Here is a 281,571-nt window from a genome sequence, read left to right on the forward strand (position 1 = left end):
CTTACCTACCAGGTGAGGGCGGGTCTGTCTCACCTGGGGATTTGTCATCAGCCTGATGCTGCTTTCAAGTGCTGCTGGGAAACTTCACTTTCCGACTTCCTCAAGGCTAATGAAAACAGCCAGATCCCCCTGCCGACCGAGGATTACACATTTATTTAAAATAACTTACATTTGAGCAATGTTTGATTGAACATTTCCCTTTTATGCGATATATAATCTACATTACTTGTACTTTACAATATTTTAGTTGTAAGTAGTGACATTGCTGTACTAGAAAAAAAACACAATCTTTTATAAAGTACATTTGGCACACACACTTCCAAAAAATGGGTTTCATTGCATCCATTTCTGAAATAAAGCTTTGTGAGTGTTTAACCATGTGCTGAAACGTTCATGCTTTAGTTATAAACTATTAAAAGTACCACATAAACCTCTTACACTCAAAATGTTACTTAAAAGTATATAAGTGTAAATAATTAAAATGAGAAAATATCTTGAAAAAAACCCAAATAACTATTAATTAATTGGGAAAAGTTAATTGGCTGTAGTTTTACAAAGTTGCAGTTCGATTAGGAAAGAAAATATCTATGGTTTGAAATATACCGCCACATTTTCATGTCATTATAAAAGGTGTCCAGTAAGCAACATACTCATTCAGTGTGCAGCAGTGGGAAAAGCTTTATTTACTTAACATGTTTTATTGCACATAATGTGACCCATCGTCAACACAGCAGTAGCAATTCAGTACAGATAACAGAGCTGTAAAAGCATTAACGGATAAACTGTGTTTACATGTCTGCCGTCGATGCCTCAGCGGAACACAGTCTCCTGCAGAGTGCAGAGTTTTGGTTTAATCTGCCTTCACAAAAACAACTATGAAACAAGAACAAAGTGCTGATTTGAACATTCAGTTTATCGTCAAAGAAAACATGTTTTTCAGTCTTTTATACTCCAAACTCTTATTATAACACAAACAAACTATAGTTAATTAATCAAGCATTTGCTACATTTGCAAGCTTTTCCCATCTAATTTAAAGGCACATGTTAACATATCTTGGCAACTAATATATAGATGCAGATTCCTGTATGTGATATAAATGACCCTAAATCGCCCTACGTTAAGAAGTGTTCCAATAACTATTTCACCTTTATATATTGCATAATCACCTTCATTAAAGCAAAGAGTAGGCAAAACATTCCCGGCAATCTTTGGTTAATGCTTTAGTGTTCTAGTAGTTTTCTTAAATGCAGAGCTATATATGTGATATATATATATTGAGTATTATTCCTTCCATGAGAGGATGTAGAGTTTTCCTTGTCTGTCACCACAAACCAGTTCAGTGGGTTTCTCAGGGTTAATCTCCAAGTGCAGGACAGGACCTCCACACACAAACATACCCACCTGAAGGGAGAGAGAGAGAGAGAGAGAGAGAGATTAGAGAGGCAGCAGAAAGTGAATACTTATTCGAATACGGTTTAAAATAATTGGATTATATGAATGGTACATTTCTTTTAATCCTCTGACGTACCTGTGTCTTGGTCTTTCGGTCCCACAGCTTCACTGTCCTGTCATAGGAAGCTGAGATGATGCTGTGGTCGGTGAGTTTCAACACACTGATCCTGTCACTGTGGGCCTGGGGATCAACATTTAAAACAAAACAAAGTGAAGCCACAGCCGATTATTTCTGATGTTTGCTTTATCTCCCTGCCTGGTTGGGTTTTGCCGGAATACACAGCTGGTGGTTATTGGAAATCATGCTTTTTTGTATCTGTAGTTAACTAAGATTTAGATTTATGGCAGTTTTGGGGCCCTGTGTCTTCCCCTTTCAATGCTGCATCCATAAAATAAAAGGCATGCTCTGGCTTGGGTTTTTGAATGAATGTTTGATTAAACAACAATCTGTATTTGCCATTTTGGGCTCAAGGACATTGTGATTGGCATTTGCTTTTACCACACTGAGTCAATGATGATCAATAGTCAAACTATGTTGCAGCCATAGTTGAAAGTAGCTGCAATAGCTGAAAATGATATGTAAACATTGACATACTCCAACTATAATTTCCTTATTCAAGCAAATGCTGCATTTCTTGTTATGCCTTACAGGTTTCCGTTTGCTCCATGAGGAATTCTCTGAAATCTGGTTGAACCACATGTTGCCTTTTATGTCCCCACACACGACCAAATCTGAAAAAATATAGAGCACATCACATAAACCAACATATTTAAAATCTGGCCAGTACAAATATAAAATAGAAAGATGCTTGATGTTAAAGTAGGAGTGAATATATCAGCTGCAGTGCTAACAGTATTTAAAGTTGATGCAAGTACCTTTGTCCAAAGTTCCAGCTGTGATCAGGCACCCATTCTTCTCCTCTTCTTCGGTGTATAGATTAATTGTCCCGAAAGATGGGTAAAAAGTATAGTGGGGGCCCATGGTGAACTGAGGAGGGAGAAGACATCAATCAATATTTTCTATAAATCAGAGATTGGCACGAATACATCAAAAAGTGTATTTTTAGTGAATCAGAAACGTGGTCATTAAATGTATCAAAATAGAATAAAAAATACAGGCACGAGAAAATGTACTTCAAAATACATGTAATTTAAATCTTTAAACTTTTAGAATGTTTGACTGTCCGTAACAATACCCCATAAAGAAAGCAAAAATAAAAGTTAAAAAATTGCCATTTGTTGTATGAATATGGGTCTGACCTCACCCCCTCTACAGTGAAGGCCACATTGATGCTTCAGACATTTAAAATGACAAGAAGATTGGGCTAAACAGATTCAATTTCTAGGATCTGCGTCTTTACAAGCGACCAATTCAACTCATAAAACAGAAACAGTATCATTCAAGCAGTGTGGAAAAAAAGCAACCCACATCCCCTTCCCCTAAATGCTTACAACAACCTAAAAAAGCCTAGTGTAAACCCTGACTCTGCAGTCCAGGGAACACAAAGAGTGACGGTGAACACATTACTGGAGCCGACATGTCATGTGATGCAGCTGCAGTTAGCCACAAAGTGTGATCAGGCTTATTGTTGTGGGATTTTTCTACGGCTAAAACCTGGCGGTGAAACGTGTGTTATTTGAGAATCAAATTAAATATCATATCCTGTATTTTAAGTATTTAATCATTTCTGGTTTTAACCGAATTTCCCAATTTGGTATCAATAAAGTATAAACTAATCCAATTTAATTTAATTTAATCTAAATATTCTTCAATTGAACTACAAGCTTTTCTTTTGTTTTTTTTTAAAGGATTGCAGGGTGATGTCTTTAAATTGACCATCACTGGTTTTTAACAAATACATCTAAGGGCCACAACAAAACATTCTTATTATAATAAGTTTAATTTAAAGACAGCAGGACAAACTCACAAAGAAGCCGAGTTTGACTCCTCCGTCTTCCTCGCCCATCAGCCACGTGCTTTTCTCGTCGTTGCGGGTCATACCCAAAATCCGGACAGAGTTTTCCCAACTGTGAAAAGGGGGAAACACATGAAGAGCTTTAGCTCTGTTTTAATTATTGAGGGATTGAGAAATAAAAAAACTAAATCCCACAAAACCATATCTGAGTAAATGAGCTGAACTGTGTGTATATACATATACTGTATGTGGAAGCTGCAAAACAAATCACAATAATATGTATAAAAAGCATTGTGAAGCTATGGGTCATATACATTTCTGTTAATTTAAGAGGCATCAAATAAAAAGCTCTTTATGTTTCTCATACTGCCTGTGCTGCAGCACCTCTTTTCACCCTCTGTCTGAAACCAGAGCCCAGTCTGCTCTAATTGGTTAGCTGGCCGGCTCTGTTGTAATTGGTCAACCGCTTAGATATGTCCCGCCCCTTACTCTATCACATATGATGTGATGGAGCGCTAGCGAATAAAAGTGCCTGTGTTACATCGTGATGTCATTGTGTTACTGAAGTAAACAAAGGAGTCCAATGTGCAGTCTATAGTGTTACCATGAGATTGAGTGTCTCCACATTTCACTGTCAATCGCGGTGACATCAAATATTAATCCAGACTCGGACACACCAATCAGTACTGTGCAGTAGAGGAGCCGGACCACCCGGTCTTTCACTGTGTGAGTGGATACCTTCACCAGGCTGCAGCAAGAGAAACACAGGGTAGGACAGGTTAGTGTGGAGAACCAAACTCCTAACACCTTTCCTGAGTTATGGTTCAGTCTCTATGGTATTCATTAATTCATTTATATTTTAGCTTCACTGTGCCGAGAGCTGTGTCTGCTTTATTGTTTGTTTTTATTTCGATTTCAGGTTCATAATCACACTTTCATTTACGTTGTTTTTCCACTTCTATTCAGGTGTATCTACACAGTCCATTCAAAAAAAAGATCACATGAAAAAAAAGAATAAAAATGAATTGAAATTATAAACAAACGCAATTAAATAAATAAATAAGCCAACATATTTAATAAAATAAAACGTTTTGTGATTTTAAAACACATGTGGAAGAAATCCTCCAAATTGCATGAAGCCAAACAAAATTAGGTTCAGTGAGTGATTTAAAAGTTCTTCATAGTACGACGAGTACTGTATTTTCACCTTGCAGTGCTGTACTGTTGGTTCCACACCAGCTTCCACACATCTACAGCCGGCTTTATGTAGCTGACAGCAAACTGTCCGTCAGGCATGAAGCAGATCGCTTTGATGGGGCAGTCTGAAGCCTGATGCATGCAAATAGACACACAGTGTGATTAACACAGGCACAAAAATAAACATGAGGTCAGCTTACATCCGTTGTTCTTGTGTATGTGTTCACCTGCTTGTGGCCGACCACAGTGTTGTGCTGCCATACCTCCAGCAAACCGGATTCATAACCAGCAAAAATTAAATCCCCTTTCTGAGAGAAGCTCACAGCGGAGACTGGACCTCGCTGACAGGGAGGACTCTCTGGAGACACAGTTTGGGAGGCATAAGTTATAAATATAACCGTGAAAATGAGCAGTATATGCCTCTTTAACTTGGAAAATTAAGACAGAATAAAAAGACACGCTGATCTGATTAAGTATTACCTGTTGTCCACGTCCAGCATCTTAATGAGCAGTCTTCGGAAACAGTGAGGAAGTCTGGGTGACCTTCTTTGGGAACAACTCCACATATTGCACCGCTGTGACCCTGGAATGTGCTGATGTGCTCCACCTGTAATAAAGAGACAACATGTCAGGGAGGACACACAAACAACACACAGTATTCACTCCTTCACTATGCTTTAGAACCAGAAGAAAAGATCTAAATATTCGATTCAATTTGGAAACACCCTTTAAACAGTTGCAATTTTAATTTGACTGACCTGTAGTGGTTTCCAGAGCTGCACTGTGCCGTCATCAGACGCAGTCAAAACAGTCATTTCTTCTGGGTTGACCTCTTTGTTCTCATCTTAAAAACAAAGCAGGTTACGACTAATGTTGTTGTAGATTAAAATATAAAGAGGGAGAGGTAAATTAATCTATGCATGCACTCATTTTCCAGCAGCCTCACCTGTTTTTGGTAGGAGAGAGCAGTGGTGAATTCGTTGCTTGTGTGCAGCAAAGTGGCAGATCTCTGTACCTGTTGCCCAGTTCCACACATGTAGCGCTCCCTCTGAACAGCCAGCAATCACATACTGGCCCTGCACACAAGAATCCAACAATCCGCCTCAGGGTTAAACCTCGAGGTTTTTAAAAGAGGAGAAGGACACATCCTGTATTTTCTGTGAAATGTATAACTGACTCACCAGACAGCAGAGAGATGTGAGAGGATTCTTCCAGGAGATTTCTCTGAGACAAAGGCCCGCCTCCAGATCCCATAAACAAAGCCTCCCGTCGTTTGAAGTGCTCAACTGAAAAGATATACTGCACTTTATGGAAACTGATTTACAGACCAAGAACTACTAAAAAGACACGACAGACATCGAGCCTTCTATCAGAAAGGGGCTGAGAATATATTGAAGGTCCTCTATTAATTAAGTTTAAGATTTAGATCTGTTTTAAATTTAGATGATCAAGTCGATCACTAACTTCTGTTGGCAATGAATGCAGTTTCCTTGAATGGAAATGCTCTTCTAAAAACATCCTATTATTTAGCATGTATTGCTTCAATATACTTCATCTCTGTACACGACTCGCAAGTAAAAGCTGTGTATTTGGGGGCAGATGTGTAACTCAGGTTGATTAAATGGAGACTCACCACGCAGACTGGAGACCAAACACAGCCGGTGATCCAGTCTTTGTGAGAGTGAGGGAGCGACTTAGAGAGGACAGCAGGAGAGGAGCTCACGTCCCACACCATCAGAGCCTGAAATAAACGGCAGAGTTATAGTGTCACACTGGCACATGTTTATATTCTGTCAAATGGATTTATATATTTAAGGACAAAATCCTACATTTGATCAAATATGTCCGGACTCGTTTTTGAAAGGCTAAAGGCCAACAGATACAGATTGAAGGATAAAACATTTAGTGCATTTATAGAAAAGATTAAATCGCTTTTTTCACCAAATATGAATACAACAAATACAATAAATAATAATAATCCTAATGTTAGAAATACTATAATAACATCAGATATGGAAGAAATAAAAAGACAAACCAATGAACGCATTTTGAACTATTGGTGCAGGCCTAGTTAAAACTCTTCAGCACAAACACGGTATTTTACCTGATCTTTTCCACCGGAGAGTAGCTGTCCACCATCAGGGCTGAACGCCAGACAAGTGACGCCTCCAGTGTGGCCCCTCAGCGCCTCATGAGGCTCATAGTCAGACGAGTCGAGGGCCAGATCGCTCAACTTCCACAGAGCAATGGGGAAGTTATCTGATGCAAAGGGAAATCCAGAGCGGTAAATACTAAAACAGTTATTTTGCATTTTATTATTCACCCAAAATTGGGATTTTTTTACACATTAGTTAAAGATATAATAAAAAAGTAGACATACATTACAAATAAATACAGTAAATATCAACAGTGGAAAAGATATATCAACAGAGAGGTAATGTGTTGACATACCTGAGGATGTAGCCAGGTGAGTGGAGTTCTGTGTGAGTGCCGTGATGCCGCCCATTACACCAAACATTCCCACCATTTCCAGGCCGTCAAGCAGCCCCACCTCTGAGAGCTTTCTCTTCCAGACCCTCACACGTTTGTCACTTCCTCCCGACAACAGCAGCTCGGGTTGGGTCTGCTCAGCGTTCAGAACGACCCACAGCAGGCAAAGCACCGACACATCGAGAGTCCCCGAGTCCCAGATCTTCTCTCCTACGATTACCATAAAAGAAGGAATGGTTTGTTTGTTCACCAGTTCAGCAAGTAAGTCATTTATATCGATAATTACTGTTAGTAATAATTCAGTATTTATTTTCCTTCCTTGCACATTTACACACCTGACTCGAGACTGAACAGTTTGATGCCGTCTCCGTGGTAACCCACAGCAGCAAAGTTTCCGTCAACAGCGACACACAGAGCAGCCGGCTGTGAGGCAGCAGACTTCTTTTTCTTCAGAGGAGGCTCCTGCTCACACTGAAACACAATTATGAGAAGAAAATGTGTTTTTTTAAAAAAGTCTGTTCGATCACACAGACGATGGCATGAAGTGGTACCCAAGACAAATAGGGGAGCTTACTTCATCCCTCTTTAATGCAGCGACCGAACGCCCGAGTCCTCCTGACCAGAGCTGCAGCTGATTTACGGAAGGACAAGAAGACACAGAGGCTATTTATTTTAAAGAGTGACAGTATGCTCCATATCCTATAAAAAGGGACTGCAATATGTCTGTTTTCATATTCAGAAAAATAGCATTTACGTTTACTCCCCTGATGTCCTAGATATTTTCATGAATTCTAATTTAGGGTTAGGGTTACTATTGTATTGACAACAAAGCTGATGTGTCTTGATCTGCGCCATGTCTCAAGCCTTTCTTCTGAATGAATTGTAAGCAAAAGAATCTTCATTGTATCGTCACTTGTTTTTGTTTAAATAGAAGTAATTTATTGTTCCGGTCTTCAGGATGGCCGCCTCACCATGTGATCAGCGCCGGCGCTCAGCAGCAAGCTCCCTTCATCCAGGAAGGTGAGGGCCTCCGCGGCCCCGATGTGAGCCTGGAAACATCCCACACAGGTGGAAGTGGGCACTGACCACACCCTGACCTCTCCAGAGATGGAGCCGGAGCAGAGCATGGAGGAGGAGGGGGAGAAGGAGAGACTGCGCACGGAGCTCTGGTGACCGGACAGAGACTAAGGGAATACAAGAAGAGACATTATCAAAATCAAAACATCTTTTTCTTTTCATATTCAACCATGTCTGCAGCCCCAACAGAATGCCTGGAGTAGTGAGCATGAAGCTGACTTTAGCTCTCTATACAGATATCTTGATAACTCACTGTTTGAGTTTCATTCTGGAGCCAGTTCCACACAATCACGTTCCCATTCCAGCAACCAGCAGCCAGCAGGTGACCCTCGGGTTCAAAGGTCACACAGTTGAGAGGGCTGGGGCTGTGCAGGACTGCTATCTCGTTACCTTTCGTGGCGGACCACACCTGAAACGAAGATAAACATTACTTATCATTTATTTAAGGATAGATAAACATCCTTTAATTAAAATGTCAAACTTAAGAATAGGTGAAGTCTTCATTTGATGGATTAGAATATTAAAAAAAGAACAGCTCTAAAGAATCACAGTGAATAAATAAAACAAGGCAATGCAGAATTAATGAAGACACAAAACAATAAAGAAGTTGCTGATTGAATGGGATTTATTTTCAGGCTAACTTTGAGCATGAAGTCCAGAGACACGGTTGCGAGGTGCTTCCTGTCTGCAGTGAGATCACTAGCTGTTATCACATTAGTGTGTCCCTCGATGAGAGCCGTCCTGCAAGAAGAAGAAACATGAGTCTGTACAGTAAGTTTCATCAGCCTGTGCTCAGAGGCCACCTGAAGATAAACCTTGGCTTTGTTGTATTTTGTAAATGTTACTTTCTAACCCTCTTCTCACCTGCAGCCGTTCCCGATGTCCCAAATCTCTATTCGTCCATCAAAGGAGGTCGTAGCAAGACGTCCGTCAAATAAAAAGACGCAGCTGGAGATGCCGTCACAGCTGCTCACCAGCGATTTCACTTCCTGTTTCATCCCAGGAAAGGGTTCACATTAGAGGTTTCCATTACATGTTAGAATGAGAAACAAGTATAAGTTTCACTCTGGCTACAGTATGTCAGGATAACAGGGAAGAAGAGGTCATGTTTAGGAGACCTCTGATACTAACCTGCTGCCTTTACACACAGTACCTATACTTTAAATGTAGTCAGTTTTTCTGTACCTGTCCGGTCTGAGTGTTGATGAAATGCAGCATTCCCTTTCCAGTGCCAACCACCATCAGCTCTGCATCCGGACTCACAACCACACAGGTTGGTTCAGAGGAGAAGGTCGACACCAGCTCACTGCGATGAAACACACAGGACCATCAAGATATTATGGAATCAAATACTCAACATACATACAACAAGGGAACACTTCTAAAGCACTTTTTCTAACCAGAAAACCTGCTTACCTGGTCTCCTGATGAATCTTACGATCATTGTTCAGCCACTCAACAACCCGGGCTCCTCCTTTTCCCATCAGGCCTTGTGCCCATGTGTGAGCCGAGCTGTATGAAGGCTCGTTTAGGGCCTGCTGAACGAACAGAGCCGGCCAGGAGGAGAACAGGCAGCCGTGACGCCGCAGGAAACTCCGGCAGTCTTCCAGACGACCCTCATAGTGCACTGAGAGCACGAAGAAAAACTTGTTAGAACAAGTCATAAATAATACTTGGCAGGATTTAAGAGTAATGTATTTTAAGCACTTACATGAGGGTGAAGACTTTTGCTTGTTATCTGCAGGAAAGGAAATATTTCACCTATTAAGCATTTTTTGCTAAGTTACCTTTTATAAAAGGCGAGGTTTGCAGAGTAAACGGGCCCATGCAACTATTCCAGATACATTGCACACAAGTGAAGGATGGAGGGGTGACGCTAAAGGAAGCTTGGATATCAAAAGGTTTATTATGCAGTATCGTAAAGCATGCTTACCATACAGGCTGTAGGTCTCCAGGAGGTGGTGCATGAGGCCTTGGCGCACGTTAGCATACAGGAAGTAGTAACTGGAGAGCAGGGAATGAAGCGCCTCCAGCTGGTCACTTTGAATCTGAACAAAGCCAAACAAAAGCCAGTTAAAATCTGCAGTAAATATGAGTAACTGTGGACCTCAGGAGGATTTTTGACCTATGACTGATGAACGTTCTTAGTGAATACATATACACTGCTTGTATTTTGTTAATTTACGTTATGTGTAGTTAACACTTACCAGGCTGGCAGGCAGGTGCAGGACAGAGTTGGCCTCACAGTGCAGGAAGGTATCTGAGCCCTGAGAGTCGGCTAGTGCCCACAGACGAGCTGAAAAGAGATACAAGACTGAATAAATACACAGCCTTTAATAATTATACTGTATTAAAACTGACTGTGTGCACCTTACCTGCCAGGACGAGGTGAGCTTTGGTTTTGTATAAGTCTATTGGGATGAAAAAGTCCTCAAAGGCCTTCCTCACCTCCGGATTGGTCAGAGCCAGCAGGTCGTCAGTGTCGTGGCAGTGAGATGGACCAATCAGACTGCCGATACAGATTCAAACAGGTTGAACATCCCTTCCTCCTTGAGGATTGTTTTCTAAAGTTTTACCCACACCTCAGTGCTTCTCATGAGGATGGGTTATATGCAGTGCTTTCATTTCTCTGTATGTGCAGTGCTGTGAACACGTGTGACGTCAGAACGCTGAATCAATTTGAAACCTTCAAATCCATAATCTGTTATATCCTAAAATAAAAAAATTACAGCTAGTCAACTAGTAGAGATTTCTGTTACAGATGATCATTTTTCATTCATACCTTTGTAAACTCTGCACTATACAGGTGAAATGTGCCATGGGAACACGTCCTTTGGGCTTCCTAGACAGATGCAGTACTTCCTGCCATGTGACCTTTCCGTCTCGTGACGATAAGTCGTTGCATGTGTTCAGGACAGAGTACAAGTCTCTCTCCCTCAGGCCTGTTGATGAAGAGGAGACAATGCTGAGGCAACACATTACAAAAAAGGGAAAAAATAATATCATTTTCTCTACATATTCATTTACCCAATGAAGTTTAACAATAATGTAAATGATGTGACGACTCATGTTACCTGTGGGGCTGACAGTCAGAGCAGCCAGGGCCCAGCGGAGGCCCCGTATGCCTCTGTGCTGCGAGCAGAGTCGGTCCAGGCTGTAATGAACCAGCAGGCTCAGAGACTGAGGCAAGTGCTGCAGGCCCTCCTTTAACTAAGCACACAGAGATGAAATACTGTATGTTTAAGCAAGTGAGTGAGATGCAGGGTAACATTTCAAGGGTAAAACAACATCTGCTTGTAGGAAAGACATAATCAGTGGATTAAAATATATACAGTATTCTGCTGAAATATGTCAACAACTAATAGAAAGATAACGGTACATTTAACTACAGATGTTTAATGATCGCAGAACATCAGCTCTGACTTGATGTGTGATATGAAACCTTATCAAAGGAGGCAAAGTTCCTCAGGTCTTCACAGGCCAGGTGCAGGTAGAGAGGACTCGCTGCTCCCTTCTTCATGATCAGCGTCTGGAGCTGGATGAGCAGACGTAGAATAGTTGTTAAATTAGATTATAGAGTGTAGGTCCAACTCCTGAGTGTCAATGGCAGCAGCTGCACATAATAAGAACCTGGTTGTTGAAAGCAGAGTCGCTGAGTTTCTTCCCGAAGGAGTCCAGTCCCTTCCGGACTATCTCCTTGCGGTCGGGCATGGTGAGCTGCCCCAGGGAAAACAGCACTGTGCCTCTTTTCTTGGCCAGGGTTTGTAACAGCGCTGCTTTGGTTGTGATGCTCACCACCAAACACACACTCTGACAAGAACAAAGAGGAGAGTTTTACTGAAGCAGAAAAACACCCAAAAGACAAAAAAACAAAGCAACAAGTGTTTAGTTGAGCATTTAAAAATATGGTGGAGGTATTTTTCGAGCTTCACATTTAGTATCGTCAGTTGTGGATATTAAATCACAACAAAAGAAGGCTGGATGGGAAGCCTAACTAATGCTGGAGCTGATAGCGTAGATTCAGTAGAGTGTTTTCCCTGAGGTTTCTCTCCATGTAACTGACCTGTGGCAGCTGCTGTGGGATCCACTCAGAGCTGAGCTGACCGCTGCCATCTTGGACCAGATCCACCCCATCAACGAGCAGGACCAGAGGCTTCTTCTTCTTCATGTCACTCAAATTCGATGCAAATTCAGACAGCAAATCTCTGTGATGAAAACATAATTGTAGCTCTCAGTGCCGGACATTGAGACGTACCTGTACACTTTTAGGAACACTTGAAGATGTATCTACCTGTAAGGTTGGGGAAGCGGCGATTCCTCTTCAGTATCTTTCAGCTTCCTCAACCCCTGAACGAGGCAGCGCAGCAGGTTATCCACGAAGCGTGCTGATTGGCTGGCAGCCGTAGAGTAGGAGATGACATCACAGGCGAGGTTTTTCCTAGACTTGACTCCAGTCCTGAGGCTGTCTGCAAGAGCGGCCTGTGTAGGGACAAATGAATATGGACAATATACACCCTGCAGATAATCTAGAAAAGAGCCGGAAAAATGATCAAATATGCTAATAATTGCAGACATCAAGCATTTTTGTGTTTCTCCTACATTTAGATATAATATAATATAATTATTTTAGGAAGTTTACCATGAAGACAGTTTTTCCCTCTCCAGGTCCTGCTTCCACCACCAACAGCCCTCCTTTGGTCTGGGCCTGCTCCACCATCTCCACCGCCCCCAACAGCAGCTTCTCCCTGCCGAAGAACTGCCTCTGCAGCGCCCCCTGGTGCACCTCCTGCTCCATCACATCCGACGAAGCCTCAGCCTCGTCATCCTCCTGACACATGGAGGATAATGTGGTATTTAAAAGTGGTGGAAGAACCAAGCATGATATGAGTATTATGCATTGTTTTAACCTAGCTAAGTTTGGTTAGAGTTTGGAAAATGAATGTATTAAATGGTCAGAGTGACTAACTTCCACAAACTGCTTGACAACAGCCATCCACAGATCTTCCAGCACAGCCTTTCCAAAGTCCTCCAGGTTTTTCAGGTATGGTTTCCCATCCACAACGCCTCCCCACTTACATGTGTAACTATGACAGAAAAACAGAATAGTGAAAGGCATTTCAAATGATGTTGTGGTTTCATTTCAGAATGCTCTATGCCAACTTTTTACAGTTCTTATAAAAACCTTTTCTAAAGCAAAAGTCCTCCATGAGTTGTAAATGTTAAGTATATTGAATTAATGTGTTAATACCACGGCTTCAGAGCAGAAGGGGATATAACAGAAATGACTCACTTTTCAGTGACCTTGACTTCATTTTGCCGGATCCTTTTCTTCAGAGAGGTCATTTTAGACTCAGCCTCCTTAGATTCAGCGACAAAGTCAGACCTCCAAGCCACTGGAACTGATCTGAGAAACGAGAGAGTAACATTAAAACACAAATACTTAAATGTGTAGCTTTGAACAAATTGAATATATTCACAGATATATATATTAAATTAATTGGAAGGGGTTTGTAAGTAGTTTAAATGACTGCATCTTAAGTGGCAATAGACAACTTGTTTGCTTTAAATGATCAAGATTGAAGTAAGAGGTTACTGTACAATGTAACTGTTATCAAATATAATGACATTATTAGCGTTTAAAACCAGCCATATTTCAGTCGGCAATTCTGTCTGCCACCAAGAACAATGTCCCAAATAAAAAAGCTTGATTTACGGGACGAATCCATGAAAAATTGTTGATATTCCTGTGCAGTGTTGCTAACACTCATCCAATGAAAGTAGCAAGAATTAGCTCCAAAATATCAAACATAAAATTGTACTGTTGTTGGGTAATTGCAGATTCATCTCTAAGGCCATCAAGTGCTTAGACAGATTGTGGTGTGTGAATGTGAGCGTGGTTTACTTGGTGATGTTTGGATCTCTGAAGTAGCACATCATTCTCTGCTGAGCTGTGTCGGGGTAAAGAGCCTCGAACTGACGGATCTCCATCTCCGTGATGGACAGATCTGCCGGGGCTGACGCCAGCTGCACATGGAGGAACAAATTATGATTTTTGTTTTTATTTTAATAGATACATTCAATTTAATTTGTCATCTCAAAACAAAAAACATTCTGTTTTCCTTAAATGTATAAAAGAAGAGTAATACCCATACCCAATATCACATATACAATAAAATAATTGTTTCCAGTAGTTGCGTAATAAAATGATTAACAACACATCTATTATTTATTTCTTATATTTCAGGATATTTATTGGACAAATTCATTTCTCTTTGTTTAACATAAATGACTTATAATTATCTAAACTTATTGTATTTTATTTATACATGTGAAGAATTGCATTTAAGGCTGTTTTAGCCATAAACTCAAAGCAGTATCAGGAATCTTCTTGGAAAAAATGCACCTTCCAATCAAACTGTAAAGCGCAAACTCAGCATATTGCACAGAATTAAGTATCAGTAATTCATTTAAACAAACATACTGAGCACAGTCTGTAGTACTAGCTCTACATATTAATAATTATTTATCTTCATGTCATATCACAAGTCTTACCCAGCGGTGCTGCGGCAGGTCTGGGAGGACAGGTTTGGGAGGCACCAGGCCGTACCTCTCCCCCAGGATTGCTACCATCATGTGGCTGCGACAGACCTCAGACAGGCACAGCTGGACGGCCCGCTCCGACTCCTCCTCGGTCACCCCCCAACGCAGCTCCACCTCCTGCAGGTAGAGGCAGTGTGATGCCGCACGACGCCGGAGCTCCGGGAACACGCCGCGTACCAAAATGTCGCGCTCGGCGTGCATGTCTCTGAAGGTGGAGGAGATGAACACACGCACACCTCGCCACCTGTGAAGACACGAGTCATAGGAAATGAGAAAATGACCTAAATAGTTCGGTCAAGCAGGAAAAACTGGGAAATGTCCATGTAGCTTAATTTAATTAGATTTTTATAGGCGCAGATTTATGCTGCTCAAGGGTTAAATGAAAATGGCGGGAAAAACAAACGTTACTGCTCAGATTTGTTCTTTACCAAAAACAAAAAAATCGGGTTTTATGAACATTCTTTTACCGAGGAGGCCTCAACACATTTAAAGACAGTTTATAGGAAACCCCTTTATTTTTCTGGTGTGGCAAACATAAAACGGGACATTGTTGCTACTCCAAGTAAAAAGACAAAAGAGTAAGGAGTTGGTGTAAAACTAGTAAGGAAAAAAGCGGAAACGCAATGTAGACTGGCCTTTTAATGTTTAAAGCCTTTAAACATTTTAACGTAATATTAGATTTTTTTTTTGCCACAAATAAAGAAACTACCTTGACTTGGGGCTGACGGGTATTTGGACGACGTTGTCTGCGGATGGAAGGCCTTTAGCTCCGTCTGGTGGTGGGACATTGTACAGTTTGTCTAAATGCTCCACATGGTCCAGAAGCCTGGATGATCCTCGTTCTGCCACAAACCTGGTCACATTGTCAAAGGAACAGTTAAACATTTCGTCTTATTTATGTTTTTGGGGAGAGTTTGATTAGAAATTAAATAGCACTTTCAGGTTCGTAGGATAAATATAAAGCTACAGCCAACAGCCAGTTAGCTTAGCTTAGCATGAAGACTGCTAATGGAGGGAGCCAGCTAGCGTTGCTCTGTACGAAAGAGTCAAAATCAACCTTCCACAACTTAGAAAGCTCAAAAATGTATACGTTATCTTGTTTGATTAATCTGTACAGAAATTGTGACTAGTTTTTGGCAAGCACCAGCAACATTTTAACATGTTTTGAACAGATTAAACAAACACAATTACATTTGAAATAGTGAGCTTTTAAAAGAGTGCCTTCAAAATGAGCCAGTGCTAAATTGAGGCAACAGACTGCTTCTTTTCTCACAATATCATACCTTTATCAACATACCATAGTCAGAACACCAAGAGTTAGCTTTTTCACGTTCATACAGTAAATAATTATCTACATTTTTATTCTGAATAAAAAAGGGCAACAAGACATTTTACCTCAGTATTTGTTCACTGAAGCCTGAAAGCCTCACATAGTTCCTTTCAGGGCTGAGATTTAAATCTCTGCAAGTGGAAAATACAAGCAAATACAAAAAGAAACAAATATTAAAGATGACCCCTGTACGCTGAAAGAGTGTCAATGAAAAATGGAATTGGTACACTAATTGCTGTGAATGCCACTATAGCTTCATAATACGGTATGTGAGATACATGAAAACTAGCAGCTACAGGGGAAATTGGAGTATTACCGGTCGGACAATAAGATTTCCACGATGAGAGCTTTGTTGTTTATTTCGTTCTTGTAGCTTTTGATGGCCCACCTCAATTCACTACCCAACCAGTAGTCACCAAGTATTATGATGTTGTCCACCTGAGAAAGAAAAAGCATGTGAGATCCGGGATCACTAGAAAGCAATGTGTTTTGGGTCCAAACCAGGGTTCTCTCACACTCAATCAAAAGTGCCTTAACACAGGTAATAGCTTAGCAAATATCATTAAGCTGCAGAGCCACAGTGCAAGCACATTCAGACTTGCAGCTCTGTACACTTTTAAAAGCACAAGTATGCATCTACTATCAAGACAGTACTGTGTATTAGCGACACCACAAAAACCTCTACAACTTTAACTATGTACATAAAAAGTGTTAATGAATTATATACAGTACATATCCACGAACCGTATTGTTTATGGGAATCGTTTTGCTGAGGGAAAGTGTCTCTTCATGTCTCATCCCTGAAAATGCCTGTTAAAGAGAAGTAATCATTAATAAAAGCACATTACAATGAATAAAAACTTTCTCCACAACACAGCTCATCTTTACTTTACAGGGATATGTTTCAGTTGTATCCAACCTTGTAGCATGTACAGTTATTTCCTTTGTTGAACTAATTCACATCACACCTACTGTAAGAATGATGCAATAGAGTACAAGTCCCCACCTTTATTTGTTTAATCACACTCCTGACATTATCCAGAAGAACATCAGACTTCAGCTCGACTTCCTGGAAGCCAGAATAACTAAACAGGCAGAGCTGACCGTCCTCAGCACTGCTGCGAATCATCAGAGAGAGCAAAGTTGCCGTCTCCATATGCTGAGGCAAAAGAGGGAAGAGATTGATAATAAGTACAGTGTACTATGACAAAATACTCAGAATAATAACATAAAACGTGCAGTATTTTTGTGGAAAAGTGGGAAGTTGTGTAGATATTCTACATTTCCTGTAGAAATGTGCAAAATATTTGGAGGGTTGGGCAGAACTGGCAAAACTTAAATGAAATAATGAAACAACAAGATACTCTTTGCATTGTGTGCATTAATGCATATGTGTTACTGCTAATCAGAAGAAAACTCACAGAAGGAGTCAGTTTGTCATCCGTTTTCTTGTCCCTCTTTCTCTTTCTCCTCCTGCTCCCTTCTTCTTCTTCTTCTTCTTCTTCCTCCTCCTCCTCCTCCTCCTCCTCCTCCTCTTCTTTTTCTTCGTTTGCCTCGGGGTCAGGAGGGAGGCAGAAGTCCTGTTTCTCAAGCCCTTCTGTATTGTTCATTATGTCAGTGGACAGGACGATGAGGGTCCGTCCGGGGAGCGGAGGCACGTTGTAACGACAGGAGATCTGGACCGCCGTCTCCAGAGCTTTGCGGTACCGGTCCAACAGAGCCGTAGTTAACAGACTCTGACTGGACGCACAGACACAGAAAAAGCGTTGCTATAAAACTGGATATACTTTTGTTTTTAATGCACGCAGACTTCAATATGTCTTTGATATCTTTTTGAACTGATGTAAGAAACAAATGTTCAATCTTAGCAAAAAACTGTGCAGTTATCTGTACCTTTTTTCTGCTTGAATTTATAGATATATAAATGACTGCTCAAGCTAACCACCCAAATGTATTTCTGTTCATTTCAAACCACTTCTTCTTCTCTCACTTGTCTGTGCTACTGAAATATTTTTCCCAGTGTTGGGATCAACAAGTATCAGCCACAGAAAATATTTTAAGATTAGGAAATCATCGTAGGGACAGTTAAAGCACATTTCCATACTTGGCCTTTATGAACTGCTCCTTCTTCATTTTGTATAGTCGATATATAAACGGCACTCCAAGCGTCACCCTAATCCGGCTCTTCGGAGTCGTGTCCCATTCCTGACTCTTGAAGCGTTTGCTCTTGGGAATCTTTTTCAGGATGCCCATCAGGATCTCTTTAACGGGGGGGATTGCTTTCTCTGATGCTTTGGGTAGAGGACAGAGAGGCAAAGAGCAATAAGTGGAAGTACTGAATGTGTTGCAGCATGTCAGAGCAAAGCTTCATTAAAGTTGTGGTTTTCCTGTAGTGTGTTGAATGGAATGTGGAACCATGTCTTAAAATGTTGCCATAAAAAAGCAGTTGTACAGAAATTTCTTTCAGTAAAGACTTGAGTGCATGTATCTCACTCAAAGAATTCAGCTCCATGATGACTTTGTACGCAGCGAGGAATCTGGTGGGAAACTGACGGCTCTGAATGACTGCTTTCTGTAAACACAAAGGTGAAACATAATAACACAAATATAATTACATGGTTTTCTTTGACCTTTTACTAGCTGTATCGGATCAGTGTGTTGGGTCTCACCTTATTGGTCAGTCTGCTGAGGATCTTCTTGTGATGAGCCTCATTGATGCCAGCCGTGATCATGTTCCTCAGGTTCCTCAGCATGGCCATGAAGGGAAGAGACTTATTGTCTGCACAGTAGAGACATTATTCATCAGATGAAAGACATGTTGGATTATAAATATATCTGTGCTGTATGCATAGATGTGTCTTTTGAATGCACAGGTACAGCTTTGAAGTCTCACCAAGTATTCACACCCAGTTTTATTCAAAGGCTTTATAGTCACATGCAAAATAGATACAGTGTAGTTTTGGCAAAGCAAATGTCACACACTACTACTTCAATGCAACATAGAATATAATTAAGTGTGTGTGTGTGTGTGTGTGTGTGTGTGTGTGTGTGTGTGTGTGTGTGTGTGTGTGTGTGTGTGTGTGTGTGTGTGTGTGTGTGTACACTCAGCAGACCTATGAGTTTCTCCCAGGTGGCGGCCTTGTTTCCCTCCCGGCTGAGCAGGCGTTCCCATGTCTCCGGTTCTTTGAGCTTCATTCTCTTCCCGGCTTTCTCCCGGTCCCACGTGCCCTTTATTCCACTGCGGTTAAACATCTTGGCGTCTGCAGGATACCTGACACAAACACAACCAAGGCAAATTTTAAAGCAGGGGACAAGCTACTCACCTTCAAGACGAAATCTTACCCGTTCCCCATTTTCCCCCTCCTTGTTTAAAGAATAAATTGATAAAAAATGCAGAGTTTTTAGGAGGTTCAAGTGGGACTGTGGTCAAGTGATAACAATACTTGCCCGGGTAACTGGGATTTATTCAGTAACGCTATATTTGTATTTCTCTACAAGATATTTTTACTTAAGTATTTTTTAATGTTGCTATTTAATGCTATTTAAATGCAAGCTTCCTGTAACACTCTATTTAAACCCCTCTACAGCGCATTTATATATATATATATATATATATATATATATAGGATATCAAATAATAAATGCGCTATATATATATATATATATATATATATATATATATATATATATAGCGCATTTATATATATATATATATATATATATATATATATATATATATATAGGATATCAAATACCTTTATAGAGGTAATATAAAAAATAATGTACACTTAAAGTGTCTGATAATAAGTATTTTACAAAAGGTTTAAACAAATCAGTGATACTGAGGTGCTGTAGAGTCACTTTGTGAGTCACCAGTGTGTGTCTGACTGAGTTTGTGTGTCTTACTTTTTCCCCAGAATAGCCATAACATATTCAGCCGGTTGCTTAATGTGAAGCTTCCTGATCATCTTCTTGATACTGAACTCACTCTGCTTTTTATCCACCACCACTTTGCTGTCCTTTACACCCAACTGTAGACACACAAACAAGGATCAAATAGAGTTGCACATGTGGTACGATTTCTTCAACAACACTTAGAAGATGGGTGAGGACGTTTAGAATAAATCACTTTATAAAAACTTTAAAACTAAACCCATATTTGCATACAAAGCAGAAAAGGATGTGAACTGAAATGACTTTCATCAAGACAACTCCAACTTTTAAAATGATGTAAAGAAGTGCTTCACATAGGAAAAGATTATTGAATGCCTAAAGAAAAAACGTTTTTACAACCATGACTCTGTGAATGCACGATCAATTAACGAAGAAAAGTCTTGATCAATTAAATCAAAACATCTGTTTGCAAACTTAGCACCACTTGTGCTGTATGATCCAAGTCTCTTCCATTGAGTGATATGCTCATTACTTCCAAATGTTTGCTAAAATCATACTTTTTAATACATATTCCCACAGACAAGTAGTATGCTATCCGAGCGTGTTATGCTGACTTGTTTAAAATAGTACGCTTAAGAGAAAATCCATGTGTTTAAGAAGTAATGAGAATACGACTAATACGTTTTGAATATATGTTTTGCTGTTGTTAAACGCAACTTTCATTTACTTCCATTCATCACAACTTTTTTTCCATTCTTGTAGTCTTGTTGTGTCTTTGTTCATAGGTTATGTTTAAGAAAAATTAGCAATTGGTTTCCAAATGGTCATTTTGTGGGAGTGAAGTGTTCCTTGAAGAAGGCACTTAAGTAACTCAAAAGTGTAAAAACATCAAACACACTAGTGGCAGAACAGAAAAGTACTGATCATTGACTTACAATCTTCTCCAGCACGTTTGCATCGGCTCTGAGCAAGTTCCCCCACTTTTTCATCTGCTGAGCAGTCGGTTTCTGGAAATCAAAGATACATAGAACAAACCATGGAGTGAGGAAGAGAGGATAGTTAAGGCACTGTGTTTTAATTAAGAGAAATGAGTGCATTGCACTATAATAGAAAACCACATGACGTTTCAATCTTTTTTTAGAATGAGAATCTGTTATTTATTCTCAGGGGGGAAATCAGATATGAATCAGCTGCTCCATTTGAGACAAATTAAATGAAAATAACTTACATTAACATAGAAAGTTAAAATAAAACAGCTATAAATAACAACAATAAATATGTATAAGGTGTGCTTTGGTTAAGAGTGTGAAGGTGTGCTACTTGAACTACAAGAAACAGTAATACTGAGAAACCGTTTTCTGTCCATAAGTGGAGTTGAGTTTGGTTAAGCCTTAGTTTTCATATTGAACTGAAAGAAAAGAGACCACAATGAAGGCTTCTGTACCTTGGCTTTGGGCTTCTTGCTGTTGCGGTTATGTTTACAGCGGTGTTTGCGCGTGTTGTATTTGGCCAGCTGATACTCGTTGAACTGCTTGAACTTGTCAGCCATTGCTTTCTTCAGGCACATCGGCAGGGAGCGGCTGAAGCACTGGAGACGGACAAACATGAGGATGAGATTTCCCAGAACTCACACATCCAGATTCCAACAAACAGAAGACGCTCACTAACACTTACTGTGCTGTAGATCCTGACTACTTCCAGCCAATCAGAGGGCAGCTGTACGGCAGCACAGAAGTATCTGCGGACATGAGGTTTGGTGGAGGGCTGGTTGGCAGCCAGAGCCAATAAGAAGTTCGCTGTGATGCGGATGTTCAACTCCTGACGGGTGTAGACTGCCACCTGAATGATAAATGCAAGAACAAGCACATTGGACGTGACTAACAGACATGATATCCCTTTTCCTTTACTGTGATAGTGTGTGCTGTCTGTCTGGGAATTAATTCCACTGTTCTTATGGAAAAAATGAAGATATTACAAATATCAATACAACAAAATCATCCAATCGTGGAAAATGTTAAGTAAAAGAACTCATAATCTGACCCTCATCAGAATCATTTTTTGCCAAGTAGGTTTACACATACAAAGAATCTGCATTGGTGTAAATGGTGCGAGCATAAACACAATGATGGAAATTAAGTTGTACAAAGAAAAGGAACAAGTATTTTTAAAGCCATTTTAAAAACTATTATACCAACATTTTAAAAATAATATTATAGTTTATTTTTGTATCATAAAAACAAAAATCACAACTATTGATAACTACTTTAAGGGCTCTGTAGTAATCGAGGTTAATGTTTGCTGTTTACTTTATTAACACATGTTGGAAATTACGTTTTTTTTAGTCGTGTTGCATTTCGTTCTGTCACATTGGTTGCTCCAAATTGTAATACCCAATAAAAAACAAAGCATGCATTTCTAAACATGGCTTGAGTATTCTCGGTCAATTGTCTTGATTGGTTGACCATGATAACATGTTGATTACCAAATAAACAAATAAAGATGCATTGAGATTCACACCTCTGAACAGACCCACACAGACAGACATGCATACACACTTTCAGAAGAAACTGTGGGTCACGGTCAGAAATGTCCTTTGCCAGGTTTATGATCCTGGTCCAGACGCTTTCCTCTGAGTCCCAGTCCTTCTGACCTGGAGCCGTGTTCTTATTCACCAGGGAGCAACACACCAGGTTCAGCAGGAGATACTGAGGAACAGAAAGAAAGACGATGAAGTTTCTGTCCGTTAATGCTTGCAGCAAAAGGACAATTATTTCTATGACTTCTCCTACCTTTTTATCTTTCAGCTCCTCTTCAATATTTTCATTTTCTCTATCAATCTCAGCAAATTCGTCCTGTTTGATGACCAAAGTTTGTTTGAGTTCCTGGCTTTCCAACTCTATTCCCAAGACAGGTATATCCATGGCTGTCCCATCCTCCTCTTCCTCTTCCTCTTCAGACGAAACATCATCTTCCTCAGAATACTACAGATGTAGAAGAAAAATGTCATTAAAACAAGAATCCCGCTCAATGGGATGCATCCACAATGTTGTCAAAGGTACATTTATTTTATGCTAAAACTAATTAAATCAGAGAAATAAAATAAATGAAGAACATCTCATTTACCACACTCGATTCTTCCAAAAAGGACTGCGTCACATCCAATGTTTCCTCTGTGGCTTCATCACCTCCATCGTCTTTCCTCTGTTCTCCACCCAGAGGAGGAGGGAGGAATGAAGGAGCAGAGCCTTTAGGCAAAGCACTGCTTGCCAGGCATTTTGAGAGCAGAGAGTCATTACGGACAGTTGTAGAGGAGGTGAGGGGAAAAGACAGACCGGGTGAATATCTAGTAAGGAACTTATTCTCAGTGCTGAGGAGAGAAGAGGTGGAGAGAAGGGAGGATGAGGTGGAGGACAGGAAGGAGGGCTGGAGGTTGGACGGTTTGGGCATCAGTGAGGAGGTCAATAGCTTATTCTCCAGATTTGGAGGAGCATAGTTGGAGGACAAACTCCTGCCACATGTTGCCTGCTGCCACTGATCTCCTTGGGCCCCATTTGCCTGATGCAAAGTCAGGGCCTTCATACCTGCAGAGAAATCAATCAGAGGGTCAAAGGCTGTTACAAACATTCCCAATCCTACACGGCATTAAGTCCTGAAAGAAGCAACTCAGCAGCATTCATACCACTGTTTGAACAAGCTTTGTACTACTGTAGTTAAGGGTGTGTACTAGTTCCACTGAATGCATTGATAAAAAAAAGGGGACAAAGTCTGAAAACAATCAGCAAAAGGCCCAAGATTTTCACAGAGTTTCATAAGACACCATGACCACCATAATGCATATATACATTTAAAATAAATAACAAATAAGTTTCAAGATGATCAAGAGCTGAGTTAGTTAAGTACTGTAGTGCATCTATTCATAAAAAGTATAAACACAACTGCGTAGAAACCAGGCATGTAACTATCAGAAAGAAAACCATAGGCTATCATCACTGCAATATCCAGACAGACAATGCGTTTAACTGCAATACATAACCTTATTAGTCAACATTGTTCGTAGAGGCCTACTTTTAGCGTAAACACCCAGACTTAAAGCAGAAAACTCACCGGTAAAAACGGGATGTCAACTCCACAGACAAACGTGTCGTCTTGTGTATAGTGTTATCGTTTACTGTAGTGTTACAGTTACTTTCTAAAGCCTATAAAGCTTCAGTTCCTGGTTTACTGTAAATGATCTCAACCGAGCAGCTGCCTGTGCGACATATTCTGAGAGCGCTGATTGGTCGAAATGATTGTATACTTTTCTTTACCGTAATAACGCCTCTATCGCTGCCTACTTATCAAATCATTGAATAAAAACACGCATGAAGACGGGTTTGCTCTGGAAGAAAACACACATACTACACATAAAACCACATTTGAAAAAAACACCATTGTAATAGTGTTTAATTTTTAAATACAAAATAATGTTTGGGGGACATGATGACGCTACCGTAACTTTGTGTGTAGTGCGCAAGGAGGAAGCGAAAACACTCTATTTCCGCTGCAGCAGCGAGAACGGGGCACGTCAAAAAAGAAAGAAAAATGTGGAGAAGACAAACTGAGGCGAGGGAAGGAACATACAACTACATCTAGTATCTTTGATGATTCATTTACCAGGCAGTTGTTATTATTATTTAAAATCCCAAGACGAATATCTGTCAGTTTAAGGGTCGTTTCGAGGTTAACTTGCCCCCCCTTCTTGTTCGGTGGTGGTTCGCTTTGAGGAAGCAGCTCGGCTAGCCGCAGCTGAATTAGCTCGCTAAGGAGAGATGGGGACGAGAGCAAGTCGCCTCCAGGAAGACCCGGTTCCCCCTGCTTTCGGGAAAGATGGCACGAAGCGGGATTCCTACCGACGACCCCGCTGCACCAGGCCCACCAGTCTCATGGTCGACTTCTCCGGGAGCTTCGAGGAAACCGAGGCCAACCGTAGTCGATCGGAGGAGGGCAGCGACTCGGACCAGCATGGGGCCAGCGCCGACGGTAGCCCCGCCGACCTCCACAGCAGCATCCCCTCCAGTGTGAGCCCGGTGGAGGACAACAACAGCGAGGGGAAACCCGAGGAAGACGGGGATATAAGCCCGGAGCCCGCCGTGGTCGCTGAACATCAGTCCGGAGAGGAGACAGGCCGCACGCCCCACCGCACTTTTTCCGAGCGGCTGCCCGGGAATAGGCACTCTTCCGGCCGCAGTGTGGGAGCAAGATCCGCCCGGGTCAGAGGCACACACCAGCGGCCGGTGTCAGAGGCGTGGATCGGCCTGTACCGTGTTAACAACCGCCATGGCAGTAAGTTCATTGACACTTTTTCTTCTTTGTTCCTTTTCTTCGTACAACTTAATTTATCTCATTGTGTTTATGTATCAGAATCAGAAAAGGCTTTACTAGCAAGTTTAAACATACGAGGAATTTTCTATGGTATTTAAGTGGTGCATACAAAGACACAGAAAGAAGAATACGTAGCAACAAAAAAAAAGAGATGGTACTATCATAAAATCAGTTTTAAATAAAAAATAAGTAAAAATAGTTACAAAAAATATAGTTAGTACAGTAAAATATGATACTATATCCAAAGTGGAGATCTGTGCACTTGAGATTGGACATTGGTGTCAAAACATAATATGTTTGTGTAAACCTAATTGCCAAAATCCGGTCAGATGATGAGACTTCTTTTTATATATTTAACATTTTCATTTGCAACTCGATATTATCAGCATGTTACATTTGTGTTGTATTGATTAATTCCCAGACACACAGCACACACTATGACAGTACAGGGTTATAATCCTCCACACAATTTTTCAGGTCACTAGTATTTTCAGTTTCTATATTGTGTCGCACAAGTAACACCTGCCTTCCTAATTGGCTGGTCTCCATCAGAAGTGATGCACCATGTTTTAAGATAGCTATCCTACGTAGATTACATGGAATTTATAAATCGTGTTGTATTACTCAGTACATCGACATAGAAAATGCAGGGTATAACTGTTGATGCTTCCTTTAATCAGCTGCTATTAAATTGAAGACATGAGTGGGTGGAAGTGAGAAAACTATAGTAATATGGATATGATGGTTAAGTAGGAGGTGGGAGTATTCATTGTCAACTTTAAGCAGCCATAACAGTAATATAAAGTCATAAAATTCCTTTAAGGCCAAGAAAATATCTTTAAAACAATACTAGACAAACTCAAAGACAATGAAACAATGAGTTATCCATCTAAACATCTCCCAGTGCAGCTTTCACTCACCTAAGTCTGACATTCAAATGGATTATATGGGGCATTTACATTCCTGAACAGATAATCTCTTTTCTCATGCTTGCATACTGACGACAATCATCAGAGACCCTATTGTAAGAAACAGAGCTGTGGCCTAAAACTAGAAGTGGTGAAATACATGCTCTTTCAAATCCTGCAGCGTGCAAGATAAAAACATTGAGTAACTGACCAACTTGTTGTTGAAGTGCATTAAGATTGGGAACTTGGGTAAGGGAAGTGAAAAAGCACCCTTTGTCTGCGTGGGGTGTAAGAAAATATTAAATATTGCGACATTAAATAATGTTTGTGATGCTGTGTTGATTCTCTGAAACAAAGGGTTGATTTCTAATAAACAGTTCAACGATTCATTCATTCAATACATTTATTTTCATTTTTAAAGACATGGGCCCTCTCAGTGAGTGTGTCCTCTCAAAGTAGTACTGTGATGTTTGATGATACAGCAACTGATAAATTCAAATGCAGATCCCGCTGTTGTGATGCGTATCTTTTTTTAAACTGTATTTATGCATGTATTATAAAAACATGCATAAATGTTGTTTTATAAGAGGCCGTTTTCCTAAAATCTATATTATAAATGACATATTATGGGTTTTCTTACAGGTTTTCTGAATCATAACCCCTGTATCATAAGATACATATCATACTGACAAATGTTTGCCAATACACAGCCCTGGCCTGCATTAGAAGGTCGATTACACAGAGATGGTAGGGTGTTTCGGTGCCAAAATACAAAAGTATGGTGGGTTTCCCAGGACAGCCCTCTAGCAAGAGTAGGGAAATGGGTCGCTACTTCACATGCTGGCAGCGGCACGTAGATAGAGGAGGGGAATTTAGGGCAGCAAGGCACACTGTCTGTCCCGTTCACTCAGCCTGAGTCACTGTTTTGTTCCAGGCATGCAGTCGAATAAAGTTTCCAAACTATTGCGGGTCAGTTATACTCGAAGTCTCATCCTTCACACACTGTCTCCAGGATAAGGATGAGTGATTGTGGTTCTTTGGTTTGCCAAGAGGGAAATCTAGATGTCCAAACATAGCACCAGTGCGCGCCATGATGTGCACATCATCTATCATTTAAGTCTCGCTGCTGTGACACAGCGTGTTAATCTCAGCTGTGTTGTGTCTCTGCTCTGCGCAGATATCCGCTGTCCTTTCTGCTCCAAGCCCTTCCCTGGGGGTCGGATCGAGGATCACCTGTTGAGCTGCCTCACGTCTCCTCCCCTACCATACAATAGTAAGTATCATATATCAGAAAAATGGCACAATGCCTGTGATTTTTAAGGCTCTGGAAACACTTACAGTTGCTGTGTGTGTGTGTGTGTGTGTGTGTGTGTACAGCGGATGTGCTCAGTAAAGACAGCGGCGAGTGCTCCATATGTTTGGAGGATCTGGTTCAGGGAGAGACCATCGCCAGGCTGGCCTGCCTCTGCGTCTACCATAAGAGGTAACAACGTTCAGTTAATATATTTGCATTATAATAAAATGCAGAGAGACGGGTTAAAAAAATGCAAATTACACAAGTGAGATTAAAAGCAGCCGTTGATCTGTAAAACTGTGGTAACTGCGGGTAAGGATTTCTGAAAATAAGGAAGCCTAAAGTTTTTCTGTACTAATGCATGTATCACTTCACATTTCTGAGAGCCTGTTCTCCTTCTCCAGGATAAGATGTTTAACTTCTGAGTTATTTTCATAAACTTTATTTTTTATTTTGGGATAAAATGGACGAGCACTGCACAAGACCTTTTTTACTTTGTCACTTAAAAAGACCAGCAGTGTGTTTCTTTCTTCTTATTTTACAAGTAAATGATATCAATGGTGCTTTCAATAACTGCATCATCATCATCATAAGTTGACTTTGATTACATTTTAATCAGACCTTTTTACACACATACTGCAGAGTACTTTGTAAGCGCTTTGAAACTTCTACTAGAAGTGTTTGTGCATGTTGCAGCCCATATCCTAATCATTTGAAAGCACACTGTTATGTTCCACATACAGTTTTTCCCAACTTTGTAAGGGCATATGGGTTCCAATAATTTAGCTCAGTATGAGACGGAACTTGCTGAGACTTGACATTTTCCAAGATGAGTTCATTCATCACCGTGAAGATTCTGTCTGCTCTTTTTTTCCCATCCTTGTGGGTTCAACCGTTTGAAATGCTTTTTTCTATTTCAAATGAACACTCTTATAACTTAACTGACTACATTAAAAGCACACATGATGTTTAACTGTGACAGATAACCAGCAGAGAGACATTTTTTTAAAGGGCCCTATTACGCTTTTGTGGGTTTTCCCTTTCCTCTCGTGTGTCACATAGTTTTGGGTGCATGTAAATGGTCTGCAAAGGCTAAAATCCTTGTGTTTCCTCCAGAGGGAACATTCTTCTCAGATGAAGCGTGAAACTACTGTACGTTTTTCTTTTTTATAAAAGCCTTCAAGCTTTGAGCTCTGTGCCAGTCGTTAGGTGTGGCTGTTTGGTCCACCCAGTAGAGAGTAGGGATTTGGAAAAAGCCTGGAAGTTTAGAAACTTAAAGATGATGGTGATAAAAATGAGCATAGAGTTCATGTTCACAAACTGTAAGGAAACATATTTTTTAACCACCCAATTCATATATTAGTGTGGGGCTGCAAGGACCCCTTGTGTGAATCTTTTTCTCACACATTTGATGAATCATCTGGTGTTAAAGAATCTGGAAAAAGTGCTCAGAATAAAGAGCGTCACAATTTCCTGATAATTTGACTCATCGTCTGAAACCCAAACACACCTCTGTAAATGTTAGAAAAGATAAGAAGTAGCTGGAAATCAACACCATTGTCTAGCTGCAACTCAAACATAGAATCGTTGTCATCTCTATATTTGTAATGGGGAAAACTTTAAGGAGTCAGAGAGCCAATAACCTTTTTCACAGCCCGCTGAAGTGATACTTTTACTCTGGTTCCCACACTGTCAGTAAGTGGATTAAGCCTTTTGGGATACACCACAATCAAAAACCCGGCAGAGAGGTTCAGCAACAATTACGTCAGCTAATCAAAAATGTTGTGTCTCTGTGTCCCTGGCTCTTTCTTCCCCCTCACTCCCTGTAGCTGCATTGATTCCTGGTCCAAGGTGAAACCCTGCTGCCCTGAACACCCCTTCGATTGACTCCCGGGTCACATGTTTTCTGCACAGTGACCAACCCGACTCAGGTATATACGTGTCAGATTTACTTAATAACCAGGATATCTAATTAGCCAATATTGGGGTATATACAATATCTGCATTTTTTTAGATGGCTTGCTCAAAGAAATCTTACATTTTTATTTCATGTAACAAAATAAGTCAAAGTTCTAAAAGTGAAATGTCTGAACACGAATTGTAACCCTGAAAAAAAGGGTCTAAAATACAAAGTGGTCATCATCATTGTTTTGCTATAAGACACATATTGATTGTATCAGAATTTTGTGGAATTGTTTTGTGATGATAATATTGTTTCATATACAGTAGATCATGATCATCCAGACTTTACTTTGATACAGGCATTACGGCGCACATCACTTTGTCTAATCTTCACTCTTTCTTTCTCCGCCCTTACAGGAGACTACACTGAATCCCCAACAAATCCCAATCAAAATGTGTAATCGGACAAATTAATAAGCCCACTGTCCTTCTCCCATGCAAACTCAAATTTGATTGGAGAACAGACCATCCCAAGAAGAAGCTCCAGTTAGTGAAACCCCGGCGCCCTCTCCGTCTGGATCGGTCCATTTTGAACTTGGTCTGGGCCATTTCGATGTTGCGCCGTCTAATCTCCGGTCGAGGTCCTTGTTGGAATACAAATGGAGGAGTTTCCCGTTCTATTTTTAAAGACTTCAACGGAGCTTATATATAAATATATTAAAAGAACTCAGATAAACATTATCATCCCAGAACGATGGAAATTGCCCCCCGGCGCGATCTCGAACTTTGGGGAGGAACACAAAAGATTTGACAGTGGATTCTCTCCCGTGTATTTTTCTCTCCCTCCAAACGGGATTGGTCATTTTTATCGAGTATTTTGCAAAAAGAGTATTGTTCCATGTCATACATCGGATGAATGTTTTTCTTTCCTCGGGCTAACCCCAAATGAACCAACCTCCCACCGAAAGCGTGAACCGTTACCGAGTAAACGTTGCTTTATTTTGAACCAGCTGGAGGTCGAGGGCTTGAGTTTTGGTGAACGGGTGCTGCCGTTAATAGGTGTATTCTTTTTTACTATTACCTTTTAAACATTTCAGGGGAAGTCTGGGGGCAAGTTGTTTTTCTAAGTAGGTCAGTTTTTTCGTATGTGGTTGGTCAGCGCCGAGTTGAACGTGCTGCTACTTGCTGAGTGTTATGGAAAAGGTTGTAGTTATTTCATAGGGTCATAGTAGCGCTGGTGTTGGCACCAATTTGAGCACTTTTGTCCTTAAAGGCTGATAATTTTTTTCACATAAGGTGTGTGTGTGTGTGTGTGTGTGTGTGTGTGTGTGTGTGTGTGTGTGTGTGTGTGTGTGTGTGTGTGTGTGTGTGTGTGTGTGTGTGTGTGTGTGTGTGTGTGTGTGTGTGTGTGTGTGTGTGTGTGTGTGTGTGTGTGTGTGTGTGTGTGTGTGTGTGTGTGTGTACTGTAAATTACCTAAAAGTATGCTTGGTCAAGCGGGTTACCCTTTTTATTTTTGAATGCTAATTTTGTATTACAATCAAGCTGGCCAACATCCCGTTACACGGTGGCACCGGTACGCAACGTGTCTCGTGTGGTCCCATTGTACTTTGACTGCGGTTTGTGTTTTTTTTTCCTCCCGCTCTTCTTCCTCCTCATTCGCAACCACTCTCTGTCTGGATTTTTGGATCAGACCCCAAGCGACGGTTCGCCATCTGGTTACTTTCATGCCAGGAATAAAGAGGACGGATGGATTGAGGGATGTATTTTTGGGCCATGTTTACACCATGTGGCATCTGCCTCTCTCCCCAACACTGGAGGCTATGGACAGCTGATGGTAAATTATTACATAACTACCCCCCCCCCCCAACCCCCTATCTTTTTAAAGGATTTTAAGATATTATATCATCACATAATTATTGCTACAAGTGTTAAATGGCTTACCTTTGCATTTTGTGTGTGTGCTGATTGCCTTTGCCTGGTGAAGGGTTTATTTGTGCAAGCAGGTATTTGTGGTGTTTCTGAGGGCTGAAATAAAGCCCCCACAGTAAAGGCTGCTCAACAGATGCTGTGTAACAATGGGACGAAAACACACAACATGAATCGATTGCTTTGCTTGCCTGAACCACGAGTTTTAAATCGCTGCTCAAAAGTGGTATGGATCAGTTTAGAGGTCAGCCCAGTGCACAGGTTTCCTACTGGCTAGTTTGTTCACCCCAGCCTCTCTTTTTTTTCAAATTTTATTTTCCAGTGTTCTGCAGTCTGAGGTGCTACAACTCGTCCGGCCACTAGAGGGCAGCCCTCCTCACTTTTTGTAATGGAGAACAGAAGGAAAATCATGCCAAAAGTCTGTCTGTATTTGGGGGCATTGTGTGAGAGAGTGTTGAAGACGAGGTGCGTTGATCCTTAGACGTTACTTTTGTTGTGGTGACAAGTTATGATGTTGTATACTTTGGCTGGGAGGGGTGCGTGTGTGTTTGTGTTTGCAGGAGTTTGGTGGTGGTGTTTGGGTTGTTGACAAAGATAAAAAGACAATCTGAAAACCCCACTCATTTACTTTCTTACCCCCTCTAAGCTGTGTGGTTCAATACCTCAATCTTTACCAATGCTAACTAAATGTTGTGTGTGTTTTTAAAATAGCTCCAACAAAGGACGGTCTTTTGTATAAATGTCCCTGAATCGTTTGGTTTTAAATCACAGGGCAATAATCCCCTGTGCTTTGAGGTTGATGTATTAGCCACAGCGGCAACTGCACCCCCAAGATATGGACAATCTGCCTTTTACTCTGATATAACGAAACAAATTGAATTCTATTTATTAAATTGTAAATATGTAATGCAATTCAAGAAAATGGCTTGGTCTTTGTCTGTTCAATATACTGTTTCTAAGCTCCAATCTTTTGTATGTCTCAGAAATTGTTTTTATATGTATTTTTTACAATAAATATGTGTGAGAGATGTTTTGTGAATGTCGGTTTTGTGTTTTTTAAGTGTTTTCAACGTCTTGTTTGTGGTTGTTCGTCCCTTTCTGTTCAGACATGAGACGGGACACACTGTCCTGGAATAATTGTATTATAATAGGAATTTAATGATATTACTGAATGATGGAACTAACACCAACAACTACTATTTTATTTATTTGTTGACTAACTTGGAGCACTTAAAATTAAATGTGAGATCTTTGTTATCTGAAAGAAGCTGTAAACAATTTTGAACATTTTAGCGTTAATCCTATAAGAGCTGCAACTTATATTTTGTACTAGCTTGTGAGTTTACTCCAGGTGGAACTTAAGTCTGATTTAAGGGTTGATTGTATTTCACATCATTAATACTAATCTGCCTAGCAACTAAAGGTATTAAATAAAAGTAATGGAGTAAAAGTACACCATTTACCTCTGAATTGTAATGGAGTAAAAGTATAAAGTAGCATAAAATGGAAGTACTCAAGTAAAGTACAAGTATCTCAAAATTGTACTTAAGTACAGTACTTGAGTAAGTGTACTTCGTTACTTTACACCACTGAAATTTGGGCGTTATAACTTTAAAAACATATATAGCCTGCTTATTTATTTTTTTGATTTGGTTTCCTTTTAAGAATTAAAGAAAAAGGGAGCAAAAATTTCAGGCCAAAAATTTCAGGCCAAAACCAAAAATAAAGAATACATTGATTTTATACCGAGCTGCCAAAAAGTGACAGGCTCTTTTACATCGTCTGACCTATTTTCAATCAGAAGCAGACTTAGCAATTTCTGTTTCAATCAATCCAGGAAGTGTAACTCTATACACCACACGCACACAACAAAAATGCTGAATTGCTTCTGTGTGTCAGCTCCACCTCTCACAGCAGTCAGGTGTCAGACACACTAACCCAACACAACAGGTAAGCACAACTCAGTTCTCTGTTGTTCTTTTTGTTCTCTGTAAACCCAAATAAATGATCTGGCTGTTTACTCTGCTTCATTTGTGTTTGTTTGTAGTGTTTACTGGGATATTAAACAAACATTATTTGGTAATTGATAATCCTTTAAATAATCCCAGCCACTTTATTCATGCCGACTATAATCTACTCATGCAGATACTGTTTAATTGGTTTGAATTGCTTTAATGTGTTTTAAATATCTGATAGGAGTTTGAGGGTAAGACGACTCAAATCACCTGCCACAAAAGCAAATAAATGACTTTATTGCCGGCTACCGTGGGTACATTAGATAGGATTAAAACTACAAAAATGGATAATTGAAACTCAGTGTATCTGTATTAGTTTTAATGAATGCATCAGATTTACCATTCATTGAACCCTACAGCTTTGAATATGTATAACATACCGAAAATACTAATATACTGTATACTTACAGTATTAAACTAACTGACTGACTGACTGACTGACTGATGCTCGTAAACGGTTACGTCATGACGCAATGCCGCAGCTCAACTTGAGCTCCACTCGGCCTCTGAGCGGTGGAAACATAAGGGGTACTACAGGCTCGAACCAGAAAAGCGCCAGAAAAGCAAAAGATTGGATCTTGAACCGGATCCGGTTTGGTGGAAAAGGGGCATAAGAGGTGGCAGGAAGCTTTTCAATATCTAAAAAATGGTGTTATGTGGTAGAGAAATGTTAGCCTTTACAGATCATTTGCATGAAAAAACAACCTATATAACACTCTACAGAAAACGGAAAACCCCAAAAGCCTCTTTCACGGTTAATAACACGCCGTCAGGGGTCAGACTGATCATCTGAGCAGTTTCCATTGATTTGTTTGGGGACGATAAACTTCCTTTATGAAAGTCTGAGGTCCTTGGTTCTGTGATGTATTTTCTTCTTCTGATACCGTGTTTTTTGTTGTTGTCATGATCTCATTACTGTAACTTTGATCCACTCCTCCGAGACATGCTGGGTTTTTCCCCCTATTTCCTGTTCAGCAGCCATCACCAGGTGAACCTTGAACGAAAATGGGTTTCACCAAGACAAACAAGCCTTGGATAAAACTCCTTTTTATACTTTGCATTCTGGGAGATCATTTGTTGTTTCTTTTTGTTGTTCCTGATTTATCATCTGTTTTTGGCCTTGCTAATATTGAACTACCTGCTCTCTCTGATCTACCTTGAGGCCCTGCTCAAGCTGCTCCCTGTCTCTTTATATCCATTTTAATCACATGAACTTCAAACAGATCTTCATGCATGTTTGATTGTCTCTTTGAAATAAATCCAACCTGATTTCTTAACTGTCTTTTTGAAAGATAAATGAAGCAGGTCAAGGTCTTGTCATACTTTTTAAAAAATGCCATTCTGATCACAATTTCACACAGCTGGCCTTGCTGCCTACATCCTTGTTTGTGTCTGATTTCTATCTTATCCAGGAAGTGAAACCCTACAAGACAGCCGGGTCAAACCGATCACAACTCAAGGTTTTCTTTTTGGATGTGCTCCTCTCACAGCAAGGTGTGGTGTCAGAACAACTGTAATATTCCACAAAAGGCAAGGAAAGACTTAAATGTAGTAATGATTAAACACATTGGCAATATTGTAACCTCACTTTACACGTAATTTGGCTGCGAGAAAACTGATGAAATGTCCAAATGAATCCTCAGTTTACTGTACGTTTGTGCTCACGCTCACAGATTCAGTTTGAGCCGTTGAGGTTTTGTTGACATTCATAATAAGGATAGCATTTGTAAAAAAATTCAGCTCTGGGATATTGTTTTTTTATAGCCAAAACACATTTCTACTAAACAAAGTCATATCTAAGGCACAATAATGCGCCAAATATTGTGCCATTAGGCCTAAAATAATGTGAACAACTGTTGTCTCTCTGCCATCCAACCGGAGAAATCAGCTATTTAAAGAATCTCCAACCACAGGTGTACTCAGTTATAAGTATCTCAACAATTCCCAATAATGTATTTCCCAAACTATTCTGTAACTAAGATGCATCTGTTAGATATTTTCATCATAATTAAGCTCAAAATGGCTCAAAACCACTGAAATGACGTAAAGACATATTAGTGTGTATCAGTCTCTCCTTGAAGCATCTAAACTGTGCAACAGAAAAGCTTTTTCAGAAGCTACTCGAGGTGTTTAATAAAGATGATGCCTGCAGGTTTTGGTCACCCTGAGCTTGTCGTACATGGTGGGAACCATCGCCTCCTTCCACCACTCGTCGGATGTCTTCGTCTCTATAGGAGCAACGCTGGCCATCACTGTGGTTATCATTGCCTTCCCTGCAGAGGTGAGACAACCCAAGAGCTGCCTCTCGAAATGCTCCCTGTATACAGACATCATGTTCTGTGTTTGTCATAAACAAAGTGCTGTGCGGGCATTTTAAACCACCGTATCATTTTTAAAGACATAGCTTTCAAATGTCGTAAAGCAAAATCACATTGGATGTGGAACGATTCTTGTGCTGAACAAATAGTATCCGAGGAAGGAGGATGTGAATCTGAAGCTGAGACGATTAATCAATCAAGCCAGTAAAGACAGAAATGTAATCAGCTACTCTTGTATTTTATTGATCTGATTCCAGCTAGTTTTTATCTTATTACATCATGTAATATTACGTTTTCTTGGGCCCAGGGAGACAGGGACATGTGTAGACTAAAATAATGTGTGAAAGTGGGGAAATAATGGGAAATGATTGCTTTCTTTAATGTAACGCACTTGTGCTGATAAGATTATTTAATTTACTAATTTGTTCCTGTGTTCTTTGCAGATTAATGACTTCACTATCTGGCACCGTGTTCAGGTGATTCTGACCGTGGACTTGATCATGTTTGGGTTCTTGCACCTTCTGCTACTACCACATCAAGAACATCGCCTTCTTCCTCCACCTGCTGGGGGGTGATTGAAACTATCCCCTACAGACACACTTACCTATTATTTTATATAAACAAATACAAAAGTAAGTTGTACTGTGTTTTTTGTTTTTGCAGTGGATGTTGTATATATATTTATTCCAATAGATCAATTCTAATAAACCAATGCAAAACAGCTCACATTGATATTAGCATGTACACGATATAGAGTGACTTGGACAAAATGTTGAGCATTGTTTTTAGTATTTCTTGAATCAATTCTATCTTTTACCCTCAACAAAAGTTAGTTATATTAAACAAGTATTTGACAGGCTGCAATATCATTTTATGAGTCCAAAATAATGAAGATGCAATACCATGTTAGAAGAGAAAATCCACGGTCCAAAGATTAGAGACTGAAACAAAAGATTATAAAATATTTTTCACTAAATCCTAAATTGTACAAGCTAAAAACTATATATTGTGACTGAATAAAAAATTTTAAAAACCCAAAAACATTATTTACATTAAATAATGTTAATAATAATATTAATAATAATAATAATAATAATAATAATTAATAATAATAATAATAATAATAATAATAATAATAATAATAATAATAATAATAATTAATAATAATAATAATAATAATAATAATAATAATAATGTTAATAATAATAATAATAATAATATAATAATAATAATAATAATAATAATAATAATAATAATAATAATAATAATAATAATAATAATAATTACATTAATTAGGAGCTTTTGGGGAAAAAAACTTAAATAATACGTTGGGATTTAAAAAGGACAAAATGAGATATTAAACATCTACTAATTTTTGCTACGACTCCACCTGGTGATCACGTTAATGTGATACCATTTAAAGCTGCAGAATACCTACTGAGTGGACCTGTTGGTAACATTTATTTTTTCTGGTAATCTGTTATTTTAAACATGTCATATCTTAAGAATACAAAGTAAAAGCCTTGCTCTTAATGTTATGAAGATTTGGCAAAACCATACCTGATTAGTGCCTGAATAAGTGCCAACTAGTTTCCCTTTCATTTGGAATTTATGAAAATCTGAGGCGTAAGGCAGGGGTGTCCGAACTACGGCCCGGGGGCCAAATGCGGCCCATTGTACATTTTGAATCAGCCCTCAGCTCATTTAAAAAGTATAATGGACTACGGCCCACACATGAAACTTGTGCTTTCCTTATATCGTACTTATTAAATACATATATTACACTGTAGTATTCATGAGTAATAAGCCAACTTTTCAAATAAATTCAGTCGATTAAATTGGAAAACCTTTTTCTAACAAATCTTGGTCGATAAAAAAAAGCACTTATTTGTGAAACACATGAAATGTCCCCTTCATACTTCCCCTTATTATCAGCAGTCTGAGGCGTGTGTTTTACGGAATGAGCAGCCAACACTTCCAGTAACAACATAAATGAAACTGAATAAATTGACAACCTCGGGCAAAGTAGGCAATTAAGCAAAGGTGGAGTTTCCTATTTCCTCACTGCGGGTCGTGACCGACAGCTAACACATTGAATTCTTTACATCCCGCTGTCAGGAAGTGAAACCCTACAAGACAGCAGGGTCAAACCGATCACAACTCAAGGTTTTCTTTTTGGATGTGCTCCTCTCACAGCAAGGTGTGGTGTCAGAACAACTGTAATATCCACAAAGGTAAGTTTATTAAGAGTCTTTATTATTAATCTTTACTTGTTGTGTGTGAGACATAAAGGCAAATAAATATCCTGGTGTTCACTGTGTCTCATTGTAGAATTTAGTGGTACTTTCAACAAGATAACAAATAGCGTTTGGTTCATTTAATCCTTTAAGTATGCTATTATTCACTCAGATTACAAATATATGTAGCCATGCTATTTTCTACTCATGAAGATGAAGCATAATATTTCCCTTTCGTCCACTAATAGGATGGGTTTTGAGTAAAAGAGTTGCCTTAAAAGGTGAGACAGAGAAGCAGGTGATGTTTTATCATAAATGCTGCATAAACAGTAGACCAAACTAGGGTTAACAGAAGTCGACATTTGAAAACAATAGAAAAGTTGAATTATACAGGAACTTCCTACTGTGACTGCCCTGAGTTCCCTTTATTTTAACTGAACTTCTGTGTTTGACCCACAGTTTCCTCCAGAATGTCAGGTACAGCAGACCTCCTCACATCCAGAGACACACTGGTCTCTCCTGGTTATGATGCATCCTCAGCACCACCACCACCACCACCACCGTCCTACCAAGGAGAGCCACCTCCTCCCTACTCTGCAGCCCCGGCAATGCACCCTGCAGCCAAAGCAGACACAACCTGCATAAATCAGCCGACCACTGGGTACGTGACTTTCGGGACATCAGCCCTGAAGCTCTGTCGGACACAACTCCTCTGATATCCTCGTCTTCCTTCGATGACAAGACCGTGAGGAGAGCGTTTGTTAGAAAGGTTTGTGCGACTCAACGCTTTGCTACTGACTTCAAAAATGTATCCTAACAACCTATAGTGAACAAACCAGTCTCACAGTGTTGCAGTGATTGATGTGAAATGACTCTTGTCATGTGTTTGTTTCGATTTGTGAACAGTACTGGGGTGTTGCTTATCCTTCACCAGATGTTTCCCAACCTTGTGTTGAGACCCTCTATATGGGTTGGAAAACGTATCTACAGTATATGATGAAAAAGCACATTTCTTGGGGTACATTCAAAGATAGTTTTCCTGCTTTAGGTGACAGATTATTGCGAAAGGAGGAGATGCAAAATCAGTCTAGGGGCGTCAAGTGGGGGCAAATAACTCTCTCGTTGGGTAGAGCACAAAATGAATATCATTCAATGGAATAGTATCTTGAAAACGACCTTGATACACAATTACATTGTCTAAATGAATAATAATTACAAATGAGGCACATTAACTAATCTTTCTTGTAGAAATCGGACCAAACTAAATAGAATATCAGAGTTCTTTGGTGATATGATTACTCCGTATTTATTTAGTTTGTAAACATGGTCGGTGTGTAGCCGGAAATATATTAATGTAAAGTTTTTCTTTAACTCCACTTGTAAAAAGAATGTACTTTTTGCACTAAAATTCTTAATTGAATGAGAAAGTACTTGTTATTTATTTAATTTAGACCATTTATATACACTGATATTTAGTGATGAAGCTCCTCTTTCCCTGTGCAGGTGTTCAGCATCCTGACTCTGCAGCTGCTGTTCACCTTCAGCGTGGTGTGTGTGTTCACCTTCTCCAGCGTGGTCAAAGAGGCGGTGCAGAACAGCCTGGGGGCCTACCTCAGCTCCATCATCATCTTCCTCGTGGTCTCCTTCGCCCTCAGCTGCAGCAGAGGCTTCAGTCGGCGTCACCCCTGGAACATCTTGGGCCTGGTGGGTGACAAATACAGGAGGATAAACCCCCAAATATCTACTGTTATACATTTCACACAATATAGAGTGTCACCAATATCTTACATCTGAAACAAAGAACAGAGCAATAAAAAAGAGCAATATTTAGCCATGCAAGGGTAAATGTCCAAAAGGTACAGGTAAAATATATCCCAGTACAGTACAGACATTATCGAAGCAGTCTAACTTTTGTAGTTCCTGCTTGGTTTTCTGCAACATTTAGACCTAGATTTACAGTTAAAGTGGAACTTAGAAACTGGTAGATTTTGTATTTGGTCTAAAATGTTGAAGTTTTGTTGGTTTTTTAAATAAGGAGAGACTCCTACTGTATTGGGATTTTCCTGCACCTTACTTGAACCAATATGTTTTTATGTAATTGTCCCTTTATGTCTTAATTACATTGTATTTTACTTTCCAAAACACACTCTGTAGTTATTGACGATCAAACCTTTGAATCTCAAATTTTGATTTAAAAAAATGTTATGCGAGTGCATGGCAGAAATAAATGTGTCTGCAGACTATTGAAAAAGCTTTCTCAAAAGAAACCTGAGATGTTTAATGAGGCGTATCTTGTGCCTGCAGGCTGTGGTCACTCTGAGCTTGTCTTACATGGTGGGAACCATCGCCTCCTTCCATGACACCTCGGCAGTCGTCATCACTATGGGAGCCACGCTGGCCATCACTGTGGCTGTCATTGCTTTCTCTGCACAGGTCAGAAACCATGCAGTGCATCATGTGACGTGTCTACTAAAGGCAAAGAGACATGCAAACTGTTAAGCTGCTTTACAAATCAGTTTTGAATTCATACTGTAGCTCTCTATTGAAATAGAGAATTTGACTTTTACTGGTATCAGAGGAGGAAAATGTGAATGTAGGGATGAAAAGATTTGTCGATCAATTAAAAGAAAGAAGATCAAAGGTAAGAAGTAGATAACGTCATGATGATGGAGATTCAAGCGCTTTACTAAGAAACAGTTATTCATTTTAAAAGAAAATATGTCCTCAAGCGCTTTCAATGTACCGACCAAAAACTCTTAAGGATGCAAAGTATTGTAGTAATGTGTTCCTGTGTTTATTACAGACTCGTTATGATTTCACGATGTGCTACGGTGTTCTGCTGATTCTGGCCGTGGACCTGATCATGTTTGGGTTCTTCTCCACCTTCTACTACTCCTACCTCGCTGACGTCGCCTATGGGTGTTTTGGTGCTCTGCTGTATTCACTGGTAATGGAGAAAATACCAATGTGCATATTTATACAGTCATTTACCTCTTATCACCCTCTGTCTGAAACCAGAGCCTAGTCTGCTCTGAATGGCTAGCTGGCCGGCTCTGTTGTGATTGGTCGACAGGAATTTAGCCATCATTATTTTGATTGTTACTCTGTGCTTTTTCTTCTGTGACATTTCCTCCATGACTAAAGTGTATTAGAACACATGTCATAAATGATCTGGTGGTGCTCTCTCACCCTGTCCTAACTCTTCCTCCTCCTCCCTCTCCCTTCAGTTCCTGATGGTGGACTGTCAGCTGATGATGGGGACGATGAGCTACCGTCTGGATCCAGAGGAATACATCTATGCTGCTCTCAACATCTACCTGGACATAATGCTCATCTTCCTCTACCTGCTGGGGAGGAGGTGAAGCTAATGTACATACACAATATACATTCACAGACAGACAGACAGACAGACAGACAGACAGACACTCCAAACTGTAATCACATGAATGTACTTTATTATTTTGATTACTGTAAATACTGTAAATGCTGCTTTAATGAAAGAAAGAGTATTATTGTTTGACAAACAATTCTTTTGTACAATTCTAACAGTATTTGGGTTTTTTTGCAGTTCATGTTCACACACAGAAATGACTTGAATTAAAGGCATTCACTAGAATTTAGGTAATTATTCGGTAGAAATGCTCACGTCCAATTTGCCATAAAGAAACTTTCAAATCTTTACGTTGTGTTTTTAAAGTCAGGCGATGACACTCCAATAGATCCATAAGGCCGTTTGTGTTTCATGAGCAGCACGGCACAGATTGCAAAACATACAGCTGTTTATAGATCAGGACGTACGGGATATAAAGAAGGGTAGTGCAAAAAGTCGAGCATATTTTTTCTTATCGCATGAACTTACTCTCTCCCTTTAGACTTATCAAAGTTAACTGGACTAGCCGAGTAATATTCAGCACATTTTCTTGAAAAAGACCGAAGATGCAATGTTGATTTCAGAGAGAAACCTCACTTTTGTTGGCATTTTTACATATTGTGTCCGTTGTTTAAGCATTGCCTGTTCAAACTTGAGGATGTTAATGTAAGGATGCAACAAATTCATCTGACAATCATGTTAGCGTTCATCAAAACGTTCTTTAAACTGTCAAACTGTGAAAAATGCCAACTCGAAACATTCAAAGTCCAGGATGAAACATCAAGTAAAACCAATAGAACAGATATAAGATATGAGGAAGAACAGCAGCCATCACTTTCAGCAATGACTGTACAAACAATCATTTTCTGATATAGTTGCTCCTTCACAAAGTAAACACTTCCCCCAGAAACTGCAAAGTGTTACGGTTTTTACAACCTGTACCAAAGAACCAGAATAACTGAGCATGAAGAGTGCTTGGACATTTGGGGAGAGAGAGAAGCTCCATGTTTCTCCGCTCTGTTTAGCCCGGCCTCACCACAGGGAAGGGTAGTCGAACTTGACCCGCAGCAGGTACCTCATGCGAGTCTGGGCGGGGTTGTAAACGATGTACTCGTTGTACAGGAGCTGGTAATGGACGTCTTGACACGCCCCCGTCTTCACCCCAGGACCCATAGGCACCGTCATACCATCCCTGAGAAAAAGAGAGAGGGGCACAAATGAAAAGATGCACTTATTTAGGGAGCTCTCTGGTGGTTTTAAAGGATAACTGCAAATTGCCTTCTTCCCTTTGTGGTGCTTATTGTTTCAGAGTTGCCAGGTTCAGTTCATGTCAGAGGGCAACAACAATACCGTATTATTATTATTATTAATGAATGCAATGCTTCCTTTTCCAACTGACACATCATCAGGTTGAGGAAAGTTGTGAAAAATAAATCCCTTTTTGTCGCCTAATATAATAACGATTAAATGATATATAATAATTATATATAATAATACTTATGAACATTGGAGGATTTGGTAACAGAAGATTTTGGCATGGGAATGACAGATAACAGCCAATTAATTTCCAGATGACGCTCTTTTTTTTAGGCAATAGGCTTCAACTAGGGCTGTAAAGCTAATACTCATTTCCATTATGAATTTATCTGACAGTTATCAATGGTTTGGTCTATAATACATTAGAAAAAAGGTGAAAAATGCCTGAACAGCTGAAGGCGATGACTTCAGATGTCCAAAAATATTCAGTTTACAATCAGGTTCAGAAGACTCTCACATTTGAGAATACGGAACAATTAAATGTTTGTCGTTTTTGCTTAAAAAAAAGTGTCCATTATTATGTTTCTTAATGTTAAAACTCAGAAGGTCAGGTCTTCCATAATGTACGCAGATATAATGCACCTTATATTGTTTCTTATCTAGTTGTTGTTTACTTACTGTAGCTAAAACATTAAAGGCATAATTCTCTGTTGAGGATTTGAAGGATGGCACTAGAGGAAATGAGTGTTATGCTCTCATGCTTAGGGAACGACTCGTATTTAGAAAAAGTATAGAAGCAGCAGAGCGGGAGAGCAGGCAGAACCACCGGGGGGTAAAGCGAGGTCGGTCCATTAGTCTGAGTCGCTCACTAGAGAGCAGACAGAGTTCACTGTTTCTACTCCAAAGTGCTTCTTTCTGGAGCAAACCCATCCGACCTTTTCTTTGGAGTGCTTAAAAATAACCCTGAACAAATAGGTCTATAAAAATAAAGTAAAAAGCTTGGGTAGTTTGTCAAGCACTCTGAGGATACTCAAGTCCCGGAGCTTTATGTATTACTCTGAATGATGCCTCGTTGTATAAAAAATACATAAATAAATAACAAAAGTCAAATGAATAGGAAAGCATTCCTTCTGTCATTTACAAACGTAGGAATAGTTCTAATTTGTTCAAGAAAATAGAAATAATTAAATGAAATACAAATCAAATTATTTCCACTACACAGAATATGAGGCCTGTTTATAATCTCAAAGAAGCGTTTAAACAAAGAAGCCTTGCAAGCTAACAGAGATCTTTAAAGGGCTACTTCTTGTTTTGTGCGTTATAATATTATAATGTTTTCCAATTGTTCTTAATTTCATTGTTCTCTGCCCTGCATTTTTTCTTGGCTAATGCAATTAACAAACTTCCCCTGTCAGATATTTTAAACATTTTGTTGTATAACAGCGTTGGGCCTGTGTGAAATGTAAGGAGACTTACAGAGTGACAGAGTTCTTGGGGGCAGGTCCGGTCTGTCCGAGGCCCTTGGTGCTGTGTTTCCCGGCCGGAAGATTTTGGGCGTTGCAGTCGGCCATCACCAGCTCGTTACAGTCTCCCAGGGCGACCTGCGCACACACAGACACACAGACACAGACACAGACACACACACACACACAGACACAGACACAGACACACATTTTGTGGGAGTTAAATTCAGTTTACAGACACCTTTTCCCTCCATTGACTCTGTTGTTCTGCTCCGAGTATGTGAAAATATGATGTGCAAAACAGGAAACCAACTCACCTCACTCAGTAACAGCAGTCCTGTCTGGTTGTTCTGATTGGCAAAGCAGTAGTTGGCACTCTTTGATGACATGTCAGCAAAGTAGATACCTTTTCCAAACTAGAGGCAAGACAATCAGGACAATTATGAGCACTGGAATAAAAATACAGTGCTGTAAACATAGAATAAAGTGATACACAGACGCCTAAATGCAGACGCAATGCATGACTTCTGACTTGTGAAAATGCACTTTTTAGAAGATTAAAGGAAGAGGATTTGAGAATAAACTGAAATGCAGTATATGCATGAATCTGTGCATCCATCCTACCATGTAACCAGTGACGGGAGCTTCAGGGGGGGCCACACGGAGCCCCTGACTGAGGATGCCGCACCAGTTAGAGAGACGGGACCCGTGCCACAACAGAGTCCTGGTGAGACAGAAGTTAAATGATATCATCTATAGCAACGTAGATTAGAAAGCAGCATTGTATCTAAGTCAACACGAATCAGTAATGTTATTCTAAAGCCTAAAGGAGTATGGACAGTTCATTCAGCCCGCTGAGGATCACCTGTTGTGCATCTGTGACAGGAAGTTGTCCGTCTCCCCGGCTCGGTCCACTGTGAAGATGTCCAGGATGGTCATGGTGTAGTCTTTATGGGTGTTGGCGTGAGTGGACTGTAGATACTTAGAAATCACCTTCACACAGAGGAGAGGAAAAGTTACAAGGAAACATTAACAACCCTGGATACACAAACAGTCTTCAGGTTATTGAAGCTTCAGTTTCACCCAGTTTTGTACAGTTGTAGTTCCCTTCTTTGGATATTGAGTCTTTAGCAAATTTGATTAAATTCAAAGGCCTAAAGGTCGGTATCACATGCCCATTTAAGACAATCACTAACATGTATATCACATAACAAAACCCCTCAATATGATTTGGGTATTTCATCACTGGCCTCTTTCAAAAAACTGCTTTTATTATTATTTAATCAACAAGAAAAATGGACTTTCTGCTCAATATTAGACGCCAAGATAGTAGATAACCATCTCTGTATTGGCTCATCTACAATTTACCACTTCCTCTTTTAAAATCTGCGCAGCCTTCTACTTTCAAAGTATAATATACTGTATATACTTTTTAAATTCCATGTCATTATTTCTCTTTATTATGTAACGTTACATTTTTATATAATTGTTGTATTCTTGATCTTCCTCTGATAACGTATTTCCTTACACTGTTTATGTTTGTACCTCTATATACCGAAGCAAGTTCCTTAAAATGCGTTTTGGTGTGAATGTCCTTTACGGGTTTTATTCAGTCACACTGATCAACAGATGTAGTCCAGGTTCATGAACCTTTCTGTCGTTGTTCATTATAAGTTGTGATTAGTACAACCGCTGACCTCGAACTCTTTGCTGCTGGAGTGCAGAGGCTGCAGCTGGCACTGGAGGGAGGAGTACTGTCGGTCCACCGGATGTTCATCACTGTCTCCACTGGACTGAACCATCTTCACTGCAATCTGAATGTCACTCAGAGCCTGGAGAAATAAATAAACAGGACCACCAGGTATTACAGTAGAGACATTTTTCACTGAGGGCCACATGCAGAAAAAGATATGAAGGGCTGGGCCACTCAGTACAGGTGAGGTATAATGCCCCATGCAGGTAGATAATGCTTGACACTTGAATATGATTAAAGAAAACAAAGCCTACCTCACAGCTCTCCATAGGGTTTCAATTATATTGTTATATAAAGTGTTGTCAGCTCATCCCTTAAATCAGAAGCCTCAGGCTGCTTATAATAGGGGGAAATATGAAGGGCCTATTTCAAGCTTGTTATGCAAGTTATTGGGCGTTTTAGAAAATCGTTCAACTTTAATTGACTGAATTTATTGTAAAATTAAGCTTATTAACACATGAATAATATATACGTACATATATATTTAAGAAGTACAATATAAGACAAGCATAAGTTTTATGTGTGGGCCAAATTGTAATTGTTTTTACAGAAGACATAGGCAGAATAAAATAATGGAGAAGCCGTTTACCTCCAACAGGGAGATCTTTTCTTTCAGCTCCTCTTCTGTATCAATGATTGGAGGAGTTTTCAACCTAGAAGATGACATCCTATTTAGTTACAAAGCTCAATGTTTGCCTGTCATCATTCAGACATCAGAGTGCACGGCTCTAACCGCACAGCCACCATATCCCCTACCCAAAGTCATGAGGGATGCGGGTGTAGAACTGGTTGCAAGCCTCCAGCAGATCGTGACGGCTGCGCTTCTTCTTCAAACACTCCTCGATTTTCTTCAGCGCCATGTAGCCTGCACGGATCTGCTCCGAGGTCAGCTTGCCTGCAGTGAGAAAGCAAAAATACTGAATTTAAAATAAGAAGCACCACAACAAAAGGTTTGAAAAAACTGGGCATTTGTTTTGCTCCTCAGAAAGAAGAGGAGAGGAGAAGTGCTGTGAATTATTTTACACTTAAGGTAGATCACTCGCAGTCAGGGTTTGCATCTTGGAAATTGTAACCCTTAAGATATATTCCATCATTAATTACAAAAAAGAAATTGGTCAATGATGGCAAACATGCTGTTGATGGGACCTCTGCACTTTCTGTCACCAGCTAAATCCTGAATCTACTCAAACAGTGACTTTGAAGACTAGTTTTACGGCATCAATAAATTAGCAACTTGAATACTTTAAATACTATATATGTATTTGGTCTTCGTAAAATGTAAGTAAGTTAAATTGTGGGAACGCTACTAGTAAAACACTTTAGATTGTAATTGACCTATTTTTTAATATTTATTGTTGTTATAATTTTGTTAAAAAGGTGCAGAATTTAGTTTAAGTTCTTATGTTTATATAAATATTTACATTTTATTTTAATTTATCCGATTGTTATTTATTCTAAATCTATTCTAACATGTACAATTAACAGTTTTTCTGGGATATATTTCCGTTGATTCTGTCGGACTGACCCAGAGGAGCTTTCCTGGTGTCAAACTTCATCTCCAGCACACACTCCTCCATGGCTTTGATGTCACAGATCAGCTCCATGAGCGACTGGATCTTCACATCCAGCTTGGAGATCCTCTTCTTGGGTGCAGCATCCACGACAGTTGTGTTCTCCACCTGGAACAGTGAATTACATTAGTATACATGATAATAAATGATATTTATGAGAAACACAACTTGTTGGTTCTTTGCCTTTTCATTCGTGCTGTAATCCATGTAGACCATGTCATATTTCCCAGCGACTTTCTCAAAAGTCGCTCGGCCTTCCCACTCATTCTTGGTCTTGTCTAAAAACCTGTGGCGAAACAAACACAGTTTCAGAATTGAACTAACTCACTTCAATTGGAGGAATCAGAAAATACTCTTTTAGTTTGACAATCTTACTTTTTCTTGAAGATATCTTTGGCTTTCAGCAGGTCTGAACCGCAGGCTGTCAGACTGTTTTGACCCACTTTCCCACTAAAAAACAATAGAGAAACCACCTTCATGTTATCATTCAGTTAGTTTCAATCTATAGGCTTGTGTTGATTTCCTAAATGAATGCAATCTGTCATATATTACATATGTAAGGGTACATAAACTCACCTCTGCCCCATCTGGCCCACACACTGTAAGCCTTGGAGCTGTCGTCCTGCAACAGCTGGATCAGGTAGTATTTGTTGTTGTTGAACTGGAGATTTGTCTGCAAAACAAGAAGGAAAGGTATTTGCTGCAAGCCTGAAAATCTACTTACAGACATTCCTTACTTTGTAGGTGAAAATAGTACGAAATGTATAAAAGGGAAGAAGCATAGTAAAATATATTGTTCTCTGAAATCCGACCTGAAACCTGGGGAAACCATTTTTTTGAGTCAGTTAGTACTACTCAAAAAACAAAAACAAATCAAAGGGTGTTTAAATATTTTACCTGATTAAGCATCACGTCGTAAACATCATTTCCTTCACTGTACACATAAGCCTGAAAAACAAAGTGAACCGTTACTTATTGCATTTTGTAGACAGGGAAATAAAAAACGTATTACACAAAAATGGTTTGTACAAAAACGCATTTGACATACATTTTTCCTGAAAGTAAATATCAATAACTGCAGTCATACTTTGTGTATCAATTGCTATAGCTGTAAACTGCCCAGGCATTCAAAAGAAAAGTAAGACACGGTCATGTATAGTAAACCACAAACTGTGTCATGCTCACAGGGGGAACTGTCACCGAAGCAGTGTGAATGTTTCTGTGGACAGAGATGCTGTACCTTTCCCAGTTTGGCTTTGCATTCAATGTCCACTGGAGCTTTTCCCTTCATGACCACCGTCCTCACCACCTCTAATTCCATATCCAAAGACCAGAGACAAAGCATTAATGGTGTCCACTGATATTTCAACTGAAGTTCAGGTAAACCCTTTTAACCCTAGAGCCTTATTTTAAATATGCTGCTCTGATGTCTTCACAGGACTCACATTTCTACTTCAAAACAATTGCCGTATTAATACGTATGAATATGTGTACACTTTCACTGAGATATATCTGGTTAACAACCTCTGAACTAGTCATCCTACCAAATATTAATAGCTTTAAGGATAATTTATAGTCATTGTAATTCGATGGTAGATCCTTTATGCTACATAAGAAACAAATACAAGTTGATTCATCCATTTTCTGAATTTGAAACAGTGTAAATGGCTTTTAAGGACACATTTATTTCTTTATTGTGCTTTCAGTTGGATTGTGTTCTTGAATTTTCTCTAAGTGTCAGTATTTTGGGCTATACACATTATTTCAAAGACATTTTATAAAAGAAGCTGAATTTGAACTTTCAAAATTCTTTAAAAAAACACGAAAAATAAATTCAAACTCTTTCAGGAATTCAGGAAAAAAAAGTGTCACGTTACCTTCACTTTTGATTTCTTCTTTGGGCATCTTTTGAGTTTTTGCCTGACTCTTGCCTCCTCTCTTCTTTTTAGCTACAGGCTGCTGCTCTGTCTCCTCCTCTTCCTCCTCTTTAACTTGAACTAAAGTCTCATTTTGAGCAGTCGAGTCACCGGCGTCCTTCATACTTCCTAAGAAGAGAACATAAGAAACCTTTTTAAAAACCTTTGGAAACTTATTTTTCTACAAAATGTATTTGCAATAACACACACACAATATGTAATACCACTTTCTACTGCATAAAATCTGTGTGTTTAACAAGTTATTGTGAAAGTATAAAACTATAAGACACTTAGGATCCACATTCATGGAATACTGTATGTCCAAGCAAAGAGCATGACAGACAACAATTTAAAATAAAATAACGTATTTGCAGGAAAACAAACACACACATTTAATTTTAATAGACTGTCTTTGTACATACAAATGTGGAACTGATTACGATAACAGATGTTGAATGACATTTATTTTCATTGACATAGATTCAGCACAAACCCGTGTTTAACCCACTGTAGTAAAACTTCAGCAATGGATATGAATACAAAAAGGCTAAATCAACTCAACAGAGTAGAGCTATACTATTTTGCAAAGTCCCATGAAATAACACAGGGTTTATATGACTTGTTATGTATTCAAAAACCTTACATCCTTAAGACTGGGAGATCTTGGTGAGTTTGTATTGCATGCCCCATGAGAGAGATGCCTTTACTGAAAAGCAGCAACATCACCCCCAAACTATATTATACAGTTAAATCAATACTAAATATGTATAGCAGGCAGTTGTAACTGTTTCCTTCCTTTATAAACTACCATATGAGATGTTCTAAAACAGGTTCATCCCTGTGCATCAATACCTTTATGTGTGTGTTGTGATGGTTGACAGTGGTGGACATTAACAGGTTTTACAAACAAGCTCCACTTGTAACATGTATGGTAGCCACCCTGGGTAGTTAGTTGTTTTCTAGATACTTTGCAACAACAGTAAAGCCTGCATAAACCATACATATATATCATGTATTCCCCTGCCCTCCTTTGCCCAGATTTGTCTGCAACTGACGTTGGTAGAGCAGCTAACGTTAGCTTCAAAAGGCTAAATAGCACCAACCTGTTTTTGACTGGACTTCCTCAGTTTCTTTTGCAACCTGACTTGTATTACTTCTCGAACTTCTTGTACGCCTCATGGTGGAGTATGAACAATAACCAGTAGTGAAGTGGGTACAGTAAGAAAGGGACACAACAGAGATGGCGGTAAACTTTTTCGACCACTGTTCCCTGGCTGGTGCCACTAAAGATCGTTTGTTAAGAAGATGAATCACTCCGGTAGACCAGTAAACCCCTTCGTTAGCATGACGCATGCGCAGTATACCTTCATCACGGTGTTGATAATCCGAATACGGTTATTTTATTCGTCCCATAGAGAAACAATGGCCATTGTGACAGCAAAAAATAGGCATCCAGGTGGATATCAAAAAGTAACAAACATGATCATATTGAACTTTCGGGAAGTTAGCCAGACAAATCTAGTGCGGAGTGAGCACTCCTGTTTTTGCCTATGGTACACGGAACAGAAATTCAACACCAAAGGTTCCGCGTACAGCATTGATCGGAATTATTTTGTTGACGGAAAAGCTCATACGTCCCTCCATGCTTATTAAAGTAGGAATGGAAGATAACATATAAGCCATTCAAACACAAGAAGTCAACGTTCAGGTCCAAAAGACATGGCTTCAAGGAGATATGGCGCGTGTGTCCTTTATCAGAGGGTGGCTGTCCTGAAGATGATGTGCAGGGTGAGTGTCATTGAACGCACCATCTTTACCATGGAGGTCAGGCAGAGAAGATTTTACAATCAGGAATGAGATTAACACATCTATAATTTGGCTTTGTTCACAGCTTTATTTATACACGAGTAAAGTTTAGATTAATATAAATGAATGTATCATATTCTTTCAATCACCACCGGTTAGAATAGATCTTTTGCTAGATTTTGAATCAGAAGTGTACTTGATTGTATTTTTTTAAATATCTGTTTTAAATATTTATCTGCAGTCTGAAAATCAGTCTGAATTAAGTGACTATTAAATACAAAACAATACAATAATGTAAAGCTGTTTATGAATTATATATGGCAACAGGATATACGTTGTGCATTTTCTGTAAGTCTGTTAAAAGTTCCGTCTAGATAAGATGAATTGTTCTCTGAAAATGAAAGTTCTTACAAGAGAATGTGTACAAACAATACATTTTCGGAGTGCAGCTTTTAAATAAAAAAACACAATATTGGTTCTATAACTCTCATTTAAGTTTTGTCTCTATTTTTTTTTTAATTATCTGTGACAATAATTAGGTTTGTTTCTCACAACGCACAATAGGTGGTAAATAAACACTTATCTTTATTTCTCGTTCTCAGGGAATGAGTGCTGCTGCAGACCTGCAGTCCCAGGTAGATTTCCTCAAAGGAGAACCCCACAGGAAGCACCCAGGTGTGACCAACCTGAAAACTCTGCAGTTACCTGAAGAACTTCAGACGGCTGCACGGTCAATAATTCAAAGTAGGTTAAGTTAGGAAAAAAATTCAATTTGCATTTAATGTTTCTAGAGATCACTGAGTGACTATTCAGTCTGTCCACATGTAGGAGCTGCGGTGCCTCGGCTGACTGACCGAGCTCATAGCCTCACAAACTTCCTGTGGAGCAGAAAAAGTGCTGTGGAAGAGTCATCTCTCAGGAAGAAAGCTGTGAAACTGGAGAAGGAACTTTGGGAGAAGGCGATGGATAAGAGAGGAGGTAGGTGTCATACCATATAACAGAATAGTAATGGAGTCAACATAACTGAAAAGTGATGATGTTATGAAGCAGCTGGAGAAGTAAATGTGCTTCTAAATTACAGATATAGATGAACAGCTACTGGAAGACCGCATCAGGAAAAAAGTGTTCTCAGAGCTCAAAAGAACCACATATCACTGGAAGACCACAAAGTAAATATTTGCTTTTATCTACACAAAAAAGGAAAACAATATATACATATTTTGGAGAAGGTGATTCCTCCTGTTTGATTTGAGATGCGGACAAGTTTCTGCACAGTTCCCTCTCTGTGTTCCAGGTATGATGAAGAGTTAGGTGTGGTTTACATGGCGTCTCGATTGGCTGGGGGCTATGCAGCAGTAAAGAGAGCTTTAAATGAGGTAATGAATGTGGTGGAAACTTCTGAAGCAATGGAGACGAAACTCAGAGAGACACTGGAGAGCAGGAACTTGACGGCAAAACACTGTTGGGTTTACTTCGGAGTTACGGCCGGAGAATTGACAAGACATTTACTGTAGACACAAGTTGCCACAGCGGTTGCCAAACCAATTCTGAAGATCTCGAAAACAGGAAGAGGTTTCAACTAGTTCCAAATGGATAATCAACATTCTTCAAACGCCAGACTAAACAAGCTCAGACAATACGTCTGACTTAAACTGTCATCTACGTCACAAATAAGGTGTTTACCGGAGCATCTGGGGCCAGATAAACTGGCGCCCAGCTGTCCCTAAATAATTAAGCCAATCTTAGGTCAGCTTGAGCTTGTACCCACTGTGGGAACAACAAGGCTTCGGAAGCCCAGGCTGCCCCTCCTTAATGAAGATAACAGCACCTGCAAGACTGTAGAGCCAGGTCAGAGGAGGACAGAGAGAAGAGATGCAAATGAGCTAAAGATTTACAAGCTTATACAAAATATTCCCTAACAATGAACAATTGGAGAAGATCATAGGCTTACTGATGTGTTCATATCAGGGCTGACGGGGTTCAACCCAATCACACTTTTTAGAATATTAGTGGTAAAGAACGGAAAAATACAAAAGACATATCAGTGAGCTATGTTTTACTGGATGTGTTCAGAGTCAGAGTTTTACTTTTTCTGTCCTCAATGTCTGTCTTCTTCATCATTTCAGATAAAGAAGAAGAATCCCTCTTTTGCCCCTCAGTCTCTCCTGGATTTTGGTTCGGGACTTGGAACAGTTGTCTGGTTAGTGCAAAAACATTGGCGCAACTTCAAAATAGTTTTCCAGTAAATTACAAAGATAGTCAGTCATATAAAATCTCTTTCTGCCTCTCCCTTTTTCCCTACAGGGCGTCACACTCATACTGGGGCGACTCCTTAAAGGAGATGGTGTGTGTGGACAGCTCTGGGCCAATGAACATCCTGGCAGAGCGACTTCTCAAAGGTGCAAACACAAACAGTTATATCAGCTTAGATTTGTACCTCTTTAGTTTGGACTTTGGCCCAAAACTTGATGAGAAAATCTAAGCATGTGTTTTTCGTGTTGAGCAGGTGATGAAGAAAGAGATGAACCTCACATCAAACAAGTTTATTTCAGACAGTTCCTCCCCGTCTCTCCTAAGGTAAAACCCTTTAGTTTTTCTCAACAGAAAAACACAGTCTGCGTTTAGTTGAGTTTATTTTGAAATATCTTAATTTCCAGTCCCAAACAAATCTGATTGAGATGTGTTGCATTAAAGTCGAATGTGAAAACACATGTATGTTTTATTTGGGAATTTGACGCAATAGGGCCTGGATAGTCCTTTAAAAGTCTCTAAATTTGATGTTGATAAGAATTGGTGGAACTGTGCAAAGACATTGCATCGTTAGAATTTCTTCTGTTACATTAGCTTTGTGCTTATTCTTCTATATATGAGTCGGCATCATTTATATTACTGTGCATCCTTAAGGATAAGGAGCCCCTGACAGTCCCTTGTTTCTCCTCTCAGGTGCAGTTTGACCTGGTGGTAGCAGCCTTCACCCTGTCGGAGCTTCTGAATGTGAAGGAGCGAGAGGACACAGTGTTAACCCTGTGGAGAAAGACCAGCTCGTACCTGGTTTGTTAAAATAAAAACTTAACTTCACCTTTAGATGAAGTGAACTGTTGCACATTTAGTGAATATCATTTCCATTTTAAACTATTTTTGGGTGAATTGCAACTTTCAAACTATTCTGGTACCTAGAAACATTATTTTACTTCCTAACGTTTTATTGTGCTTTTTTCTTTTAAATGTGTAGGTGCTGGTGGAAAATGGGACTAAAGAGGGCCATCAGATGCTTATGGAGGCCAGAGACACTTTATTGAAGGTAGTGAAATACAGTTCACATTATGGCACTTCAAAATCTCCAAGGGGAATTTTGTCAGGCGCTCTTCTGTTAATGATTGGACACAATTAAGGAAAGCAGACTGAAAAACGTGAACTTCTTTTCTCCAGAAACAAGACAAGATTGTCCATGACATCAGACCAGCAGCAGTGTTTGCTCCGGTAGGATAACATCTCAGAGGATAAAAACATTGTTTCCTTCTCACAACCATCTCACAGCATCCAGCAACAACTCTCTTATTGTTTTGCGTCTCTAGTGTCCTCATGAGCTGACCTGTCCTAAACTGTCCTCTGGGTTCACCACGCCCTGCAACTTCCATCAGATGTACCAACCTCTGCCTCTGCCCGGGGTGAGATTAAACTCTTGACATCAGGAATGGATATGGAACGCATATATAGATTCCACTTAGGTTTTCATTAAATCATTTTTCAGCGCAATGAGCGTCAGACGGAGAAGTTCAGCTACCTGATTCTGGCTCGGACAGAACCGGGGGAGGCGGAGTCTGAAGGCCTGGATTGGGCCCGGCTGATCTCACCAGTGCAGCGCAGGACGAGGCACGTACACTGTCGAATGTGCTGCCCCGACGGAAAACTACAACACCTGGTGATTACCGCAAGAAAACACAGCAGGTAAAAGTCCCACTTATCGGCAGGAGCAGCAAAAGAATCTTTGACAGGGAGCCAAAGATTGGGTTGAATTTGTCAGAAAAGGTTTGGATTAAAACTCCCTGTATGAGAAGTTTTAACGGTAGCAGCATTCAGCGGGTGTTTCCCTACCTACGAAACACTTGTGAAGTGTTTATTATTGGGGGTATCATCACATTTAAGTTACATAAATAAACAACAAATGACTTTCTTATGCTTGTCACCTAGTGCCGGGTATCGATTCAAGTGAATTTGATGGGCCAATACCTTTAAGTTACTGATACAAATATAGCTCTGTTTTAAGCCAAACTCAAAATAAACAAACAGCTTTACAAAAAAAATTCTGAAATAAAAGAATTATCTAGCATTTTGTCAGGAACTTCGTCTGATCAACGTTTTAGGAAAGAAGACTACAAATCAACCCAATATTAAATGTTGACGACATATTTCTGACTTTCTGTATGTCTCAAATTAACTTCTCTCCAGAGACTTGTACCGCTGTGCCCGGAGCAGCGACTGGGGAGATCAACTGCCAATGATTCCTGGAAACGACAAGGACGCAGAGAGTGATTCAGAGGAATGATTCAGCTACAAGACACTCAAACTTTATACTTTTTAAACAATGGCAACACTCCAACATTGCTGACGAAAGACTCACCAGCTTTTAGTTGAAAGCACATCTGCGTTTCCTCACTGGATTGTAAATGATGGGCTCCTTTGACGTCCTCTGATGACTTTAATAAAGAAATCACAACATGCTTTACTCTGCTTTATTGTGCAACACCTTTAACCAATCTCAGTCCATGTCTTGTAACAAGTATGCTGCAATTTGAACAGTAATGCGGTGTTTCAAAAAAGCACAAAATGTAGAATGATAGCTTTCCCTTCTGCATGTTTCAGGACTTTAGAATAAAACTCACAGATAATATGGATAATTATCAGCTTACTGAAATAATTCTGAAGATCAAACACACCACTGAATGGGAAACAATGCAGATAGAAATGGAGTATTTTAAAGAAGACACTTTCATTTTGTCTGCACATCTGTATTTGTGTACAGAGTAACTGATCTCTTATTAATGCTTAGGATGTACAAACTCAGAAAATCTGATTTACTAACTGGTCTTATTTGATAAGAATCCTCGATTTGAGCTGACAGATGTGTTTTAATCTTGTAATCCAGTAATGAACACACATTTAGATATGCTTAGTCAACACATGTTCCTTCCACATCCGTTAACTCCTAACAATCTCTTTCAGGGCTGAGGTCAGATCAGGGTACTTGTACTGAAAGCCGGCCTCTTGAGTCCTCTTTGGTATGACTTTCTGGCCCTCCATGAGGACTATGGCCCTCTCAGAGCCCATTAGGGTGTTCATGACGAAGCCGGGCACAGGAAAAATGGTGGGCCTCCTCAGCACTCGACCCAGTTCTTTAGTGAACTCCAGGTTGGTGTTCAGAGCGGGCGCCACACCGTTGAGCACTTGTTGTGAAGGCGAGGGGGTGTCGGCAGGGGGCTCCAAGGCGTGGGCTATGAGTCCAGCCAGGTCCGAGACGTGGATCCAGGGGAACGGCTGCCTGCCAGACCCCAGAGTGCCCCCCAGGCCGAGCCAGAAGGGGAGCAGCATCTGCTTCATGGCACCACCATCACGGCCTAAAACTGCCCCTGGAGGAGGGAGGGATGGATGGATGTTTGAAATGACACTAGGCAATATTTATGTACATTGAATCATTCAATATCATTTAATTGGTGTAGCCCAGCAGAGTAATCTCAGGGGGATTTACAGTGAGTAGTATGATACTCTCTGTCCTACGACCCTCGCAGAGCACAAAGAAATCCTGCAATCAACAGTGGAGAATCCTTGGGAAAGCAACAGAGGACAGAGCCTTCTCCCAGGGGGGACAGACGTGTACTAAATGTCTTTTAAATAGATCAAAAGAAAGATGGATCCAGGTGGGTGGCGGCAAAAAATATAAACTATTTTCACCAGCCTCGATCTGGAAACAGAGCTGAGGAGTGACACCATGAATCAAAAAACACTCTGCAGGTACACAAACATCATTATCAATAAATATCTGATTTCGAAGAACTGAAAGAGCGACAGTCACAGCAATATGAACTCACTCCTATCCTGGGTTTCTACGTTATTATTACTGATTTGTTAACCTGAAATATGAGCCTGTTTTCTGATGATTCATGTTTATTTAGAATTCAATTTACTAGGTTTTCTACTTCATGTCAAATATGCTCCATTTACGTACCAGCCCTGATGACGACTTGTTTGGTGGTGTTTGTCACATTCTCCGGAAGAAGAGCCGAGGCCTCCCACTCTTTCACCAGCTTGGAGAGGATATCAAATGGTGTCCATGCACTCTCCTCTGTGTACTCAGCGGTCAGACTGGGCTTGTAACAAGCTGTGGGTCAGAAAGCGACACTAGAAATATAGAACAAAACACGTCACTGACAATACATGTTACTATAAAGCTCGCTATTAGGGTAGAAACTTACCTACTCCTGATACCACGACCCAGGAGTGGGGAGGACTGGAGGAAGCAGCAATAGCTTGAGCCAGAGATTTTGTAGTGTCAATACGACTGGAGAATAAATCCTTTTTATAGCTTTCATTCCACCTGAGACGACAGATAAAACTGATCAGGTGGAGATCCAGTACTAACAGCAACAATCATTCTGTTCAAAAATTGCATGATCAAAAAGGATTCTCGGCCAACAGAATGCAGACACCAAAGCTATATGTGATTTTTATATTTTGTATAGTCTGCTGCTATAACAGCCTCCACTCTTCTGGTCAATCTTTCCTTCAGATGTACAAACCTGGTTAAAGGGATTTACCACAACAATCTTTCAAAGTCTGCTCTGACGCTCGGTGATTATCCCTCACTTGTAGTGCATCCTAAATGTATTCCATACGGCTACAGTCACTGCTTTGTACAGGACAGTTCGGAATACCTTACACACTTAACGTATATACATATATATATATAAAATATCCTGCCTTATATTTGTTTTTGGTTATATTTTGTGTACATCTTTTGCCCGACTCTTTTTTTTTAATGCTATTTATTTCTATTGTAATGTACAATGCCTTGTCGTATGTTGCTGCAACGTAAACATTTCCCAAATTGGGATCAACAAAGTACTTCTATCTATCATCCATCCATCCATCCATCCATCATGTATCTAACAGGGATGTCCACAAGCATTTGACTATTTAGTAGCTGAAGTGAAAGAGTGTAGTTGTATTAGTTGTGGTTGCAGTCCGTTATTTTTTTTGCTCACCATCGTAGCGGGTTCATTAGATTCTCTCCAGCCAAGTTGACGGCACCCTCACATGGTGGGAGGCCATGAGACTCCAGCTCACCCTGCAGAAAACAGAGGATAATCAGTATATAAATGACTGTGGATGTAAAGACAAGTACAGTGATCTTGATTAAAGCGAAACAAATGAAATGTAATATATTTAAAAGACATTACACTACAATTTTCTCAAGATGAGAAATGAAATAGGTCCCTACTGTTTGACAACAATTCTGAATTAACTATCATACCCATGTTATCTTCCCCGGACCAGGTTGGCGAGATATCACTGTGACCTCATGACCTTTGTTTTTGAGAAGGCGAGTAAGTTCACGTCCAACGAAGCCAGATCCTCCTCCTTCATGGCAGAAAATATAAAGCAATGCTCATAAAAACAGAGGAACTAAAGATGCACACATTATCAGTTACCATTAATGTGAGTAGATATGGTTTAGTTTACATGTGCACAACTTTTAATCACATATTATATTGATTGTGCTGCTTTGTTATGCTTTCAGAACTAGTATACAATCTAATGTTGAGAGGATTTTAAGTTGTATTACATCCCGACTTGGTAATGTTTCTTACATTTTAGATCTTAGAATAAACTTCTAAGATTGTGTCAATCGCAAGCAACCCTAAAAAACTCTTGACTCGGCTATACACAGAAAAGAGGAATAAATCCAGCAGAATATCTTTCATTATACATTTCAAATGAACTGTTTTCATCTGTAATATGAGTGACCTTGTCTATGTGTGTGTTGTACTCACTGCTATTTAGATTTTGTTGTTGATGTATGTTGTATTAGATAGGCAGAGATACATTTTCACTATCAAGGAAAATCAAATATATTTGCTCTATTTATACGCAATGTTTAAGAAACAATACATTTAGGTCACACTATAGCACAGAAGTCATATAATAGCAGGAATTGTGCCAGTGCGCATGCGTACAAGACATGCTTACAAAACAGTACTTTAGCAGTTAGCTTTAGATAACAATTAAAAACACAGTGACAGTTTTCTAGGTGTAATCAAATAGTTGACACGCTATAATAGCTGTAGTTTTCTGTACGCACATCATGCACAGGTACTACTTTTACTCAAAGTATACCTGCAAAGTGAACATTAGCTAACAGCTAGCTGGTAACGTTATGTCAAATTGACCTTTCCGAGGCGACTTTAAAAAAGAAATATTCAGTAAATAACGTACATACCAATTAACACTCTCATCGTCGTTAATTATTGGATCAATTGTATGAATGATAGCTCAACGACGCTGCAGGTTACAGTTTCCTTCAGAATCTGTACCAGTCAGTGGGTTGTTTTACGCTTTTTTGGAACAACAGGGCCTCCGTAGGCAGGCGTGTGCGTCATTCTGTAGTTTAATTGTAGTTTGTAGTTCTTTTTGTCTGTTTATTGGATTCAAGAAAATACTAATATTTCCATTTCCAATATAAGCAAAATAAAAAAACAACACACAATCGATATGAAAGGTTAGAGGAGGAACAAACAAACTGATAAAAAGGTCCCTAATATAGTGTATTATTTTATAACAGTGTCTCGATGCACAACAATGCATCTTGAACACCTGGATTGTTATTTTAAAGTAGAGAATGTAAGCTACAACAATATATGGCAGGCATCATGTGATATATATCATCACTAATAGGCAACAACGAATAACACATAGTCATATTAAATATCTAAGACATAAATACAACAGCTAATGGTATCTTCTAAGGCATTACAAATGTCATTTATTTAGATGTTTTCTTTTTCACACACTTCTCAGTTCTGTGCTAGTATTCTCTTTAAAAATATACAAATGGGGTTCATGGTTTTGTATTCATAATAAGCACTATAAAGGCATTAAACCGAATCTGCTGTTTTTGATTTATGTTAACATGTGTTTTTATAATATTGGCTTCTATGAGGACTACTGCACCAGAACCGGAAGCTGCCTGTTTCCAAACACGTGGTTTTGTTAAGCACATAAATTGAGCCTTGGCTTCGTTATCAACTTCCCTTCCTTGTTGCGGTGAAGCAGGCAGGACGTGTTGGGGCTGGGAGACAAAAACAACACGCTTCTCTAAAGGTACGTCTTCACATTTAGTCTGAGATTAGTTTGTTTATGTCGCTGTAGATGTGTTCATGTACCTGGCTGTTGCGGTTATTTCCGCACTGATAGTAAGTTAGCACTGTGGCTTCAGAGGAGGCGACCCGACCGCATGGTCTGTGCCAATGTGCCGAGGTGTGGCTGTTACTCGAGAATAGCTCAAAATGTAGAATAGTCTTTGGATTCATATCTTAACTAACTGCATTACTAAGTATAACATGATATTTGGTATATTGTTTTTTTTGTTATTAGCCATTTTTGTGGGCCATAGAGCGTTTGATAAATATGCACAGTATTTAAAGTTAGACTTAGATTAATATTTATTATTTTGTAATTGGCACTTCCTTTTTTTTAAATATCAATTTTAGAGATATTGTGCACTCACTGGCCATTTTACAGTTGCTAATGTAAGTCCTTCAATGCATCTTATTTTCCTGGATCTTATATTTAGGTTACACTTTTTAAAGACGTTTAAATTGGAGTGGGGTTTTTTATTGGAAGGTGTCTCTAATGGACTAAAATAACGGTAGCTTTTCTGTATAAGGCCATGCTTCTAAACAGCACCACCCACAAACTACATCCTCCAGATGATGAGTTCAAACTGAAAGTTACTGCTGTAGGTGCAACATGACTTATAATAGGTTGTAGATAACTTGTAATATTACCAAAGCAAACTTAAACCTTAGCTATGCTTCCCAGTCAAACCCTTAATGATGATTTGCATGTGAGTCCGTGTTTCAGCTGATACTCATGATTATTATTTCACTGCACTGATGGGTTTTGACATACAGAAACTAGCGAGGAGGTTTTATTGTATGCAAGCTGAGACTAATCTGTGATTTCCTCCCTTTTTTTCTTTAAGGATCTAAGAGCCTGCACCAGAGGAATCTTGATAAGGTCAGTATCTATCTTGTGGGATAATGGATAAATTTACCCTTTAGCACCTATGATTGCACACAGTCATTTTACTTAATCCATAAGTAATGCTTTTTGATACGGAGGCACCAATCAGACATTTTTCTGACTTGGACAAATGCTTTCATTTAAGGGTTCACAATAGTTTAATAAAATTGATTGTGATTTTAAAAAGGTAATTTTTGTGCCACACACATGTGGATGAGATTGCACTTTTCTGTATCAAAGCTTTGGTTCTGCATCATACTGTCAAACCTTAATGATGATTTGCATGTGAGTCCGTGTTTCAGCTGAAACTCATGATTATTATTTCACTGCGCTGATGGGTTTGACTATGCAGGAACTAGTGAGGATGTTTTATGTTGTGAGAGTTGAGACTTATCTCTTGTGGTTTTGTTTTTAGGATTGAAGAGCCTGGAAGGGATGCATCTTGATAAGGTTAGTATAGAAGAAGCTGACCGTGATTGTACTGTTAGTTTATCACAACCTGTAGTAAAAGTAATCTACAGTGCTGCAGAGTTGACCTTTTTCCGACTGTACTTTAATTTTGTGATTTTCATATCTGACCTTAATAAAAATTGGGATACTTGGGTTTGTCTTAAAGGGTCATTTGAAAATATGTCAAGTCTTTTATAATCTCAGCCTGTAAGGACGACATCCACACTTCCACTGTTATGTATGAACTGTGAAATGTACTGGTAAATAAAGTGAAATGTCTATAAAACTCTGTATTGTGTAATTTATTTTCCTATAATAGAGTTCATTTGACCGTATTGGCAACAGGATTTAAAAAAACAGTCTACCAACCTATCAATGAAAACAGTTGAGGGAAATATTGTAAAAAAAAAAACCCAATATTTTCATGTGAAAGTCTTTCAGTATCACCCAAGTGGATTGGAGTGTGGATAGAAATGTCTGTATGTTAAAAGTTTTATTTTATAACAAAAATTGATATGTTAAATTTGCAGTGCAATAAAAAAGTTCATTTCTTTAAAAAAATACTTGATATTCAATATACATTACATGACAAAATGGCACATTACACAAGTGAACCGAACATTACAATTCAGTAATGAGCAGAACAAGTTGACGACTGTAAAAAAAAAATATATATAAGTGCAAAGCTTTTTACATGGCAGTGTGAATCTGGAAGTGGCAGAGTCTATTTTCAGAGGTGTCTAGGAGAAAGTGATCTTCCCCGCTCAAAGTATGGTGACAGTTTCTGTAATTTTCCACTAAGTCAGGCCCCAGATTTTCTTCCTACAAATGCATTTAATGTGTTTCTAAACGAGACCATAAGTATTGATTTACAGGAAAAGTGCCTTTTGCCTTGAAAATGGCTGAAAAAGCAAGACTTTTAATCCTCTCTTGTAGAACATAAGCAGTAAATAAACATACGTGGTTTTATAAAGCTCTTTAAAGTTGTGCCCAGATACTGTTGACTAACAATTTCTCGTAAATGCAATTCATGGCCTTAAAGTTAGAGAAGCTTGCTGGTATACAGGCAGGGTAAACCGGGGTTCGGAAATTGAAAAGCAGCGAAATCCTCGCCAACAAAATGTGAAAAAAATATTTACACTTCTGATATACAGGTCAGATACAAACAGTCTTGTCCTGGCAACACTGACTTCAACATTTATCTACAAAAGAATAGTTGACGGCTCTCAGCGAGTGCTTTAGTGTCGCTAAAGTTGCTTAAACCAATATCTGCATAATCCACTTGTATTTACATAGTTTTACTTTTGAGGCAGCATTTATGCTCAAAAGCCATTCATCGATTATTTCCCGTTTTGTAAAGTTGACATCGAGTCCAAATTACTGAGTCCCACATTGTCTTTAATCTTTTTTGTTCCTGTTTGGTCCAGCGACGTGCCCTCAAAGAGCCGAGCCATGAAAGCCAAGCCGTTCTTCTTGATGTACGACTTCCCTGCGAAGGTGTAGAGGACGGGGTTGGCACAGCTGCTGATGAAGGCCAGAGCCGAAGTCACTGCACGACTGGACTGAGTGATGTAATCCAATCTGCGAATAAACAAAGCCTTTTAGACTGCTACTTATGTGAACTTGAGGTTTGGAAGCATCCTTGAGAGCTTTACAAAAACATCTCATATGAAGTGCTATAAGTATATCAATGAATGGATACTGAACAGGCCCATCGAGGGGTCAGTAGGTCCCCTGGGCTTCATCTGCAAAATGTCACTGAAGGAGACAAAGCAACCACTGACAGACGCAGAATGAATACAAAGAGATGCAGAACAACCTGCGAAGAAACACAGCTATGAAACAGAAAGGTACAACATGTCGATAAGAGACATGTAATTAAAATAGCTGCAAAACTACAAAGACACAAAAAAGTTCAGAATGAAAACTCTGGTAAATCAAAAGAGACTGGTAGAAATAAGTACAACTCTTTTGTAACTCACGTTTGTCTTATTTTTGTATCAGGCTTGTACCACTCAGCTACCACCTTGAATAGAACAGAACATGGTCAGTATCTATTGAAAAATAACATTGATCTAAAATCAGAAATGATATTCACACACCTGCAGCATGTTGATGACGTGGTACGGCAGCCAGAAGATGCCAAACATCACCACGATGGCCAGGATGAGCTTCTCGCTGCGGACCGTTCTGCGGAACTTGGTCTGCCGGAGGCGCCTCAGGATGAGGACGTAGCTCGTTATGATGACTGCGTAGGGCAGAATAAATCCCGACACCGTCTCAAAGGCATACTGAAACCTCACCTGCACACAGGAGGATACCAAACGGATGTTCTAATTGTATGTGTTTCTATAGATGGGAGTGTCAAAACAAGACAGGGCAAGATGGGCTCAAGAGAAGCATGCTGTTTATTTATTTCCTCTTTATAGTTCATGTGGTATCTTTTGGAAGTTTTTGTTCATGAAGAAAAATAAGTCAATCGATGTTTTGAGTAATTTCATTAATTGTTCTTATCCTACTGCTTCAACTCGGAGGCAAACAAGTTAATAGTGAGTCTTCTTTTTACGTACACATAAAACCACATTCATGCTTATAATTTAAATTGTCTCTACATTCACCAAATCTAAAATGCTCTTACATGTACTTTTTATTTGATAAAACAGTTCATATAATCATCTATGAAAATATAACACTGTGAACAGCGTCATTCTGCATACCAAATTATCTTTCCTTCAATACCCTGCATTATGGGGGCCATATTTGGGTTTTTGGAGGGTTTCCCTTTTCCTGTAGTGTGTTTGTTTTGTGCATGTAAATGGTCTGCAAAGGTTAACATCCCTCTATTCCATCCAGAGGGAGTTTCTCCATTGGACTCGCTTCTTTTACTTCTGATACATCGTGACATCATTATGTAACACTTGCGCTTCTATTGGCTAGAGCTCCAACACGTTGTACGTGATAGGCTAAGGGGCGGGACATCTGTAAGTGGGCGACCAATCCGGATGATCGAGCCCTTTATGCTCATAATACTAAGAATTTAAATGGATGGCTTTTACTTGATGTTGATTATTTTAGGACTCTCTTAAGTAGAGGATCTGAGTACTTCTGGTTATACTCACATGTGTTGACATTGTGTGATTGGGAGCACACACCAGTCTTGTTCTGCTCCTCTCATCATGGTCCACTCTTACGTCTCGAAACACCAGCGAGGGGATAGAAATGAGCATCACCAACATCCACGTGCCTACGATCACCCTCCTCACGACCTTCTTGCTCACCATGGTGAAGAGGCCCCTCGGCATCACCACGGCCACCATCCTGTGCACGCTCATCAACGTGATGAGGAAGATGGAGGCGTACATGTTGGCGTTGCACAGGTAGAACAGGCCTTTGCACATGGCATCGCCAAACACCCACGTCTGCTTGGTCAGGTAGATGATGAAGAAAATGGTGAGGGCCATGAGGAAGCCGTCTGCACACGCCAGGTTGAGGATGAGGAGGGTGGTGACTGAGCGGTGTTTGATGCGAGCCAGGATGCTCCAGACGATGAAGACGTTTCCGGGGACGCCCAGGAGGAAGACCAGGCTGAGGATGAGGGCCCCCAGGGACGTGGAGATGTCATTGCTCACCACGCTGTCATCCTCCGGGTTGTTGTCTGTGGCATTTTGAGGGAACTTCAAGTGGGATAGGCTGACGTTGGACATGATGGAAGAAGTTTTGGACCTGAGGATAAGATGGTAAAGTGTAAACATGTCTGGCATTTAAGTAAAGGGAAGTTTAAAGTACTGCACAGGGTTAAGTGTTTGGATTAATGATTGAATTTAATGGTTGTTCCAATTTCTGCAGCTTCTATAGGACGTTCTGATCCTTTACATCCCACTCTTTTTACGAGATGAATGTATATTGAACATGGTTCCTAAAACATGTGACTGTGATAACTTAATCCAAACTTCTATATTAGTCACATTTCCAGTATCTTTATCTAAACAATTCGGATTAAGTCTCTCATAATGACGATTTCACACTTTTACAAACACATTTTTTGTACGTGTTTTCGTGTTTGGAATAGAATTCATTCTGATGACAGCCTTTCATCACAGATTTGTATTATGTGTAATTAGGCACTTACCACTTTCAACACTGATCACGTCTAATGAGAAGAAATCTGCACACAACATCATATTAAACTTGATCAATATATTTTTTTATGATATTTTATCTCCTGCTGCTTCTAAAAGGTTTGAGACAAAATCCTGATATCAGACGTCTTTTATAAACCTGATTTTTTTTTAGCAACCTGTAACCATTTTAACACTTTACTTGTCCCTGATATTTTTACACGTATGGTCTGCCATTGCATGAGTCTTGTTACATTTCCAGGAATATCTGTGAAAAAAAAAGTCCCCTTGAAGGAAATTGTTAAAAGCACTTCCATTTACAAAATACCGTGCTGGTAATTTGTTTCTCTCACCTGTCATTTGATTCAGATGACAGGTGAGTGGAGGACGGATCGTTTGATTTCTAATCGCATCAAAGTTGAAGATAACCTTCAGGTCTGTAAACCCAGATACACAGCAGAATTGTTTGTTTACCAATGGAACATCACCCGTTTCCACAACTACAGGATGGTTGCCACCCTGACTCAGCCTCTAAAATATTCACATCAAAGCCTGTAGCCAACAGTGCAGCGCCGCATGCTAAAACATGCCGAACATCAGCAGCATTGTGGCAAGGAAGAGCAGTATTTCGAAACATGTCTGATTCACTTTTCTTTCTTCCTCACTGTCCTATCACATCGAAACAGACAGTAGACAGACAGTTGAGCCTAATGTAGAATACACAGTTAAAGTTGATGTATTGCTTACTGCGATTGTAGACTGATATGCTGAATAGAATAATTGAACATAAGTGATGTACATAGATTAAAGCCTGACAAGACATCAGGCTTTAATTTCCTAGCTCTGGTCCAACTATAGCAAACTGTTTATTTTCCCCTGATGGCTGTAAAAACCCAAGTGAAAAGTAAACAAAAGCTTACATCGCTTTAGATTAGATTTAGATGTATTGTCCCCGGGGAGAATTCATTTTCAGAGCAGTATACAAGCAACAAACCATGACACACATGACAACTCCACTCAGCGAGGCCTTGTACTGCTATCACTTATACAAAAAAGTGCATTTCGAGCAGCTTGTTGATGCTCAAAATTACAGCTTTTTTATTTCATTTCAATAAACTAGGCGACACAAGCGTTCCAACATACAGCTGTCTGTCTGTTCAGGTGCAAACACAACAATCTGCAAACACATTTTACACATAAATGTGCTGTTGTAATAGAAATAGTACACTGCGGAGAAAACAGTAACGTTGCTTCTTTTAAAATCACAAACTAAGAAAAGGACCCGTAAAAGAATAATAAAATCCAACACATGAGAAAAACACAAGGTGCTTTTGCTGCACAACGACAGTTCCAAGCACTCATTTGGGGAAGAAACAGCCAAATAAAATCTGAAAAATCACCACTCTTAAAGTGAATTGCTCTTCCAGAAACTCTGATCGCCAATGAAGAAGGATTATTCAGTCCAAAGTAAAAAATACATTTCAAAAAAGAGCCATGAGTTTGTAATAAATCTATTCCTTGTAAATAATCAAGTCAAGAAAAAGTAAATAATTACTTAAAGATGGAAAAAAGAATAGGAAAGAGGCAGATGTTAGTACAATCTCAAGGAAAATGTCAATAAAAAAGTCCTAAATTAACTTTTCCAGTGAACACACGAGGGTGACTGACCTTCCCAGGACTGGATGTCTCTCTGTGATGAGTGTCAGATGAAATTATCCCACCGCTGCTCTCCTCTCTGTCCGGCAGCGTTTCCCTTCTGTGATGCTCTCTGTTAGCTCTGTCCATAATAAAGTAAATCACATCCTGCCCCACAGGCTGCAACTTGCTGTGGTTAGAGAGCGAAAGGCAGAGGGAGGTGTGTCCTTTCTTAAGAAACGTCAGGGCTTGATATTCATCTCCATATATGATAATGATCCGGTGTTTTCAAAAAATATATAAACAAGGATGCTTTCTTCCGGAAAGCAGGTCCGAGTTTCATATATCAAAAAGCATATTTGTGTTCCTCTCATTGTGAGTCAGGTAGACGGTTTGAATTGTGATCTACCTCACATATGTTATTATAAGAGCAGAAGTTCCTCTGGGGGAAGTTCCTCTATTTTATGATAAGAGCAGAAGTTTCTCTGGGTTTTCATCTGTGACATTTGGAGTAAACTAGCTAAATTGCCTCTTTTTTTCCCTCACAAATGTAGTCCTCTTGTTGGCTTTATGTATGCACCGTTAACACCAAAGAAATGTCCTTGTATGCGTAAACGTACTTTGAATTAAACGGATGCTGTTATATAGATCCATGAGGAAAGGAAGTTCTAGATGACTCAAACTCTTGCATAAACTCCCTGTGCTCTGGATGTTAATGCAAGCGCAAACACGCATACAGATAGTCACACACACACACACACACACACACACACACACACACACACACACACACACACACACACACACACACACACACACACACACACACTCACCGGTTCATACAAGTTTCTGAGGAATGCTGGTTTTCGGGAGGGGTAAAATGTGACGAAATAAAAAGAAGCTCAAATATGAAACCTATCTCCTCTCAGCTAAAGTTTGATTAATATGCATGTGCTGCTTCACCTTCACTTAAATTAGAGAAGCTGAGGCCAGAGTCTCCTGTGTGTCCTTGATGCTGAACAAACAACAAAAAAGTGGCCACTTTTAAATCAGACCTCGTTTAATTTATGTAAAGTCTTGTAGGGGAAACTTTACGCACAACTGCATTTACGTGACACACTGCAAAGGTATATGTCTAGTATTGATACCCGCTACACTTAAGATACCTTTATTGATCCCTGTATGGAAATTCAGAGTAGGAGTGAAACACAGGACAGTGTAAGAGTTCACACGAGGATAATAAGAATAAAAAAGGGTTGACATGTAATCAACAGCAATGGCATTATATCAAACACCTGATTTATAGATATGAGGGAAAGGATTGTAAAATGGATGTTTATATATGTCTATAAGTGTAAGTGCAAGGGTTATGTACAGTGAAGGTGACATACTAAAATACTTTGTGAAATGGGACCTAATTCATTTATTTTATCATGGTAGAAGAACATGTATACAAAAAACATATTAAGGCTGATGTGGAAAATTCAGCCAACTGTTTTTTTATGACTCACTAAATACAAATGGATTTCCACATTGTTGAAGGGCACTGTAATTTACTGTAAGTCTCTTACGAGGTAAAGAAGGGTGGGGTTTACTTTCCTAGAACTCAAGGTGATGTAGTCTCTTAACCCATCATATATACTTATACACAACTATACAAACTTAATATCATGAGCCCTGTAACTTTTACAGGAAAGATGAAACTAAAGTGATAATAAATTGAAGTCCATGCCTTGAGACTCTTTAACCGATTAATTTTCCTTGAAATATCCGGACAAAAATGCCCGTCCATAAGGATGTACAATCTAAATGAATGTCTTTATGTCTGACAGCTGTCACCCATCTGTCTTTATGGTTCTAAATAACCACAAAGACACCTATGTGTTTTAAAGAGTCATTAAAAACGTTGAGCAGTATTTTCCATATCCACCCTTAGTTATTTATACCTTTTGTTTGATTACTCTGATAAGACCTTGTATGTAAAGACTATCATTTAACCATGTTATCCAGTTTGGAAGGAGAACAAACTGACCTATATTTGTATTATTCATTTGTAAATACTGGTGCATGTGAAGTATAAGAGAAACGTGCATCAAGCTTTAGTCAATAGATTGTAAAGAAGCCAATAAAATAAAGTTGTATAGGTCATTGTGTAACAGTAGATGTTTAAAAACCCTGTCTACTATAATATTGGTTCATAAACAACTTATTTTTTACAAATATGTCATGTAAAAATCTAGGTTTCCTATTGTTTAACCATCATTTACTCAAATAATGTATGTTTTGTCCAAGCTTACATTGATTGTCAACAGAAACAATTTACATATCCATCTAATGACTTATTCATTACTTAGCAATCAGTGCCATAAGTTAGATTACTCTGTGCAGTGATTGAATATGGTTTTCAAATTGTAGGTAAAACGAAAGTGGATTTAAAGTCCTGCGTCTGAAAATACAGTTTAAGATATATTTTACTGGTTTTCAAAAGCACAACATGTTCACTAGTTAAAGCCACGGATTCAATAAATCATCTCTCTTTTGCACCAGAGTGTCAGCGTTCAGGTTGCAACACTTTTTAATTCTTTAATAACAATAATTGGTGCCCTCAGGGGGTGAATTCAGAGCTCAGGGTTGTACTTTAAGGGTAAAACTGTTCTGTCGTTCACCACCTGATGGCAACACACACCCAGAAATCCCTTCTTCGCTTTTCTCTTCTCCTACCATAAACTTGACACTCAGCAGTTCCTCCTGTGTGTTTCACTCATCCATGTCATTGCAGCTCTCCTTTAAACAATTTATTAGCCATTCAGCTTTACAGTTTTCACAACCCCCCAAAAACTTTCCATTTCTAGAGAGGCGTTGTGTCTGCATTCATAAAGTACCTGTTTGGCTTTATTATCAGTTACCTCAGTGTTCATTTGGTCTCACAGCTCAGAACCTCATAAAACTGTTTTTACCTTTTTGGCAAACATACTTTTGGTTGTTCCAGACGTCGATGTAAAACCTATTGTTATGGAGTATTAAAGGAGCCCTATAATGCTTATTTTCAGGTTCATATTTGTGCTTTGTGTCTCTCCTGGGACATGTCTCCATGCTTTAATGTTCAGAAAGCTCTTTATTTTTCTCATACTGCCTGTGCTGCAGCTCCTCTTTTCACCCTTTGTCTGAAACCAGAGCCCAGTCTGCTCTGATTGGTTAGCTGGCCCGCTCTATTGCGATTGGTCAAGCACTTACAGATGTCCTGTCCCTTTGCTTATCATGTACAATGCGTTGGAGCACTAGCCAATTAAGCTCAAGTGTTACATAGTGATGTCATTATCTTCCGGAAGCAAACAAAGGAGTCCAATGGAGGCGTTTCTTGGGGGTGAAACTCCCTCTGGAGTGAACTTTGGGAATTTAATCTTTGCCGATCTTGAACTTTTGCATGAGAAATGCATATTTTTTCTCAGCCTTTTTGCCTTCCATCCACACTAAAAAAACATTATTCACAGAAAAAAGAGTTTAGAAATCTGACAACACCAGCCTTTCCAAAACAATGACGTGTGCCTTCTTAGACTCAACTGAGGACTGGGTAACAGTAGAGTTAGCTTCCCTCCAGCAGGAATATAACCCAAAAACTTTGAACCTGGCTCAACTTTTGCCACAACACAAAGCTATGTTATCCCGGGTTACCCAAGCAAGTAAATGCAAACACAAATGACTGGAAAATGACTTTGAAACATGAAAGCTGCAGTTCTGTTTACTTTGCGATCATTGACATGGAGAAATGATTGTTGCTATAACTTTCCCAAAGTGTTATATCCTGTGTTGAGATTCAAAGATTCAGTTACTCATATTTTCACACGCAGAAATGAGACCCTAGAGGCTGTGCTAAAAGGCTCATTTACAATGACAACATTCAGAGAGGGCAGACCTGCCAAATGTGTTTCTATAACTGGAAGCAGTTTGTGTATCTGCCCTGTGATTTGGATCCACTTCAAAATGTTTTGGGTTCTTACTCGGCCGATGCAAAACCCTACGGCAAAGTTTCATGAAAATTGGGACAGTTTTTCTTTTGTTTGACGAACAAAAGCAATTTCAAAGATAACATTGAAACGATACAAATCTAAAAGTATTAGAAAGTTAATTAAAAGTAATCATGTACCGTACCCTCCTTTCTGGATTGTATTTCGTCATTTTGTTTTTGGTCCGAAGTTGGCATCGCTGCTGCATGGTGTCGCAACAAAAGCTCTGAAACTCCAAGGTGGCGTTGAAATGGTACTGAACATTGCTTGGTTGGAGAAAATCGTCACTAGCGCTATATGGGACATCCTGAACAAAAGCACTCTTTTTTAAACAGCCAAGCTAGCCAGCTACCCCATTTGGTTTTTGGATTAGAGCTGGCCCCCCATGTACTGGGTCTCAGTCCCTTCAATGGTGGACACAGGTAAGAATCCAGCCTGTGCTCCCTTTACGCATGCCACCTTCTCTATATTCTCCATCCATCTATCTAAGGCTAACCTGGCCAAACTTTCTTACTGACTGGGCCCAGATATTTCCTAAACTGGCCGCCTCCTAAATTAAGTGGTATACTACGCCTTAAAATGAACTGGATTCAGCGAGTAGTGCGTTCAGGGCGCATCGCTATTGGATTATTAGTGGAGAACCCTTCTTGCGGTAAAGGGTTACTATTGTATCTATAGAAAACAAGGTAATGCAAAAAGCCTGGTCCTTTAAGGGAGTTGATTCAAGACGAGGCATAAAGCAAAGGATGCAATGAGGTAACAAAGCATACATGGGGGTATACTTCCGTTGCAGGCTGTGAGATAGTCTAGACGGGTACGATAATAAGTAGCAACCTTACTAATAGCCGCCACAGGGCCCCAAACAAACAGAAGACACCGTCAACCCTCTTTGGATTCATTTTTACCACCTATGTTAAGGGAATGTACTTCTTTATTTTGTGCTGTAGCTCCAGGGGGGTACAGTACTGGTTCAATCCCTAGCAGTTGACATGTCATAGTGTCCTCGGGCTAAACACTTGACCCAATAACCCTAAACCTATCCCTGTGTCTGCAGTATGAAGTTAATTGCATCGGAATAAATCCCTAACCCTAATGGGATTTGGTGGGAGTATTTGTACATCAGATTCTGCCTTTACCCCTGAAAAGTATTTCCGCTGCCCTGCTGGTGGCACTTTTTCCTTCCTTTCCTCTCTGACCAGGCAGCAACATCTTGAGATCCAAGGCCTGCCCACACAACCCCAAGAGGATGACAGTGAGAGTGAAACAAGCCCCCAGTTACATGCTAGTACAACATGCATAATGATTGTGAGAATCAGAGGAGGACAAGGAAAGGAGGACCGAGAGGAGGAGGGGGAGGAAGAGGAGGGAGGAATAAGGAACTGGAGAGAGCCAGAGAGAGAGAGTGTTTATTTAAGTTCTTCGTCTCCTGACTCAGACAGAGAGCAGACTACAGAGGATAATGAGAAACAGATCTTTGGTAGAGAGGAAGGGGAGGGAGGGGGAGACTCAAGAGAAGGAGGGACGAGGAGAAGTGGGATAAAAAAAAGAAGAAAGAAGGGGGAGGAGAGGGAAGAGTGACAGCAAGAACAAGGGGGGGGGGGGCTGTCGTGTTCATCGCCACAGGAAATAGGCCCTCTTAAGTTCACTACTGACAGTTAACATCACAGCGCTGGTGGCCATGCAGCCGGCAAACAATGGCAGGTTTTAAAGACAGTGAGCTGCTTGCCATGACTCCTGCTCATGATCAGAATAATAATCCAAGTGTTTTATTCTTAAAAGTGTAGAAGGGAAGTTGATACTGAGGATAATAGTGGGAAAACAGCAGGAAATGTGTAACAGAAGGGCTTACTTTATGTCCATATTTTAAATGTATTGTATTCAAATGATTGGTGCATTAATGTGTTCATCACTTCAATGTTGCATGTAAAAAAAGTGGGGTTTTATTTGAATTAACTCATCTACAATTAGGTAGCTTAACGTATAATATTATATGATAATGTATTTGCTGATTTATACTTTGTATTAAGAACATAACTCTGCATATTAACTAGTAACTGTAAGCAAATGAAGTGATTCAAGATTCAAGAAGCTTTATTTATCCCGAGGGAAATTGAGGTGCAACAGGTCAATCCAAATAAGGAAGGAGAAATATACACTCAATATAACTTAACTACTAAATATACACTAAAACACTAAATATACACTAAAAAGTACAGTGCAGTAAAAGTACTACTACTACTATGGGTTTACTTAAGTACAGTAAAAGTACTTAGTTACATTGCATTGGTAAAGTTAATGTGAAGTGAGTTTGAGTAAAAAAAGAAACCTCCACAGTGAGTGAGGAAGGGGGAGAAGAGGGAGGCAGGAGGTTGGGCAGGGGGGATTTCTGACTGACAGGGCGGAGGTCCTATGGGGAATGAGTAACGGACCAACTGGAGCTGGGAAACCCACCCAAAGGCAATTAAGGGTAAAGGACGACCGAAATATTTTATCAACTTTTTTCCTCCCCTCTCTCTCTCTGTCTTGAAGAAGAAGAAGCTATACGGGGATGGCGATGGAGCTAGAATGAAAGTACCGGCTGTAACTGGGGGATGTGTTTCGGAAAAGATTGTGAAAGATCCAGAGCAAAGATTTGATTTTGACCGCAAGGCATCCAAGTTGAAAAAGTTGCAAATACGCGAGAACGAAGCAGTCATCTTCGTGTGGAAAAGACTTGGAAAAGTTGCTGAAGTTACACCAGAACCTTCCAGGAGGAGGGATAGACAACTTGCATAATGATAAGAACATAAGACAAAGACATTTTTTGGGAATATCTCCGGAATCTTTATTTTTTATTTTTTTGCGCACCAACGACGTAAAAGCTATTCAGTCTATGCGTAAAAGTCGCTGTACCGACGCAGGGAGATAAGGTCGTATCACTCGATCTGTATCCGGTCCGATGGGGGCCGCACCGGGCTCCGGCTGGGAAGAGGGTGAGTTCGAGTTTAAGTTGGTGTTTGAGGAGGACCAGGGGCCATCACCGGTTCTCACAGCCGAGCCGGAGAGCGCTGTTCCCGGGGAGGAGAGTGCAGAGTGCGCCCTGCTGCACCTGGAGCCCTCCAACAGCAGCAGCAGCAGCAGCCTGGGTGAGTTTCATTTACTGGAAGGTAATGTTTAAAGTGGAGAGACAGAGTGGATAGAGGAAGTCTGAGAGGTCTGACAGTGTGGCTTATAATGCATGGGAACTGTGTGTGTGTGTGTGTGTGTGTGTGTGTGTGTGTGTGTGTGTGTGTGTGTGTGTGTGTGTGTGTGTGTGTGTGTGTGTGTGTGTGTGTGTGTGTGTGTGACTGGACTGAATTTAGGGCCTTCCTCTATAAGTTTGTGCTTAAGTGAGTGTGTGTGTGCGTGTGTGCGTGTGTGTGCGTGTATGTGTATGTGTGTGTGTGTGTGTGTGTTGCTGCATGTTGCATGTGCTGTAAGGCAGGGCCTTTATCTTTATGTTTGTGCCTATGTGTAGTGATGATGTGTGTGTAGGTTTGTTATTTGTGTGTTTTTGACTCAACATGTTGCTGTGTGTGTGTGTGTGTGTGTGTGTGTGTGTGTGTGTGTGTGTGTGTGTGTGTGTGTGTGTGTGTGTGTGTGTGTGTGTGTATCTATGTGTATGTCTATATGTGTGGCCGCATGTTGCATGTGTTGTAACAAAGACCTTCTTCTATAGGTTTGTGCTAACGTGTATGTGCCGGTGTGTGTGTGTGTGTGTGTGTGTGTCTTGCTGTATGTTGCGTGTGCTGTAAGTAAGGGCCTTCTTCTGCATGTGCTTTTGTGAGTTGTGTATGTGTGTGTTGTATGCGTGCCTCTATCTGTAAGCATGTGAGCCTGAGTATATTGTTATTGTGCGTTTGTTTCGTGTGTGTGTGTGTGTGTGTGTGTGTGTGTGTGTGTGTGTGTGTGTGTGTGTGTGTGTGTGTGTGTGTGTGTGTGTGTGTCTTGCTGTATGTTGCGTGTGCTGTAAGTAAGGGCCTTCTTCTATATGTAGATGCTTATGTGTTTGCCAGTGTGTGTGTATTTGTGTGTGTGTCTTGCTGTATAGTGTGTGTGCTGTAAGTAAGGACCTTCTTCTGCATGTGCTTTTGTGAGTTGTGTATGTGTGTGTTGTATGCGTGCCTCTATCTGTAAGCATGTGAGCCTGAGTATATTGTTATTGTGCGTTTGTTTCGTGTCGTGTGTGTGTGTGTGTGTGTGTGTGTGTGTGTGTGTGTGTGTGTGTGTGTGTGTGTGTGTGTGTGTGTGTGTGTGCGCACGCATATCTGACTGTATGCCTGTCTGTGTGTGCATGTGTGCGTGCAGCCCCAGACTCAATGTGTTTCTAATCAGCTGTGCGTGTGAGGAGAGTTAACAGCTGCCATCTGGGAAGGAACCTCAACCTCTGTGTACTGAACAAGCAGCACATACACACCTCCCTCCCTCCTTCACTCAACCTCCATCTCCCCCATTTTTCACTACACACACACATCCACACACATTCACCTCGTATCCTCACATCCACTCTCTCATTTTTTTCCCGCCCACACTGGCATACAGTTGTATTGCCACACCCAAGGCATGAAAGTGAAACAGGACAAACGAGAGAAAAAATCTCCACTCTTGATTTTTACTTTCCAAACCATCACGGAAGAGTTTTCACAGCTCTTCTGGCTTTCTGTGCCTTCATATTTATGTGTAAACTCTTCTCCATATCTTTTAATACAACATGCAGACCAGTGGAAGAGAACTGTTTTAACCTTTGACCTTTTAAAACAAAGCAATGTCAATTTAACACATCTGGTTTATTTTATTTTTGGACAGACTTTAAGGTTTAGGAAGAGCTTAAAGCCGTTTATTCTGATACTTTAAATCAAAGCACAAGTCATTGGATTGGTACTCTATGTATGATCTGTATATCGGCATCAAAGCATATTTATTCAAACAACTTTTTATAAGAGAAAAAATAAGGCTACAGTTTGTGATGGAGCTAAAAGTCGTTAATGCACAGGGACTTGGTCAAGTAAATGTGAAGCAGCAACACTGAATTTTATGACTGTGAAGAAACATCTGTATTTAGTATATCGGAATAAAAGAACGACTGTTAGAGTGAAGTATTTAATATTTATTTCTATACAAGTCAAGGTTACGTCTGTGCTGATCCCCTTCTTTTTTCCTGATACCTCAAATCAAAGCACCGGTATTCGATTGGTTCAGTGTGTCAACAAATATCAAATTTAGCCCAAATGTATATTATGTATATCGGCATAGAATTCATTTTTATATTAACAGCTTTTTATAAAGGTAACATTAAGCTAAAGAGTGTTATTGTTGTTAATTGTCACTGTCTGGATTTACAACATGTAATAATCACTATGATACACTATGTTATGTATGTCAACATTTTCCTGCTTTCTTATCCTGCTCATCTCAGGACCCTCTGATTACCTTTATGACCCGTTGTTGGGCGTCCTGACTAGGATATAAAAATATGCAATGTGTGATAATATAGTGGAATATCCCAATAATCCTTAAATTTAGGGTTCAGCATCTTGCCCGTGGAAATGTTGGATCGAATCACCAACTCTCTGATTGGTGGAGAACCATTTTACCTCCTCAGCCACAGCCGCCTCATAACTTTTTTTTAATTGCCTAGCCCCTAGTCCCCCAATTTTGGAAATATAAATCCTTATGAAAGGTATGAAATATAACTTTATTTGAAACATGATAGACCTAAGATGAAGCTTCCCCATAAAAGGGAGAAACAAGTACTCACAAGTAGTGTTCAAGTACAAAAATCAGGTTCATCTTAGTAGTAATGATCTCTTCTGTTGGTCTGAGTACAGATAAATGATTGTTTTCTAAATGGTTATAAGAGGCCAAATTATCCCTTTTCTACGAGACAAAAGCAACATCTGGAACAGTTTGAAAAACTAAAGTAAACATTTGTGTTGTAGTGTAGCAAAAATGTATAGTTTCCCCTTTTTGCTACCCTGCCAATCATCCTTTCTTGGGTTCCTAATCACATGTATTGCGAGGTTCAACTCAGGACACACACAATAAAATATTACAGTCAAAATTGCGATAAAGGTTTATTGTGTTTAAAAAGTGTTAGGTACATTTTCGAGGCTCATAAACCTCTCTACTGCTCTGCACACAAACATCTAAATCATTGTTTCATGTGAAAGGAGAGTTTGCCTCAGCACTGCAGCTTTAACCGCTTGGAAATATTTCTGTTGCCAGGAAACATTTGAAGAGATTTTTCAATCTTAATTCAGTTGGCAGTTGCTGTTGTGTGTCCGCGTTGCCCAAAAAATGCCTGTAAGGCCCGCTGCCACTGCAGTGCAACGATGATCGGTCGGAGCCTCGCTCATTACACAGTAACTACTGTTTGGCTCCATGCAGAGGCCAACCACACCATGCCGGGGAAAGGCTGTGGTGAGGGCCGTGGTCTTCAGGGGTTGTGTCCTCATTTGGTTGATTTTTTGGCAAAGAGTGCAAAACATTCTGTTCCTCTAGAAATTTTAAAAAAGGAAATGGAGAAAAAATCATCGTTGTGCCTCTCAAGATTAGCAGCCGAGTTAAGTTTGTTGTTAGCAGTGAAAATGTTGGTTACAATTTCCTCTTCACCTTTTACTGCACTATTTGTTACTATAATACATGGAAAACATGAAATATTCTTCACGCTTAAAGTAGAATTTATGAAGCTGTTATTATTTTTATATCACTGTGTGATAAACAGCCAATTATCACTTATTTTTCTTGCCACGTTATTGCAAAACTGTGGTTGCTTCACCTGGTCGTACACAACAAGCTTTAAATGGATGACTCCCATTAAATGTCTTAATGTGAAGCTATCACCAGCAGGCAGTTAGAGAGGCTTAGTGGGAGGACTACAGGAAAACACCTGGTTTGACACTCAAATACTATAACGTACCACTTTGACTGTGCTGTTTTAGTGCAAATATCATGTGTTAAAAGTGAGCTTCAGAGATGCTGTTTTTTATCACCTTTCCACATAGCCAGTTTAGCTGTTTCCATCTGTTTCCAGTCTTTATGCTAAGCTACGCCTTTGGTCCCAGCTTCATATTGAACATGTTAGATATAAGAGTCAATCTCATCTTCTAGCTCTTATCAAGAATGTGAAAAAATCTATCATGAAAAGTGAGAACAAATGCTGCACTTGTTGTCATGATATTGGCTCGGATAAATAAATAAAAGTTTGATTAGCATGCATTTTTCATATGGCCCCAATTACAGATCAGTTAATCAAGAAAGTTGAAGTGTAATCGTTGATGTAGGCTCGTTGAAGATAAAAAATGAATCTGCACCGCAAATAGTGTTTATGGTGTTTTGATTGACATCTAATGAGTATGTTTTGTTCCAGATGTGGGCGAACAGCACGTTTTTAGAGCTCACTGTCATTTTGCGGTTTGTGAAAAGAGATTAATGGGAGTTCACATGACCCTCAAAACATATGATATAAAAAGAAAGTGTGTTTACGAGAAAGCAGCCAGAGGATAAATTGTTGCCATGTGGAAGTGCATATTGAGTTAAAATGAACTCCTCATTGGAAGAATTTGATCATCTGCATTTTAGTTAGCAAGTTAGACCAACTTTTGTCTCAAGTTTTGATGTATTAAAGATCATGAGGTGTGTGCTCTCAGGTGTTAACCATCTGCAATCTTACCTCGTGACTTCCTTTTTTATGTCCTATTTTGGTGCCAGTGTTTAAAACGTTTCCACACGTTAAGCCTGATCATTCTTTCTATCAGTGACAGATAACCACCATTCAATCAGCATCCCCAGCCCGCCGTCCTCGGCCAATCAGCGGGCCGGGATGCATTCCCCGCCGCCACGGAGGGCCCCGAACAGAGAGTTCAGCGGGACCTATGAGAGCCTGCCGGCGCGCTCTGTGCAGGTGAGACAGCCCTTTGCAAGTCCTGCTTTTAAAAAAATCAAAAGGTTTTCACAGACTAACTAGATTTCCAATAGAATAAAAACCAGAGAGTAGCAGCCAATACAATCATTCGGAGAGTTTGAGGATTTGCATTTGCTGTCTATACACTCAGAAGCTATTATAGCTCATATGTCATGCTCGCTCTCCTCCGCCCTCCAGGTTTCAGAGTCTCGCGTGGTGGAGTGTCCCAGCATCCAGATCACCACCATCTCCCCTGAAGACGACCTGGCACCTTCAATATCCAGTTACTGGGACACGGGCGGCGGTGGTGGCGGCTGGGACCGAGAGCGACTCTACCTCCCCCTGTTGGACCCCTTCACTTACCGCGATCGATGCCCCGGCTCCCTCAGCCCCAGCCCCAGCCCCGGGTCCAGCCCCTCCTCCCGCGGCTGGCTCAGCCCCGCCTCCAGCTGCGACTCCCTGCTGGTGGAGGAGGAGGAGCTGACCGAGGCCACAAACAATTTTGGGCTTTCGCCATCCTCGCGGCCTACCTCTCCAGGGGGTAAAAAGCGAAGGAACTCCCCCCTGGTCTCTCCGTGTACTTCACGGAGGGGTAGCTACTCAGAAGAACTTCAGGGGTTTAACCTTGAAGGTGGAGACTCTGCACCTCAGTCTCAAGCTCCACCCAACAGCTGTGAGCTCAGCATCCCTCAGAAAACCAGGAAGACGTCGTTAGAACAGGTGAAGACGTTGGCTTGTTTTCAATTGTAGTCTTATATAATCCATCTGCAGCAAAGGTTGCCACAAGCTTCACTAGGTGAGACTTTTTTCAAAAAACAAAAAGAAATCGCTCTAACAACACATTTGTGTCCCAGTTGTCTCCCAGGGAGGTGGATCCGGAGCAGGCTCCAGCCCACAGCTCCCCCTGCCCGCTGCCAGACAGCCAGCAGGCCAGGAGAGCGCCGACTTCTCTGGGTATGGACTACCTCCCTGTGCCCCCCGCTCTCGCCTGGGGCCGGACCCGAGCCAGCGCCCACAGCCCTCTGTTCAGGCAAGGATGCGCACCACTTATTTATATGAATATATGCATAAAAAGTTAGTTTGAAGCTTAATATTGACGTGTAAAATTGTCAACACAATAACAAAATTATACGTAGTGAATTTTCAAATGGTTATTCGCCCCCAAAGTCAGTTTTGCTCATTTAAATTATTCATTTGGTTTGCAAAATAGTTATTCACTGTCTTATAATTGCTGTTTTCCATGTTCACTGCTGCATTTAAAATGGTCTTATATTTGACTTCTCTAAACCATGTGTAGGTCTAACGCCTTACCGCCTCTGGACTGGCCGCTGCCGTCCCAGTTTGACCAGTACGAGCTGCGTATCGAGGTGCAGCCCCGTCCACACCACAGAGCGCACTATGAGACGGAGGGGAGCAGAGGAGCCGTGAAGGCCACGCCATCAGGACATCCTGTCGTCAAGGTGAAACCCATACCTGCAGATTTAAAGATCTGACACACCGAATAAACAGTAAATAACAAGTGGCGACAGAGACGGTTGTGCTTACTCGTAGGTTGTTTGTTGGGCAAAATTCGCATTTGAATAGCATACACTTCAGCCAACCATGTAGATATGCATCCAAAACAGCAGGCAGCAGTAGTCTGTATTCTTCACTCAAGACGGGAAACCGGAAAACATACAACGGTGAAAATCGTTGATGATATTAAGATTGAAATGAAGCAGGATTGGCTGACAATGTTTACACAAATCTCCCTCAGCACTTAGCTTTACTTCAAAGGGCAATGTAGATGTGAACGCCATTCCAAGTATGCCCTCTTTAGTATTTTTATTGTTTCCTCAAGTCAGTCAAAGTGATTATATATTGCTTTGTCGATTCGAGGTTGAAATGGCAGCCGACCCAAAAACATTTGATTTATTTTACAAATGAACCGTCTGCCAAATCTGCTTGGTGTGTCAGGGCCTTCTGACAATACTGATTTGATCTTCCCATCCAACATCTTGCATCTTGCATCTAGAATTAGACTATTTTATGTCAAATTAAAGTAGAAATGCAGTTTGAATGTTGTGTTTTGATAATACTGTACCAAAGTCTGAGGACACATGTTGTGGCTCTGTTCTGCGGGCCTCCTCTCAGTGTGATTTCCTCCCCATGTTTCGTACAGCTGTGTGGGTACGCTGAGAGGAAGCCGCTCTCCCTGCAGGTCTTCGTTGGAACAGCTGACGACCGATCAATCAGGCCACATCCTTTCTATCAAATACACAGGTACTGAACTTTGTTTTATTTTATGACTCGATACCAAGCATAATTCTGTTATACACGGATATTCAGGGGACACGACATACTGTACACTCGTCACCGGACCACTGTGGCTTTAACCGTTGTGTAATTTACCACCAGCTGCTTCCAGTGTTGGTCCAGGAAATATCTTGGAGCAGTTCTCAATTAAACAAGCCCCTGATGAGAACATCAGCTTAATATAGAGGAGGAAAATATTAAAAGAAAGACATGAAGTATTTGATTGTCGAAGTTTATGCTGACATTTTTGGGATATTCACAGAAAATTATTTAAATTACATCATTTTCATGAATGTATAATCACATAAAGCACATTTTGTACTTTACAAAGCACCTTGTTTGTAAACAAATGGATGTAGCCTATGCCACATGACTTCATTTACCTTCACTAAAGTATAATTAACTGATAAACACTAATGCATCTGGTTTTATTCAAGCTAAAATGTCTTTGTAGAATGAACAAATATTATAATCGTTAATGTGTAATTGAATATGTCAGAAGTTCTGCTGTTGCCATGTGCCGAACATATTTGGTTTTCTACGTATTTCTTTATTTTCACATTCCTGTATTTTACTTAGCACAAATACTTAGTTAGTTTAGTTTCTAATCTTTTGGCTGTTTATATTTTAATTTTTATATATATTTGTTAAGCGTAGGGTGGACTAGCAAAGTAAGATTTTCATTGCACAGTGGAACTGTCTGTTTTACTGTGCAATGACAATAAATATCTTGAATCTTGAAAGAAATTGAGAGAAATGCCCTTGATTATTGAAGTTGCTTGTTTTGTCCGAGGCAAAAGTCTAAAATATAAGCTATTAAAAAAAAAACAGAACATCTAAGAAGACATAAAGACATTAAAGAAATGCTTTTGCCGCAACCAGAAAATGTTATAAATAAATAACACGATTAATAGATTGTCGCGATTATTTTGTACCAGCTTGGGCAGGTACAACAGGAATTGGGTTGAGCATATAAACTGTACCATTTGGCGGATAAATTAATCTCACTCCTCCTTTTCAGGGTGACAGGGAAGATGGTGGGTACTGCCAGCCATGAGAGCGTCCAGACGGGGACCAAACTTCTGGACATCCCTCTGAACCCTGAGAACAACATGACTGCACTGTGAGTAAAAAATAGTGAAAAAACCTTCCCTCTTCAAGCTCATTGTTTGTCAAGTTTGGAGCTTTTTACTCCAGTTTCAACGTCCAAGAATATGCCAAGTAAACCCCCCCCTTAATGTACCAATCTCTGTCATAGCATCGACTGTGCTGGGATTCTGAAGCTGAGGAACTCGGACATCGAGCTGAGGAAAGGAGAAACAGACGTAGGGAGGAAGAACACTCGAGTCCGGTTGGTGTTTCGGACTCACCTCCCTCTGACACCTGTAGCTCAGCCCGGCCGAGTCCTGGCTCTGCAGGTGGCCTCCCTTGCCATTGAATGCTGTGAGTAACTGGTCAGATGCTCAAAACTGCAAAGAGAGTAAATTACACATCATTCAGCTGACACTTTCAATAAACCATGAGGATACAAATTCAGGAACAGCAAGAATCCTACAAGCAAACTTTGGATGGGTTTTCAGTTATACAGATATGTATACTTTCTGTGTTTACTTCTCGTTCAATACCAGGGTCCCGCTTACAGTGAAGGAGTAGAGAGCTGATTGGCCGATGCAGAGTGAAGTTAACTCAAAAACATCTTTACATAAACACTTATAAAGACCTTGATAATATCAGATTTTACTATCATGGTCAAACAAATTCACAGTAACGATGTTAACACAATATCCGTAGAAAATGTGGAAGGGAGAAAGGCTGTCAGGGAAGTCCTTTTTGAATTTGTTTGTTGTTTGTTTTGTCTCTTTTTTGGCTTATGAATTACATTCAAAATACGAGTGTAGGGAGGAGGAGGTGAGAGTGTCGACATTAATATCACTGTCATCATATTGTACCAGTATACCGCAACGCTCCTAATACTTTAAAAAAAAATGTAAAGCCTCTATGTGGAAGATTTGTTTGCAACATGCATTGCCACTTTAGTTAGCTGCACATATATTGGTGTAACCTTCCTGACTATCCCTGCCTCAGCCCAGCGTTCGGCTCAGGAGCTTCCCGTCATCGAGTCCATCAGTCTGACCTCCTGCTCCGTGGAGGGAGGAGAGGAGCTCCTGCTGAGCGGATCCAACTTCCTGCCAATCTCCAGAGTGCTTTTCATGGAAAGAGGGACAGGTAACAGAGACATCATCCTTTCTAATGGTGTAATACTAAATGTTTGTCTCTGATATATCGCTCCTGACTTTAATAAAGCAAAAACAAATACAACAATAGTAGAAGTAATTCTGGTCTGAAAAACATTGAAAGGAATAGTCAGCCTGTTGGATTCAGTAGCTCCAAGTAAATCAAAACAGCTGGATGCTTTCTGTTCTGACCTTTTTCATTTCATTAAGGCCAATCGTTTCAATCGTTTAGATATTGTACAGATGTACAGCAGAGTCATTCTGTAAATAAAACAGTAAGGATATCAGTTCTTCTAATGAATTTTTAGCTGCAAATGTGCAGTTTTTTGTGATGTGATATCTACGTATGTAAAAATGTGTTTTGCAACGAGATTGAAAGTGTCTTAGAGGGACAGTAAGAAGGTTTTCAGGATGTTAAATACACACAAAAGAATAATTGTAGATCAGATTAAGTCGATTTTTTCCTGGAAAAATTCAGTTTTATGAGTGCATGGACAGGAGGAGTAGAGACGTTTACACACTTTTTTAGCAAATAGTTTGAGTTTGAGGGATAATTCAGTGTTTCCCTTTTACATTCTATCTTTATGGACGAAAACAAGCTGCTCTTTTAAAAAACAGATGCCTACCTCCTGGAACTTTTCCCCAAAAGATCAACAACATGTTTTACAAAATCTTTAATGTTAGGCATTACCTGTGACGCACTGAGACTGAGTGAATTATATTTATTACACTTATTGTGTGCGTGCGTGCGTGCGTGCGTGCGTGCGTGCGTGCGTGCGTGCGTGCGTGTGTGCGTGTGTATCTAGGTTACATTTAATTCTGCCTTATGTTTTATTAGATGGTAAACTACAGTGGGAGGAGGAGGCTCATGTGGACCGTGACAACAGCAATGAGGTAATTTTACAGTTCTAAAAATGTCCAAAACACCTTACTGATTTTGCTAAACCTCTGGTCTCAACCTCAAATGCTTTATCAAACTGTAATTTAATTCAGCAGAATAAAGAGTCTGGTATATTCTGTGTCTACACCTCTTTGTCGTTGTAGTGTTTGATGTGTGTGAGGGTCCCGGCCTACAGCGACATGTCCGTCGGTCTTCCTGTGTCCGTCAGCCTTTACGTGTCCAACGGGAAGAGGAAGAGGAGCAGCACACACTGCTTCAAATATCTCCCCAGTGAGTGTCCAAAGTCACTTCTGTCTCTCATTGTCTGCTAGGCCTTGTTCAGTGTGTGTGTTTGTACTTGGAAATGCTCTGATGGAATTACTATCTCTCCTGATTTTGTTGTTGTTTTTAATATCAAACCGTTTCTCCTCATAGTGATGTTCAAAGAGGACGACCCCCTGCTGTCTCGTCCCTCTGTGCTGCCTCTGGACGGTGGGTCTGTGGGGGGGCAGCCCAGGATGGACTACCACGTGAGAGGCGACCCCATGGAGGATGATCGAGGCCTGGGCTTTCACCTGCCTCCTTACCCCTCCACCTACTCCCCTCCCTGCCCGACCATGAGTTACCATGAGGAGTACTGCTCCAAACCCGACACTGTGGTGGAGGAATCCAGGGCAGGCGCTGAATGAGCGGCAGCCCAGTTTCGAGAACCTGGAGCTGGGCTTCACCGAGCTCCTTCCCCCCTTATACCCCCGCGGCCCTCAACCTCCATCCCCCTCCCCTTCCCCCTGGCTGGACTCACCCTACCTATCCTCCTCGCCTTCCCCCTCCCACTCCTCCTCCCTCAGCCCGTTTCCTGCCGGCAGTCCCATCTCCAGCTCTCCTCTGCCTCCCATCTCCACCTCCCCTTACCCCCAGTACTCTGCATACCCTCAGGAGGTGTGCCCCTCACCCCCATCACACCCCAGCCTGTATCAGGACATCTGCCCGGCACCCTACTCCCACTACGAGGGCTGGGACCCCCAGGGGAGGGTGCTGGGGATGGGACACGGGGGAGAGAGGGATGTCAAGATCCAGGACTGCCCTCTGGAGTTTACCAGCTCTTCTATGCACCACATCACTTTTGAAGAAGGTGAGTTGGGTCTATTTGTCGCTATGTGGGTGCACGTGTGTAATAATCTGATGATATTTCTATATTGCTACAGATATGATAAATTTGTTGGATCGAGATAAGTAATGTAACCAATCCATTGTTTAGGTACTTTACTAAGTTTTTTTTGTGTTGTGGCTTTCATAATCGACTGTCATTTTGCAATACAGTGCTGTGCAACGAAATGCAGTTTATAGCCTGGTCCATATGTGTTTCATAAAAAACATGACCAAACAGCGAATAAAAACAGTATTGCATTCCTGAGATGCAATCTTTGATGTTAACTGCAACAAAAATGGACAGATAATAGGGATTTAACATATAAAAGAAACTAAGTAATAACATACATTAAACACATCTATAGAAACAAAGGTCTCTTAAATGTGCTGTTAGATAACCAAGATACTGTATGTACTGAGCGGAGGCTGCACGATATTTGGATATTAGGCTAAATATCCCAATAACTATATTACTTCCAATGCAGGCCAACGTATAAGCTGATATTATCTTGTTGTTTCTGGAAATATCTGATTTTTTTTACACCTTATGACATTTTGCTCAAATGTATGTAGCATTTTGAACTGGACAGTGATACTCTAATCTCAGACAACCAAAAATACAAAATATTTCATTGAGAAAGATTTTTAAAAAAGGCTTTTAAAGCTTAAGTAGCATGGTAACCGTCTTCCTTAGATATCTGCACTATTGAGATACTAAAAAAAATATCATAGCCATAGATGTGTGTTGTAAGGGACAAGTTATTTAGATTTTTACAGGCTAAAACAGGTAGATCACTTTAGATTCTAGCAATGCTTAAGCTCAAAAACTGTATTGAAGATTGTGATTTTTCTGTTCTCCCTCCACAGTGTCCGAGTTCATCGGGGAGGACATCCAGTCTTACCAGTCTTCAAGCTCACAGATGGACAACCAGCCAAACTGAGCACAGAGCTCATCACCCCGTTTGATATTCAGCCTGTTTTTAAATCCATTCTGCACTTGGTATTAAGATGCATCGCTCCAGTTTCATATGATATTGGCAGGGGGATTTTATTACCAGGACACTGTTGTTATTATGACCACAGGTAACTGTTTGTGGTTTTATAAAGGGAAACTAATGTTTTTAACATGTTTTCAATATAAATTATACAAGAACGTGCTTGAGTTTTGTGTGCGTCCTGTGTTTTTATTGCAAAAATGGCTCAGGACAAAAAAGCTGAATCTACAATATATGGACCTATGGAAATAGGTTTAGACTCTATGGAGATTGTATTGGTTTAAGATTAGTGGTGTTATTGGTTCAAAATGCAGTATTCATAATATAAATTAAATATCTTTAATATTTATTAAGATAAGCAATTATGTGTTTTTTTGGTTTTTTGCACCAACAGAAACGTAATCCATCCTGCAGTATTAACACATTTGTCTGATCAGTTCGTGGAAATGTTCGGTAATGGTTCTTTGAGTAATGGTGCCAGGATTTAGGATCCTGTGTTGCCAAATAGCAGCAATTATTTTTGATTTTGTTCCAGTATTGGCAGATTTAGGAGTACTAGTTTAATGAAATGATTCACTAGCAAGAGAAAGTGAGTCATACACTTTAATGACAAACCATCTGCTATCTGAGTAGATGTTGAGCTGTTGAAAAGCATTGAGACAGAGTTAGTTTGACCTGAAAAAGGATGAGGTGACCAGGCTGGGTCTGTTTCAGCTGTTTGAAAGGTTTGCATGAGAAATAGTTTGTTAGGTCCTCTGGAAGTAGCGCAGGTTTGTGTTGAGGACCAGTGCCACCTGGGGGGGACTCAGGAATGCTTTAACACTCCTTAAACAGTTCTGAGATAGAGCTTATTCGCCTTGAAAACTCTTATTCCCTTATAAGTATACTTTCTACCCTTGATGCATGGGCATAAAGTCTTTAATTATTGCAAGAAAGCAAAGGCAATAAAAGAAATCTACATAACAAAAGAAAGCTAAAGTTAATTATCTGTTTTCTTGACAGTTTTATAGGTCTAAATGGTTCAGTGCAACCATAAATGGCCATGTGGGGAGTTTGTTGAGACCAAAAAAGCCTTAATGGTAAGGGATAGATGTAGTTGGTGTAGAGTCTGAGCCATGATTCATTCATGGCATTCACTATTCAAGTTTAAGCTCCTTTTTTCTCCTGGCTGCATGTGAGGAAAGGTAGTCACACGTTGAAAGTGAATGTAGTGATTTTGGCAAAAATGGAGGGGAAAACCACCGACTCAGACAATAAATCCACACACTATTACACAAAATGTTGACTGTCTTTTGTCCTTAAAATAGCTTTTGTGCATTTTTAACACGTTTAAATATTCAAAGATACGAAGTTTTCCTTCATAAATTCTTGAAAAGAAAACTTGAAATGGATAAGCAAAGTCAACCTGACTTAAAGTTGCTCAATGACACAGCGAGATTTTTATTCCAGTGGGTAATTTAGCAGCAGTCCTTGCACCAGGAAATGTCGAATCAAAATATTTTGTAAAACCTTGATTTAAGTATCAAATTCATTAAAAAAGTTCCTCATATCTTGACTTGCTCTACTATGCACATCAAAGTCCCTCAGAGTGTCACCAGGGGGAGGTATAATCTCAAAGCTCTCTGAGTGCCTGACTGACATGTAGCTACAGGTTCATGAAACAGCAGCCAAATGGACCCCTAATGGGAATGACTGTATAGGATCATAAAGGGTCCATGGGAAAACATAATGGTCCATTATTTCTAAACTTGGCATCTGTCGCTGAAAAGCTACAGTCCCAAAAGACGGGCTAACTATAGGATAACTGAGGAATGCGGGAATCCTACAGAGCTGCAGCTGCCTGCTTTATACACTAATGCACATAATGCTTACCATAATAAAAACAATAGTCAAAGCCACTGTTATACTTATGCGTTCATTCCTAATACTGGAAAAGTCTGATTGTAACACTAAGATACCAACTAATGTGGTGTTAAGGGGTCGTGGTAATTTCGGGTATTTCTGTGAGATCCGGTTGAACTAATGCTAATGCTAATGCTAACAAAGCTAATCTTTTTATATTTTTTAATACAGGCAGTGATGTCAATGGTACAATGCGAATGAAAGACATATAAAAACAAACAAATATCTACAGCTGGCAACACAGGTTCCAAAATAAATATATAGATTATCATTTTACAAAATTAAAAATGTATAGAATACTAGCATGCTGAACAACATTAAGCAGGTAAAGGGTTTTTCACGTTTGCCATCATTAAGTGTTAGCATGCTAACATTAGCAACTGGTAATTTAGCATTGAAAACAAAATAATTAAATATTAAATGTGGGTAATTGAGAGGATTCAAAATTATTGATAAACACATTTTGGTCAATAATACAGTTACATGAGATCATCTCCTAATGCTAATAGCTAGTTAGCTTAGCATAGCATAAATACTGGAAACAGGAACATGGCCTGACTATCCGAAGGTAACATATTCCACTCCTACCAGCATCTCTAAATCTCACAAATTAACGTGTTATATAATGCTTTTTAATTATTATTTTTTATATTCTGTAATGAAACTGCATAATGTAACAAAAAAACAATTCCTTTAAGGAAGTTTCATGTGCTGGACTATTACTTAGGACATGTCCTCTTTTTATGTCCTGTCCGGAGCGTCCGGGTTTTTTTTTATAAATTCATGAAAACGTCCGGTTTTCACAGTTTTTCATGGGAACATTTAGCGTGTACTTAAATTGAATGGCGCTTTGCACAGAAGTCTACTGTACTTAGACTTCCCCCCCAACAATCGCAAGTGTCCTCTTTTTCGCCACCTCAAATCTGGACACCCTACTATTACTGCAGTGACTTCATCTTTGCTGCTCCACATAAAAAACACTTGTTATTGATTCATAGAAACATAGTAGTGCTCCCCATGACAAGGAAACTGAACTTTATGAGTAAAGTGGGGGAAGTTCCCATTTTAAACTCGTGTACAGGAGACCAGTAACACCTTACAACACAGGGAAAAGTCAAAGCAGCGTCAGAGGATGCAAATGTGTTGAAATAACTTCTTGTTACTATGTGACTCACAGCTGTTTGCTATTGAGACACTTGGCTTAGAGTATCTGTGGGAATATGGACCTCGTACTGGAGGAATGGCTGGCCTTTCCACATCTGTGTGTCTATTTTAATGTGTTGTATGTTTTTAGTTAGGAACTGTGTTGCTGTTCAAGTGTGCTTGTTGTTACACACTTGACTCTCAGTTATGTTGATAGCAACACATCCGCTTAAACAATGGATACAAGATGCTGTGTTTGAGACACTTTCTATGGCCTCTTTCTTTTGGGCTCTGTATCAAGCTATTGTGTTGTTGTGCTGATGACTTACACTCGTTGTTCTTTCTCTGGGTCAAAGTGGGCAGGCCAATAATTAATTTAGTTACTTGTGGAGAGTAGGAAGGCCACGCATCACAGGACTTCTCTTTATGCACAACAGAAGCAAATCTGACTGGGAGATGGTGTAAAACAGACAAAAGCAGTGCAGACTTACCTTATGCCATAACTTTGAAAATTCTCTTGATATCTCTTGGTTTCATATTCTAAATATTTCTTATTTTCAACACTTGGAAATAATTCTAGAAGCTCTGGGATACTTATGAAGTGTTTCTGCTTTGTGATCCAGATACATTAACATCTATTATGCTAGTGTTTTAGCTCACTGTAGTATCCATGTTTCCATGTCATAGGATACATCTCTTCCTTAAACACAATAAACTCCATGTCATTTTATTGTGTCAGAGCAGGGCGTTGTTGCTGTCTCTTGGCTATTGATTTATGGACAATTTAAATGTACTGTGTTGCACTACGCTCGTCGTCAGTAGTCAATCCTCCTGACAGTCTCAGGTGTCAGCTACATATTACAGCCCCTGAAGGCAGCTTTGGGGTCTTCAGAGAGCGGGAGGGCCTTTAGCCGTGAAGGGAGGAGGTAAGGAAAGAGTGTGTTGAGAGAATAAGTAAACAGGGAAATATAAATAGTGTGCGTAGAGCAGATGGTGATTTATAATCTGTTTACTTACAGTTCAAACAATCTGATATTTTCTGTCAAAGTGAATTAATGTATATCACTTGTGACTCTTACCTTCTTTGTCCATCTTTGTCATTCATTGAGTCAAAATATAGTTTAGTAATCTTAAACAAGGGGTTGCCAACAACAATAGGATTAATCTTCCTAACGCTATGAAGATCCGCACCAAATTGTATGGCAATCATACAACTTGATATACAGCACACAAAAGAAAACATAAAACACACAAAACACACTCTCATCTGTTTAACATGTGGTTTTATTGAAACACTGGATTATGTGTTCTTACAACACTGATGTGGTATGCACAATTGAAACACGAACAGTGGAATATAAAAAAAGCTAAGGAATATAACACTTAAAACATCTAGAGAGATAAGCATCCGTTTTATTGACTTTCTCTGAGTATTTATTACAGCAGTCGACCCAACTGACAGATACGTATATGAATTAAGTGGTGTGAGGTGTTTATAGATGATTAGATATTTGGATACTCCAGACATTTAAAAAGGCATCAAAAATACTAAAAATAAGTGCACTTTAAACATACTTTAATTATTTTTGACACCACATCGTGCATGTTTTCTTTTCGCATATATATTCTTACCGTTGATTGTATCCTGCAGATACACAGAGACAGAAAATGACACTTCCTCTTTTTTGGAAAATGAAACAAATTTTTAAAAAAGACAGAAAGAAAACTTTCTTTAAAGGCTTGGATTTGAGCAGTATGTTTTCAAAAATGTTCTCAAATTGAGCACAAACTAAGGCAGAGCGCCGACATATACATCATGCAAAGAAATCGCACAAAAACACAATAATAAGCCGCCATTTTCTTTGGTATTTCTTTGGTATTTCTTCATGTGTCACTACAGACTATGTTGACATGCACAGTATTTGGCCGTTTCAGTAGCATGTATTACTTTGAAGAGTCTTGTCTGTGAGATTATTTTTATAGCTTACTCCAGAAAATCTATGTATACATGAAATACTGTATTTTGTGTAATACAATTGGCAATGTCCTGCTATTAAAATGGATGAAAAAGATCCAGCAATTACATTCAGGTCTCTCATCCTCAAGATAACAGTCAAGCAAGGTTTGACATTTATGAGCAGAAAGCCTTGGTATTTTTTTATTAGGGAATATTGTTGTATGTGTGTAATCAAAGCCATTGAATTCCACCTCTTTTTCTCTGTACCCTCCTAAGCAGTATACTTCACTCAAATTAAATTTGGCAGGTTTGCACAGGCAAAGTCTTAGGGGAAAAAAACACAATATTTGGTTTGATTGCCCAGAGACATTTTTGAAACTCCATCAATTCCATCAACTAATAATGTCAAACCAGAGGGCAATTCTGCAAACAACTACACTAGTTTTGGTATAACTATGCAGTCTTCTGCTATCACAAGGCAGAAGCTTTGCTAGTGTGAGACACCGATGCCATTATATAAATAGATCTGAGTCGCAGTGATTACACTTGCTTGCAACACTGTTTTTGACAGCAGTCTGAAGCCTTTGAAAACCTGACAAATTCAACTTTATTTGGTGCATACTGCCAGCTTAAAACCCTTTCACTTCTTTCAAGCTTTCACAAACACCAGGCGGGAGGAGTAGATCAGGTCGGCCAGGTAAAGGACGAAGTTGACCCCGGTGAGCACAGACACCACCATGTTCTTATCCCACACACACAAACCCTGCGTGTTGCTGCAGTTGTAGGGCCTATTTTTTGCGCCGCCATGCTTTGGGTCAAAGTTGAAGATCGGCCAGATGATGGTCGCTGATAGATAGAGGACAACAGCCAGCAGGGCGTAGGCGGACAGGAAGCGTGCGAACGGGAAAGGAAGGCAGCCAGTGCATTCGCCTATGCAGAGCAGGATGATGGCCGCCGACAGGATGAAGCAGATGCAGTAGACCGACATGCAGTACTTGAGCGCGTCATGACGGTCGTACAACACAGGGTCGCTGATGAAGACGAAGATGATGCAGGCCACAAAGGTCTCGCAGACTTTCAGGAGGCCTGGAGCTGTCGCCATGTAGCCGGCAACTTCTCCCGGACGCGCCTTGCTGATGCTCACCTCGCTAATGTAGGCGATGGTGGCCAGGCAGGAGAAGACGGTCGACACGATGCGGTAGTCGCGGAGTTCGCTCTGGCCTATGGAGCCCTTGAGATAATAGAGAGGGAAGATGATGGAGGCGGACAGGCAGAGCAGGGCGGCATAGCAGGCGAAGGTGATGGGGAAGTTCTTCCAGGAAACAGGGGCTCTGGTCTGCAGGCCGAAGATCTCCACCAGGAGGACAAGGAGGGTCCCGGCGAAACTGAAGGCCCAGCAGAAGACGCACCAGTCCCCGGTGCCGTGGGAGAGTCTGCCTCCATGCACGGCCACGGAGAAGGCCACGCAGGCGAAGATCATGGCTGCCAGCCGTGTCCAAAAGAGGGGGTTGGTATGGAGAACTACAGCCATGATGTGATAGGTGATGCGAGAGGATGAAATGGTTCCTGAGAGAGAAGAGTTTCGTCCTATAGGGAATCACTTCCTCGGATATCAGCACACGAGAAGGCAGAGAAACTGTAAGGAGAAAAGCAATTGAAAATAATTAATAAGCAAGACTTTAGAGTTGCCATTCAATTTTAAATACCCTTTTATAATGTTTGGCTTTTCCCATGTTTAGTGCATGTAAATGGTCTGCAAAGGCTGGAATCCCCAAATTTCCTTCAGAGGGAGTTTCTCACCCACACCCCCCTTTTTTTTACTTATGTAACATAGTGATATCACTATGTAACACTTGTGCTTCTATTGGCTACTGCTCGACACATTGTACATTGTAGGTTAAGGGGCGGGACAACCTTTAGCGGAGGCACAAAATACAAATACGAACTTGAACATTTGCAAAATATGTCCTTTCTCAAAGACTTAAGGTAATAATTTAACAAAGTCATGTACAGGTGCTGTAGTAGTAATACAATACCAGAAAATTCAAACAAAAGGATGTTAATTTACATACAGCATAATACAATTTTCTATATAATCATATTTAAACATTAACCAGAGGCCATGAAAGTCTGTTTTGCTGAGTTTATGTGATTTCGTCATGATCTCTAGATACACAATGTGACCGCGCATGGGACATTTCTTCTGCAACACACAGTGCTGTTATTGTTTTTTCATGAATGGTTAAGACAGCAAGTGAAAACACAATTTAAACCCACAAATAATGACTGCACTGTGTTCACAGTCGTCACAGCACAATCACCATCTGCGGAACACTCCCTCTCTTCTTCTGTGGTGCTTTCTGCCTCCTATCAGACTCCAGACAGCTTTCTCACAGCATTCCTGCGCTGAGTGCACACTGTTTCTCTCCTGGACATTCCTCAATGCTCATGTCCTCTGACGGGTGTGGCGCTGCAGCCTTCACCGACCCCGCAGTGTGTGTCTGTCATCGAGCTCTAAACATGGCCCTCATCACTTATTCCACTCCCACTCCCAGGATCCTCATCTACTCTGCACACACATCTCAAATCCTAGCAAGGCTTTCAATCTAGTGCTGCTGGGGTGTTTAAGGCACACATCTATTTACAGCTCACACATCTATTTATTAAGTGTTACAATAAGCAGTCATTTATTCCACTATATAGTTGAGTTATTTCTGCATTTACTGGCACGTTGGTCAACCTTCTCTTGAACTACACTAGTTCCCTTTATATTTTGACTCTAATTGTTCATGTTTTATGCATATTATTGTTGAAGGAGACAGGGACCTCAGATTTCCTTTCATTGGTCATTCATTTTTTGGAATTCTGCTTTTTGTTAAATTACATTTGATGCGTTTTGGAGGCCCTGGAAACATATCCCTCAAAGAGAACCTGGGTTTTAAGGGAATTTAAACCAATGCTGTTTGAACGTTGAAACAGTTTAAGTTATTTCAAATGATTTTTGTCTGTTTTTCTGCACTAAGTGGGCGTGGCTGATTTCGAAAAAAGTGATGTCAGGTACTTCAGTGCACCAATGAACCTCCATATAATAAATACCCATATATGTTTTATTTCAACATTTTTAGTTTCAATGAGATAGATAGACGCCATGTTTTCAGAGGCTTTAAAGATATCCACTTTACTGCTAACTATTGTAAATGTAACTACAGTAGAGGTTCCTTCCTTCAACTGTCTTGTCAGGTTCTTCTGCAGACAGTGATTTACTACACTTGCTGAATTATTTTTATACCAAGGAGCGTGTTTTAAGTTATTTAAAGCTAACACAGAAGATGCAGCTCCTCAAACAAATGTGTTTTTGCCAAGACTTTGGTAGCTAATCATTTCCATTATTTCGTAAAGGATATTACAGTTTCATCAGCTCGTTGCCCTCCGCTGAAAAGCAGCAACTGTGACCGCAAATGAAATTTACAGTTAATTGTTTCAGTAGTAAAAGTGGAAAAGAGTCATAAAGTCAGCCAACCACTGACCAAGCCCATGTCTGTTGGATTGAGCAAGGGTACGTTTTACTGCCAAGGAAATTAACTGTTCCTTTTCAAGAAATGAATGTGCGATTTCCTTTTTTTTAAAATCACAGTCTCACTTTTAGGCTTACATTGGAGTGTGATTTAGCTACATTTTTTTAAACTATTTATTTTATTCTTTTATGTTTTTCTTCATCTTTGAAATTGGTTTTTTCAAACCTAAAAAGGGGTGAATAACTTTAAATATTAAACTTACAACGACAGCGAGAAACAGTCAGTCCTTACAAAGCTGAAACCAAGCTTTGTTTTTCGACTAATAACTTTGAATGACTTTTAAATGTGTTTGATTAGCTATTGATTATAAGATGTATATTTTCAGTCTGGTTTTCTTTTTTTCCACTTTTGTTGACTGATTGCTTCCCCACAAAATCACCCCATGCTAAACTAAACGCCCTTTCTAAAAAATGATGTGTGATGTCATGTTTTGAACAACCCATAGAGGCATTACTGAAAAGGTGTGAAAAGGATGCGCATCTTTGCACATTGCAAAGCAGTCAAGGGTATTTCCAGTTCATAAATGACTCAATTGGCAAACTCCTGTTGATGCATGCACTGCGAAGTAATGAGTTTGCTGATGTAAAGACGACGTCTCTTAAAGGGATTTCTATTGAACGATGGTGCAAAATGGCATCTATCTAAGAAGCTTCTGCTGTTTGATTCTGAAGGGCTTTTAGTGACGTATGTTTGTTGCTTAACATTTTTTGCTTTTCTTAATATGTCAGGATGAACTCCATACTAGTGCATCATGTTTTTTCTTCTTGCTTCACAGAAAGTCTTAAGAAAAACAAGAATTTCCTCCAAAAATTGACATTTTCACAGTGCAGAAACCCTCCTCAACAGACTGTGTCTCCTCCCATCTCTCCTGACACCCATCACACACTTGGCTCCTCAAGTGCTGCATTCCCTGTTCCCAGTTTACACAGAGAGACGGTTATAAACACGGGGAAAGGGCCTGTTTACATTAGTCCCATTAGACAGCTGTAGAATGGTTGAGGCTGGGGAGGCAAAAACCTGAACTGGTGGTGAGGTATGAATAGAAAAGACAGGAACAGAAAACATAAGAAATGGAAAAAGAGACCCCTGAAACTCCTGCAGGATGACTCACTTCGAGCCAAGAGGGAGGGCAAGGAGGAGAGTGAAAAGAGGGAGGAAAACGGGGGAAGCCCTGTGTCTCAGACCTCAGAAGGACACAAAGTTTAAACACAATGATGGAGTGGAATAGCTGGAAAGTGAGTCACCACTGGGCCCCTCTCTTTCACCACTTCTCCCCTCCCTTATTTCTTGTAAGATTTTCCAACTTACTGATGCTTTCCAGATGTGCTGCAGTCTGGCTTCTGATTAACAACTGGTAACATTGTCACATTTGCCAAGTTCTTTCTTTCCTTTCCCTTCCCTTCCTTCCCTCCTCACAGTCTCATTTGAGTGGCTACTCCCTCTCTTTTCCATCAGTTGTCCTCTCCCTCCCTCCCAGCTCAATACTCCCACTCCAGCTTTAAAGTCAGGGTACCAATTAAGCTTCATGTAAACCACGCAAAATAAACGTATACTGAGGGGTCGTAATGGAAAAATCAATCCTGCCGCCCATTGCTGCTCAAGGAATGAAGTTAGGAAAGAAATAAGGGAGAAAAATGGCACAAAAAAAGAGAGAAATGATACAAGAGCACAGTGTGGAAAAGTGTATTTTTGCAGCACAGCATGGAAAACATGACAGGATCCCACAAGCACTCCCCAAAGTGGAAGAGGTGAAAATAGGCTCACACATCAGGACAGCAAACAGGATGTGACAGCCTCACTGCACAGTCACTTTTGATTCTGACAGCAGGGGAGTGTGTCCTGCACACACACACACGCGCACACACACACACACACACACACACACACACACACACACACACACACACACACACACACACACACACACACACACACACACACACACACACACACACACAGAGGTCGATGTTCAGGAGACAACTGTTTTTCTGTTTGGTTGTCATGACACAACATCAGTAACTCGATTTCAACCGTAATCCAGTTACAGGAGACCCGAGGACTGAAGCACAAGACGAGTTCTTCTAACAAATATCCTAGTGTGTGTGTGTGTGTGCGTGTGTGTGTGTGTGTGTGTGTGTGTGTGTGTGTGTGTGTGTGTGTGTGTGTGTGTGTGTGTGTGTGTGTGTGTGTGTGTGTGTGTGTGTGTGTGTAATAGCTTCGAATTAGTGTCTGTTGTGTGTTCATCCCAAATATACCTTTACATTTGACCTTTTTTTAAATAAAAAGAACCAGAGTATTAGGCGTTTCCCCAGATTTCCCTTCAGATGAGACTAAAGAATCATTTGACAAATCTTAACAAGGTAATTCATCTCTAACCACACACTGATTATTTAGGGTCATCACCTTCTATTTGACCAACCAACCTAGTCGAAGAAGAAAACTTGAATAAAGTTCTGCATTCAAATAAAGAATGACAAGTAAGTTGTTAGTGAGAATCTAAATCCACTTCTTTAAGAAAAGTCAGACAGAGTAAAAACTATTGTAATAGCTGTGTTTTAGGTCCATGGAAAGGTTCATTCATTGACGGTGAAGGTGGGTGTGCCTCCTGCCGCACCCTTCTCCAACTGCGCACACACACACACACACACACACACACACACACACACACACACACACACACACACACACACACACACACACACACACACACACACACACACACACACACACACTCAGACCACGCTGCACTAAAGTAATGAACACAATGTTGCACAAAACACTGAAATATGTTGAGTAATGTGATGGTTATCTTCAGGAAACTGCTGAAATTTTTTGGGAACATTTTTGAAAACATTGTTTCTTTGCCAAAAGTCTATAAGTCTCTCACCCCCCCCCCCCCACACACACACACACACACACACCGTACTACACGAAACAATGTAAACTCAAACTTACAATAATCTTATCTTTAGGAAACTGCCCCGAAAATATTTGAATATTTTAAAAAACATTATTTCTTATTAAGTCTGTCAGCCTTTCGGCACAACATGAGTAGACCTATAGCAGCAAAGAAAGTATAATAACGGTTCTTTAAATTCACCAAGCAATTAGAAATATGAATACATTTAGTCGTGTTTTCCACCTCGCCATTTTTTAAATAGATAGGTATATTTACATAATTATTTAAACAATAACAAATCAAAGGTTGTTCTTATATCATGTGAAAATCATTCACGTAAATAAACACACTATGATGTATCACATTTTTCACATTGCAGGAAAGCAAGATGCAACAAGTAGCAGCTGAAGTATTTTCCAGCAAAAGCTCACAATTTCAGCCTCATATGAACTAGTCTCCATGCTGCTCAATCATCACATTAAGTTTTAAGAGTTATAGTAAAAGTTTTATCCAGGAGTTGGTTACCTTTGTGATACTGGGCTGCAGACACTCTCCGTCAAATCCAGCGGTAGAGAATGGCAGAGGGAAACTCCTCAGATCAGTGTTCAGCAAGAGGCTCCGAGCAGCAGCGTCCCGCCCACAAAACCAAATTAGGCATCAAATGTCTGCACCGTTATTCACATCTGTTTGGACTCCACTCTTCCTCCTCCTCCTCCTCCTCCTCATCACTGGCTGTTTAACACACCCAGTGCAGTGCAGCAGAAGATTCATCTCCTATAAAATTACGTATTATAGTTTTTAGGAGGCTGGCAGCATCGTGAAATTTAGTTTTGACTCCTGTTATTGGAAATAAATGTTTACTTTTGTGAGAAACAAAATATAGGCGTTAATAAAGCAAAAGAGGATTGTTTATTTCTCTAATTTATTGTTTAATGATGAACACATCTTATAGAGTGTGTTCAAAGCAGTGGTGTAAAGTAACTAAGTACTTATACTTAAGTACTTTTTTTGGTACTTGTACTCTGCTTGAGTATTTTAAATGTGTGATTCTCCACTACAATTCAGGGGATACTGGTGTACTTTCACTACACTAAATTCATTTAACACCTTTAGTTACTTTGCAAATTTAGATTATTGATTTGAAATATAAACAACACTTAAATCAGACTGTAGTTCACCTGGAGTAAATCCAGCAGCTACCCTGCAGTATACAAAGCCATTAAAACTAGCTGCACCTTTACCAGCTCTGAGAACACTTTAATGATCAATAATTATAAAACATATCAGAGATATTATTCTGAAATGGACCAATCAAACAATGACTACTGTTACTGTCGCTACTGTATGTACATTTTGATGCTGATACGTTTCTACTTTTACTAGAGTAACATGAGTAATGCAGGACTTTTACTTGTTACAGATATTTCTACTTTCACCAAGCACAAGATCTGAATACGTACTCCACCTCTGGTTAAAACCTTTAGACATACAGTCTATGGTTAAAACCTATAAAATGGTATTAACAGTCAACTTCGTAAATGACTCTGATGTGAATAAATGTGAAATGCTTGTGAAAAACCCCCAGGACTTACTCATGAACATCACGTCAGGTTTATTTTAACATCGTTTCATCAGCGTTACTAACCACACTGTGCAGATAATACAAATATTTGTCGGTGCTAAAATCCTGGGATTATTTGTTTTTCGTTGCATAGCAGCAGCAGCTGTTACCCATGACAACCGTTTTTTATTTACTAGTAAATTGATGCACTTCCTGTCCCTGTTAAAAAAAAACTCTCAGAAAGACAGGAAACGATGAAAGTCATGCTTTAATATGCACAGTTTTACAAGATTGGCGTGCTTAAATTCCTTACGTTATTTATAATGGCGGTACATTGCGTGTTTGTGTAAAATATATGCTATATTGCAGCCTATTGTAGTGGAGGCTATTTATCACGGTTCTTTTGGACAGTTACAAACCAGATTGTTCACCACAAGGGTTTCATGCAGAAAAACAATCCTTTTTGATAAAATAAATGAAATACAAAAGGAAAACATCTAGTTAAACACAAGAGCAGAGCCAAGGAAGTCATCTTTAAAATGGGTTATTACCGACCGATTTTGTTTTATTGATTATATTGCTGTTTGTTAATCGATTTTAACCTTTTAATTTTTTATAGAAAGCACCTAGCTATATGAATTAATGAAGTTGTAAATTGAACATGTTGGTAAAAGCATGTACATTTCATCAGGAGTAGCTAATACAATTTGATGGCAAGGAAAAGGCTCAACCCAAAAGGCATCTGTTTTGCACACTTTAGACACAGCACAGTGTAAAATTGCTTTACAGTCAAAGAAAAAACATTAAACAAAAGGCGTAACAAAATTCCCCTTTCTATCTGCAAAGTCACATGATTTATGCATTGTTTTATTTGACGTTTTGAAACCTGTAGCTCCTTTTGTTCATGGCTGTATAACTTTGAAACTATACTTTAACTGATTTTTTAAATAAATGATTGTCTATAATTACATTTTCATGCAAAACACCTGTTTATTTGTTATGAAAAGTTCGATAACTATTATGATTATTTTGTATATTTGTGTACTATTATTTGATTATGTTCAGTTATTATTATTATTGTGGTTTTATGGCCACCAGATGGCAGCATATTTCAAATCCAGGCCAAATGACGTGATGACGTAATCGTGTCTGCGACGTTTTGTCACGACAGAGACGTCAGTTTCCAGAGACCGGTGGGTGTTTGGAGGAGAGGGTAACATCATGGCGTCAGGAACAGGAGAGCAGTCCTCTGGACACGATGCAGAATTGGACGAATTATTGGACAGTAAGGTGTTGACATTAAGTCTGCACAGAGACCGTCTCTCTACTCGCATGAGCACCGGTTATTGTGTCCTAATAATCGGCCGTGATTTGGCTCTCACCCCGGTGTCAGATCGGTTAGCTTATGCGCTCTGGGACCTCCCAGGTCTGAGTGCCAAATATCGACCAAATGACATTAGTTTACAGATATCGCTGGCCAGTCTCTGGTTTCATGTGCAAAATAATCCATCAAAGGTTTATATTGCATTTGTTTATGTGAAAAGGCCCCTTATGTGGATGATGTTAGCTTACTTGGCTAGCTGTTATCCAGATACACAGAGCGGTTTCCACACACTATCTTTGCCCTTGAAGGTTTTTTTTAAATCCACAGTTAATGTAGACATATTAAAATCCTCCTGATGATTTAACATGGTGGCTGAACTGATAGTCATAGCAATGTTTTTGTCTTTACTCGCCTTTGTGTACATGTGCTGAATCCCTGTGTGGCTCGGATCATGGTGTTTACTGACTGTACACATATTACTTTATTTGACAAACGTCCAATTGCTAGTTCGTTGAGTCCACTGAAAGTTATGCAATGTAATACAACAGTCCTGCAATAAACCCCACAGATTTTGATTGATTATTTTGATTGCTTGAACTTTATTTTATATTGGTGAGTATTGTGTGGCGCTGTACCAAAGCATTTATACCAATAAGGATCAACTAAATATTAGTCTAGCAAAGTGTTTTTCAAACATCACTTCAAATTACAGCCTCTAAAATGACCATACATTAGAAATAACACCTGACATTATTACCTTTTACAGATTGTAAAGTCACACATGGATTCATACTATCCAAGATTAAAAAAAACTGCTCAAAATATTTAATTAATTGGTCCAAAGAAGACACATTGCACAATACACACCTGTACTGCTGCTTCGGCTTACGCTTATAGAGAAATAATGGCTAAATGAATACATTTGTGTTACGTTACACCTCCGAATCTCTTTTAAAGCCCATTGAGATGGTTTTAATGTTGTCCTTTTTTTCAGGTGCTTTGGATGACTTTGACAAGACCGCCGCCCCTCCAGCCCCTGAACCTGCTGCTGCTTCATCCTCAGCCAGTGGTCCAGAGAAGGTCTGTAATGCCGGTATAATGCAGACAATCAAAGCTACAACTTTTCTTCTAACTGTATTTTCTATCCTTACTGAGTTGTGCTTCTCATGTGGTTTCTGCTCTTGTCAATCAAATGTGTATGAATTTAGAATCGTTCAACCTAAAGACTAAGGTATTTGAGAAACTATCTGTTAAAGTTAGTCTAAAGTTTGCTTTTCCTTTTTTACTAGTAAAAATAACTGTAAAGGTAAACATATTGGCATTTGGATGTCAAGTTTCTTTTGGTTTGAAAAAAAAAGGCAGTGATAATAAAATGTTCTTTATTTGAGTCTTGCTATTTCCTTTTTCTTATTACCTAAACCGCTGTCTCCAACTGAAGTGTTTGTCTGTTTGTTATTAGACCTTCCTTTGACAGTTTCCTGGTCCTTGTTTTATTAATTGGAACCTTATTTACTTTTGCTACTGCCACATGTTTCAACCAACTGGTTGTTTGTTGTGTAACCGGCCATGTTTACAAAGTTCCACCCCCAAGAAAAGTTCACAGACTTTTGAGATGCAAAAAAGTTTGCAACTGTGTCTAGGGAACAAAAGAAACAACTTACAAGAAATGTGTAGTAAAGACAGATCATTACAGTCAATACAATTTCAAGTTGCATGTGATGGCAGGTTATTTATTACGGAAAGTATTACTATTTTCTATTCTAAAGTTGGTTGGGATTTAAGCGAGCACTCAGTGTACCCTGAGTTGCCTAGAAGTGCTTTACATGTCATCTATTTCCCTCTGCAGCCACCTATGCTCGAAGACTGCAAGCTCTTCGAGACTCTCTTTGAGGGGGACATGGCTTCCCAAGCAAAAGAGGAGTGGGAGAAGGCCATGACAGAGCTGGCCAGTGAGGAGCCAGAGTTGCTGCAGCACTTTAATAAACTGTCAGAAGCAGCCGGCAAAGTTGGTAAGGTCTACAAAATGTGGTATTTGTAGTTTTGATATGTTCCTCTGCTTACTGTTTTGTTTCTGTAGCCTAAATGTTATGTGTGTTCTCTGTTCTAGGCACTGACACCGCCTCCCAACAAGAATTCACTTCCTGTCTTAAAGAAACCCTTCGTGGCCTGGCCAAAAATGCAGATAACCTGCAGGTGGGGGAATCAGGATCTATCAATTGTTATTTAGACTGATTCAGGCATAGAGCAGTTTACCAACTATCAGTGTTGTTCTCTTACAGACATCCGGACTAGCAGGAGACGACCTTGTTAAGGCGCTTGAAGGCCTGGGATTGGAAGAGGGTGGAGAAGGAGGCGGTGACGACGGAAACATCCTGCCCATCATGCAGACCATCATGCAGAATCTGCTCTCTAAGGAAGTGCTTTATCCGTCTCTCAAAGAGATCACTGCTAAGGTGTGCATTTGTTTTACTAGCATTCACTATATACTCTGTAGTCCCTCTACCAAGTGTCACTAATGAATGCCTCTCACCCTCACAGTACCCAGAATGGTTGGACGCCAACAAGCCAAGCCTCAGCCCGGAGGACTACCAGCGCTATGAGCAGCAGGCCAAAATCATGGGTGAGATCTGTCTTCAATTCGAGAAGGAGGAGAGCGGGGCATCAGATAAAGAAGGCACGTTTGAGGGCATCATGGACCTCATGCAAAAGGTACACACTCTGCATTTGACTGTTGAGAAGTGCTTGAATTCTGCAGATACTATACATTAAATTGCTTAACATTACAATCAATCTTTTTCTCAGTGTATGGCATAGCTTAATAACGGACATCTGATTTAGTTTTGTGTGAAAAGAAGTTGTTTTTTCAATAGTAAAAGTCACCACAGATATTCATGTTTTCACCTACAGCTGCAGGACCTGGGCCAACCACCCAAAGAGCTGGCAGGTGATGCGGTAAGTTTTCCACTGCTCTGTCAACAACAAAAAACTATGTTGTGTGTATATGTATATGACCTTAATGAATAATAGAAAATTAACTAAATACGACATAATAATACAAAAATGTTATTGACATGCGAAAGTTAAAGAGTTTAAAGACATGGAATTAAATCAGACCAAATCCTAATCTCAAATCTAATAAATAGAGTTTTTAATTTATATTTTTTACCAGGAATTTTTCCAAATATTTCCCAGTCACTTTTCCAAATCCAAAAGAACTGTACTTCGAATCGGCATACATTTGATCTATAACAGCACCGCCAAGCAGTGTAGCTATATTAGGCTATCTTTTTAACAAAGTCTGGGGCAGTGCTCACTCCCAATCAAAACATTTAGATATTTAACAAACAAAGATACATAATTATACTGGTGCAAAACGTCCATAAAGATCCAATAGATTTGAATTACACTTAACGGTGTACATTTATATTATATTTTCGTTTAATATTCCATTGCATTATTTTATCTGTATTTCTTATTTTTATTATATTGTGTTTTGCTTCTGTAACTAAAACATTTCCCAGTTTGGGATGAATAAAGTATGTATGATTCTGATTACAGTCATAGCTACCACTTCTTGGAAAAATCTGAATGGTTTCTTGATGTACATTCTCCTCTTTCTTTTCTCGTGCAGCCTCCAGGCTTTAACTTTGACATGGAGTCCCTCAATCTCCCAGGAGTCTCTGGAGCTGGGGCGGCAGAGCAGTGCTCCATCATGTGATCAGGTGGCGGTGCCGTCAACCAGAAGTACTTGAGCCAGAGTCACTCTGTGTGCGTCAGCGAGAGGCCGGGATCGAAGGATTGTGAAGCAAAAGGTCAGGCAGGAGTGTGACCTGACCGTCAAAACGGTTCCCTCTAAAGTGTGTGAATGCAGAAACAACAATAGGAGGAGGAGGCACCAAAACCAACAGGAACCACACGCATAAACACACTCTCCTGTCTTAAATCACTGAACGCACAACTCAGAACATTTCACATTTCTGCATCAGTTTCCCGCAAGTCATTAACAGCATTCCTTTAAAAAGAAAATCGCACTGGCGTTGTTCATGCTGTTTTTACAATACTGTCTAACCTCATGGTAAAATCTATCAAAACACTTCACAGGTAAAAACGGTGCCTTTTGCAAAATTACTTTAAATGATTACTTTAGGTCTATCATTCACCCAATCCCTTAATAGTTTTAAAATGATGGGAATTTTTGCAAATAGTTTACATCAACGTAGTTTTTGATACTTCATTAAACACACACCTCTGATCCAGGCTGTGGAGGATGTCCCTTGACGAGTGAAATACTTATTAACATGTTAGGAAACTGGAACAAAAGGAGTGTACATTTGATAATTATTTATATAATTAAAAGATAACGAAAGATTAAAGCGCTTACTGTAATTCAGCCAACTAAATTTGAAGAGAGCCATTCCCCACACGTTTTAACCCCCATTCCCAGGAATTTATTTGAAGTGATGAGATGATGATTCCCCTATGCCTTTTGCTGTGACTACAGTGATCATTATAGCAGTAGAGTTACTGTACTCCCCCTTGTGATTCCCGGTATTTATAATGTGCAGAGTGATGTTTTCTCTGGTATGGGATCCTTGCTAGGAAAGATTAAACAAATGAGGGGAGTGTTTACCACCGGAAAGCGTACACTTACCCAGCACCATACGGTTAAAGTACATCATGTACTTTCAGGAAAAGAAGACAGGCTGAGTGCTTAGCATAACCTTATGTGACGCAAGGATAAAACCATGGCTGTAATTCATTCAAATGCAATGTGGGTTAAACATCAACAGCCTGTTTACATGTTGGCTGTGCTTGGTGGGTTTGTTTAACCTCACAGCCACTTTTCACCAGCACAGAGAGAGGTCTAGAAATCACACGACCATCAGCTCATCAATAACTGTATAATAAAGGGGTGCTGTGAAAGGATTCAGCCAGCCATGCACTGAAAAGAGATCTGAAATACGTCAAACAGAGCGGCGGGGAGGCTGCTGTGGAGGTCCGTAATGGGGGGTGCAATCTATTTAACTCTCAGGGCCGATACAAACAAGCCCCGATCACCGTTAAAAAATGCATCCTGTTATTTGACGCTGTTTTGTTTTGTACATATATGAAATAAAATAATAGTATAATGCAATATTTGTTGTCGTTGTGGATTATCATTGCAACTGTTAAGTTCTTCCACTTGATTATTTCCATGTTATGGTATTTTATGTATTTATTAGATATTATCAATTTTGCATATAAAACTATAATCAGTTTATGAAAGTAGTGATGGTATTTATGCATGGTGTTACTCTTATGTTTATTAAGTACAGGATGTAGATACTGCACCCGGAATACCTGCTATAAACAAATACAAAAATAAAAGTAAACAAAATAAATTGTAAATTAATATGTTAAAATGAATGAATACAAACAGGTTATTTGCAAAAAAATATATATTTATTTGATCAATATTTATTCATTTTCTAATTACCTGTACATTTATTTGAAGATCGAGACAATTAGATATTTATTTAGTTAAATAGCAGCTTTAATCCCTCATAGTCTCGTGTGTACAGTTCCCTCATACAAACCGGTCTAAAGTCCAGACTGTAGAAATAGATTATTCTAGATTAGATACAATAATAACGTCACCACAACTCCCATGTGGTCTCCTGTCAGTTCAGTTCTATGTGTTACATGTCTACCTTCCGCCGCCGTGGAGATTTCTGCGTCAAAGTCTCACTGCACAACTTTATTGTTCACGTCACCGGAAGACAAAACGGGCTACGTGTCAGGAAAAAGGAGAATTGGCTAAATGGGCGAAGGCGATCAGACCGCCTGAGTTCACCTGTCTGTTGGAGTAATTCACTTGTTTTTATCATTAGTGTGGAGTTATACTAAACCATATAATCAACATTGAGACTTGTGTTATCATCAAGTCGAGATGTTAACCAAATTCGAGACGAAGTCGGCCCGTGTCAAAGGTAAGAGTTTGCCAGTTAGCTTGGAAGCTAACGTAAGCTAGCTGACGTTATCCGGCTCACTTGTTTATTATGTTAAAGTGACGCCTGTGAATGAATTCAATGCTCGTTGTAGTGTGTTTCTATGTTACAAAATCCAAATTAAAGCACTCATGTCACGCAATGTGTTCAATTTTAGTGTTGTTGAACGGACACTTAACTGTACGCTCTTTAGCTATCCAGTACTACAGTAACGATAACCAACTTTAACTCATTACAGTATTTGGCTAAACTTGACCACTTCATATAGTTTCAGTGCTGTCATTTAACAGTTATTAAGCGGTTCTGTCACTGGTTTGAGTGCATATGTCTGATTTCACCTGCCTTTACGAAATAATTGATCAGCTGTTTTGTAATTCAGGCCTGAGTTTCCATCCTAAGAGGCCATGGGTTCTTGCAAGTTTGCACAACGGAGTCATCCAGCTGTGGGACTATCGGATGTGCACACTGATTGACAAGTTTGACGAACATGATGGTAAGGAAGCCAGTGGTTTGGCTGATGATCCAGTATAATGCTAATATAGATTGATTCATGATGACATTTATATTTGTTTGCCCACAGGCCCCGTGAGAGGAATTGATTTCCACAAACAGCAGCCTCTGTTCGTGTCTGGAGGAGATGACTACAAAATTAAGGTCAGACTGCCTTTGCACTGGCATGTTGTCACATAGATTTCTCATGAGACTGACACGTCTGAGCAAATAAGATGCAAATATTTCATTACAATAATATCTACGAGCACAACAACATAAAGCACGCCATAAAGGACGACAACATAAAACAAAAACTTCAATTTTGTGTCAATTAAAACACCAAGTGTAGTATTATTCCATTTAAATATTAGGTTGTATCAATATGTTATACATGTGGGTAAATATTTGTATTTTAACCAGGTGTGGAACTACAAGCTGAGACGCTGCCTCTTCACTCTTCTTGGACACCTGGACTACATCAGAACCACCTTCTTCCACCATGTGAGTTGTTTTGCCACTTTAAAATACATCCTCTTCCTACATTTTTAATTGTCATCTGTGCAAAAACATGTCAAGCTGAAAGAAATGAATATATTCAACCATGTCCCTTTCTGTAGGAGTACCCCTGGATTCTGAGCGCCTCCGATGACCAAACTATTCGCATCTGGAACTGGCAGTCCAGGACCTGCGTTTGGTGAGACTCATTCTTTCTTTAACAATTATGGGAACAAATCGTTATGATCATTGTTGTTTCCCTGAAAATGTTAAGATGACTTGCGTTCTTGTATGTTTTTTTTAATCTATATTCCTCTTTCTCCTCATCCACAGCGTGCTGACCGGCCATAACCACTATGTGATGTGTGCCCAGTTCCACCCCTCGGAGGACCTGGTGGTGTCAGCCAGTCTTGATCAGACCGTGCGAGTGTGGGATATTTCCGGTGAGGGCCTGGAGACGGCTGAGCAGAGGACAGCGGGCTGGGTGGAGGAAGGGGTGGGAGGGCAGAGTGGTATAAAGGATGAGGAAGAAGCAGGAACAGGATGAATCGAATTCCTATATCGCCTCTTCTTCCTCTCCTAATTGTAGGACAAATCTCTATGGGCTGTTTGCAGAAACACCTCCTTTTGGGAAAGACAGAAAGGAAAATAGTCGATTCTCAGAACACATAATAGTGTGGTATTTGTTAACAAAATACTGCACTGTATAAATGTTTTCTTAATCAAAAAGAAGTTAAGAAGTCGGAGAGGTGTAAGTAAAAATGGGAGGTGTTTCTGTGTCTCTGCATGCTCTTTAAATCTGTGTTTGTTGATGGTATTTCCTGCTCTGTGTTTCTTGGCTTCTCTCTAACTAAACCATTAATTCACTTACGTCTGCCATCACTTTCTTACATGTCACAATGCATAACATGTGGATCGGTCTTCTGTCCTGGGGATATGCTTTCATATAACTAGCATATAGAGCCTGATTGCATTTATACAAACAGCTTTTAACATCATGCCTTGTTGTACCATAGCGCAGAGGTGTCATGCTTGACTCGAATGCACGGCATCCATTTAACATGAAATACTCACTTTGCACTCTTACTTCCAGTATAGGAAGTTAATGCCTTTTCCCAGACTGCTGTTGTACCTTTTTTGCATTGGTATATAATGCATCAAAAACCATATCCTTAACCACTGACTGATTTGAGAAGCTCTTTCTAAACCTTTCCCCTTACTGATATATTTGTACTCCTCCTGGCATGACATTTGCACGGCCGGCTCTTCATCTTGAAATATAACTGGAAATATACAACAGTGTTAATATTTCTTGCAGAAAAAGTCGCCATATTGTTACCAACTTAATTTCTAACCCATTAATGACGTCATATTCTATAAACTGCATGTGACTTAAACATCGGTGCAGAAACATGCATGAGCCTCTTTAAAAAAATCCTCATATTCCTGACATCCAGCGCCCCATCAGAGCCCGTCCTTACAACACCAAGCCCCCCCCCCCCATCCCACTCTCATCAGCCAAGCACTCCCTGTGTCCACCTTATCCCATTCTCCCCCTGGAAACATCCACACCTGCACATGGGTTCCTAGTGCCATCTCTTCCCCCTCATGTTTTTATTTTTCTCGATTCTGTTGAACTTCCTGTTCACCACATTTCTTTAATGGGCAGGAATCATGAATACAGTCTATGCTTTCTCAATCATTTTACTCCTGATCTCATTTGAGTCTGGAAAGTAATTAGTACCTTTCACTTCTGCTCGATCAAATCCTGGGTACTTGTGATTTTTCTTCCTTGATTCACTAACCCAATCAACAGTACTCTTACAGCCATGATTGTTTCCAGACTCAAGTGGGCGGGACATGAGGGAGCAGAGGTTGTGTTTGACGTGTTTCCTCCCCCCCCCGTGTGTGTGTTCAGTAGTCCAACAGATCTCCGTCTTAGTAATTCCTTCTCCTCTCAGATGATGTTGTTTTATATTCCACAATGTTAATCGTTTGTTCCTTGTTTTTCATGTTTCTCTTCCTCCCCCTGTGTTGTTGTTTTGCCTTGTGTAACATGAATATGGCTCCTTCCTTGCACGCGATGCCCTGATTGTTGGTTCCAGGTCTGAGGAAGAAGAACCTGTCTCCAGGCGCTGTGGAGACCGACGTTCGCGGCATCTCTGGTGTCGACTTGTTCGGTGCCTCTGATGCTGTTGTCAAGCATGTCCTTGAGGTGAGTTTCTCATGAATGAATAAGATATTTTGAGTAAATAAACGATTGACCTTTACCGATGAGCAACAGAACGCTTGCCCCTTAGTGTTCTGTGTGCCATGCTCTTTTGCCTAAATCTACAGTAATAAATAAAGCCTCCCGTTACAGCTGTATAATGATGGTAGTGTAGGGTAAAAATAACTTTCAAATATTTCTTTCCCACTGTAAAGCCAAAGAGAAACAAGCTTAGTATTGTCAAGACATTTTCCAAATCGTCTCTGACTTTAGGGTTCCTTTTCATGAAAAATACCAAGACATTAAGTTGTTTTAGTCTTAATGTAGCAAATGTTGGCAGTCACATCCCCGTGTTGGGTCTTAACAGCTGCGTTTAATCCAATGAAAGTAAAGGAAAATTGGGACACAACCAGGTACAGTCTCTCATTCATCTTTGTTAGGGATGAAATGAAGGTGTGTTGAAAGTAAAAAGCTCAAAATAATTGACAGAATCTCAAACTAACACTTTCTACATCTTTTAACAAACATAAACCTATTTGTATAATTTAAAGAGACATTTCCCCGGGATATTTATTTGATTTTGGTGTAATTTGACTGTTAAATAATATTGTTTCAGAGAGGGTAGTGAGTGTGTTCGGGTGTCAGTGCTGGCTCAACTGTTGGTTTTGTGTGTCTTGACTTTGGGTATCTGTTTTCAGGGTCACGACCGTGGGGTCAACTGGGCTGCCTTCCACCCCACCATGCCCCTCATCGTGTCTGGAGCTGACGACAGGCAGGTCAAGATCTGGAGAATGAACGGTAAGGGTCTCAGAAGTCTCTCAAAGTCTCTGCTAATGAATGTTATACTTCAACCCAGTGTACCTGCACCATACCTTACACCTTTTTGTTGTGAAGCCTTATATTTGAAGTATAATAAGTCATTGTTCTGGCGCGCTCACTGTCTCAGTTACATTCATACCCAGTGTTTACAAATCTTGTTTCTTCTCTCTTCTCCCACTATCAGAGTCCAAAGCCTGGGAGCTAGATACGTGCCGCGGTCACTACAACAACGTGTCCTGCGCCGTCTTCCACCCGCGCCAGGAGCTCATCCTGTCCAACTCTGAGGACAAGAGCATCCGGGTGTGGGACATGTCCAAGAGGACCGGAGTGCAGACCTTCCGTCGGGACCACGATCGCTTCTGGGTGCTGGGGGCTCACCCCAACCTCAACCTGTTCGCTGCTGGTGGGTGGTGACACCACTCTGCATTTGTACACAGTTAGCTAAGAGTCTAAAAGCACTTAAACATGACGTGTTCATTCAAGTATCTGTAAAAAATGTTTCTAAAAGACTGTCCTTGTGCCCTTCAGGACACGACAGCGGCATGATCGTGTTCAAGCTGGAGCGTGAGCGTCCGGCCTACGCTGTGCACGGAAACATGCTGTACTATGTGAAGGACCGCTTCCTCCGCCAGCTAGACTTCAACAGCAGCAAGGACACTGCTGTCATGCAGCTCCGCAGGTACGTCATTTTAAGTGCTTTTGCATCCACCTCAACCTCATTCCAACTCATTTCAGGCTTTTTGTGAAGTACTGGGGAGTGTAACATGCTGTGTTCTGTATGTCTTTTTTATTCTAGTGGGTCTAAGTTCCCGGTGTTCAGCATGTCTTACAACCCTGCTGAGAACGCTGTCCTGCTCTGCACTGTAAGTATCTCACAATCAAAATGACAACTCTCAGCTTCAGTGAGATTCAACTCTTTCTTATTTGTGAGGCAGAGGAGATGCCTTTCTGGTTTTCCATAGACATTTGATGTAATGCTCTTTGCCTCCTGCAGAGGGCGACCAACCTGGAGAACAGCACCTATGACCTTTACTCCATTCCCAAAGAGAGCGACTCTCAGAACCCCGATGGTAAAGAAACACCTCACTAAGATTGAACTGTTTCTCCCACACTTTGAAACTGTGAAAAACTAGTCATTCTTATTGTAACTTTTCAGAGTGATTATGTATATTTAAATGTCATGTCTTTCTTGCTTTATTATTGCTGTTTTTCAACACTGAAAGGTGTGTGAATATGCAACCTAGTGAGAAAACTAACATAGAATCTGTCTTCTTCTCAGCACCGGAGGGGAAGAGGTCCTCTGGTCTGACTGCAGTCTGGGTGGCCAGGAACAGATTCGCCGTCCTGGACCGTATGCACTCTGTAAGTCCTAAAAAAAGTTGGGCAATACATGACATTTGAACATCAGAATCAGAAATACTTTATTCATCCGAAACTGGGAAATGGTTCATTTGTGACGAAATGTTCTATCTAAATCAGCTTTGTCCCTCTCCTTCTCAGCTGCTGATCAAGAACCTGAAGAATGAGATCGTAAAGAAAGTTCAGGTGCCGAGCTGCGAGGAAATCTTCTACGCCGGGACAGGCTCGCTGCTGCTGCGCGATGCAGACGGTGTCACGCTGTTTGACGTGCAGCAGAAACGCTCTCTGGCCACCGTTAAGATCGCCAAGGTCAAGTACGTGGTGTGGAGTGCTGACACCAGCCACGTGGCTCTGCTGGCTAAACACGGTGGGTAGATAAGATGGATATCTGCAAATACATACAGGAAACTTACCTTATTATGTTCTCTAAACAGCAAACTGAATGCTTCACATTGTGGATTCATTTCTAAGTAATTCACAGAAAGAACTGGATCCTGTGTTTTATTCAATTGGATGGGATAACTGTCTTCTTATGGGTTTAAACACTAACATTTAAACCTGACAATTGTTCTGGTAATTCTTAAAAAAACAAAATCAGAGTCTAAATCTTGTTCAATCTCTTTCCCCCCCCCCTCAGCCATCATGATCTGCAACCGTAAGCTGGAGAGTCTGTGCAACATTCACGAGAACATCCGAGTGAAGAGTGGAGCCTGGGACGAGAGTGGAGTCTTCATCTACACCACCTCCAACCACATCAAATACGCACTCACCTCTGGGTATGTGCTGCTCAAAAAAGCACTGTTCATTTAGCAAATTAACTGCTTTCATGCGGATAAACTTCCTTTTAGCTTGCACTCAACCTGTTAGTTTAACTTTCATGAGTAGATTTGACATGTTGAACGCACGGACTGAAGATTGCATTGCAGTATTGATGTTAAGGCAAAATAATGTTGGTATTTTCTCACATGTTACTGTCATTGTGTTCCCCTGTAGGGATCATGGCATCATCAGGACTCTGGATCTGCCCATCTATGTGACCCGAGTGAGAGGAAACAGCGTTTACTGCCTGGACAGGGAGTGCAGGCCCCGCGTCCTCACCATCGACCCCACAGAGTACCGCTTCAAACTCGCCCTGGTCAACCGCAAATATGATGAGGTGGGTCTGTAGTGAAATAATTAAACTAACATGTATGGTAACAGTTTTCCATGTCTTATCTCAATTCCTCTTATCCTCGTCCCTCCAGGTGCTCCACATGGTGCGTAACGCCAAGCTGGTGGGTCAGTCCATCATTGCCTACCTGCAGAAGAAGGGCTACCCTGAGGTGGCTCTGCACTTTGTCAAAGATGAGAAGACGCGCTTCAGCCTGGCTCTGGAGTGTGGAAACATCGAGGTGAGAAACTGTATAATTAGGACACTGTTTCTAATATATGATGTTCACTTTTGTTGACCATTTAAGCTCTAGTTTGGATTCTCCCTCCGCTTTTGTTTAACACGACACCCTGGTGCAGTTCCACTTTTTTTTAAGAACTTTCTGTTTCCCCATACTTGCAGGTGGCTCTGGAGGCAGCGAAGGCCCTGGATGATCGCAGCTGCTGGGAGCGTCTGGGTGAAGCGGCGCTGCTGCAGGGTCACCACCAGGTCGTGGAAATGTGCTACCAGAGGACCAAGAACTTCGACAAGCTCACCTTCCTCTATCTCATCACCGGAAACCTGGCCAAGCTGCGCAAGATGATGAAGATCGGTGAGAGGCGGAGCAAGAGATGATGGTGATTTTCATTGGGAGTTTGTTTTGTGTGTCAATGAATTAATATCCAACAATCTGTGTTTGCAGCTGAGATCAGGAAGGACATGAGCGGTCACTACCAGGCAGCGCTGTACCTGGGTGATGTGAGTGAGAGGGTCCGCATCCTGAAGAACTGTGGACAGAGTGAGTTCAAGTGTTCCCTTTATCACATATTTGCTGCTTTTATCTCAAACACCTACCTACTTAATATCCTCCATATAAAATAAGGGGTTTTGTTTATGTTGTATCAATGGAACAAGAAGCCAACATGTGTATCTGATTTGTGTTTCCCAGAGTCTCTGGCTTACCTGACCGCTGCCACTCACGGGCTGGATGAAGAGGCGGAGGCGCTGAAGGAGACCTTTGACCCAGAGAAGGAGACGGTGTGTTGATGAAACATTCTCTGGACCTTTATACACACAACACATGCACCCATAACAAACATTCTGAAACACAAGCAGTGTACTTCCTTCTTCAGTGTGTCACTACATGCTTTTTGATTAAAATGGTGGATATTGTGTCTTGTAGGTGCCAGAAGTTGATCCTAATGCTCAACTGCTGCAGCCTTCTCCACCCATCAACCCTCTGGACACCAACTGGCCTCTGCTCACTGTTTCCAAGGGCTTCTTTGAGGGTGCCATTGCAGCTAAGGGTGAGTCGTATATCTGGACACAAGCACATAATAAAATACATGTAACATATAAAACAACTTTATTAATCCTGAAGTTTTTGCCTCAGAGGCTGCTCGAAAGATACAACAACCTAAGAATAAAAAACATAAATAATATAACACCAGTGCCTAAAAGAACAACACAATTTTTAAGTCCTTATATGGCATAAATTGCAAGAGTTTTAACATGTTTTTTTCTGTTATAGGGAAGGCAGGTCAGATGGCGGCTGATGTGGACATGGAGGCCCCCGGAGGCGAGGGATGGGGAGACGATGCTGAGCTTCAGCTGGATGAAGGTAAATTCAGTGCAAATTATGAAATGTTTTAAATTCGATTAGTCCACATTCTGCATTATTCTGAAGAAACTAATATTTATCTTTCCCCTCTGTCTCTCAGATGGCTTCATGGATGCCCAGGAAGGATTAGGAGAAGAAGGTATGAAAGAGGAAGGAGGAGGCTGGGAGGTAGAGGAAGACCTGGACCTGCCTCCAGAGCTGGTGAGAGCAGCTGCAAATTCCACCACCAATAAAACATAGACACTGCGGTTCAATTTAAATAGATTTTTAGAGTGAAAAGCTCATATTCTGTTAGCATTACCTGTTATTATACTTCGCCTTGCACCCTAAAAAAAAAGCAACATGCCTCTCCATTTCCCAAATATTCGCACCACTGAAGCGAAATGTTGCACTGACTCATTATTTCTGCGCTCTCCTTCACTTTGATGATGTTGAATGTTTACATCACTCATCACAATGTCTGTCCCCGTGCCATCAGGACCTGCCGGCTGCAGGTGGAGGAGCAGAAGATGGATTCTTCGTCCCACCGACAAAGGGCATGAGTCCCACACAGATGTGGTGCAACAACTCCCAGCTGCCAGTGGACCACATCCTGGCCGGCTCTTTCGAAACTGCTATGAGAGTATGTGTACACTTATAGATCTGTTGTTTGCTTTTTTAAATGAATGAATTATTGACTTGTAATACAGTTGCTTAATGCATTAATTGTTCTTCTTTCCTACCATAGTTGCTCCACGACCAGGTAGGAGTTGTGAGCTTTGAGGCCTACAAGCTGCTGTTCATGCAGACGCTGTCCCGAGGCCGCACCTGTTACCTGGGGCTGCCCTCACTGCCCTGCCTGCGTGGACATCCTCAGAGAAACTGGAAGGTAAAGCTGACAGTTCTTTCTGATCCATTACTAAGAATCACAGTATATTCCTCTAGGGATGTCAGTCATGTGGATTCATTTAAATGAATAGTAAAGTCTTTGCTTTTAATATATACAAATATTGTCATTTCCTTTTACTCTAGGACTGTGGGGCAAAGCAAGGCCTGCCCGCTGTGGGCCTGCGCCTCTCTGACCTCATCGCCCGCCTGCAGCAGTGCTACCAGCTGACCACGTCCGGGCGCTTTGAGGAGGCTGTGGATCGCTTCAGAGCCATCCTTCTGTCCGTACCTCTGCTGGTGGTTGATAACAAGCAGGAGATTGCAGAGGTGACCATGAAACCAGCTTGAAACTCCAAACGCAGCATGAATCACTTCAATTGGTCGAGCAAATGCATGGATGCTGAATGTGTGATTTGGATCTGTGTGTGTGTGTTTCAGGCTCAGCAGCTGATCACAATTTGCAGAGAGTACATCGTGGGTCTGACCATGGAGACCGAGAGGAAGAAGTTGCCTAAAGACACCTTGGATCAGCAGAAGAGGCTCTGTGAGGTAAATATCCCTGTCCTTCAACTTAAGCAATATGATCTAAATCTGAAGTCTCCTAGATAGAATGTCAAAGCGGTAGCTGTAGACTGACCACCTGTGTCTACAAAGTCATTTTTTGTTTTCTACTTTTGAATATACTTAGATACCCGTCTTACATATGTGTGTTTTCCCTACAGATGGCTGCTTATTTCACACACTGTAATCTCCAGCCAGTGCACATGGTGCTGGTGTTGCGCACAGCTCTGAACCTCTTCTTCAAGCTGCGTAACTTCAAGACGGCTGCCAGCTTTGCTCGACGCCTGCTCGAGCTGGGGCCCAAGCCAGATGTTGCGCAGCAGGTTTGTTGTTAGACACATAGTTTCAATTAATGGGAATGTAAGTGACATCAGTTATCAAGTTGACAGTCTTTCAATGGACAGTAATATCATTTTTTTAATCTCTTCCCACCATTCAGACCCGCAAGATTTTGGCAGCCTGTGAGAAGACCCTCACAGACGCCCACCAGTTGAACTACGACCCCCACAATCCATTCGACCTGTGCGCTGCATCTTTCGTCCCGCTGTACCGCGGACGTCCCGTTGAGAAGTGTCCTCTGTCAGGAGCATGCTACTGCCCCCCGTACAAAGGCCAGATCTGCAGGGTCACTCAGGTAGGTCAAGACTCGAGACAGCCGTGTACATTTATTTAACTTATTTAATAGTTTGAATTTTAGTGACACTAGTTTGGTGCTATGTTTTGATGTTGGAGACGCTGAATAAATTCAGAAATATTCATACACATTTATAAATCTTGTTTTCAGTTGTGGCTCATAAAATTCATTTTTTCAAGTACTTAGACAAATATCTCTGCATGTTGGACTATGTGAGTCAATACGTTACTTATAACAAAGTTAAGAATTTTGACAGCCTCAAATACAGTTGAGTAACATAACAGATGTTGTGTTTCATCAGAGAGGTTATTAAGAGTCTTCCTGGGGGATTGTGTGGATATCTGTGTGTCCTCTGACACATTAGAAATGAGGATTAGCAAATTATTATTTTGTTGATTATTTGTCTGTAACCTTCAATTTCACTCTATTTTCTAGGTGACCGAGATTGGTAAGGATGTGATCGGTCTGCGTGTGAGTCCTCTTCAGTTCCGTTGAGAGGATATGAAGACCAGATGAGAAGAAAAACATGAACACATCCACACTTACTTCAATAATACAGTTATTAACATGACATATTAAAGTGGAGATATAAATGTTTGCTCACAGTGATGTTAAACCTCTTAAATTCTTTTAACTATCTTATTCCCTGCATCACCTATCCTGCTAAAAGCTTGTTCTTGTAAGCGATTGTGTGCTGTGGCTTCATTAGAGCTGTAACTGTCATCTCTTTTCTGACTGCTATGTGATGAATAATTCAAAGTGAGCAGTACTGCTCCGTGTAACAGGGGCGGGGGGACAGATTAAATAAAAATGTCTACAAATGGAAGTGTATTTGTGTGCTGCGTTTTATTTGGTATACAAGCACACCTTTCAATAAAAACATGATGACTTTATTGTCTGCATATAAAAATATATATCCGAAGTGCAAGACAGGGCTGAGTCATAAGGGAAGTGAAAGGAGTTGACGCTCCCTAGTTGGCTATATGGTAGCCGAGTAAGGAGATACATTAATATATATGTGTTCTACCTGACGTAAAAATGTTATATTAATATATACTTAAAATAATATTCCCGTTGCAGACTTTTAAAGCTGCCATTTTGAATGAGAGACGTATTCTTTCAACGGAACGGAACTAAAAAACAACGGAACCCGGACGTCTTTCACGTCAACACCCACTGTTTCTGCTTTTCAAACCAGGAAGATGGATTTGCTGTCGATCAAATGGATAGTTAATTTGCTAGTTTGTTGGTTTTTCATCGGTAAGTTATTCTCTGAAAGATCTCAATTATCCGTGACTAAGTATTCGTTGTTTATAAGTATGTGTTTGTGTGTCAGTTAGCTTCATGCACTTCTTTGTGTAGCCGGATGCTAAGCTAATCACCGTTAGCACAAGCTGTTTGGTTTAAATCTCTATTGCCGTGTGTTAATGTTAAATTTAACAATGGGGGTTTGATGTTGGATTGGGCTATTTACAATAACTGCAAGCATAGAAGTCAAGTTCAGTTTAGTTATTCCTTGTGCAGGTATATTTGCAGATAAAAAAGACAAGGGATCCATTATGACACAATAAAACCACACAGACAACAAAACTACTCCGTCACATCTAAACACATTTAAAAAACACCCGTACAAACAATCCACTAAATGTATATATACATAGAAATGGTTTCCATCTGTGTGACGCTGATACAACTTGTTCATTTGTGCCATGGCTGCTGGAATAGAGCTGTTTTATACCGCGTTGTTCAACATTTTGGGACAACTAAATAGAAATAACTACAGACTGTTATTAATAAATATATTTGACGACTTTTCCCTCATATATTGGGTCAGCCCTCATGACCCAGCATCAGCGTGACTGCTCGTGATCCACCGGCCGCCTAGAGGGATTAATGCTAGAACAGCCATGCCAAATTACATACAAAATATCATAGTTTAAAGTTCATTTAATTGTAAAGAAACACAGAAAGCAGCTGGCCCACAAAGGAAGATATTTCCAAGATGTTAAGGGTTCCCTCGTTAATTCGGCATACAGTTGATCCACCAACATAGCACCAGGGGTGGGAAGTAACGAAGTACATTTACTCAAGTGCACTATTTAAGTCAAATTTGAGGTACTTGTACTTTACCTGAGTATTTCAATGTTATCCTACTTTGTACTTCAACTTCCCCAATTCAGTGGTAAATGGTGTACTTTTACTCCACTACATTATTTAATGATATGAAATAGAAATCAGACATTAGTTCCACCTAGAGTAAATTCAGCTGCTACCCTGCAGTACAAAGCCATTAAAACTAGCTGCACCTTTACCAGCTTTGAGTACACTTTGATGATCAATAATTATGAAACTTATCAGAGATATTATTCTGAAATGGACCAATCTGCATATAAGTACTTTTACTTGTGGCACATTAAGTATATTGATGTAATACTTAGTATTTCACTTGAGTAACATCTTGAAAGCAGGACTTTAACTTGTAACAGAGTATTCCTACACTCTGGTACTTCTACTCTTACTTAAGTACAAGATCTGAGTACTTCTTACACCTCTGACCTTTAGTATTTCAAGTCAGTATATATTTCCCTAATAATAAGAGAGTTTATATACCAATCTACCCTTGCTGATAAAGTTATGACCTTAGTTTTAATTCTCTGAACGGTTGGACACATTTATCTTTGACTGAAATTCAGTTTTTCTTTCTTTATAGTGCAGTCTTGGTAAAAACCTGTGCCCTCCTTTTGTGCAGTTTTCAAATGCTTTCTTTCCCTTGCAGGTGTCGGCTGTAATTCAGTGGAAAAGAAGATTTATGTGCATCTCAATTACACTGTCCCGTGTGTGCGACTTCTCAATGCAACACATCAAATAGGATGCCAGTGTGAGTAAAGCAAAAGATCAAAGTGATCCTAAGTTGTGATGTTAATACAACGAAATTCACCACAAGAAGATATCCTTGTTGCTGTTGACACTTCTCAAATGTAGAGTTATGGCCTCTGAACATTTTGTAGTAAAATGCTTACTACACATCCTGCTAAAGTGTTTTCAAAGACATTTCTGTGAGGTTGCTCAAGGCAGTTTTACATCTTGAAACAAGTCAATGTTGTGGCTTTGAGAGTCAGACATTAATTTAGAAAGAAAATAAGAGGACACACAAAAAAAATACATGTTTCGTTGTAATATCTGATCGCTCTGAGAATGTACTTTTATTCTGCAAAAAGTCTCAGCAGAATCATTTTTGTTTTTGCTTTCTCAAAATGATTCACCCAAGAAAACATTTCCTGTAATGGAGAAGATTAGATCAGCTTGAAGGACATACAGCTGATGTATGTCATATCATACATGCTGATTTTGAATTTCCTGTTTCGGTTTTCAGCCAAACTGTCAGGTAATGTGGGCGTCCTTCATGTGCTTGAGTCAGAGGAAAATGTTGACTGGGTCCTGAGCACTGGGGCCAATCCTCCTTATCTGGTTATCCTGGAGTCTGCGCTGTTTACCAGGTACAGTAAACATCTCTCATCCTGCAGAAGAGGCACCTATAGGATTTTATAAGTATGGGCCAGATTAAATTTCTATTCTGGCATTGTCCGAAATGTGTTTATAGTGAACAGAATGATTATATGGATTAAAGCAGTGTTTCTCAAGCTTTTTCCAATAACATACACCCATTGGATTTTAGCCAAATACCCCCTGACAAGTGCAAAACACTTCTCGTAGGGGATAAAAGGGAGCCTAAATAAGGTAATGTACAGTGCTGCAACATCAGTGTCTGGTTTACTGAGCAGCAGCGCATAAATGAAGATAACTTCACTTCAAATATTTTGAAATCACCACCAATTTCATGATAAATAAAAAAAATTCCTAATGCAAAAATGCTAGGAATTTAACTGTATGTGTAATTGGTGCATTTTAAATTAACATACAAATGTCCAATTAAATTTGTCTAAACTACTAGGCACACCCTAATTTGTACAAGTAGTTATTTTTTAAATTAAAGTAGAAGCTGAAGAAATGTAATAACATTATGGCAGTTAGTAAAACGCAATGAGTAATAAGCTGTCAAACAAGTGCACTGTACTCATAATAGAGTACATTCCACCTGTTAAACCCTGAGGAAGAAAAACACGAGCCCATGCCTGACCTGAGTTTGTACCTATATCGCTTACCCTGCCCCGTGCCGCCTGTCTGCCGCCAGATCCATCATGATGAAGCTGAAGAACGGCTCAAGCAGGGTGGCTGGCGTTGCTGTTATTGTGCCGAACACAAACCCGCTGGGGGGCTTCTCCCCACACACCTCCTGTCCCAACGAAAACACAGGTGAGGGAGGATTCACCTGCTCAGACAGGCTGTAGTTCAGCTTTCTGCCACATTGTAGTGTAATGTGACCTTAAAGCACTGAATTAATTTCTCATTCCTCTATAATTTGTATTTTTTGTGTAACAGACACCATAACCTTTAGGCTGCATGTGTAAACAAAGTTACTTTTCTCAAATGGAAAATAATATCTTCCTACAAACGTGCAAAAAAAGGTCACAGTCATAAAGATATTTTAAAAAATCAGCAGATGAAAAGACGGTTCTGACGTGAGAAGAGTCGGTAGTTCTGGATGTGTTTTATTTATTCGTTAATTATCTTCTATTAATGGTTAAATGAAAAATACAATACGTTTATAAAAGGATCATCAGTTTTGCATATTTCCACTTTTTAACGCAGCAAATTGGCATAAAAGGTGTAAAAACTACAATACCCATGATCCTCTGCTGCCTTTACCTTTGACATGAAGCTCACAGCTACAAACTGATACTAGTTGTAGCTTTCATTTATCTACAAAAGTCTGCTTGTACAGTACACGCTTGTTGTATTTCCCTCAGGTGTGTATTCAGAGAGCTACGATCCAGCCCTGGCACATTGTAACGTGACCATGTGGAACCCTTTTGGAAATGGCTTGTCCTATGAGGAGTTTGATTTCCCCATCTTCTCCATGAAAGACGACAACGACAGTCAGGTCATTCGGCAGGTAAAATGGCCGGAATCATTTTCATCAAAATCTAATATTTTCTCTTTTAATCCCATTTGATGTTCTTTGCTCTTACAGTTGTTTCTTGTTGTCACTAAATGGCTCTTTCCCATAAATGTTTTGCAGAACAGTACATTTACTTACATCTGATCTGAACTCGTGGTTTAGATAAGGTGCTGATAAAGCTGTTTCAGCAGCAGTAAGGATCATTTATTTCTAACTCCAACATGTCGTGGCACATTATGCTGAGATTTATCCACACAGCATACCAACCTTTCCACTCTTATATGTGACATGAGCAGACAGATCATATTACAGGTTTTGAAATGGCTGAACTGCTTAGTTTTTATCTGGGCTATCAGTTTCAGCACACTGATAATGCCCCACTTTAGATCTAAACTTGCCTTGCAAAACATCATATTGTTCTTTGAAGGACTGTTTTTCTGAATCAGGAGCTATTATTATTTTTCGGGGTTTTCACTTTCCTGTAGATTGTTATCTAGGTTTTTCTGCATGTAAATGGTCAGCCTCAACACAGTGTTCTTGAAAGGCTAAGGGGCGGGACACCTCTAAGTGGTTGACCAATCACAACAGAGCCGGCCAGCTAACCAATCAGAGCAGACTGGGCTCTGGTTTCAGACAGAGGGTGAAAAGAGGTGCTGCAGCACAGGCAGTATGAGAAAAATAAAGAGCTGTTTGAACATTAAAGCATGGAGACATGTCACAGAAGAGGCACACAAATATGACCCTGGAAATTAGCATAATAGGCCCCTTTAACGAGTTTGACTTTGAACTGTTTTGAGATTTGATCCCGTCACTGTGCCCAAACCTGCCAGTGTGCCCCTTAGCAAAAGCACCAGGCCCAACAGCATTATGTTGCAACTTGTTCTAAGGACTGCAAATTATTTGAGATTCTCTTAAATACTATAAGGTTCCTGTGGCTTCTGTATAAACAAACACACCCGCACACACAGTGGCTTCATATCCTCTTCTCTTCTCGCAGTGTTACATGGATCATAATCGCGGTTTGAATGGCGGCGCTCCTCAGTACCCGCTGTGTGCCATGCAGCTCTACTCTCACATGTCCGCCGTCACCGACACGGCCACCTGCATGAGGAGGAATGACATCAACCTTAGCGTCATCCCAGGTATTTACTCCACGTCTATTCCTGTCCCGATAACTACTTCTGTTGGATGGCATTTTGACCCAGAAATAATTGTTGTTTTTAGACCATGTTATGCCACTGATGTAGTGGTTGTATGGTAATGGTGCACCCTTTTTAAATAGCAAAGTACTTTAATGTTTAAGTATATTCCGACATCGAAATTGGAATCGGAAAAGAATGTAAATTAAAAATCCTAACACAGAAACAACAACAAGGTTTCTATTAACGAGAAATGGCTTGCGCACGTTTTCTAATAGTAGGGAAACCCTGATGTGTGTTCTGCTATATCCAAGTCAACACAAAATGATGTAGGTCATGTCCATATCATACAATAAGGCGATGACATCATTGTTGTGACAGCCCACACAACTTTAGGAAGAAACCTTTCTAAATACACTAAATGATTCTGTTTTTAGACTAAGCCTGACCAAAGTCCACGTTGTTTCTTGTCCCCTGTCCCCCTTTTAGAGATGGTTTGTGATCCACTGGCTGACTATAATGTTTGGGCCTCCACCAAACCTCTCAACACCACAGCCAAGGGCCACAAGACCGGGGAGAGTGTGGTCGTAGCAGCAGCCAGGGTGAGTTACAGGAACATGGTTCTGGTCCTTTTCTGATGTTTCATTACAGCACAACATGTGGTAGTTATTAAGATGTGAGGTAGACATTTCTTCAGCCAATATCTGTAGTGATCTCACTCAAAAAGCCAAGTCCAAGTTAAATGATGGATGTAATGATACAGTCTGCAGTTCCAGTGCTCTGCTTCTTGTGTAAATATTATCTTTACTTTACAGTGTTGAGAACAAGAACAAAACTCGACAATGAAAGTGAGATAAGGCAGCCGGGGAGCCCGTTTAAAGCGAAAATCAGATAATATTCTGCAAGGATTTTCTCTGTTGCACATCATTGAGTGAGTTAGTGTTACGACTGTTGGTCACAGTAAACAAGGAATAACATTTCTCACTATGTTTGACATTGTTATCAACTAAACGATTAGACAGTTACTGGTAATTAAGAAAAATAAGAATCAGATAGTATAAAATAATACATTTCATAGTTGTAGCCCGACTCTGTTGGTAAACAAAAGCATAACACAGGCTGTATTTCACATGTTGACTTATGCTGTGATTATAGGTGATTGCAAAAGGGGACTGAACTACTTACCTTGACACAATGTCTCTCTTACCTTCTCTGCAGTTGGACAGCCGGTCATTTTTCTTCGACGTTGCTCCAGGCGCAGAGAGTGGAGTCTCCGGGTTCGTCAGTCTGCTGGCGGCCGCCTCTGCTCTCAAAAACGTCATCCAGGAAGCCCCGCCCACCCGCACCATCTTCTACACCTTCTTCCAGGGGGTCAGTCATTTCCACACCGCTATATGAGAGCCTGTGCTTGATGAACATGCCACATTGAATGTCCTGCTTTACACTTTAACTGGGTTTTGTCTCCAGGAAACGTTTGACTACATTGGCAGTTCCAGGATGGTTTATGATATGGAGAACAATCAGTTTGCCGTGGACCTGGACAATGTTCACTCAGTACTGGAGATTGGACAGGTGTGTGTTAATGGGCCTCCAGTTACCTTTTATGTACTCTATATCAACCGGTGTAGTCAAGTTTAAAGGGAACACTTCTAGACCTAAATAAAAGTAAGGTATTGCTGAATGTTTTTAATACTAGCTACTATGTGTAATGTATTTATTCCTCAGTTCTCTCTGATTTGGGCTTGATTGTGGAGATTTGTGTTCAGTTTGAACTATACCTTATTCTTTTATTCAAAGCATGTAACAAATAGTTTCACAACATCCAAAAACTAAAGGTTCTGTGAAGTAAAAAAAACCTACATGTTTCACCTGCAAAATGTCACTACTTAGTGTTTGATACTTGGCTTAAAGAAGTGTAAAGGCCGAATATCAACCCCTACTTTAAACAGTTTCAAGGATTAAATGAATCCCTTTAAAACAAGACTTCTGGAAACAAAATGAACAGTAAATGCGTTATTAGAGTATTACTCAATTACAGTAATCTGTATATTGGGGCCAACAATTTGTGAAAGTGTATATATGTATTAGCCCTACATTATACCCTTTACATGACTTCATATTTACAAGCCAAATAATTGTAATGGCATTAACCTCATCATCATGTATGTGTGTAGTATGTTAATATGTTGATTTTGTTCTCCACAGGTTGGACTTCGCAATGACTCCAAGCTGTGGCTCCACTCTGATCCCGTGTCCCGGAAGAACAGCAGCGTCAACGAAGAGGTTCGTCTGCTGCTAGAGAGTGGACATAAAAATGATTATGAAATATAAAAGATCTTCACACGACAGACGTTGTGTTGAACAATACTAGACTAAAACAGGAAGCAGTGTCAAATTAAGTGGATGATTTTCTTTAGAAATACACATGAAATGGGCAAAAACAGGGACCAAATTCAAAGATTTCCAAGTGAATTAACTGTCAAACCTGCTAGATTTCAAACATTAGATGACAGTTTAAGAGCCGACTTGAAGAACAAACTAAAAAAGCGATATAAAAACTGTGTGTATGACTGTGTATAACACTGTGTTTCAGGTGAGGAAGCTCATTACCAACCTGCAGTCGGCTGCTGTGAATCTGAACTTCACTGTGGACGAGCCAAATTTCTCCCAGCCGCTCCCGCCCTCGTCCTTCCAGCGTTTCCTGCGAGCTCGACCAATCCCCGGTGTGGTTATCGAGGATCACGAGTCTGCTTACCTCAACAGGTTATTCCCTATGATTGCACGCATTACAGTTTAATGGGATCTGTGTTGCCTGTAGGGGGATTGGCATGTGTTTATTCTTTTATTTTCCTTGTGCAGGTTCTACGAGAGTATGTACGATAACTCCGATTACCTGCGCATGTCGTATCCATCAAACCTGACGCAAGAGGAGCAGCTAGCGTTTGTCACCGAGACCGCTAAGGTATGGCTCTACATCGACAATATTCCTCATGTTTATCTGCTTTTACATTAGCTTTACAAACCAAGCCTCCTCCTTCTTGGACAGATTTAATTTCAAGTACAGACATGAGTTAATGTTTTCTTCTTTTCGAATCATTCTCTAAATCTAAGTGCTATGTTAAAAATGTGACTTAAAAACTGGATAAAAGGGACATTTATGACCTGATATTTACCTTTCACCTATTCTGTGCTGGTGAATTGTGTCCTCGTCAATCACCCTCTCTCATTGTTTCCTGACGTCTCATTCAATCCATTCTAGACGAGTCAGAACACGTCTTCACGATGCTGCTATTAAAGTTACTGTTTGAAATGTTCTCACACATTTCGTTCGGAGGCACTTATAATAATCTCTGTCTTCCAGGCTCTGACGGAGGTTGCCACCCTGGTTGCGCGGGCTCTGTACATCCAGGCGGGAGGGGCTGAAGCCCAGCTGAAGAACATTAACGCAGACCCTGATATAGTAAGAGTTACCTCAGGAAATACATAGCAGCAATCATATCTGTAATCTTCTATTCATCTGTCCTTTCTCAACCCGTAGAGGTACTTCTATACTTATGTTATCTAAAGTCTGATATACCTTTTTTAAATGAGTGTTTTTTTCTTATTCTTTTATTTATTTCGAGGATGTTTGTTTCATATTGACTGGTGGGCAGAATATAGGATTTATATTATAGGAAGTGATGCAAGCACCTAGTTGTTACTGTTTAACCCTGGTGTTCCTTTTTTAAATTGTTGAATTATTTTTAGTGTTTGTTGTCTTCTTCCTTTTACACGTTGCATTAACATTTCAGTCTCGTTCAGTCACTTGAAATGTGCTGTTAACATGTTGCATTATCAGTGGTTTAAAGCTCATTCGGTCGTTTTTCTGTGGTCTTTCTTGATGGATTTCTTACTGATCACTCATTTGTATTGGTGCATATCTGTATTCTGCATTGGAGCAGCGGAGACTGACTTTGTCTAACTGATTTCTCTCCTCCAGGTGACCCGATGCTGTACGGCTTCCTTGTTAGAACAAATAACACCTGGTTCCAGCAACTACTCCCCTCCGACCTCATGAGCCACCTGGGTAAAAAAACAAACAAGATAATCCTTTTTAAGTAAATGAGACTCAAACAAAAGTGGGAGCGATAGCTTTTTACAGACTGTTAATCTGCTTATTTAAATCTGCTTTATTTGGAAGAAGACTACATTTATTTTCCTCTGTGTTTCAGCTGACAGACCCACAAACTTCTACGTTGGCGTTGTGCAGCAGTCCAGCGAGCCGACCCTCCTGGTGCAGTATCTGCTGGCTAACATGACCGGCACCAGTTTCAACATCTCACAGGAAAACTGCAAGAACCAGAGAATGGACGAGAAGGACGAGGAGAGCAAACATGTGAGACCCATAAAGCTGTCTTACTTTTATCCATTTATAATTTTTTGGTCATTTAGTCTTGGACTTTTTATACCAAGACTGTATCTCAGAGCTCTATGAATGAGTCTCTTTTTACAGACAATCTTGAAAAAAGTGAATTGACAAACCTACGAGGACAAAGTAAAACCAACATGTAAACTAAAACCTAGACTTAACAGGAAAATATTTTAGGCAAATATAAAATAAAGCGACATTTGGATAACATGTTTACTCCCCCTCTCCCCCTCAGATGTACACCTACATGTGGGTTCAGGGCGCAGCGCCTCCCAACAGCACTCAGAGGGAGGGATTCTGTGTTCGCTCCACGGTCCGTCTCTCCAAAGCGCTTTCCCCGGCCTTCGAACTGAAAGACTTCACCTCCACAAATTACTCGACGTGGACAGAGTCCCGGTGGAAGACCATCAAAGGACGCATATTCCTGGTGGCGAGTCACGACCTGGAGGTAAACGTCCTTAAAAATGAAAACTCTGATTTTTTTTACTCTTCAGTGCAGGATTTCTGGGAGCTTACCCTCTGTTTTCCTCCTCCAGATGCTGACGCTGGGTGTGGGTGTCGGCGTGCTCATAACCTCCCTCCTGCTGACGTACGTCATGAGCTCGAAGGCCGAAATCCTCTTCAGCTCGGGACGGGAACCCGCCAACGCCACCTACTGATCCAGACCGAGGCGCCGCTGACCACCACTATTATTACTACTACTACTATTCCTACAATTTCTACTGATACCCCACCCAGACATGGACACGGTCTTCTTTTTAATACACATCAAAAGTAGGTACACGGACAGGTTAGACACAGAAGCAGAGATATGGGTTTTTTTTCTTCCGACTACTCCATGTTTAAGGACTCACTGAGGTGAGGCGGGACATGAAGACTGGACCGGACTTGATGGATCTGGACTCATCAGGGTCACTCTTCAGGCCCTGTCAGTGGAAAAGATGTTTATATTTCTTTTTGTTTTAAAGGTTTTTGTTTTCCCTTTTTATTGTCACTGAATGTTTACCCTGAGATAGGCACTAAACATTGAGCATTAATTTGAACACATGTGTCTGATTGTGAATATGTAAATGTGACCGAGCGTGTGTGTGTGTGTGGGGGGGGGGGGGATGATTGAGTGTGTGTGTGTGTGCGTGTGTGTGTCTGAACTTTGAATTAGGATTGCGATGGTATGTGCAATACTGTAGCTGTCTTCTCTGTCAATATAGTTAACTTATCAATCAGTTCTAATAAGAAGAAACCTTTTTTTTGAGTCGGTGAACAAGTAGTTAAATTGAAGGTTTTTTGCAAATTCTGGAAATGTGTGGTGGAGTTTTTTGATAAGTTTTAGGTTCTTGAACAACAATCCTAAATATTTATATTGGCGGAGTCCCAGTACACATATAACTACACATGTATGTAGTTGTAAACCCACTTCAATTTCACATATTGTGATATTTGTGTGAAGAAGAAGAATTCCCAATGAGCTCGGCATGGCAGACACACTTTACTTCATATCGATCAGCTGCCAAAAACCTTCAAATCCAGTCAGAAAATCTGGTATTTCGACACGTAAAATGCGCTGGTACTCTGGCTGTGCATTCTTTTTGGTTCGTACCTTTTTAACAAGGTTTCTTTTAAAGATAACTTCGTAAAAAAAAAAGTGTGTCAACACGGAGGAAGGTTTTAATTAATTGTGTTGTAATGTAACGGCTGGAATCAATGACCAATTGTGATGCCTTGATGAAGAAATAAACATTGCTTTTTTCCAGGTTTTCTTTCTTTTATTGTCAACAAACTACTGAAATGTTACTGATGTTTTGGCCTGAACACTTCCTGTTATGAATAAGGGTGGAGTGTGAGGTGGACAATGCAATTAGATCTTTAACTATGGTAAAAGAATAGTAACATCACTGTAAAAATGCTATAAAAAGGGAAAATCCTGCATACAAAATTAAGTGCAAAAGTGTAGTAAAAGCCCATTTAATAATAATTAATATTATATTATACAATAGTTGGTAAAAATGTCAACATCAAGTCAAAAAAGTAACCCCTAAAAAAATATATATACGTTGTTAATAATTTGTTGATTTTATTCTGAGTTATTAGTCTGAGTGAACAGCTGAAGGGTACAGTTTGTGGAGTAAAGTAAAATATTTCCCTCTGAAATTAGACTCAGTGGAGTTTTAAAGGAGCAGGAAATGTAAAACCTCAAGTGAAGTGCTTAAGTCAAACCTACTGTCAACAATCTTTGCACCCAGAATTCTCGTGAAATATAATCAGTCAAATACTGCTTCCTCAGTTTCCCATTTTATTTAAACATGTAAGCAAACCAGCCTTTTATTTATCAAAGCACCTTAAGAGTGACATTCTCCTTTTGGAATGACATCATCTAAAATGTACAATAATACAAAGCAGACACCCGTTATCACATATTTATTCCTTGCTTTACTCAAGGCTTGCTTGCTTGCCAAAAATGTGTCAGCATAAAATACAATTGGTAATCTGAGGACACATGATTGGGATGTGTGTTTCCTTGCACAACCACAGACCATATGTTGTGGTTACTTCACCTGAACCACACAGAAAGCCTAATTGTCTCTTTTTGGATACACGACACCGCTGGTTTTCAGCCTTTTGACCTTCTGACCCTTCAAACATGGGGTCAATGAGCTGTAAGCAGGCGCATCAGATACATTTACTATCCAGAGGCTTGCAAAAAAAAATCCAGTGTCTTGAGTAGCCATGGAGTGGTCCTGAACCCGTAGATTTTAAGCCGAAAACATACTTATTACCCTTCCTTTCTTCTTCATTTTGAATCTTTAAGAGGTCTATATGTGTTGGTTTCTTCTGACAGTGAGAAAGCCTCCTGATTATACAAATAAATAATCAGGTTTTATCTATAAAATAACCTTACATACAGAGCAGACAGGATTGTGAAATATATGTATTGATACAAGGACAGATATTTACATTCATTTTCTTATTTATTTCACTCGGCCCCAATAAGCAGAACATTCTTCTATGAGTCAGGGCTTGATGGTATACCTACATTACTGCAGCATGATCATGTAAAAACCAGTCTTCCAAGTATCTACATTTAATCAGAGTCTTTTAAACAAAACAAAAGTTATATTTCTTACCTTCTAAAAAAAACAATATTGTAATAAACGCCTTTTTTGCTTGAATTTTGAGAGGGCAGAACATGATTTACCAAGCTCTCGATTTGATCCTTATGTGTATAACATGTGAAAGGACCAATGTTTTGTTAATATCTTATTTTCCTGTATGTAAAAGATGTTTGAATACATGTGTTTTTTTTACCACTCAAACTGTTGATGATGTTTATTATTACCAGGGTAGAATTTTCCCATCAGCAGCTCCATTACATGTTTCTCTTTTTAATGGGCCACTTGACATACGACTGACCACTTCTCCTCACTGAGTGGACACACACACACACACACACACACACACACACACACACACACACACACACACACACACACACACACACACACACACACACACACACACACACACACAGGATGATCAGTGTGTGCGGTAATGGATGTGTTGTGGCTGAACACACCGTCTCACAGGCCCTGTCCCCCGGGGTGAGCAGAGGAGGGGCCACAGTGGAGCGGAGGCGGGGCGCACGGTGCTACGGCTGAGTGGAAGGAAAGTGGAAAGTGAGAAAATACCTGAATGGACAATCTGCAATAAGTAAGTCGTATTTTTGTGTTGAAAATGTCTTTAGAAATGCTGCTTGGTGGTGGGGAGTACGGCTGCATGTGCGCTGCTTTTACGCAGGCGGAGAGGGGAGGACTCGGAGATCTCCGGTTTCCCCAAACAATAGTCGACAGGACGCGATGGTAGCCTTTTTTTTTATAACCACAGGGAAGTTTAGGACCCTCGTCGTCCCTATTGTTGTTCTCACCGAGGCCACGTAGCTCTGTGGGGCGATTTCAAACGTGGGAGGAAGAGGGTAATGTTTATGACCAGAGGATAGAAAGGGTTCCCGGAGAGGGGATGCGCATGGGGGGAATAATCGCGTCCAGTTTGATTGTAGGCCAAGGGATTTTGAATGTCTGAGTACCTCATTCATTTACTGTGAGGGCGTCCCGTTTGGAGACGCAAATGCGGAAGAAAGGGAGCATTTCTTTGGATAATTTGGCATCAGGACGCGACCGGTGAGGCCTGGGTGTCTCCCATTGTCCTGCCTGTACTACAACCCCCTCCTTTTTTCATTTTGTAGGTCGCACAACTCTTTTATATTCACCCTAAATGCTTGTGGTTCCTTACAGTAAGTCAGCCTTTTGTGCATGTGGATTGTTGTTGAATTATTGATGCAGCTTGGCTCTTGATCTGTGTTACCACATCCACCGGTGGGAAGCTAAGATGTGTCCAAATGGATTTTTGCGCCGATCAATTGTTGGAATTCAAAGTGAAACTGTGCCATGTTGCTGCTGTAGCAACAGGCCCTGATATACCCAGCTGTGGTGAGGGCTTCATGTACATGTTGGCTTTGTAAGTGCTTTATTTTATGGTAAACATGAGAGTTATGGGCATACTGTGCGAGGAATAAATAAACTATAATTCCTCAGTGATACAACTCAGTAAAGCATGGCATTCATTAGGAATACTATAGTAATAAAGCAGGATATAAATCAAGTATTACATGTACTGTAACAGGGACTTTACAGTAATATCACTGTACAGTAAGTAAAGCTAGTTTAGTATAGAGGTTTTGTTGACACACATCACTAAACATGGTGAGGGAATACATATCTATAGCCTAATATGGTCCAGTAGGGCATTAACTCACCTTTATTTTCTGTTTAACCATTAAGTCAATAAAAGGTCAAACATAGTTTCTCCTTTCAAGGTGCAAGGTGACTTTACAAATTACTCATTTGTTCTTAAATCCCAAATAAAACATGTAAAACCTCACATTTAAGAAGCTGGATAAAGTCTATGTATGACACTTACTTAAATATCCTAAACAATTGAATGATTGTGAAAATATGTTGGCAATTAACCTTTTATTGATTAATTCATAGGCTATTTTTTTAGTGCTACAGTCAAGTCTCTTCTGCCTGTGCGTCTTCGGTTTACTTTAGGTTATTGACACATTTTTTTAGATAAAATCCTGAAAACAATCAATATTATTAAGATGAAAGCTGTTACTCCACATCTGGTTTAGGAAGTGGTAGGAAATACATACTTAAAGCTGTAACATTTTATTTTCAGGGAGAAATATGGCCTTCTTGTCATCTGTAATCACATCTTGTTGTAATACATTGTTAAACTGGTAAACATCCAAAAGCTTGAGGGGAAATCTTCCAATGTCATGTTTACTCAATTTACATCGATATGACTCAGAGAAAACCAAATCATCTCCTGAGAATCTAGAAACCAACACATATGGAAACCAGTTATCAAATGTAAGCATGTGACCGTTTGTTTGTTTCCAATGCGTAGAAAACAGACTGCGACTAATGATTATGTTCGTTATCAGTATGATTGAGTATTTTCTAGATTAGTTGATTTACCAATTGGTCTATATGTCAGATAAGATGTCCAAGGTGAATGTCCAGCCAAAAAACCCTGAAGATATCCAGTTTAATATGATCAGATATGAAGGAAAGCTGGACATCTTCATAATGAGGACGCCGTAAACAACTGCACTCTTTGCATACAAATGTACTTTAACGATTAAACAATTAACACAAATCATTTTTTATGACTTGCAGATTTAGAAGCCAGTCCCTATGAAATCTGTTCTGTTACATCTGTGGATCATCCAGTTTATTGTATTCATTGTCGTTCATCTGAAAGGCATGTTGTTGTTGAGGTTTTCAAATGTCATTTTTAAATACTTTAAGAAAAGCAAATTAGATTTCCCTCAGCCGCCGCTGCAGATATCTCCAACCCAGAGGAGATAAAACTGAAACTACATGGCTGTAGGGGTTTTTGTTGTTTATGGTTTTGGTTAATCCGCCCCTTAAACATGTTTGTCTAACTGGATTTATGAGGAAATATATGTGGCCCCACACAGTCTAATGGACCAGAGTCTCGTATCTGAACCACATCCATCTGATCTCCGCTCATTGAGCCACTTCCTGCCTCCTCAATACTTTGTTTGTATATGAAGACAGATCGTGTGGAGGGGTCTCTTTGAATCACAGCGCTGAGTAGAGGGAAGGCCTGTTGATCCAACCATATCCGGATAGATCTGCACACACACACACACACACACACACACACATACACCCACACTCACACACACACTCACACCTGCTCCGGTTTGCTGGCCATGTGTGCTCGAGGCTGACAGTAGCAGTTGTCTTGTTTTTCTCTGGTTTTACTGACGTTGTCGCAGGCAGCAGTGGGTGGTGGTCAGCCCTGTGTGTGTGTGTGTGTGTGTGTGTGTGTGGCCCTGTGCTACAGTGATGAGCCTCTTCCCCTGCTCAGCCATGGGTGTGTACACGCTTATTTTCACAGTTGGCGCATCAGGCCGCAAATGGCCGTTGAATGGAGCTGGTCAGTTAAGAGATGAAGGCCCAGATTGCTGCTCCGCCCTAACAGCTGCTGTCTCTGTTCCAGCAGCTCGAAATGTTCGATGACAGCTTGATTTCTTTTTGCCTTTGGGAAAAGAGAGGCTGTAAAAATCCGACATCTGCTCGTTTTTAAATGTTTGACGCTAACTTCACCTTGGCAGCTAAATTCCTGGCTAATTTCCGTAGCTTCTATAAGTGGGTTTGAGGAATTTATATGGGAGCGTGAACATAATGACTGCAAATTTAAATTGAAATGTTCACCTTTACTAGGCAAGTTTATTTGGTAAATGTTTGACTAAAGCACCTAAGAATGCTCTACATAATGCACAGGAAGAACATCTATATCTGAACTTATGAAGAAAGTTAGATATATAGCTGTTATATTTGTGAATATTCATTTTAAATACAAAAAACATTAGTTCACTGTATTTTTAGCCATATTGTAATACTGGTATATGTGCAGGTTTTAGTACAAACACCAAAACAACCTTTTTTCTTAATGCCTCGTTCAAAAAGATGCACTAAAAGCAGACAAACAAACTTGTACATTAAAATATACTCCAAATATTCTGGATAAAGTATTAAAATGCGTGGGAAAAGTTTACATTCTCCAAATACAAACATGCTACCCGGTTGGGTTTTTAAGGATGTTGTATTCTTTAGATTAAAGTGGAAGTTTTTTTGGCAAAGCTTAATAAAATAACTCCTGATTCCTGTCAGAGAAGTAAATGTTTGTTTGAGAGATATGATGGAAAAGATGATTTACCTATTTGAGTTATTTTTTATCTGAATACTTTTCACCGAGCTGTGATTGGTGGCTAGTCAAACATGTCTTAGACTTTGGACTCACAACCTCCTGTAAACACTGGCTATACCGTCTTTTCTGGAAGAAATCTATGTGTTTTATTGAAGTAGCGTCGGCTCACAGGAAACAGTTGTCTTTGCTATCAGTTAACGATGGATATTAAATGGATTTATAATCCCTTTGGCCCAAGCAAAAAAAACCACCTAACCTTGGCACTTGTAGGCATGAAGCCCGCCATCATTACTGTTTAATCTCAGACCACACACCTACACAGATTACTGAACCGGCCTGTTGTTGGCACCTCTAAAATGCAACCCAGAGTGAACAAGGGTCATTTTCTTTTTTTAGAAATCAGACTTTGAGGCAGGGTTGTGAGAAATGAATGAGTTGTGTGTCAAAAGAAACCCTGAAATAGCCTAAAGAATGACACTGCTGTTTGTTTAACAATGGCTTTCCAGGAGCAGAAACTGAGCAAGATAAATAAAAGGGAACTTGTTTTTTCATAGAAGAAGCCAAAAACAATGTCAGGTTATGTTTTCACAGAAAAGTCGTTGTAGTCGGTGCCTTTATTGAACATTAATGCAGCTGGATTAGAGGAGTCCCGGTGAAGCTCATTAAGTAGGCCATAGGACACTGGGATGAATGGGAAACCTTATCCATCCAAACACCGGACCACACCCCTGAAGATCAAGTGCTCCATCATATTCTCACTAACAGTCGGACAGAGAGACAAACAGGCTCGTCTCAAACTGCAGTTCAAGTTGAAGTCTTTGCAGAGTACGTGAGGTTTGCCCTAGCACGGCTCAAATGTCACTATGGGATCCTACTGAGGAAAACACATTTAAAATACCATAATATACAAGTGAAAGGCATTCAGTGGTTATGCTTTATCTTGTGTTACAGGTTAGGCTACAGGACTGGGTAAATGTATTAAATTACTGGTATTGTGACACTCTACAGCCAGTTAGCTTAGCATAAAGACTGGAAACAGATGGAAGCAGCTAGCCTGGCCCTGTCCGAAGATGTCTCTAGTATCCCCATTTGAAGCAGCAAATTGGACGTTTTTGCGCCGGCTATTATACAACATCTTATTTGTTGAATAGGAATTGTAACTTTACACGTGTTAAAATGTGGATTTTGCTATTTTCAAACAGAAGCAGGCAAGTGATTTAGCTTCATGTTAAGCTAAGCTAATGCTAGTTCAGCAACATATTTACTGTAGAATCATGGTGAGATGAGGAATCAATGTATCAAACTACTGCTTCTTTTTTTAAACCTGTGAGCGATGGATGTTAAGGACTCAAGCTCCAAAAACCCTGGATCATACATTTCCCATAATAAACCAAACACAAACATCTTTCACGAGAAACCTCCCTTCCTGGTAAACACCTCTGTCTGTAAAACACCAGGACTCCAATTTGTAACAAACTCTTTCTGTTAGAAAGGTGTGTCCATAAAGGCAGTGTTTTTTCCTCCGACTTCACAAAGCTCCTGCAGAGTTACTGGAGACACGTACTATGTATATATGCTATGCAGTGCTAACATGATAAATAAACAGATGTTCATGTTGAAAACGTAAGGGAAAAATCACAATAATAAACAATGATTTATCTCGTAAGTAAAGAATCAGCATAAACCACAGCCTGCAAGCCCAAAATAAGGACTGGAATATATCATAGACATATAATTACGTCCAAAAAGAGTAAATGTGACAGTTTGTAAAATAGATTTTAGGTCATATTTCATCCTGCTCTTTTAGCTTATGACAGGCTAGAGTTACAAACCCGTTTCTTTGCTTTATTCAGGCTTTTGTCTCTTCTGAAAGACTTGTGGTTTTATGATGGCCCCACTCAAAGAGACCACCCTAACCACTTCTTATATGCTTTTCATACCATATGTGTCTCATTATGTGGCAGGTCAAACGAAGGTGCTGTGACGACTGGATGACATGACAGCAGAAGGGTCAGGGCTGAAATCGGATCTCAGTCCTTTAGAAAAAAAACGTAGGAGCCTTTTTGTGAAGCGTCTTTATTTTCACAGAAATGTCGCAGTCATGCAGAGAGAAATCTATCCTTAAACCCGAAGAGATCCAGATGTATTAACCCCTGTAGCTTTAAATGTCCAGAATACGAGGCAGCAAGTGAAGTGTTTGGACTAAATACTTACCAAATCATCAGTCAACAAGTCATACAGCTTTATTTACTATAGATGTTCAGCTAAAAATATCATTCATTACTCAGCATAAACTTGTATTGTGACACAATAAACCACCAAATATTCATTTTGATTTTTACAATCAAGTAATTCTGCTTCATGAGACAGATCGCAAAGCAAGATATTTAGAGTGGCAACAACAACACTTAATTTGATCCTCTGAGGATTAGTGTTTATCTTTAGTGACCCCCTGACCTTTAGTCTCACTTTACCATCAAGGCAGATATCTTTCTTGACCTGAACTATAGACAATCTTTCTGTAAATCAAAACAATTATTGCAAAATATGCATCATATCGACTGTATTTATGGTTCCTGGAGGATGAATCGTTTTGGATTTGGTTGCCCTCTTGAACTTGCTAAATCTTCCAGTTTGTTACTGAAACTGTAATGAACAAAAAGTGTCTTCATGCTCTCTGAGGATTATCTATTTACATCTATTGTACTTTTAAAATCCCGACACGCATCACAGCAAAATGGAAACCTCCCACACAACAAACCTCCCAACATAAAGAAAGAAACACTTTTGATCTGAAACTGTTTGGCATTCAATACTAGCTGTGATCAACATTTATATGGCACCTTTACTCGCCGTGTTGTGGATTTAGATTTCTATTTATGGTCTTTTTAGTTGCTCTCCAACAACAGCTTTTGGATATACACGCTCTGGATGGCTTTGTTTATGTTAGTGATACCAAATGAAGGAGATTTTGACATGTTTGTGTCTGTGAAACTTCTAAAATATTGGCACCGAGGACACAGGAAAGTCTCTGACTTGTAAACAAAATTAAGTATCTTTTTTTTTGTTGCTTTTTTTCACTCCTAATCGTCAGACATGCTTAAGCAGAAAGTCAGATCCGGGTTTAAGACTCATCTCGTACTATTGTTCCTTTTGAAATATGGACAGTGTTACTGTAATTGCTTAATTGTTATTTTTACAAGGTGGCGAGGTAAACATTGAGTGCAAGTGATTCATCCAGATTGTTATTTTGGCGAGCGTTTATCCGTCTGGGAGAGCAAGTTCCAGCTAAACGTCCTCAGCCATTAGATAAAAACACTGTTTGGATTTGGCCTAAAAATATGTGGTTTGTCTGGGAATCTGCGCGTAATCTCCCTCTGCAATATTTCCTACTTACTCCACTTAAATCTGCTTCTTCATGTTAAATCTGCAGCACAAATCTTGGCTCTTGGCATTCTCGAGAGTGCTTTCTCTCAGTGTAATGTCATGCAACTGTACAACTGTGCGTGACATTCAGAAGGCAGTGTCCTCTCTGTTGCAGAGATAAATCATGCGGTCAGCCTGAAACAGTTTGCTGCACTTTATGTCTCATAAAAAGCACAGCGCGGCTGTATAGAGGAGGCTCATTCTTCTGCCATTACTAAAGATAAAAGCTTACGATGATGCACCAGGAAGAAGCTGTTACTCATTTGAGTTTTGTGGTTCTTGGAAAAAGGCATGTTGAGGTTTTTTCTCATGGCTGCAGGGATCCAAAATCTTCCTCAGTCTGGTAAGACTTAGTGGGTTTATTGGCATTGGACGAGGGGTGCTTCCTACTTAGACAAAATATGAATGAAAGATTGGAAAGAAAGAAAGAAAAGACAGTATGGTGAGGACAAACTGAGAAATCCTCCAGACAGATTTGCTGTATAATATAGGCTTGAAGGGAATTGATTTTAAACATAATGGCGTTGTGCCAGCAGAAAACCACATTAAGTTAAATCAGGACCCTGTGAGACAGTCATGGCAGCAGAACTCCCTCTCAAGTTCAATAAATAATCATAGTGTGATTACATACACAACCATCTAAAATGACTTCACTTTTCTGTAATGCAGCCTTGTGTCACATTATTGCATCTCTAGCTGGTTTTGTGGGGTTTTAAGAGAAAGTGTGAATGAAAGATAATTTAAGTACATTAAGTAGTTCGAGGAGAACAAACTCACTGATATCGCACTTGTTGTCCATTTTTTAAACCGAAAGGAACTGGATGTTAAACACAACGATGTTGATGGAGCAGAAAAAATAAATGTAGTTCAAACAAGACGGCAGAAAACATCCCCTCTAAAAACAGAGGGACGATGGCTCACAGAAGAGATTTCAAAGGTCTTTTATTTTGAAATAATACCTCGTATATTATTTTGAAACAGTACATCAGAATGTCCTGATACTCTCTGAGTGGTAGTGAAATGGGTCTTTGATTATGGACAGGTTTTAATTCATTCTTATCTAAAAACAGAGGGACGATGGCTCATATAAGAGATTTCAAAGGTCTTTTATTTTGAAACTGTACATCAGAATGTCCTGATGTTCTCTGAGTGGCTAGTTGGGGTGGCCTCAAGTGGAATAAGTCTTTGATTATGGACTCAGATACTCTTATTTCCTATAGCCAGCGAACGCCCCGCTATAGGGGGATGAAAGCCGTCTGATTTGATCCTTTAATTGCCACCTCTACAACCACCTTTAGTTATCACCACTGAGCCCAATTGGTGCTGGACCATTTGAAGCATTATCAAATACCGCAATATTATCCCTATATTTTGATAGTATAACAATCTTCAATGGTTGGTGCTTTTAAAATAAGAAAAATAAATCATTTTGATGCAGTAAAGCGTTGATGCTATGCTTTAAAAAACAGGAACAGAATATACTTTTGCCATATTTCAATACCTTATTACTTCAGTACTTTTATTAGTTCACTTTTATGTGTTCAATTACTCATTTTATAATGCTGCTACTTACTTCTTATTATGGATGTGTACCTTTCCTATTTTATTCTATTGACATGCGCTTGCTTCTATATTCAGTGTTCGAAAACTCTTCTTATTTTGGCCTTTAACGGCACTGGGCCCCTGCTGTTTTATTGCTGTACATTTCCCTGCGGTGGGACAAATTAGGAATATGTCATTCTGAAATCAGGATATATTACAAACTCTATATCTGGTCTTAAATCACGATCATAATATATTCTTGATATATTGCCCAGCCTTAGATACAACAGGGGTCTACTTCCCCTTCAACAGTCACCAGTGGGGATTTAGATTTGTATTCCTGTCAAAATATAAGATTATTTAAATAAAAAAGGAGCCTGAGGAGGATAAACTCACCAAAATCCCTCAGACAGATTCCCAGTCGCACAGTATTTGGCTCAAAGGGAAGTGGTTTTTTAAACACAATGGCGTTGATGGAGCAGAAAACCCACATTAAGTAAAGTCAGGACCCTGTGAGACAGTGACGGCAGTAAACGTCCCTCTCCATTTCCCACAGTCAGCGAACCCCCCGCGCCCTTTATCAACTAACCAGCATATGACAGTCCAACATCCGTCATGCCAACACCTTTTTATTTTGGCTATTTTTCGGCAGCGTGGAGGACAGAGTGGCAGAGGGCGGCGTAAGGTCAGGTTTCCACGGCAACTGTCAACCTCCAATCCCCCTCCAGCTGAACACCCTCTTTCATCGCCATGGCAGCGGAGAGGCCCTCGTTTCCCAGGGGACGGGGGGAGTGAGGGAGGGAATGTGAGATGGTCGGGAGGCAGGGAGAGGGCAAACAAGTTTTGTGAAAACACAGTAATCCAATATGGCCGCCATTGTGTCCGAGCTAAAGGTGGCTAAAGCTCACTTCTGGTGGAGGAGATACAGTCGAGTGATGATTAACCTCAGAGTGATATCAGAAGTTAACTGAAGCTGGGGTTGAGTAGGTTAATGTGTGGTAGGCTGTGATTGTTAAGACATCAATTACATACCTGACTCTTGGTTTTTAAAGGTAATTGTACCCCACTTTAAGCTTAATGATATTATTTGACTGTCACACCCTCCTGAAACCTGACACTAATTCCGATAATCTTTGAGGGACATTCTTTCTCAGAAATGTTTCTAAATTGCACAATTTTCATACCTGAACTTCCTCATGTTTATTTGATTCATATACCAAGAAGAGAGAGGTGTAATTGTTAAGCCATCAACCTGGGCTCTGGAGTTTTAGGGTCATTTTTATGCATGTTTGACTGACACACCCTCCTGAAACCTCACACTAATCCTGACTTTTTTTCTAAACCATTTTTCTAAATTGGACAATTTTCATACCTGAACTTCCTCATATTTTTATGAATTCCTCTCAGTTTTCAAGTTGAGAACTCTCTCTGGAGGAAACTTGGGGATTTTAGCCTTTTTAAAAGACCATTTACATGCACAAAAACCTATATGACCAACCCAAAACCCTCCATAAAAAGCATAGTATGGCCTTTAAGAGTGGAGCTCATTACTGATTGATGTGTTTTCTCTGTGTGTATCAGGGTGAGAGGTGTGATGCTGAGCCAACATCCTCATACAGAAGTCATTTTCCTAACATTAAGCTAAATGATGACTGGCACACCCTCCTGAAACCTGACACTAATCCTGATAATCTTTGAGGGACATTTTTTCTAAGCTGATTTTTCTAAATTGGACAATTTTCATACCAGAACTTCCTCATGTTTGTGTGATTCCTGCACCGTGTGAGAGGTGTGATTGTTAAGCCATCAACCACAAGCCTGGACTCTGGATTTTAAGTGTAATTTTACCTGACTTGAAGCTAAACGATATGCGTGTTTTGACTGACACGACCCCCTGAAACCTGACACTTATCCTGATAATCTTTTAGGGACTTTTTCCAAGTCGGACAATTTACTTACCTGCGCTGAGGTGATTCCTTACCAGTTTTGTTTTTCACAGACAAAGACATTTCAGTTGTGTGGGGAAACCTGGTTTACGTTTAAGCAAATCAAGATTCAATGTGAAAACCATCCAACGATGGATGACAGGACTGTACAATATCTATAAAATGCAGGTATCAGCTCAGTCAACTGACAAACGTATAATAGTTTTTCCCCAAATCTGTGTTTATAGTTTGTTTAAACATAAATCAGTCACTTAAAGATGCCCTAAATAGTGTTCTTGTCGACTGCTTACATTCAGATTTACTTTCCAAATGTTCCCTTCAAGTATTTTAAATCAAGCAAAGTTGACTTGCATGCCTTTACTTTTTCCCTGCCTCCATCGGTACATTAAACCACATCTTAGAAACATCTTTAAAGTGCCAAGTTTTAAACCATTACTGTAATTATAGAACTTACTTTTAAATGTGCTGTTCGAAATGCAGATATAAAAACAGCTTTCACCAACGATGTTTATCTTGTTGATTACACCAAGCCGGTAATGCATTACATAAAAATGAAAAGGAAGTTCAAAATAGTCCCACGGGAGTTTAGAGCGTATCTTTCTAGATGGTCTGCTGTGATTATTCTTAGAGAGCAAAGCAGGAAGTGAGTCGATAAGGCCTTGCGCTGTGTAAAATCTACAATTTATGTCCGTGGCGTTCAGATCCATTCAAGATGAGTCAGTTTCATGCTTTATAATTTAGATCAGCTGTGTGTGTAGTCTTTCACTATTATTTTAGCTTATAAATGAGCCTGCATAACACATGAGCTCTCTCAAACTCTAGATATGTTACTTATGTATATTAATAATGCTCTCTGTTTAGTGTCTGGGACCATATTCTCAAGATTCGGATAGGCTTATCGGACTGTCATATCTCACATATCTCATGATTTGAGTTTTGTTTGGACCTGTTTATGAATTAAATGAACTGAAGTGAAGATGCAGTGTTAAAAAATATACTATATTAAGGTTTAAACTTCACATTTCTTTCCCTGTCTCGTTCAGATCCCATCCACCTCAGCTCTCCTGCTGCAACTCTCCCGCCCACCGTCCTCTCCCACCCCTCTCCTCCTCTGTGTAGCCTCCCCCGTCGTCCCGCCTCCCTTCTCCCGCTCCCTCCTCGTTGACCTCCAAGATAGATTCCCTCAGGAGTAAGGTTGACCTGCTCAAGCTTCCCCTGGCGCTCTCCACCAAGTCCATCTCCGAGCGCAAGAGCCAGCTGGGAGGAGTCGGCGAGTATCGCGGCCCGGGGGTTGGAGGAGGAGGCGGGGCTCGTAAAGTCCGCTCACCGCCGACCCGAGACATGGACAACGAGTCCCAGTACTCGGGATACTCGTACAAGTCCTCGCACTCCAGGAGCTCCCGCAAGCACAGGTGGGTTAACACGGGTCAAACAGGAGACTTCCTCATAAGGACATCTGTCTCTCTCCGAACAGACTCTTTCAGTACTTATGTATATGTTTGTTGTCATTTGGGGAATATATTATATAACATTTGATAGGGTTTCAGTGTGCATAGGCTTCACGTTTTGGTAATTTTTGAGTGTGATTTTGGAGAGTAAACAATATGTCATAAAAATAAGCATCCAGGGGAGCATCCACATCCATAAAATACCTGAAACCACAATAAGAATACAACTGTTTGACGTCCTTATGAGACTTTAAGGATTTTTAACCTATTATTGTATGAATATTTCTTTGATAAGAGCAAATCTTTTGTCTTTTCCTCACAGTTTCTCGAAATAAACCAATTATAAAACCAAAGAACAGCTTTTATTCCAATTTCTCTCTTCTCAAATAAACTTTGTTAAGTTTGGGTTTAGGTTCATGTTTGTGATAGTTCTGCTACTTCTTCAGTGAAGTCAACGACTAAAATATATTGAGAACGTTGAAAAACGCCCTGCCTCAAAACGGAAAGAAGGCTGTTTTTCTGAACTGTTATATATCGGATGATTTTGGAGATACATGGCTTTCACAGGACAGAAGCAAAATGAAAGCTACAATTTAAGGAATAGGACCCAAGTACTTTTGGGAGTCCTAAGAAAAACAACTGTAAAACCTGTAGCATCTTCTAGAAAGAAGGAGAAAGCATCTTCACCTTGAGTAACTGAGTGATGTTGTGTGTTTGTCCTCCAGGGATCGGAGGGATCGTCACCGCTCAAAGAGTCGAGATGGCAGCAGTCGTGGAGACAAATCGGTCACCATCCAGACTCCTGGAGAGCCGCTACTGGACGCCGAGTCGACCCGCGGAGATGAGAGGGTCAGTCACCATTTTTACATTATTATCCAATTGATAGCAACACTTAATCCTTGTCTGTCTTGTCAGTCAGTAGGGAAAGAGCAGGTGTTGTCTTGTGTTAATGCTTGCATAAGCATAATTTAAACTTCAGGGAGAGCAGCAGAAAACTCTCTTCTATTACAAGATAAACAACGAAAACATGACATCTTTCTCTGTGTCTAACAGGACGATAACTGGGGTGAGACCACCACGGTCGTCACCGGCACCTCCGAGCACAGCATCTCTAACGAGGACCTGACCCGCATCACCAAAGATCTGGAGGAGTCGACGCCGCTGGAGTGCAAGCGCTTCGTGGGCCCGGCTCTGGGAGGTTGCCTGAGCTTCTTCGCTCTGCTCACCCCGTTAGCCTTCCTCATCCTGCCGCAGGTGTTGTGGCGCGACGCCCTGGATCCCTGCGGGACGCCCTGCGAAGGCCTCTACGTTTCTTTGGCCTTCAAGCTGCTGGTCCTGCTCATTTCCTCCTGGGCGCTGTTCCTCCGGCCTCCTCGCGCCACGCTCCCGCGCTTCTTCGTCTTCCGCTGCCTGCTGATGGTGCTGGTGTTCCTGTTCGTGGCCTCCTATTGGTTGTTCTACGGCGTGCGGGTGCTGGAGCCCCGGGAGAGGGACTACAGGGGGATCGTGGAGTACGCTGCTTCGCTGGTGGACGCTCTGCTCTTCATACAGTACCTGGCTCTGGTGCTGCTGGAGGTCCGACACCTGCAGCCCGCCTTCTGCCTCAAAGTGGTCCGAAGTACGGACGGAGCCAGCAAGTTCTACAACGTGGGACACCTCAGGTCTGTGAGACACTTATCATAATGTTTGCAAGTGTTTGTCATGTATGTATCCCGGTAATATCCTCCTTACTGTGACACTGACGTTTGACCTGCTGTGTTCTAGTATCCAGCGGGCCGCGGTCTGGGTGTTGGACCGTTATTACAGCGACTTCTCCGTCTTTAACCCCGCCCTGCTCAACCTGCCCAAGTCCATCCTGTCCAAGAAGATGACCGGCTTCAAGGTTTACTCTCTGGACGGTAAATACAGCCTCACCTCTGACTCACGTTTACTAATACACAACTGTCATTTAATTACAGTACTTTAGTAAATGTCCTTTCACATTCAGTGAAGATTAAATCAGCTTAAGGTCATTTTACTACTCTATGTAACATTTGTTGTACTTGTTCTTTCCTTGAATATGTACTTTAGCTAAATACCTGAGATGCAATCATCTAACCCCCCCTCTGTATGTGTTGTCTTGCAGAAAGCACCACCAATAACTCTTCAGGTCAGTCCAGGGCCATGATAGCAGCAGCTGCCCGGAGGAGAGACAACTCCCACAACGAGTTTTACTACGAGGAGGCCGAGATGGACCGCAGGGTCCGCAAACGCAAGGCCAGGTCAGAGAGATGTCCCTTATTTACAAATACCGGGTTTGGTCTGAAAGCATATAGTTTACTGTGATAATGAAGGAAGAAAGAGATGGCTTAACACACTTTAAAATCCTCTAGGTTGGTGGTGGCGGTGGAAGAAGCCTTTACACACATCAAGCGTTTCCACGAAGACGAAGCTGCCTCGTACCTCAAACTCCCCCGAGAGGTGATGGATCCTCGGGAAGCGGCTCAGGCCATCTTCGCCCCGATGGCCCGAGCGATGCAGAAGTACCTGCGCACCACCCGGCAGCAGGCCTTCCACAGCATGGAGAGCATCCTCACACACCTGCAGTTCTGCATCACACACAACATGACGCCCAAGGTAAACACGGGCTCACTGTGGTTAGAAAAACTCAACTTACCGGGTCTTACCTTCACATCCTGCTGTTTAACATTGTTTAATTATTAAAACACTATCTCCCATGATTTTTAACCTCCCTCTTCCTCGCTTTTATTACAGGCCTTCCTGGAGCGGTACCTGAGCCCCGGCCCCACCGTGCAGTACCAGCAGCAGAACGGCAGGGGGCGCCAGTGGACTCTGGTGAGCGAGGAGCCGGTGACCTCGGCCCTGCGTCAGGGTCTCATCTTCTCCCTGCGTCGCCTCGACTTCTCTCTGGTCGTCACGGTGATGCCTCTCCCCTTCCTGCGGCTCGGGGAGGAATTCATCGACCCGAAGAGCCATAAGTTCGTGATGAGGCTTCAGTCGGAAACCTCGGTGTGAATCTTTTTTCCCCACCTGACGGGAAATGTGGAGGCCATGTGGTCCACTCACATCCAATCCACTTCCTGTCTGTGACAAATAAACCATTCAAGGAGAGAGCGAATCCCTCCTCCTGATGTAAAACTGCTCAATGATTGATCAAACCTGGAATATAACGGATGCCTTCTGTAAGAGACTTTTTTTTATAAAGGGGGATTTTCTCCTCTTTTGGCTTCTCCTGTTGCTGTAACCACTGGACTACTTCACTGTGCTGACTCAACTCCAGAAAGTAGGAGGGAGATTACATCACATTTGTCATTTCCTCTTTCTCAAAGACAGACAGCTCTGAATGCAGCGCTGGTGTACCACAGCCTCTTGGTTCCCTCTCAATGTACCGTTTCAAGAATACAAGGACAGTTTTTTATATTAAAGGGTGTGACTTCTTTTTTCTTTACTCACAGAATGTAGCATAATGTGGATTGAATTAACACGTGGCTTTTCCGCGGCCTGAAGGCCACAATGTCTTCTTTTTTATGTGAAAAATGGAGGTACATTCCTCAGCTACTCCAAACTGTATTTACATGATTGTCTTAATATGCAGGTTCTCTTTAAAGCACTACACTGGCAACTTAACTACCCTTTTACAAAGACGACTAAACCAAGACCCCATATACGCCTGTTATCATGCAAACTTTACCTGCTTATCTGATCTGTCTATAAGGATTTTAAAACCTGGTATTATTCAGAGTTTCCTTAATGTGAAAAACACCAGAAAACCAAGAGTGTGTTTCAAAAACGTTCAGTCGTTCCTACCCTGTCTGGGAGTTAAAGTTGATTCTTTTAAAATGTACCATAAAAGGCGAATAAGTTACCTAAAGAACAGGGCACAAACATGACTCAATTAGGCGCAAATTAAGCATTTACCAGGTACTATTTTCAGTCGCTGACTAACATGTCCTCATGGGTATTTACAGCATAAGGAAGTCTGTGTGAGATTAACTTTCAGCCCCCATGTAATGAAACAGTGGGACTGAGTTTTCTATGGTTTTGGTGAACAGACAATATCTTTTCAGAGGATTAATTTATAAGCCAATTAATACAGATCCGCTCTAAACTTTACCGTGTTCTTCCTAGGCCCATGATGGACCTTTCTAACAAGTTTCATAACAATCAGGCCTTACGTTTTTCAGTAATCCTGCTGACAAACTGAACTCAAACCAACAGCTTTGCAGGGATCATAGACATAGGTTTTTTTTTGGAAAGTCACCAGAAAACAAAATCATTTCCTAAAAGAAAACATTTGTGTGAGCAGTCTAAAAATGCATAAATCTATTTAATAGGAGGTTTTCTCTAAAGACAATACGATGGTGACTTGATCAAATGAATCTGGCAGCCTTCTTTACGTCATGAGTAGTTCTTAACACTTTTAAGACTAATTCTTCCCTTTGACTTTTGAATGCACCTTTTTTTTTCATTAGTCCCTGAGCTCTGCCTGTCCAACTTAATATTTATATCCAATCACAACTCAGAATTAGGACAACAAGAGCTACAGCTAATGAAACTGTACATAAATGCAAAGGCCTGTGACTCTCTGTCGTTATGCAGATAGGGGAGACAGGTAAACAACAGGTCTAAACGAGGTCTTGGTTAATTCCAGTCTTTCTAACAATCCACATATTTGAACTCAGTCCTGAACACACCACTGTAGCTGGTCCCTATGGGTTTTTTTTATCATGCATTTCCACTTGTATCCCAAAAACCAGACGTGTGATTGTAGCTCTTCTGTGCAGCTCCTCTGCAGCGTCACCGACTCGCCTTGTGTGCTGACACACACACACACACACACACACACACACACACACACACACACACACACACACACACACACACAGTGCTGCTCTCCATCCGACGGCCTTACTCTGCCTCCTCCAGGTCCTCAAACCCGACTGTAACACCAAAACACTCCCGATGTCGAGACGTGAGCCGATCCGTTGCATCTACCTACACTTTGTGGAGCCAAAACACGACAGACTGTTTGCTTTTCCGGAGAAAATATGGTTTAAGAAGCCTTTTACATTTCTAAAAACAGCAAACATCTGTTGACATTTCACCCGAGTGATCAGAATCTTTCAAAAAGTGCATGCTTGAGTTGTTTCAGGCTCCCAGTGCTTTTCTATGATACGTTCTTTTCTATCATTTTGACGGTGCCTAAGTTATGACGATGCAATTTCCCTAATGTTTTTACTTTTGGAAAAACAAGTGGCTTGTACAAATTTTGTAGATTTTGTCTTGTATTTTCTTTCTCTTTTGGTAACTGTAGCTTGTATAGTGTCATAGGCCTTTTTCCACTATTAAACCATTTTATTCCTTATAAGTCTCGTGCTCCTGTCACTTATTTTGAAGCTGAGGAAGTTAAAGGAGTTATCTTTCACAACGAGTAGGAGTATTTTTAACGAAACGACCTGTACTTGAATGTTTGTTGATTTCTCTTTAAATATGTCCCATATGTTATATTGCATATCTGTTCTATCAGATTGAAAGTCCTGCATTGAGCAATATTAAACTGAAGATAAGCAGAGTTCTCACATGAGTTTTAGAGGAACTTCATGAAGAGATGCTGGCAATGTGGTAGGCGTGTGGTTTCATAGCTTCAAAAAAACAAAAACGGACAGCTATCCCCGGACTTCCTGTTCACTGCGGCTCACAGAGCGCTTTCCAAAGAGGTTTGTGAAGAGAGCTCACTGACAGCCGACAACAAAACAGAACTGTCTTTTTATCTGACGCTTAAACCGTAAGTGTTATCCATTCTGTCTTTTTGTCGATCAATCTTACCTGAACTGGTGAGGATGAGTGAACACCATGGAGAGATTTGAAATATACCTGTCATTTTAAAAGGTTAAACAGAGAGTTTATGAAACATCGACGATGGTGTTTGATGATGTGTTTTCTGTGTGCAGTGGCTCTTGGAGACATGAACGTGTGTTACATACTGGATGGGATCCTCATCCTTTACGGCATCATCCTCACTGTCTTGTACTGCAGAATGAAGGTAAGACAAACAAGAACAACGCACACACCATGATGAAAGTACCATGTGTTCCTTATTCTTGTTTAGATCATCCTCCTAAAAAAAAGTATGATTTTTAACCAATGTTTTAAGAGTTTTGATCCGAAATTCTTTAAATTTGGAGTAGAAAAAGATATAAAAATTATTATTATTATGTATTATTTTATTATTATTATGTATTATTTATTTATGTATTATTTTATTATTATTATGTATTATTTATTTAGGTATTATTTTTATTATTATTATTATGTATTATTTATTTATGTATTATTTTATTATTATTATGTATTATTTATTTATGTATTATTTTATTATTATGTATTATTTATTTATGTATTATTTTATTATTATTATTATTATGTATTATTTATTTATGTATTATTTTATTATTATGTATTATTTATTTAGGTATTATTTTATTATTATTATTATTTATATACATATTTTTTTACATACCTTTTTTACATCTTTTTATTTTGTTGAATTGAAACTTAAGGATTTAGTTGAGTTCCAGACACTACTAGTTATTTTCAGGGCAAAAAGCAAAGTATTACCAGAACATTTTAAAAAATGGTTGGTTTTTAGTTCAGTTGATGAGGACCGAAGAAGGACATTTCATTTTAAGCATCAGTATGCACGGACTGCTTTAAAGCAGATGTGTATTTCAGTGGTTGGAGTCAAACTGTGGAATTGTCTACAGAATGATTTAAAGGGTTGTATAAATATTTTTCAGTTCAAGAAGAAGTATAAAAAAAGAGTAACTACACTTTATGAAGTGGCAGGTAATCTGTTTCCTTAGTTGACTGTGAATTAGTGTACATGTCGCTTGTCTCCTTTAACTTCCTCAGCTTCGTTGTAAGTAACTATAATTGACAGACCATCTATTTTGATTGTTTACTTATGTTTTGAGTAAGGGGCAGGCAAAATAAGATGTATTCTTCTCCCTGCTCCTTTTCGCTCATGGAAGGTGCAAAGAGCTGTGTTTGTTCTTACGTTGTTCACCATCATGAGCGGAACAAATACAAATGAAATGAATTGCATTTAAAAAATATACAGTATTCTCATTTTGTATCTCTAAAATATCTCTGTCTCCTGCTCGTATAACTTTTCACACAGTCTTGAATATTTCATCCTTTTTAAAGTTGAATCTCAAACATTAGAGTCTAGTTTAAAACTCCTGATGAATAATATGTTCACTAAACCCTGTGTTTCCTGATTTACTTTCTGACAGTGGACTCCTAATGATCCCCCTCCGGTAAGTGTTGTATATATTTGATTTTGAATAAAACTAAACAAAATGTTTGTTTTTTAAATGCTTTGTTTTTGTTGGCATTCAACCCTCAAAAGCTGCAGTTCTGCTTTAAAGGGAAGATCAGCCTATCATTTCCTGTAAGCTCGAGCTGACCGCCAACTTTTGTTATTTATACACACTCAAAGTTTCCAGCAGGGTTTCTTCACACCAACATATGTGTTACATCAAACTTCCTGTTAATTGGCACGCAGAAACACATGAAATGCTTGACCCTCAAGGCTTGAAAATATACAGTAATGTACCCCAACATGTCTGAGAAGAGGATCGCTGTGTATTAAGAAACGATTGTTGCTGAAGCACATTTTATAATTCCTGTGAACTGTTTCCGTCCCACAGAAGCAGCCCGTGGAAGGAGGCATTTATGCGGTGAGACCTCTAATTCTATTAAAAAGACATTAAAAAAGGCACATGATGGAAAGGGAACGCTTAAGGCACAAGTGCATGGTAAAGAAAGCACATTTTTATTCACCTACCTGGCCGTCAGACAAGAGCAATCAGTCTTAGTGCAGGAAATGCTCACATCCTAGTTATGTAGCACAAAGTATTTGTTTTTAACTCTGAGTGTTTCTGTGTGTGTGTGTGTGTGTGTGTGTTCGTGTGTGTGTGTGTGTGTGTGTGTGTCCATGTGTCCTGCAGGGTTTGACCGCTCAGAGCTCCGACACCTACGAGACCATCAAAATGGATAAAAAGCCGATGGTCTGAGTGGAACACGGTGTCACATCTCTCGAAGCTTTATACTGTATATTAAGTTTTCTCCCATTTTGTTTTTGTAAAAAATACTACTCTTATTTCCAAGATGTGCATGTATGGAAAAATTAACTTAATTTAACAATGTACTAATAAAGGCTGTATGTTTTTTCACTGCATCTCACAGCTGTGTCACCAGAGTTACTCAGAAAACAGAAGTTAAAGTTCCCTTTTACTCGAGGAATGACATATTTTAAACTCAGAAATATTAGTGATACTTCTTCTACTAAACAATTGCTAACACATGATCTGCTCACTATGCTTTGATACATCTTAGATATGATTCTCAGTGGGACATTTGTCTTCAAATTCATGTTTCTAAAAAGCCCAAAGTGAAACTTACCAATGCCTGTTTTTGTCTGAACAACAGTCCAAAGATCCTAAAGATATTCAGATATACGATATAGAAAACCAGCAGATTGTGGACCTCGGATGTTTTTTGTTAAATGTTCTATCAATCAACTAACTCATTAATCGACTTAACTCTACTAATAAACTAAAAAGTCCAAATCATTAATTGGTTTTAAAGGATTTGACTTAGACCTGGAAAAATACTTAAAATAATCAGATTAATTACATTTATTTGATTCAATTTTGCATTACATTTCGAAGCTGCTTATCAAATCCCAGTATTTGAAACACAACGAGTTTGATGTCACTTGTTTGGCTTTTAAATACCAATTAATCTCAAAAACTATTTTTTTAATGTAATAGATTATTGGATACACTCTGTTTATTCCCCAAAATAATAACAACACTGTATCCTTGCATAGTTTTGCAAATCCTTGTCAAATCAACCTAGATTTTGGTGAAATTAAAAACTTCTAGTCAAACAATTCAATTCAATTCAAATAGCTGTATTGGCATGACCATAATTACATGCAGTATTCCCAAAGCCTTTTACAATTACGACATCCATACATAAATATACATATAAACATTTTTGAACAAAAGCAAGAATAACATGCATACTGTTTGAACATGAATGAGAAAATGAACCACAATTAACTGAGGAGAAACACTTCATCAGAGAGCAAATCTATTGTAATGTCTTAAAGTGTGTAACAGAAAATATGCCAGCACCAGGTAGCCATCACATACGTTCACTGTGAAAGCCTGTGTCTCTGTGCCTGAGGGACATCCCCACCCATGTATTTGTACAGAAACAGAACTGGAAATCGTTTGATTCATGACAGCCTGCACTGTTTCCCCTCAGGCTCTTCACAACAACATAAACTGACTCATCCTGACGTCTGCTACAACATACTGAACGTGTGTCACAAAATACACTCAGCTCTGTTGTCACAGTTGCATTTGAATGATGGTAATTCATATATTAATCAGCATATCATGTTCACATGGCTATAGTATCACTATTATTGATTCCTAATAAACACGTCACAATTACACGCTATTTGCTTCCCTGCAACAACAAAATACATGTATTTAAATAAAATGTGTCTGGCCTATGTGTGTGTTTTTACTTTTATTGATACTGTTTATTAGGATTTATACTCTTTTCAGAATTCATGGCCTATTCAAATCATTAGTCTGATTTAGGATGAGTAAGCGGATGACTAGCAGGTGTATTTCACAACATGCTGTGTATATTGTGTTTTGGGGAGTAAATGCCATGTGAAATACCAGCGGTGTGTGAATTGTAGCTTGTGGGACCTTGTATTACAGCCTCTGTCTCTGTGTGAATGCTGATTTATATATGTGAAGTGCTTTGAGGAGTCGTAAAGCCTGGATAAAGTGCCTTATAAATGCTGTCCATTTACCATTTAGCATTCATTTGTAGGTTACATCATTCATCAGTATGAACGAAGCTGTCTGTCATTGTAGCTGCAGGTGATCATTAGCTAAAGTTACTGGAGATAAACATCTCAAACGAGAGGAGCATCTTCCTGTCACAGATTAGTCAGGTTGTTTTGGAAAAACTGGACTATTTGGAATTTCGCACGAAATAATGCTGAGTTCAAGTTTTCCTGGGAAATTGAATGTTCTACAAGTGAAACCTGTGAGTAACACGTGTTGGGAAATTTAAAATAAGACAACATTTTTTAGGGAAACTTGTCTGTTGTTTGTGTAGCCATAACCACAATCAATGTCTATACTTTAGTATATATTAACTTATGTACCCTTAGAAGACCATTAAGGATTATCCTCTTCAACAAAGGTGTTGAGATGTATAACGATGCTTGCTGACAAAACAGCTAACAGCAGGAAAACCTAAAATACGGAATGAAAGTTAGATTTAGAGTATAGGATATCAAAATGCTGTTGAGTAAATAATTAAATAAATAATAAAATGCCTTTTGAAAAATGTTTACAATGCTAGAGTCAGAGGTCGAACACAAATAAAGCACCTCTCATTGGCAATAATAACACCTTTTGCTCTTATGTTGTAATTATGATATTTCCAGGAAGCGTGGTTCAGAACTGCTTAATTAGATATAAAATAAAACATATTAATAATAATGTGGCTGGGAATTAGAGACGTGGGTCATGTTGAGCACTTTTTAAGGGCAGAGCCTACATGTTACCACCATCATAAAAAACCTACTATTGATCACTAACTTTTGACCATGCTGACCAAAGAAAGCACATTGCCTTCGGTATATTTTGTCGTGATTTATTATCAGTCATTGTTTTAATCCAACTTTCTCAATCTTACATGAACGCAGCATTAAGTGGGCGTGTCCAGATTGAAAGGTGGGCGGAGTCAGACGCAGACAGGTGTAGAGGCTCTAACCTGTTGTAGGAGCTTCTGCGAGACAAACGCAGAGCTTTCTGTTTGGTGTACACTGTTTATTTTTCGTTCTGTATTAGCTCACCTTTAATTAGAAGTTCTCCCGTTTATCTGTTTACGATTTTTACATTTTCTCTCCTGAGTTGTTCCACGAGGCAGAAGACTTTGCATTTGTAATAAGGTTTTTCACTTTTCGACTTGCAGTCAATTCATATTACTACACCAGTGGACAATAAGTGCTGGATTCTTATTTTGAAGCATCATGTGTGTGCTTTGAAGAGGAAACACCTGCTGCACTTTTCCCTGCTGAGGACTCCAACGTGCTGCGAACACTGAGGCTTCCTGTCTGAACTTAAATCAGAAATCATCATGAAGTCTTCATAACATTTGTACAGCCCAGACAGGAAAGTGACTCAGACCAGCTTTTTATTTTTGGATTAAAGATGAAGCTAACCGGGCAAAGGGCAAAGTACCTGGCGCTGCTTTTACTCTGTGGTGAGTTTGATGTTACATTCACATGACAATATCACAGTTTTAGGCAACCTCCAATACGTCATTTTGGGATTCCTGCTGTCGTTTTTGTTGATGTTTTTAAAGCCTTTGTGGTCCAGAAATGACTTCTCTGTGTAAATGGTCAAGAATACATGTTTTAGATTCTAATTCATTAACAAAAAGTGACTTTAATATTCCTAGAATTCAGTATGTTGTAACTAAATATTTAAGTGTTCAGTGTTGACACACACCTCATTGTATTTTCCAGTTTTTACAATATTCCTATAATATCTCATAATCAACAAAAAGGGGAAGAATGGAAAATATAAAATAACCACATTGTTCCCAATTGTTACTTTTATTGTGCTATAACATCCTTTAACTTCATATAAACACCTTAAGTGAGTCTATAGTCAAATGGAGCTACTTTTAAAGGAGAAATCTATACATATCTATATTGATCTATCCATACAGTATCTGTTGGCACATCTATAACACACATTTCTTACTCACATGTTTTGATAAGTCTGTTTGCACTTACTGTGTAAATCTATTTGCTGATATTATAAACTGAATATAGTTTTCTCTAAATACACAACACTTCTTCAAACATTTGAAGTGTGTTGTGTATTTTTCCGGATGATTGACTTAATTTTAGGGATGTTTTTCTATTGCCAAATTTAAATAGACACCCATGTCTAGGCCTCGTAGTTCAATCTCAAGGCTGTAATGTTTTTTTTGACAGATTCTTTCAACTTTGTGCAAACATTTGGGGAAGATTTTTCTTGTTTGAAAGACGTGTATCAAGTCCTGTGCACAAAGATTGAACTCTTTTTCCCAGTTTGGTTTGGTTTGGAAGAACTGGCTTAAATTGAGCTCTGAAATCAACTTCTTCTTCTTCTTCTTCTTCTTCTTCTTCTTCTTCTTCTTCTTCTTCTTCTTCTTCTTCTTCTTCTTCTTCTTCTTCTTCTTCTTCCTTATGTCTTGTCTTTATGTTGCATTGACAGACAGATTTAATATCATCATTGCCAAACAAACTAATCCTTAGCCATCGTTCTTATAAAGCCTAGGAATCTTTGAATGTGAACTTATTGCCCATCACTCCTCGGGCTAGATGGCAACACATCCCTGCAGCCAGTCTAAAGTCCTCACAGAGCCCCATTACAGCAGCGGATTAACACCCTTTTTCTTCTAATCTAACTATTCAATAATCACTCATGGGTTTAATGTTAGGGTGTTAAGCCTTCTTCTTTTTTTTGTCCCTGTATGTGTTTGTCCCTGCAGGTGTGGAGGAAGTAGCAGCATGACAGAATGTGGCTCCGTCACATTCTTACTCTTAATCAAAACATGAATCAGAACCGATTGCCCAACCTGCGTCCTCCTGTTGATGCACAGAGGTTGTTTTTTTGCGTTCTTCACTGGAGATTAAACCCTGGTGCGCTGCTGCTTTAAAGCACATATCACATTGCTGTTTTTCTTTAATCCTGCAAGAACATGTGTGATAAAGTTACTGCAGTCCACAGGGAACAGGAAAAGCCTGTAGAGCAGCCTTGTGACTGAAGTGTTTGTCTAAAGTGTGTGTGCAGTGTGTGTGTGTGCAGTGTGTGTTTAACTCTTTCTTTTACTTTGTTTTTTATCTCTGTTGACTGTCACCTTCATTTCTCTATGCCTTCTTCTAATGTCTATGTATGCAGTGGTGGATGAACAAAGTAGATTTACTAAGTCCTGTACTTAAGCATCATTTTGAGGTACTTGTACTTAACCTGAGTATTCTCAGTTGCTACTTTATGCCCCACTCCACTACATTTTAGAAGCCAATATTGTACTAGTTACTCCACTACGTCACTCGGCAGCTCTTTAGATTTAGATTATTAGCTTACACAAAAAGTTTTAAGAAGAAAGATCTAATTATTAAATAAATGATTACATATATTTATACGTTAAGATATCCAGCATCAGTATAAAGGTATTCAAATTAGCCTAGCTCCTCATTTAACAGCTGGGATAAAAGTAACCCAGTTATTCAATGTATACTGTATATAATGCTAACAGTATATGATTTGGAAATGGGCCATTACGAGATCTTTCCCTTTTGGGACTTTTAAGTTTATTTTGATGTAAATCATTTTGTTATTTTACTCAAGTAAGATTCTGAATACATTACTTTTTATTTCTTTTGAAATGTAGTATTGCTATCAATACAAATCTGAGTACTTCTTCCACCCCTGAGAAGACACAGGGTGTAGAAATATACATGTTTTCTTCTAAAAACAGTCCACGAAACCTAATTTCCCCCTGAGATAAATAAAGTGTTCTTCTTGTGTGGGATTCTGATTCACTTTCTTTTCCTTTATTGATGTGAAAGTGCTCTTCTTCTCTTCCTCTTTTACAACTCTGTCTCTCTCCTCTCCCTAATTAGGTCACCCACACTGTAGTCCTTTGTTGGCCTAATTTAAACGCACCGCTCTGTCGGTGTGGGAGTTTATCTGTGGGAGTTTGTGTCTCGTATCGACTGAAGTCTAATCATTACTCGAGCTCATGAATGAGTAACCAAGGAAATACGTGCTTCTCCCCCAGAAATCAAAGGGCAAATGTTTGGTTTTCCCTGTTCGAGTTGTAGAAGCATTGCTCTCACACAGCCTGGTTTGTGTGTCTGTCCCACGCTTAGAGGTAGACTTTTAACCAGGTGTGATAAAGTACAGTCAGTCTTAGTCATTAATCGCACTCAGCTCTGATAGCCTCACTGATATGAGACTACAAAGCCACTGAAGTGCTGAAGCTGCCAAAAACTCTCACCATGTTGGATTCATATTGAATACTTGTTCCTGATTTCTTTAGAAAATGCAGATTTTCAAGCCAATAAATCTGGTAACATTAAAAACATTGTACCTCTGCATGCGAAAGAATAGGTAGAATTCCTGCGCACTGTTTATTAATGTTACAGCGGCTGTGTCATGGACATGTTGGAATGAAATGAACATTATTTCACAACATCTTTGTACTTACTTGTGCTAAATATATGCAGTAATTACTTGTACTCAAGCCTCACCAACCTATCAAAATGGATAGACAGAATTTAAATACTTAAAGTGAGATTAAAAACAGAAACATTAATAGTAAAAGGAATACAGCGTACTGCAATTTCAAGATCAATGGAATACACATTTAAATAGAAAACAATATGTGATATGTTATAACGTATAAGAAGGGCAATGGATAAACTTCTGTCTTATCAAGAGGATTGCTGATCAGACAAAAACTGGTGTAATAATAACAAATCATAATCTGAAAAAAACTCCATTTATTTGTAGATTTCTGCAACTTAAATGACAGAATAATTTAATATCAAGGAATTGCGATATAAAAAATCTAATACAACACAAGTCCATGTGGAAAAACAGCATCTTAATCATCATGTAGCTCAATTGTTTTTTGAGAGTCTGTTCACATCTGTTTCTAAAGGCAGAATTAAGACTCATAAAAGCACTTTAGTTTCGTTCGGTTTGCTCCGTCGCCTCACAGTGAGAAGCTCCTGTGTTTAAAAACTGCTCCTCCTCCTTCTTTGTGGAGTTTGCGATACTCTTTGTGTCTGAATGCCATCAGACAAGCAGGTTGGGTGAACTGGTGACGTCCATAAGGTGTGAATGTGTTTACCTGTCTACATACAAACCTGTCTACACTTCACCTACAGCCCAATGCATTATGGGATACGTCAGGGGCGGTGTGTGGGAAATGAATGCATCGAGAAGTAAAGTTGTTTTAGGATGTACAAGTGTTGCCTGAAAGGAACCTACATCATGCTGGCTTGAGTTAGAAAGAAATTAGAGCTTGAACTAGCAATTATTTTTAAATATAGCATAATCAATTAATCATTCATAGTCTAAGACATTGGGAAATGTTCATCACAAGCACCCAGAGTCTAAGGGAATGCCTTCAAATAGCTTTTTCTAACTGACTTAGAAAATAAACCCACATGTATTTAACAAGAAAATGCTTGGGAGCGACAATACAGATATTCAGTGACCTCATATGATGAATATCAATGACTTTGATCCCCTGTAGCTTCAGCCGGATATTGACATTTCTGATTGAAGTGAAATTTGGACAACAATTGAATAAATGCACATGACATCTTGAACAGCCTAATCAGCTCTTTGTGCTGATTAGCACATGTTAGCACTCATTGCTTTACCCCTAAACTACAATGATAGTCATCCTAAACGTTATACTTCAGAATGATAGTATTGTTGTTTCCGATGCTAACGCTAGTGTTTAGCTCCAACTCCATGTCAGAAGTGAGTACATTCCCAGAGTCCTATGTTTTCCAGTTCAATATCTCCTCATTATGACACATTAAGATCTTTGGCACTCTCCATGTTCCTATTACAATCTGAATATCACTGATAACATCCCCCCCCCCCCCTCTCCCTCTCTCAGTGGTGTGTGTGCAGGCAGACTTCGTGGAGCCTCCTCAGCTCGCCACCGCGCTGCGCTCCTTTGCAGAGAGCCAGACCAGACTCCCCTGCCACTACCAGGTGGAGGAAGGGGAGAAGGTGGTGCAGGTCACCTGGTACAAGGATCTCCCAGACGGCAGCAAGGATCAGATCATCACTGCACACTTTGTGGACGGACACACCGGTAAGATACTCCATGTAACGGAAATGACCTTAAATGCCACATTTTGGTTCTTGAAGATACACTAAAGATGACCCATACGGTCCAATTCCTAATATAGACCGCCATGAGATTGTCCCGCCCCTTAGCCTATCACGTACAATGTGTTGGAGCCAATAGCAGCGCAAGTGTTCCATAGTGATTTCATTATGTTACAGACGTACACAAGGGAGTCCAATGGAGGTGTTTCAGGCAGGTGTGTGGGAGAGAAACTCCATTTCGAGGAGGCTATTGGGATTTTAACCTTTGCAGATCATTCTCATGCACTAACACCTATATAACACACTACAGGAAAGATAAACCCAGATGGATAGAATGACATCAGTGTACGATTGATGTTGACAGGCACTGTGGAGGCGGAGCTTGGCAGGAAATGAATGATAAAGGATAACCGTCAAAATCAAACGACATTCCAGTTTCTAACAATTAGTTAAATTGTGATTGATATTGCGTAATTTTTCTTTGAATGGTTTCAAAGAACAAATCTACCAACCCTTCACTACTCTGTGATTTATTATAGGAACATACCATTATTTTAATACTAGGACTATTTGTTTTTCAGTCAGGGCTTTGGGGTAATTTAAAAAATACTGGTTTGTCATATTCCTTGTCTTTTTGTTTTGTACATCAGAGTTTGGGCGCTACTCCGGCCGGGTGAGGTTCGAGAGCGCGAGTCCCACGGTGAACTCGGCTCTGCTCATCCCCAGCACGGAGGAGTCGGACAAGGGCAGCTACACCTGCCACATCTCCACCTTCCCCAACGGAAACTTTGAGAGGCACATCACGCTCACCGTCTGGAGTAAGAGTCAACCTTTCTCCTCCTCCTCTCTTCTTCCGCACATTTCTAATCCTGTCAGAGCTGCTGTAATAATGTTTAAACCCTAATCATGTTGATAGAAGGGAAATCCAACCTGGGGGAAATTAAGCATGTTTGCCAACGTGACCAAAAACACTCACAACATATCTAGATCTTCAGCGGGTGAAAAGCAAAAAGTGAATATGTTTTGATACCAAGAAAAAGTTCAAATTCACTCGATACTGTTTTAACCACAGGGTTTGACTTTGTGTTTCCAAGTTGAAAGTAGAACATTTTATTTGTACAGCCCAAAACCACAAAGGGCTTTACACCTGCTTTCCTCAGATTTTGAAAGAAACGCAACAGATTGTCGTCTTAACAGACAACAGTAAAATGCCAATATGGAAAACACAAAGACAATTTCAAAATATATGGATCAGACATCCATTAACTTCCACCAAGCACTTGTAAGAGTTGGTCTTCACTCACACAGTTTCCAGGAATCAGAAAATCAGGTCGTTACACAATCACACTCTCAAAACATGTAGGTTTTTTTATATGAAAGAAACCTTGAATTCGGGGAACACTTAAAAACATTTGAACTCACCAAAAACCTACATTTTCACATCTTAAATGTCTCGAAATGTTCAGTTCTGCAGTGCTGTCATTGTGTGATTGATGTCTATCATTTTGGATCTCCTCCTTCTTCCACTTACTGAGACAATTGCATTGCATAAGATTTCAGTGGAGACATAATAGGAGCTTGGGGGATGCTGCTGCTGCTTAAAACCTACCTCCCTACTTCAAGTCGAACCTGCAGCGCTGCTATCTGTTTCTGAAATGATTTTCTCATGTCGCTCCAGCCATCAACGGTGACAGCTCCGATTCAAACCTGTCCCGACACGCCGCAGATCAGACAAGCGTACCGCAACACACCGCAGTCACAATCTGCAGCCACACACACACACACACACACACACACACACACACACACACACACACACACACACACACACACACACACACACACACACACACACACACACACACATCCTACAGCTACATACACTCACTCACTCACTCACTCACTCACTCACTCACTCACTCACTCACTCACTCACTCACTCACTCACTCACTCACTCACTCACTCACTCACTCACTCACTCACTCACTCACTCACAACCTGCAACTACAGACACACACTAACTGACAACTGGCACACACACACACACACACACACACACACACACACACACACACACACACACACACACACACACACACACACAAACTCACAACCTGCAACAACAAACACACACACTTAATGACAGCCTGCAGCTACACACACACTCACTGACAACCTGCAGCTACACACACACTCACTGACAACCTGTAGCTACACACACACTCACTGACAACCTGCAGCTACACACACACTTACTGACAACCTGCAGCTACACACACACTTACTGACAACCTGCAGCTACACACACACTCACTGACAACCTGCAGCTACACACACACTCACTGACAACCTGCAGCTACACACACACACACACTGAATGTTGAACCCTATAGCTACATAGATGCTCTGCTGTGATTTCATTCTAAAAAAAGCTGGATTATTTTCTCTTTTATTCAGTGCGTTGTTCTCAGTGGGATTTGTGTAATCAGGGTTTATTTAGGTGGTTGTATTTAGCCGTGAGTTATCTCTTATTAAAAGATTAAATAGTTTCGTCATTTCAAAGCTTTTCTTTGCAATGTGCGGGATATTTTCCTAGCAGGTAATCTCTTCCCACATATTATCCGTCAATCAAACACGGATGACGGCGCGTCTGTGATGTCATGTTTTCTGTAGTTTCTGTTTATAAGTTTTGAGGTTATTTAGGTGGAGACCTTTTCTTTGTCTGATAATCCGTAATGGTTAATTCTGCTAATGCTAACTACCATTTTTGTGTTCTGTGTTAATAATCCGAGCACCAATAGAAAGACTTACCAGGTGTTTACTACAGCAGAGGCTGTCATGACCGGGGCGTGAACCACAATCGTGTTTAACCAGTTGGTGATAGACTCAGAGGAACCAAACGGAAATGCATTATGTGAAACATTTGCCCTCATGGTCTAGAGTTGTTGTGACCAATTTTCCGAAAGAAAGATGTTCTCACGTATTTTTTTATCGTCTCTATCTGTGGTGGATTCCTCAGTTAGATCCCCTGGTGCCTATTTCTCTCATGCTCTTCTCGTTCTTCCAGCATGCATTTAAAGTCTTTTCTACAGCAATGTTCTTATCTGAATCTGTCAGCAACAAGATCTTGTTGCTCAAACTTGTCTCTGACGTACAAAGTCAATCACAAATATTTAGTGATGTCTTGGATTTAATGAAGCTAGTTAGTCACTTTAGGTAATTTCCGGTAAAGACTAATAAACTATGAGCAGGATTTAGGAAGTATTGATTCAATCTTAATGCCGTAATTGTAAGTAATTTCAGAACTGGTTAAACTCATCACTGTCAATCTTGTATTTTGGAACAAGTACAATACAGAGAATACAGTTCCTTATCAAGATGATACAAAATCTTCACACAATCTTCATACCTCCATGTTTTAAAACCGGCTAAACACAGAGAAACCTTCTATCTTCATCAGATAACTCAAACACTAACCTTCTCAGAGAATGTCAGACCTTTCTGAGTGAAGGAAACACAGAGAGGACGGGTGAATTTTGAGTCTTTCATTCCTCTTTACTGACCCTCCTCCTCCTCCTCTTCTCTCAGTTTTACCCATCTCCTCCCTGGACCCGGTGCTGCTGGTGGAGGGTCAGTCTTTCCGCGTCGCCGCCTCCTGTCGAGCCGTGGGCCGCCCGCCCCCCCGCCTCACCTGGGACACCGATCTGCCGGGACAGTTCCAGGAGCGAAGCCAGGAGGGCGGGTCCGTGTCCAGCTACTACTCCCTGCACCCGCTGCGCAGCATGAACGGGAAGAAGCTGGACTGCCTGGTGTGGCACCCCGGCCTGGAGCAGCCGCGTCGGATCTCCTACAGCCTGGTGGTGCAGTGTGAGTACAGCTGGTAGTGATGCTGTGTTTTAAACCCAGAAAGTAGACCAACAAACTAGTTTTCAGTATCAATATTTTTTTAGCAATGATAAAAAACAATATATATTATCTTTGGTGTTATAATTGTAGTTACATTTGCACATTTTTACCTTAAGTTCTTGTTTTTTTGTTAAATATTTTAATTTCATTTTTATCTTATTTATTTTTGATTGTTTGAAAGTATTTAATTTACTTTATGTTTTTATTCATTTTTCGTTGAATTAGACTTTTTTCTTCTTTTTTAATTCTCAAATGATGTAACTCTCAAACAAAACCCAATTTCCCCTCTTCGATAAATAAAGTATTCTGATTCTGACTCTGAACAATTATGCGTAATTACAGTTTTAACTTTATATTATCTACAAGGTAGAGCTTATCTGAGGGCAGAAATAATCTGTTTCACATCAGTAGACACTTCAAAAGACACTTTATTTTTCTGAATGTGTTGTAATCATATCATAGTGTGCTGTTTTGTAGTTGGTATGCAGGAAATGAAACTACATTTAAAAAATGCAGTTCTCCCACAGATGGATAACAATCGAAAAAATGAGACAAAAGAGAATGTGAGCTTTCTCGCCAGCATCCACAGTTTGTTGAAATGCTTTTCTGCAGACGTGACAAGCTCCATTATTTCCTGAAACCAAACAGCACAATCTAAAAAAATAGTGCACATCATGACCACCTGAGTGTACTGAATTGTGTCTGATTTTCAGTGAAAAATACTCAAAATCTGCTGATGATTACTCTAATATGTAATAACATGGGCTTTGCTTTTGTCTCTTCTAAGGAAATATGGCAAACTCCGGCAACAACAAGTGAAACTAATAAGATAAATCATATTTATTTTTGGATGGAATGTGTTATGGCTCTCCAGTGTGGTCACCATGTCCCTCTCTCCTCTTTTACTATTTGCTTTTATTTTATATGTGGATGTTTGTTTATTTGAAAGCTGCCTACTTGACCAGGTCTCCCTGGAGGTAGACATCTTGCATTTAATTTGGACCTTCTTGGCTAAAGGATGAATAAATCCAAAATAAAACAATTGGTTAATGAAGGTGTGTCCGTGAGGAAGTCACACCAGAGCCGTGGGAACACATCGATAAAATGCAGCAGTTATTCATTAATATTTTTTTCCAGCTGCAGCTGTGCTTTACCTGCAATAACATGTCAACACAGTTGCAGTGCGGAGTATCTATTACAGTCAAACTGAAAGAAGAAAAAAGGCTGTGATGTTGTTCATCATGACTTAATAGGGTTAGCAGTTTGCAGGATTTCCAAAATGAGCCAACTTCGATCTTGTTTCAACTTGAATAGACGACTAAGACACTTTCCTAACCGAATGACTAAGTCAACATTGCTATGCTCTAAATCCATACTACAAACAAAGGAATCCTCACTGTATACCGTGTTTTAATGCAGCTAGTCTTTAAGAATGTAAGTGCATGTTATATTACTTTCACTTCTATTTACTTAATCACATGAAATCTGATTCAATATCCAAACATATAATCAGATAACTAGCAGCTCAGATTAGAAAAGTAGCAGTTATCACAATATTTAAATATCAATTCTCCTTCCTTTTGTACATTTTGGGTATTCCTCATTTTGTCACGTCTCAATTGGAAACACTTGTGAATCTGCTCTGAATAAGTATATAGTATTAACTCAGGACTCAACCTTCTCTCCTGGGATATCAGCCAATTATTTGAGCTCTTCCTGCTAATGGCTAATTTAGGCAATGACACTTGTCCCTTTTTAGTTTCCCCGCAAGAGATATTTGTATAGCTTATCCCTTCTGTTGGGTACATAAAAAGGTGGCAGTGGACTTAACATTAGACAATATTGGTAGGTTGCTGGGAAAGTGTATGAGTAATGCTTCGTCCTGCAGAGGAGACACTAAAACTTTGGTTCCTTCAGGGCACAATCGCTCTTTGTGTAGAGAGGACTCGAGTATCTGACGACTTTAGACTTGACTTGATCAAAATCTGACTTTGCATTCAGACTTGTGTCTCCACTTGGACATCAATGTTTTGACTTGGAATGATTTAATCCCAAATAACAAAAAGCTCTTTATTTAAATTGTTTTTCCCAACGATGGATGAACAATACTTAAATAAATCTGACAGCCAATCACATTGCCTGAGCAAGAAGGAAAAGATCCATGACAAGCAAACAGACATCCCATAATACCTAAGGTTGTCACATTCACACGTAAAGAATCTAAGGTTGTCAGAAACATGCAAAACATTTGCTTCAGAAAATAAATTGTCACTGGAAGGACATACTGTACAAGAACACGCATACTTTAACTGTTAAAACTGTCAGAAAGGTGAAGCATAACGACTTCAGAAAACGTTCAGTACTCTGGAATTCCTTCCAAGCCTTGAGACTTTTTGGAGACTTGCAAAACATTGACTTTTGCCCCACTTCTGCAATCTTTCTTTCAGCATGAGGACGTGAAGTAATGCTGAAATAACAGCTTTTAATCTGAGGCAACTTGGGATAAATAAAAACAAACATTTGAGTGGGTTTGATAGTTTGAAAAAAACGTTCTTTAAAGCTGCCCTATTTCACTTTTTGGACTGTTGTTCAATTCCGTAACGTAGTGACATCACAAAGTAACACTCGTGCTTCTATTGGCTAGCGCTCCAATACATTATACGTGATAGGCTAAGGGGCGGGACATCTCTAAGACCAGCTAACCAATAAGAGCAGACTGGGCTCTGGTTTCACACAGAGGGTGGACAGGCGGTAGGGGAAAATAAAGAGCTTTTTGAACATTAAAGCATGGAGACATGTCCCAGTAGAGACACTAAATACAAACAGGAAACCAGAAAATAAGCGTAATAGGGCCCATTTTTTATTTACCATCTCTGCTGACAGGTTTCTCTTTGCTCGAACATGCAGCATAAATGTAAACGTGTTGTGTTACTACATGCTTATGTCTGTGTTTCTTTATCAGACCCCCCAGATGCCGCCATCACCTCTACTACAGGGGACTGGTATGTGGGTATGAAGAACGCCGAGCTGACCTGCAGCGGCGGAGGATACCCCAAACCTCAGAACATCACCTGGACGTGGTACTGTCATCCTCCTGTCTGCTGCACACACACACACACACACACACACACACACACACACACACACACACACACACACACACACGCACACATGCACACATGCACACATGCACATACACATTCACATACAGTTTATTGGTGTCTGGCTGTCTGACAATTACATGTTAATTCCCCCCACCGTGATGCTATCTGCACTGCTAAACTGCTCTTTACATGGCACTGGAATGTGTCTCCAAGCATATATAAGCCACTGCATACACACCGACTACACCCCCATTAACAACAATGAACTGTGCTTCAATCTGGAGGAGGGCGCCTTTTTATCCCGGCTCAATTCATCTCAGAATAAAAGCTACGGTGTCGTGTTGCGCAATTTGAAGGTAGAAAAAGAGCCAGGGAGATATTTTCACACGAGGGAGGGAGAGCGCGACACAGGGAAGAGCAGGAGACGCATGCTAAGCACTTAATCATGGTGCCATGCTTTAAATATCACTTTAATGCCTGGTAAAACACAGGGTCTGTACTTAAATTAGAGACACTGTACCAGCCATTACAGCTCCAACTGAATACACAATGATCAAATGTTGTGTGTGCTGAGTGAGAAATATTTCAGCCATGAAGCAATCTTGAAGTATTAAGATTATTCTGGATTAAAGCTTTTCAACCTCGCAGACCCATTGGCGCGATCATCCGTACAAACTCATTCTGTGTTTAAGCTCATCTTCCACTCTTCATACGTCATTATATTGGGAAATGTACTTTATTTTGGGGCTTTAGGTAAGAAGAGCAGTCCCACTCTTGTGTCGCTAACAGTAAATATGAAGCTTTTTAACTTGCATATGTTGAGCATAGTTTAGCATAAAGACTGGAAGTGGTTGGAAACTGATCTCCTTGCTCTGCATAAATGTAACAATAAACACCAACCTGCATCGATGCCGTGATAACTCACTTGCAAAGATTGTGAGGCAGCACACAAAACAGATAAGAATCGTTCTGGATGTTGGATTTCTCACTTTATCTGTATCACTTTCCAGCATCTCCTCTGTGTCAGATGCAATCTCCACCTGTGACTTTTTAAATAAAAGGGCTGGTTAGGAAAGCTAGGTGGGGTTTTTTGAGAAAAGAAATCTGAGCTGGTTCCAGTTTGGGGGGGGGCGCAGTGAAACCGAGCGCAACATGACCCCCTCAGTGGACCTGATCAGAAACCGGCTCTCCATTATGTGGCCTGTGATGTTTTCAGCGGGGCTTGCTTAAATCCCTCAAACCTAGTATTTATTGGGTGCGTTCACATCAATGGGCGCCCGTTTTTAAGCCCGGCCGGTTTTGGTTCAGGTGCAGGTGGATTGGTGGTTACACTCTTTGGTGAACCTGATCCTGTGTAGTGATTATTTGTGCCAGTTTTTTTTTACAGAAGTAGATTAGGGCCACAACCCACATTGTGTTTCTCCTGTGGCCCTGATCCTCTTCCGTAGATATTAATGTTTTGTTCTCAACAACAATATTTGAAACTGGAATTCAAATTGAATTCACGCAAAATGAGTCACAGCTTTTGTTTCAAGCAGTGACTCAAAGGTTTCTGTTTTGTTTTGATTGATGGGTTTATCACTGTGACTCATCATTGCCAATCAATAGTGACATTTTGCTCTGATTTGTTCACAGGAAAGGAGAAGCTTTGCCGGATGGGGTGTCCGAGGTTGGAGAAAAGCTGGTTTTTGGGCGGGCCCTGCACATGAATGACAGTGGGGTCTACAAGTGTGTGCTCAGGAACGAGGTGGCAGCAGGATCAGCCGAGTACACAGTAACAATGACAGGTGAGTGCACTGCAGCTTTGTTAAAAGGTAAAATCACAACGGTTTTACAGGGGAAACTGTCCTGCTACTGTATGCTTCGCTGGTGTTTTAGAATAGGGAAATTGATCCATAAGTAAAGTTATAGGGGAAACATTTTGGGCTATTTTGATTCTAAAACATCCCTTCTTCCAGATTTTTTTTTCCAAATACACAATAAGGAGTTTATTTTAAATATACAATTAAATAAACAATTAAGATTTTTACATTGCATATGTTTAAAGGACCTTTAAAAAAAGATGATTTAACTATAAGATGTCACAAGTAAAACATTGCTTCATCCAATGTTTAGATTACTGATTTGAACTCGTATTAAACATAATGCCTGATTTGCACATTTTAACATAACTTAATCTAAGTGGTAAACTGCCAAAAACATCTGATAGTAAAAGTAAAAATAAATATACAAAGGAAATTCTCCTTTGCATTTGTAGTAATTGTGCACAATTGCTGCCCTCTAGCGGTGGATAGAGGGAATGAACAGATGCTCAAAGATTGAAACCAAACACATCACTGTATTTTTTCAATGTGTTTCATGTAAGATAAATTCATCATGTGTTCCTGTCCTTATCCTTCTTCCAGAGACATCTAAACGGCAGGGAGAGACCACCATCGACAACCTGCTTCTGATCATCATCGGGGCTTCAGCCGGAGCGTTAGTCCTGGTGCTGGTCATGGTCGTCCTGCTGGTCAACCGCTACCATCGACACAAAAACAAGAAGCTTGAGATAGAGCTCAACGAGAAAACGTAAGCTGAGCCACAAACTAAAATACTTTTATTTATTCTCTGTAGTCTGAGGAAAGATGTGATGTGATGTGAATATTGTTGTGGCAAACTGATGTTTAATCCTCCAAATGTGCTGCCTCTTTTTCCCCAGGGAGGAAATTCAAAGCTTCTCCAGACAAGCCTCCTTCAGGAGACTCAACTCTGTCAGCACAGACCCCAGACTGCAGGTAGACACACACACACACACACACACACACACACACACACACACACACACACACCTGGAAGGAGCCGCTGGCAGAACAGGCCAATGATTACAGGCTGCTGCAGCTTCAAACATCAACATGCAGTGTTCATACGTGTATTATTAATATCTCATCCTTGGTGACTCATTTTATTAATCAATAACTTTTCTTACCTTTATTTTTTTCCCCAGTCTGAAGATTACAGTTTGCTCCGAGTAGACAGCCGAATAAAAAGCAGTGACATTTCTCTGGTGAGTCCAACACTCTGAGACATTTCAGGACACTACACCCCGTCTTGCTAAAGGCCTCTCCCTTACCCATTGAATACACTGTTGAAGGCGGACCTCTCCTCATATTGCTCCGATCTGGTAGAACAAGCAATAATTTTATGGGAAACCCTGACCCTCCAGCTATTCATTTAGATTGTATATAAACAACATACTTTGCTTTCCAGACATTGCATAAATGAAGTATTATCCATCATGAAACTGCACCCTATGCTCTCATAATGTGTGGAAGTGCCCAAGGTTTAAGGGTTTTGGAATAGGGTTTCTGATCAAACATACGGTCCAAAACGACTTCTGATTTACCAGAAGTCGTGTAACGCATTTATCTCAACTTATATAAATATGTGTTTTGTTTGATTCCAACATGGTTCAACTGTCACGAAACCTAATTTAAGGGGAAATACATAGAGGAACACATATTCTAATTGGTTCTGCATTTACTTTATTTATGGCTGCTTCCTAATTGTGTGTCAAACTATGAATGGGCATTTGTAAGTATATTGAACTACTTTATTTGTAACCCAATCCCCATAATCAAACTAAAAACCATTCAAAAATAAAAAGCACACATATTTTTAAGGTAATTCAGTATTCTGGATTTAATGGCAGTCCCAATCAGAGCCAGAATTTTCTTTTAAGGGGTTTTCCACTTGCTTCCTTTCCTCCATGATAACACACACTTTTTATTAAACGACATGATTAATTAATAAAAGCAACCAATGATAAACATCTATAGTTTGGGTTCCCTCCCTTGCAGGAACGGCCCATCTACAGAGGCAGCCAGTCCACTCTGGGGGGAAAGTGGGGGCCTTCGGAGGTGGTGGAGGTGGACGAACTCGGACGTCCTGTTGTGTGGAACAACGGCCAGGAGAGCCTGAGAGGAGCGGAGCTGGAGGAGGAGGAGCGTATGAGGAGGGTGGAGTCGTACGTCAAGAACAGCAACATGTCGCTGGTATGTGTCAGCGCCTGAGAGATTACTTTAGAAAGTAATCAGTTTCGCTCGTGATGTGTCATACAGTATTGTGTTCTTTTACAGCCCAATTGGCATTAGCCCTGTCAGACATATTCGTAGACACAATGACTACTAATACAAATGTGGAAACACACAACCACAGACAAACTGCTTATTCAACTGCTGTGATTTAAAACAAATTATGAGTGAAACTAATTTGTCTGGTTAGCTCTGTGTGTTTTCAAATGATCACCTTTTCTTTGATTTGGGTACAAATAGGATCAAATGTACGAGTAGGAAAGCATGTGGTCCAAACATCTGGACTAATTCAAGTGAATGCATCATAACAGGATTAAGTCCTTATTGCTTCCTTGAATTTAAAGGAACAGAGTTGCATTCAATGATTCAAAGATCCAGATGGGCAGTGTTTAAGAAGTTAAGAACAACAACAACAACAACAACAACAACACTAAACTGTTGAATACACAGTGCAGCATTAAGATCAGTCAGAAAATATCACAAATGATAAAACACTGATGGGGTCATTTCTTCTGCAGAGTTAGTACTTTTACTTTTGACAGTTTAATTACATTTTGGGGATACTAGTCAGATACTTTGACTGTTTAATAAAGGTCTTTAACTTGTAGTGGAGCTTTAAGTTGTGTATTTTAAGTGGAGTATCAGAATACTTCCCTCACCACCAGTGTTTTAAGCTCATTTTGTATGTTACATCTAAGCCCAAACAAGGACTTTAGGATCTTGTAATATTTTCATTTATGAAAAGGGATAGCTGTAAATGTTATCTTCACCCAGACCTTTTACTATCAGAGAAATAGTAATGTGTTTCTATGCTGTTTAAACCAGGACTCAGGTCTGCCCTCTTCCCTGGTTCCCTTGAAGGCCCAGCAGGATGAAGGCGTTGGGCCTATAAAGCCGGACACGGCCCTCCCCAGAGAGGGAGACTCTCCACAGGGAGTCAGAGAGGACTGGCCTCCCCCACCGGTAGCGGAGGGACACGATGAAGAGGTAGACAACAGCTCCTACCACATCTCGGAGGCCCTCAACAATCACTTCTACTACAGAAACGGGGTCCTCAGGCCGAAGCCGCACTCCAACGCCATCCTGCTGCACCCCAGAGGACAGATCATCTAGACCACAAGACAGGTCATGAAAGGAGCCGGCATTCCTGCATCTAAAAGGACCTATTCTTTTTCAACGGGATGTTTGTTTTGTATACATTGACTGCAGGGGGTAATTAGCCCCAGGAAAGATCCAAACTTGAATATTTTGCCTCTGGCTTGTGAGTCGTTTATCCTTTTTATCCTAATTTTATGCCTTGGTAGTGAAAAGGACTGTGGGGGAAAAAAGAGAACGGGAATGGTATGCAGCTAACAGTTTGGCTGGCTGGGAATCAAACTGGGAAATCTCTGATCATGGAATTTTAGCCTAAGAGTTATGCATCCCAACCACCCGGCTATGTGTCGTCCAAATGATTAAACAATATTTGGGGCATTTGATGGCTTCATTAGGCTGGGAGAGACCGTAGGAAACAAGGGTAAGGTTCCTTAACAGACAAAAGTACAATGCTATGATGGATGATTGCCAGGGTGCCCCCATATTCAGTTGGAGAATTATGGACTGCATTTTTTTACTTTGTTAAACACAATACATGTAAATGAAAAATATAGTTTCTCCTTGAATGTGTAAGGAAGAAGATTCCTGTTACAAGAATGTTTACTGTTTTATCTGCAGGCCAAAAATCACCCAACCTCTGCTCTGGTGACTTGTACATTTGTAAATCCACAACAGGAGGGGGTCCCGATTTATCCTGTCGGTTTAAGGTGCCTAGTTTACATCGAAAACCTTCAGGGAGGAACATGTGGACAAGGACACCGTTTCTGAGCTCTAATACCTGGTCAAGAGTCAACTGTACTCAAAGCTTTGGTATTTCAGCCTGGATGCACCTGATGTGTGTATGTAATATATGTATGTAAATAAGGAAGAGCTATAAGGAGATACTGTATAAATTTAAGTCATTAAAGCCAACTACAAGAATGTCAAAAAGGGTGCAGACCTGAACTCGGTGACCTGGTGGAAGATGAACTTTTTGGATACAAGCAGCCAAATGGTTTCTTTAACCAGAAACAACAAAGCTATGCTCTATCAACGTTGTGTCGGCACGTCAGCTGTTTTTATTTACCCTGTTTTCTATGAAACTGAAAAAGAGACATATAAATGTTAAAAGGTTTATTTGAAAAAGTACAGCGTATGAGTCGTTCTTTATTAAAACTTCAAACAGTTTAGCTTTTGGGACCTCAAACATGAGGAGAGAGGGATCATAGATCAGATGCTGCAGTAACGTAGCATTTTATGAAACATATATTAGAGTTTAACATCCTCATTACTTCTGATAACTGAAATAATGTTCATGTTTAGATTTGCAATTTAACGTGTTAAGATCTCTTAACTGGCTGGGTTTACAAAGAGAACACAAGTCCAATACTTAGTCCTTACACTCCAACCCTATGTCAAAGTTAAAATGTCTCAAAAAAAAAAGAAGAAGAAATGCACAGTAAAATCAGTCAGCTACATTACTCTTTAGTAATATAAAAAAGGGAATCGGTTAGTTCATCTAGACCAGGGTGTCCAAACTACGGCCCGGGGGCCAAATGCGGCCTGCAGTGCAAGTTGAATCGGCCCTCAGCAAATTCTAAAATTATGATGCAATATGGCCCACAAATTAAACTTGTGCTTGTCTTATTTTGTACTTCTGAAATGTATATGTTCAAATATATTAATGAGCCCAATTTTCAAATAAATGTAGTCATTTAGAATTGTAAACATTTTATAACTAATCTTAGTTGATAACAAAAAGCCCAATAACTTATTTCTATAACCAGCTTGAAATGTCAGACGGGATGTAGGTTGTTTTTTCCTTAAACCGTTTGAAAGTATTGCACATTATTCACCTACATTTGATTTGTTTTGCTAACTTATCATTTAACTTATGAAGCAATATTCACCTCTATAAGTGGCCCAGCTCTCCGTATATTTTTCTGTATGTGGCCCTCGGTAAAAAAGTTTGGACTCCCCTGATCTAGACACACATACATCTAGCTTTTCAAACTGCATTCTGGGAAAGAGCCTCTTTGTGAGTCCGCTGATGAGTGCGGAGGTTGCTCCTCTGAGAAAAACACTTGCCACACGTGTCGCATGTGTACGGCTTCTCTCCCGTGTGAATCCTCTGATGAATCTCCAGGTGGCTGATGCGATCGAAGCTTTTACCGCAGAACGGGCAGATGTACCATTTCTCCTTTATGCGGCGACTCGCTATCGTTTTATGCAACTCGGGGTCGTTTAAAAGAAAGAATCTGCTGTCCGAGTTGAAAGATAAGTCTTTAGTTTGAGGTTGTTTATCCGGGCAGAACCTGATGGACACTTCTCTCTCTGGGTCTATTGCTTCTATAGGTTGACTTGGCTCAGCTTGGCTTAAAGTCATAGTAGCCCTTGATTTACTCGATGCACCTTGTCCATTATCCCGCATAAACCTGTCCGAGTACGGTGCCTCCGAGGAACTTTCAAAAATGTCCAAAGCGTTCTGAATGAGCAGGATTTCTGAGTCCAGATGTTGTGACAGCTGTTTAGGTTCAAAGAAGCAGTCAGAGTCGTCAGCAGGGTCACTGTCTCCCACGGAAACCGACGACCACTGCTGGCTCTCTTGTTCCTCCATCGCCTCGACGGGTTGGAGGTTCGCTTCCAGATCGTGGTCACCCGCTCCATCATTAGCGCTGTTATCAATTTCCACATTCTGCTCCACGATCTGAACGTCGTCCTCGTCCTCTAGCTTCACTATTAAGTCTTCATCGTCATCCCGGCCGTCACTAGCACAGAGGTCCCCTTTGAGCTGCTCGCACTGTATCTCTTCTGTCTGTGATGGTGGTGGTGGTGTTTGGCGATTCGCTGAGGTGTCCGCCTTCTCTCTGGCGCTCTGATCAGAACACAATGTCTGCACGGAATCTATACTCAGCCCTGAAACGACAAAGCAGGTGCATTTTAAAACAACTGATGGTTTATTTAAAAATAGTGTGCCTATGTCACAGATGTGCTTATCAACTGTGGTTAGTTTACAAAGACTGGTACACAAGTGAGTTGTTAAATGAGGATGATTCTGGTAGTATGTGCTTTCATAAAAAACATTTTCATTTCATGTGAGGTTTCAAAGCTTTCAGATCAAACGGGCCAACAAAAGTGTTTCTGCCAGACTTGTGGTGTCTGTGGCTGAGACATAACAAACACAGTAAAACCTACAGCAAGTAGTGGTTGCAGGTAGACTTTTATGACTATAAACAGTTGTAAAAGTATAAAATGGGTCCAGTCTCGGTACAGTTTCATGATATACACCTGAGGTAATTGTACTTTACTTGAGTATTTCAATCTTTTGCTTCTTTGTACTTCTACTCCACTAAAATTCAGAGGTAAATCATGTACTTTTACTCCACTACATTTATTTTGTACCTTTAGTTGCTAGGCAGATTTGGATTAATGGTGGTAAATATTATCAGCCCTTAAATCAGACTTTAGTTCACCTGGAGTAAATCAGCAGCTACCCTGCAGTATACAAAGCCATTCAAACTAGCTGCACCTTCACCAGCTCTGAGAACACTTTAATGATCAATCATTATAAAACATATCAGAGATATTATTCTGAAATGGACCAATCTGCACATTACTTTTACTTTTGGTTCTTTAAGTACATGTTGATGCTAATACTTTTCTACTTTTACTTGAGTTACATTTTGATTGAAGGACTTTTACTTGTAACTCTCTGGTACTTCTACTTTTGTACAAGATCTGAGTACTTTTTCCACCTGTGATCGCCATCCTTACCATCACCGTTGGGCGGCAGCAGCACGTTCTGTTGCTCTCTTATGGAGGAAGATGATGAGGAAGATGATGATGAAGACAGACTTGTATTGTGACCCCGCTCGTTTTCCATCAACACCAACTTTCTGTTCAGGGCTTCAATCTCGCTCTCCCTGCGGCGCAGCTCCACCTGTACGAGGGCGAATCCGTCCTCCCAGAGCTTACTGATCTCCACCACGGCAGCTTTAGCGAGCATCTCCATGATGGAGGTTAACTTGCTCTGGAAAACCACACAGTTGTTCGCCATGTTGTTTCCCTCGCTGGTGACGAGACGTGTACACTAACTTTCAATGTGCGACAAATCACACGACAGTGACAACGTCCGTGGTTTACATTACTTCAATGTTTGAGACGAAAAACATGGAAGTGTGATACAATAGCAACAGGAAATGGAACTTTGTCATGTGATTGAAGATCTACGGCGTGGGTGGAAGGACAAAATGCCTTAACAGAAAATCGAAGGCTAAAAACAAACCGCACATTCGGGCTCCTCCGTACTCGTTTTGCAGGGAGACCCATTTAAGCACCATATATTTATTAAAATGGTCTTATAATTATTGATGCATGACCATGTTCATCAATTCGAGGTTTGTCTTCATTCATTTATTCTACTGGGTAGCATAGCCTACATGTTGATTTATATGTCAAATAATTCAAGTGAAAAATATTTACAGTTCTCATTGTTTTATGCTAAGTCGCTATTTAGAGGAAATGGGCATCCATAACAAACCATATATTGAAAACCTACTGAACACAGTAAATACAAGCTTTAAAACAACATATAATGTCGTTGTGTATGTATGTGTTTAAATCAGTTAACAACGGGGTAGACTCACTTAATCTTGTGGCAGAACACTGTTTGTGGGAACGACTGTCTGCTGTATCAGCTTGATGTGTGCATCAGTGCTGCTTAATTCTGTCCACTAGAGGATGCTCTATTTCCATGAGAACATATGTGACAGCTGAGGTCTGAAATCACCCGCCCTCAACCAAAACACACTATTAAGGCATTGGCCAATTCTCATGCCAGTAATGTATTTATTGGCTAATAAAAAACCCAGATACTTTATAGTATTTTAGGTTCAATCTCAATTTGTGCAACACATTTAACCAGTGGCCATCTGCTAACATAAATCTTACAATAAAATAAAAACATTTCCCTTTAAGTTTCCAATCTGTTGCCCATCAAAGAGCTTTGGTGAGACACAATAAAGATGGAATCTAAAAATAGCCGTTACATCTGAGGTTGCATTCAGGAGCTGAAACTGTCAACTTTGCAAGAAGTTTGCATGAAAACTCAAGTGTATGAAGTAGGTTGAGTTACGTCATATGAGAAAAAATACTATTTAATGACTACATTTTAAAAATGAAAAATATTACTTTTGTGTTAAAATGTATGTTGCTGTATGCATCTTTGCATCCCTATAAAGCACTGTTAACTGCAAGTATTAGAAGTGATGGACCACTAAAATGTGCAAATTGTAAAATAAATGTTATGTTAATGATTCTGTCGGGTGAATAATCTTTGTAAGTAAACTTCAAAAACCTCTCGTTTGAATTGAAATATTTACAACATGTTATTGTATTATTTTAAATACTCAATCTATATTATTGTTTTGTTATTTTAATGTATCAATATTATTATTATTGATAATATAATCATCATTATTATAATTAACCGTTTAAGGAGTTTAACACGCCTGGCAATTGATTGGTTAATCCACCTGCCAATCAAATGTGGGCGGGTCCAGTGGGAGTTTACTCGGGTGAGAGCGAAGAGACTACGGAGCTGTCAAACAGCAACAATCGCCTGAAATATTATCCCGGGCGGTCCAACAAACATCGTACTTTGCTCTTTTGTGGAAACAAGGACGACAGAAGCAGAATTCGATATCGCCTTATGCATTAACTCTAAGGAAATGTTGACTTTTAAACGGTTGGCCACGAAAAACTTCCTTTTGCTGTTTGTTGGTGGTTCTCAGGCTAATGTTTGTTAGCTCTTCGCTTAGCTCGAGTTTTGTTGACAAACTAGCGTTCCTTGCTAGTTTCTGAGCAGCTGCGTTTCCAGCTTCAGGGGGTCGCTTGCCGACTTGTTTTTTGGAGTGCTGTAAAGTTGGGAAAGGCATGGGTCCCATGAAGTGTTAATGCAAACATCTCCATGAAATGATAACAGGTAAGTCCGTTTTAAATCTAACAACGAGGAGAACATGATACTGATACATGATTGTACTTAAGGAATACTCTGTTACACGTAAAAGTCCTGTATTTAAAATGTTGCTGAAGTAAAACTGGGAGCACACACTTGGGGCAAGCATCTAACAGATTGACATTTTTAGATCACATGTATAATCACGTTTTTAGCAATAATTAAATTCGCTTTTCTTGCAAAGTCCTGCGTATGCCATATTATTTACACTGCGTAGGCCTATGTGTGCATGTCTTTGGTATTCAACCTGTTATCAGGCACATTGACACATTACTAATTGTGCTTCTTGCAGTTTTCAAGATAAGCCATTTAATGCTAGAGTCTTTTGGCATACACTAAATATAATTACATTTAGTCCAAACACTCAATACAAATAAAAGTATGACAAGGATAATTCACTTAACCAATCAAAATGAACAACTTTAAACATTATTAAGATATGTGCTCGTAAAACATTCCTACCAAATACCGGTTTCAGGTCAGGAATGCGTTAATATGACTTGTTGTATCAAGCTGTCTTGGCAGCATTAACTCATGAACTGTCTGTGGTATCCAGATAATGAGCAGGTTTTCTCCCTGCCCCATGGACTTGTTCATTAATTTAAACCCTTGAGGAATGACAGGTATGCAGTGGCTCATATATCTTTGCAATGCAACACAATAGAGTGTGGTCAGATAAGAGGCTTCTATTCACTTGTGTTGAATGTGACCTTGCTCAAATACTTGGTATAATTGCTCTTTTAGTGAATGGAGGTCCCTCAACTATTTCACTCACATGAGAAAGGTCAACAGATTAGTAAAACACAGAACATGTTATCAACAGACTCCTGAAAAGATCAGTGGATATTATCATGTTTAAATGATTTGGTTTATATTCATTTGTGATTCACATGCACGATATTTCTCAAAGTAACTGTCCCTCACACGCATTCACACACGCCCGTTAATACTTCTTGCCCTTCAGAGACACTCCTACCCTGGCTGCACCCTATCATTATAACGTCACTTAAGTTTTTGATTTATTGCTGACATTTTCTATTAGTCTGTAATCCAGCGGGACACAGCTGGATAGTGTTCAGTCCCCAACACTACTGTTAAAACATATGGCCTGAGGCTGCTTCGGAGAAGTCCCATCTGTTTTGGAGTAGCAACAAGCCACATTTTATAGACCGGCTTTAAAAATTCCACCCTTTTCCATGAAGAGGGCCTTTGCTGTGGTGTCTTAAATGCATGTCTTTTGGATATGTCAGCAACAGGGTATAGTTTAGAAACAAATATAGTTATGAACAGTGGTGGCATGCCTATTTTTTTCTGAACACTCACTTGCATCAAGATGATTTTCCTCAGCAACGTTCATATTGCTCATTAAGCTCAACATTACAGATGTGATATGATCCTATCTCTATTTGTACATTACGTTGTGTCTTAGGTCGTCTTCCCTGTAGTTTGGGATGTTTGTTTATCGGCTGATGGTACATGATGTCTGTTTACTGCAGAAGTGGGTGTCAGTTTACTGCTGTTGGTTAGAAACATCATCCTGAATGACGACTGATTCCCCCCCCCCGCGCTGTATCTTGTAGAATAAGAATTTTGCGTTCTTACTTGTTTGCATCATTTGCATCACTGAAATTCTAGTAAGCGTAGGAAGGTTGTGTTAGCTGGAATAACCACTGATGTGGGTGTGTGGGTACAGTAGCTCTTCTCTGTTGCTGCTGGCTGTTTTGAATCACGGTGGAATTTTATATCTTTTCTTGCTGACCTATTCTCGTCTCAGATACAATGAGAGAGAGCTCTCTGATCCTGCTGTGGGTCTGGATGGGAAAGCTGCTGAAATGAAAAAGAAAAGCCTCGGCCCTGGCATTTGTGGCTTGCATTTTTATTGGCTCTGGTACTTTTTATTTCTGTCGTACCACTTCAACAAGGCAGAAAATGAAGTGTTATTGCAGAGAAAAAGGATAGTGGAGGATGAAAAGCCTTTTAAGGATGTTGCTGGGACAGAGAATGATGTCAGAAGTTGTCCAGTAGATCTACAGCTCCTCTCTAGTCTAGTGTCTGTGATGTAATGCTGACGGTACACAGCAGAATCTGGCTGTCTCATATCAAAGCTGTTTTTAGTATCTGATCTCATAAGACCTCTCCTTGGCCTTGGATTGACTTTTGTGTTTCTGCCTTGGCTTATTAAAGGCCGGTTCAGTGTATTTCCTTTCATTTTGTACCCCATTTACTGGAACATGTTTACTGAATTGCACACATTTTTACATTTCTATATAACCCCTGTTATTACAGCTTTGTGTGGCACGTACATACATTTCAAGTTCATGACGGCAGGCTTTTCAGTATTAAAACCAATAGTGTGAACACACCATAACGTTTGCAAATTTGCTCACTGTGAGGCACTAGTACTTAGGAGTAGTTCAACATCAGAGGAAAAGTTAGTCATTGTTTACCTTCCATCATTTAAAGCAGGTAAAGTTACATTTCGACACTAGTGTAACTCTGCGTCACACACAGCTGAAGTGGATGAGAAAAGGGTTGCAGCTTTAGTGGAAAACACCCATCTATTATTATTTACCCATTAATCCGCTTATCCATTACAGTTGCTGTGCGGGGTTTGCCTCTGAGTAAACTAAAGTTATGTTTACAACTCGTCTAACTCACTAAATTAGAGGTTAATCCACTTTCTTTCATAGTAGAAAAGATATTCACGACCAGCGTCTTATCACCCAGATAGATCTTTCCCTGGAATAAAGTTAGATATGAATGCCACATTGTTTGAGGGTAAAGACCTTTAGTCATGGACCTCCTTTCCTGTTACCCTTTGTACCCTGCTGTTTTTGTTTTGGATGGCAGAAAGGTCCAGGACCTGAGCTATTCCTTGGCTAATCTCCCATAATTGGACAATCGGCCCCTATTACAGCCATTACATTTGGGCCTGTTGAGCAATAGTGGCTTGTCTCGTCCATCCTGAAGCACAGTCTGCGGCTGCTAATATTGACATTTATGATTATTAATTATTCTTTTTCCTTCTTTAGGTATCCAAGGGCTTTCTATACATCTGTCAAACATGTGAAAACGCTCTCATCCTGGTGTCCATCCAGTTACAAGCAGCAAGGAACCGGACAAGTAGGAAACATCCTGGATTTGCCAGTGTGTGTGTCGCCAGTTGAAACCTAAGTCTTCGTGCGTGACACATTTTCTCCCAGGAAACAAACTTAGTAAAGTCCCTGCTCCGCTAAAACAATCCTGTCCTCATGTCATGTGGGTACATCACAGAAAAAAACCCATATTACCCACATCATCTTTTACGCCATGGACCGGAATAAACGCAATTCCATCGCTGGGATCCCTACGCGACCCGAACGCATCAACGAGGACAGAGATGGCGTCGGAGGCGTAGGTGGCTTTGAGATGGGCATGGGCCCGCCTTCACAGGTCAGTCGCTGTATATTCTTCATTATTTATATTTACATGATACATTTCACAGACACAGGCTTGGGCTCGGATATGGAGAAAATCAGCTATCACAATCTTCTGAGCAAATAAATACCCTGATATTGATCTTGGGTCAATATTGTAGGATTGATTGATTGATTGATTGATTGATTGATTGATTGATTGATTGATTGATTATGATAAATAAAGATCATTAGGTATGGATATAATTGCTAAAAGGGTTTAAAGTAAATAAAAGTAATTAATAGAACAGCTGAAAGTACATAACTTCACTGTAGTGTCGTCTTTAAAACCAGAATAAAATAAAGATGTTGAGAGAAAGATCTGTTGTTGATTTCAATACAATATCTATATTTATTCCCCACCTCTAGTGCAGAGCGTACATACTGTAACAGTATACAGGGTTCCTCTTCTTGCATATTAAAGGTTAGAAAAAGTCTATAAATAATTCATTCCCACTTTCCTAATAGCTCTGGATGGAGAAACAAAACGTGTGGAGTTCTGAGCCAATGAAAACAATCATGTCTCTGGGACCCGGGTTGGTTGTTGTCCACAGTCAGGAGGTAGAATCAGTCATACATTATGAGAGGTTTCGAGGATTGATATTGTTGTCGCCAAATGTTCTGATAAAGATTGTTGTTGTTTGTACTACTAAACAACGTGCCATCAATGGAGCATTTGTGTTCACACGAGAGGAATATAAACCGATATAAACTAAAAACATCATATTTTTCAATGTCTCCCGAGCTATTGTGTACAAATTGTTTCGTAGTTGAGCAACAAAGATTAAAGATTATTTGTCAGTTCTCTTACACTGTTGATTGAGTTCACTACTTTTTGTCTTAAAGAGGCCCTATTATGCTCTTTTGAGTTTTCCCTGTAGTGTGTGATAACGTTTTTTGTGCATGTTAATGGTCTACAAATGCTTAAATCCCAAAGTTCCCTCCAGAAGGAGTTTGTCTCACCCACACTCTCCCCCCCGCCTGAAAAACGCCACCATTGGACTCCTTTCTTTACTTCCGTAACATAGGGACATCACTATGTAACACTCATGCTTCTATTGGTCGGCACTCAAACACATTTTATATGATAGGCTAAAGCTCGGGATCTCTTCCAAACAGTTGACCAATCACAACAGAGCCGGCCAGTTAACCAATCAGAGCAGACTGGGCTCTGGTTTCAGACAGAGGGTGAAAGAGGAGCTGCAGCACAGGCAGTATGAGAAACATAAAGAGCTTTTTGAACATTAAAGCATGGAGACGGTAGAGGAAGAACATACAAATCTGGATCTGAAAATCAGCACAATAGGGCCGCTTTAAGTATGTGATGCAATTTTGGACCCTGAACATATTTCCGTTGCCAACGCTGAGGCTATGTACCTCTGCATGTGTTAGTTTGGGTACACACTAGAGTCCATGTTTTCTTCTTCAAGGGTTCAACGGTTGTGCGGTTTCCTTGAGATATGATCTTAACGTGTTGAAATGAGTCTGTTCTTGTCTTCTCCAGGTGGGCAGGGTGTGGCCCTCGTCCTACAGAGCTCTCATCAGTGCCTTCTCCTGTCTCACACGCCTTGATGACTTCACCTGTGAGTGGATCGGCTCGGGATTCTTCTCTGATGTCTTCAAAGTGGGTGGAGATTACTATAACTTTTCTTTCCTGGGATTCCTCAGGCTGTCCTTGACTGTCTGCCCTCTTCTATCCCTTTGTTCTGTTTTTAGATCCCATTTTTGTTATTAATGCCTCACTGTCCGTCCATGGTGTTTTATAATAGACCAGACAGACATTAGATAACACATAATCATTTGACCTCCTCATTATCGATTTGGTTTTTCCCCTGCTGCGTGACAAAAGTCATGCAAGTGCCTTTTATGCAATGGTCATGATTACTAGTCACAGGAATAAAAAGGGAACTTGTTTTGCATGGACTTCCAGAGGAAAATTGCATTTCTATGAGGTTAAACTATTGAAGCCCTTTTTCCATTTCATTTGATCGTGTCAAGTTGATACGCTTGGCGAGTCAAAGGCTGATTTTTTTCTGGGCTATCTTGGTCTTCACTCACCAGTGTTTTCTGGACATTTTTAGGTCAAGTTAGACTGCGATCACTTCAAAGACATCACTTGCACACGGAGTTGTTAACCCTGTTAGTTTGTGTCTTATCCCTCCAGACATGTGAGTGGAAGTCACACATGCATGTTTGGTGTTATTAGTGTGGTCGGTTAGGCTGAGTGAGTCTTGAAACCAGCATCAGCAAATACATTTTAGCTCCCTTATTTAGTCTTTTTGCCAAGAGCTCTATGACTATAGTTCAGTGTATACAGCAGTGTGAACAGACCTCTCACCTTGGAAATAGCTGCACAAAGGATCGATAATGGCCTTGATGGACTGATAGCTTTTTATTGTTGTGACTTCTGGATGCACACCACTGCGTACATGCAAGACTGACCCCGTGTTATGTAAAGGGTTAACACACAGAATCAACTTCACAAGTATGGGGGAAGGGTTGTGGCCCCTCTATACGTGAAGGAGAATAATCTGATTAATTGAAATAATGCCCTCGATGGACGACATTAATCCAGGCTCAGTCTCAATTCACTTATTTTTTCATATCAAATTGGAGTTTAAATAACAAGTCTTTAGATGTTCCTTGTCACTCTTTGTGTGTTTGAGTTGTATTATGGTCTGAGCGCAGGATAATAAGCCTTCTACTGTTACAGTGACGCTTCAATGTATGGTGAACTTGTTTGATATTGAGTTTCCATTGTGTTTCTCTCTCACGCTACTTCCTAGGGTTGGAATGATTGATGATAATGATGATTGTTCCTGACAGCTGTTGGGACTGCCCAGGCTAATCTTAAAGATCTGTATTTAAGAAAAACAGGGTATCTCCTAAAGATTTTGTAAAGCATATTTAAGAAAAGTGTTTATTTAAACCTTTTGTGATCTGTGAGACAACAGTTTGTAAACTCTGGAGCGTATTCAGAACTGACATCACCACAGGGGAAGTAACAGCACAGGAATCAGAATTGAGGCAGCCAGTGATAATACAACTTTAATTAGGTACATATTATCACACAACAGTGGTGTCGTGCTCTTTGTTTAATGATATCCACATTTACAGCATGTATCAGTGAAACCGTGGCCATGGTAGATTAAACTGCTGTTTTTACTCTTGTGTTGCCGTTTTAAAAACTGCTTTTCAACTTTAGTATTTAGTTTGCACTCGGGTGAAGAGTAGCTGTCTAAATACTGTCCAAAACACTCTGCCATATCAGTGAAATGCTGACTTCTCCATCGATATTATCTCAAAAACAAAAACACTTGGAGACTAAACCTTGACTCTATGCCATTATAAACACTGTCGGTCACACACTGTTCAAGACACGTTATTAAACTGTAGAAAAACAACTATTTATTAGTAGGAGAGTAGAGTGCCTGTTTTAATCTATACGTAGCTTTATAATTTAATACATTCTAGTATATAATATATTTAGATCATCGTTTATTTGATTCAAAAGGTGTGAAAACACTGTGATGGAAGCAGCTTGTCTCCAACTTATTCTACATCTCGGATGGACCATTTAGGTACATATTCTGACCACCTAATCCAAATTAAACTCTTCTAAATGTTTGGAGAAAGACTTACATTTCCAAGAAACATAATCAAGCTTGGTAGACCGTGCTTCCTCTGCCTGTGGTTGGGTAATGGAAATATCTGTTAATACCTTTTATTCTGCGAGAGACAGGAATGCATAGGTAAACAGAGAGAGAAGAGGAAATGGAGCAGAATGATGAAAAGCTTAAAGTCAAGGAGGATGACAGACAGAGACGGGAACAAAAAGGCGGTGAAATTAATGGTGACAGAGGTTGAGGGTAAGAGGAGGAGGAACTGGAGGGGCAAAAAGCTTCTGATGTTAAGGAGATGTGGTACGCCTGTTGAAAAGGATCAAAAATGGGGGACATTTTTGGAATACAGTTCTGGAGAAGATTGATTCAGAGGTTTGATAGAGCCTTGGTTTCGGGGGAGGAGGAGAACAGGGAGAAAGGGTTTTGAAGACACTGGGGGTATATTTTCCAGAAATGAGCAGTTTGAAGAAGACGATGTGTTGATGAGGTGAGGGTGCAAGAAGGTCAGCAAGGTAAAAAGACGAACTTGGGGTTGACTGCTGGGGGAGATGAGGATTAGGGACGTCGGATTGTTGGAGGCCACAGAGTGGAGTGGAAAGAGAGGGATCAGGAATACATGCAGATGGGGGGGATGTGAGGAGTGAGGAATGGGGGGTCGGAGGAGGATAGAGGGATGTGGGGGAGGAGGCCTTCAGAGGAGTGGCCATCTGTTGTTTCGGCTGTCCTGTGGTGGAGACTGCCGGCTCCTATAGCCAGGCCCCTTCCTTTGAACTTGAACAGAGCGATGTCTGTGTGTGTGAGACAGAAACACAGAGAGAAGAAGCAAAGAACACTCCTCAAATCTGAATTAGGGATTTAGAGGTATTGACAAAAACTGTGATATCTAACAAATGACTTGCTGAGCTCATGTTAGTGATACAGATATATAGGGTAAATAATCCAGAGACTCTTCATTCCCACATTCATACTTGTTGTTGCTGTTTTTGAAAACTTGTGTACAGTAACAGGCTTTCTCTCTTATACTTTTATTTTAGTTTATATGACAAAAAAAAAGAGAAAATCCACAAGTTTTTAAGAATAATTTGACTGAAAGCAACCGTTGTTTTATTAAGGTTATCCCTAATATTGCTATTGTTAGCTATTCTTCAGGCCCCAATAATCGTGAATGAAACATGATATCATAGTAAAAGTCTTCATCTGTAATAAACCCATGATCCTTTATGGTTTTTCTACCAAACCCTGATATTGAAGTATAGCCACATTTCTGTCCTTCACCTGTCATTGTTGATGAATCATATATAACCCACGTTGACCTTTTTCCGTCGCTCTGTCCCCTTCCTGCTGAAAGTGATACTGCCCATCCATTGTGCCGTTCTCCAGTGTACTGTGGCTCTGATGATGGAAGACAGCCATTGTTAGAAGATGATGTAAAGCTGCCCACTGTTGTTCTGAAAATGACTCACAGACTTTAGTGGAATTTAACAAGTATATTCAGGCAAGAACTAGTTTAGCACAAATTTGAGATACTTGTACTTTGATAAATTCTTTCCATGAAATACAACTCCACTCCACTACCTCTCAGAGGCAAATAATGAACTTTTGACTCGACTGCATTAATCTGATGGCTTTGGTTACTTTTTAGATTACAATAATTCAACCTCTTCCTCCCTCCTGTATTTCCAAATGAAGTGGAGAAGTTAAAATGATCACAACCTTAACGTACTACAGACGCATCAGGTAACATTTTACTATATTTTTTACTTCCTTTTCCTGATAGTACTTAAGGACTTTTGACCTGTAATCAGATGTATTTTCACAGTGTCATATTACTATTTTTAATTAAGTAACAGATCCAAACTCTTCTCCAACCTTTCCAGGGATTTATTCTGAGCAAAACTTGTCCTTTAGCTATTATTGTTCTTGAATCATAAGCTTTAAATGCATGTAAAACAGTGTTTTTCCCTAATGTAAAATAGTATGCACAAGCCTCTCGACAGTGACACAATTGTTCTGTGTTTGGTTGTGGACGTAAAATAAATGTACTACATTTTTGGGGGGATTCTCCTATTCTGTTTACATAATTTACCTCCAAATGATGTAACACCACTTATTGTTAAGGGACACATAATTAAACATGTCTAGTCATCTGTTATTATTTCCGTAACACACTGCATCACGACGCCACATTAGCAGCACTGACACCTTTAATTATTTACTTCATGTCTGCTGTGGTTAAAGTAAACAAGCTGTTGATGTATAATGTTCAAAGTGCAGGCAGATAGATAACCCCTTAGCTGTCATGCTAATGTGACTGAGCTCTGTTTTGCATCATGTATGTGATGCTTCTGAAAGATTTCATGTCCTCTTGATAATGTTTGAATATGCTCTTTGTTGCTGAAGGCTCAGAGGGATCAGCTCCTCACACTGCTGCGTTAAAGTTTCCCCGGGCGCTGCACGATAGCTGCCCACTGCTCCTAGTACTAGGATGGGTTAAATGCAGAGGACTAATTTCACTGTGTGTGCTCTGCTGTGTGCATGTATGTGACTAATAAAGAGGGTTTCATCCTCCGATTCTATCTATCTAAAGCTGCATCATGGTCTAATTATGGTTCTGCAGTCAGGAAGTGAGCGAGCAAGTGTTTGCTGCAGCTCCGTCTTCTGATGCCTTCCGTGCTTTGCTGGTTGATATATTTCCTACTTGTATGCATATCAAGGTGTCAAGCAGAAACCAAATTCTTGGTATTTGGTGAACGGAGTCACGCAGTCGCTAAGACCTGCGGTGTGAAGACTTCAGGGTCACTTTACAAATTCTAAAAGGCGATACGGGCTATAAAGAGACAAACAACATGGGCCGTCTTTCTGTAATGATACCCAACATGTAGAGCGAGTAAACTCTTTATAAGCTGCATTAAAGGGATGGACTCTGTTTTTGCAAAGGCCTTCTTTGCTTTATTAAATGAATGCACTACTTTTAAGACTTCTTTAATCCCAGTTCTCTTCTGTTTTTTCTGTGAAACAACATTTACTGAAACCAGTCAATGTTTACATCGAACATTGGCTTATTTTTTATATTTTGTAATCTCCATTTATAACTTAGCAATATCATTACCCTGGCATACATCTGAGAAACAGAACAACCTCACTTCACTTGCTGTAGCCAAATGTGTTTCAAAGAGGAAGAGCTTCAGTGTTGTCTGCATGTTGTGACCTGTCCAGAGTATTATCTTGCCTTCCACACAAGGCATGCTGGGATAGCTCCACCCAACCATGGATAGATGCATGGTTATACCACCACTATCGAACGGTTGGATGGAAACTGAAATCCCAATGCACCATAATAAAGAATTGATCGTGCAGCTCTGGATCGACTACTTTGTCCTCAGCAGTCCCTGACCTCATTTCACTTCTCTTTTATTACCCGCCTGCTTCCTCTGTTTTCCTGCTGCATATTATCATTATTATTCACATGTTTTCATTAAGGCATAGTGACGTTCAAATGCTTTCACAGTGACCCGAGTTAAATGGGTTTATTTAAAGTTTGTGCAGCCACCATAAAACAGTTCATTAGTTCTTAGGATTCAGCCTCTCTTCGGTTACACTCCACTGTATTTGCAACTTGTTAAAATGTGACTTCCTTTGACTGTTTTGCAGGTTCGTCATCGAGCCACAGATCAGGTCATGGCTATGAAGATGAACAAAATCAGCAGCAACAGAGCTAACATGTTGAGAGAAGTCCAGCTCATGAACCGGCTCTGCCATCCCAACATACTCAGGTGGGTAACCGAAAAATGGACACGTGTATTATGTCAAAGGGGTTTACGGAAAGAAATCAAATTGATTAAGAAAATATTGATTTGTAATGTTAATTTCGAGCTCATTCTACAGTAAAGAACCACCTGACACCATTTAAATGTATCTTATAAATCAAAATAACTTCGATGTTACTCCTTTTTGTTGTTTACTTGATTATTGCATCATCACACTACATCAGCTACATGATTGACCCTGGTGTAAGAGACTAATCACCTGTTGTGTATCACTGTTCCATAACAAGTTTTCCGTAATATTATTTAAGGCTTTACAGTTTAGGTCTAACTGCTCACAGTAAATGAAGAGTAAATCCTTGACTTGTTATATTAGTCTTTAGCTTTAACACCTGCAACTTTCAGTTCTTAAATATATATTATATTAATGTCTGCCTCTGCCTCTTAGCTCTCACTTGCTGAGTCTGTGGTTGTGACCTGTTTCCTTTGGGGTTGGTGGGAAACTGTGTCAAACGCAGAGCCTATTAACAATGGGTTTTTAAGCTGCCAGCTCCTGTTAGAGCTGCAGCAGCTGCCTGAAGGCAAAGAGTGAGGAGGACCCTTTCAAGGCTATGAACAATCAGGTTAATATTTTAGAGATTTACAGTCAATCATTGGTCAGACTAAAGAGGACTAGCATGATTCACTGTAAGCCCCTTAAGCCTGGCACTGAGGTCCTGAAGTGACACTGCGTTTTTTGGCTCTGTTCCTTTTGTACATCTCTGACTTAAGACGATGCATCATTTAACTGAATATTTTGTGAGCTCTTTAAACCTCAGTACCAAAAGCAAAGACAGCCAAAATATGATCAGACCTAGTGGAAGTTATTTTGAACAAAACTTCTCATTAAGTCATTAAGATACTGAAATTGGAAGCTTTAAATGCAATGAAATCAGTGTTTATTTCATAATGCTATATAGTATGCACACGCCTCTTGACCGCAACACAATTATTCTTTGTGTTTCATTGTTTGGCAGTGAATTTAAAACAATTTCCTCATTATTTAATGCTTTTAACTGAAGCAATATGCCTTTTTTCCAAGTTCCTAGACTAGTTTAATTAGTTAACGGTCTTATTAAAATGATAATCTGGTATTTTTAATGCATATTAACCCAGAAGGTCTCTTTAGGAAGCAGTCGGCTCGTAGTTTATCAAGCACAATGCCGCACACAACTTTCTAATTACCTTAAAAGCAAAGTTTTCCAATACACTTAATGTCCTTTGTATTATTGTACCCCGCCCCCCCTGTATTTAAAAGGTGCTCCACTTACAAACAGGCCTTGAGTTTTACGACAGGAAAAGGAAAGGATTCCACTAAATAAAACTTTATAGAAATGAGAATACAAATGATCCCAGAAGAGAAACTTTTTTTGTAGTAAACACATTTTCTGTCACATTCTGCCATGCGCTCCAGGCTGGGAGAGTGTGTGTGTTTATGAACATGCACATACATGCATAGAAATGTGTGTGTGTGTGTTTGTGTACTCGTGCACACACACACACGTACAGCATCTTTTACAATGCCATCTTTGTTAAACCCAGTGGAGTGTGAGTGTGTGTGTGTGTGTTCGTTAACAGGCCGACACTGAGGGGTTCATTGTTAGCTAAAACCCAACGAGGACCCACAAAGATGACCTTCAGAATTACGAGGCCCTTAACGCCGCTCTCGGACAAAGTTGGTTTACATGTTGCTCTGCACACTTTGTTTTGTTTTCGCTGAAGTTGTGCACGGTCCTCTGGAGGTTAACGATGTTTTCCAACCTTTTGGGCTTAAAAACACATCTAAAACTTTGCGAGTCGAAGCTCCTGCTTGTGTTTTTATTAAGCACGATTGATAGGCCAGGTAGAGGCAGAAATGGAAGGAATGCAGGTGAAGTAACTGAGCTGTTATTATCCTCCTGTTAACAGACACTTATCACTTGTCTGGTCTTGCTGCAGGAATCTTAATCTTTTCTTAACTACTCTTCCTGCTTTCCCTGTTTACTCACACAGAGAAGGTCAAGCTAGTTTTTTGTTTCGATGTTTCAACATTATTGTAATCTATATGACCCTGTAGACGCGTGGGTGCTTGAACTAAGCAAGGCGTTTTTGTTCATATGCACAAAAGCTAGAGCGTAGATTTGGCAATGACAATCTTCTACTCAACATAGAAAGAAGACAAAACATGGATCAAATACGTTGGAGATATAAGGGCAATATGTGCATATAAATTAGAATAAAAAGTTAAAACAAAATGCTAAATTAAATACCTTGTGAGTTTTGAAGACATGTCTGTGTGTCAGCCTCAATTGTGTGATTCAATTAGGTCACATTCAATTGTATTTATTTGTCTCAAAGATTAACTCGTGTCTTTTATTTGCATTTCAATAAATTAATTGGTTACAAGTCTTACTGTAGATAACAAAATGAACGCTTACATTCATTCAATAACTACAGATCAGAAAAGGAGAAGTAAGAAACATAATGATTGACAATCACTCATAAGAATAACCGACACATACCCGGTCATTATTAATGTTTCGTCGATCTTCTGTCCCCGTCTTTGATCAGAAATATGAACTCTATTTCTTATTCTCATGGTTATTTCTTCCATCCCATTCATGTCATTTACTAGATTCCTCCATTGTGAGCTAATTTAGTTATTACTGTATCTTTAATCCAGTTCCTCGTAAGTCGTTTAATACATTGCTCCTACATTCTCAAACCATGACCTTATGAAAATCTCTTGCATGTGTTTTGCAGGTTCAAGGGTGTGTGCGTCCATGAGGGCCAGCTCCACGCTCTGACAGAGGTAGGAAACACACCATTTCACATTAAAGCATCTGAAAAACATACAGTGTGTGTGTTAGATCAAAGTGTGTCCACTAATGAAAGGTAGAGCTCTGATGTTCTGCATCACCTTCTGAACTCACGCACCCGTGTGTTTGTAAATGTTCAGGTGAACATCACGTCACCAGTGAACCCAACACAGAAACACACTGGTCTGTAATTGTGGAAAACCAAAAGAACTCAATGTTCCTAAGCATATATATAAAGCACTTGGGCTGTGTTTTTATTTGTGTGTGTGTGTGTGTGTGTGTGTGTGTGTGTGTGTGTGTGTGTGTGTGTGTGTGTGTGTGTGTGTGTGTGTGTGTGTGTGTGTGTGTGTGTGTGTGTGTGTGTGTGTGTGTGTGTGTGTGTGTGTGTGTGTGTGTGTGTGTGTGTGTGTGTGTGTGTGGAAGAGAGAGAGAGCGAGAGACAATTTGATATAGGCAGCTAATAAAATTCTCTAGAGATAATGTGAGGACACCATTAGGGTTTCAGTGAGCGAGGTTTCCAGGCTGCACACTGCCTATATTTAACGTGTGTATGTCTGTGTGTGTGTGTGTGTGTGTGTGTGTGTGTGTGTGTGAGAGAGAGAAGGAAATAGCAATATCCTTCTGTTTTTAAGTAGAAAATATGAGAATTTAACTGCTGCTTTAAATATTTGTTCAATTAAATGTTTGTTTTTGGGAGTTTTTGACTGTTAAACACAAACACACATCAACATAAATGCTTCACCTTGGACTCTGGAACATTGGGATGGATTTTTCTTTATATTTTTATTATTTTGTCATTTAGTTTCTTGCTTTCTCCCCCTGCTGGTAATGCACAAAATGTACTTTTTATTAATTTATGGTTAAATTAATGTTTTAATTAGACGTCCTGAGCTCTTCTAGAGTATATGCTGTGGCCTATATGTTCACACTCAGAATACACAATCACACGTTCATAATAAATGCACACACGTCCATACATTCAACAGTTGAACCGGGGTCTCAGGAGGCATCTCTGTGAACTCTTTAGTGTGGCAAATGCATGTAAATGTGCAACAAAACACACAATTCATCCTCTGTGAAGAAAGCAAACACTGTTAAAGGAGCTTCCAGGCGCACGCACATGTCTGCGATTACACTGTCGCTCAGTGAATGTGCTTATTGTAGCCTCGACAGACAAAGACAAACATCAACTTTCTGCAGTTGCATAAGAGACGCCACTTATGCCAAATTACACACACGCACGCATGTTTCCTCCTATGCTGTGATTGCAAAGTCAATCCATGCATTGTATAACACACACACACATGAACACACGCTCGCCCGCTGCGGTAGGTCTTCTTTTCCCGCTGCGGGGTAAACAGATCCTGTTGTGTCGTGTCAGGGCCGAGCTGAATGCTCTGACCCTGCGAGCCGGCTCATGCTGTTTTGTTACCTGACCCCCACTATGAGGCCGCGTTCAGAGGAAGTGGAGAATTACGATACTGCTTGGCCCCCGAGCTACTTCTCGCCGTCTCCCACACACAGGCGCGTGCAGACAACCTGAACAAAGGCTAAATCAATCTGATGGATTCACTTATAATGATGTCATCATTAAGAAAAGCCAAAGATTGTGCAATCTCACAGCTTTTGGACAATGCTGCATGTATTTTCTAAGAAGCCAAACCCATGAGGCTGTTATCCGAGTAGTGTTCCCTCTGATTTTAGTTTTATTGGTCAGCTCAGATTCAGTCTTCTCAGGCCATGTCGAGCTCTGAGGTGTATCAGCATTTCTTTGAGCACTGTTTACCAAGTGCTGCCGTGTAATCATTACCTCACTGGCTCTGACCAGCTCTATTTTTACGGTGTCATTGTCCACAGCTTAACTGCATACAAGACAGTGATTTTACAATGTATATATTTCTGTTTTGATCTTGGCATATCACGAAGCTTATGGAATTTTCCTGCAATCGTTACAATGGTATGAAGCATGATTGTTCCAGGTATCCCGGGCACCCAGGTTTTTCATCTAGACCCCCCAAGCATTTTTTTGTCTGAATCTCGATGTAGTTCACGTTATAGGAAATGCTCCTACAATTATAATCTGTGCTAATGGTTTTTCCTGACCCATGCTAGGATTATTCTGCAGTTTGAAGCAGTTCCTGGCAGCAAACAAGGATCCTTTTGTTTGAGTCTTTCCAGGGTTTTTAACCTGAAACAGGGACAGTGAAGCAGCGGAATTTCCGCCCAGCATATGTCTCTCATTTCCTAAGCAATCTAGGATAATACACACTCATGGTGAGGCACGGATGTAACGCTCAAATGTGTGCAATGTTGTGTGATTATCCTGGGATATCGACTTATCATGGGCATGAGCATGAATCCAGGGAAGACTTTTTTTAGAGGCTCTTTCAAAATGTCTCTTCATCGACTTTCTTTCAGTTGCAGGTGCACTCCTCCACTAAACTATGTGATTAGCATATCGGACCAGGCTCCCTTTGCACTTCTGCGTACTCTTTCAGCGTGAGGAAACAATGGGTGCTGTTTAGATCCTAAATGAGATGATAAAGGAATGATGTCGGATGAGTTGTAATTGTCTCCAGAGGTTTTTCCCATCTCAACCAGGCAGATGACAGATGTTGAATTCTGTGCCTTCTGAGGAATTAGTTTGACAAATACTCTAATCCTCTGATGTCTTGAATAGGGTCTTTATGTGTGTGTCTGTCAGAACAATTGATGGTATAAAACTGCAAGGAAAGCAACATTTAGGGCGTGTTTTTAAATAATTATAATACAAACATTGTGGGGTATAGACATCTGGAATAGCTTTTCATACCAAATACTGTACCTCTATGGATTGCTTAAAAATATGCCTGAACAATGAGCACTGTTTGATGCCCCCTTATTCATATCCATATTGTTTTGTTTATCCGTGTTGTTTTATTCTGAAATGTTGCCGTTATTTTTTAATTTCGATTATTTTTTATTATATATTATTTATTAGATTTTGGAAATCTGGAATATTGGAATATTTTTATTGAATGTTTACTGTTGGATCTGAAGACAAACAGTGCTTCTAAATAGTCTCAAAAAAGACCTCCTATCTCCATCAGTTTACATTCTAGTGAAAACAGACATCTACAGACATTATATAACATACTTCAACTTCCTGAGCTAACTGTATCACAATGAGTGTTGGCAAAGCATGTTCTCCTCAGTAGTGATCCGTGGCTCTGATCCTAAGTAAATCTACTCTGCAACAAGCCAGTTATATTCATAAGGAAACCTTCTTGAAGACGGCATTGATTGAACACATCGTCATTGCTCTTTAGGGGCTGAATCATCTCAGTACTTAGGATCTGAGTGGTCTTCAGAGCTGAGGGATGTAAGTCTGCATTTAGCTGCAAAAGGCACGCAGAGCTTAGGAGAAATAAATGGGTTTTGTTGTAGAAAGGCCTCTCATCGACTTAGATCTTTTTTAAATGTTATCATCGTCTTGTTGATCTAACACCTTAACCATCCATACAGACTAACTGTTAAAAAACATGCTAAAGTTTCTGGAAATAAGAATGAATCTGGGTTCAGTTAATTCAATCGCGTGAAGAAGTGGAGACATCCTCCCCTCGCCCTCAGCCCCCTGCGTCCTAATTCTCAGTCTCAGTCATACCGGTAACCACAGCTAAACCAGACCATCCCTTTATCCCATCTCAGCTCTATCTAGTTAACGACTAGTTGTTCGTGATATGCGGACGTGAGATTAGTGCGTCTGTGTGTTTGCATGCAAGAAGCAAGGTCAGACGAGTTACTCTGGATCAAAGCTGACAGACACAGTGAAAGACCCCGGATACTTTTAAACCCCTTGAGCTGATTTGCCGTCTTGGCTGCCCGCTCTGCAGCCTGATCAGACGCTTCCCATTCACGCATGTATGAAACTAGCGGCCTGTTTCATAATCTGACAGCCAGATTTTTAAATGCAGCCGATTGCTCGATACACCAGCCAGCCCCCAGGCCGACCACCCGCCCGCCTGTAACCCAAACAACCCTGCACTCTGTGAGCTAAAAGGGGAGTTGGTTTGTGTAATGCAGTTAGTAATGACCTTTCGGTAGATAAGCGTGTCACCAGTTCACCAATGATTTTTCAAGTCATCTAACCAGTCTGCGGTTTCTGTCACTGGAAACAGAGAGCTGCTATAATTGCAGTATTCACGCCACATTAGCCATATCTAAAATTGAGTTTCTGCGAAATATGGTTTCACATCTACAGAGCTAAAAAAACGATAGACAAATGCAGAAATGCTGTCAATCAATTCATGTTTTGAGGAAGCACGTGTGATGTTCAATTTCTTTCTTTCATGGAACAGCACCATTTTTTATAAAGAGGCCCTGTGATGCTTTTGGGGTTTCCTTTTCCTGCAGTGTGTTTTTGTGCATGTAAATGGTCTTCAAAGGCTAAAATCCCTGTGTTCCGTCCAGAGGGAGTTTCTCTCCCACACACTCCCCCCGCTGCCTTAAATGCCTCCATCAGACTCCTTTGTTTACTTCTGTACTTCATTGCTACATCACTATGTAACACTCACGTTTCTATTGGCTAGCGCTCCAACACATTGTACATGATAGGCTAAAGGAGCCGGCCAGCTAACCAATCAGAGCAGACTGGGCTCTGGTTTCAGACAGAGGGTAAAAAGAGTAAAAACAGCACACAGAAAAATAAAGAGCTTTTTGAACATTAATGGAGCATGGAGACATGTCCCAGTAGAGACACTAAATACCAATATGAACCTGAAAATGTGCAGAATATGGTACATTTAATTTGAAAGACTTATGTTATATACATTTAAGTAATCAGTTCCTTTTATAGTGTGTCAAGTGTTTTGTTGATATTTACCCTTTTATTCATCTGTGTTTCTACTTCTCTTTCTCCAGTACATAAACGGTGGAAACCTGGAGCAGCTTCTAGACGGAAACAAACATCTGAGTTGGCCCATGAGGGTGAAACTGGCCTGCGACATCGCCAGCGGCCTGGCTTACTTGCACTCCAAAGGCATATTCCACCGGGACCTCACCTCCAAGGTAAGCTACACGGGCTAATTGGTCGTTAAGAGGAGGAACCCTCGCTATAAATAGAACAGCAGGCGTTCTTGTGTAGCAGTGTTTCCTTGAGGAGATTATTGTCCAGCACATATTCAAATATTCTCTGTTGACGACTCCATATCTGTGCTTGGTTCCAGGATAATGTGCCAAACTCTGTATTTAGATTTGGGTTGGATGCAAATGTTAAGGATGCTAGGCTTCTTAACACTTGCTCTCTCACTCTTAGCCCCATTAACCTCTCTGTAAAGAACACAGTGTCACAGTCAGATGTGATTATCTGCACCCGGAGGCCTGTAGTTTTCCAACTTGACCCACAGCCATGTTGGCAGGTGAACGGGGACAATATGGACCCTGCTGTGAACTTGAAACCGTACGTGAGCAGCTTTGCAGTTTGGGGGTAAAATATTGTGGTTTAACTTCTCAGATTAAACTTCCTGAAAATATTAGAAATGTCCATTTGACTCTGAATCACAGGACAAAGCAACCTTTTTCCTCTTTTTATATTCTAATTATGTCATGCACTCTGCTTTTATATGTTTAGAAGTCATACTGTATTATTCTTCCTATAGATACACCCTTCCGCTATAATCTATAAATCCACATACAAGCAGAAGAAAGGCTATGACGCAAAGACATCAAAGACATGGCGACAGTTTTAAGACATAGGTGAACTTTTTATTTATTCAGGGTGAGTTTCGCTTTGAGCAATTCTTCCTTTCTCAGAAACGCCTTGATCACATTCACACAGGTATACATTCACACCTAGAAGCAGCCCAGTACAACCACGGTCTTATCTGTGCAGCGGGGTCCATATAAACCTGTAATTGTGAGGAATAGAATATACGTCAGCATCGTCGGTAACCAAGTGGGATGTAAGCATTCGGTGTGTACAATAACAGAACTGCAGGATAGTATAAATGACCATTGCAACAAATGAATACTTCCCTTTAGGTCTAAGAGGAAGAGTCCAAACATTACAGAAAAGCATTTTGCAATATCTTGGTAATTCCCATTTTCTGACATTTCTTTGAAGGTCATACTGAAGGCTCGAGTCCAATAAGGAAGTGCATGTCTGAAATATATTCTCTTTTTTTTCTTCTTGGTGTCACTACTTCCTCAACCAAACATGTGATAATATTGATAATGTTTTTCTGCAGAACTGCCTGATAAAGTGTGAGGACAACGGTTACGCCGCAGTGGTGGGAGACTTCGGCCTGGCAGAGAAGATCCCCACCAATCTGTAAGGAGTTCCGCAATTCATACTAAACAGACAGTCTTAGATCGTTATCAGAAATGAAATGATGTCCAGGGCTGCTTTACTTTGCATTATATAAATCATTAATAATCATTACCAGACTTTTGCTACAGAGCTTTGCAGCCTCTTTTAGATACACAATTTGGTTTTTAGCGGCAAAATTAGTCTTCGTTTGAGGTCCAAGTGTTCACCAACTCCAGGGGGTCCATGGGTTGTAAACTTCCAGCCAATCACAAGACAGTAAACCGACAACTATTCAGTGTCTCAACATTTAATTTGAGCATTAAGCAGTTTAAAAAGCCCATGTATTTGTTTCAGAAAAGTGAAAACAGCACTTGTGAGGTGGTGATGACTACAACTGAATGCTAAGTCTGCTTCATGGGTGACCAGACAGTTTTGTATGCAAACAATAATGATTTAATAATCCAGTGTTGAGATTTTAAACTAGTAGTGTACCTTTGGCTTGTTTTGATATTTATCTGCCCCCTAGTGATCAAAACTTTACCAGGTTTCGTCAGCAAAGCCATTTTTGTAGCTCCAAAGCAAAAATACTCGCTTTAGTATTCATGACGTAGTAATCAGGTTGATGCTTAAATGCTAAACTTGTTTTTCTTCCCTAATATTTGATCCATTATTCCCCATAGTGCGCTTGTTGTTATGGTTCTGTCCATGCTTTTGTTCCGTTCCGTTTTTCCTGTGACGGCTATTTGTGAGTGTTCTCCTCACACCAGGCGCAGGGTTATTTATTAACACGTGTCTGGCACTGACATTAATAGCAGGCTGTAGAGTTCACATTCTCCACCTCATTGTTTTGATAACAGGGGGATACTATCACTGTTCTAGCATTATGACGGGGGGAGATCTAAAATGTCTTGAGGAACAGAGTTGATTCGACTAATGACAATATCTATAACCCTGTCTGGTAAACATGTATGAATAATGCGCTGATGAAGCCACACCCATTACTTTTTACTATCTAAAAGGAGGTTGGGTTTTTTAAGGAAGTGAAGCACATCTACTTTACACACAGATTTGAGATTAAACTGTTCTGACTTCACCCAAGCTTAATCCATACAAAGAAAAAGCCACTAAATTTAAAGGATTAGGGAGTCATTAAACTGAACGTATTGAGACAGCAGCCATTCTCGGCACTGGTAAAACTCCAGTACTTCCAGACTAAGTTGAATACAAAAAGCAAGCGGGTCATTTGGGTTAAGAAAAGCCAGAACAGAGTGTGCTCATCGGCTTATTTTATCAAGCAGGTTTTTCATATTGACATGACAGAGGCAGATTAAAGACATTCCTTCACACACTCCCACAAACACACTCAACAAATGGACATCAAGTCTGCTCCTTCTAGTCCACTACTTCACCAGGACCTCAAAGCATCTGAAGCTTCTTGAATTATCAGGCCCTTCCTATTCAACAATAGACCACATTTATTAACCTGTTTTACCTAATCTGTGTGTGTGTGTGTTTGTTGTGTTTAGTGCTGAGGTGGAGAAGCTGTCCGTGGTTGGTTCTCCTTTCTGGATGGCTCCAGAGGTGCTGAGAGATGAGCCCTACAACGAGAAGGTACACACACTTTCACCTCTGAACTCAAGCTGCAAGGAGTGATTTAAGCTGAGATGGTGTAGATAATAACCTCAAGTAGGATCAAATGACATCTGTTTTAAAACTCTGGGTGTCTTTGTTTGATTCCTACCTTGAGACTTGACATGTTTTCTTTTCTGATTTAATTTTAGATGTTCTATGGTTTTGAGCTTGTTTATCATGAAGTTTGTTGTTATTTTGCCGTGATATTTGAGGGCTTTGACCGGGGGGGGATGTGATTGGATAGCTGGAGGGCTATTTTCTTTATAAGCCATGCTTTCTGCCCTCCAACTAAATCATGTTTTGAACCTTGTCTGTATAAATTGTCTAGATTACTTTTAAGGTAGTTGAGTAAATAAAGGAGGAAGCCTGGGGAAAATAAGATGTACATCAAAGCAAAATGCACTGTTTCCATTTCTCATCCAACATCTGGAAGTGTGTGTAATTAAGAGAGTTATATTTCAAATGTGGAGGTCAGAAAGTTTGGTACAATTTAGCAAAACAACAAATCAATGAGGTCATTTTTGTTGTTCTAATGTGTGTGTGTCTGTCTCCAGGCCGACGTGTTCTCCTACGGTATCGTCCTGTGTGAGATCATAGCGAGGGTGCAGGCTGACCCCGACTTCCTCCCCCGCACAGAGGTGACTACTCCTCCACTTCTCACCTGTTTCTCACCTCTTATCCCTCCTTCTCCATGTTTGCTTTGTACACAGCTTGATCTGTAGGTGTCCCATAATAATTCACACCCTCTTTATACTGTGTGACATTCACATGACTCACACGAGCTTAAAGTACATTTGTTCTTTTAGAGCCTCCAAGAATCTCCGTGTTGATTTTTATAAAACACACCCTCGCTAATATTTGTCGTCTGGCAGATATTATACATCCATTATATCTTATTAAATACACTATACTGTATATTAGTGTTTGTTATAATGTAATAAAATCAAAGTACTGCTCAGTATCATAACATTTAGTAACTGAATTCATCAATTCGTTATTTTTAAACTCTCAAATATTATTGACCTAAATATGAAGTCTTCTTTTTCCATAACCTTAATTATGTAAGATAAGTATTTCATGCAGTTGATTCAATCCTTTCCCTTCAAATAACTTTTATTTTTGCCTATTTTTGTATATTAAATGTACTTTTTGGAACCCTATTATATTTTCCATCTCACAGCCTGTGTTTTTTAAATATTTTACTGGACAAAATGCAACCTTGGCAGTCAGCAGGGCCGTGTCCGAGGGATTACTTTGACACAGAGCGGGTTTTGGCAGGAGAGTTGCAGGATGTCAAACATCTGGTGACGCTCGGTCCATCTCTGTCTTTATCCCACTTTTAGAATTCTAAATACCAATTTCCTGTTTAACATCCATATATCCAAATCTGTCCGTCTCTCTCCGTGTGCTTCCCTCCTCCTGCAGAACTTCGGCCTGGATTATCACACGTTCCAGCACATGGTGGGAGACTGTCCGCCCGACTTCCTGCAGCTGGCCTTCAACTGCTGCAATGTGAGTCAGCGTTTTAACGCCTGGGATGTTGAGTTATTAACAGTATTGCAATATTACAAGTGTTTGTCCATCTCTTTAAAGTCCAAACTGCTCCACCGAATGAAAATCTGCTTAAAGACTGTAGGTCAACCCTTAAAATAGCTCAACCCGACATAATACACTGAGGCTTGCCAACAAAAATGCCATCAAATCAGAGATACAGGGTTCCTGTAAGCCCGTAAAGCGCTCTCTTGTGCACCATTCAATCTTGAAATTAAATGCAGAGGTAATCCCAGATTAAATGTATGCTAAAGAGTCTTAAACGTATTGTCTTCAGTGACTGTAATGTTATGTTTGTCCTCGTTGATGCTGTCTTTTTCTCTTGATTCCCACAGTTTTGTTTTTAATTTCTTAATTAACTTTTGGTCTCTGAGTGGCAATCTGATTATCTAACTTATCTGATTTAGCTCACTATCCGGGGGGTCTTTTCTTCCCTGAAAGCTGGGATCTGTTACTAGGTAGATCTGGCTCTTCTCTGTACTCATGCATTCATTTGCTGTTACATTGAACTATTGAAATGAAACGATGTGTTTGTACATTAAGTTAATTATACCAAATTAAGTACAGACTGTCTTTTCAGAGTTTAGTTTGGTTTACATCAAGTATTAATCACAAATGTACATTATTTTAAACCACAGAAGATGAGGGTATTAAAGATTTTAGCCCCCCCCCCCCGCTGACTGATCCTGTATTGGCTCCATCTCTCTTCCTCCTGTCTGTCGTCTCGCTTTTATCAGCCTTCTCTCCTTTAACCTCCATCATAGTCTTTTTTCCAGAGTAGTTTCATTAAGTGGTTTAATATGAATGTTACAGTCTCTTTTCAGGCGTCTTTTCTCCACAGCTGCTCTTCGGTGTCAGCTGTTCTTGTCTTCAAACTTTCAGACACATATTTGGCCTCTGTTTTGTTTTTTCATCTGTTCTTTTCTCTCTCCCAGCTCCTTACATTTCCAACCCTTCCACACTGTCTACCTCTTCTTAAGGCTGCTTATTTTTACTCTCAACTTTTGTCCTTAATTGTCCTTTAAATTCTCCTCACTTATGCTGTCCAGTGGCTTTTCTTTCCTCACTTTTGAACCACTTTCTGCTTCGAAGCTGCATGCTTTCGAAGTGCCAATAAAAGTCACATGACAGTCTTCCTTTAATTAAACAACATAGTCAATTACCTGGACACTCTACTTCCAGATACTTGTAGAAGCATCACCTCTAATTTCTGTGTATCAAATGTAACATGTAGCACCTTTCTTTTTATCTGAGGTTAATATTGTTAGTGTATGTTCTGCCTCTCCCTGGTAATATTCTGATGTGTGCAATCACTCCCTGCTTCTGCTCAATGCTACAGTACATAAATATAATCTCATCCGTCTCCATATCTCCATTTTCTCCTCCCACAGATGGATCCTAAGCTCCGTCCATCGTTCACCGAGAACGTCAGGCACCTCGAGGAGATTCTCGTCCGCCTTAAAGTGGAAGAGATGGAGCACGAGTGTGTTTCTCTCAGCGGGGAGAACGACAAGAAGACGATACCCAAAGGTAACGCTGCACACAGTCTCCCTCTGTCACGCTGAGATTTTTCCTTTACAGTCAATAAAAGTCACCTCCTGTTTATGAGAAGTTAGTTCCTGTAAAGGAAGGGAATCTGTCATCCGATCACGGAAACAGAAACCTGTTTAATATCCTTCTTCTGGTCTCTCTAACCCCCCTCCCTGGCTTTGGTTGTACGCTTATGTAGTCAGACAGCCAACTGGACAGCTAGTCAATATTTCACTTGTTATCCTGTCAGTGTCAAACCTCACAGGAACTTCTCTCCTCTCTGACAACAGTTCCTCTTGCGAAGCACGCTGTAGATTTCACGTTTGTTCAGTTGCTTACAAACTGTTCACCCCATCCTGTCGAGATTTAAACTTCACTTCACTTTAAGTTGAAAAATCAGCTTGCAAGAAAAGTAATTCTCCTATTTCCACTAGGGTTGCAGCTATTAATAACTCTCAGTATGATTTATTCTGCAGATTTTGAACAATAGATTGATTGTTCGGTCACAAAAAAGTGAAAAATGTCAATCCTACCGTCACAAAATCCAAAATAAAAGCTTTAAATGTGTTATTCTGTCAGTCTAAAACCCAAATATAGTTTAAAACATAAGATTTATTAAGATATTTACACAGAAAAACAACAAATGTTATGAGAAGTTACCATTGCAAATCTAACATCCTCTGTTAAATCCTCAAAGCCTCCGTTTCCCTCTTTTTTTCGCACAGTTATTCAGTTATCCATATCATATTAAAGGACTGCAGCACAGGGTCCCTGGTTGCTGATAATATAAACACAGGTCTGAGATTTTAGATGCCTATTTTGAGATACTCAATCCATGCAGGCCCGGGTTTCACTTCTAATTTGGTCCAGCGCTCCGCTGCCTGCATGCCTGACCGTCACAGAGTCGTGATGTTTTTGTTTGGACGAGCCGAACGACTCCTTTTCATAACCAAAAAGTGTGAAATGGAGATTAGGGACATCTGATGCTACACAGGAAGCAAGAGAGTTTTTTTTTGTAGTGAAACTTGTGTTGAAACTGTTGTTGTTAATCCAGATCGAGCTAACGACAACATATTATGGAGCTGTTAGCATAGCATGTGTGGAGAAGAGCTTAAATCTGACCGTTCTCACTGTCGATTGTTTGCAGTTCTCCTTTTGCTCCGTCAGTATTTCCTGAAAACCAGGTTTGCTCTCACTGTGGGAAATTTGTATTTGCATTACAACCTTTCAGCCAAATATGTTGGTGGAGTTTCTTTGTTGGTCGCTTCCTCGCGAGTCACAAAAAGGAGTTTAAATATTCCTGCCACACATATAATGCATGGTTGAAGTGCAACAGTGCTTTAAGATTCAAGAGGAAGAAAAATATTGTTCATCCAGTGCTTTTGGAAACATTTCAAAGTGATTGAAAACTCCAGTCTCTTTTCTCTATGCAGGATTGAGCCTGTACTGCCGCCTGGTGGTTACCGATTCTCTGCTTGACTTTTGGAGCACTATAAACAAGATTCAAGATTCAAAGGGTTTATTGTCATATGCACAATCGCTTTGAAAATCTAAATCTGAAGTCCCAGGCCCCTCCAACACTGCAACATAAACATATATAAGACTTTTAACTATGAAACTAGTGCAAGATGAAAAAGAAATGGAAATTAAATAGTGAAAAAATGTTGCAATTGTGCAAGTTAATGTAGAGATAAGTAAACTAGCAAACAGAGATTACAATGAAATAGTGTACAGAGGAATAAAACACAGCTTATTGTAATGCTAAATAAATATGTGAGCTGTAAACAGATGCATGCTTAAAGCGATTAGTGTTTATTTCTCTCAAAGACAATGTGAAATATTGTAGTAGCCTCTAGACTAGACTAACAACATATCATTTTTAATGTTGACAGTATTATTTAAAGGTACCTGTCTGTCCTGTCTAGGTGAAAAGATCCAGGGCTTCAAGCGACTGAACCCCCTCGGCTTCCAGGACGATAAAATCCCTCAGAAGTCGCCCCGCCCGCGACGGAATATCTGGCTCAGCCGCAGCCAGTCAGACATTTTCTCATGCAAACCGGGGAGAAAAGTCAACGTCCAGGACCCTTACTACAACCCCCCCGTCACCCAGCGGGCCTCCAAAGCTCGCAAGATAAACCCGTTCACTGCCCGGGAGGACCTGTGCGGGGGCAAGATCAAGTTCTACGACGTGCCCAGCAAGTCGGTGTTCTCGCTGGTGTTCGACCTGCACTCGCCCCCGGGGAGCGTGTTCAGCGACCCGTCGTCCGCTAACGGACCTGGGGGAGCCCAACAGGGGACGTCTTACTACTGGCAGCAGCTTCCAGGGAGGCAGTGTCACTCGGTGCCCGTCTCCCCCCAGCTGCCCCGCTCTGAGATCTTCCAGCACCTCGCTGCTGCCGTCAGCTCCAACAACAACGGCTCCGTCACCTCCAGCCAGCTGTCCACCACGCTGCCAGGTGAGCTGTCTCAGAAGGATGGGTATTCTGAGGTTGTGGAGTCCTTTTTTATCCTGTCACTGTGGCCTCGTCCTTCAATGTGATGTAAAAGTCCTGCCTCTATAGGAACAGCTTTCTATACTTTAGACAAAAACTATACTTACGACAGTTTCCCAAGGGCCCAAAGGGGAACCAATACTGAAGAAAGAGGGTCTCTTCCTGTTTTAATATTGATTTATTTACATTATTAAAACCTCTACTTGAGGCTCCTGTTTGTCTCAGTTGAGTCATTCATTTACTGGATCTGCTTTAGGTGCAGTTGATGGATGGATGGATTAAAGCTTCCATTTGGTATTTTTTCCTGATGGAGGCATCCCTCACACATGACTCACTGAAACCAACAGACAGTAAGAAATTGGAATATTATGGTGTCATTTTGGCAATAAAAAAGAAAAAGCCTAACACATCTGGTGGCTGGTCGTGGGTTTCAGAGGGTATACTATACAGCTCTTAAAAGTTAACTGAAGTCCCAACCCCTCCTCACACACAAGCACTGGACCACTGATACATCCATCCAGTCGAACATTCACACTGGACCTTCTGATGTGCTAAAATATAAAAATGTCTGTCTTTGAGCAAAACAGACCTTTAAACAATGCATCTGATTTGAATGATGGTAATTTCTGTGGCAGTTGGTACAAGAGGGAAGCTGTTGCATGAGCGTTGATATATTTAGATAACGGTTGTTCCCTTCCTCTCTTTTCTGTTTCCCTCTTTTCTCTTTTAGCAATTAGCTCCAGGTCTGATACAGGCCTGATGGGAAATGAAGTCCGGCAGAAGGCAGCGCTGACTAGCTGGGCAAAGAAATACGTCGTGGTTGAGATCCCACCTTACTGCAGGCAGAGAGGAGGGGAGGAGGAGGAGGAGGAGGAAGAGGAGGAGGACGCTAGGAAGGAGGAGGAGGAGGAGGAGGAGGAAGAGTTGGGGGAGAGCTGGTCTCCGATGGTCCCCAGCAGTGACAGAAACAGTGGAGAAGCTATGGACTGCTCCTGCAGCCTGGAGGAGGAGGGCAAACGCCTGCCCCCTGTAACACACATGTAAATCCACACACACACACACACACGATGGAGGTGGTGGGAGGGGTGTGGTGGATACCCCTGGATGGAGAAGTGGACTGAAACATCCGACACATTTCAAGAAAAATAATAGAAAAGAAAAATGCACTTGATTTTTATCTTTCAAGTGAACGTCTCACATGAGTTAATCAAACACACCTGTTGTAATAAAACTCTCCCAGCACCCAGGTGTGATGGAGGGGGGGGGGGGGAGTCTCCCTTTAGCACAAACAGAAAGCTTTTATCCACACAATGGACGCTCAGCGTAGAGATTATTTTTTGAAAAGGTTGTTTATATTTAATATTGTGAGATGATGTAGATTTTCGTCCTCTAAAGGTTTCTTATATTAGGTGTCTCGTATGACGAGGGGATTTGGAGATTCCTCGTGTTGTGTGAGTGTCTTGATACTTTCCTCCTGTGTTCTAGACAAATGTTTATACTAAATGTTAAAAAACATCCCATATTTTTCTGAGACAGTGGGGTGATTATAATAACAGAATTCAAGGTGATTTATAATAATTGAGTGCCTGGAATACAACACTCACGAGATGGATTCAAAGAGGAGACGGTTTTAGTTTGATGACATACTGTAGTTGTCCTTTTTTCTGGTTAGATGCACAGTAAATGAGTCAGACTTACACCGTTCAACAGTCAAAGCAGAGCCGTCAGTTTGTAATTTGTTCATAAATCTCTCGCTGCTACTTGAGTTTATCTGATGATTTCGGCAGCTGCTCGTACAGAGAGAGCCTCCCGTAGCTCCTGATATTCAGATTTCAGAGGTGCATGTGTGAAAAAAGGACTTATGTGTACCATCAATTAAATACTGCACAGTGAAACTTATAATAAAGGTTCATTAAGATCATTTACAGTGTGACGGGGCTGTAAAAAGTGTCCTAAAACAGCGTCATAAAACAGATGAGGAGAGGCTTTCTGAGTCTGAGAGGTCAAAATGTCATGTCATCAGTATGAAGACTAAATGTTCTATTATTCTGTCAGCAAGAATTCAGTAAAATCACATTTGATTTAATTCCTTTTTATCTCAAAGACAAAACAGTGAATTTCCTTCCTAAAAACTCAAGAGACTTCAGGGTTTGCAGTGATTTGCAGGGCACTCACAGAATACAGCTCGGGTTGGATAAATAATATTTTAAATGAGAGTAAAAAGCCCATTAGGATGATTTCTGATGTCAAGTTTTCCCCTTTCTTGTGAGGAAATATAAGACAGAGAGCCAAGCTGAGTACTAATAGTATTTAGTATCTAAAATATGTCTTTCATCACAAAATATTAGTACTAAATAAATGCAAATGTTTAAGTTTTCCCTCCTGAAAAGATGCTCAGTTCTAGTGGCAACATTTGACCTAAAATGAGATGTGTGTTTTTCTAATTGAAGCCCATTCACAATCTGAAGTGTAAATCTCTTATTTTGAGTTATTGTTTTATTCAATTCTTTTATTGAAACTCTCCAGTGAATATCTAAGCTACACGTCCTCGGGGTAAAGGCTCTGTTATCTCTATCCTTCAAACAGCAACCGTCCTCCTTCATGTTCTCTGCTGACCTTCAATAGGAACTAAATGCACTTGTACAGCGATCTCCTCTGAACTACTTATCACTACTTTTCTATGCAAGCGATGTAACTTTCTATGACACTGTGTTACAGTATAAAGGATCTAATTTGATATTTATGAGAAAGCATTTTTAATGTCTTACCTTTGTATATTTGTGTAAAAAGTTTGTGTTACCTGCCTTGATGAATACAGATTGAAATGTCTTTGCTGATCGAATAACAAAAACCTCTCTGAGTTTTCTTTGTTTTTGTGTCTCGTTCGATTCTTCACTAAAACTCAAGACAGAAACATATTCATAAAAATCTTTGGTCGGACTCACAATCCAACATGTCAAACAAAGCACTCTTTTTAAACAATCCAAGCAGTGTTAATATTGCAGGTGTTAGCAAGACCAACATTAACAGAGCTTTCCTTAATTGCTCATTTACTATAACGGTCAAATATATCATCTTACTGTAATTGAGCTTTTCTAAATAGGGAGACACACATTTAAAAAAAACACACTGGAGATTTTGCATGCGAGGCTTTGAGGAATTTTCTACAAATCAGCTATAATATTTCTTATCATTTACTGTGATTTCCTCCAGTTTTAGGCAGCTAAATCCATTTTTTACCTCCATTTTTTGCAGATATTTATGTTGGGAGGTAACGTAGTGAAGACTTAAAAACAGAAAGACATTTAGACTTAGTGTTCAGTGTGATGGATCGCACCAAACGTGTAAAGTTAAAGAGTCCAATAACAAAAAATGGACACTACTGTCTCCCTGGAGAGGTAGGAAATACCTTGAAAAACAAGAAGTGACTTCAAGTTAACCCGGGTTATTATTGGGACCCTACAAAGACCACCAAACTCAGGGACAGTTTTATCCCCCATGCCATAAGTCTATGAACACATTAATAAAACCTGAGCTTGCACTATTTCTACTTTTATTTTATGTCTTGTAATTGCACTGTTGAGGAACCGTCTTAAGTTTTCATACATTACAAACCCTTACACCTTTGAATCTTGAATACAGAACTACTCCAGACTAGTATCTCGTATCAAAATTCTAAAAAATATAAGACATAATATAAAACGGTTTTAAAAACAAAGCAGTGTAAAACAATAAACCCAACATTTTTTATCTCCCAAAAAATCCCCGAGAGTTTTTTTTAAAACCATGGCAGTAACTGAACACAGGCTGTCTAAAATAACCCCTGTGAGCTCAGTGTGCCGTCTTCTGATGCGACTTGAGGCTGGAGCGCTGTGTGAAGCACTTCCCGCACAGCGAGCACTGGAAGGGTTTCTCCCCGCTGTGCACCACGGCGTGCCGGATCAGGTTGCACTGCTTGGTGAAGCTCCGGCCGCACTGCTGGCAGCTGAAGGGCTTCTCCCCCGTGTGGCTCCTCAGGTGCTCTTTCAGCTGACTGAACCTCATGAAGCTCTTGTCGCAGTAAGTGCAGCTGAACCTCTTCTCGCCGATGCCCGTCCTCCAGGGCGTCCTCATCCTCCTCGCCAGGCTGAAACTGCTGCGGTAAGAGGATGTTGTGCTTGGAGGCGTCAAATCCTGGTTTTGGGCCGAATCTCTTAACTGATGCTGCGATTGCTGAGGAATCAGACACTCATCCATGGTGTTAATCTGAGATGACGCATCATCTGGTTGGGCTCTCTTGCATCCGAACGTCCTGGCTCGTCTTTTCGCTCGTGCTGCACTCACTGCAGCTGAAACTGATTTCCCTACAGAGTGAATTTGAGGCCCCGTGTCTTCCAATGCAGACGGGAACACAGAGGGATTTGTCTCAAACTCCTGCTCGGCATACGAAAAGCTCGGACCCACATCGTCTCTGCACAGATTGGACGACCACAGCTGTCCGTCTCCTTCCTCTGTCTCAAATGTGTGTGCTGATTCAAGAGGAGCTGCATTATCGTTGGGTGTTTCCTCCTGTTTCACTACGAGCTCTGCCTCAGTTTGTGTGCTCAGCTGCTGCTCTGGGAAAGCGTTGTAGCCTTCAGTTACAGAAACCAGAGGTCCGGGGTCTGCTGGGTTCTCAGTGGAGGGATAACGCTCTGCGAAGCTGTCTATCTGGGAATGGGAGGCGTGGAGAAATGGAGGCTGCTCCTCTTCAGAGACTAATGCGTCGGTCTTCCACATGTCCTCCTCTCCACACTCCTCTTTGATCAGGATGTGTTTATCAGCAGGCTCCATGTCGGCACACTGCAACACCAGGCTCTACGTTACATTAATACACACAAGTTCTGTATAAATGCAAATAAATGCTTTGTAATCATTTGGAGAAAGACCAAAGGAATGTCTCCTGGGTTAATAAATAGATCAAGACAATTATTTTCATGCTTTTCATTATCAATTCATTGTTTAAGTCTTTCAATATACAATATATTGGCCAGACAAAACAAGCAATGCATACATAACATTTGGCTCTGGGAAACTGTGGGAGGCATTTGATCAATTCCTGAAAGAAAAAAAAGAAGCAGATTCATAAACAATAAATATAACACTTCGCATTATTTATACCTGCTGGTTTTGACTTTGAGCCTCAGCATCCCAGTCTGTGCTCTGAGTGTCTCTGTTCAACACCACTTTAACTACAGGGGAGAATCTCTCAGCTGCTGGAGGATAAAACACTGAGGAAGAAGAATAAAAAACACATGTTAAAAACACAAACAACAGCTAACAACTTAACACCCACGTAACTATCCTCACCTTTCCTCCTGGCTCTCATCCTGGTCCTCCTCAGCTCGGCCTCCACGCCCTCACTCTTCCTCTTCAGCAGCTCGATGTCCCGCCGGCTGCGGCTCACCTCCAGCCGCAGCACCGCGCAGCTGTCCTCCACGCGCCGGTCTATCTCCGCCACCGCCGCCTGGGCCAGGACCTCCAGGACGGACAGCAGCTGGCTCTGGAAGCCGCAGTGCTCCATGTTTTGCAGCGTCTTAGTCAAAAACAAAATTAATGTGCTCACCTGTAGATGCCTGTATGTCACTCACTTGTAGAATGAATGTGTACAAATTGCGTTATAGAGCAGTGGTGGACACACTGCAGCTTATTGTTTGTGTGTATATTTCTTATGCGGATGTTATTAGGGCGAGAGTCGCTTGTTTTTCATCCCCCTGCGGTTCGCACGGGCGGTGTCTGTCCCTCGGATTTAGTTGCACACATAATAATTAATATATCTTTACTTAAAGCGTCAGAATATACTGTTGTATGCAATCACAAAATATCGATGATGTATTTAGCCTTTTCAACGTTTTATTGTGTGGTGATTTCCGCCACTCAGGGAAGTACTGGTAAAAGAAACGAGGTTACCGTAGTATCGTCACCTAATCGTCACTTGCTGGACTACCGTAAAGTTTGGACTAAATCCGGCACACTGTGACCTCAGCGGCTGAAATTGGAACTCGATGAATTAAGGGTACAAAATATATTTGAAACTGTCCAAGTTGCTAATTAAGAATTATCCTCTTTACCTTTTTATCGTACATTCATTTGACCTACAATAGTCCTCAAACATTAAATAAAAATCCCACAACTTCATTGTAACGTCAATACATTGAAACTACATGTTAAACGTTATCATTATCCAATAAATGAATCTTTAAAACGATGAAGTCAGAGAGAAACATACATGCAATGTATAACTCTACCAATTTCTAGTAATTCAGCCTTTATAATGGGCTGTTATTGTTAATAACTAATTTACTAATGACCCAAAGCTACTCAGAGAATATCAGGACATTCTGATGTACAGTCTCAGAATAATAGACCTTTGTAATCTCCATATGAGTTATCGTCCCTCTGTTTTTAGATAAGAATAAATAAAAAAATTGTCCATAAATCAAAGACTGATTTCTCCAGGGTGGTAGCAGGCCACCTCAGAAAGTCACTCAGACAAAATCATGACACATGGCGGATCTATGAACTATTGTCCCTCTGTTTTTAGAAAATAATAAATATAAACAGGCTTTATCCAAGGCCCAGGCAACACAGACCACCAACCACAACAAAATATGTGTTATAATATCTTAATATACATCCTATACAACAGTATTGCAAAAATACATAGCACGCTTATGCTGAAGGAATTTCCAGGTATTTAATTTTTACTGAATGTCTTAAAAATAACTATGTCCCTTCTTCTGGATTATGCATAGGCAAATGTGTGTTCCTTAGTCATTCTTGATAAAAGCTCTCTGTACTTTGCTCTAAGGTGATTGGTATTTTATGTGTGTTCATCTTTGTGTTTGGGATATGCTTTGTGGTTGTTTGTAGTGCAAACTTGTTGTGGAACTTTGATGTAAATGGGGGTAGTTTTAGTTTGTATTGAACTAAATGAAAACTAGTTTGTTATTCTTCGGAATAGTTTGTAGTAAGTTGAAGTAATTTGGGTGTGTGTACTCGTACTTTTTGAGTCTATTTAATACTCTCCTAGATCTTGTGTTGTACTTTTGTTTACATTGGATAATATTGTCATTTAGAATTGATGCACAACAAAAAGGTTAAATCAAATGGTCTAAAATGTGTTGTATTTGTCCAATATGCACATTTACTGTCCAATTCCTTCTGTCCAAGTGAGAATCACACACAAAGGTCAGTCTAAACAATGATAATGCTGCATTTAAAGGGAAATAGATGCATTGTACAGATACACTGAACTGATTTCCCTACTAAATCAGCAGAGGCGGAGAAACCATGGGCCACATACAGAGAGAAAGCGCAAGAGAAGGAGACACACTCAGGAAGTTAACAGGGGAAGTATAGCGGTTTCTTGCGTCATCATTTTATGCTGCTACTTGTGTGCCGATGCAGAGTGAAGGTAGGAACACTGGCTTTTAAATGTATATCTTTCATCATGTTTCAAACTCTTTTCTAAAAGTGGACATATAGAGAATGACGATGGGGAAAAGTAGATCTGTGGCAGGTGTCAGGAAGATGGAGGGGATAGGTGTGGAGTTTGAATGTCTGAATAAGTCTATATGTTCAGTGTTTGACTTCCGCTGCAGTGAAACAAGGGGCCCACAATGGCTGTGACATGCGGCTAAGGAGGACAAACCGGGTCTGAACTGAGCTCCACCATCAGGCTTGAGCTCAGGGTGGAGGTTTTTATGGATCCACCAGCACAGAGAGACATTACGGTGTGATTAGAGAAACATTCAGAGGCCAACTCCACCGAATAGGAGAAGTAAAGTATCAAGGGTGTGGCCTTTCATTCGAAAAAAAATGAGAGCATCAGGGGGAAGTGGAGAGCTACATATGCATGCTTTGGATTCAGTGCAGTTTGTTATTTTCAATTGAGCTGGTATTTGCTCAAAAACACTAATTATATTTCTACTGTTGCAGGGTGGAAGTATGACCTAACACTTCAACGCATCAACTCCAATGCACCACGGCTTACAGAGGAAACACCCTGCACCCAATAACATGCACTGAAGCAAAGGAAGCAGCAGCAGCAGCAGCACGGTCAGATCTGTGAAATGTGCAGCGTCTCTGCTAAGTCAGTGTCACGTTAACCGAGTTGGACAACACATCCAGCAATCACAGACAGACCGACAGACAGACAGAGACAGACAGACGAACAGACAGACTGAAAGACAGTCAGTCAGTTAGTCAGTCTGAAGGACACAAACAGACGAAGAGCTCGGCCGGTCTGAATGTGAACTGAAACAGCCAACAGGAAGAGATGAGGAGAGTTCGGAAAAAAGGAGGAAACAAAGAGAAGGTGTTTGGATGTGACCTGCTGGAGCACCTGACCACCTCCTGTCAAGAGAGTGAGTGAACATTATATCTGTTACCATTTCCTTTACAACACAACCTAAAAACACCATTATGTACAAATAAATGTGCACAAACTCACCAGAAAATGTTCATCCTAATCACAATAAAGTGTCTGAACAACAACTGGTGTCAACATATGGATAGATACCTCCAATATTTGGTAACATACGTGCGTTACACAATGTGAATATTACAAAACCAAAAATTACATCCTCTAAATGTCCCTCTACAGTCGGTGAGAGAATCACTCAACAGGAATGATAGTTGACAACTTTGTACTAGTTATTATTCGGTCAGAACATTTATCAATGATTTGTGTCTGGTGTTGAAGTCAAAAAAATACTTTGTTATGCTTTTCTAAAAAATGTCAAATGACTTCTTTGTTAGCCTCAAACCACACAGCATCAACAGCACCAGCTGTGCATGTGAAACTCATAAGACACATATGATGTGAGCCTTATGAGGTTCTACTAGTATTTAATTCCCTTTTAGGAGTCGATATACAGGAGTGGGTCACGGTCCGTTCTGCAACTTCATTGCATAAAGAGTGGATTTTGCATTTTCAATTTCCTTTGCTAAAAAGAAATCAGAGGTACACACTCACCACGGCTATCTCATACCCAGCGCTTCTTTTATTTTACATGTCCATGATTGTTCAATCACATAGTAAAAAAAAAAGAAGAATAAATAAATATCTTGAAGTGTGAGGCTATCTTTTTTATGGCCTATGTTTCATATCAAAAAATATAATAACTATTGTATTACCACATATGAAACAAACCAAAAAAACCATACAAGCTTAATGTTCATTCTTACGTCAACATTCACTTTGTTGCTGCACCATTCCCCACAGTTCCTCAGGTCTTGCAGTGCTGCAGTGAGTTTGTAGAGAAGCATGGCATCGTGGATGGTATCTACAGGTTGTCTGGCGTGTCGTCCAACATACAGAAACTGAGGTAACGTCTGTGTGAATGTGTGTCTCTCTGAACCTATATCAGTAAGTGTGTTTTAATCAGGTCTGTGCGCTGTGTTGGTGTACTCTAAACTGACTCTATGTGTGCATACCACCAGGGGTGAGTTTGAGAGCGACGGGAGTCCAGATCTGAACAAGGATCTGTACCTGCAGGATATCCACTGCGTCAGCTCTCTGTGTAAAGCTTATTTCAGAGAGCTGCCCAACCCTCTGCTCACATACCAGCTGTACGACAAGTTCGCTGTGAGTAGCTCAGAAACATTTTACACCCCCACTTTTTATGTGTTGATTAAGTGTTTTGGACATGAACAGAACTGGTAAAAAATGACCTCTCCTGCAATAAAGCATGGAATATATAAATCAGAATACCTATATTTCCCTATGTGCCATATTTCCACCAATTACATTTGAGTGAGTTTTGTTACAGGAGGCTGTGGCTATCCAGCTGGAGGAGGAGAGGCTGGTAAAGATCACAGATGTGCTGAAAGAACTACCAGCACCGCATCACAGGTACTGTCCTCTGCTGCACTACTACATGAAAACAGTCTTTAATCTTGACTTCCATGAGCAGCAGTGACACCAAAGTGGGAACTTTGTTATTATTGTTTACGTCCAGTTTGTAGTATTTATACTTTTGGACGTCCACATCATTTAGAAAAATAGGAACATCCACATGCCTCTTTGCTTAGTGTTTGTCGACTTCCTGTATACATAGATGTCCAGGGCTCGGCCAATAGGAAGCCAGGTAGTGAAAGTATGAGTATTGGTTGTGAATTATGCCGTCTGTTTTAATACACTGAAGATCTCGGACCCCCATTAGTCCTGGAGACTCTGTACAATATGATTGTTGATGTTAAAGTAAATATCAATGTCATCAAAGAAGAAACAGATTATTTTGCTAATTGAAGGCATATTGTTAGCATAGTGTTTTTTATTTGATATAGTGTAACACTTCCCTTCCTTGCCATCAGGACTCTGCAGTTTCTGATGCGCCATCTTGTCAAAATGGCCTCGTATTGCTCAGAGACCAGCATGCACTCCAGGAACTTGGCCATCGTCTGGGCCCCTAATCTGCTCAGGTTTGATAGTAGTATAAGATTTCATAAGATCTTTATCTTCCATGCTTTCATTCCTCTTCCTTTTTCCCTTTCTTCCTTTCGATAAAATGCATTTATTCATCCTTTCATTTATCCATCTATTAAAAACAAAGATTATCTTTTCCTGTTCATATTAAGGTCGAAAGACATTGAGTCGTCCGGGTTTAACGGTACAGCGGCCTTCATGGAGGTCAGAGTTCAGTCCATCGTCGTGGAGTTCATCCTCAATCACGTGCCTCAGCTGTTTCCTGAAGAAGGTGACACACCACTTCATTTGTTTTGGGGTGGAAACTCAGAAGTTGTGAAGCACTGTATAGCTGACTTACTCCTGCCCTATTCAGGTGTGTCGAGTGAGAGAAGGAATTCCCTCCCCTCACCGTCAGCATTGCCCAATCAGGACGAAAGGTTTTTCAAATCAGGACCTATCCCCCACATTGGTAATATCAGTCCAGGAGGCGGTCCCATACTCATGAGACCCTACCACGCAATCATTGAAGGCACTGACAAGTGAGTAGATGCATTAATATCTTTTTTAATATGTCTGATCTGGTTAAAAGGACATGTTATACACAGATCAAAGCAGCAGGGGTACATCTTAGAGAATAAATGGTTTGCTGCCACGATTAACATGATTGACACTTTGTTGAGTAATTCAATCTCAGAAAACAGATTCTTTTTTGTGTCTCGTTCAGGAGGAAAGGATCTCTTAAAGGCAGGAAGTGGATGTCGATCTTCAACATCGGAGGACGATTCCAGGACCCACGACGGAGGCACAAGCACTCAGCGAAAGGTAAAAAACCTCATCATGGTTTGTAAGGTCTGGTAGTCGTCTCTTACCTTTGATGATGATTACCTTTTAAAATAAATTGCAATGTCTTCACTATATTCTGCAATAACATATTGGCAGTAAACTCTCTCAGTCAAGTTTACATTTGTACTTTAAATTACTGACACAGGAAGCTTACACTTTTTGAAGGTTTTAGGGCCTCAGGTTGAATTCAAACCTGGGCCAGTCCGGTAAGGACTCAGTCTTTAATCATTGAGAGCCCCACTTTTATTTATATTTGTATTTAATATTTGTTTTTTTGTTTTAGAGAAAGAAATACCTCCTTTGAGACCAGCAAGAAGCATGGACTCCCTCAGCAACCCGCCCTATCCAAATGAAGGTAATCCTGTTTTTTCAGAATGATGATGAACTATATTCCAAATCAACGGCAAAAGTCATATTTTGGATCAAATTGAACTTAAAAAACATTTTATTTGTCAATCTGCTTTATTCCAGGTTCCAGACGGTCCGGCCAGCGCCCTCCGTCCACCAACATGTCTACCCTCGTCACCTCCTCGCCGCAGTCTGGCTACGAGGTCCCTGGTTCCCCCGGGGCGATAGGTGGCAGTGAATACGCCGTGACCTATCGCAGGGGAACGGGGTTGGTAAGCGGGGGCACGGGGACGCAGGGCACCTACACTTCCCTTGACCCTGAAGGTTTAGGACTCTCGGGAAACGAGACCGTGCAGTCCAGGTCTCCGGGACTCTCCACTAAAGACGGCCGAAGAGCAGCCATGCACATCACGGGGCCCACCATGGTGACCGTGCCCCTGCATATCACCTCTAACCTGGCATACGGGGTGCTGCAAGGTGGCGGAGACAGGGTCATTCACCGGGGCAGGGATAAGGAAGGAGGGGACAGGGTGGAGGGTAAGGAGGGAGGAGAGAAGGGGGAGAGAAGGAAAGTAGAAGTATTGATAGGAAGGTTGAAGAAAAACAAAAGGTTGAGGAGCAGGGGAAAAATCACAGAGGGAAAGTGACGGACGGGGAGGAAGTGAGGGAAGCAAATGGGAAAATGGTGGCAGGAAGGAAGCGAGGAAGAAAAGAAAGACGAGGAGAAGGAGGAAGAGGAGCTGGGAGGTGAAGGTATGTCCAAAGAGCTACGAGCCAAAAGCGTGACCTCCATCCGCGAGGAAGACAATGCTGTTGATGATGAATACATGGGTAAATTCAACCAACACATAAACCATAGAGGTTTATTTTCTTTATACCACATGATTCATAATCTAAGAGGGCTCGTCATCTAAGCCCATGCTTCCTTTACAGAAATGAAAGATGTGCGGTCAGCTGACTGTGAGTCAGAGGTGACTCAGCGTGCTGATGGTTGCGTGTTCGACGCTGCTGACGTCCTCAACTCAACCCAAGAGAACGAGGATGACTACGAGATGTCCGGCTACGTTCAAGATAACTTTGAATTCCTGGACCAAATGGACTGCAGCGTCCTGGATCACATGGACTGCAGTGTGTCCTATCAGGTGGGTTAACCTTTGCACTTAGTGAAGGAAACTGGTGTTCAGTTGTGAAGAGTATATTGCTGAGCAAAACGTGTAAGGATAAATATTTGATATCCACTGAGCCTGTTCACCTCATTATCCAAAATCTAAGGGAACTATGCTATTGGCTTTCTAGGGAACCACAGTCATGCTGACTTTGAGGATAGTCCTTTTCCGTCGTTCTGTAAGCAACCATGATCTATCATATCATTGTGCTGCATAAGTAGTTGGTGACCTTGCTGAAGAGGCAACCTACAAGATCAAAAAGTGGCTAAAATGCCGGAAAATGTGTGGTTTTTCGACATATTTTTTATTACAGATCATTGTAAAGCTCAGTGATGACCAAATAACATTTCCTGTGACCACTTTATTATAAAAGTCGACTTGTTTTTCAGCAGATAAATGCTTTTAATGTGAAGCAGCAGTAATAGGAAATGTTCGGTTTGCATTAGGAATTATTTAATACAGATTTTTTGCTGGGGATGTTCAAACAGACATTCAGTATTTAAAATGTAATACATATTAATATTGCAATGTCTTAATCAGTGGGAAACACCTGATTTGGCTAGAGAAAGAAACTCTTTTGGAAAAAATAGAGGGAAAGTTTTTGTTCTCGAACTCCTTTCCTCATCCTGGTTTTTATCTTTGCCTCTCAGGTAAACGAGTTCTCCGTCGAGCCTCCTGGTCACTCAGACGATGAGTATGAAGTCATGGAGCAGGCTTGTCCTGCAGAGCTGCGGACAGACCTGCAGCAACAGAGCCCGACAGAGATAAAACCAACGAGGCCACTCAGCATCGACTCCTACAACCGACACACTAAATCCCTCAGCCTGCCTTACCTGACCTCACCCATCCTCGGATTGGAGGATTCCTGCTCTGAAGAGGAGGCTGAAGCGGACGACAGCGACGATTACAGCAGTGACGAAGACGAGAGCATGTTCATCAAAAGCCTCCCCACTGATTTCTTTTTAAACAACTTGACCTTTGAAACAAAAACTGGTAAAGAGGAAGGTTCGGATGGAGTTCCTGAACACCAATCACAGAGCTGCACAGACAGAGGATCCCGGTCAATGCACTTTGGGTTTCCTACATGTGAAGAATCAGCTGCTGGAGATCTGGAGCAGGTAGAAGGGAAAGATGAAGGAGATAAAGATGGACTGCAAGAAAAGGAGATAACAAAAAAGGAAGAGGAAGATCAACAGGGAAGAGATCGTCTGGAAAACAATGGGCAAAGGTGAGACTGATTTTTAAATGATATTAGAACACAATTTTAAGGCTGCTTTAACCAATTTAAATCACAATATAAACTAATGTTCCCCCTAACAATGAATGCTTGTTCAATGCGAGACCATGAAACTGTTTAAATATTGTGTACAGTGTTTAACTCCCATAAACATTTTATTTTTAAATCTCCAATATTACATTACGTGAATAAGTTAAATAAGTGTTCCATTTCCAAGTATAGGTTTAAAAAAATGTGCTTTTGGGTATAATTGTGCATTCATTTACACAGTCAGAACAATCAAAAGCAAATATAGAACTATTGTAAAAGTAAAAAAGAGGTTTTTGTAAACAAGAAATATAAATATACACACAAGGAAATGTAAAAAGAAGTGTAGTTTATTAGAATTGAAGAGCTCACTCGCCAATGATCTCTTTCTGTCTCTCATTCACCTGCAGCAAAAAGACAGAGGAGGATATCTTGGAGGATTCTCAGAGTGACGAAGAAGATCCTCCTTCTCCTTCTCCTCCTCTTCCTCCTCCTCCTCCCGAAGCATTATTACACTGCTGTGACGACTTTCCACCGCCCAGCGAGGAGGACTTTAGCATTATGGAGGAAGTGGACATGTTGGACAATGATCACCTTGATTCTCCTCCTAGTCAGGAAGTTCTTTATGCCACAGAGATAGAAACTGATGGTGCTTGTTTAGAGGAGTTCAGAGACTTTTCCGTAACAGAGAAGCCAACGGAAGAGAGAGACAGTGATGAGGGAGAGGAAGGAGAGATTTACAAAGCGATAGAGAGTGAAGGTGAAGATATTGTAATGGAAATGAAAGAAAACGATGAGAGCAAAGCGGCAGAAAAAGTTCAGCAAGGCAATGAAGACGAAGAAATGCTGCAGAGAGGTGAGAAAGAGCAGGAAAGTGATATTTGTAGGTCAAGTAAGGAAATGTGGGCTGAACTTGAGGATGTTGTATGTGAACTGGTAGAGGATGAGGAGAGTAAACAGCTGGAGAACAAGGATGCAAGAGAGAGTGTGTCTGGGGAAGGTGATGTTGGAGAAGAGGAAGAGCAGGTGGAAGAGGTTTCAGGAAAGAAAACGGCTGAAGTGGATGAAGTACAGACAGAAGTCAGAGTAGAGGCAGAGGAGGAATCAATGGAGACGACTGATGAAAAACTCCCAGACACAGAAATGCAGCACGAGATGGAGGAAAAAGAAACAAACGTACCGAAGACAAGTGAACCGGAAGAAGGAATTCAAGGGAAACACGTCGTCAATGCTGAAGCACAGCGTCACGACAGAGAAGAAGTAACTTCAAAAGAGAACAATGACAAAGCTGATGAGCAACGTCAGGTGCAACAATGCATAGATAAACATCTTAAGGAGGTTAGGTGTCATGTAGAGGAAAGGAAAGAGGGTAGAAAGGGAGAGGAAAGTGACAGCAGCCTAGGAGGAGTAGGAAGGAAGATTGTCATCTCCAAAAATCCGAAGGTTTACCAAGTCAAAGCGGTGCCGGTGGTGCCTCCGAAGCCACAGCACTGCAAATTCACGGCCCAGAATATCCGGCAGCAGCAGCAGCAGCAGCAGAAGGAGAGAAGAGACGCCTACAGAGAGAGAGAAAATGCGTCCAGAGCCGCAACAGAGCAGGACGGTGCTGGAGACAGTGAAGAAGAGAAAAGGGAGAAGCCATCACAAGAGAGGGAGAAGAGGAGGGACGGGGATGAGAGTAGAAACAGTCCTCTCAGCATGTGTTTTGACGAGGCCGTTGCTATTGCGACCATGAGGCGAGGAAAAGAGAAAGAGTGCGACAAGGAGAAGGAGAGGCAGAGGGATTGGGGAAATGAAGTCCAGTAAAGTCTCTCTTTCGAGTTTTTACCGTACAAACTATTTTTTTACTTGTAGCATAAATGGCTGTATTATTGTGATTGGAGGTATTGCCGCAGATGCAATACTTAAGGCTGTTTGCTACCACACAAAACTTGTTCTGCAGGCAGGAAACTAGTAGGTTTTTAAATGTATATATATTTTTGTTTCTGGAGTCTGAAAACCATACAGAGTTGAGGAAATGGGGATGATATGCAACAAAGGCTGGACTCATAGTCAGCATTTGCTCACCAGGAAGCACATAAATCAATAGCTGCAGATCTGTTTCTGCTAAAAACCAACATAGAGATGGAATTAAAGATGAAGTGCTGCTGTTAAAATATGACATGCATATCCCATAACTTTCATAGCTTATCTAGTCTGTAAAACGTTTATATTTTATTGTATCCAGCTCACCCTTTGTTTGCACTTGTCGTCCAGTTATATAACACATTGTATAGAGTATATGTAGAAATAAACAGTTTGCAAGTATATGGTTAAATTGTACATCTGGAAAAGCAGGGGTGATGAACTGAATGTACAATTTCTACAAATTATAATGTCTGCAAAATACATTTTTGGGGGATTATGTGAATAAAGGTAATAGTTTCTAATATGGTGTCTGTCATTATTATTATTGGAACAAGTTACGTATTAATTACATAACGTGGCACTCAGATCCTCCAATGTCTTTCTTTTAGAAGTACTGTATCACACAAGAAATCTGGGGAGGCTGCTTTCTGTTCTTTTGTGGCCCCAAACTGTGGCTTTTAATTTGGAGTCATTTTAGTGGTATCACTGATCATGTTTTGTGGTTCTGTGATAACTCTTTCTGTCTTTTTACAACTTCTTTTAATTATGTTCTTCGCTTAGACTGCATCTTGCATGAAAGGTGCTTTATAAATAAAGTGTATTATTATTAGAGTGTATTATTATTATGATGTAACAGGGTTTCCAGATACAAAATTAAACTTTAAATTCACTATTGTTTTCTGGTTTAGAATTTGTTTTACGTGTCTTTAAAGTCAAATGTAGGAAAATAATGGTCCCTTTTATTTGAATGTTTCTCTGTGTAATTTTTAATTTTAACAAAAAGATGATCCATAAACTTAACCAAATAGATAATATACTGTTTATGCATCGTGTGTTTGTTTAGGTGGTAGAAGTAGGAAGAGACAGACTTGAGAGGATTTGTAGTTCACGTTCATTAGAAGAGTTACGACAGTTGCCATTTACGTCACATCCCCCCTCGACATTTTCCCGGAAGTAAACCAAAATAAAACCTCTCGAAAGGTAATTCGCCAAACAGCAGAAGCCCCAGCGCTTTTAATAAAGCTTGACGTTTTTATTTTCCTTGGTTTTCATCCTCCCTTTGCAGGATGTCTTTCCCCTCCTCTTTCGGTTCGCAGGTTTCCGCCATCATGGATGTGTTGGCGAAAGCTGCAGTCACAGAAATAACGAAGCTGGTGGAGGAGGGGAGTGTGGTGTTCAGGCTGGAGATGTGTCGGAGGGACGGGGAGATCCAGGAGCTCAAGAGAAGTTTAAAGCTCATGGAGGTGGAGCTCTCTAAAGCCCAAGAAGCAGTCAACACCCGGGCAATAATAGAGGAGAAACAGGAGCCAACAGCAGCCGGGAACCAGGTCCCTCGAACAGGTGAGCAACATCTGGAGAGAAGCACCGCACCAAAGTTAATTCACAAAAACTCCAATTCTGATTTTGTATTGCTATAAACAACAGTTATTGCGTTAAGGAACATACATTATGATCAGTTACGGATTTGTTTGGTCTTCTGTTAAATTTGGCTTCAAAATATATCCAATATTTTAATAAATCAGACCGTATTCATTTATTTTTTATCACATGGAATTTGTTGGTCATTGATTTGTGTTTTTATTTGGTCTATTAATTCCCAAACTCAAAGTACAACATCTTGGATAATGATGTTGGATGACTGACTTTTAGAAGTGGAAAACGTTACTCAAGTAAAAATAGAAACGTTTTATCTTCAAAATATTCTTAAAGTACCAAAAGTAAAAGTAGTCATGCAGGTGAGTAAATCTACTTAGTTACTTTACACTGCTTCTGACGTTTTAGATAAGGGCAGCATCTGTTTTATATGTCCATGATGTTTGTGTGTACAGTATGTACATTTTTGGGCGTTTCTATCCAGATGTTTTATGCACAATTTGCAGGTGGATGGAAAAGCAAAAATGTTTTCTTACTTTGTCGACTTGCATTCCTGGAGTAAAATGTATGTCTACCTGCCATATTTATTTTGGTTGCAGATGAACAAGAAAATCAGGAAACATGTAGAGTGTATCTGGACCCGAAGTCTGCTCATTCCCTGTGCGACCCGGGACACGTAACAGAGGAGATCCACGACATGAAGCCAGCGGTGAAACACGAGCCTGCAGAGGGACCCTCCGCCCATGAATCAACAGACAACTCTGTACCAGCACCCATTTGCTTTGAGGCGCGAGAGCCAGATGACATGATTTGGCCTCTTCCTGCTTGCAGCATGTTTGATAAAAGCTCTGTTGCTATGCAGCAGAACATGCAGATTTCCCCCCCTGAAAGTGAGCAATATGCTGCTCACAGAAACACAGAAAGCTCCTATAACTCGTCATCAGCTGCAGCAGAGGACATGGCAGGTGGTTCTTTAAACCTGCCCATAAAAGTAGAGGTAGAGACTCGACCTATGTGCATGGGAAGTACGGCTGCTCATAATGAGCAGTTCACACATGCTCCACATCCTGCATTCAGTCAGGATCAGTGTTTGCAGTCTGCTTCACAACATGCCGGGCCATCACTAGCCCCGCCTCATGCTCAGAGGTCCACAGCAGATACATTAGGATCACACACAGAGGGTCACATCCTCAATATAAACAACCAGAGAGCAAAAAGGCTCATGAATGTGTGGAGAACAAATCAGAAACTGTTCATCTGCTCGGTCTGCAACAGAGGTTTCCCTCGCAAGTCTCAGCTAGAGGTGCACATGGCCTCCCACCAGGCTTTTAAACCCTACCGGTGCCTCGAATGCGGGAAATCTTTCACCCAGAAGACCCGGCTGAAGACGCACCAAAGCGTCCACACGGGGGAGAGGCCGTACAGCTGCAAGATCTGCGGCAAGATGTTTTCGAGGCAGGACAACTGCCTGAGACACGAGCGGTTCCACAGCGGGCTGAGGCCGTACAGCTGTGCACAGTGTGGTAAAAGCTTCACTGTGCTGGGTAACCTCAAAATACATCAAGAGATTCATCTGCAAGGAAGATAGCGCTCAGAAGAGAGTTTACATCATGTACTTTGACAGATTAAATGCATTTAATACACGCATAAAGTGTAAATGTTGCATTTAAGGGTGGTACACGCATAAAGTGTAAATGTTGCAAATCATGGGTGAGGAACATTTCGATGGTTTTATTTCAGCAATTGCTCTAAACAATGTACTGCATTTTGTGCTGACATGATGTTGCCCAACCTAACCTGAAATTCATAATAGCCCAAACTCCCTCTGTGTCATAGTAAAGGGAGTGTGGGTAAGTGCCTTTGTAATAACTATACTGTAGTAACTACTTGTGTTTTAAATTAACATATAATTTGAATTCATCTCAAGATAGTATTAGTTTTTTTCCCCTGCTGGATTTTTACACTTTTATACATTTAAAATGATTCCCACACGTTCTTGAGAATATTGTGAGATTTTTAATTTGAGAGGAAAATGTGACTCTGGGGTGTTTTTGAAAATAGACACGGGTCATTGAAAATGCTTGAATTTGTATATTTTTTGGAACGATAAAATGTTTTTCTTTCACTTGATGTTAGTATAAAGGCTTCCTCCCGCTGTCTGCATGTGTCTCCTCGCAGTCACGTCACACACATCTTCCTTAAAGATGGACTTTACCTTAATTTGTGTCTAAAACTATGCAATGTTGGGTGTGTAAATTTGATGGAATTGGGCCTTAAAGGTACTTAAAAAGTCCTTTAGTTGGATGATTTAGAAGGTGTCTTAACCCTGATATAAAATAATATCAAATTCTTTAAAAAAAACCTTTAAAATAAGTACTAATATGACGTTATGTATTATATGCCTGCTTATTTTTCCAAACATGTTTGATTATGTTACATATTTGTACCATGATGAATGTATTTAATTTATATTTAATTTACCTTTTTCTTATCTTTGATTTGATAATGACTTTTCGGTTATGAGTTAATAAACATGGTTGAATGAAATAATATTCTATTGGGAGATAGAACATGTCTTTAATAAATAAAGTATGTCAGTGGTCTGAAACAGTCCGCAATACATCATTCTTTTACTTTGTAGGATCATTAATGCATGGATTAGTTCCTCTATTATACTATTTAAATACTACATAGAATAGCACAGTGAAAGAGATAACCTTATCTCTTTGTGTATGAAAAAAGAAAAGGTCTGACCTCGGAAGTGCCTCGGTAAAATGCGGTGCGCATTTCCGCCTGGCTTTACGGTATTTAATCACTTCCGTAAAGCGAGAACTTGTGTTTATTCTTTGTAGCAATTAGCTCCTGCTGTTAGCTGCACATTTAAACCTGAAATAGCTGCAGCTTATGCACGGTTATCTGCTTCAGCAATGGCCTGTTTCGGTTAGCTAAGCCGACCGTATTACCCTCACGTCCCTTGTTTTAACTTCAGGCTTCCCCGACACTTTGGTGGCTTGTTTTTTTGTTTAATCACAATGTTGACCAGCGTTGCTCTTGGGGCTCAGATTGCCTCCATAGTCGATGCCTTGTCCAAAGCAGCCGTGACGGAGATCTCCAGAGTGCTGGAGGAAGGCTCGGTGGTGGCGAGGCTGGAAATGTGTCAGCGTGAAAATGAGATCAAGAAGCTGAAGAGCAACATCCAGTTTCTGCACAGCGAGCTGAGATCCCTGCAGGAGAGTGTGACCCTGAGAGCAGACACCCAGAGAGCAGAGGGTAAGATATTTACATGAAACACACTTTATTCATTGTGTTGACCTGCGATCAGAGGTGGGAGAAGTACTTAAGTAAAAGCAGAAGTACCAGAGTTTAGGAATACTCTGCTTCAAGTAAAAGTCCTCCATTTAAATGTTACTTAAAGTACCAAAATTAAAACTCATTGTTTGATTGGTCAATTTCAGAATAATATCTCTGATATGTTTTGTAATGATTGATCATTAAAGTGTTCAGAGCTGGTGAAGATGCAGATAGTTTGAATGGCTTTATGTACTGCAGGGTATCTGCTGGATTTACTCCAGGTGAACTAAAGTCTGATTTAAGGGCTGATTATATTTACCATCATTAATCCAAATCTGCCTAGCAACTAAAGGTAAAAAATAAATGTAGTGGAGGAAACGTACTAGATTTACCCTGAATTGTAGTGGGGTAGAAGTAAAAAGGAGCACAACATGGAAATACTCAAGTAAAGTACAGGTACCTCAAAATTGAACATAAGTACAGTACTAATTCAAAGAGGAGGACATGGTTTCTTGGGGATGGGAACACACATCTCTGTTTTCTTGACACCCATCTGACCTTTGTTTTTGCCTTTTAAGGATTTAACGTCCCCTTTTATTTTTTTCTCCTGTTTTATTCAGTCCTTCGTTGGTATTAAGTGATCATTTTAATCACAAAGCCATGTGTTAATCTGGTTTTTACCTTGGATAGTATTGTTTGTATTTGTAAATTGTCTGTATTCTTCTCATCCTGCCGGTGCTGCAGCACCTCTTTTCACCCTCTGCCTGAAACCAGAGCCCAGAACTTTGGGATCTTAGCCTTTGCAGACCATTTATATGCACAGAGACCTATATAACACACAAATAACTTTAAAACATTCAAATTAAATTCAAACACTGAATCTTTATCATTGCAATTCCACAGGCAATCAGCATAACCCTGGTGATGAGAGGACTTTGCCTGAAGAGGGAAACGCTGATAAGGACCAAAATGGCCCGTCTCTTCCTGAGGTGGTGCAGGTGAAATGTGAACCTGTGGAAGAAGGAAGTGAAGGAGCTGGAGGACAAGCTGAGCCACTGAAAGAAGAACCAGCCCTGTATGAAAGGGACAGTGCACAGTGGAGGCCGGCAACACAAACGGGAAGCAACAACTCAAATTATTCACCGTGCGCGCCCGGATCTTCTGTGGCGCCCGGCAGCAGCTCGGGGGGGTTTCAGCAGAGCCCGTTCATCCGCGGCCTGCAGAGCTACGCTCAGTATCGAAACCCGTACAACACAGCGAGGAGGAGGACAGGGAAGTGGTTGATGTTCAAGAAAGGCTTTGTTTGTCCGTACTGCGGGAAATGCTTTGAGCGGTCCGGACACCTCGAGAGGCACAAGAGGATTCACACCGGGGAAAAACCGTACCGCTGCGAGGTCTGCGGGAGACGGTTCAATCAGAAGTGTAGCCTGAAGGAGCACATGAAGATCCACAGGAGATGTGAGTGAAATACCTGGTGGGGTTAGCAAATGCTGCAGGGAAAAAAAATCAGTTTTCATAAGTCGTCCCTTTTTAAAGCAAAGCATGTTATCTATTGAAGCTCAATCACAAAGGAGGGGGGACAGAAATCTAAAGATTAAAGGTTGTTATCCAGTCTGAGTACTTTCCTCTTAGGATCATACAATGTTCAGAAGGAATTTAAAGATTTATACGACTCATTTAATTCTCTTAAAGTCTATATTATATAAAGACTCGTCCGATTCTTCCCTGGGAGGTTGAATAACAGTTCAAATATGTGTGACTAACCATAGAAGATCAATCAATCAATCAGCTTTATTGAAAGAGTCTCAAGGTCCATTTTTTTCAAGACATACAACACTCAAAATTAAACTGCCCCCCCCCCCCCCCCCCCCCCGACACATTGGTATCTTGATGTATTTCGTTGTTTGTCTTGGTTCACTTCACAGTAGGAAGTCTCTGGCTGTGACATTCCTCTCGAGATGAGAGTGAAGGTTTTATTTTCTCCCTGCTTCTCAGGGCACGACTCGATGGATGTGAGATACTGCGGTCACATCTCAGTTGATCTCAGCATTACTTTACAGCAGTTTTAAGTGGTTTTATCGTGATTGTATTTTCCATCTGTGGTGTCAAACGGGAAATGCTTTCATGTATTTTCTCTCAGACGGTTCGACGTTGTTATTTTTGGTTCGGAAAGGCCTGATCATTTTTGCTGTTTTGAGATGCTCTGTGCTGGAGTAGAACACATGAGCTGTTTTTGTTAAAGACAGTTCATGTTGCATGTGAATACTGTATTGTGTTTTAATATGTTACTATTAATGGCAAGCCTCGGACAGAAACAAATGACTGGTTTAGATGTGTGATCCATAAACCTGGAGACTCTCTGTTTATCAATTCATCGTTTGGTCTTTAAAATAGTGAGATTTATTTCAAAGTTAAAGTAAGATTAGATCATTTGAGAGAACAGCTGGGAAGCTCCATATTTGAGTCGGGGAAAACAGAATTTTCTGCCAAATTTGTGGGAAAAACTACTTTGGATGGAGTCATTTATTGCTCTATGATTCGTTGTACTCTTCATAAAAGGGATATAAAACTAGGAAGTTGTTGGTGTGAATTATTGTGGAAATTCCACACTTAATCACCTTCTGGTAAGAAAAGAACAAATCTACAAAGTTGTGTTTTCATAAAGAGCAGAGCATTTAACAGTCAATTCCAGCTGGAGGCCAGATAACCTGCACAACCAATGTCGTACCAGGATCTGACCCCGATCAAACATTAGACCAGATTCTTAAAGGGAAGGAAGAAGGGGAACAGCCAATCCAATTCTACATTCTGAACATTTGGTCAGAGCGACAAACTGCATACAACAAGGCTATTTACATTACAGTGGTGTAAAACAAAGGAAAGGGGAAGCTAAATCAAAAGACAGAGAGACAGACATTTGCCTTTCTCAGGAAGTCAATATTTTAGCAGCTTGATGTGAATTTCATCGGTGCGATGTGGATTGAAGCTGTAGGAAAGTCTAACTGCAGAAGAAACTTACAGTGATGTACTTATAATTAAATGGGACTATTATAAATGTCTACGATATGAATAAACTGTTACATTTGGATAGCAACCTTTGCATGACCCACATAACATATGCACAACTTGTTTATCAAGCTTGAATTGTTAGTTGTGGAAGCAAGAAGTGCACATGTTGATGTCTTCGTACTTCACCAGGTATTCAGCCTTCACCAGTGGAGATCGATGTGAAGGAACAGAAGCAGATTCCTGTGCTGATCCCATGTGCTGATCCTCTTCAAATCAAAGAGGAGATCCAGGTGAAGTTTGACGATGTCCAACCTAAGATTGAAGACGTTCTCACAACACATGTACACGTCAAAGCCGAGCCTGCAGAGGAGAACGTAGCACCACAACGGTTTCATGGAGGAAACGAGCAGACGAGAGGAGGAGGAGACGACCTCAGTGAGAACTTCTCAACATTTGAGAGGGAGAACCCGCAGTGGATGTCCAGACTACAGGACAGCGCAGAGGTCAGCATTGCAGAGTATCACGGTATGACATCCTTCCCGGGGGTGGCTCAGTTACTGCCGCCGCCCGCCGAGGCGTCCTGTAGCTCATTCTCCTTTCCAGGGAAGCCGTATGGAGAAGTCAAGAACAGCATGGTCTCCCAAACACCTTACGCATCCTCAGACTCTCTCATGATGTCAGGAGAAGGAGGCATACATGAAGCCGCGCTGAATCACCAGAGAGGGAACCGGTCGTTTCAGGTGATCAGACCAAAGAAGTGCTTCGTCTGCTCGTACTGCGGGAAGGTCTTTGAGCGCGTCGGCCACCTGGACAGACACTTACGGATTCACACCGGGGAGAAGCCGTATGGGTGCCAGATATGCGGGAGGTGCTTCAATCAGAAGAGCAGCCTCAAGAGTCACATGAAGACGCACAGAAACGGTAAGAAACACACGCTGCCTTCCTAGGGAAGATCAAACATTCAAAGGCTTTACTGTCGAATGCACAATAACTACAGCTTTGGCAGTGAAAATGGGAAGTCTCCAACAATGCAACACACGATAAACTTGACATGTAATGATAGAAAAAAAGAACATACACTTTGCTGATTGTTTCAGTAAGTAGTGTCTATTATTTCTCTAATACTTGATAAATCAATGCATCCATAAATTGTCAGACCATGGTAAACAAAAATGCCATTTCAATCACATTTTACTAGCATATTAAATTAGCTCTTTTTTTCTGACCAACACTCAAAAATGCATCTATTTTAGTTTATTATCGTTCAAGGTTAAACATATATTCCTAATATGAATAAAAAACATCAGATATTCACATTGCAGAAGCTGAAACTGTGAATTTTTCACTTCCTCTAAAAAGAGACACACAGGGGATTGTTTTGATAAAACATAACTAAGTTGGTTCTCTAAATTATAGAAATAGGGGATAGAAACAATCTCCACTTTTAAAATTGAGCTCTTTCAGAGAATCTACTCAAATATCTTTACAATTAAACCACTTCTACACCATTCAGTCCAATCATATCTTGCTCAAAAGCACCACAGAAATGAATCTATTAACACTTTTAATACAAATTATGTCCACTGAGACAAATGTAAAATGTGTGATATTGGGCTTTATAAATAAAGTTTGATTGATTGATTCTGTTTTTCCTCAAAAGGGGAGAGCTCAGATATGCCGGAGCCCAATCACTTGATGCTCACGATGCCCGACAATCAGCCGCTGAAGAACCTGACAGAACCGAAGACTGGCCCGGCAGCGCCAGAGGAACTGAGGCAGAGCATCAGCGTTTACAGAGAGGCAGTCGGTGAGCAAACAGTGACGGTGAAGCTGGAGCCAAACGGGGAGGATTATCACGCTCTAAGTCAGGCAGGGAGTAACCACAACAGCACAGGAACAACAGAGCAAAGCCAGCTGTGGACCTCTGGGATTGAGCAGAGTAGTGATGGGGAACAAACTGTGTGTGTGCTTCTGTGTGACGGGGAGTATCACCTCAGTCCTGCAGCAGGAGAAACAAACGAGCAGCAGGATTACACTCTACCAATCAGTGAGCTGCCTTTCCTAGGACCCAAAGAGAAGGGAGACGTGATGCACAATGATCAGTATTCAATGATGCATTCGAGAAACTCTGACATGACTTTAGCTCCATCGCTGCAGGACCAGCACGAGACGACTGTGAGTGAGTACACAGCCGTGAGGACTCGGGAGGGAGGTGCATTTGATTTGAATATCCCGGACAGCTGTGGCGGTGACACGACCGCACAGAACTGCTTCATTTGCTCCAGCTGCGGCCAAAGCTTTGATAGCTTCGGCCTGTTTGAGAGACACCAGTGTAAAGGCGTCACAGAGCAATCCTTCAGCTGCCAGATATGCGGCAAGACATTCAATCAGATGAGCATCCTGAAACTGCACCTGAAACTACATGTCGAGTAAACGAGTTTGAGTTTAAGGAGAAAAAGCTTCATCACTACATATGTAAGAAACGGCACAACGAGTCGATATGATTTACAAATAAATACTTGACAAAAGCGTTCAAGAGCTTTTAGTTTTCTATTTGCTTTATTTGTTAAGTTCAGTGTTCTAGCAATAAGGACCATTCTGTAAACGGTATGTTTTGCACTATTTCTTTTTACCTTCATCGCTCCTTTTTTACTCTGAGCTGACCAACGACTCAAACCTGCCATTTGTTCTGTCACTTGGACCGATATCTAGTTTAACTTTACAGATTTCTTTATTATTTTAACAAAACGTCTTTGTTTCAAATGTAAAGTTTAAATGTTTTTTTTCCCGCTCTTTTCAAACTAAACTAACCACACCTTCTTACAAAACCACACTTTTATATGTTCCATTTAATTACAAGTGTCTTTTATTTATCAAGTAAAGGCAAGAACCATTTGCTCTGTACTGAAAATCCTGATTACAAATTCTTTTTTTTCCAGGATATACTTCGCCTATCTTAATTTACCTCTTAAGATAATATGTATCAGTGGCATTAAGTGGAGTTTGGCTGTTTTAAAACAAAATACAATCTGCTGTAAGTTCATTGATGTAGTATTTTGACTAAGATACAGCACAGGTTTATCCTCAGAGTAATCAATCAGTGTCTTTAAGCTTTGATAAGATATTCCACCATCGCTGATGATTAGGGTTGCAAAATTCCGGGAATTTTCAAAGCTGGAAACTTTCCATGGGGATTAACGGGAAATTATGGGAATTTTCAAAATTGAAGGTTGGCTCTTCATGGGGAACTTAAATATAGTTGGGGAAAGTATATTTTAGTATAATCTTGACTAAAACAAACAGATGCCATTCAAGTATATCCATGCCATTCCTCAATCACATGCACATAGCACACTGCTTACTGCATGTCTATTGAGACCACACCCCTACAGGCACTGTGCATTCCTCCATCACATGCACATATGATTTCTAGAAGACTGGACCACACTTATGAGCCCAAAGCACAAGACTATTGAAGCCACACATTTGAACCTGTGGACTTCACAAAGTGACGTAAGGCTTGATGATATTATGGGGTAATATATTTATTTTATGTTTAAATTGCAAATATCACAGACAGATGGATTCATCTAGTAGATGGCTAGCTGAAAACTTAGATGCTAAATAAGCCATAGCTAGCGTCACTTCATTTACCATCTATGAGGCACTTATAAAGATGCTAGCTACCTCAAATGTGATGCTGTTTTCATCTGCCTCCTGCAAGATGTTTTGAAGATCATCCCAGTTGTTTAGCTAGCCTAACTATTTATATTTCTGTTCATCCCCTTGCATCACTTCTCAGTTAGTTCCCATTAATTCCCATAAATCCCATTATTCCCATGGAAAGTTTCCAATATGGAATATTTACCAAATTCCCCAGCTTAACTTCCAGTCTGATGTGTGCCTACTTTATCTTACACAGTAATCAAACCCCCAACCCGGCCACTGCAGTGTTACTTATTTATTTTTTTAGTTTAAAGACCGATAAATAATTGTCAGACTGCCAATTGTAATTTGATTTCTGGACATCTTGAGCACACTATACAGGCTGTTAGATTACGTTTGAAATAAATATGTAATGTATTTTTTGTAATGCATTTCAATCTAAGTTCATCGACTTGTGGAGTCTGGCACTCTTTTGATGTTGAACAGTTGAAAATAAATGATTTTTGTATGTGAAATCTTTGCTGCACAATTTCCTCGTCCTGTTTCTTCTCCCACCACGCCTTCTTTTCTGTCAGGGTTCTCACAGTCATCGAAAGTGTGTTTTATTTTATCCTCACTGTGTCAAGGTGGGGGGAGACGGGGTTTAAAAAAAGCGAGCTTGATTCTAATAAAAAGCTGTTAAAAAAACACAAACGCCTCGGGGGCAAGGCATAGGACGAGGAGGGTGCCTCGGGCGGATGGCCCAGGGGCAAGGCAGAGGAGGAGGAGGTTCTCTTGAGCGGACAGTCCGGGGGCAAGGCAGAGGACGAGGCAGAACATGGACAGGGCCTGTGGCAGGGGAAACGTTGGGGTTGGAGACAGGACATGCGTGGCTGGAGTCGGTTGGGCTGCCGACAGGACAGGAGGGGATGGAGTGGGCCGGACTGCAACTGGAAGCATGGCGGCCAGGGCTGGGCTTGTAGTTATGGCGCCCAGGGCTTGGCCTGGAAATATGGTGGCTAGGGCTGGAACTACAGCCAGGAACGCAGCTGCTAGGGCCAAAACTTGAGCCGGAAGCGTGGCTGCAGAAGGCTGGGCTGCAGGAGGCTTGGCAGCAGGAGGCTCGGCTGCAGGAGGCTCGGCTGCAGGAGACTCGGCAGCAGGAGGCTCGGCTGCAGGAAGCTTGGCTGTAGGAGGCTTGGCAGCAGGAGGCTTGGCTGCAGAAGGCTTGGCAGCAGGAAGCTTGGCTGCAGAAGGCTTGGCTGTAGGAGGCTTGGCTGCAGAAGGCTTGGCTGTAGGAGGCTTGGCTGCAGGAGGCTTGGCTGCAGGAGGCTTGGCAGCAGGAGGCTTGGCAGCAGGAGGCTTGGCTGTAGGAGGCTTGGCTGTAGGAGGCTTGGCAGCAGGAAGCTTGGCTGTAGGAGGCTTGGCTGTAAGAGGCTTGGCTGCAGGAGGCTTGGCTGCAGAAGGCTTGGCTGTAGGAGGCTTGGCTGCAGGAGGCTTGGCTGCAGGAGGCTTGGCAGCAGGAGGCTTGGCTGTAGGAGGCTTGGCTGTAAGAGGCTTGGCAGCAGGAAGCTTGGCTGCAGAAGGCTTGGCTGTAGGAGGCTTGGCTGCAGAAGGCTTGGCTGCAGGAGGCTTGGCTGCAGAAGGCTTGGCAGCAGGAGGCTTGGCAGCAGGAGGCTTGGCAGCAGGAGGCTTGGCTGTAGGAGGCTTGGCTGTAGGAGGCTTGGCAGCAGGAAGCTTGGCTGTAGGAGGCTTGGCAGCAGGAGGCTTGCCAGCAGGAGGCTTGGCAGCAGGAGGCTTGGCTGTAGGAGGCTTGGCAGCAGGAAGCTTGGCTGTAGGAGGCTTGGCTGTAAGAGGCTTGGCTGCAGGAGGCTTGGCTGCAGGAGGCTTGGCAGCAGGAGGCTTGGCAGCAGGAGGCTTGGCAGCAGGAGGCTTGGCTGTAGGAGGCTTGGCTGTAGGAGGCTTGGCAGCAGGAAGCTTGGCTGTAGGAGGCTTGGCAGCAGGAGGCTTGCCAGCAGGAGGCTTGGCAGCAGGAGGCTTGGCTGGAGGAGGCTTGGCAGCAGGAAGCTTGGCTGTAGGAGGCTTGGCTGTAAGAGGCTTGGCTGCAGGAGGCTTGGCTGTAGGAGGCTTGGCTGCAGGAGGCTTGGCTGCAGGAGGCTTGGCTGCAGGAGGCTTGGCTGTAGGAGGCTTGGCAGTAGGAGGCTTGGCTGCAGGAGGCTTGGCTGCAGGAGGCTTGGCTGCAGGAGGCTTGGCTGTAGGAGGCTTGGCTGCAGGAGGCTTGGCTGTAGGAGGCTTGGCAGCAGGAAGCTTGGCTGCAGAAGGCTTGGCTGTAGGAGGCTTGGCTGTAGGAGGCTTGGCAGCAGGAGGCTTGGCTGCAGGAGGCTTGGCTGCAGGAGGCTTGGCTGCAGGAGGCTTGGCTGCAGGAGGCTTGGCTGCAGGAGGCTTGGCTGCAGGAGGCTTGGCTGTAGGAGGCTTGGCAGAAGGAAGCTCGGCTGAAGGAGGCTCGGCTGAAGGAGGCTCGGCTGAAGGAGGCTCGGCTGTAGGAGGACAGGCTGGGAGCCTGGCCTTGCGAATCTTAGCAAACTGCTGAACGCTCCGCGGACCTCCAAGGGCCAGGCGAGAATCCAGGAAGAGGTTTGAGGGTGAACGCGAGCACTCTGGGCTTTGTGTAAAAAGTTGAAGCCAGTCTGGCAACAAGCACCTTAGCCAGTGCTTGTCGGCCACCTCCATTTCTGCCTCTTTGAGGGCAGCCTCCTTACTCCAAAATAGTTGAAGATTTTTTTGCAATCACCTTATTGATAATCACAAATCCTTACAGCTCTAAGTAAGACTTAGTAGTTGCTTTTGTTACGGTAATGCAAGAGGAAAAATAACCATACAAATTAAATGCATGCCTACTTTTATGTTTTTAAAAGACCAGCACTCTGGTGTTTGACATAAATGTACCTACGATGTAAAGATATTCCTTCAGATTTAGGCTGTCCTGTTGTCTGCCATATGTGTGAAGGTAAGTCACTTTAATTTTGACCTAAAACAGAACTAGACTGTATGCAATGCATTAATGCACACTATGCAACAATATCTTTAAAGTATTTCCTGTTCCAGCACAACCCTCAGAATATTGTGCACGTTTGTAGACAAGCTACCTCTCTTAGTATCTACACAGCTTTCCATAACATCCCGCACCTATTTTATTTTATTATTCTGAGCACTTTGCAATAGTATACTGTACATAGTTGTTTGGTATACCCAGATTTCATGTAAATCATTTGTTCTATATTTATGATGATTTTATTTTGGGGGGAGTTTTCTTTCCTTTTGTCTTCTTTAACTCTGTTTATGTATGCACCATGCGCTCAAGGCAAATTCCTCATATGTGCAAACCAGAGGTGACAAGTAAGTACTGTACTTGAACTAGTACAATTTTGAGATACTTGTACTTTACTTGAGTATTTCCATGTTATGCTACTTTGTACTTCTGCTCTACTACAATTCAGAGGCGAATCGTGTACTTTTACTCCGCTACATGTATTTAATACCTTTAGTTGCTAGGCAGATTAGGATTAATGACGTGAAATGGAGTAAACTCAGCAGCTACCCTGCAGTATACAAAGCCATTAAAGCCAGCTCTGAGAACACTTTAATGATCAATCATTATAAAACATATCAGAGATATTATTCTGAAATGGACCAATCAAACAATGACTACTTTTACTGTCGCTACTTTAAGAAGATGTTGATGCTGATACTTTATTATTTTACTAGAGTAAGAGACCTCACTCGGATCCTGACTTCCTTGTTGGCTGGGATTCCTGTGAGCCTCTCCCCGTGTGTTTACGGTAGAGGCTCTGCCACACGGAAGAAAAGCTCCAGCTAGCTAGAAACACAGGGATGTAACATTTGAGTGCGTCGGTTGTTTTTGCGTTTTAAATAAAAATCCTTGCGCTTAAAGACGCATTTCTTCTATTTTACCCTCGCATATTACTTTCCATGAATCAGCATGGCGACGTGCATCCCCTTTCAGACCCAGTTATCCTCTATAATGGAGGTTTTGGTTAAAGCAGCAGTGACAGAAATATCCAAACTAGTCGATGACAAATGTGCGTTTCTGCATCTGGAAATATCTCGAAAGCAAAACGAGAATGAGTTACTGAAGAGGAAATTGCTGATGATGGAGAACAAAACCGCTCAGCTGCAGCGCGGGTTCGGTAAGATGCTCTCAGATGAATAATGCTCCTAATTGACTTGACTCCAGTAAACTCATTTATTATGCATATTAATGTAGAAGTATCCACCGTGATACCCGCTTTATAATGCAGTAAACTGAGGGAAATCAACAACAAGGCCCCCCTGTAGGATCGCTCTACCTCCTTACATTACTTAATATACATTGTTGATATCATTTACGCGATTTTACTTTCATTTCTAAATGTGTTTTCCTGTACCTGCACTAGAAAACTACATGGACCGAGGAACTGATGTGGGGAACTGTCCCCACCCTACAGCAGATATTAAGGTCTGTGTTATTTTCTTATTTATGTTATTATTATTACTGAGTAATATCTGTATAGATGCACATTCATCTCTGGGTCAAAGGCCACCAGGGGCCCCAGAAAACCCCCAGTTTGCCTCTGTGGATGAATTATGTTTATTGGTTGCATTTCAATACAAAACCTTGGAATAATAAAGGCACAGTAGCACTGTTTTGCACGGGGTCTACCAAGTAGGAAGCCATGCATTGTTGTCTTGAGTAGCATTGGCAGATCCACAAAGTGACTGATTAAATAAGTGATAAGCTGGTGAACATATGGGCGAAATGAACACCTAACGTGCCACATATTATCCTCAATAATTGGTGTATTGCAGAGTATTGGAGTATTGGATATTGGATAATAATAACAATAATCATGGCTGCAAAGAAATGCTAAGATGACAAGATAAAAACAGGTACAGAACAGAATACAAGACACCAACATATAGTGCAATAATATCAAAAAGTAAGTGTAAACACAAAAACATTTAGTGCAAATACGTGTGAACAAATGTACATTAATATGATGATAAACAACAGTAAAAGCAGCTCTATGTTCCTGGAGGATATTTTTGTGGTAAGGTGCAAGTATCCCAAGTAAATTAAGCTGGATAATGTAGACATGTATCTGCTCCACTTAAAAAGTTATAGTCCAACGTGTTTTATCTTCATCAAATCCATTTCATAAGGTATATGTTGTGTTTGCAGCTACATTAAAGTTGAATCCATCCTCTCTTTAGTTTCCTGATATTGACGAAGCCACAGTTTCGTTCACGATTAAAGAAGAAAGTCCAGATGAGATGCTGTGGATCAGTGAATCTGCAAGGCCTATTGGTGAGTTAAACAACTGGATTCAATTGAAAAAGCATCTTTAATTCTTACACTATCCACATTATCACTCCTTTTGTGGCAGGGTCTGCTGGTCAATACCGCCATCGAGGTAACGCTCCAGAGAGCCAGCAGCTCGAGGAGGACCATCGGTTGAACCTTTCAGAGGGAGCCACAAGAAAAGCATCCGAGTTCAGTGACTTGTATAACTCTGCACCGCATGCAGGAGACATCAGTGGCCTTCAGTTCAACGTGAAGATGGAGAAGGAAGAGGACCAGTCCGGATTTGGTCAGGATGGATGCCAGCACGGCGCAGTGAAGCAGACTCCACTCGCCGCTGACTTTTCCATGGATGAGAGAGAATCTCAGCTCTGGTCGTCCATAATTGAAGGCGGCGACATCGACGCAGGTTTCCCTGACTTTTCTAGTGTGGTAGAGGAATACTCCAACACGTTTCCGGACCATTCGGATGTGGTTTCGACCAAGTCTGCCAGCACTCAAAGGCCGTGTAATGGGGTCTACAACAGTGAGTATCAGAAGGATGGTCCACAGTCGTCCAGTTTTCAACCCAGACCTCAGGGTGGTCTGTCACAGAAGGAACAGGGTTACCCGCAGAGAAACCCCTCACATCCGAGGCAGCCGGATGAACAATCTGACAGGGAGAGTGCAGCTGCAGATAGACCGGTCATAAGTCACCCGCACAGCTTCCACCCTCACTCATCCCACAGGTCTTTCTCCGGCTCTTCCCGGGGATACTCCTGCTCGCACTGCGGGAAGACGTTCAGCCGCCTGCACCAGTTCAAGCTGCACCAGCAAAGCCACAAGAGGAAGCGCGCGTTCTGGTGCACGGTGTGTGGGAAGAGCTTCCAGTGCTCGTCCCACCTCAGCATCCACCACCGAACACACACGGGCGAGAAGCCATACGGCTGCGGACAGTGCGGGAAGAGGTTCACGCAGCAGAGCAGTCTGAGGGTGCACCAGCGCACACACAGCGGGGAGCGGCCCTATAGCTGCTCACTGTGCGGGAAGACCTTCATCCTGATGCACCACTTGAAACGGCACAGAATCATCCACACATACAGCTGAAGTGGAGGCACTTATAGAGTGGGGCAGGAATGAGTCCTTAACCAGGAAATGAGTCAGCATTTTTCCAGTTCCCTTGTCTAGAAATGAACGTTTTTTGAACGTGTCTTGGGTTTTATTTGCCTGAAATAAGGTCTGTGGTTGACACAAGCTCAAGAGATGTCCATGTTTTGTTCTATGACATGTAAAAGCTATTAGACATTTACCCATGTCTAATAGCTTTTACATGTGTTAAACACAGCAGGTGGCTACATGAGAATGCTAAACGTCACCACGCAGAACATTAGCCACCTTTAGCTTAGCGCCGGCGACTTGAAGTCAATTGCATTTACACTTAAAATAAATATTAAAATCCTAATGAACAATATGTGGAAGTATCATTAACGTATGTTTGCCAAAGACCTTATTTTCTGCAATATTTAGAAACCCAATTTAAAAATCGTATTGATTTTTGTCGAGGGAGCCCTTGCGATGCTAACTCCCGGGTTGGTCTACAAACGTACGTCATCGCGACTCCACTCTACACTGATGCTGCTCAGGTGAATTAAGACTGGAATGACCCTTAAAACCAAACCAAAAAGTCAGTGAGCCCGCTTCTCTGGTTGGGATTTTAACCTGTGACATTGCTCACAGACTTTGTATATTCATGCATATTCTACTATGCAAAATCCAACTGGATGGATTTTAAAGATGTTTGCTTGTTTTCTAAAATACTTATAATTATTAAAACTGAATTGCACCCTCAAACAGAATTCACACAAGTCAGTATTTTAAAGACACCTGCAAAGCTAGAAATCCAAAAAAAACAACACGTGCGATGTCATATTAGATAAACCTGCAGATGTCCTGCTTCAGTGACCTGTGAGCTGATCATGTCTTATCTCCTCATGTAGAAATATGCCTTACTTTGTCCCTGCACCGAGTCTGTAGAATCACACCATGCTCAACATTGTCCCCATAAACTCTCCCCAGTGAAACCTCAGTTTTATGTTTTGATGTAAAAAGAAAAATCATGCCTGACTATTGAACTCAATTTTCCATAAAACATCTCCTGAAAATGATTCAGCCTTTGTTATGATTTATATATTATTTAAATCAGCAGCTGGATTTTTGTCACAGTTTTAATTCTCTGATCATTTTTAGCTGAGTTTACTTTTTTTCACTTCAAACACCGGGGCAGAAACCAACAATTCTTGATGTATTTTGAACTGTTAAAAAAATTACTGTTACTTTTTTTGTCTATTCAATGTGAAAAAAACAAGTACAATTACACACCAGCATCTTTTAGTTTTAGAAGTTATATTAACATTGATCGCTTTTTTTGACTGGCTGCATAACATCCAGAAATATCAATTATTTATAATGAAGTAAACGAAGCAAATCCTCAACGTTGCATTCAGGAAATGACAGTAATGTTTTAGATTTATTCACAAAAAAATTGACTCATTTATTAATTGACTAACTACTTCTTCGGAGCCTGTAGTTTTGTCACTTTGGTGCATGAAGTGGCACCAGAGGGCAGTGTAAGCTATGCTTTATACCCCCACAGTGCAGAGAGGGAACTACAGCTGCCTGAACAGGAACTGGAACCTCACACTTCAAAGATCGCCTTTACTACAAAGATAAGTAGCATCCTGACTGATGCTCAGTAGCTTTACAGCCTTTACGATATTTACTGCCAAAGACAAATTGAAAAGTGTACTAATAACTTCTTATTTCTTGCATGTTATCCTAGATTGATTTAAACAATATACCTCTATTGCTCGGTATGTTTTTCTCTCAACCAGTCGCTGGAGAAATGGGATATTAGCCAATTAACCAATCAGAGCTGCAGTAGTAGTAAGACAGTATGAGAAAAATAAAGAGCTGTTTGAACATTAAAGCATGGAGACATGTCCCAGCAGAGTCAAAATACAAATATGTACCTGAAAGTGAGCAGAACCGGGCCCCTTTAATGCGTGTTCATGTTGAAGCAGGCGTAGAGATCGTGAGAGATCACCGTCTTTCTGTTCTGCTGTATCTTTAAAAATGGGCAGCTTTGAAGGCCGGGATGCTATGCTGGTTCATCTGCACACATTATGTTTCTAATAGGATAATGTCAGTCTTGTTCTAGTCCACGTGTCAGGGACGCTTTTCCTGTTTATGTGGTTTATTCTGTACATCATTTGCATACCTTTAAACAAACCCATTACCCTAAGTAGTTTACTGATATGCAGCCTTACATCTAACTTGTAGAACTGGAAGAGGAACTTGTTGATGTACTGATAGCATGTGATGTTTGCTCACCATATGTAATACCTGTTTCTGCTGCAGTGCTTCAGGACAAACACCTAGACCTGCTCTTTTACTGCAGGGAAACAGGCAGCTGAAATACAGTGGGGCAAAAAAGTATTTAGTCAGCCACCAATTGTGCAAGTTCTCCCATTTAAAAAGATGAGAGATGCCTGTAATTTTCATCATAGGTACACTTCAACTATGAGAGACAGAATGGGCGAAACAATCCAGAAAATCACATTGTCTGGTTTTTAATGAATTAATTGGTAAATTCCTCGGTAAAATAAGTATTTGGTCACCTACAAACAAGCAAGATTTCTGGCTCTCACAGACCTGTAACTTCTTCTTTAAGAGGCTCCTCTGTCCTCCACTCGTTACCTGTATTAATGGCACCTTTTTGAACTCGTTATCAGTATAAAAGACACCTGTCCACAACCTCAAACATTCATACTCCAAACTCCACTATGGCCAAGACCAAAGAGCTGTCAAAGGAGACCAGAGACAAAATTGTAGACCTGCACCAGGCTGGGAAAACTGAATCTGCAATAGGTAAGCAGCTTGGTGTGAAGAAATGAACTGTGGGAGCAATTATTAGAAAATGGAAGACATACAAGACCACTGCTAATCTCCCTCCATCTGGGGCTCCACGCAAGATCTCACCCCGTGGGGTCAAAATGATCACAAGAACGGTGAGCAAAAATCCCAGAACCACACGGGGGGGGCCTAGTGAATGACCTGCAGAGAGCTGGGACCAAAGTAACAGAGGCTACCATCAGTAACACACTACACCGCCAGGGACTTAAATCCTGCAGTTCCAGACGTGTCCCCCTGCTTAAGCCAGTACATGTCCAGGCCCGTCTGAAGTTTGCTAGAGGGCATTTGGATGATCCAGAAGAGGATTGGGAGAATGTCATATGGTCAGATGAAACCAAAATAGAACTTTTTGGTAAAAACTCAACTCGTCGTATTTGGAGGAGAAAGAATGCAGAGTTGCATCCAAAGAACACCATACCTACTGTGAAGCATGGGGGTGGAAACATCATGCTTTGGGGCTGTTTTTCTGCAAAGGGACCAGGACGACTGATCCGTGTAAAGGAAAGAATGAATGGGGCCATGTATCGTGAGATTTTGAGTGAAAACCTCCTTCCATCAGCAAGGCCACTGAAGATGAAACGTGGCTGGGTCTTTCAGCATGGCAATGATCCCAAACACACCGCCAGGGCAACGAAGGAGTGGCTTCGTAAGAAGCATTTCAAGGTCCTGGAGTGGCCTAGCCAGTCTCCAGATCTCAACCCCATAGAAAATCTTTGGAGGGAGTTGAAAGTCCGTGTTGCCCAGCGACAGTCCCAAAACATCACTGCTTTAGAGGAGATCTGCATGGAGGAATGGGCCAAAATACCAGCAACAGTGTGTGAAAACCTTGTGAAGACTTACAGAAAACGTTTGACCTCTGTCATTGCCAACAAAGGGTATATAACAAAGTATTGAGATGAACTTTTGTTATTGACCAAATACTTATTTTCCACAATCATCTGAAAACAAATTCTTTAAAAATCCTACAATGTGATTTCCTGGATTTTTTTTTCTCATTCTGTCTCTCATAGTTGAGGTATACCTATGATAAAAATTACAGGCCTCTCTCATCTTTTTAAATGGGAAAACTTGCACAATTGGTGGCTGACTAAATACTTTTTTGCCCCACTGTACTTCTCATGACCTTGTAGGGCCATAAACACCGGTGACTGAGCGTCATGGAAAAAAGGTTTTTTTTTAGAGGAGTGGGAGGAAGAAAGGGACGTAGGAAGTAGATATGTTTTGGGTTAGAATCTGGGAACATAAATCAGCATATCCTTGTTAGTGCATGGAGGGAACAGAGGATGAATAATGAGAGTCAACATGGCTGATAAGGCGAAGGACAAACAGACATAAAAATGTCAACCATCATGATTCTCTCCCACAGCTATGGGCAGCACCTGGTTTCATCCCTCAGCGTTCTCACTCTGGGAAGCTTACACTGAGGTTGTGCTTTAGGGGCAGACACTGTTAGGAGACAGCTTTATGAAACAGTTTGCTTCACTGGTCCATTTAGTTGGTGTTTTTTCTCCGTTGCTGTAGATAACCTAAACACTAATAATGATGTTTCAAAAGTGACATATATTCTGCTCTCTTTCAGGGCAGCAGAAACAGGCACTACATATGGTGAGCAAACCTCACATGCTATCAATACATCAACTACAGGTATGCAAATGATGTACAGAATAAACCACATAAACAGGAAAAGCGTCCCTGACACGTGGACTAGAACAAGACTGACATCATCCTATTAGAAACATAATGTGTGCAGATGAACCAGCATAGCATCCCGGCCTTCAAAGCTGACCATTTTTAAAGACACGGCAGAACAGAAAGACGGTGATCTCTCATACATGATCTCTACGCCTGCTTCAACATGAACACACATTAAAGGGGCCCGGTTCTGCTCACTTTCAGGTACATATTTGTATTTTGACTCTCCTGTGACATGTCTCCATGCTTTAATGTTCAAACAGCTCTTTATTTTTCTCATACTGCCTGTGCTGCAGCACCTCTTTTCACCCTCTGTCTGAAACCAGAGCCCAGTCTGCTCTGATTGATTAGCTGGCCGGCTGTGTTGTGATTGGTCAACCGATAAGAGATGTCCCGCCCCTGAGGCTATCACGCACAATGTGTGTTACATATCGATGTCACTATGTTACAAAAGTAAACAAAGAAAAAAGAAACTCAGTTAATCTACACAAATGTTTATTAATGTGTTGGAATTTTCGGTGTTTTGGGGTTGGGGTATTTTTTTGTGTAAATTGAATTACATCTTAGACTAAAAAACGATGAGTCATAAACCTCGGACATTTTTCTGAAAAGCCTGAATAGAAATTCAAAGTCCTTAAAACATTGAAAGGACTTTTCATTCAGCATGGAGACACACATAGTCCATCCCTAAGGTGTTGGATGGGGTGGAAGTCAGAGCTCTATACGGACCCCGCTAAAACCTTATCCAGTCTTTCTTTATGGATCAAATACCTTGCCCCGCCTTTTAGCCTATCACGTACAATGTGTTGGAGCACCAATAGAAGCACAACTGTTATGTATTGATGTCGCTATGTTATGGAAGTAAACAAAGGAGTCAAATGTGGCGTTTCAGGCAGAGGGAAACTAAGGGATTTTAGCCTTTGGAGACCATAACCTATACAACACAGTACAAGAAAAGGAAAAGGCACAATAGGGCCCCTTTAATCTTACAGTATCTGGACTCTCGTGCTCCTGTGTTGCAATTAGATGTGTCACCTCTCAGTAAAACAATTAGATTAGGAAAAAAAAATGTGGGTGAGTTTATATTTGCTCTACACCTTTTACCAGTTATACTGCACAAGCACAAATGGTGAATGAGTCAAAACGAAAGTCTGAACACTAACACCCTTTCCTTTTATGACTGAGTGTATCCTGTTTAGGGGAAATAACTCAAACATCCCACCAAAACCACAACGATCACAGAAATAAAACACGTTGGAGACTGAAACAAAGCACGCATGGAAAGGTTGAGTTGAGTCATTTTACTGTAAAAGTAATAACCACAATTTGCAACGTTTTTTAGTGAAGTACCTCTTAAAGCAGGAATTCCCAGTCTGCTAACACAGTGATAAGACATGGAGGAAGATTTAAATCAAATACACATGCTTTAGTAACGGTCCAATAATCCCTTTCTTCAAGCTCTTGATATATAATAAAAGCAACTAAAAAATAAAAACACTTAAATATTATTATTATTATAAATAATTTAGAACATCTTAAACCTCTTTTTACTTTTAGCCATGACCTCGTGAAGACGTGTGATAATGTGAACATCACTGTACTCGTGTCGGGGAATGTAAAATATCTGAACAATAAATATGTCATCTTAAGTTATTTCTTTAGAAAGTACAATACAAGTCGTTTCACTGAGCAGAATTCAGCATGATAAATCACAAGCATGGATGTAATGTAGGAGAATGACTGCGTATCATTTACATGTTCACCTTCAAAATGTAAACGTTGCTGAAAGAGGAGTGTTTTAGATTGGTGTAGCAGTTCCCAGGATTTTAAGACTTAAAGTAACAGTCAGTGAAGTAGCAAGCAGTTCATCAAGTAGTAAACCCAGCCTGGGGGAAACATCTCTAGCATTATACAGTAACAAGCATTTAAAAAATATCCTCTCAGAGCCTAACAGCTGATCTAGGACCAGTTAAAGTGATGAAGTCCGGCATGTGTTCAGAAGGAGTCGTTGTTGTTGTCGTGCTCCAGCCGGGACACCATGGTGGCCACCAGCTTCTCCAGCTGCTCCGCCCTCTGCCGGCCCGTCTCCAGCACCTCCTCGTGGTTGGCCTTCTCCTGGCTATCGTAGTCCATCACCGCCCGGTTGCTGATTAGCGACAGGGCGAAGCAACGCATCCCGGCGTGACGGGCAACGATGACCTCGTGCGCAGTGCTCATCCCTGCAGAGAAGACAGAGAGGAGGTGAGGAGATGTGCTGCAAAGATCTCTGAGTGTCGATCAGAAAGGACCACAGAAGCTCAGTCTGTAGGGATATGGCAGGAGGGTTCAAGACCCATACCGGACCGAGTGCTGAGTGTGGACCGGTACTATAAGAGGTACCAGTTTGTCTCCTTGAGGAGGGCACCAGATTTCACACTCCCCTAACTAGTAGGTATAGCTGCCCACTGATAATGTGTGTGCTGTTCCTGGTACATGTATGTGAGGATATAGGAGGAAGTAATTTGCATCTTGCTCTTATTTTCAACAACCTGAGCCAGCAGGACACACAGATGTTACAGAACTAGTGTTTGTAAATATAAATGTGTCAACCATCAGAGATTTTGCCATGCTTTTTGCTCCTGTATATAATATATACACTGTATATCTCAGTGTATTTCTAATGTGACAAATAAACAGCCTACATCCTGGTTATATTGTGCAAGACATCAGGGTAAAATAATGCCTTGTGAAAGCATCCTGTCCCAGCAGGAAGGTTGCATTATAAAAACTTTGAAGTTGCTTAAAACTGAGATTTTGATCCTGTGACTCATTTTGTTGTGATGCATTTCACAACATGAAGAACTGCGACAGTCATAAACAGTCATTTTAAAAGTAACCAACTATTCTGCAACGCAAAATCATTGTTCTTGTAACTGGAGTCTGGTGGCTTTGAAGAGAGCGTAGATAATGGCTTGAGTTCCTGTCAGAACGGGTTGTGTGATGAAGAGGTGAGGATATTGTAGTTTACACTCTGCGCCCTTTAAAGTCTCCCATTGCTTAGCTTTCAAGCTCACACTTCTGTCTTTTCCTCCGACCCAACTCACAGAATACTCTCTCTTATATTGTTTTTGTGATGATTAAGATGAGGGTGTGTTTGTGTGTGAGGGAGACTTGCTTCTTACCAACAGCATCAGCGCCCAGCCTGTGCAGCATGCGACACTCAGCGATGGTTTCGAAGGACGGACCCCCCACGACGCAGTACACCCCCTCCCTGAAGAAGTCGTTGTAGCCCAGCTCTGAAGCCACGTCGAGGGCCATCTGCCGCAGCTTTCGGTCGTAGGCATCAGACATGCAGGGGAAGCGGATGCCAAACCTGAAAGGAGGACAGTGTTGATTGTACGAATACACACTACTGTGCCATTCAGTACTGAAACCCCCCCCCCCCCCAAACTACTCAGGTAAAAAGCTGCACACTAAGTTTCTGAGTCCTTAAGAAAAGACTTGTGATAATAAAGTACTTGTGTATGTGAACACCCTGCAGGGAAGATTAGTTTTATGGAGACGCAGGTCGACTGAATAAAAAAGATACGCTTTGATTCTTCGATGCGTACGCTCTGCAGTTGTTAGACAGTTCTGATGTGTGTCAGAGCCGCTGACCTCCAGCCTTTGAGAACAATGGCAGCTTTTGTGCACACTGACCTCATCTCAATGCGCGACAGTGCTGAAGTGTGCCAGTCTTGTGTGGGAGACTGGAAAAATGCTTGCATGAAATCGCTATAAAAACAAGGCTTTTATTAGTCTCCACAGGGGGAATTTCAATGAAAATGATTTCCTGTCCTTGGGCAGCGTGTTTCTTTCTTTTATATCTTCAAGCCATATATTAAGCTAAACACACTAAAAATGGCTTTGCAGTGCTTAAATGTGCTGCTGTGTTTCAGTAAAAGGGTAAGCTTGCAGGTGGATTAGGCTTTTCTAGTGTTACAACATAATGCGACTGCAGAAATAGCTTCCTGTATTAACATTTTGTTGGACGTAGGTTGGTCTATTATAGTTTATACTAACTCATTATTGATGTTTATATTGTGTATTTGATTGAGGTACTCTACATGTATGCATCTTTCACTGGTTATGTACATATTTGCTATTTAGGTTTATTATCTACTGTTGATATATGTATTTATTTATGCTTTTTTCCCTTTTATTTTGTATTTATGAAAAGCATATCTGATCTCATCTCACATACTGGTTGTTTTGAGCATTAAAACATGTTGAATTTGAATGAAACATATCAACCCTAAGCTGCCCTCACAGAAACATCGATCCCGCCCTCCTCTCCTCCACCTACCGGTCGTCATTTGGTCCGGCCAGCGGGTTGTTCCCAGCGAACCCCGGCATGTTGATGTGGTCCTTCATGATCATGACGTCTCCCACCTTGTAGTCCTGGTTGAGGCCTCCGGCTGCGTTCGTCAGGAAAATCGTCTCCACGCCTATCAGCTTGAAGACCCGCATGGGCATCGTGATCTGAGGAACGCGAGGTTATGTGAACACACACACTCACCATAATGACCCACCACCACCCCAGCAAGAAACCAAGACCACCAGGGACAGCTCCCACAAGGTATACAACGTGTCGTGACTTTCGTATGTCGCTAGCATTGTTTACAGTCCACATATTCATATATTATTACAATAAGCAGTACTTTACTCCACTGTAAGTTATTTTACATGTATATAGTCGATCTATTACTGCATTTTTCTAGTACCATTGTGTCACTTGCACTATTTCCCTGCAATATTTACATATTTTTCTTAGCCTATTCATTTACTGAAGTCAGAATTAGGGTAGCTATGGTTCTAAGATATGAAACTTTGATTGAAACATGCTTGTTCCTGGAACATCTGCTTTCTGTTTCTAAATCTGCAAGTCAACCATGAGATATCTGGGACATCCCGCATAAAATAACCCATAAACAGAATATCTGGATTAAGTAAAACAAATTAGATAAAGGACAGGATATGTTAACTAAATGTAAAAATAAAAAAACAATACATTTTATGCTATCTTACTCCACTAGATTTCAGAGGGAAAAAATATGTTTTACTCTACTACATTCACCTGCAAGTTATAGTAAGTATTTAAGAAACAACATATGATCAGTTTATAAAATATAATATGTTAAATATTAATCCAGTGGCTAGTCAGGGGGTTGGGAAGGCTTTTCCCTTTATTCCATTTTTACCCCATTCCATCCCCACTTCACCAACCCTATTCTGTGCTCCTTCCGTGGGACCTGACCCGTGAGTTGGAAGTCACTGGACTGCTGAACTTCCCAATATATAATTATAAAAATACAAACGATTCTGCCTTCTACTTAGGAAGGTTATAAACACTTTGGTAAAAACCTCACCTTCTGGATGGGGTATCCCTCGTACAGGTGGAACCGGCCCTGCATGCAAACACACGGCTTGCCTTTTAGCGTTCCAAAAACCAGACGGCCAGCATGACCATGCACTGCAAAACACACACACACACACACACACACACACACACACACACACACACACACACACACACACACACACACACACACACACACACACACACACACACACACACACACACACACACACACACACACACACACACACACAGTTAGCTAGCCACTCTTTTAATTAGAGCTTGCAAACACACACGCAATGAATGTACCAGCTGTGCATACCTGTGCTCTTGGGAAAGTTGGGAATGTCGCTGTACTTGAAGTACTGAGGCTCCTTCAGCATCTCAGCCAGCCCCCCGAGCCCTGAGCCGCACACGATTCCCACTTTCGGCCGTATATGCGTTTTGGACAGCAGCCAATCAGCTGTCGTCTTATACTCTTCATAGCTCTCACTGAGGGAGTCAGAAAAACAAAGATCATTTACTAATGTTCTAAACCTTTGTATCAACAAAGCTTGAGCAGTTTTCACCACATGAGACTGACAGTTACCATGGAGGTCAACTGTGTGTGTGTGTGTGTGTGTGTGTGTGTGTGTGTGTGTGTGTGTGTGTGTGTGTGTGTGTGTGTGTGTGTGTGTGTGTGTGTGTGTGTGTGTGTGTGTGTGTGTGTGAATGCCTGGGTGTTTTGTGAATGTTCTGTAAACACACTACATAATCAAAAGTATGTGGACCTCTGACTTCAGGCTGTGTTTCAATTCATCTCTCAGGCATGGGATTGGTTGGAGGTTTTATGTGCTTTTTTTCTATGTGGACTATTCATAAATCACTGTTTATATAATGACGGTCATACATTAACATCAACACTTTGTTTTCAGACGGTGCAACACAACATAGAAGCAGTGATGTCCTTATTTGCCATCTCTGCGTGCACAGCCATGCTGCATTCTATTAACAAGATCACAGAGAGGGATATCTGATTCATCAGGAGTCATTTGGGAGGTGAGGGCTTCCTGTTCAGTGACTGACGGGAAGTGACTATCTTTCCTCACGTAACACACGTTAATAGATGTTGTGTGTGTGGTGTTAAAAGGTTGTTGAAGCATTATTGTGCAAACAATGCATCACATTCAGGTGATGAAGCACAGGAGCTAAACACATCTCCACGATGAACACAGTCCTCAGAATTGATCAAACACTTAACATCTCTTTACATAAGAAAAGAGGTCAGATGTTACTGCTTTTGATTGTCTTATATGTGATATTAAACTGAAACTGGGTTTTAGCAATTAAGCTCTTAAAAAGGAGCAAAATAAGAACTTTTATAAAAGCTATTTTAAAGCAAACACATGAAAGATACGTTTAGGAGAAATATGAATATACACAAAAGGCAATACAATAACAACACAGCAATTTACCAGTGAAAATAAGACAAGTGGACGAGCTGTGCTGTTTTTAAAGAGGACAACTGTGCAAAATATGCAGTGTGTGCAATGTTTACAGTATGTGTGTGTGGAAAAGCAATAATGTTACCATCGTTTAAACATAGTCTGTTCAAGTGGGGCTCCTGAGCTTTGTTTATTATAATACTATCTGAATTAAACCTCTCCATTTGTGTCTTTATCTTAATTTGTTTCAGTACTAGTTTTCTGTCTCATGGTGCAGCATTTCATAATGTGGCTTTGTCTTTCCGCTGAGGTGCACAAATAAAAGTCAAAGCAGCACAGGTATTAGGTATAATGGGGGTCAATGGGCTTTGGGAAATGACGTCAGGGTGGAGCACGTGTGCAAATTGTGGGTTTTCCCCGTCCCCTCTATGGGCCAAAACTTCCGCGCTTATACTGCGTTATGAATAAAGAATAGCACGAATTCTTTTTAGCGCTGGAGCGGAAACTCAACACTTCCGCCTGGTCTATGACAAATACAATTATTGAGCTAATATAAAAATAGTGTCCCCCAGAGCGGGACATCCTTATGAATCATCCTGCGAGCACGCCTTTTTAATAAGAAGTGTGTCTGTCTTTAGGGTTTTGGTAGAATTGGTGACCCATTGCCGTATTTACAGTCTCCACATGTCACCCCCCTTGTAAAATAAGCGATAGTGCCTGCATAGAGTTATTTTAGACTTTGTAATATTGTAGAAATGATTCATGTACTCACCCACACACAGATTCAGACACAGACAGCATGATGAAAACTGAAGCAGGTATAGCCGGCGGAATGATCCGAGTTAAATTGAGTCTGTCTGGTTATCCTGGTTTCCTGGTGGAGCCACCGGTTTTTAGGTTTACACCCTCTCCCCACACTCCTTTACGACGCGGCAGCCCCATCCCATTAACGTCACAGCCCGGCAGAGGCTCGGATTGGTCGAGGTGCAGGCGTTGTTCCAGTGCACTTTTGACGCCCTCGGAACTGACCAGAAACCGGTGATGCGTTCAGGGGTCCCCCCCACCCAAAACAAGACAAGAGTGACGATTATGACTAGAAAGGAAATTATGACACATTTACACGATGTATACAGCACATTTTAAACACAGGGGGGCGAATAACACAGATTTGAGTGACAGTAAAAAGTATAACCCATAAAAACTGAAATAAATTAGACAAGATAATAAAAACCTCAAAGAAAAACATAATATATATATTGATAAATAATCAAACTGATCAATTTGTCCCTAAAGATGCTAATTACTATATTTATAAGCTATTTAACGATACTTAGTGCAATCGAATATAAAGACAGTACGATGTTTCTTTATTGAGTTAGGGGGAGTATTGAACAGTTGTATAAAACATTTTAATTTACTTTAAAGCTTACATTTTACAGGTTTGTCCTCCACGTTAAGAGGGGATTGGTTTAAGTGCAAATCGTCTTGATTACAATAACGAAAATATACTCAACAAAACAATAAAATGCTCAACACACAGATAAGTTAAAAAACATCGAGAATCTTGTTATTGTACACTTCTGAAATCAGACATTTCATTAATATAAATTATTGTGTGTCCCCTTTTAATCCTCTTTTGGGTGTTTTCTGTTCATGTCATCCTTGGGCCTACGTGTCCAGTTAGCTGTAGCATTTCCTACAGTACTTGAAAGCCTCATGCTGCTCTTTTTTACCCTCACAACGTGGTGGTGTTGATGCTGATGCAATCGCTCAGCAGCAGACAAAAATGAAGAAGCAGGAAAATCTGTCTCATCATCATCATCATCATCATATCTGGTGATTCACTGCTTTCTTGTAGTAGTAATAATAATAATATATGAAAACATATTTCTTACAAAGCTGGGATGGGATTTGTTAAGATAAGATAAGATAAGATGTACCTTTTATAAACCCCCGTGGGGAAATTCAAGCGTTTAGCAACAGAGAAGAGGAAAAACCGTACAGATTCACACAGAGATATGAAACACAAATTTAGATAAAAAATGGAAAATTCTAACAAAATATATACAGATAAGTAAGGGTTTTAAAACAAACGGTTAGAACAGAGAATAATAAGTGATGTATACATTGAAGTCCGTATTGTTAAAAATGTACATGTATGTGTGCAGAAGAAAAGGGCAGTCAAGGCTATTGTCAAGGATGGATTACTGCACGGGCCTACCGGGCCCAGGCCCAGGGGCCCAAGGGCCAAGGGGGCCCTGGAGCCCAAGCCTCCGCGCTACCATTTCAATATTGTCTCTACAACATAATACAATTAAAGGGGCCCTGAAACCATAACATTGGTTACATTACATACATGATGTAATATATCTCAATAGGGCCCCTCAATCATATGCCACGGTTTTGTAATTAATTCATCCCTCATACGTTAAAGCCCCCCCCAAATTAAATACAGTGGTATGCAAAAGTTTGGGCACCCCTTAGGAAAACCACTGCATCAGTTTGTCACTTGCTGAGCTTTTGAAGCAGCAACTTCATTTTAACATATGTTATACCTTATGGTAACAGAAACATCTCAGTAGTGAAATAACTTTTATTGGTCAAACAGAAACATGTTTATGTGCATTCAAACAAAAATAGGCATGTGCATAAATTTGGGCACCCCTAAGAAATAATTCCATTAATATTTAGTATTGCCTCCTTTTGCTGCAATAACGGCCTGTAGACGCCTCCTGTAGCCACAGACAAGTCCCTTAAGCCTGGCAGGTGGTATTTTGGCCCATTCTTCCACACAAAACGTCTCCAGTTCAGTCAGGTTTCTTGGCCTCCGTGCATGGACAGCCTTCTTCAAATAAATCCATACATTTTCAATGATGTTAAGGTCTGGGGACTGGGATGGCCATTCCAGAACATTGTACCTGTGCTTCTGCATGAATTCCTTGGTGGATTTTGATCGGTGCTTAGGATCATTGTCCTGCTGAAAAATCCAACCCCGGCGTAGCTTCAACTTTGTGACTGACTCTAGAACATTCTTGTCAAGAATCTCCTGGTACTGTAAGGAATTCATGTGGCCCTCAACTTTAACAAGTTTTCCAGTACCTGTGCTAGCCACACAGCCCCATAACATGATAGATCCTCCACCAAATTTTACAGTGGGCAACAAGTTCTTTTCATTGAATGCAGTGTGTTTTTTTCGCCATGCATACCTGTTCATGTTATGACCAAATAACTCAATCTTGGTCTCATCTGACCACAGTATTTTGTTCCAAAATGCTTCTGGCTTGTCCAGATGTGCTTTTGCATACCTCATGCGACTCTTCTTGTGATTAACACTCAGGAAAGGCTTTTTGCACATCACCCTTCCAATGAGCTCTTCCTGGTGCAAAGTACGCTGGATTGTGGAACGGTGAACAACTACACCATCAGCAGCCAGATGTTGTTGTAGTTCTCTGGAGGTGGTCTGTGGCTTCTCTGTGACCATTTTCACCATCCTTCGCCTGTGCCTTTCCCCTATTTTTGTCGGCCTACCACATCTTTCCTTCACACGGACTGTTCCTGTGGCCTTCCATTTCACAACTACGTTTCTGACTGTGGAGACAGACAGTTTAAACCTGTCAGATAATTTTTTGTACCCTTCTCCTAATTTATAATGTTGGATTATCTTAGCTTTCAGGTCAGTGGAGAGTTGTTTTGAGGTCCCCATCTTGCCACTCCCTAAGAAAGAACCTAGGCCAGGCACAGCCAGCTATTACCTATGTTAAATAGCCTTTTTCATGATTGGTTCCACCTGTCTTTGTAATTGAAGGTCTAATGAGCTAATCAAAGCAATTTTGTGCAGCAACCTGTCAGCTATAAATCCGTACAGGTGTTGAAATGAATGCTATTTATAAGGGTGCCCAAACTTTTGCACATCCCATTTTTTGCATTTTATTTTATTATAATAAAACTATGTAATGCTACCCTAAGAATTTTGGTCTGGAAAACACTAAAACGTCTACATCTTTGTAGGAAAACAAATGTTGTTGCTGTGATCTTCTATTATAAAGGAAAAGCAAATTGTCATGAAATCTCAGAGGGGTGCCCAAACTTTTGCATACCACTGTAGCATGGCATATGATAGGTCATATAGTGCTCCTGAACCACAGCTTATCAATGTTATTCATCCCTAATATCGGGAAAGGGCCCTTATATCAGTTAGAATGGGGTAGGATATACCATAAAGCAGGGGTTCCCAACCTTTTGCAAGCTGGCCCCCCCTCGAAGGTAAGAATACTGTCAAGCCTTGATGACGATGCATGATTTCAAGCAGTTTTCTTATGAGTGATGTGATCTGTGTGATGTAGGGGTTTGGGCCCCTTGCATTGCGCCTGCTTATTTTTGACTTGTGTGCTTATGTGTGTTCTTTGACTTGTTGTAAATCCTCAAGATACACGTGAATAAAATTTGACTGTGCTTTTGGCGCAACCTTTAACACCGCTGATTTGCGCGTGAGGGTGAAGTTAGCGTGGCGCTTCTTTTGGGGGGGGGGGGGGGTTAGGGTTAGGGTTAGGGTTAGGGTTAGGTCACAGGCCCAGGGGCCCAATGACTCTTAATCCGTCCCTGGTTATTGTGCAAAAGTGCAGGCTTGATGTTCGGGTTATTGTCCGTGAGTCACATGGTTAACCCCTTGTTTTGCAGCCTGATGGCTACAGGCACGAAAGAGTTTCCCAGGCGCTTAGTGCTGTGCCGAGGTGGGATGAGTCTGTAGCTGAACGTACTCCTCATCTTCACTGGCTCTGCATGGAGGGGGTGGGAGGGGTTATCCAGGATACTGTCCAGTTTCCTCCTCGTCCTCCCCTCAGACACCTTCTCCAGATTGTCCAGTTTAAATCCAACTACAGAGGTAGCCTTCCTCACGAGCTTGTTCAGACTGTCAGCATCCGTTGGTGTTTCCCCCCCAGCACACCACGGCAAAGTAGAGCACACTGGCCCCCACAGACTGGTAGAACGTCTGCAGCAGCCTCGTGCACACGTTGAAGGAGCTGAGCCTCCTCAGGAACAACCGCTTGCTCTGTCCCTTCCTGAAGAGAGCATCAGTGTTGTCCTCCAGTCAGTTTATTATTCAAGTGCACTCCCAGGAACTTGTAGGTGTTCACCACCTCCACCTCCTCCCCCCTGATGGTGATGGGGTTTAGAGACCTCTTCGTCCTCCACCTGAAGTCCACCACCAGCTCCTTAGTCTTGCTGATGTTGAGCTGGAGGTGATTGTAGGTGGCATGAGCCGGAGTTGAAGCAGAAGTCAGAGGTATGGAGGGTGAACAGGAATGGTGACAGCACAGTTCCTTGGGGGGCATCAGTGTTGCTTACCAGCACATCAGACACGCTGCCCTGCAGTCTGACACATTGAGGTCTGCTGGTGAGGTAGTCAATAATCCTGGCCCCCAAGCTGTGATCCACCTGCATCAGTGACAGCTTCTCAGCGAGCAGGTGTGGCTGGATGGTGTCGAAGGCGCTGGGGAAGTCGAAGAACAGGATTCTTAGTGAGCTGTGCGGCTTCTCCAGGTGTGAGTTTGCTCTGTGCAGCATGTAGATGAGGGCGTCCTTTACACCGAGGTGAACTGTAGACTGTCCGGGGAGTCACATACAGGGTATGAAAGGAAGGGAACAACATGTAAAACTGCCCTTTATATCCAAGCAAGAAAACAATGCATTTCAAGATATTTTGAACAATGTGAGTTTAAAAATGATGAATGAACTTTGTTTCATAATGGATCTCTTTCCACTTCAATTAAACACATGTCCTTGTAATCACATTTAGACAGAAATGACCTTGAGTGATTACAAAAAAAGAATAATTCCGGTACATTTTAAGTAGACATTATTAACACATGTTTAACATTGAAGCGTTTAATGCAGGACTTTTGATATTTAGTTGAAGATTTGAAAACGTCTTCCACCACTTCAGACAAGCAGACCATTAGCGCTACACAGAGGAATGTCCCATTAAACACATGAGTGGCAACAGAGAAGGGACTTTAACCCAATAACACCTACATTACACATTCAAGTGCTGGGTGGAAAACAAAAAATCCAAGATTGTTTTACAAAATAATTATAATGCACTCTAAGAGGCCGTTAATGTTATTTCATCCTTAACTGACAGTGATGATTAAAGAAAGATCAGATAGACGGCAAGGCTGAAAAGGAATGGATGGACTGCTCAAACAGAATGGTCTCGGTGTCCCTGCAGTATTATATTATGTTATTTTAGGAATCAATATCATGGTTGTCATTATTCACCTAATTTATGGAGTTTTTTCACTGTTAAATGCTTTATACACTCATAAAGTTTCATCTATAATCTATTAATGTACATTTTCCCTCTGAAATGTGTTGGATTAGAAGTATATTACTATTAGCAACTGCTGTGATAGCCGCACAGAGCAGCCAGTGTTCGGTTACAAAATGTTATGTAACTGCTGATTAGTATTCACACACTTCTCTCCCTCTGCCGGCTGAATCATGCTGCGCTTGCCCTGAGGTAAATGTTTGCAGTGAAAAGAAAAACAACCCAGAGCACATACACACTTTAATGTCGTAGCAGATTGACAGATTTTCCTGTACCAAAACGTCATTTACTCACTCAAATTGTACTAGTTTATACTGCACACTGTACTGCATTTTGATAACTGTGGACTTATCAAAACACTCCAGGCAAACCTTTTAACCTTTCTGTTTAACTGGCAAGTGTAATGATCTCATAGTCCTGCACAACACCGCTCTAGTGAGATACCAAATCATGCTTATCATTATTATTGCAGGTCTGAACACAATCACATGGAAAAGCAGGATTACATTCACTTTCCTGCAGATTCTAAACTGTACACTGACGTTGAAGCTGTCTTCATTACTTGTTTCTGTGTAGGTGTGGACACAGACACAATGCTTATTGAGCTACGGTAATTTAAGCTTTATTGTCAGGAAACAAACTGGGTCATCTTTTTGTGTTGCACCACCTGATCCTCTGACCACAGGCACATGCAGTGAGCTTATTCCTGCACCTTACCTGAACCATTTGTCTTTTGTATGAGCATTATTTTATGTATATCATTTTTATGTTATGTTTATTGTCTGTTGCATTGCATTGCAATCATGTTGCATGATTTTAAGGGTGGGTTATTTTTCACATCATTAATCCTAATCTGCCTAGCAACTAAAAGGTATGAAATACATGTAGTGGAGTCAAAGTACCATATTAACCTCTGAATTGTTGTGAGTAGCCCAAAATTCTAAGACTCAAGTCAAGTACAAACCCTTCAAGATTGTTCTTAAGTACAATACTATGAGTAAATGTCCTTACACCACTTCTTCATATCACAAATCTGACCAAACAATTGTGCTTCTCCTTTGAGGTGCTAAGACTGAAGCTGTGTTACGGGAAAGAGCAACAGCCCTGAGAATGTGTCACTCACACATACACACACACACACACACACACACGCACACACACACACACACACACACACACACACACACACACACACACACACACACACACACACACACACACACACACACACACACACACACACACACACACACACACACACACACACACACAATGTGTGTACGCCTGAATACTTGTCAGACTTGTAAAGTCCTCTTCTCTGAATATTGCGCCAGACTAGAAAATGCTATCACAACATGTTAAATACTTTAAAACAAATCTTCAAACCTTTGTGTTTATTTAAACATTGTCTTAATCTTTACCCCCTAAAATGCATTGTCAACACTATGTTCCCTGTAGTGTTGTATTTACACTATATTTTGATGCATCCAACATTTTAACTTGTACGAAAGTGGATATACAAATGAATGTGTTTAATTCGAAGTGTTCAAACACACAGAGGAAGTGCTACGGCTACTGAAATAATATTTGTAATCTGCTGCCACCTGCTGTCTGAACTCATCAGACAGGTGATGCATCCTCATTTCAACTGGGGGGTTAGAACTGGTCAAACATTTCCCTCAGTTATGTCCGTATTCAAATATTTATTAACATGTAATGTATGCAGCTGCTGTCTACCAGTTACTCAATAACTAGTGCCGCAGTTAATATGCCAACCTTCAGAGTCCCAGTGAACAGTTTGGACAACCTTGGAGTAGTTTTCAGGGGTATGATAATCTAGTTGATCAAGTAGAAATCGAGTCAAAATGAACCCAAATGTGTCGCACCAGGAGTTTAAATAGGGTCAGTTTCTGGTTTAAACTGTATGTTGTATCCTGAAAGTGTCAGAAATGAATTTAGCGCCCTTCATAACGACCAAAATATTCAATATTGTCAAATTGGTCAAGCTGTTTTTGAACAAATGTTGCTTTATTAATGCTAGTTGTGATAATTGTGCCACATATGCAAGTTAGCATCGGCAGTTTCTAGATGCTCGGGACCCATACTACAACATTTCTGACATAAAACTTTGGGGTATTCAACATTTCTAGGTCCAAAATGCTGGAAAGTAGACATTAAAAAGTTGTACATTTTTATTAAGTATATTCTGGAATATAGGATACATTTGGACATCACATCACAGCTATGAATTTCGAGTAAAATTGAAGTACTATCCTATTTATACAAAATATTTAGCATTGTTTGCGACATATTCAAGGTGGAAGGTTGATGGATGGCTGGGATCGTTGCATATTTGATGGTAGTAAGAATGAAACATAGATACATCGACTTCATAAAATTCTGAAGCGTGTCTCTTAACTCTCTCTGACCCCATGTCGGAGTTTAAGCCTCAAGTAGGACACCGAGGCCGAACAGGGAGGAAGAGAAGCGAGCAGAACTGCAAATAAATATGCAAGAGACGAAATACAGAGCTGGCGAGAAAAGCCTGCAGAGAGGGAAAACGTTTCTAGAGTTTCTAAGGAATAATTAAAACAGAGGTAAGTCCACCAACAGCAGCCAGAATCATTTAGTGACCCTGAAACACACACACACACACACACACACACACACACACACACACACACACACACACACACACACACACACACACACACACACACACACACACACACACACACACACACACACACACACACACACAGAGGAAGTGGTTGATTCTCGCCTGAGTTATCATGCATGTCACATGTCCTGTTAAGAGGTACTGTTTGGAAGAGCAACACTCAAAACATGCTCGTACAGAATCTTGGTGGAATTTACCAAGGTTTAAAAACGCTCCGCTTCTCATGGAAAGATGCAAACATCACACTCAAATCATGTTGATGTCTCATGCTGAGCACAACGTGACTGACTCACTGGGAAAACTCCAAAGGCACACTTGATCACGTGGGACTTGTGATGACATGTGCACAGGAAGATAGAAATCACTCGAAAATGTCTCACTTATCACACGTACAATTGTCCCCTTTAATCTATTTCAATTAAGATCACCTTTATACATACCAGAGGGGAATTTCAGGTTTTATTTTACACATACAAAAACAGGACCTGATGTAGAAAATGGAAGTACTGGAGTAACCATTGTTCAAATATGACCCATCAAAATTCAATCACATTGCCTCTGAATGTCCCGTATTTTTCTAGCTTCCTTAAAGGTCATCTTTATACCCTTTATACAGAAACTGTCACGGGATAGTCCACATGTATAACAAAGTGCTTTAACAATCCATATGAGGAACATTAATACAATGACACAGTAAAGGAGATTGAGTATAGTAAAGTAATATTGTCCAGGGTGTATACAATTGTACAAATCCATTTGAAGCCAGTTTAAAAAGTCACTTACATTTTTTGCTGAGCTATAAAAGAAAATGTTGTGAGACTTGTTAATTATTCCACAAATGCTCACTCACCCTCAGTTACACATTTAGATTTAGGAACTTCACAAATAGATATTTGATTCCGTTTTTAAGTCTTATCCCTTCCTGATTCTGGTGACTAAGAATAAAAAAGGCGGCAATGACAAAGCAATGAACTGAGCTTGTGTTGCCATGAGTGGATTCAACCACACAGGTGAAACTCAAGAGTCATTTAGAGCTTTTGGTTTTAGAGGGAGAATATCTAACAGTTATACTTCCAGTCATGGTTATGGAGTTATGAACTGTAATATGTAGAATCTACTTCATGTAGTCCAGTCCTGATGTATTGCTTATGGGCTCTCCTCCTGAGCGGTTTGCATGTTTGCTGCTCAGCATGTAGCTCAACCACAACTGATCTGTGGTTGAACCGTTAGCTTTACTGTTTCTAAAGAGGATACTCTATGTGGGTGTTCAAGAGGAACGGAAGTGCTCAAGAACTATTCTATAAAGCTGCATTATCGGAGGAGTTGGCTTTGCAATTTCTCTCACAAATCCTCCACCTTCCTGCAGTAGCGACGCTAGACTACTCAATAGAATCGGAGGATGAAACCCTCCGAGCTCTCTGATTGGCTAATTAATCAGTTCAGTTGAATTTTTGTAGTTCCCTTTTTGTTTACTTTCCTTCTTCAGAAGATCACAAAGCCATTGGATCAGTATATTTTTAATCAACATTTTCCAGTTTTCTTAAGGCACATACATTGAGTTGCTGCAAAGTGAGAAAAAAACCAAACATGCCGCAAATAACACCGACAACAACGGAACCTCTGCCTAAAATACTGTATTTGGTGGTGGAAATGCTAGTTCAGTTTGGCCCTCTGTGAGACTGACTCACTCTTTGAAAAAGTATTTTCCTCCCCTGCAGATCAAACCATACGTCAGTTGAAGTTTTTTCAGTTCATTTAAGTAAACAGAGGAAGTGAAAGTAGACTACTTCTCTGCTAAGGTGTATCAGGGCAACATAAGAGTTCAAGTTCACTACATGGATTTACGCTACAACAGGAAACTGATTATTCTGCACTGTAATGCACCAAAGATGGCCCCACCTTCTTTAACATCATGCACTATGAAAGTATATGTTTTTTAGCAGCACATTAAAACAAAAAGACCATTCCTGAACTTTACACCAGACTCTTCCTCAACAAGTCTGTCCACCTCTCCCTCTCTCTACTAAATTCTGCTTTGTCACCCTCTCCTGAGGCAGAATAAGGGTCCGTATTCACCTCACGAACGCCCCTCTTTATGTGTTTGAGCTCAACAGGACGCTCCGTACGACGCTCTTGGACACAGCAAACGCTGGGCGCAGAAGTTATGAATAGGGGGCTCTGTGGTACCCCCCAAAAGAGGGTTTGTGTGTGTGTGTGGTGCAGGGGGTGGTCTGATGGGGCCATTTGTTGCCGTGTGTGCGTGTGCCAGATTGCATTTGTATGGAATGGGCATGTGAGGCCTCAAACTTGTGCATCTACTGGTGTGTGTGTGAGTTGCTGTGCACATTTCAGGGAGTGTGATACAACTACAAATGCAACAAAACATGATGAAAAAAAGGTTGTTTTTTAAACTAAGATTCTTTTATCCCATGTTTTGAGGCCATAGTAAGATGCATGCTGATTTGGACTGGGACTGGTGGGAGTGGCAATCAATTATTACAGCAATTACACAGACGTGAGGAGGACAACACAGGATTTCAGGAGAGAGGGAGAGACACACGAAGGGAAAGAGTAACAGTGAGAGAGAGATGCCTCTTATAAAGCCAAGTCCTGTCTCTTTGGGTAGAATTTGCGAGCAGTGAGACGGGCTGAGGGTCAGAAACAGAAGCCTGAAGAGTCAATGACTGTCTCCATAATTCTCCTCAATGGTGCATCAGTGTAGCGGGACGCAGGCTGCTGAAGTTACTCTTTCTGCAGAGTCCCAGCTGTGTTGTGTGAGCAGGTGCAGGACAGCAGAGCAGACATGAGGACCAGAGGCTGAGGCTCCGGTGAACTCCTCCATTTGACTGTGATTCAATCTGTAGAGGTAAGAAAAACACTTCGCACCAGAGTGCAATGAAAATACCAAAGAAATAACATTTATTTTGCATGCCAACATTTATATTTGTTGTGATAAATGAAGGAATAAACACATGTCTTTGACACTTCAGGTAAGTTTCTTGGTTCCTACCTGAAGAAGGACTTCTCCAGAATGGAAATGTGCATATTGTAGTACAGATTTAGAGCTTGATTTCATATATTGTGTAATATACCATATGTATTAATATACATATAAATATTTCGTTATTTCCACTTGTAGTTTATACATTCATTGGTAAAAAAAAAAAAAGGAATTTCTTATTCAGTAAATCAAAGCTTTAAATGATTGTGATTTCACCAAAATTCACAGAAGCTACATCACCATAAATTGACCAACCCCGAACTGTGTAGGTATGTCGTTCATTTAAAAGATATAAAGGCAAACTGTGAGAGTAAAGCAGCACCAAAATGATTTAGCTCATGAGTTTAAGGTAATAAAACTAAACGATAAAAGTAGTTTACATCATGATGACGCCTTGTTCACAGCTCAAGGTCATAGTTTACATGTTTGATGTTCTCCTATAAATACTCCTCAGATTTAAACGCAAAGATATCCAAGTGTCACGGGATGCGCATCAGAGACGAATTAAATATCAAATCCCTCGTCAACGCTGGAATCCAATCAGCGCGTCTGATTCTAGCGCTCAGTATTTCACACCTCGCATTTATTCAAATATAATTCTCCAAGTGCATCAATTAAATCGATTAAAGCTGGAAAAGGTTATGAGCACAACAGATATTTGAGTTGAATTTAGTTCACGATGTCAATCAGAAAGGGGGCAATGGTTAGTTAACACCTATAGGACTTCAGCAGTGCAGTAAGTAAAAAGAGTGAATAAAAAATAATCCAAAATGTCATTTATTTCTGAGGCGTTGCAGGAGCGCAATGGAATCAAGTTTTTATCCACAGTAATTGTTTCAGTGTGTTTCAGTCTTTAAAGCTAACACATTAATTCAAATGATGCTTCTTTAAGAGCCATATAATCCAATGTATGTCCTTAAATACATTTTGTCAATTCAACAAGCTTCTTTATCAAGCTTCTTGCCGGGTTACCCTCACAGTGTCGGCTGTGTTTAATCAGAAACCAGGAGAAAGTAGTATTGTAAAACCAATATAAGAACTGCAGGAGAAAGTGTGTGAGGAAAGCAGACGGGGGTAAAGAGAAGTTATTTTCTGCTCAAAAAATGTTTACAAATTGATAGACGATTTCAAACCTTTAACTCACGTCTTATTTTTGCACCTCATATGATTCTGTTAATGCTGATAGAGTGACATTAAACAAACATCTGGGAAAGAAAGAGAGAGAGAGAAGCAAAGGAAGGTAAGAGCAGAAATAAACAAATGGGGTAGAGAAAGAAGAAGTGTGTGTGTGTGTGTGTGTGTGTGTGTGTGTGAGGGGGAGATGGAGGGGGATAACTCCTCACTCCAGAATACTAACGAGGGCCTTTTGTCACAGATCTCTCTCTTTCTCCCTTCCTTTCCTTCCTGCTTTCTCTCATCTCACACACAAATAGACTTTGAATTGTGCACGCTATTTCAAATAATTGCACACAAACACATGCACACATGTATACCTTCAGTCACACACACACACACACACACACACACACACACACACACACACACACACACACACACACACACACACACACACACACACACACACACACACACACACACACACACGAACGGACACAGAGTCGTTTTTGTCAATGGGGTCTTTTGTCTCTTTTATCTCGGCTGCTAACAAAGCATTCCTGTGTACACAGAGGAGAGAGAGAAGGAAGCAGAGAGGGAGAGAAAGAGGAAAAGTGAAAGAGAGGGAGAGTTTGAGACCCCCCTTGTTTGGCCGAAGAAAAAGTTTTGAGTTCACTTTTTGGATTCGGCTCAGTACAGTAAGGTTGCCGCGTTGCCATGGAGATGGAATACATCCTTCTCAAGAGGTGGGTCGAAAATATTTCCTCCCATTATCTGATGCATGCCTGTAGTAGATTTTTTTCCCCCCCCGTACTCGGAATGTGAATGAGGTTGGATGGGAGGGCGATGCACAGATGAAAGAGAGATAGGTTTTCAATGGTGTCATTGTAGTTATGACACTTTTGGGGGGCTCACTCTTGCATAATCACTAAAGTGTGACGTAACTAAAGCTGATGGGTTGTGCAAACCGGGATCAGCATTGTATAGAAGTAGTTCTGATTAACACCATGCTTGGCCAACTGTACGAAGACATCCCTGACATTGGGTTGTTTTCACAGTTTGGGCAAGGGATTTGATCCATAAAGAAAGACTGGATAAGGTTTTAGCAGGGTCCGTATAGAGCTCTGACTTCCACCCCATCCAACACCTTAGGGATGGACTATGTGTGTCTCCATGCTGAATGAAAAGTCCTTTCAATGTTTTAAGGACTTTGAATTTCTATTCAGGCTTTTCAGAAAAATGTCCGATGTTTATGACTCATCGTTTTTTAGTCTAAGATGTAATTCAATTTACACAAAAAATACCCCAACCCCAAAACACCGAAAATTCCAACACATTAATAAACATTTGTGTAGATTAACTGAGTTTCTTTTTTCTTTGTTTACTTTTGTAACATAGTGACATCAATATGTAACACACATTGTGCGTGATAGCCTCAGGGGCGGGACATCTCTAAGTGGTTGACCAATCACAACAGAGCTGACCAGCTAACCAATCAGAGCAGACTGGGCTCTGGTTTCAGACCGAGGGTGAAAAGAGGAGCTGCAGCACAGGCAGTATGAGAAAAATAAAGAGCTTTCTGAACATTAGAGCATGGAGACAAGTATTCACCTCATTAGGGCCCCTTTAAGTATGTTTCGATGTTAATACTTTTGTTCTTAAGGAAGTGACATTTTGAATGCCGGACATTTCCTCTAGAGAACATATTTTCTTCCCTGTGGTATTACAAAACATCTACTTTTTCAACTCTGCATGCACCAAAGTGCAACAGGTCACCCATCATCAACATCATTATGTGGCTGAATGGGAGCTAATCCCTGCAGCCAGGCTCCACAATTGTGGAAATGCTGAAACCGGAAGAGAGGAGGGTAGAATATTAAACATATAAGCATAATGTCAGCGTGGCAATACTTTTGGCCATAGAGTGGACTTTTAAAGACGTCTATGTTTTGCGTCGATGTGTGTGAGAAAGACAAACATAGTCAACCTTTTGAGGAGCCAGAGTATAAAGCTGCTAAAAACACCTGACTGCAAAAGGACCCCGTGTCAGACTGAAATAAAAGCCCTGAGGCGGGCATTCAGAGAGTTAAACTTTGGCACTTTTCCTACCAAACTCTTACTGCTGTCTTAAGTTACCAGTCAGAAGTTCAGTCATTGTCCACTAAAGGCCTCTCTGGTCAGAATCAACAGGTAAGCCTTAAATAAAACTTTATCTAGATGAACGACCGGGTCTCGGACAAAGATTTCTACCCTTAATTTATTCATTAAAGTTCTTTTTTTCTCGGGATGACAAATGAGACTCTGTGTGGAGGGGTTGTTGGGTTAATTCAGTGCATCTTCAGCCTAATTCTACTGTTTCTCCTTTTTCTCTTTCCTTCTACTTATCTCCCTCTCCTGCGGGTTATCTTCTCCTTACTGGCCGGCATGCTTTATCGGACGTAAGTGAGCGTATCAAATGTGTGGGCTTACAGTGACTGTCTGTCTGTGTGTGACGGGGGAAACTGACAAGGGCACACATTCATCAAAACATCCAGCCCTAAAAACACACTGTAAGATACAGTTTATGTAAGACCCTGTACTAACCCTAGTGCACTTTAATCCTCTTTATTCTATCAGTAGGTGTAATAGTTCCCTTTTTGTGCAAATGTCAGATCAAAAAGATATCTCACACACTAACAAATTGTAAGATGGATAAAAAGTTTAGGTTCTAAGTTTTTGTTTAATCCTCAATCACCCAGTCAAGTAAGAAAAGATGCCAGTGGATATCACGTCTCTCAGTGACATGGTCCGCATAATTACCGTCTCATCATCTTAGTTAGCCTGTTAGCTACCATTCCCTTAATACCACTTATCATTGGTAATCTGTTGCTTATTCCTTATTGGATACATGTAGTTTTAGACCTGAAAGAATCTTTTTAAAGTGATTAGGATTGAGCATCTGGAGACTATGAACACTATTTTAAAGATTTTCCCCTAAAGGAACCTGTTGGACCAAACTAAGTAAATAATAATAATAATACATTTTATTTGTAAGCGCTTTTCAATCCCTCAAAGACACTTTACAGATGAAAAATAAGTAATTAAAATACATTTAAAAACACAGAAACACAAGAAAACGCAGAAAAGTAGATACATTGTAAATAGAACAGCACAATACAACAGTCAGACAGAACAAAAACAGAATTAGGAAAAGTGGTGGTTAAGAATTATAGGCAGAGTGGAACAGGTGTGTTTTTAGTAGTGATTTGAAAAGTGTGAGGTCATTGCAGTCACGGATGTGGTTGGGGAGGGAATTCCAGAGGGTAGGGGCAGCAACGGAGAAGGCTCTGTCTCCCCAGGTTCTACGATAAAATTAATGCAAAAATGGGAAACACAAGTTTAGTAATACCTTGTTTTTTCTAAAGAAACTGTGGTTTGTATAAGCGGTAGTTTCTTCAAATATTTTGACATTTTAACACCAAATTTGGAAGTGCCTTCTTATCTTGTCACTTCTTTTGGCCACAGAATCATTCAAAGTTCCACTTCTCGGTATTTAGTTTCCCTCCCATGACACAACTGTTTCTTTGAAGCTTTTGTAACTTCTTCTGGGGCAATGTTCTTTCCACTGAGGGAGGACTGAAGGTTTGCTTCAACCAAATTGAACAGCGTCGGAAATCCCCCCAGCACCATTTCTCACCTTGTTGTAAAAGAGGGACAGTACCCCTCCGTAACCAACGATATAAACATCACATAGAACAAACCCACTTACAAAAAAAACAGGTGCATGCAGGTTGAGCAGTTTTGAACTTCTCTTTTTGGCTTCTTCTGTGTGACAACAGGCTTTCTGGCTGTATCTCTGAGCGTTGCACCGTAGTAGATATATTAGTTTAAGCAAACATTAATGCCTTACCCTAATTTGTTTTGTGGTGGTTTGCCTTAAAAACACTTGTCTCAGGATGCTAGAAGCAGCTGTGGGGTCATCCTCGATATGACACCTGATTTTCTAGATTGAAACTACTGCCTTTAATGTATTTATTTAAGAAGGGACAGGGGGACACTTTATTCAACATGAGCACTTTAGTTCACCATGTAAATGAAGGTTTCAGGAACACGGGGTTAAACATACAGTGCATTCACACTCCATTGACTTTATGCAAAGCAGGGATAAGGGATACAGGATAGTAAAATATGACTCCTGTTTCCAGGAAAAAGCACAGTTTTATTTCATCTTCTTCCTTTTTCTATCAAGTCGAACCTGAAGCAATGTTTTGTTTTGACTGGGCCCCAATTGATGAGACACAGTATGCACCTAGTAGTATAATATCATGCTTGGTGACCTTGCGAAACTCCTAATCAAGTTTCACCATATTTTAACTGAGCATTTGACCAAAAACTTCAAAGACACTTCAGTCTGTGTGCACGTGCTTTTCAGGATTGCTTTGTTGATTAAACATGCTTCATAATGATCAACGTTACAGTTTCATGTTGACTTGCATGCTTGTTGCTTTTCTTTGATTTGCCACATTCTGTATATTTGATAAGTCAATCACACGTTTAGTTCAAATTGTTATCAGGTTCATTTGAGACGAGACCCGTGAGAATGAGAGCAGGTACGTGCAGGGGAAGCTACAAAACTAAAACAGTCATCATGGGCAGTTATTTTGCTTTCACCACATGCTACAGGAAATCACCACAAACTTTATCAGACCAGGAGGTTCTGCTGATGGTGTGAACACAGCAACATGTTATAGAACTGTTTTAATCCTAAAGACATTACAACCCAAATCATCTGAAATGAGCCTAATAGCACTGACCAGTCATAGAAAGGATTTAACACACCTTTCTTTGTTGTTCCCCAGATGACATCTGCCACACCTCCTTCCTCTCGTAGCTCCTCCCCTCAGAAGGTGTGCCACTCCCAGACACAGACAGATGTTTTGAAACCCTTACTGGGTGGCGGCGTATCCGGTGCCGGCGGGACTCTGAGGAAGAGGAGGCGTGTCCTGTCCAAAGATGGGCGTAGCAACGTACGCATCGAGCATGTCAGCGGGCGAAGTGCTCTGTACATGCGTGACCTCTGGACAACATTTCTGGACATGCAGTGGCGCTACAAGTTGTTCTTGTTCACGGCTACGTTTGCAGGGACCTGGTTCCTGTTCGGGGTGCTGTGGTATCTGTTGGCACTGGTGCATGAAGACCTACTTGGTGAGAATGGGGGGCGGTGGGGCTAAGGTTTAAGGGGTACTTCAATGTGTCTTCCCAGAGAAACACATTTGGGTCAATATATATGGAAAGCCCACCCTGTAGAGAGTGACCTCAGGACAAAGATGTTCCCATGAGTACTTGCTTCCAAAAAAATGCTATGAGCTGCAATTAAAAAAATGTATAAGCCCCACCTACTGGGGTCAAAACTGAAATCTCACTGGTATCGGTTTTCGGCCGAAGAGACCCTACCCTTTAACCTAGGGTTTCAATTCCATTCACAATACCCAACCACACAGTCATATTGGAACTCAGGCCCTATGCTTTTAGCGGTTTTCCCTTTCCCGTGGTGTGTCATAAAAGTTTGTGTGCATGAAAATGGTTTGCAAAGTGTAATACCCCCCCCCCCCCCCCTGAAATGCCACCATTGGACTTCTTTATTTACTTCTGTTACATAGTGACATCCAATGTAACACGCATGCTTCTATTGGCTAGAGCTCTAACAAATTGTACTCAACAGAGTCTCTGGTTTCAGAATGAGGGTTAAAAGGTGCTGTAGCACAGGCAGTATGAGAAAAATAAAGAGCTTTTTGAACATTAAAGCATGGAGACATGTCCCAGAAGTACAAATATGACCCTTAAAATTCACGTCCCCTTTAAAAAAATAAAAACATGTCGTTTATTATTTAGCCAACATCTGTTCATGTGACTTTGGAAATGAATGTGTGAGAAAGTGCATTTAACATCTTGAGCCTCCATTCACTAAAGACAAAGTGTGAACACAGCTCCGAGAAGTGGGCGTCACTTATAGAGTGGTGCGAAGTGTCATAGCAGCAGGAAGTGGGTGTATGGTAACATAAACACGGAACAATCAATCATCTCCTTGTATGCACTTTTGTTGGCTGTTATTTCTTACAGTGTTGTAAAGACATTGTTGTTGGTGCACATTTCCGGAACCTAGTCTTGAGAACTAAAAATAAAATTAGACTGCTTAGATCTGCATATGTCAAATAAGACACCCGCTCTCCCACTTCCTCCAAATACTACTAACATTTGCTCAACTAGGTATAAAAGTGTACTAGTACTATATGATGCATACCTATAATACATTTTCAAGGCAGTGACTTGTTTATTCCTTCCTGGAAATATATCATTTTTAAGACATAACAATGGCCAGTATCAGCTAATGAAATGTACAGAGTTCGAGAACAAAACCAAAACACAACATCACAAAAATTACTTTGGATATTCCCCCAGAATTCGACCCTCCATCAAATCACACACCGTGTGTGATGCAGGTGCAAACCCTGACAGGGGCTTTCCTCTTCTCCCTGGAGACCCAGACAACCATTGGTTATGGTTTTCGATGCATCACTGAGGAATGTCCAGTCGCCATCATCCTCCTCATCGTCCAGCTGGTCCTCACCATGCTGATGGAGATCTTCATCACCGGTACCTTCCTGGCCAAGGTAGCCAATGCATAAATATTTAACTGCAAATAACTGTACATAGAACTTTGCTGTTTTCATAATAATTGCTTTAAAATGTGAAAGAGAATTAGTTTTTTTCTACTAAAAGGCACATGTGTTCTCCCCTACTTTGAAGCACAACTTCAGCCACCTCTTGAACAGGCCTTCATCTGTTCCTATGTTGAGTGCAAAACTCTTAAACATGTCTTATCAAAGATGATCTGATCAACAACAGAGCCTGCTGATCTGTCTCTGTTTAGATCGCACGGCCAAAGAAGCGAGGGGAGACAGTGAAGTTTAGCCAGCATGCTGTGGTGTCAACCCACGAAGGGCGACCCTGCCTGATGATAAGGGTGGCCAACATGCGCAAGAGTCTCCTGCTCGGGTGTCAGGTAAATGTGCATGGAGACAGAGTATACTGTACATCAGCAGATATTAATATAACTCCTACTATAAGGATGTCAGGTGTACGAGCAATTTGTCAAACTTCGTATAACGTGGTTCACCTCTCCCAGGTGACTGGAAAACTGCTCCAGACTTCTCTGACCAAGGAAGGCGAGACCGTTCGTCTGGACCAGAGGAACGTGCCCTTTGAAGTAGACATGTCCAGCGACAGCCCCTTCCTCATCCTGCCCCTCACCTTCTATCACATCATAGATGAAAACAGCCCGCTGAGAGCCTGGGCAGCCAAGGGTAAGTTTATGGGTCTTGAGAGTTCGGAGCAGATTTAGCCTCTTGGGTCAAGGGTTCTGCACCGGTCTCCTCCAGTTGCGCATGGAATAATCGCCTCTGCAGACTCCTGGCCCGAACAGAACAGGCAATCTTGTTAGCCAGGTCCATCACGTCTTTCATATTTAAAATCTTCCCGCACAACCCTTGCTGGTGAATTATACAATGGTAATTCAGGAAATCTGGGAAAGATTCAGACTATTTGAACAATCCAATGAACCCAGCAGTACGTCCAATCATTGCTGGAGCCCCATCGGTAACTTGTAATGGAGATGAGTTTGAAGAGGGGCAACTGGCTCTTACTAACAAATTCCATAAAAACCTGAAATATATTTGTGCCTCTTGTGTGCCCTCTCAAAGGCAAAATGGTCAGCAGCTCTTCTTTTACACTCATATTGTCGAAAATCATTCTAATGAACACACATAGCTGAGCCACATCCACAGCATCAGTGGATTCATCGAATTGCAGAGAAAAACACACGTGTCAATATCATTCCTCAATTGCTGTTCAACATCCTCCGCCATTCCCTCGCATCGCCGTGTAACAGAATGTCTTGATAGCTGCACATCCTGAATAGCAGACACAATCTCCTTTCGATTGGGCACCCCTGCTTTAAGTTATGTATTTTTTATGAATCTTGCTTTCCTCTCTTTCATTTTTCCTTTTACTTCCACCAGGTGGGGGCTGGACAGATCCTGAGTTGGCAGACTTTGAACTGTTGGTGATCATGAGTGCAACAGTTGAACCGACCTCCGCCACCTGCCAGGTGCGCACCTCCTACCTGCCGGATGAGATTCTGTGGGGTTATGAGTTCCCCCCTGTAGTCTCTCTCTCCCCATCAGGCAAATACGTAGCGGACTTCGCCTTCTTCGACAAAGTGGCTAAGACAAAGACCACGCCCATTTTCAAACCATCCAGCTCCCAGCATGGCCAGTACCAGAGCAACGGGGGCGGGACCGCCCCTGACGTGTCCGATCCGGAAAAGGTCCGCCTCGAGCAGAGCTACAGGGAGAGAGGGGAGGAACGTGGCCGGGCCAGAGACACTCCTCTCAGTGTTCGCATCAGCAACGTGTGAACAGATGAAATTATTTGAGTTCAACGTCAGAAGCAAATGAAAGAGAACAACATATCACCTTTTGAAAGGTGTCTAGGTTCTAGTAGCAAAAGAAAATACAGAAAGCAAAACATGAAAGACTGTGGACTGCTGTCTGGTCAAGCTCGTCATGCAGTACTGTGATGATACGTGTTTTACACTGGGTTGATTTTACTCAGATTACAGCATAACAAACTGCAGCTATTACTATATACTACTGTATATAACTAAATAAGAGCAGGTTAGAGGTACCACGTTACAACAAGACTACCCTTATGAAGGGTTTAGTTTGTAATTCATTTATTAATTAGGTTGTGAACACTCTATAAATCATCAATAAGCTTTTATAGATAAACAGGGCAGCTGTGACCGGTTGCTTGCCAAATAGTGAGCCCACATTTATCTTAACTGCTAAGCTTAACACTTAGAAACATTGTACAGGCAACGCCGTAAGTACACAGAACATGATGTTTAACGTCTTAAAAAACAATAAATAGTGAAAGTTATTTAAAAATATATATATTATTTGTAATTAAAAGGACACTTTTGTCTACGTTGTTTACACGTTAAAAAACGTTCTGCTGGAGATAATTACAATAATTAAAGGTGTTAACAATGTTAGTAATTCAAATTTTAAGTGGTTTAAAATGTAATATCTGTTGCTTATTTACAGTTTTCACCAAATGTCATGAAGACTTCAGAGTAAAAGGTCAACTCCACTACGACTCATGTTTTCATTGGACACGGTTTAACTTGGTGTTGAATCAGAGTTGTTACACTCTGAGTGAGAACACTACAGTCTTATTGTAAAGTGGTACTGATTATATTTTAGCAGAGAAAAACACAAAGTGACAAAACAGGATGTTGAGAGGTTATAAAGGTTAAACCTTGGAAAAAACTAGACTAATACACACTTGACTTGTGTAATATTTTAACCTTTTTCATCTCCGTTTTTTCTATCATTAGTATACAAATCACCAATGAGTAATTCTGAGCCAGTAAAACAAAAATCCCCACTCTAAACTCCCTCGCACAACACTGTCATGAAATCTTTATAAATAAAAAGAGAAATACTTGAGAATAGACACAAACACAATACCATTTACTGTAGTAGGTTAGGAAAAGCACATTGTTAAGGTAATGTAGCACAACTGTGATATAAGTTGAATATAAGTGAAGATGCTCTGTAGCTGTTGATGTGTGGGCATTTATTTTTGCTATTGAAAGTTAGCACTTTATGTAAGTACGTTTGCACCTTAGGAAGATTAGCTTTGGAATATATGATTGTTATAACTACTAAAAGCACTTACACATTAAATATCTTGAGTTTTAAAGCAGGTAGAAAAAGACTTATATACTGTATATACATGCCTCCTTCCTACAAAGCCAACTGGAATAACAGTTTCTCTGTCTGAGGGATTTGGAGTTAACTGATATGCAAATGAGGTAATGTTTTAAAGTAATGGTAACACCTGGTGAAGGGGGGGGGAGGGGGAATGAAACGTTGGGTTTGCAGACCATTTGCATAGCAGCCTCTAACACTCCAATCCAAGGAAAACAATGCATTACAAGAAAGAAGTGGAGGGAAAAATACTCCGGCTCTGGCGTGGTTTGCTGCTTAATCCTTATGGCCCTCAGACTCAACCTGTTTCAATGTTCTTTCTTCCTCCTTTCTCCAGACTGAACACACCTTCCAAACAGATCCCCTCCCCTTCTTTCCCAGGTCACGCCCCCCTACTCCTGTGAGGAAAAGCATAACTAAGCACTATTTAGAGGGAGACCACTACATTTGTGGTAGTTTCACACAGCTGCTGCGCTCACATGGATGCCAATTGTAGCAAATGTTACCATTAGCATCGAGGAAGTTTGCCTTTCGTGGGATTTGTGAGTTAGTAACATTGTGAAACTAATGGGAACCTTTTGTCCAAGCCTTCTCATTTTTCAGTCTAATCAACAAGAACATGAGGGACCACCAGAGGTGAGTGCTGAGAATGTGGAAGTTATGTTGTCCCTGAAAATGATTTTGTTCTGATGGGAATGTGTGACACTGATGAGGGTGAATATGATGACTATGTTGGACATTTAATGTATATGTTACTTTTTCTTGAATTAACATTGAGCCCTGCAATGTAAAGAATGTTTAAGATAGAGAAAAAGAGACAAATCTCTCTAAAAAGTGCTTTAATAAAGCTGGTTATGTCATTTTTAAGCCTTATTTTGTGTCATTTTCATGTACTGAAGGACAATACTTTAAAGGAGAGAGGAGGATTTAATAATTTGCATTAAAAAATTAGAACCGTGTCATAAAAGCATAGATGGATAATCCAGGTTGTGTTCAACAAAAAAAAGGGGACAGGCAGATTACAAAGAGCTGTGTACTTCCGCATACCCAGAGTTGCAGGATGAAGTCGTTGGTCTTACTTCTCTTTGTCGCTTACGAGCTTTATTTATGTGAATCACAAGGTAAGAACTTTATTCTTTTTGTTGATCAGCTTTTTTAGTTTTCACAGTTCATGTACTGTACTCTAGCTTTACTTAAACAATATAAGATTAGAAAACTTGTGCTTTTTTGAAACATTTATTTGAATTAGGTAGTATTTAGTGATGTTCACGATGATCGGTTATGTGCTCATTGATGATAAAGCAGTAATACTAATTAAATGTAAAATGATATGGAGATGTTTTGATGTATACAGTTATGTCGGTTAACACCCTCGCACAAAGATCCTTTATTGTAAAGGGAACGAATCTTCAGTGTGAATGCAACATACAGGAGAAACTTGAACTAAAATCATTAGGATTATCAAATGGAATCTTTTATTTTATGAATATGTTGATCCATATGAAGATTTATACTGTATTCTAACACTTTGTGTGGTGTTATCCACTTTTTCAGTCCTTTTGAGTGTTTATAGTCTAGATGCCAGCATGATGAACCCGGAAAGGTTTAAGAAATCTTGAGCACACCAAAGTTGTATGATAGAAATGTAAAGTATGTGTCCCCAGATTGCATATGTTGGGCAATTGGCACAAATAGCATAAGTTGCTTTAATTAAAATGAGTGTCCAAACTACGGCCCGTGGTCCAGATTCTGAAAGTATAATGGTTTGTGGGCCACACCTTAAAATTGTGCTTGTTTTATATTGTACTTCTTAAATATATATCACACAGTATTTCTGTGTTAGTAAACCCACTTTTCTAAATAATTCTGTCAATTAAAGTTGAAAAAATGTTCTAACAAATCTTAGTTGATTAAAAAAATCCAAAACTTATTCACATAACAAGCTTGAAATAGACCCTTCATATTTCCCCTTATTATAAGAAATCAGTGAAAAAAGTTTGGACGGCCCTGATAAAAATTGGCTTGGCCGATTTGAAATTTTGGAGGATTATTGAGAATTATTGAGGATTATTGAGGATTATTGAGGATTGAAGATACTCATCATTTCTGAAAGGATCAAAAGTGGCAGTTTTAACCAGCAAGTGGAAATATATGTACTCCCTGTCGGCTGATTTTGAATACCATGGGAAGGGTTGTGATCTTTGGATATAGAGAGCACAAGAGGAAAATCATTCTCTCTACCGTGGACAATTCTTTTTCAAATGAATAGTCAATCTGTCCAATCCAAATGATCCAGAGTCGCCCTAAATCTTCCAAATCGATCCGAAATTAATCAAAATCAACTCACACAGAGAGTACAGATATTGGAATACTCCTTAAAAGGACCCCCAAAACCGCTCCAAAATTGTCCCAATCAGCCGAGCCGTTGTTTAACTATTGTCCACATTGGCTTTAATGGTAATGAATGCTAATTAATGCAATTTATGCTAATTGTGCAAATTACCGAACATGTGCAAGTCAGTATCCAGCAGTGTCTTTGTACTGGGGACCCGCACTACACATTTCTAATATAAAACTTTGTTGTACTCAACATTCTGGGTTCACAATAGGACTCTATGAGCTGGCAACTAGACTTTTAACCTTTAGAGGAGATGAAAAACCCTGCCAAGTGGTTTGAGACAGATTATAACCAAAAGGTTAATATCTGTCAAATCTGGGGAACAATGGTGTGGGTGAAGAGGGGAACAAAATAAGCAAGGTGAAAGGAAGTCCCCTGTTTTTCATACGAGACAGAATCGAAAGCATTTGTCAGATGAAAAAGAAACATAAATACTAAAAGCAAGATTTGAGTTTCACCTGATAAACGCCTCTAAGAAGCTTCAAGGGTCAAAGCTGATGCAAGACTTGTTTAAAGATATGTTCCAACCTTTGATTATTAATAAGATGAAGTATTTAATAATTACATATAGTAGGAAAAGAGTAATATTCAGTTTTGAACCAGTAAGTATATATTGTGTGTGATATTTACTGTATGATGTGTCTACTGTTTTACAGGGATCAGTGCTGGGACTGTGTTTGTGCTGAAGGGAGAGGATGTGCTTCTGAAAGTCCCAGATGATGATGCTCTTAAGGACTTTAATCTGTTTTCATGGAAATTTAATGTAAACATAGTTTTATTAACAGTTTCCCCTGGTAACAATCCAAACATATTTCCTAATTATAAAGAACGGGTTGAGTTTCCTGTGAACAATTTCTCTGTGAAAGTGAAGAATCTACAAGAGGCAGACAGTGGAGTTTACACTGCTGAAGTGTTAAATAACTTAGGGAAACTAACAACAGCAGCTGAATACAACGTCAAAGTTCAAGGTAGGTTTGTGAACCTCTCAAACACTGATGAAGAGTTTCTATGGTCATGTTTCTAAAACTCTTCACCTGCTTCTTCCCTCCTCAGATCGAGCGTCTCTTCCTCTCCTCACAGTGGTGAATAACTCTGTCTCCGATAACTCCTCCTCCTCCTGTACCTTATCTGTGACCTGCAGCACACAGGACTCTCACATCAACAGCACTTTCAGATGTGACAACCAAACCTGCAGTCAAGAGGGAGGAAAGCCATCAGAGGTGATCCCTGACACTTTTCTCCAGGTCCTCCAATCAAGTGGCTCGATCATCTGCAACCATAGCAACCAGGTCAGCTGGACCAACAGTACCATAATAATCAAAGATGTCTGCACCAAACACATTGGTAAGTCTGAAAGAGAAAACTACTTCCTGATAATAACACACAGTTTGGAGATAAACTCAGAGAATACAAGCTTTTCATTTTTTAATCTAAATCTTTTAACTGTCTGTAAATTAGACACATTTTATTCCACGGTGTGACAAATACTGTGCATTGGGTTTGTTACAAATACGGTAAAATCCATATTTAACACTGTTTTTCATCTCTAAAAGTATTTAAAGGAAGAGTTGCGCAGCGCAAATCATGCAAAGTATGTTTGTCCTCGTCTCAACATCACTGGGAATAAATAACTTGTGTGTGGGGAAGAGTGCATAAAAGTTAAGCTTATTTTTATCACTTGTTTCTGTTGAACCTGCATAATAGATTGTGAGTTGTATCTTTAAATAGAATAAAGGTTTTAATGAAGTATTTTGTAGTTTATCAAATTAAAATGGGAATTAGTGAAATTGGGGAAGCGTCTGCTCTAATAATTTGATTAACCCAAGAAGCTTTCCTTATCTACCAGGGCTGCTTTGTAACACAAGCGGCAGGTGGTGCTTACATTTGCCCATTCAGTGACCTTTGGAAGGTTGGTAGTTTCACATTGAACTGAATAACAGTTTGGTTTAACATACTGGGAATGAAATGACTACTTACAACAGATCAGGTCTGCTACCAAGACATTTCACTTTAATTAAATCTAACAGACTGACAGGATGTGATGAGGGTACAGACTTGATTAAGTTTATGAATTTAACCAAGCATCATAATGTGGCTTATGTTTTTAGTTACAGATCCTACCTCATCAAACAGTGTTCCCATCATTTTGGGAGTATTATTCCTAATACTCATCATCATTGGTGTAGTACTTCTGTATCGTTGGAAGAGAAGACAAAGTAAGTGTGGATCTAAGTGAGGTTTTAAAATGTTCAGCTGTTTAAAAAATGGTTTATTTAGACACAACCAAAGTCTGGACTCAATGCAGGAGCAGCTAAAGCAATGTAAATGTTATGAAGGCATTAAGCATTAAAGCTGAAGCTCTCCAAATGAAATGTAAATGAATGCAAATCAACATGGTTTTTTTATGACTGACCTGCAGGCAAAAGAGAGAGTGTCGAAAATACAGTTTACGCAACTCCTGAGGTAAGAGACCAGGATTTTATTAAAAATTTGACAGACTAAGACCAAATATGAAACTGGAGCCTCAGACAGTTATATTGCCCACCCAATCTACCACTACGCTCACTAACTAGCAAACATGTATCTCTATATTATCCCTGACTCCTTTCTACACCATCTTCTGCCTGCAGTTCCAGGTCCCGCTGCTCACATTATGTGTTGTGCTTTCAATGCTTTGGGTCCGACTAACCTGGTGCGATCCTTCTCTCCAACCTGCTGCTGAAGTCTTTGTCTGGCAGTTATTTTATTCAAACTGCACTGTTTCTTAATCCTGTGTATTTGTTGTTGGCTTGTGTGTGTTTCTTCCTTTCTTTTCAATATATAATTTCCCATAAAACATAATGCAGCCACAGTGATATTTACCGAAGGTTTTTTTCATGAATATCACATACATGATCGGAACTTTGCTTCCTATTTTTGGCATGCAGCCTTTAACCTAAGCTATGTGACTTCCTACTGAGCCGAGCGGTTTGTACTTCTGCATTCTCTTACACAATACATGCTGAGAGCAGAAGACTCTAAGGGGAAAGCTGCACTTAAGATACATTGCTTCAAACTGTGATAGTTGTCTGGAAAGTTAAACACAGTAAAGATAACTGTTGTGAAAGCCCTGTATTATACAATATTTGAACAATATATTAGAGGGCCATATCTATACAAAACACGTCTCTGAAACGTTTGCTCAAAATACCAAACAGATCTCCTATTGTAGCATGCCGAATACCCCTCTATTTCAGCCCTGTTACAAAAGTGCTGATTGTGTGACTGTCGCTTTAAATGAACCAGCTGCTGCTGGCCGCGCCCTTGGAGTGTCCCCATGGAAACGGTGAGCTCTGCAAAGAGAGGTATCAGAAAGTCTACCGGCCGATGTGTGTTACCCTGCCAGTGTAGTGTGTTAGCACTGCAAATGCTTTTTTCTGTGTGTGCTCTTTCGGCCTTACTCTGCTTTTGTTTAATAACAATGATGCCTTTTTGGATGAAAATGAGTCAATAATATCAATAATATGGAAGTTTGTTGTATTTGAGGAATATAGGACATACAGAAACACAATATTATACAAACAACCTTTGGTAAATCATTTCTTTGTGATGTTCCAGGTTGTAGGTACTGTCCGGCCTCAGGATCGGACAGATGATTCTGTACCTCTGGATACCACCTACTCCAGTGTTGGGCCTCACACTGGACCCCCGGCAAACACTGGACCCCCTAGAGGCACAGGTCAGCTAGAGAGTGTGTATGCTCAGATAAACAAGACATAGATCCCTGAAGACAGAGCTCCCTGAAAAAGGACCAGGAGTCGTATTCCACATACTGCACTGGGATTACACTTTATGGCCGCTGAGCCATGGATTTTAATTTCTCTCATTGTGTGACTGCACCCAGAAGTGCCCTAACTCCACTTTCAATGTACAGTTCAGTCAGACAACTCGGGTTTCTTGATATGTTTATCAGAAGCAGCATAGAGTTTCAGTTTGGCATCCAGGCTCGGGCCTCATCACTCCACAGATTTACATTCGATGATCATTAGATAACTATCCCCCCCGAACCAACTGGGGTGTAAGCTGGGGTGGTGGTGGGGTTGGCGAAAAGCAGCATCAACGTGAACGCAGCATCAACGTGAACGCAGCAGCAACGTGAACGCAGCAGCAACGTGAACGCAGCAGCAAGTGCAGCAGCAACGTGAACGCAGCAGCAACGTGAACACAGCAGCAACGTGAACACAGCAGCAACGTGAACGCAGCAGCAATTGCAGCACCAACGTGAACGCAGCAGCACGTGAATGCAGCAACGTGAACGCAGCAGCAACGTCGTGAAGGCAGTAATGCAAGTTAGCATCAAGCTAACATAATTAGAATTAGAGAATCAGAGGATGAAAAACCACATAACAACATTACTGTCATTGAAAGCTGTTAATATACTATCATTTTCCAAGGAGTCAACATTTCATTTAAAGAGTAATTTGCAGGTTAATGGTTTGTAAATGATGCTTGGTAAAGGTAGCTGTGCTGCTTTAACAAGCTTTTTGCTTTTAATTACACAGGCTACTTTCACTCTTCCTTCTTTTGAACAGAAATACTCTTTTAGATGCAGTAGTTGGACTCCTGATTTATAAAACATACTGTGTTCTTTTAGTCAGAATCCGATGCAGTTGCACTAACACTGAAGTGAATGTAGCTTGTTTCTTTACGCTGTAATGCACTTACTGTGAGAAGCTTTCAGGTAAAAGCGTCTAATACATACTATGTTATGTTATGTTTAATGAAAGTATGACATATAATGTTATTGTTTGCCATATTTAGACATGTGTATTGACTGAATATTTTATGGTTTCGTTTCCTCTGACAGCTCAGGAGATTTTTTGAAAATACTGTGAAAGCTCTAAATTCATATACTGCAGTAAACAATAAAGCATATTCTGTGTATTGTAAAAGGAACCGATTGTATTTCAAACGATCTCTGAGCAGGGGACACTTTGATGAAAAACACATTTTTATTTTCTTTTTTTCTTACATATTTTGAACTACGTAAAAGCTTTGTTGTATTTATTTGAATTGCATTGATATTGAGCTATTCCAAAAGTAATGGAAAGAAATCAAGTTTTATTATCGGAACATTCAGATCCTTACATAGGTCACTGACAATTAGGCAATTAGTCATTTTAATGGAATACATTGTCTCAATTTAACAGTGGGGGGGAAAAAGCCACACATGATCTTTAGCTCTTCTATAAATAAACAAATCACAAACATATGTGAGTAATTTGTTCCTTTACAATAACACACAATGGATAATGAAAAATATAACAATAAAAAAGCTTTATTAAATGGTGCAGGTAGCAGAAAATGCTTTCATTCAAAAGTATAAACGAGCACAAAACGTACTGTACGAAGAAAAACTGAACATGTTTAATGCGTCTTGATCATTCAAATAAAAATGATATTTTTTAATGACTGACTTTATGAAAACCTCCGTAATCTGAAGGCAACAGAATCATTTCACCTACAAACAGATTACTTGATGACTTGAATATTCAGCATTTTCTTGAAAGCTGCCTCCTGTGTTTTCCTTGCAAAGCATCAATGTTTACATCACTAGCCAACATGCATTGTAAGTACACACATGTACACTGTACATATTTATATCCATGTTTGCACGTTGTACCCTCAGGGACTCACTCGTCAAAAACCCCTTTTCCTACATTTTTCTAGACAAGAGTTTGAGACACATATGCAACATTGGTTGTTTGAACGTTCCCAACCATTGTTGT

The 281,571-nt window shown here is 40.5% G+C and overlaps 26 protein-coding genes and 1 long non-coding RNA gene across 39 annotated transcripts in view; 18 read left to right on the forward strand and 9 right to left on the reverse strand.

The window, feature by feature from the left end:
- Window positions 1-653: 653 nt before the first annotated feature.
- On the reverse strand, window positions 654-24,213 carry tep1 (telomerase-associated protein 1). The gene is made up of 56 exons (XM_063886561.1): window positions 24,062-24,213; window positions 23,081-23,538; window positions 22,747-22,938; window positions 22,513-22,662; window positions 21,632-21,796; window positions 21,402-21,545; window positions 20,893-20,964; window positions 19,970-20,094; window positions 19,177-19,334; window positions 18,733-18,842; window positions 18,557-18,635; window positions 18,168-18,354; window positions 17,485-17,803; window positions 17,070-17,222; window positions 16,808-16,873; window positions 16,380-16,501; window positions 16,129-16,194; window positions 15,443-15,586; window positions 14,686-14,977; window positions 14,036-14,157; window positions 13,424-13,537; window positions 13,100-13,217; window positions 12,773-12,961; window positions 12,425-12,612; window positions 12,197-12,338; window positions 11,764-11,943; window positions 11,576-11,668; window positions 11,208-11,343; window positions 10,916-11,075; window positions 10,509-10,642; window positions 10,341-10,429; window positions 10,067-10,181; window positions 9,845-9,871; window positions 9,550-9,760; window positions 9,319-9,439; window positions 8,998-9,122; window positions 8,775-8,874; window positions 8,387-8,542; window positions 8,028-8,240; window positions 7,631-7,687; window positions 7,392-7,527; window positions 7,018-7,266; window positions 6,671-6,825; window positions 6,200-6,307; window positions 5,748-5,852; window positions 5,513-5,642; window positions 5,325-5,410; window positions 5,047-5,173; window positions 4,794-4,924; window positions 4,577-4,698; window positions 3,974-4,117; window positions 3,382-3,481; window positions 2,330-2,441; window positions 2,103-2,185; window positions 1,530-1,634; window positions 654-1,402 (listed from the first exon to the last, which is right to left on the reverse strand). Exons 2-56 carry the CDS (start codon window positions 23,534-23,536, stop codon window positions 1,283-1,285), a joined length of 7,803 nt encoding a protein of 2,600 aa, XP_063742631.1. The 5' UTR covers window positions 23,537-23,538; window positions 24,062-24,213; the 3' UTR covers window positions 654-1,282.
- A 271-nt stretch (window positions 24,214-24,484) lies between these two features.
- zgc:66427 (uncharacterized protein LOC406256 homolog) lies at window positions 24,485-32,379 on the forward strand. Of its 2 annotated transcripts, XR_010165996.1 has the most exons (6): window positions 24,485-25,279; window positions 27,404-27,499; window positions 27,604-27,709; window positions 29,350-29,451; window positions 29,840-31,257; window positions 31,672-32,379. XR_010165996.1 is itself a non-coding variant. In XM_063885475.1 (5 exons), exons 1-4 carry the CDS (start codon window positions 24,766-24,768, stop codon window positions 29,405-29,407), a joined length of 774 nt encoding a protein of 257 aa, XP_063741545.1. In that variant the 5' UTR covers window positions 24,485-24,765; the 3' UTR covers window positions 29,408-29,451; window positions 29,840-32,379. The 2 variants fall into 2 exon arrangements, 1 of the variants encoding a protein (XP_063741545.1); XM_063885475.1 differs by having other exon boundaries at window positions 29,840-32,379.
- Window positions 32,380-33,305: 926 nt separating this feature from the next.
- Window positions 33,306-37,908, forward strand: LOC134865769 (protein lifeguard 1-like). Of its 2 annotated transcripts, XM_063885476.1 has the most exons (5): window positions 33,306-34,352; window positions 34,777-34,894; window positions 35,517-35,645; window positions 36,126-36,314; window positions 37,801-37,908. In XM_063885476.1, the coding sequence occupies exons 2-4, from the start codon at window positions 34,838-34,840 to the stop codon at window positions 36,255-36,257; spliced, it is 318 nt and encodes a 105-aa protein (XP_063741546.1). In that variant the 5' UTR covers window positions 33,306-34,352; window positions 34,777-34,837; the 3' UTR covers window positions 36,258-36,314; window positions 37,801-37,908. The 2 variants fall into 2 exon arrangements, with proteins under 2 accessions (XP_063741546.1, XP_063741547.1); XM_063885477.1 differs by lacking the exon at window positions 33,306-34,352 and having other exon boundaries at window positions 34,855-34,912.
- Window positions 37,909-38,448: 540 nt separating this feature from the next.
- Window positions 38,449-41,597, forward strand: LOC134865770 (protein lifeguard 1-like; the record flags this gene model as incomplete). The annotated part of the gene is made up of 5 exons (XM_063885478.1): window positions 38,449-38,688; window positions 39,423-39,623; window positions 40,224-40,352; window positions 40,723-40,866; window positions 41,147-41,597. Coding segments are annotated over 5 exons (849 nt in total), but the record flags the coding sequence as incomplete, so codon positions are not given.
- Window positions 41,358-50,554, reverse strand: parp2 (poly (ADP-ribose) polymerase 2). Its single transcript, XM_063885479.1, has 16 exons — window positions 50,353-50,554; window positions 49,211-49,378; window positions 48,574-48,644; window positions 48,231-48,281; window positions 47,900-48,006; window positions 47,709-47,783; window positions 47,517-47,619; window positions 47,288-47,441; window positions 46,519-46,657; window positions 46,352-46,415; window positions 45,707-45,841; window positions 44,875-45,002; window positions 44,634-44,733; window positions 44,327-44,425; window positions 44,023-44,147; window positions 41,358-42,481 (listed from the first exon to the last, which is right to left on the reverse strand). Exons 1-16 carry the CDS (start codon window positions 50,426-50,428, stop codon window positions 42,322-42,324), a joined length of 1,755 nt encoding a protein of 584 aa, XP_063741549.1. The 5' UTR covers window positions 50,429-50,554; the 3' UTR covers window positions 41,358-42,321.
- A 292-nt stretch (window positions 50,555-50,846) lies between these two features.
- mettl17 (methyltransferase like 17) lies at window positions 50,847-55,776 on the forward strand. Its single transcript, XM_063886816.1, has 14 exons — window positions 50,847-51,037; window positions 51,658-51,799; window positions 51,884-52,033; window positions 52,137-52,224; window positions 52,350-52,431; window positions 53,182-53,255; window positions 53,360-53,454; window positions 53,562-53,632; window positions 53,999-54,106; window positions 54,288-54,356; window positions 54,485-54,535; window positions 54,631-54,723; window positions 54,807-55,003; window positions 55,505-55,776. The coding sequence occupies exons 1-14, from the start codon at window positions 50,969-50,971 to the stop codon at window positions 55,599-55,601; spliced, it is 1,386 nt and encodes a 461-aa protein (XP_063742886.1). The 5' UTR covers window positions 50,847-50,968; the 3' UTR covers window positions 55,602-55,776.
- Window positions 55,774-59,703, reverse strand: sdr39u1 (short chain dehydrogenase/reductase family 39U, member 1). The gene is made up of 6 exons (XM_063886817.1): window positions 59,550-59,703; window positions 58,584-58,690; window positions 58,315-58,397; window positions 57,526-57,647; window positions 57,279-57,431; window positions 55,774-56,682 (listed from the first exon to the last, which is right to left on the reverse strand). The coding sequence occupies exons 1-6, from the start codon at window positions 59,563-59,565 to the stop codon at window positions 56,255-56,257; spliced, it is 909 nt and encodes a 302-aa protein (XP_063742887.1). The 5' UTR covers window positions 59,566-59,703; the 3' UTR covers window positions 55,774-56,254.
- A 617-nt stretch (window positions 59,704-60,320) lies between these two features.
- LOC134866414 (uncharacterized) lies at window positions 60,321-62,090 on the forward strand. Its single transcript, XR_010166038.1, has 3 exons — window positions 60,321-60,430; window positions 61,314-61,348; window positions 61,770-62,090. It is a non-coding gene; the product is annotated as an uncharacterized LOC134866414 (long non-coding RNA).
- Window position 62,091: 1 nt separating this feature from the next.
- Window positions 62,092-67,912, reverse strand: ltb4r2b (leukotriene B4 receptor 2b). 2 transcript variants are annotated; one of them, XM_063886568.1, is made up of 5 exons: window positions 67,591-67,912; window positions 64,924-65,527; window positions 63,907-64,107; window positions 63,787-63,830; window positions 62,092-63,385 (listed from the first exon to the last, which is right to left on the reverse strand). In XM_063886568.1, exons 2-5 carry the CDS (start codon window positions 65,506-65,508, stop codon window positions 63,145-63,147), a joined length of 1,071 nt encoding a protein of 356 aa, XP_063742638.1. In that variant the 5' UTR covers window positions 65,509-65,527; window positions 67,591-67,912; the 3' UTR covers window positions 62,092-63,144. The 2 variants fall into 2 exon arrangements, with proteins under 2 accessions (XP_063742638.1, XP_063742639.1); XM_063886569.1 differs by lacking the exon at window positions 67,591-67,912 and adding an exon at window positions 65,934-67,532.
- Window positions 67,913-74,060: 6,148 nt separating this feature from the next.
- On the forward strand, window positions 74,061-87,202 carry nfatc4 (nuclear factor of activated T cells 4). Its single transcript, XM_063885143.1, is given in 14 exon segments — window positions 74,061-74,686; window positions 79,337-79,482; window positions 79,681-80,202; window positions 80,337-80,512; window positions 80,780-80,942; window positions 81,644-81,744; window positions 82,799-82,900; window positions 83,036-83,220; window positions 83,863-84,003; window positions 84,850-84,905; window positions 85,056-85,182; window positions 85,327-85,567; window positions 85,569-86,023; window positions 86,908-87,202. Coding segments are annotated over 14 exon segments (2,676 nt in total). The 5' UTR covers window positions 74,061-74,499; the 3' UTR covers window positions 86,982-87,202.
- A 4,144-nt stretch (window positions 87,203-91,346) lies between these two features.
- myadmb (myeloid associated differentiation marker b) lies at window positions 91,347-99,180 on the reverse strand. The gene is made up of 2 exons (XM_063886495.1): window positions 99,037-99,180; window positions 91,347-93,673 (listed from the first exon to the last, which is right to left on the reverse strand). Exon 2 carries the CDS (start codon window positions 93,566-93,568, stop codon window positions 92,687-92,689), a length of 882 nt encoding a protein of 293 aa, XP_063742565.1. The 5' UTR covers window positions 93,569-93,673; window positions 99,037-99,180; the 3' UTR covers window positions 91,347-92,686.
- A 2,058-nt stretch (window positions 99,181-101,238) lies between these two features.
- Window positions 101,239-106,530, forward strand: pex19 (peroxisomal biogenesis factor 19). Its single transcript, XM_063886730.1, has 8 exons — window positions 101,239-101,357; window positions 102,391-102,476; window positions 103,243-103,405; window positions 103,504-103,589; window positions 103,676-103,849; window positions 103,935-104,105; window positions 104,304-104,348; window positions 105,028-106,530. The coding sequence occupies exons 1-8, from the start codon at window positions 101,294-101,296 to the stop codon at window positions 105,112-105,114; spliced, it is 876 nt and encodes a 291-aa protein (XP_063742800.1). The 5' UTR covers window positions 101,239-101,293; the 3' UTR covers window positions 105,115-106,530.
- Window positions 106,531-107,122: 592 nt separating this feature from the next.
- copa (COPI coat complex subunit alpha) lies at window positions 107,123-118,395 on the forward strand. Its single transcript, XM_063886425.1, has 30 exons — window positions 107,123-107,365; window positions 107,763-107,876; window positions 107,964-108,037; window positions 108,296-108,376; window positions 108,493-108,569; window positions 108,704-108,813; window positions 110,476-110,585; window positions 111,278-111,377; window positions 111,583-111,801; window positions 111,927-112,077; window positions 112,195-112,261; window positions 112,393-112,468; window positions 112,678-112,760; window positions 112,899-113,124; window positions 113,395-113,533; window positions 113,751-113,913; window positions 114,002-114,148; window positions 114,310-114,499; window positions 114,590-114,685; window positions 114,836-114,924; window positions 115,070-115,193; window positions 115,418-115,507; window positions 115,608-115,708; window positions 115,986-116,129; window positions 116,235-116,375; window positions 116,519-116,701; window positions 116,813-116,923; window positions 117,097-117,258; window positions 117,375-117,569; window positions 118,005-118,395. The coding sequence occupies exons 1-30, from the start codon at window positions 107,326-107,328 to the stop codon at window positions 118,062-118,064; spliced, it is 3,663 nt and encodes a 1,220-aa protein (XP_063742495.1). The 5' UTR covers window positions 107,123-107,325; the 3' UTR covers window positions 118,065-118,395.
- Window positions 118,396-118,577: 182 nt separating this feature from the next.
- ncstn (nicastrin) lies at window positions 118,578-129,888 on the forward strand. The gene is made up of 17 exons (XM_063886349.1): window positions 118,578-118,829; window positions 120,346-120,447; window positions 120,943-121,066; window positions 121,762-121,883; window positions 122,438-122,583; window positions 123,587-123,731; window positions 124,218-124,330; window positions 124,947-125,099; window positions 125,196-125,300; window positions 125,934-126,011; window positions 126,322-126,491; window positions 126,588-126,690; window positions 127,090-127,193; window positions 127,712-127,794; window positions 127,940-128,103; window positions 128,372-128,584; window positions 128,673-129,888. Exons 1-17 carry the CDS (start codon window positions 118,772-118,774, stop codon window positions 128,793-128,795), a joined length of 2,106 nt encoding a protein of 701 aa, XP_063742419.1. The 5' UTR covers window positions 118,578-118,771; the 3' UTR covers window positions 128,796-129,888.
- Window positions 129,889-131,668: 1,780 nt separating this feature from the next.
- LOC134865830 (vang-like protein 2) lies at window positions 131,669-149,165 on the forward strand. 2 transcript variants are annotated; one of them, XM_063885573.1, is made up of 8 exons: window positions 131,669-131,841; window positions 143,393-143,761; window positions 144,523-144,646; window positions 144,851-145,458; window positions 145,562-145,695; window positions 145,923-146,058; window positions 146,170-146,413; window positions 146,552-149,165. In XM_063885573.1, exons 2-8 carry the CDS (start codon window positions 143,691-143,693, stop codon window positions 146,810-146,812), a joined length of 1,578 nt encoding a protein of 525 aa, XP_063741643.1. In that variant the 5' UTR covers window positions 131,669-131,841; window positions 143,393-143,690; the 3' UTR covers window positions 146,813-149,165. The 2 variants fall into 2 exon arrangements, with proteins under 2 accessions (XP_063741643.1, XP_063741644.1); XM_063885574.1 differs by lacking the exon at window positions 131,669-131,841 and adding an exon at window positions 132,295-132,421.
- A 5,508-nt stretch (window positions 149,166-154,673) lies between these two features.
- Window positions 154,674-173,124, forward strand: nectin4b (nectin cell adhesion molecule 4b). Of its 2 annotated transcripts, none has more exons than XM_063886392.1 (11): window positions 154,674-155,167; window positions 159,602-159,802; window positions 160,470-160,637; window positions 163,409-163,687; window positions 166,689-166,806; window positions 168,466-168,617; window positions 169,236-169,401; window positions 169,532-169,607; window positions 169,817-169,876; window positions 170,670-170,864; window positions 171,765-173,124. In XM_063886392.1, the coding sequence occupies exons 1-11, from the start codon at window positions 155,116-155,118 to the stop codon at window positions 172,014-172,016; spliced, it is 1,719 nt and encodes a 572-aa protein (XP_063742462.1). In that variant the 5' UTR covers window positions 154,674-155,115; the 3' UTR covers window positions 172,017-173,124. The 2 variants fall into 2 exon arrangements, with proteins under 2 accessions (XP_063742462.1, XP_063742461.1); XM_063886391.1 differs by having other exon boundaries at window positions 154,676-155,167; window positions 171,729-173,124.
- Window positions 173,097-176,215, reverse strand: LOC134866299 (zinc finger protein with KRAB and SCAN domains 1). Its single transcript, XM_063886395.1, has 2 exons — window positions 175,752-176,215; window positions 173,097-174,893 (listed from the first exon to the last, which is right to left on the reverse strand). Exons 1-2 carry the CDS (start codon window positions 176,032-176,034, stop codon window positions 173,986-173,988), a joined length of 1,191 nt encoding a protein of 396 aa, XP_063742465.1. The 5' UTR covers window positions 176,035-176,215; the 3' UTR covers window positions 173,097-173,985.
- Window positions 176,216-177,564: 1,349 nt separating this feature from the next.
- Window positions 177,565-208,028, forward strand: LOC134866296 (dual specificity testis-specific protein kinase 2-like). The gene is made up of 13 exons (XM_063886389.1): window positions 177,565-177,960; window positions 181,026-181,425; window positions 182,953-183,072; window positions 188,723-188,844; window positions 191,617-191,665; window positions 196,572-196,718; window positions 197,897-197,979; window positions 199,485-199,569; window positions 200,145-200,228; window positions 201,016-201,102; window positions 202,533-202,671; window positions 204,597-205,127; window positions 205,894-208,028. Exons 2-13 carry the CDS (start codon window positions 181,303-181,305, stop codon window positions 206,205-206,207), a joined length of 1,884 nt encoding a protein of 627 aa, XP_063742459.1. The 5' UTR covers window positions 177,565-177,960; window positions 181,026-181,302; the 3' UTR covers window positions 206,208-208,028.
- Window positions 208,029-208,160: 132 nt separating this feature from the next.
- Window positions 208,161-210,898, reverse strand: si:ch211-155e24.3 (uncharacterized protein LOC100150696 homolog). 2 transcript variants are annotated; one of them, XM_063886394.1, is made up of 3 exons: window positions 210,492-210,898; window positions 210,303-210,412; window positions 208,161-209,984 (listed from the first exon to the last, which is right to left on the reverse strand). In XM_063886394.1, the coding sequence occupies exons 1-3, from the start codon at window positions 210,703-210,705 to the stop codon at window positions 208,995-208,997; spliced, it is 1,314 nt and encodes a 437-aa protein (XP_063742464.1). In that variant the 5' UTR covers window positions 210,706-210,898; the 3' UTR covers window positions 208,161-208,994. The 2 variants fall into 2 exon arrangements, with proteins under 2 accessions (XP_063742464.1, XP_063742463.1); XM_063886393.1 differs by having other exon boundaries at window positions 208,161-209,999.
- A 1,783-nt stretch (window positions 210,899-212,681) lies between these two features.
- On the forward strand, window positions 212,682-221,012 carry si:dkeyp-68b7.12 (rho GTPase-activating protein 30). Its single transcript, XM_063886151.1, is given in 14 exon segments — window positions 212,682-213,550; window positions 214,411-214,513; window positions 214,629-214,773; window positions 214,958-215,040; window positions 215,502-215,609; window positions 215,766-215,884; window positions 215,969-216,134; window positions 216,320-216,417; window positions 216,722-216,793; window positions 216,910-217,617; window positions 217,720-217,928; window positions 218,603-219,180; window positions 219,627-220,953; window positions 220,956-221,012. Coding segments are annotated over 14 exon segments (3,861 nt in total). The 5' UTR covers window positions 212,682-213,462.
- Window positions 221,013-222,274: 1,262 nt separating this feature from the next.
- On the forward strand, window positions 222,275-225,314 carry LOC134865682 (zinc finger protein 568-like). Its single transcript, XM_063885344.1, has 3 exons — window positions 222,275-222,324; window positions 222,410-222,684; window positions 223,317-225,314. The coding sequence occupies exons 2-3, from the start codon at window positions 222,411-222,413 to the stop codon at window positions 224,303-224,305; spliced, it is 1,263 nt and encodes a 420-aa protein (XP_063741414.1). The 5' UTR covers window positions 222,275-222,324; window position 222,410; the 3' UTR covers window positions 224,306-225,314.
- Window positions 225,315-225,566: 252 nt separating this feature from the next.
- On the forward strand, window positions 225,567-233,203 carry LOC134865680 (zinc finger protein 48-like). The gene is made up of 4 exons (XM_063885342.1): window positions 225,567-225,987; window positions 226,912-227,466; window positions 229,207-229,938; window positions 230,678-233,203. Exons 1-4 carry the CDS (start codon window positions 225,750-225,752, stop codon window positions 231,448-231,450), a joined length of 2,298 nt encoding a protein of 765 aa, XP_063741412.1. The 5' UTR covers window positions 225,567-225,749; the 3' UTR covers window positions 231,451-233,203.
- Window positions 233,204-236,498: 3,295 nt separating this feature from the next.
- On the forward strand, window positions 236,499-240,165 carry LOC134865681 (zinc finger and SCAN domain-containing protein 5A-like). Its single transcript, XM_063885343.1, has 4 exons — window positions 236,499-236,870; window positions 237,117-237,178; window positions 237,934-238,027; window positions 238,107-240,165. Exons 1-4 carry the CDS (start codon window positions 236,663-236,665, stop codon window positions 239,105-239,107), a joined length of 1,365 nt encoding a protein of 454 aa, XP_063741413.1. The 5' UTR covers window positions 236,499-236,662; the 3' UTR covers window positions 239,108-240,165.
- A 4,785-nt stretch (window positions 240,166-244,950) lies between these two features.
- pnp5b (purine nucleoside phosphorylase 5b) lies at window positions 244,951-251,443 on the reverse strand. The gene is made up of 6 exons (XM_063885345.1): window positions 251,238-251,443; window positions 249,364-249,533; window positions 249,052-249,155; window positions 247,989-248,164; window positions 246,826-247,016; window positions 244,951-245,883 (listed from the first exon to the last, which is right to left on the reverse strand). Exons 1-6 carry the CDS (start codon window positions 251,264-251,266, stop codon window positions 245,660-245,662), a joined length of 894 nt encoding a protein of 297 aa, XP_063741415.1. The 5' UTR covers window positions 251,267-251,443; the 3' UTR covers window positions 244,951-245,659.
- Window positions 251,444-261,861: 10,418 nt separating this feature from the next.
- Window positions 261,862-274,041, forward strand: LOC134866643 (ATP-sensitive inward rectifier potassium channel 10). 3 transcript variants are annotated; one of them, XM_063886913.1, is made up of 6 exons: window positions 261,862-262,339; window positions 268,461-268,774; window positions 270,029-270,240; window positions 270,501-270,632; window positions 270,756-270,933; window positions 271,648-274,041. In XM_063886913.1, exons 2-6 carry the CDS (start codon window positions 268,636-268,638, stop codon window positions 272,043-272,045), a joined length of 1,059 nt encoding a protein of 352 aa, XP_063742983.1. In that variant the 5' UTR covers window positions 261,862-262,339; window positions 268,461-268,635; the 3' UTR covers window positions 272,046-274,041. The 3 variants fall into 3 exon arrangements, with proteins under 3 accessions (XP_063742983.1, XP_063742980.1, XP_063742982.1); XM_063886910.1 differs by having other exon boundaries at window positions 261,870-262,339; window positions 268,429-268,774; XM_063886912.1 differs by lacking the exon at window positions 261,862-262,339 and adding an exon at window positions 264,199-264,336.
- A 366-nt stretch (window positions 274,042-274,407) lies between these two features.
- LOC134865434 (SLAM family member 9-like) lies at window positions 274,408-281,251 on the forward strand. Of its 5 annotated transcripts, XR_010165968.1 has the most exons (7): window positions 274,408-274,526; window positions 276,460-276,771; window positions 276,857-277,147; window positions 277,912-278,019; window positions 278,223-278,266; window positions 279,401-279,937; window positions 279,972-281,251. XR_010165968.1 is itself a non-coding variant. In XM_063884939.1 (6 exons), the coding sequence occupies exons 1-6, from the start codon at window positions 274,466-274,468 to the stop codon at window positions 279,560-279,562; spliced, it is 978 nt and encodes a 325-aa protein (XP_063741009.1). In that variant the 5' UTR covers window positions 274,408-274,465; the 3' UTR covers window positions 279,563-281,251. The 5 variants fall into 5 exon arrangements, 4 of the variants coding, with proteins under 4 accessions (XP_063741009.1, XP_063741010.1, XP_063741013.1 ...); XM_063884939.1 differs by having other exon boundaries at window positions 279,401-281,251; XM_063884940.1 differs by having other exon boundaries at window positions 277,918-278,019; window positions 279,401-281,251.
- The window catches only part of LOC134865435 (SLAM family member 7-like), a 3,734-nt gene continuing 3,262 nt past the window's right edge, over window positions 281,100-281,571 (reverse strand). Inside the window, 1 exon segment of the mRNA XM_063884945.1 lies at window positions 281,100-281,571. This exon segment is cut by the window's right edge and continues 436 nt beyond it. The gene's annotated coding sequence lies outside the window, so the exon portion shown is untranslated.

This window comes from Eleginops maclovinus, chromosome 6 (genome assembly GCF_036324505.1).
Source record: "Eleginops maclovinus isolate JMC-PN-2008 ecotype Puerto Natales chromosome 6, JC_Emac_rtc_rv5, whole genome shotgun sequence".
In the NCBI taxonomy this organism is placed as follows: Eukaryota; Metazoa; Chordata; class Actinopteri; order Perciformes; family Eleginopidae; genus Eleginops; species Eleginops maclovinus.

Coding starts and splice junctions, on each gene's coding strand:
- LOC134866296 (XM_063886389.1), top strand. CDS start 181,303: ATGGACCGGAATAAACGCAATTCCATCGCTGGGATCCCTACGCGACCC. Junction 183,073..188,722: donor TCTTCTCTGATGTCTTCAAA/GTGGGTGGAGAT, acceptor ACTGTTTTGCAG/GTTCGTCATCGAGCCACAGA. Junction 200,229..201,015: donor ACTTCCTCCCCCGCACAGAG/GTGACTACTCCT, acceptor CTCCTCCTGCAG/AACTTCGGCCTGGATTATCA.
- LOC134865434 (XM_063884939.1), top strand. CDS start 274,466: ATGAAGTCGTTGGTCTTACTTCTCTTTGTCGCTTACGAGCTTTATTTA. Junction 274,527..276,459: donor TTATTTATGTGAATCACAAG/GTAAGAACTTTA, acceptor ACTGTTTTACAG/GGATCAGTGCTGGGACTGTG. Junction 278,267..279,400: donor CAGTTTACGCAACTCCTGAG/GTAAGAGACCAG, acceptor GTGATGTTCCAG/GTTGTAGGTACTGTCCGGCC.
- nectin4b (XM_063886391.1), top strand. CDS start 155,116: ATGAAGCTAACCGGGCAAAGGGCAAAGTACCTGGCGCTGCTTTTACTC. Junction 169,402..169,531: donor ATAGAGCTCAACGAGAAAAC/GTAAGCTGAGCC, acceptor CTTTTTCCCCAG/GGAGGAAATTCAAAGCTTCT. Junction 169,877..170,669: donor AAAGCAGTGACATTTCTCTG/GTGAGTCCAACA, acceptor CCTCCCTTGCAG/GAACGGCCCATCTACAGAGG.
- pex19 (XM_063886730.1), top strand. CDS start 101,294: ATGGCGTCAGGAACAGGAGAGCAGTCCTCTGGACACGATGCAGAATTG. Junction 102,477..103,242: donor CAGCCAGTGGTCCAGAGAAG/GTCTGTAATGCC, acceptor TTCCCTCTGCAG/CCACCTATGCTCGAAGACTG. Junction 104,106..104,303: donor TCATGGACCTCATGCAAAAG/GTACACACTCTG, acceptor TTTCACCTACAG/CTGCAGGACCTGGGCCAACC.
- mettl17 (XM_063886816.1), top strand. CDS start 50,969: ATGGCTTCAAGGAGATATGGCGCGTGTGTCCTTTATCAGAGGGTGGCT. Junction 54,724..54,806: donor AACCTCTGCCTCTGCCCGGG/GTGAGATTAAAC, acceptor ATCATTTTTCAG/CGCAATGAGCGTCAGACGGA. Junction 55,004..55,504: donor ACCGCAAGAAAACACAGCAG/GTAAAAGTCCCA, acceptor ACTTCTCTCCAG/AGACTTGTACCGCTGTGCCC.
- LOC134866299 (XM_063886395.1), bottom strand. CDS start 176,034: ATGGCGAACAACTGTGTGGTTTTCCAGAGCAAGTTAACCTCCATCATG. Junction 174,894..175,751: donor GCTGCCGCCCAACGGTGATG/GTAAGGATGGCG, acceptor TTGTCGTTTCAG/GGCTGAGTATAGATTCCGTG.
- parp2 (XM_063885479.1), bottom strand. CDS start 50,428: ATGAGGCGTACAAGAAGTTCGAGAAGTAATACAAGTCAGGTTGCAAAA. Junction 48,645..49,210: donor AGAAGAAATCAAAAGTGAAG/GTAACGTGACAC, acceptor ATATGGAATTAG/AGGTGGTGAGGACGGTGGTC. Junction 45,003..45,706: donor CCAGCAGCAAAGAGTTCGAG/GTCAGCGGTTGT, acceptor CTCTGTGTGAAG/GTGATTTCTAAGTATCTACA.
- LOC134866643 (XM_063886910.1), top strand. CDS start 268,429: ATGACATCTGCCACACCTCCTTCCTCTCGTAGCTCCTCCCCTCAGAAG. Junction 268,775..270,028: donor GGTGCATGAAGACCTACTTG/GTGAGAATGGGG, acceptor ATATTCCCCCAG/AATTCGACCCTCCATCAAAT. Junction 270,241..270,500: donor CCGGTACCTTCCTGGCCAAG/GTAGCCAATGCA, acceptor GTCTCTGTTTAG/ATCGCACGGCCAAAGAAGCG.
- LOC134865680 (XM_063885342.1), top strand. CDS start 225,750: ATGTTGACCAGCGTTGCTCTTGGGGCTCAGATTGCCTCCATAGTCGAT. Junction 225,988..226,911: donor AGACACCCAGAGAGCAGAGG/GTAAGATATTTA, acceptor GCAATTCCACAG/GCAATCAGCATAACCCTGGT. Junction 229,939..230,677: donor CATGAAGACGCACAGAAACG/GTAAGAAACACA, acceptor TTTCCTCAAAAG/GGGAGAGCTCAGATATGCCG.
- LOC134865682 (XM_063885344.1), top strand. CDS start 222,411: ATGTCTTTCCCCTCCTCTTTCGGTTCGCAGGTTTCCGCCATCATGGAT. Junction 222,685..223,316: donor GAACCAGGTCCCTCGAACAG/GTGAGCAACATC, acceptor TTTTGGTTGCAG/ATGAACAAGAAAATCAGGAA.
- myadmb (XM_063886495.1), bottom strand. CDS start 93,568: ATGGCTGTAGTTCTCCATACCAACCCCCTCTTTTGGACACGGCTGGCA.
- tep1 (XM_063886561.1), bottom strand. CDS start 23,536: ATGAAGGCCCTGACTTTGCATCAGGCAAATGGGGCCCAAGGAGATCAG. Junction 14,158..14,685: donor ACCTGCCGCAGCACCGCTGG/GTAAGACTTGTG, acceptor CTCCATGTGCAG/CTGGCGTCAGCCCCGGCAGA. Junction 8,875..8,997: donor GACATCGGGAACGGCTGCAG/GTGAGAAGAGGG, acceptor TTCTTCTTGCAG/GACGGCTCTCATCGAGGGAC.
- si:ch211-155e24.3 (XM_063886393.1), bottom strand. CDS start 210,705: ATGGAGCACTGCGGCTTCCAGAGCCAGCTGCTGTCCGTCCTGGAGGTC. Junction 210,413..210,491: donor GATGAGAGCCAGGAGGAAAG/GTGAGGATAGTT, acceptor CTTCTTCCTCAG/TGTTTTATCCTCCAGCAGCT. Junction 210,000..210,302: donor CTCAAAGTCAAAACCAGCAG/GTATAAATAATG, acceptor AATGTAACGTAG/AGCCTGGTGTTGCAGTGTGC.
- LOC134865830 (XM_063885573.1), top strand. CDS start 143,691: ATGGACAACGAGTCCCAGTACTCGGGATACTCGTACAAGTCCTCGCAC. Junction 145,696..145,922: donor CAAGGTTTACTCTCTGGACG/GTAAATACAGCC, acceptor GTTGTCTTGCAG/AAAGCACCACCAATAACTCT. Junction 146,414..146,551: donor CACACAACATGACGCCCAAG/GTAAACACGGGC, acceptor CTTTTATTACAG/GCCTTCCTGGAGCGGTACCT.
- zgc:66427 (XM_063885475.1), top strand. CDS start 24,766: ATGGGGACGAGAGCAAGTCGCCTCCAGGAAGACCCGGTTCCCCCTGCT. Junction 27,500..27,603: donor TCCTCCCCTACCATACAATA/GTAAGTATCATA, acceptor GTGTGTGTACAG/CGGATGTGCTCAGTAAAGAC. Junction 27,710..29,349: donor CTCTGCGTCTACCATAAGAG/GTAACAACGTTC, acceptor CACTCCCTGTAG/CTGCATTGATTCCTGGTCCA.
- ltb4r2b (XM_063886568.1), bottom strand. CDS start 65,508: ATGTCCAACGTCAGCCTATCCCACTTGAAGTTCCCTCAAAATGCCACA. Junction 63,831..63,906: donor ACGTCATCAACATGCTGCAG/GTGTGTGAATAT, acceptor GTTCTATTCAAG/GTGGTAGCTGAGTGGTACAA. Junction 63,386..63,786: donor GATACAAAAATAAGACAAAC/GTGAGTTACAAA, acceptor GTTTATTCGCAG/ATTGGATTACATCACTCAGT.
- pnp5b (XM_063885345.1), bottom strand. CDS start 251,266: ATGCTGTCTGTGTCTGAATCTGTGTGTGG. Junction 249,156..249,363: donor CAACTTTCCCAAGAGCACAG/GTATGCACAGCT, acceptor TGTGTTTTGCAG/TGCATGGTCATGCTGGCCGT. Junction 248,165..249,051: donor AGGGATACCCCATCCAGAAG/GTGAGGTTTTTA, acceptor CGCGTTCCTCAG/ATCACGATGCCCATGCGGGT.
- ncstn (XM_063886349.1), top strand. CDS start 118,772: ATGGATTTGCTGTCGATCAAATGGATAGTTAATTTGCTAGTTTGTTGG. Junction 127,194..127,711: donor GCAGACCCTGATATAGTAAG/AGTTACCTCAGG, acceptor TCCTCCAGGTGA/CCCGATGCTGTACGGCTTCC. Junction 128,104..128,371: donor AGGACGAGGAGAGCAAACAT/GTGAGACCCATA, acceptor TCTCCCCCTCAG/ATGTACACCTACATGTGGGT.
- LOC134865681 (XM_063885343.1), top strand. CDS start 236,663: ATGGCGACGTGCATCCCCTTTCAGACCCAGTTATCCTCTATAATGGAG. Junction 237,179..237,933: donor ACCCTACAGCAGATATTAAG/GTCTGTGTTATT, acceptor TCCTCTCTTTAG/TTTCCTGATATTGACGAAGC. Junction 238,028..238,106: donor TGAATCTGCAAGGCCTATTG/GTGAGTTAAACA, acceptor CTTTTGTGGCAG/GGTCTGCTGGTCAATACCGC.
- copa (XM_063886425.1), top strand. CDS start 107,326: ATGTTAACCAAATTCGAGACGAAGTCGGCCCGTGTCAAAG. Junction 112,761..112,898: donor TCCTGGACCGTATGCACTCT/GTAAGTCCTAAA, acceptor TCTCCTTCTCAG/CTGCTGATCAAGAACCTGAA. Junction 114,149..114,309: donor TGGAGTGTGGAAACATCGAG/GTGAGAAACTGT, acceptor CCATACTTGCAG/GTGGCTCTGGAGGCAGCGAA.
- sdr39u1 (XM_063886817.1), bottom strand. Junction 58,398..58,583: donor GTCCGGGGAAGATAACATGG/GTATGATAGTTA, acceptor TGTTTTCTGCAG/GGTGAGCTGGAGTCTCATGG. Junction 57,648..58,314: donor CTAATGAACCCGCTACGATG/GTGAGCAAAAAA, acceptor CTGTCGTCTCAG/GTGGAATGAAAGCTATAAAA.
- LOC134865769 (XM_063885476.1), top strand. CDS start 34,838: ATGTGCTCCTCTCACAGCAAGGTGTGGTGTCAGAACAACTGTAATATT. Junction 34,895..35,516: donor ACTGTAATATTCCACAAAAG/GCAAGGAAAGAC, acceptor TGATGCCTGCAG/GTTTTGGTCACCCTGAGCTT. Junction 35,646..36,125: donor TCATTGCCTTCCCTGCAGAG/GTGAGACAACCC, acceptor TGTTCTTTGCAG/ATTAATGACTTCACTATCTG.